Source organism: Eschrichtius robustus, chromosome 2, assembly GCF_028021215.1.
Source record: "Eschrichtius robustus isolate mEscRob2 chromosome 2, mEscRob2.pri, whole genome shotgun sequence".
Lineage (NCBI taxonomy): Eukaryota > Metazoa > Chordata > Mammalia > Artiodactyla > Eschrichtiidae > Eschrichtius > Eschrichtius robustus.
Window position 1 is genome coordinate 172,100,871 of NC_090825.1, and position 211,097 is coordinate 172,311,967.

The 211,097-nt window shown below is 53.6% G+C and overlaps 13 protein-coding genes, 1 long non-coding RNA gene, 1 other non-coding gene and 1 pseudogene across 36 annotated transcripts; 9 read left to right on the plus strand and 7 right to left on the minus strand.

The window, feature by feature from the left end:
* Positions 1-3,824: 3,824 nt before the first annotated feature.
* Positions 3,825-5,921, plus strand: S1PR5 (sphingosine-1-phosphate receptor 5). Its single transcript, XM_068534878.1, has one exon. The coding sequence runs from the start codon at positions 3,825-3,827 to the stop codon at positions 5,019-5,021; it is 1,197 nt and encodes a 398-aa protein (XP_068390979.1). The 3' UTR covers positions 5,022-5,921.
* A 2,408-nt stretch (positions 5,922-8,329) lies between these two features.
* On the plus strand, positions 8,330-17,222 carry KEAP1 (kelch like ECH associated protein 1). Of its 4 annotated transcripts, none has more exons than XM_068537003.1 (7): positions 9,049-9,142; positions 10,818-11,503; positions 12,907-13,592; positions 14,865-15,070; positions 15,349-15,525; positions 15,684-15,891; positions 17,037-17,222. In XM_068537003.1, the coding sequence occupies exons 2-6, from the start codon at positions 10,865-10,867 to the stop codon at positions 15,848-15,850; spliced, it is 1,875 nt and encodes a 624-aa protein (XP_068393104.1). In that variant the 5' UTR covers positions 9,049-9,142; positions 10,818-10,864; the 3' UTR covers positions 15,851-15,891; positions 17,037-17,222. The 4 variants fall into 4 exon arrangements, with proteins under 4 accessions (XP_068393103.1, XP_068393104.1, XP_068393105.1 ...); XM_068537004.1 differs by having other exon boundaries at positions 15,684-15,839; XM_068537002.1 differs by lacking the exons at positions 9,049-9,142; positions 17,037-17,222 and adding an exon at positions 8,330-8,750 and having other exon boundaries at positions 15,684-16,422.
* A 7,409-nt stretch (positions 17,223-24,631) lies between these two features.
* Positions 24,632-24,738, minus strand: LOC137760395 (U6 spliceosomal RNA). Its single transcript, XR_011073340.1, has one exon. It is a non-coding gene; the product is annotated as a U6 spliceosomal RNA (small nuclear RNA).
* A 1,934-nt stretch (positions 24,739-26,672) lies between these two features.
* PDE4A (phosphodiesterase 4A) lies at positions 26,673-69,012 on the minus strand. Of its 5 annotated transcripts, XM_068537009.1 has the most exons (16): positions 68,943-69,012; positions 67,966-68,165; positions 43,215-43,406; positions 42,268-42,304; positions 42,077-42,147; positions 41,237-41,286; positions 40,944-41,056; positions 37,384-37,477; positions 35,619-35,842; positions 34,457-34,555; positions 34,196-34,360; positions 33,533-33,632; positions 33,250-33,404; positions 32,894-33,016; positions 32,245-32,427; positions 26,673-30,182 (listed from the first exon to the last, which is right to left on the minus strand). In XM_068537009.1, exons 1-16 carry the CDS (start codon positions 68,988-68,990, stop codon positions 29,502-29,504), a joined length of 2,535 nt encoding a protein of 844 aa, XP_068393110.1. In that variant the 5' UTR covers positions 68,991-69,012; the 3' UTR covers positions 26,673-29,501. The 5 variants fall into 5 exon arrangements, with proteins under 5 accessions (XP_068393110.1, XP_068393106.1, XP_068393107.1 ...); XM_068537005.1 differs by lacking the exons at positions 67,966-68,165; positions 68,943-69,012 and adding an exon at positions 64,812-65,131; XM_068537006.1 differs by lacking the exons at positions 67,966-68,165; positions 68,943-69,012 and adding an exon at positions 56,079-56,398.
* Positions 69,013-76,241: 7,229 nt separating this feature from the next.
* On the plus strand, positions 76,242-91,191 carry CDC37 (cell division cycle 37, HSP90 cochaperone). The gene is made up of 8 exons (XM_068537010.1): positions 76,242-76,439; positions 87,375-87,656; positions 87,996-88,104; positions 88,208-88,323; positions 88,410-88,532; positions 89,166-89,348; positions 89,449-89,520; positions 90,614-91,191. Exons 1-8 carry the CDS (start codon positions 76,338-76,340, stop codon positions 90,764-90,766), a joined length of 1,140 nt encoding a protein of 379 aa, XP_068393111.1. The 5' UTR covers positions 76,242-76,337; the 3' UTR covers positions 90,767-91,191.
* Positions 91,192-94,463: 3,272 nt separating this feature from the next.
* On the minus strand, positions 94,464-94,563 carry LOC137760323 (U6 spliceosomal RNA; annotated as a pseudogene).
* Positions 94,564-105,252: 10,689 nt separating this feature from the next.
* Positions 105,253-127,707, plus strand: TYK2 (tyrosine kinase 2). 10 transcript variants are annotated; one of them, XM_068537016.1, is made up of 26 exons: positions 105,345-105,461; positions 106,468-106,585; positions 106,731-106,836; positions 107,151-107,366; positions 110,350-110,473; positions 110,591-110,738; positions 111,059-111,222; positions 114,155-114,521; positions 115,235-115,444; positions 115,571-115,728; positions 118,334-118,442; positions 118,537-118,726; positions 118,811-118,914; positions 119,010-119,192; positions 119,281-119,368; positions 120,289-120,416; positions 121,306-121,441; positions 121,524-121,678; positions 122,401-122,551; positions 123,011-123,117; positions 123,375-123,567; positions 123,937-124,055; positions 124,472-124,644; positions 124,865-124,982; positions 125,938-126,048; positions 126,132-127,707. In XM_068537016.1, exons 4-26 carry the CDS (start codon positions 107,171-107,173, stop codon positions 126,264-126,266), a joined length of 3,567 nt encoding a protein of 1,188 aa, XP_068393117.1. In that variant the 5' UTR covers positions 105,345-105,461; positions 106,468-106,585; positions 106,731-106,836; positions 107,151-107,170; the 3' UTR covers positions 126,267-127,707. The 10 variants fall into 10 exon arrangements, with proteins under 10 accessions (XP_068393116.1, XP_068393120.1, XP_068393122.1 ...); XM_068537015.1 differs by lacking the exons at positions 105,345-105,461; positions 106,468-106,585 and adding an exon at positions 105,253-105,335; XM_068537019.1 differs by lacking the exons at positions 105,345-105,461; positions 106,468-106,585 and adding an exon at positions 105,253-105,335 and having other exon boundaries at positions 106,731-106,795.
* Positions 127,708-138,849: 11,142 nt separating this feature from the next.
* Positions 138,850-144,229, plus strand: ICAM3 (intercellular adhesion molecule 3). The gene is made up of 8 exons (XM_068537027.1): positions 138,850-138,935; positions 139,049-139,140; positions 139,802-140,068; positions 142,128-142,436; positions 142,761-143,042; positions 143,315-143,569; positions 143,690-143,938; positions 144,027-144,229. Exons 2-8 carry the CDS (start codon positions 139,059-139,061, stop codon positions 144,227-144,229), a joined length of 1,647 nt encoding a protein of 548 aa, XP_068393128.1. The 5' UTR covers positions 138,850-138,935; positions 139,049-139,058.
* Positions 144,230-144,519: 290 nt separating this feature from the next.
* RAVER1 (ribonucleoprotein, PTB binding 1) lies at positions 144,520-158,315 on the plus strand. Of its 5 annotated transcripts, none has more exons than XM_068537024.1 (14): positions 144,520-144,783; positions 146,346-146,412; positions 148,013-148,482; positions 152,217-152,408; positions 152,528-152,657; positions 152,986-153,080; positions 153,862-153,949; positions 154,296-154,507; positions 154,603-154,696; positions 154,772-154,896; positions 155,681-155,755; positions 156,201-156,359; positions 156,747-156,830; positions 156,918-158,315. In XM_068537024.1, exons 1-14 carry the CDS (start codon positions 144,565-144,567, stop codon positions 157,062-157,064), a joined length of 2,157 nt encoding a protein of 718 aa, XP_068393125.1. In that variant the 5' UTR covers positions 144,520-144,564; the 3' UTR covers positions 157,065-158,315. The 5 variants fall into 5 exon arrangements, with proteins under 5 accessions (XP_068393125.1, XP_068393126.1, XP_068393124.1 ...); XM_068537025.1 differs by having other exon boundaries at positions 156,219-156,359; XM_068537023.1 differs by having other exon boundaries at positions 154,603-154,896.
* Positions 158,316-158,544: 229 nt separating this feature from the next.
* FDX2 (ferredoxin 2) lies at positions 158,545-162,646 on the plus strand. Of its 2 annotated transcripts, none has more exons than XM_068534883.1 (5): positions 158,545-158,698; positions 158,786-158,840; positions 159,049-159,155; positions 161,933-162,020; positions 162,219-162,646. In XM_068534883.1, exons 1-5 carry the CDS (start codon positions 158,545-158,547, stop codon positions 162,373-162,375), a joined length of 561 nt encoding a protein of 186 aa, XP_068390984.1. In that variant the 3' UTR covers positions 162,376-162,646. The 2 variants fall into 2 exon arrangements, with proteins under 2 accessions (XP_068390984.1, XP_068390985.1); XM_068534884.1 differs by having other exon boundaries at positions 158,547-158,698; positions 158,988-159,091.
* A 488-nt stretch (positions 162,647-163,134) lies between these two features.
* Positions 163,135-165,530, plus strand: ZGLP1 (zinc finger GATA like protein 1). Its single transcript, XM_068534980.1, has 5 exons — positions 163,135-163,271; positions 163,520-163,894; positions 164,694-164,779; positions 165,134-165,227; positions 165,401-165,530. The coding sequence occupies exons 1-5, from the start codon at positions 163,135-163,137 to the stop codon at positions 165,528-165,530; spliced, it is 822 nt and encodes a 273-aa protein (XP_068391081.1).
* A 3,279-nt stretch (positions 165,531-168,809) lies between these two features.
* Positions 168,810-175,250, minus strand: ICAM5 (intercellular adhesion molecule 5). Its single transcript, XM_068534888.1, has 11 exons — positions 175,169-175,250; positions 173,967-174,236; positions 173,464-173,784; positions 172,955-173,242; positions 172,308-172,562; positions 171,938-172,186; positions 171,203-171,445; positions 170,846-171,124; positions 170,505-170,744; positions 169,835-170,101; positions 168,810-169,084 (listed from the first exon to the last, which is right to left on the minus strand). Exons 1-11 carry the CDS (start codon positions 175,248-175,250, stop codon positions 168,810-168,812), a joined length of 2,769 nt encoding a protein of 922 aa, XP_068390989.1.
* A 1,697-nt stretch (positions 175,251-176,947) lies between these two features.
* On the minus strand, positions 176,948-178,007 carry ICAM4 (intercellular adhesion molecule 4 (Landsteiner-Wiener blood group)). The gene is made up of 3 exons (XM_068534889.1): positions 177,614-178,007; positions 177,190-177,495; positions 176,948-177,066 (listed from the first exon to the last, which is right to left on the minus strand). Exons 1-3 carry the CDS (start codon positions 178,005-178,007, stop codon positions 176,948-176,950), a joined length of 819 nt encoding a protein of 272 aa, XP_068390990.1.
* Positions 178,008-178,398: 391 nt separating this feature from the next.
* On the minus strand, positions 178,399-187,713 carry ICAM1 (intercellular adhesion molecule 1). Its single transcript, XM_068537029.1, has 7 exons — positions 187,500-187,713; positions 185,611-185,871; positions 181,253-181,561; positions 180,594-180,881; positions 180,259-180,513; positions 179,802-180,050; positions 178,399-179,718 (listed from the first exon to the last, which is right to left on the minus strand). The coding sequence occupies exons 1-7, from the start codon at positions 187,564-187,566 to the stop codon at positions 179,537-179,539; spliced, it is 1,611 nt and encodes a 536-aa protein (XP_068393130.1). The 5' UTR covers positions 187,567-187,713; the 3' UTR covers positions 178,399-179,536.
* Positions 187,714-187,735: 22 nt separating this feature from the next.
* On the plus strand, positions 187,736-202,043 carry LOC137760082 (uncharacterized). The gene is made up of 3 exons (XR_011073238.1): positions 187,736-187,956; positions 200,321-200,421; positions 201,482-202,043. It is a non-coding gene; the product is annotated as an uncharacterized lncRNA (long non-coding RNA).
* Positions 194,798-202,062, minus strand: MRPL4 (mitochondrial ribosomal protein L4). The gene is made up of 9 exons (XM_068537030.1): positions 201,968-202,062; positions 201,816-201,882; positions 201,579-201,729; positions 199,457-199,508; positions 198,202-198,319; positions 197,289-197,395; positions 197,088-197,197; positions 196,916-196,992; positions 194,798-195,642 (listed from the first exon to the last, which is right to left on the minus strand). The coding sequence occupies exons 1-9, from the start codon at positions 202,022-202,024 to the stop codon at positions 195,497-195,499; spliced, it is 885 nt and encodes a 294-aa protein (XP_068393131.1). The 5' UTR covers positions 202,025-202,062; the 3' UTR covers positions 194,798-195,496.
* Positions 202,063-211,097: the final 9,035 nt, after the last annotated feature.

Sequence of the window (211,097 nt, forward strand, 5' to 3'; positions counted from 1 at the left end):
TACGGAACTCTCACCTGTGTCTCACAGCTCTGTTCCACTCCTTCCTCCTCAACAGCATCCCTCGGAGTGGGAACTGTCATTATCCATTTTATAAAAGAGGCCGCCAAGGCTCAGAGTGGGTGTCACTTGCCCAGAGTCCTAGATTACAAAGTAGCTGAGCCCAGCTGCACACTACAAGCTCTTAACCTTTACTCAGTGACTGGGCAGAGGGACAGACAGGGTCCCTGGCTTCCTGGAGCTGGGAGTCTAGGGCAGAGACCCACAGTATGCCAGATGAATAAGTAAATATTCAAGGTAATTTCAGATGGTGCCAACTGCCATGTGAGATTGGGGAGGAGGGGGACACAGCAGGGAAGGCCTCTCTGAGGAGGTGACCGGCTGGAAGGGTTGGAGGAAGGATGTTCCAGGCAGGCTGATCCCCAAGTGCCAAGGTCTTGAAGTGTATGAGGAACTGGGGGGAAGTCAGTGGGGCTGGAAGGGAGTATGGCAGAGGAATAGCAGAGGTGTAAGGAGGAAAGACTGTGCAAGGCCTTGTGGGTTTTGAAGGCCTTGTAGTTAGGGTTTGGACCTTAACTCTGAGCCACATATGGAGCCATGGGAGGGTCTGGAGCAGGAGAGGGCTGTGATCTCGTGGGATCTTGTGTATGAGGTGGCATGAGTTGGGGGTGCTGGGGCCTGAGACCCGTGGCAGGAAGAGCCCCCCTCCACCCTGCGGGGCCCGTGGGAGGTGAGATTGCCGCCTGGGAGGTGAGAAGCAGCCACTTTCCCACCCTGGGGTGTGGCTTCCCCTTTGCAGAATGGGGTCATCTATGGAGCACATGATGTGTGCCAGGCATGGCCCTGCCACGTCTGGGGAATCTTCAGGGCTCATCCCAGCGGGCTTGGTCGCGGGAGGCTGTGGAGCTCTGGCACCCAAACCTTAAGGCGCCCCCCCCCCCCTTCGCGGGCCCCACTGGCTGCGCTGTCCCTGTGTGTGATCTGTCGGAGCAGGCAGGAGTGGTTCTATTTGGAGCCACGGGGATTCCCTAAGAGGCTACACGGGGATGCGACCCGGCCTGGGTGTCCCACGCAGTCCCTTCCCTGGGGGCACACCTCCGATCCATCCCCAACCTCTGGCTCATGGTCCCTGGGACGCCCTCACCCCACCCGTGACCGGCAAAGCCTGAGGCAGCCGGGGCAAAGGGCACAGTCCTGGTGAAGGTCGCGGCAGCCAGGCCCGGCCCCCCTTCCCGGCTGTGGCCTCTGGTAGGACGGAGCTTCCCAGCCTGGAGGCTCCTGGGAACTGGGGGTGCGGGCTGCGGGGCCAGCTGGGACTGGCCCGTCAGAGGAGCGGAGGCCTGGGAGAGACGTGGGAGAGGCACAAACAGAGAAAGACGGAGACGCGACTGAGAGAGACACACACAGAGACGGGGAGAGACAGAGACGGAGAGACCCTGAGAGAACAGAAGAGAGACACACAGAGAGAAAGTGAGGGAGACAGTCATTCATTCATTCACTCACTCAGCGGCTGCTTACTGAGCACAGGCCGTGTCCAGGCAGTGCCCACGACAGAACGCGAATTCCTACCCCTGTGGGGCTGACTGGAGGGGACACAGTCCAGAAACATGACAACCGCGTAAATCACGTTGTCGGGAGTGATAAGGGTGAGAGAGACGGGGTGGGGGAAGCGGGAGAACCAGGGGGACTTACGAGCCAGCTTCTCCTTGTCTGGGGAGGAAAAGGTTCCCACCAGAATCTTGACCGCGCCTGCCCCTCCCCCACTCGCCCCAGACCAGGGGTGGGAGCGGGGAAACGGGGTGGGGCCTGAGCCCGGAGGCCGACGGGACCTAGCTGCTGGGGGGAGGGGATTGAGGCTACCGCTGCCGAAGACCCCTCCTGACCCGGGTTGCCGGGGTCCCTCCGCCGGCGGGACGTCCTTGGGGTGCAGCCCAGGAGGGTCAGTTGGAAGGTAGGTGGAATATAGGGAGGGACCAGTGCCCAGAGGACAGAGAGGACCCCTTTACTTCGGTGGGGGCGGGGGCGGGGGGAGAGGCTCGGGTTGCGGCCGCCCCGGCTGAAGAACCCTCCCCTCCTCATGTCTCCGGGTCCTCCCACCGCGACGGAGCGTCCCTGGGAGAGCAGCCCAGGCCCGGAGCGGGGAGCTGAGGGCTCGCCTGTGCCAGTCGCCACCAGGGCGCGTTCCGGTGCCGCGGCGAGTGGCACAGGCTGGCAGACACGGGCTGGGAGCCCGGGCCCCAAGGGGAGGGGGCAACTGCTTGCGACCGCCGGCGCTCGGCCTTGCGGGCCCGCCCCCTCGCCTGTCAGCTCCAGCCGCGCCCCCCGAACAGAGGCAGCTCACTCAGCTCCAGGCCGCTCGACTGCCGAGCGCACACCACCTGGGCGCAGGGGTGAGTGTACAGCACAGGGTCCTTTCGCGTGCGGGGCTCGGCCTGGCCCAGAGGGTGTTGCCCTTGTCACTACCCTTGTCCCCTTGCTTGGGTTCCTTGGCCTTTCCCGAAGGCCTCTCGGGAGGGGAAAACCGGCGACTTCAGGACTGGATGCGGGACCCGGGATGGGGGTGTGTGGGGGGCGCCCGGAATCCCCTGGCCTCGCTCCCTCCCAGCCACGCCACTGCAAGTTTCACTACCTCACTCCTGCCTCCAGGCAAGACGAGGCGAGGCGGGCGGTGCACAGGGTGTGAGCCTCTATGCAGTGTCCCCAGCGGAGCGAATGTAACCTGTATCTGCGTGTATTTGATGTCCCCTTCCCCCCAGCGTGGCTGAGTCCGTGACTCCCTGTGAGTCTGTATTTGTGCCTGGTTCCCTGTGCGCAGCTGAAGCTGTCTGGGATGCATTTGTTTCTGCCATGTCCAACTAAGTCCGTTCCCCTCCCTAGGCCTTGGTTTTCTCATCTGTTAAGTGGGACTCCCGTGACTGTGTGACTGCTTCTGCGTGGATGTGTTTGTGTGGGAGCGTGAAAACCTTTGTGCCTGCTTCTATGCGAGGTACTTTGTTTGAGCCTCAGCTTCCTCGTCTGTAAATTGGGGATGGGGGATTATAGCGTGCAGTCACAGGTGGGAGGTATTATTATACTTTAATGACATATATGCATTTCTGCAAGAGTCTGTGAGCTGTGGATCCTGTCTGCTGCCCTCAGGCTCTGCCTCTGCAAAGTGCGTGGATAGGCTCAGCTTTCTCCCTGAGGTTTTGTGGCGGATGAAGGGGGGTTCGCAGGAAAAAGCCCTGTGTGCAGCGAGGTGTGCAGATTGTGGGGCTCTGGGTTCCAGGCTGGGTGTGGGTGGAGTTTGTGAAATTGTGGCCTGTGAGACTAGGCATAAGATCCCGTCTGCGTGTGGCGGAATTTGTATATCTTTGCCTGTGTCTCTCTGTCCATGTGTGAATGTGCATTCGTGTTTCCCTGATGGGGTGTAACTGCGCATTTTGCCCTAGTTTGTGACTATCTGTGCACAAGTCCTTGTCGGTGTATCACTGTATTTGTGTGTCACTTTCTGTGTGTGGCTATTTCTGTCTGTTTATGATTAATATGCCTCTGGATGTCCCTGCTGTGTGTGAATTATTAGTGTACCTTTCCTGTGGGACTGTGTGTTACCCTGTCCCCTTGTGATGTTATTTATGTGTCTTTGTGTCGGCCTGTCTCCATGGACACCCCCCTGCCATCCCAAACTCCCTCTGGGCCCAGGAGTGCGTGTGGGGTAGGGAGTAGGGGGTTAGGGCCCCCTTCGCAGGTGAGGCCCCGCCCGTGCCCGCCTCCGCAGGCCGCGGGGATGGTGCACGCCAGGCCTGACATTGCACCCAACCTCCCCGCAGTCTTGGGGCGGGCAGCCCATGGAGCCGGGGCTGCTGCGGCCAGCGCCAGTGAGCGAGGTCATCGTCCTGCATTACAACTACACCGGGAAGCTCCGCGGTGCGCGCTACCAGCCCGGCGCGGGGCTGCGCGCCGACGCCGTCGTGTGCCTGGCCGTGTGCGCGCTCATCGTACTCGAGAACTTAGCCGTGCTGATCGTGCTCGGACGCCACCCGCGCTTCCATGCGCCCATGTTCCTGCTCCTGGGTAGCCTCACGCTGTCCGACCTGCTGGCGGGCGCCGCCTATGCAGCCAACATCCTGCTGTCGGGGCCTCTCACGCTGCGCCTGTCGCCCGCGCTCTGGTTCGCTCGTGAGGGTGGCGTCTTCGTGGCGCTCGCCGCGTCCGTGCTGAGCCTCTTGGCCATCGCGCTCGAGCGCCTCCTCACCATGGAGCGCAGGGGACCCGCTCCCGCCGCCCGTCGGGGGCGCACGCTGGCGCTGGCGGCCGCCGCCTGGGGCGTGTCGCTGCTCCTTGGGCTACTGCCCGCGCTCGGCTGGAATTGTCTGGGCCGTCTGGACGCCTGCTCCACGGTCCTGCCGCTCTACGCCAAGGCCTACGTGCTCTTCTGCGTGCTCGCCTTTGTTGGCATCCTGGCTGCCATCTGCGCACTCTACGCGAGGATCTACTGCCAAGTGCGCTCCAAAGCGCGGCGCCTGGGAACCCGCCCCGGGGCTGGCGAGGGCGCCTCGACCCGCGCACGCCGCACGCCGCGCTCGTTGGCGCTGTTGCGCACGCTCAGCGTGGTGCTCCTGGCCTTCGTGGCTTGTTGGGGACCACTCTTCCTGCTGCTTTTGCTGGACGTGGCATGCCCGGCGCGCGCCTGTCCTGTGCTCCTGCAGGCGGACCCCTTCCTGGGCCTGGCCATGGCCAACTCGCTTCTGAACCCCATCATCTACACGTTCACCAACCGCGACATGCGCCAAGCGCTCCTGCGCCTCCTCTGCTGCGGCCGCCGCTGGTGCAGCCTAGGCCCGGGTGCCTCCCAGCCGTCGGGGAGCGCCCCTGGGGCTTCGGGCGGCCTGCAGCGCTGGCTGCCTCCTGGCCTGGATGGCAGCTCCAGCCACTCCGAGCGCTCGTCACCCCAGCGGGACGGGCTGGACGCCAGCGGCTCGACCGGCAGCCCTGGCGCGCTCACAGCCGCCTGGACCCTGGTACCCCCGCCAGCCGCAGAGTGACGCCCTTTGGTCCGCCATTGGCCTCCCTAAGAGTCTTTCGCAGACTTTCTTGCTAAATAAAGGAATTTATAGGAAAAGCAGCTGAGGATGGTGGAGGAAGAAAAGACGCAGGAGAATGTATTTTATTGACGCTAAACCCCACGGCAATGAACAAAACAGACAAAAATCCCTTCCCTTGTGGAATTGATGTTCTGGTGGCGGACATAGACAATAATGGAATGAAGAGGTATGGAGATAATTCCAGTGACAATACAGTGATGCGATGGTGGTCAGGGGATGCCTCTCTGCAGAGATGGTGACATGTGATGTGAGATGGACTGTCCTGGGAACTTCTGAAGGAAGATCATTTCAGGGTGGGGCTGCAAAGGCCCTGAGCCTAGAATATGCCTGTGTGTTCTCTGAGAAGCACATATGTCAATGTGGCTGGAGCGGAGAATGGAGAGGGAGAGTGGGAGGAAACAAAGGCAGGGAAATAATGGGACAGATGGGGCAGGGACTTATGAGCCCAGGGGAGGACTTTCTTTTGCTCTGAGTGAAGGGGGATTCATGGAGGGTTCTAGGCAGAGGAGGGACTTAATCTGGCTCACGTGTTTACAGACGCCTCTGGTCTCTGTGGAGGGCGAAGCTAGGAGAACAAGGTGATGGTGACTGCACTGGCCTAGGGGAGTGATGATAAGGAATCAGACTGTGTGGATTCTCCATGGATTTGGGAGGTATTGGACAGAATTCCGGAGGAAATTGGGTGTGGGGGAGAAAGGAGTCAAGGACAGCTCTTCACTTCAGAGGAGGAACCAAAGACAGGGCACCCTAAAATTTGACTCTAGGAGACGCAGCCAATTCCTATCTGAAACAAGATTTCTTTGAATGTGGTGTCAGAGCCTTCATAAAGAATAAAAATACAATCGAATAATAAAAGTGATTACAGTTTACTGTGCCTGGATAGCTGCCCCATAGTGCTAGGCCCAGGACAGGCCTTTTTCTCACCCTTACTGCAACCTTTCAAGGTAGGTTTCCTCACCCCCATTTGACGGATGAGGAAACTCCAAGAACTAAGTACCTTGTCCCAGTGTCTGAGCCAGGATACTAGACCAGGTGGTCAGGCTCCGAGGTCCGAGGAGGCGCAGGCTTGATGTCTGGCCCCTCTGGAGGGGTCTGTTAAGGCCAAGCAGACACTCCCTCCTTCAACGGTCTGCATTTTCGGCCAGGGGCGATCCTAGGGCCCCGTTTGTGCCCATAAAAGGCTCCAGGAGCGGAGGCCGCGTCTCCCAGCTGTCCCTGGCCCCCAGGCGTATTCCTAACCTCTAGTGCAGAGGGGCTGGCGGGAGAGGGGCGGGGTGGGTGTGGGGAAAGGACTGGGGGCTTTGGGCTCAGATTGCGGCACGCCGCCTGCCGGGAAACACCGGAACTGCAGGCAGCCGTAAAGATCGCGGTGTGTTTTGCGGCGGGGGGGGGGGGGGGGGGGGGGCAGGCGGTCACTGACCCAGCCTGGGGACCTGAGTCTCCGTGGGCCACTCTCAGGCCATCCCTGCAGACCGTATGCATGGGGAAACAACCTACTTCCTGGAACACAAACACACTCAAACCTGGGGTCACATCCCAGGGCACTTCGAGAACTGGACCCAATCTCCCACCTGGCCTGGTTCCCCTATCCCCAGGCTCCTGTAATCTTCCGGGGCAACCTGAGACACCCCACCCCATTGTTCAGTTGTGTGATGGTGTGATGGCAGACGAGTTATTCACTTGTTCACATCTTACAAAATTCAAAAAGCACCAGTTCCCCCTCCTGGATGCATACACTATTGGGAAACTTCCAGAGCTATTCTGTGGATAAATGAGCTGAAATGTAAATACATCTTCTCTCGTTTTACACTTTAGCACTGCTCTCCACCTTGCTTTGATCACTTAATAGTATATCTTGGAAACTGTTGCACATCTAGATTTTGTACTGTGTTAACTGGCTCTGGCTGCCATAACAAATACAATAGCCTAGGTGGCTTAAACAGCCAAAATTTATTTCTCACAGTTCTGGAGGCTGGAAGTCCAAGATCAAGGTGTCAGCATGGTTGGGTTCTGGTGAGAGCTCTCTTCCTGGCTTGTAGACAGCTGCCTTCTGGCTGTGTCCTCACATGGTGGAGAAAGAGAGCAAGCTCCCTGGTGTCTCCTCTGATAAGGGCACTAATGCCATCATGAGGGCCCCACCCTCATGTCCTCATCTAAACCTAATTACCTTCCTAAATCCCCATCTCCAAATACCATCACCTTGGGGGTTAGGGCTTCAAAATATGATGATGGTGGGGGGGGGCACAATTCAGTTCATAGAACTTATTTTTTTCCACATTAAAAAAAATTGAGGTAAACATGTCTTGCTTCTTTTCACTGGCTGCATGGTATTTCACAGCATAGACATACCACCACTTATTATACCAGGGCCCTAGGGAGGGACACGTGTTGAGTCCAACACCTTGCCTTTATACACAGTGTGGCAATAAACATCTGTGTACATACATCCTCCTGCACCTGTGCCAGTGTACCTTGGATAAATTTCTACACGTGGCACTGCTGGGTCACAGGGCTTGTAGATGTTATTTTGAGATATTGGAGGTTTCTTTCGGCCTGTGGAGGAGGGTGCGGGTTTCCCCACAGTCTCAGTCACTCCCTATACAGTATTTGCCGGCTATGCTATTGCGCCCCCTCTGGAGCTACCCAGAACTGCAGCTTCACGCAACTGGAATGGGAGGAGGGGGGAGGAACCCCACTCCAGCCTCGGACACTGGATTAATCCCAGACCCTGGGCAGGGAGGCTGAATCTTCCAGGTTCACCCCGGAAGCGGGTGTAATCCTTTCTTAGACCAACATCTGTTCAGCCTAGTGTTTCATATAGATGGACTCTTTTTAAAAAACTTAAATACATTTACTTACAAACTAACTTTATATCACAAACAGCAAACTCAGTATCACTTGCCATGAAAAATAACAGTCCATATTTATTAGGCCCTAGCGTTCTCATTTAGTTCTCCCGATAACCTAGCAGGTATTAAAATTTTACAGGGAGGAAACTGAAGCATGGAGAGGTTAAATTATGGGCCCACCAGCACAGAGATAGAGAGTGGCAGAGCCGTTGTTCGGATGCCCGACCGCGAGCTCCACGCGCCTCCAGACTGGAGATAAAAAATAAAGGCAATGCAAATCCAAGTAGGCAGACAATTCTGGCTGGATCCTGAGGCCGCCTTAATGTGAGGCCTGCACTGTGTGGAGTTAAAGGGAGAACAGGTCGTGGAGAGCAGACCTGCGCTGACACGACGAAACCCGGCGGATGGAAGGGGCTGCGAAGGAGGGACGGGCCGGGTGGGCTTGGCCGTGCGCCCTCGCCCGACGCCCCATTCCTCACTCACGAGCGCCGGGCAGCTGCGGGAAGGGCGGGGAATCGCGACTCCTTCCCCGCTGCGCCCTCTCCCCGCCTCCTTCCCGGGCGTCCCGAGGCTGCCCCCCATTCGACGGCCGCAATCCCGCAGGCCCCGCCGCCCCGAAGCCGAGGCCCCCCAGACGGCGGAAGCGCCCGCGGGACCCTGACAGTGAAGGTTAGGCGGGAGCCGCGCCCGACCGGGCCACGGCCCCTCGGGCTTCCCGGAAGCTCGGTGCGCGTGTGGCACCACAGTCCCCGGAGCCACCGCCGCGCCCCTGGCATCCCCACCCCGCGGCGAGAGCAGCGGAGGCTACGCAGAGACGCAGGTGAGCGCGCCGGCTGCGGCAGCGGCGGGGAGGGGTGTCCACTGATCCCTGGTGCGGGGAAGCGCTGGGCCTCGAACCTGGGGCTCTGATTCTCCGCGGCTCCGACCACACGGCTGGCTGCGCTGCGGTCCTTGGTCCCGCCGCAATGACCGGCGCTGTGGTCGCCGCGCTGGGGCTGCGCAACAGGGCGACAGCTAGCGTGGGCGTGGGCGGGGGAGCGGCCCCGCCGCGGGAGGCCTGGGGCCGCGGGGACTTTTATTCTGACACGGCCGGCGCCCGGCTCTGCTTAGTCATGGTGACCTGCGCGCATTCCGCGCCTCCCCCCTGCGCACTGCGATGGAGGCGCCCGGGCCTGGGCGACGGAGGCGGAGCCCGAGCGCGGCCATGGCGGGGTGAGTGGGGCGGCTTGCGCCCGGGCTGAGGGCGCCGCGGGCCGTGAGCGCCCTGCAGCCGTGCCCGGGGGCCGGAGAACCGGGAGATGCGGGCCCGGTCTCGGGGTTTCCGCGGCTCCGCGGAGGGCCAGGAGGGCGCGGCTCGAGTCCTATCCTTTTGTTGGACGGCGCGACTCGCGGGGTGGCCCGGGAGCGACGCAAGCCGAGCGAGAGGCCCAGGGAGCGCCCCTCGGACGGAGGCCCGGGGACCCCGGGGCGTTGGGGGGCTTGGTCTGTGCCCCGGGGCTGGCAGTGGAGAGGCCGCGGCGGGGTTACTTCCTCCCTTCTCCAGGCCTTGGCGGCTCAGGCGTGACATGCGCAGTCCCCCACTTACCGCTTCTTGGGGGGAAGTGCCCGGTGCCCAGGGGGCACCGTTGACCCATTGGCCAAAGACCGAGAGGCAGGCTTGGGCCTCGGCTGGGGAGAGGCGGCCAAGCGGCATCCAGGGCCCGGTGGAGGAGGGTGCTCTGGCAGGGACAGTGGAGTGGGCAGTCAGCCAGCCACAGCTTACTGACTCCTGCAGGGTGCCAGGCCCCAGGCAGGATGCAGGGGAGGCACATGAGAGGGTGGGCATAACCCTGAGCTACACAGGTCTACCTGCCCTCTGAAGCCTGGGGCTCAGGGCCAGAGGGACAGGCCATCCTTCAACAAGCAAGCAAAGGAGCTCCTTTCCATTGCTGACAAGTGCTGTGATGGAAATAAAACAGGGAGGAGGTGACTCTGAGTCGAGCCCAGAGAAAGATAAGATGAAGAACCCAGGGAGCCTCCTGCAGATCCACCACCCGCCCCCCGACTCCCCGCAGGACTTTTCAAAACATAACTCATGCTCTGGCCCTCCAGACTCCACAGGGTTCACCGAAAGCCTCCCTTCACTAGTCAGTCTCTCTCATTACACTCCTCCCTGATTCTCTAGATTGTCTCTCATCATTCTGCCTCTGAGCCTTTGCACTTGCTGTTCCCTCTGCCTGGAAAACTAACTCCCACCCCCAGCTTCTTCATACGTTCACCTTTCTGGTCTCAGCTCCAACAGAGGCCTGGACTACTTGATTTTAAAAAAACTGCCCCCACATCACACTGTCCCAATGCTGTTGTCATTTTCTTCATAACCCCAGTTTCTGCTCCAGTCTTGCTTATTTTACTTATGGCCCTTCCCTCCTCAGTGTCAGCTCCCGCGGGACACAGTGGATGCCTGTCTTGCTCACTGCTGTGTCCCCGGTGCCTATAACAGTGCCTGGCACACAGTAGGTGCTCAATAAATGTTGGTGAGGTGAATGAAGGAGTGAGTTGGACATGTCCTAGGAAGGGAGGGGCCACCAGAGAGCTGGAACAGAATGAGCAAAGGGCAGAGGTGGACAGGAGCTGACTGTGAAGGGCTTTGCAAGCCATTGAAGAGTTTGGTTTTATTCTTCATGCCACAGGGAGTTGTAGGGGGATTCTGAGCAGGGGAGGGTCACCATCTGACCTATGATTTAGGATGGACCCTTGGGCTGGTGAGGCCATGGGGCAGTTAGGGAGCGCAAATGCACAATGCTTCACCTGTGCTTAGGAGGGAAAACTGGTCTAGGAGTTACTTTATCTTAGGAAAGAAGGCCTGGCCCCAGGCCCTACCCCCAGCCCTGTGCTCTCCCTCCTCCAGGCCCCTGAGTGCCAGTGGTGGTGTTGTCCCTTGTCACCTGGAACCCCATGCAGCTGGAACCCGGGCCTAGTGGGGCTGGGGCCCACACCCAATTCCTGCCCCTGAGGTCACAGCGCCCTGAGGGGGCAGGGGACACGGTGATGTACGCCTCCACTGAGTGCAAGGCCGAGGTGACGCCCTCCCAGCACGGCAACCGCACCTTTAGCTACACCCTGGAGGATCACACCAAGCAGGCCTTCGGCATCATGAACGAACTGCGGCTCAGCCAGCAGCTGTGTGATGTCACACTGCAGGTCAAGTACCAGGACGCACCAGCCGCCCAGTTCATGGCCCACAAGGTGGTGCTGGCCTCATCCAGCCCCGTCTTCAAGGCCATGTTCACCAATGGGCTGCGGGAGCAGGGCATGGAGGTGGTGTCCATTGAGGGCATCCACCCCAAGGTCATGGAGCGCCTCATTGAGTTCGCCTACACGGCCTCCATCTCCATGGGTGAGAAGTGTGTGCTCCATGTCATGAACGGTGCCGTCATGTACCAGATTGACAGCGTGGTCCGCGCCTGCAGCGACTTCCTGGTGCAGCAGCTGGATCCCAGCAACGCCATTGGCATCGCCAACTTCGCCGAGCAGATCGGCTGTACCGAGCTGCACCAGCGTGCCCGAGAGTACATCTACATGCACTTTGGGGAGGTGAGCAAAGGGAGGGGACGTGGAGCAAGGGCTTGGGAACAGACAGGTGGTCATCACTGTCTCCCCTTAAGATGTGAAGGGTCAAGGCAAGGAGCTGGAGAAAAATGGGGTTCTGGTTTCCTAGTCTACATATCTGGGGCAACTCTGGGAAACAACGAGGAAAGTGAGGGCTTCATGGGTTTCTGGGCTCCCTGGTCTCTCTGGGGTTAAAGGTGGGGATAGGGTGCAGTGAATATGTTGCCAATTCCACTCTGGTGTGCTGAGCAGGGCCTGACCTTTCAGTCAGTCAGCCAGTATTTATTGAACACCCATGACATGCTGTTGACTGCAAGTATGACCCTTACACATGTTTTCTTTGGTCCACGAAGTGTTGTTCTTGCACTATTCTTTGTTTCGTTTTCGTTTTTAAGTGGAGGAAGTTGTGAATAGAGAAAATAAGTGCTTGTTGAGCACTTGCTGTGAGCCAGCCCCTGTTCTAAGTGATTTTCATCCTTTAAATCACTGAATCTTCCCAGCTCTCCTAGGAGGAGGTATGCTTTGGAATGTCTTCTTGGAAGTTTTCAAAGTCATCCTCCAGTGGCTGGGACCAGCTGGGGTGGACACTACCCTGATCGCCACTCCTCTTCTTCTCTACCACCTTGGGGGTTGACCAGATGCCCCAAGAAGCTCTGGCATTAGTCCTAAGGCCTGTGGCTTCCAGGAGGGTGGTCCAAGAGCAAGGCTCTCCCACTGACCTGCACAGCATTGGTTTCAAGGGGTTGCATGGGCTTGGGGGTACCAGAAAATTGGTAACCCGCTTATGTGGAGTGACTGAAATTATTTATATAGACCAGTGCCTGGCAAGAAATATTTACCCTAGGAGTAGCCCTGCTATGAGATAGCTACTAATTTAATCCCCTTTTCATAGAGGAAGAAAACCAAGACCTGGAATGTTTCAGGTCTTTGCCCAAAGTCACACAGTTAGAAAGTAATGGGCCGAAATTGCAACTCAGGCTGTTTTCTTCGAGGCTGAACTTTTTTTTCTTTCTAGAATATTCTATTGATATTGCCTTTGTAGTCTGTCTGCTATTTTGAAAAGTAATTTCCTTAAAAGAAAAGGGTAATGTTCTTATAGTTCAAATACAAAATCATACAAAAACGTACATGATACATTGTGCCTTTGCCCATTTACCTGAGTACTTATGCACTACATGCTTGGCTCATGTAATGTAACTCATTTGATCCTCACAAACTGTGAGGTTCATACTGTTCAAATCCCCGTTTCACACCTGAGGAAACTGAGATCGTCCGAGGCAGGTTGAGTGACTTGTCCAAGGTCATAGCACTGTTGAAGGGTGGGCTGGGGGGGTGGGGAGGTGGAGAGAGACATGTAAGTCAGGCCGTCACACAAATGCCCTCTGCAGGTGGCCAAGCAAGAGGAGTTCTTCAACCTGTCCCACTGCCAGCTGGTGACCCTCATCAGCCGGGACGATCTGAACGTGCGCTGCGAGTCCGAGGTCTTCCATGCCTGTATCAACTGGGTCAAGTACGACTGTGAGCAGCGGCGCTTCTACGTGCAGGCGCTGCTGCGGGCTGTGCGCTGCCACTCGCTCACACCCCACTTCCTGCAGATGCAGCTGCAGAAGTGCGAGATCCTGCAGTCGGACTCCCGCTGCAAGGACTACCTGGTGAAGATCTTCCAGGAGCTCACCCTGCACAAGCCCACACAGGTGATGCCCTGCCGGGCGCCCAAGGTGGGCCGGCTCATCTACACGGCCGGCGGTTACTTCCGCCAGTCACTCAGCTACTTGGAGGCCTACAACCCCAGTGATGGCACCTGGCTCCGGTTGGCGGACCTGCAGGTGCCAAGGAGCGGGCTGGCAGGCTGTGTGGTAGGTGGGCTGCTGTATGCCGTGGGTGGCCGGAACAACTCACCCGACGGCAACACCGACTCCAGCGCCCTGGACTGCTACAACCCTATGACCAACCAGTGGTCGCCCTGCGCCTCCATGAGCGTACCTCGAAACCGAATCGGGGTTGGGGTCATCGATGGGCACATCTATGCTGTCGGCGGCTCCCATGGCTGTATCCACCACAACAGTGTGGAGAGGTGAGTGGCGGCGTCTGGAGGGGTGGGCTCCAAGGGTTCCCAAGCCATTGGGATCTGGGGGTTCCCCCTGTTGTTGAGTGCTTTTCTCTGTGCCTTGCCTTCAGGGAGTGGAAGCCTCAAGGTGAAGCTAAACTCCTGGGAGATTTATGGTCATGACCTTGGATGATGTGTCTGGGCCTAGGAACTGTTTACAGGGCCACCACAAATGCACACAGCAACTTTGTGCAGCTTTGGAAAAAGTTCCATCAGTTTGAAATTGTTGTAATATGCTAATTTTGTCAAAACGTGACACCTCACTGCCATCTGTCAACAAATTGTTGTAATAAACATATGTATGAGGCCTGTTACATGGTAGGTTCCCCCCTTAGATGTGGTGCCCTTGTGCAGTACACAGTCTGCACAACTGTGCGTGGCGACCCTGTGTTTAGAGGCCAAGTATTTTGGGCCTTTGACTCTCCTATAGCCTAGTCCTCTGCCTTCTTGTTTTCCAGAGGTGTGAGCCAGAATACAGTTCTCACCTGGAACTTGTTAAAACAAACTCCCCGGCCCACCACAGGGGATGCTGGAGATCTGGCATTGGTGGATTTGGAGTGAGGCTGGGGAGTAGGAATTTTAAACAAACACCCCAGAGGCTTCTACTGTACACGGTCTGTGAATAGGATGATGAGATGATGCATCACCCTCAGCAGCCCACTTTCGAGAAAAAAAGGGGCCCTATGAATTATTCCCAGAGCGCAGGCCTGAACTGGAAGTGCCTGGGCCAACTGGGACATGTGGTTACTCCGTCTTTGAGCATCATACTTTGAGAAGAACCATGCCAGGCGGTAGCCTAGTTGTTAGGACTGGGGTTCTGGTGTCCAAGAGAGCTGGATCAGACCCCAGGTCTGCCACTTCCTGGGTGACCATGGGCATGCCATCTCACCTCTCTGTGCCTCCGTCTTGTCATCTGTGAGGTGGGGGACGATAGCGAGGACTCCTTTCCCCACCAGGCTGCGTGGGGCTTTGGTGAGGTAACACACATAACACTCAGCACAGGCAGTGGTATGACGGAGCCATTGGGGTCCAACAGATGTGCATGTGACCTTGAGCAGATGGTGGCTGTGAACCTCAGTTTCCTCATCTGGAAAACGGACCTACTGATAACTTGTGTTTTGGGGAATCCTTGTGAAAATTAAAGAGTTCAAGTGCCTAAAGACGTAGCAGAATATCAGTGGGGGTCAGTGTTCCAGGTCAGCTGTGGTTGCTGTTGTCATTGTTATTATGTCGTTGCAGGTATGAGCCAGAGCGGGATGAGTGGCACTTGGTGGCCCCAATGCTGACGCGAAGGATTGGGGTGGGAGTGGCTGTCCTCAACCGTCTACTCTACGCGGTCGGGGGCTTTGACGGGACGAACCGCCTTAACTCAGCCGAGTGTTACTACCCAGAGAGAAACGAGTGGCGAATGATCACACCCATGAACACCATCCGAAGTGGGGCAGGTGCGCAGGGGCTGCGGGGAGGGGAGAGAAGAGGAACACCCTCCCACCCCTGGGCGTGAAACTCGGCCAGGCCTCCTGTTTCAGCCTTAAACCCCGTGGCACACACGGGAGAGCTAGATTCTGATAGAGTCCATGCTCTTCTCTCCCGGCTTTGTTTCTAAAGGGTCACTCGGGAGAGGGGAGAAGGGGGAGGGGAGGGTCCCCCCGCCCAAGAAGGTGGTGGCTGGGGCCCGCAAGGCCAGGCCCCGGAGTCACCCTCTCTGCGTGGTACCACTTAGGAGTCTGCGTCCTGCACAACTGCATCTATGCTGCGGGGGGCTACGATGGTCAGGACCAGCTGAACAGCGTGGAGCGCTACGATGTGGAGACAGAAACGTGGACTTTCGTAGCCCCCATGAAGCATCGGAGAAGCGCTCTGGGAATTACTGTGCACCAGGGAAGAATCTACGTTCTCGGTGAGGCCCTGGGAGTGGGGGCCTGGGTGGAGAAGCCTACCTAACCCCATCTTTTAGGGGCAGGCTCCAATCCTGGCAGGAAGGCATCTTGTGGTTTCTTCTCCTCTTTCTCCCCCTGCCCTCGGAGGGAGCAACAATCCCTTCTGCTCTCCCTGCAGGAGGCTACGATGGTCACACGTTCTTGGACAGCGTGGAGTGTTACGACCCAGACACGGACACCTGGAGCGAGGTGACCTGCATGACATCTGGCCGGAGTGGGGTTGGCGTTGCTGTCACCATGGAGCCCTGCCGGAAGCAGATCGACCAGCAGAACTGTACCTGTTGAGCCACTTTTGTTTCTCGGGCAAAAAAATGTTCCAATCCAGGGTATTGTCGTCTTTGTACAAAAACAGGGACAAAAGAAAAGGCTACAGAGCAAATGCTTGTCCTCCAGGATGGGAGGCTGGGATGCCTCATTGTTAAAATGACAACTCGAAAGATAAGAAGGCCAGAATGGGAACCCGTGAGCCCATCAGAGTAGTCCCAGGAATGTCCAAGAGAGCCTGCCCGGGAGGTGGGTGCGGGAAGGACGGGCCCCCCGGGGAGAGGCCCCTACACCTGCTACCCCGAGACCAGGCCTGGGTCCCACACCAGCAGCCACCGCCTCCCTTTGGGATGAAAGCAGGTGCCGAGGACAGGCTGGTTTTTGTTCCCTGCATCTTCGTGATTGGTTCTTGGAGGCCTGGGAAGGAGCCAACTGAGGCCTCAGGGGCTGAGGCCCCTCCAGAGGTGTGGACCCCAGGGATGGGCCTGTACATAGAAACCACTGGGTATCGCTGCCCTGGACAGTCATTTTGTTGATAAGTAACCCTGTAACTTTCCATTGAAAATAAAGAACAAACTAACTAGTGTCTTCCACCCGGGCTCTCAGCTGGAGGTCTCGAACCAGTGGGACAGAAAGGACTCTTCTCCTGAAATGCACTCAAGTCTTTGATTTAGGGCTTGGATTTGAAACCAGTTTGTTATCTCGGCCCGTTGAATTTTGATATGTAGGTTATCTTTCTCCCCATGGGCAAGCCACACAGGGCTCACTTTGTCTATCACTTTTAGCTGCTTTGCAGACAGTGACCCAACTCCTTGACTCATCTCCTAGGGCTCCCTGAGGTTAACTGCACATGCGAACAGTTTATATTTTAAGGCAGACTATCCCTAGCACGCCTTCCAAATGCCGTGAAAGTCCATCTGGTCATCTTTATACACTTCAATAACGTAGACTGAGCCTTTTATTTTATTTAGGTGCCTGGGACAAAGGGGTTCTTGAGAATTTTCTTAGGCAAAGGGTTCAACAGCCTGGTTCCTTCTGAACTATATGTGTGAACAGAGTATGTGGCCTGGATCTTTTCTTCTGCGAGTCAACTCTGTTCGTGCTGGGGGAGTGGAGAAAAGAAGAATGAAGTATGGTCTCAACTATTGGGGATTTCACAGGTTCTTCCAAACAGCTTAGAGGAAACATTTGATTCCTTCCCTGCCAGGAGCAACAAGAGAAGCCACTGCAATGAGAAGCCCGCGCACCGCAACGGAGAGTAGCCCCCGCTCGCGGCAGCTAGAGAGAGCCCACGTGCAGCAATGAAGACCTAACACAGCCAAAAATAATAAATAAAAATAAATAAATTTATTTAAAAATACTATACTAATATCAATAAAAATAATATATTAAAGTATCCAGTTGGGGAGAAAACAATTTTTATATTAGGTCTCTCTGTTCATGAACTTGGTATATCTGTCTATTTAGTGAAGACTTTGCTGTCCTTCAGGAAAGCTTTATAATTTCTCCACAAAGGGCTTGCAGTGGGTTTTATGGGAGTTTTATAGGCCTTGCTGCTCTTGTCAATGAGATCTTTACTCACTGATCCTTTTAAATTGATACTTCTGTTATGGGGAAGTTGTTGATATAGATGTATTGATCTTCTGCCAGCTTCTTTCTAGTATCTTTTTTTTTTTTAGCAGATAGTCATCTACAAATAATGATAGTGTAATGTCATCTTTCCAATAGTTCTACAACTCATTTCTTTTTCTTGTCTTACAGCAGTAGCTAAGACATTCTATACAATTTTGATTAGTAATGGTAATAGTGGGCATAGCTGTCTTAACTTCTAACTATAAGGTGACTGCTTCTAATGTTCCACCATTAATTCTGATACTTGCCAAAACATTTTCTGTAATCTGTGCCTTAAGTTTTGCTGGAAAATTTATCAAGTTCAGGAAGCTCCCTCCTATACCTAGTTTGCTACATCTTTTTTAAAATCATAAATGGGTGTTGAATTTTCTAGATGTCTCTCATTCAATAGGTGGGTCCCAAGAAACTGCATTTCTAACAAGTTCCCAGTTGACGCTGAAGCTGCTCATCCAGGGACCACATTTTGAGACACTGGCGTCGAACAAGAATAATGGGTTAAAGGCAAATTCTGAGAAACAACATTTAAGGAGTAGAGGGAAGTAAGAGAAGGCCCGATAGAAAGACAACAGCAGAAAATTATGAGAAAAACTAAGAAATGTACAGTGTCACAGAAGCCAAGTGGTGAAAAATTTGAGCACAAAAAGTTTAAAAGAATCACTATTAAATACAAAGCGGTTCAGAAAGAGACCTTCAAATGCTCACTGGATTTGGCGATTGGAAAGTAAGCTTACTAAGAACCATTTTGGTAGAATCGTGAGGGTAAAGCAATAGATTCTGCAGATGTTTATTGAGTGCCTCCTTAGAACAGGCACTGTTGCCGAGGAGATAACACTGAATCAATGAAGGATGCTGAAAGAAGGAACATCTCTTTTGAGACTTTTGGGTGAGAAGAGGCAAAGTACGCATGACAGCTAGAGAGGAACGAAGGGTTCAGGGAGGGTTTACGGTTTTGCTTTTGATTGAGAAGATAAAGCATGTTTATAAGCTAAGGGGAAGTTCCAGTATAGAAAGAGAAAACAAAGATGAAGGTGAAAGACAGGATGAACTCATAGTGATGATGAGCAAGTAACTTCCCACTCAATTAACTGGACAATGTCTAAGATAACTTTCAGCTCTGTGAAGGCCACTGCAGTTCTGGATGCTAGAGTATCTTTGTGCAATACAACATACCTTCAATTCAAGGACTATCTTCTCCCTTGGGAGTGTATTCTGGTGCGTTTGTTTTTTAATTGGGCGAAGGAAGTATTTATTACTTGCAACAAGTAAGGAGAACACTGGGAATCCTGGTTTTAAAATATAAATGTTAGTGGGAATATACAGTATTGCACAAGATAGAATTTAAGAAAATTAAATTTAAAAGAAAAAAGAATAGAGAAAACAGACTAGGTTTGAGACCCATATCTGTCACTTACTAGGTGCAGATCCTCTCTGGGCCTCATTTTCCTCCTCTGTAAAGTGGGGAATAGTAACAGTATCTAGCACCTGGCACACAGTAAGAATACAATAAATGTATTATTATTATTATTTTTTAAAATATTTATTATTTTTGGCCGTGTTGGGTCTTTGTTGCTGTGCGCGGGCTTTCTGTAGTTGCAGCGAGCGGGGGGGGGCTACTCTTCGTTGCAGTGCGCGGGCTTCTCATTGCGGTGGCTTCTCTTGTTGTGGAGCACAGGCTGTAGAGCGCACGGGCTTCAGTAGATGCGGCATGTGGGCTCAGAAGTTGTGGCTCACGGGCTTAGATGCTCCGCAGCATGTGGGATCTTCGCGGACCAGGGCTTGAACCCGTGTCCCCTGCATTGGCAGGCGGATTCTTAACCACTGCGCCACCAGGGAAGCCCAATGCAGTATTATTGACTAGGAACGAGGTAAGTACTAAAAACCTGAAATGCTAACATTAATCTGAATTATTAAGGTTTTCAAAGTCAGAATGATAATGATAACATTTTATTACCTCATAGTACTATACCTGCATTACTTAAAATTCCTCACTGGCTCTCATTACCTGTGAAAAAATCCGTGCTTCCACCAACCCACCTGTCTTATTTTATGATGGTTTTGTAGCTCCCCAAGACCCTCAGGGTTGATACAGGAAGTGTGGCCTAAAAGGAGTGCAGCACCCTCTTGCGGGCCTTTGGGTAAAAAACGGAACTATTTCCAGAAAAGAAAAGGAGCGAGATTGGAGAAGCCCCAGAGTGTAGAATGCCCTGATTTTGGCTTGTTCCTATTTTTTAAAAAATCAGCATTCTTCAGAACTTCTGGGAAAATTATATTTTTATAAATAAACAAGGACTCTCCCTCCTGTGAGCACCGGCACCAAATCCACACCTCAGGGTTGTAACTTTGATTTTATTACACCAAATTTTAAGCCGGACACCCAGGAACACTTTTCAGACTACACATCCCAGGATCCCCTGGGATTTATTCAGTTGATTTAGACAACATTTGTGGGAAATTCGAAACTGCAGCCCGATGCTGACGTCAGCTCCCTCTTTGCCTTCACTTGCCCTCAGCTTCAGGGTCAGGAAAGATTAATAGCATTAGCCAAGGAGTTGGTGTTTCTTAAGTCTCAGCTATCGCAGGTGGATTCTCTTTCATTTCTAGCCCATGTCTTTCCCTTACTGATCATATTTCACCGTCTCTGACCATCTCCCAGTTCCTCTGAGGATTCACCAAGTGAACAGATGAGGCGGGAACAACAAATATTTCAGTGCCTACCATATTCCAGACCCTGTGTAGATACAACTGGGAGCAGAAGACATGGTTTCTGCCCTCCTGTAGCCTATGGTCAAGGGCGGTGAGGGGTGGACAGTTATTTGTATTTTATTAATGTACAACCAGAAACCCTGAGAAGTGCTCTAGGAAAAAGTAGCTTGCAGAAGTCATAAACAATGTATTTTTTTGCCTTGTATTCATAATTATTCCTCTATTCTTCGTCTTGTTCACCATTTTATTTACTGGCACACACTAGGAGCTTCACCCATATTTGAACGTGGAGTAGACGAATTCTTGGTCACAGTGGATGTATGATAAACATTTGTGAGATTAAATGGAATTGGTGAGGTCATGCAGATGCTTCTCCAACGGTGTGGATTTCGCCAGCTCTGTGCAAGAGTAGAGCTACTTAGCCTGTTACGATTTTAGTTCAACCCAAGAAGCCCTTTTGACCTTTCTTTACCTGTTATCATCAGATACCTTGGAACTTCATGGAACAGAGTAATCCCTCTTTCAGGTAACAGCCTGCACATATCCAGTTGCTGAATAAGTACCTACTGATGATGTCAGGAGCTGTGAGAAGCACTTGATAAATATTTTAAGGCAGCTTTAGATCCTTCCTCCAGCTCCCATTTTAGGAGAAACAGCCCCAGTTCCTTAAACAACTTCTCATGTGACATGGTGAGTTCCTTTATCAGCTAGTTTCGCTCCCCCGCCCCCAAACATTTTGAGGGTGATTTGAGCCTTGCCTTCTCCCTCTCCCCAGCTGGGGATAGGAAAGCGCAGGAGGGGGCTTTGGGACTTCTCATGTACGGGGACCACCGAAGCCCTTGCCGGGGTCCTTCTTGAATTGCAAGGGAGGAAGAGATTACCCTCAGAGAGAGAAGGGGGATGAGGGGTTCTTTCAGGGTGTGGGGATGGCAATGACGACAAACTCTCAGGAAGGGAGGGGACAATGCCAGACCCCTTCTCAGGAAGGAGGAGCAATGCGGGGACCCTTGAGGAAGGGGGGGAGTATGACCCTGGGGGGGGTCCCCTTAGGAAAGGATGACATAGGAGGGGACCCCTCAAGAAGAGGGGGTGAGGCCAGGGTCGGTCTCCCTCAGGAAGGATAATGCTGGGGCTCCATCAGCAAGGGGCCTGACACCAGGGTTCCCTAAAGAAGTGGGATCGACTCTGGCGTCGCTCTCAGAAAGAAGAGACGCTGCTAGGGTTCACTTCAGGAGGGCGAGAGGATGCTGGGGTCCCCCTCAGCACGGCAGGAATGACGCTAGGGTAACTCTCAGGAAAGGGGGATGACGCCGGGGTCTCCCTGAGAAAATGGGAACGGCGCTGGGGTCACTCTCAAGAAGGGAGTGAGGCCAGGTCCCCTCACCCGCCTCAGGGTTCGTCGCACCTGCCTCGGTCCAAGTTCCTCGGCTCCCTCAGTCATCTCGTTCGAAAAAGCGCAGCGGCCGCGCATCTCATTGGCTGCTTTATTGGCTAACGACAGCTACGACAACCAATCGCAGCTCGGGGAAGAAAATATCCCGCGCGACCTTGGCACGCCTTCTTCCCAGTCTACGCGCCGCGCACCTTCCTGCCTGCTGTAGTTCCTCAGACCCACTCTGGGGGGCGCACAGGGGTTCGAACGCCTAGTCCTACCTCCTTCCTCGCCTGTGACCCATTTTATAGAATAGTACCTACTTAGCAGGGCTGTTAGGAGAGTTAAGTGCAGTAATTTATGTAAAACAGTGCCTGGCACATGGTAATCGCCTGGCAAACCTGAGCTGTTATTATTTGCATTTTACAGCGAGGGAAACTGAAGCACAGCATGAGTAAGTAATCTGCTCAAACTAACTCAGTCATTAACTGGCAGAGTCGCGACCAGAATCCAGAGTCCGTGTGCTTATCTACTATGCTTCTGTGGCTCCCAGATAACAAATACTGGCTATTTCTTTCCTCTGATTATGGAATAACTTCCCCTTGATTATGAAAGTAATACGTGTTCATTGCAAAAATTCAGAAAACATCCAAGACTACAGAACAGAAAACACCAGTGTCTTTTAATCCATTCACTGGAGACTGTAAATATTTTGATGAACAAACTGCTTTTTCTATGCACATATGTAGGATGGTATAAAGCAGAACATTTTTAAGAAATTTATTTTTATTTATTTATTTATTTTTGGCTGCCTTGGGTCTTCATTGCTGCGCAGGGGCTTTCTCTAGTTGCTGAGAGCGGGGGCTTCTCTTGTTGCGGAGCATGGGCTCTAGGCGCGTGGGCTTCAGTAGTTGTGGCTCGTGGGCTCTAGAGTGCAGGCTCAGTAGTTGTGGCGCTTGGGCTTAGTTGCTCCTTGGCATGTGGGATCTTCCCCGACCAGGGCTTGAACCTGTGTCCCTTGCATTGGCAGACGGATTTTTAACCACTGCGCCACCAGGGAAGCCCATGCAGAACATTTTGAAGCCTGCTCTTCTCATTGTGAACATCTTGTCATTTCAATAAATATAGACCTACCTCATTGTTTTTATTTTTATTTATTTATATTTATTATATTTTATTTTTAAATTATTATTTATTTTACCTATTTATTTTGGGCTGTGTTGGGTCTTTGTTGCTGCGCACGGGCTTTCTCTAGTTGCAGCGAGTGGGGGCTACTCTTCGTTGCGGTGCGTGGGCTTCTCATTGTGGTGGCTTCTCTTCTTGTGGAGCATGGGCTCCAGGCGTGCAGGCTTCAGTAGTTGTGGCACAAGGGCTCAGTAGTTGTGGCTCATGGGCTCTAGAGTGCAGGGTCAGTAGTTGTGGCGCATGGGCTTAGTTGCTCTGCGGCATGTGGGATCTTCCCGGGCCAGGGATCGAACCTGTGTCCCCTGCATTGGCAGGCAGATTCTTAACCACTGCGCCACCAGGGAAGTCCCACCTCATTGTTTTTAGTAAGTGCATATTACTCCATCATACAGGAAGCATAATTTCATGACTACCTAGTGTTGGACATCTGGGTTCTTAACAATTCTTCACTATTCCGACCAGCACTAGAATGGGCATTTGGTACCTGCAACTTTAGGTTTTCATCCAACTGGTTCTTTTTTTTTTCAAATTTTTTTATTGGAGTAAAATTGCTTTACAATGTTGTGTTAGTTTCTGCTGTACAATGAAGCGAATCAGCTGTATATATATCTATATCCCCTCCCTCTTGGACCTCCCTCCTCACCACCCCCCCCCCATCCCATCCATCTAGGTCATCACAGAGCACTAAGCTGAGCTCCCTGTGCTATACAGCATGTTCCTACTAGCTATTTTACTCCTGGTAGTGTATTTATGTCAAACCTAATCTCCCAGTTCATCCCACCCTTCCCTTCGCCCAATGTGTCCACATGTCAGTTCTCTACGTCTACGTCGCTATTCCTGCCCTACAAATAGGTTCATTTGTACCATTTTTCTAGATGCCACATATATGCGTTAAAATACGATATTTTTCTCTTTCTGGCTTACTTCACTCAGTATGACAGACTCCAAGTCCATCCACATCTCTACAAATGACCCAATTTCGTTCCTTTTTATGGCTGAGTAATATTCCATTGTATATACGTACCACATCTTTATTTATTCATCTATCGCTGGACATTTTTTTTTAAAGTTATTTATTTATTTATTTTTGGCTGTGTTGGGTCTTCGTTGTGGTGCACGGGCTTCTCATTGCGTGGCTTCTCTTGTTGAAAAGCACGGGCTCTAGGCATGTGGGCTTCAGTAGTTGTAGCACACAGGCTCAGTAGTTGTGGCACATGGGCTTAGTTGCTCCAAGGCATGTGGGATCTTCCCGGACCAGGGCTTGAACCCGTGTCCCCTGAATTGGCAGGCGGATTCTTAACCCCTGGGCCACCAGGGAAGTCCCTGGACATTTTAAAAATAAATTTATTTATTTGTTTTTATTTTTGGCTGTGTTGGGTCTTCGTTGCTGCGCGCGGGCTTTCTCTAGTTGCAGCGGGCGGGGGCTACTATTCGTTGCAGTGCACGGGCTTCTCATTGCAGTGACTTGTTGCAGTGCACGGGCTCTAGGCCCGCGGGCTTCAGTAGTTGTGGTGCACGGGCTCTAGAGCGCAGGCTCAGTAGTTGTGGTGCATGGGCTTCGTTGCTTTGCGTCATGTGGGATCTTCCTGGGCCAGGGCTCGAACCCGTGTCCCCTGCATTGGCAGGAGGATTCTTAACCACTGCGCCACCAGGGAAGCCCCGCTGGACATTTAGGTTGTTTCCATGTCCTGGCTATTGTAAATCGTGCTGCAATGAACATTGGGGTACATGTGTCCTTTTGAATTATGGTTTTCTCAGGGTATATGCCCAGTATTGGGATTGCTGGGTCATATGGTAGTTCTGTTTTTAGTTTTTTAAGGAACCTCCATACTGTTATGTTGTTCGTAGATTTTTTGATAATGGCCATTCTGACTGGTGTGAGGTGATACCTCACTGTAGTTTTGATTTGCAAAAATATGGAATGCTTCACGAATTTGCATGTCATCCTTGGGCAGGGGCCATGCTAATCTTCTCTGTATGGTTCCAATTTTAGTATATGTGCTGCCGAAGCGAGCACCAACTGGTTCTTTAGGATAAATATTTTTGAAAGTGCAACGTTTGTGTCAAAATGCATGCACAGTTATGTTTTTGATAAATATTGTCAGACCACTCCTGGAAAGCTGTATGTGCTAATTTCTACCAGCACCAACGAGCTATGAAAGTGCTTTGCCTACCCCTGGATGACCCATCTTTTCATTATTTGCCAATAGGTGAAAAAAGAAAACTGTCTTCTTTTCATTTTACTTCCATATATTTTTATGCTGAGAAAAGAGGGAGAAATATTACCCACATCTCAGGATTTTGTGCATGTGAACTAAAATAGCAATAATAATATAAAAGTACCAGGCAGCTATCATTGTCAAACAGGCATTGGGTGAAGTGAGATCCCTGCCTTATTTCCCTGAATTTTCTCAACACTGTGAGATCACTTCTCAGCCTCAGTTTCCTCATCTGCAAAATGATAGTACGTATCTCAAGAACAGCTGGAAAGTTGATAAAATAATCTGAGTAATGGGTTTAGCATAGGGCGGAGCCCTCTAAAGCCTGGGCGAGGTGGAGCCATTTGCCCCAGACCCCTGAAGCCTGCAAGTGGCTGATGTCAACCTCAAAGAATGAACCGACTCCACCCCTTCCCAGGGCCCCCTGTCCTGTTCAGATTACACGGTTTCTCTGCCCTTGGCCACCTTTCCCTGAGGAAAGATGAACTCCCCAACAGGAGAATTTTAAAGAGCCAGTTGACGGTCACATGCCACCTCTATCCTTTGACCCACATTCTCAGACTGTCACCAAGTCCCAACTCAGGAGGCATGTGGGACATCACTCCTACCCTTTTACACTTGGGAAAACTGAGGTCCAGAGCAAGAAGGCTCACCCAGAGCCACCCACCTAACCCCTGCAGGCTGGGATTGATACTGTCGCCTCCTGACCCCCAGCCCAACACCCTTTCCCCGACTCTGCTTCCCTTTGAAACACCCTCGGGAAAACAACTGTGTCTCCTCGTTGCTTCTTGCGCAAAATTCAGATTCCCTGGAAACTTCTACCTAGTTTTTCAGCTTTGCTCCTCCCCCCTGGGTCCAGGCTGGCCCCTGCTCCTCTGGCCCAGGATATCTACTATGAATCTTTAAGTCAAAGTCAAGCAGGAGAACCTTTGTATACATTAAACCCTCTACATTAACTCTCTCGCTTAAGTGCCAATACTGCACAGTCAGATATAGTAGCCATTGGCTAAACGTGGCTACTTAACGTAAAGGAAAATTAAAACTCCAGTTCAATTGCCCTAGCCGCATTTCAGGTGCTTAATAGCCACCTGTGGCTAGTGGCTGCCTTATTGGATAGCGCAGACATAGAACATTTTTATCGTCATAGAAAGTTTCACTGGACACCCTCTCTAGTCTGGAACTTTTGTTAACCCCATTTTATAAATGAAACAATTGCAGGTCAGAGAGATCACGCCCAAGGTCACACAGCTACAGCTGGGATCCAAACCAGTCCTTGGCCACTAGAGACAAATAGCAGAGTAGGTGGGTCGGCCTATCCTCAGATCCAGGGAAGCTGCCATCTTTTTTTTTTTTTTTTTCAGTATTTTTTTATTTGGCTCCGTCGGGTCTTAGTTGTGGTGTGCAGGTTCTTCGTTGCGGCACGCGGGCTCTCTAGTTGTGGCTCTCGGGCCCTAAAGCACGCGGGTTTAGTTGCCTCGCAGCACACGGGATCTTAGTTCCCCGACCAGGGATCAAACCCGCATCCCCGGCATTGGAAGGCAGATTCTTAACCACTGGACCACTAGGGAAGTCCCAAGCTGCCATCATTTTGTTTCAGAAGACACATGCTGTGAATATATACCGGTCCCACTGTGCTTAACCACTTAAGGACTGTGTGTGTACGTGTGTATCTCTGTTTATTACACACCAGAGGCAGCCCGTATTCTAATCTGAAAACCTGCATCACAAACACTTCCTCCATCTTCATCTTTATTCACAAGGGAAGTTTTGCTAATTAGCATAATGAATGGCAGAAACGTTTTATTGGTGAAATCGGGGCTTGTTAATTAGGCTGATAAAGGTTGGAAAAATGGGCTCCCAGGGGTGGAGTTAACAGTATTCAAATAAGTGGATTGGTTAAAATATCTGAGACTCACTAGCTCCCCGATCTTGTATGAACTCGTTGGAAAAACAGAGCTAAACTCCCAAGCTGGTCCTCTGTGAACTTGGAGGATTCAGCTTGTCTGATATACATCATAAGGTTCACAGGCTTTAGGATAGTCAAGTCTGTTTGTTTGTTTTGGTTTTGTTTTAATGCAGCCTGAGGGCTGCAACACTATCATGGCCAGAATTCATGGAACTTACAGATGTAAATTCTCTTGTGCTAATAAATCAAGTTTAATGTCTGCAGGGCAGAATTTGATCCAAGAGCTTTTGTCATGACCTGGCAACCAGATGTTGGAGGTGGGGGTCAGTCAGGTTTCCAGGAATGACTTCGTGGTACCAGGAGAACCCGCCTTGCGTCACATATGCTCCACGTGAGAGAAACAAGGCTTACCTGGGTCTGCTGGCCTCTAAAAACTGCGTGGTCTGAACCTCCATTTTACAACCTGCAGCCCCTGTGCCTGGACCTGGCCCAGGCCGGGGGGCTGCCTGCCGCCAAGCTGTCTGCACCCCCTTCAAGTTCTATCTGCTTGGGAAGGGGCAGGGAGAGAGGCCGCTCATTTTCCCCACACCTCCCCAGACAGATAGCGAGAGAGACACACACCTTGAGAAACAGGATGGGAAAGGAAGCCACATCAGCCAGGAAGATGGGTGAAAGCCTCGGTTTAATTGGAGACAAGATCGAAGGACTGAGTATCGATCAGCAGACCTACTGACTGATCATCAAAGTGGAGCAGCTCAAGGGGGTACTGACTCCCCCCCCCCCACTCCCCGGGGTCCCTGTCCCCAGTTGCCGATCACTCCTGGCCCTGGGGCCGGGGGAGGGGCAGGCTCTGCCCAGTCCTCCCTCACCCTCTCTGATGACATGACTCGCCGTTCAACAACAGTGCTGAGTCCACACTTCTGGGGTCTATGGTACAGTTTGTATAATACAGCAGGAATGGAGACTCCCATCGGGAGACCCCCAACCCCTCCTTCCCCTGAGTCAGCGGGGGAAGGGCAAATTTATTTTCCCTTTTTGCCTCTGTAGAATAATTTACAAACCAACCTTACAGTATGTACAAAAAAAAGAAAGAAAGAAAGAAAAAAACAAAGAAAGAAGGAAAACAAAAAAAAAAAAAAAAAGGCCCACTCCGGTGGCCGGCTGGGTCTGAAACTACTTTCACTACAAAAATGAACCCTGTACAGCATCGTGGGGGTGGGAGCGGGTGGTACTCCCCACAGGGAAGGACAGACAGATGGAAGGCTGGGGGGAGCTGGGGGCTACAGTACCGTGTGCTCCGAACTGGAGGGGAGAGAAATGAGAGAGAGAGAGGCCGGTCCTGCCCAGCTGCAGAGCCAGGCTGAGGGGCAGAGCGGAAGGCGAAGAGGGGGTCTTTCTTTCCAAACAGCCCCCCATGGCTTGGAGAAAAATGGCCTTGCATCTGTCTGTCGTATTGCTTGGGGGAAGAGCTAGGGGTAGAGGGGGAGGCTTGGCAAGGTGCGGGCAAAGGAGAGATGACCTTGGCTGCCAGGGTGGGAAGGGCTGCCCAGAAAGGGGACGTGGGTGTACACCGTTATTGCTTCCTCCTAGGGCAAAGAGTCGGGGAGGGGGGCAGGAGGATGCTGGGGAGGGGGCTGTGCCCATGATGGGGACTCTGGGCCTGGCCTTACTCCACCCAAGGTGCAGGTGGGAGCCACTGCAACCCCCTCTCCTATGGCCGTGGGAATCATTAAGGCAGAAACAAGAGGAGAAGCAGCTGGAAGGAGGGGTGCGGCTCCAAGCCGTCCCCCGCCCCCGCAAACGGAGAAAATTCAAAAGGAAACCAGACTGGAAGGGGAAAGGGGTGTGGCCAGTGGAGGGGGGGAGGTGGATCAGGCCCTCCTCAAACCTCAGACCCCAGGTGGGTGGTGTGAATGTCCCTCCAACACCCTACCCCTGCATCCTTAAAATCCCCGTCTCCCCCCTGCCCGTCCCCCAAGTCAGTATTGCCAGGTTTGTGCAAAATGAGGCTGAAGACTTCTGGGGGGGACGTCAGAGAGCTCATGGGGCGCCCCCTCCCCGCCCCCAGAGGCCCCGCCCAGAATGGCTATTCCTGGCTGGGTTCTAGAGACCCTCCCAAATTCAGAAGAAAAGTCTGGAGGGAGACCCTACACCAGGTGAAGAGACCAAAGAGGCCGGAAGACTGAGCCTGGAACCTGGGGCGCGGGGCGGGAGGGGGGAAGGGGGGGGAAGCGTGGGGGGGGAAGCGGGGGGGGGGGGGGGAGGGGGGAACGTGGGGCTCTGGGGGGGGAAGCGGGGGAGGGGGTTGGAGCTGGCCGAGGGGAGCTGGGAACGGGAGCATCTACAGTTGCTGTGTTTCATCCTGGGTTTTTTTGTTTTTTTTTTGTTTTTTTTTTCTAAAAATGTAACAATTAAAATTCCAAAAATAAAATCCCTTCCGGGACCTCAGCCCCTTGTTCCCCAGCCCCCACCTCCAAAAAGAGGCCCCATGGGAGGGGGTGGGGGGAAAGGGGAAAAAAAGAAAAGAGAAAAAACCCCACTTTTCTGTTTTCTTTTTTCTCAGGAGGCCCAAGAGTCTTTGAGGCAGTGGAGGAGGTGGGGGGGTGATGGCGGTGGCGGGAGGCAGGGAGGCCAACGGGGTGTAGAGGCTGAGGCTCAGGTAGGGCCTCCAGCTGACCCCCACCCTCCAGGAGCTGGGAGTGTGGATGGATCCTCGCCCGATGTTCCTGTGCAGGCACAGCACGCCCTTTTGGCAGCCTGATCCTCTTTTTGGGCCCCCACCTCGGCCGCCGTGGAGGGGAGGCCCAGAAGGCCCGGGTCCTCCTCTGGAGGGGGCGGGGTCCTCAAGACAGGCAGAGGGAGGCTCTCAGGAGACAGGGCAGGGGGGCTGCTGCAGCCTACAGATGCATCTGGGGGCGTGGACGCGTCCTGACCCTTAGCCACACTATCTGCTGAGTCTGCTTGCTGGGTCAAGTACATTTCCTCTACCTCCACCTCCGTAGACTGGTCCTGGCCATCGACCTCCAACGGTTCCTCAGCTGGGAACACATCCTGGGCGGTGGACAATTCCTGCACTTCAGTTGCACCTGGGGCAGTGGACACCTCCTCCTCTTCTTCCTCCTCCAGCGTCAGCTCAAACTGGAACTTATCCAGTGGAGGGGGGTGGCCTGGTCCCCCGGGCTCCTCCTCAGGTGGTGGCGATGGGCTCTGCCGAATGGCGCTGTAGTACCAGTCCCGGTTGTCCTCCAAAGTGTCCAGGATCTCTTGGGCATCTGGGTGAACCAAGTCAGCCCACGTCTCCCACAGCGGGTGTACAATGTAGTCGATGAAACCCACCTGAGGGAGGGAGAAGGAAGAATAAACCAGGGATCTGCTGGTGCAGATGGCACCGCCATGCTGCGGGATCTAATAAAAAATTTTTTTAAAGTCTTTATTGAATTTGTTACAATATTGCCTCTGTTCTATGTCTTGGTTCCGTGGCCACGAGGCATGTGGGATCCTAGCTCCCCCACCAGGGATCGAACCCACACCAACCCCCGCACTGGAAGGTGAAGACCCAACCACTGGGCCGCCAGGGAAGTCCCAAAGATCCCGCATGCTGCGTGGCGCAGCAAAAAATAAAAAAAATAAAAGATGTTGATACCCTTGGACCCAGCAGTCTTGCTTCTCCAGAGCCACCCTGGAAAAACTCTTGCACAAGTAAGAAAAAAAGAAAAAAAAACACGTATGAGATGCAAACAAAAACTGGTAACACCTCCATATATACATCAGTTGGGAATTAGTTTATTTTTTTAAGTTATTATTTTTGGCCACACCATGCGGCATGTGGGATCTTAGTTCCCCGACATTCCAGGGAGGAATGGCTGGAGCTTCAACAGCATCTGTGACCACAAGAGACATCTCTGAGGAGAGAAGCCCCAAGCTTCGCATGATAGAAGAGAAACACTGAAAGTTCTGGGGTGCCTGCCAACTATGTGGAGCCAGAGAGAGCCAAATTCTGTTTCTCCAGACTTTCCCTACATAAGAGAAAAAAAAAAAATCAATAAAGCTTTATCCTGTTTGAGTCACTGTGAATTCCTAACTACTAAACACTTATATGTCCACCAACAGAGCAATCACTACACAACACAAACCATTATCCATCTGTCTCTGTGGGAATACTATATAGCAGTGAAAAAGGATAAGCTTAATCTATGTGTAATAATGTGGACAGATCTCCAAGTCATTTTTGGAAAGAAAAGGCAAGCTGTATAAAAATAGGTATACATTGGGATTCCCTGGCGGTCCAGTGGTTAGGACTCCGCACTTTCACTGCCAAGGGCCCAGGTTCAATCCCTGGTCGGGGAACTAAGATCCTGCAAGCCATGCGGTGCTGCCCCCCCCCCAAAAAGGTATATATTGATACAGTTTATATTTTTTAAAAAAGCTAAACCCACAAACTATTGCTATTAAGTTGCTTGTGAACATGAATACATAATAAAACAAGCAAAACTGGTTTTCATCAGGGGTTTGGGGCTATGTGCATGCCCTGGGAACATTTGGAAGTGTTTGGAGACATTTTTGGTTGTTACCGCAGGAAGGGGAGGGTGTTCCTGGCATCTAGTGAGTGGAGGCCAGTGACGCTGCTCAACACCCTACAATGCACAGGACGGTCCCACCACAAAGAATGATCCAGCGCCAAACGCCAGCAGTGTTGAGGCTGCATAACCCTGGATGGAAAGGGCATACACACCGAACCGGGAAGAGGAGGTCTCACCAGGGAGGAGGCTGGAAGCAGGGAGAGTGAGAAACTCTCATAGTCACACTTCAGTGTTGTCTTTTACGAGACTGTGTTTCTGTCCCTCTCGTTAAATTAAAAAGGCACGTGATGAAGACGAGTCACTTAACTTCATTTCAAAATCCACCAAGGGACTTCCCTGGTGGTCCTGTGGTTAAGACTCCGCACTTCCAGTGCAGAGGGGCACGGGTTCAATCCCTGGTCAGGGAACTAAGATCCCGCATGCCACGTGGCGTGGCCAAAAAACAACAACAACAAAATCCACCAAAACTCAGGCACAAAATGAGTGGCCAGATTATAGGGAAACCGAGAGGCTGAAAGGACATGAAGTCTGTAACTAAGGGCCAGGTAAGTGTTATTACTGATGTTACGGCAGTTGCTACAAATGAGTTACAACTGTCTGGGTGCAAATCTACTTATGAGTCCAGAGGCTCAGTTCAATTATTTTGTGGAGGAGAAAGTGTTGCCTATTTCCCATCAGGATAGAGAAGGAAAAAACAGACAAAGACAAACTTCACACTGTGTACGGGCAGGTTAGGCCCTCTTGGGCCTTTGGAGCTCCAGGCCGGTGTGGGGTCAGGAGGGCCGCCCTGCTCTCTGCCAGTGGTGCGGAGACTGTACCTGAGACTTCTCCACCGAGGCCGTGTGCTTGTCGCACATGGGGCTGATCTCCATGCCACGTTCGCGTTCACGGTCGCCCTGCTGGAAGAACTCGGCCATGATGCGGTCAGTCCACTGGCGGTACAGCTCCAGCGGCTTGGTGGGGTTGCTGAGATCTGCACAGTGCACCATGTTCCGTAGGACCTGTATGGGGTGGGGGACCTTCAGAGGCCGTGTCCCCCTCCTAGTCTGAGGCCTCAGGCTTCCTTACTTCCCCTTTGGAAGGAGAGTAGGGGAGAAGGGGTAGCGGGGAGATGGAGAAAGGTAGAAGAGGTGAGGGAAGAGGGTCGATGAGTGGGGGAGAGAAGGGGAGAGATGAGACGAGGTTGATGAGCAAAGGGCAGAGGGAGGGAAGGGAAAAGAGGCGGTGGGGAGACGGGTGTGGGGGACATGGAAACGGGTTGATGAGGAAAGGGAAGAGGGAACTGGAGGAGATGGCGGGAGATGGGATGGAGAGGTGGGATTTGGCAAGGGTTAGATGGGAGAGGAGAGAAAAAAGAGACAGGAAGATGGGCAACCTGGGAGCTGGAGCAGAGGGAGGGGCAGCAACCCAGACCTAAGGGGGGAGGAGAGGGTCCAATCTCGCTGTACGGTGCGGGGAGGGGGGCACCTGGATGCGGTCGGCATAGTTATCCAGCAAGAGCACCCCCGAGCTGGTCACTTTCTTGGTCTCCACCATGGTCTTCAGGTCAGCCAGGAGGGTCATGTGCTTGGACATGTCCGTGGCCAGCACCTGTGGGCAAGAAGTTGTCACAGGGGCCGTCGAAGCCTGGCCGCCCGCTGTACTGACCTGGGCAGGGCCTCTGGAGTTTTCACTCCGCACAATCAGCCGCCACGACCCACTCCCAAAGGACGTCTCCCCCACTAGGGGCCTTTCTATCCCAGACTCAGACCTGGCCCTCCCCAGTGCCCCCTTGACCCAAAGGTGACCTTTCCCACTCTGTCCCCGCCCCTCGCCCCGCCCACCATGTCGATGACCATCTTGCGCAGGCTTTGCCGCTGGCGCTTGCTGAGGTTCTGGAAAATGTCGCAGTTGTCTTCCTGCAGCAGCTTGAAGCCCACGGCCAGGTGGTGATTCTCCAGCACCGACTCGTCGTTGTACATGAGCGCCAGTTCAGAATCTGTAGCCCAGGCAGGGTCGGGCAGTCAGGGGAGGGGAGGACCCACCCAGGGCGCCCCCCCGCTGGGAGGGGAGCCGCAGGCCCCGCCTCCAGCCCAGCAAGCCCCGCCCCCGTGGCGGGCCACTCACTGGTGTTGATGAGGAACTGGTTGGAGACACCAGGGTGGTCCACATCATGGATGGAAGCTGCGAAGAGGGCGGCGAGAATCTCCAGGTCCGTGAACACGGCCTGGGGGCAGAGGGAGACGGGTTAGAAAGATGGGGAGTCAGAGAGACTGGATAAGAGAGAGATGGGGAGTCAAGAAAGATGGGGAGGGCTTCCCTGGTGGCGCAGTGGTTAAGAATCCGCCTGCCAATGCAGGGGACACGGGTTTGATCCCTGGTCCGGGAAGATCCCACATGCCGCGGAGCAACTAAGCCCTTGCGCCACAACTACTGAGCCTGCGCTCTAGAGCCCGCGAGCCACAACTACTGAAGCCCGCGCACCTAGAGCCCGTGCTCCACAAGAGAAGCCACCTCAATGAGAAGCCCGCGCACCTTAACGAAGGGTAGCCCCCGCTCGCCGCAACTAGAGAAAGCCCACACGCAGCAACGAAGACCCAACGCAGCCAAAAATAAATAAATAAATTTATAAAAAAAAAAAAAAAAAGAAAGATGGGGAGTCAGGAGAGAGAGGAACGGGGTCAGAGAGAGATGGACGTCAGAGACTCAGGGTCAGAGAGATAAACAGAAGATTGGAGATGGATAGTGTGGGGGGCAGCTGGGGAGACATGGGGGCCAGGCGATGCTCACATCCAGCGCAGGTGTGGCCAGCAGCACGTGGGTGGACTGCAGCACGTCAGCCGCGTGCAGGCTGTTGTGGTAGGCCACATCGGGGTGGTAGTGGTCCTCCAGGGTCAGCATGTATGTCACCATCGTGTCCACCGGGATGCGGAACTTTTTCAGCAGGTCCCGCTCCTGAGGGCAAGAGTAGGGGGCGGTGACCCCCACACCGGCCCTCCGCTCCCCGCCCCGCCCCCTCCCTTGCATCCAGCCCCACTCAGCCCGCCCTACCTGGAATATCGTGTACATGATGCAGCTGAGGGAACGGCCCCCCGCATAGTCCGACACGCAAAAGATGTTCAGGCCCCACTTGTTCAGATTTTCCAATTCCTGGTGGAGATGGAGGCCAGAGGTCAGGAGCCCCCAAGGCCCAGGGCCCTCTAGACTCTTTTCTAGGAGTTCAGAACCCTGGTCTGAATAGTGGCACCATTATCGCTCACCCAGTAGATGGCATGCTCAGCAGTATAGAATTTACTGCCCAGGTCCTACTGGGCCAGAAAATAACAAAGCAACCCCAGAGTCTACTGAGTGTGTATTATCCACCAAGCAGTGCACTAAGCGCTTGATTTCACATAGCAGGTGACGGAACCAAAACTCAGAGCAGCGACATGACTTACCCGAGACCCTGCATCTCACAAGTGGCAAAGCTAGGATGTGAACCCAGCGTGGCTGACCCCAAAGCACAGCTCAGCCTCAGTTAAACTGCTCTTGGGCGCTGAGAGGAAAGGAACATGGGCTAATTTTCCATGTCTCCCCAGAATTCAGAACAGCACCACCACATAGTAGGTGCTCAATAAACACTGAATGACTGAATATAGCCCTGGCCAGTACTGGCACGCAGAGGGTTACAATAAATGTCAGCTGAGGGAGCCACTGGGCTTGCATCAAGTCCACTGTACAAATCAATGTGGGAGCCCCTTGGCTTAAGATTTCATGGAAAAGCCAGGAGGCAAATCCGGGTCTGGTCTGTAGTGGATGCTGTTTGGGCTCTGTCCGGATTCCCTTCACTGGTCAACGCACCCATCACCCAGCTGCTGGGGCTGTTGCTTACAAAGACTCACAGCTGCCCCTTGTCAAAAATCTGCTCTTCCCCCACAGGAGCTATGTGAAGGGGGTGATGCCATCCACCCTGGGGACAGCCCCCAGCCCATGACTGACACAAGGGTATAAAATGCCAGCACACTTGCCTCAAGGTGGGCTCAACTCAGTGCTGTTTTTCATACTCCAGAGCCCCCTGTGGACACCGGCTGAGACCACGCCCTCTCTCCGGAGAGTCTCATAAAGCAGGTACACCCGAATACTCATCTCAGGCTGATCCAAAGCCCAGTCCTTCTTTGGGCCCCAGGAGAACCCTGCCCCTCTCCAGCCCAGCCCCCGCTGAGGCCCCACCCACTTGGGCCAGGAGTTCCTCTTGATCGGTCTTCACCCCAAAGCGGGGGATGCTGGAATCGTTCAGGCTGCTGCTACGCATCAGCTTCTTCACCCCGGTGATCTGAGACATCGGCTGGAACCGTGGCCCAGGCGGCGGAGGCTGCTGGGAAGGTCTCTGCCGTGGCACTTGCTGTTTTTCTCGATCCTTCATTGCGGGTGATGGGATCTCCACTTCATTCTGCTTGTCTGCAGAAGATAGAGGAGAAGCCAGCATGAGAACCTCACAGAGGCTCCCTCATCTGGCTCTCAGACCCCCCCTCAACCCCTCAAGCCCTGGGAAGTCTCACCCAGGAGGGCAGACCTATTCCGGGTGTCATGCTGTTGGTTACTTATGGACTGGAAACCAGAGAGGAGGTAGGAACTCTTCTGGGAGGTGGTGGGCTGGAGTGGGGACCCTGGGGCCAGCCCAGAGCTATGCGGTAGCCCCAGTCCAATCACCAAGTTTGGCATGGGGGTGGCGTGGGAAGTCAGGAAGCAGGGTGGGGATGCTAGAGAGAGCCACCGCCTGCCTCGGATAGGCAGGGAACCTTATCCAGCAGGCAGGGAAGACACCCCCATGGTGACCCAGAGGTGGGTGGAGGTGGACAGCGCTGGGAGGCGGGAGGGAAGGGTGGTCTCTGGCTCCATGGACCCCCACCCCCACCCCCTGGACACCAGCCTGCCTGGGGGCCAGCCCCAGAAGCCCCTTTCCTGAGCTCTTTAGGGTTTCCAGAGCCCAGCCAGGGCCACCCATTGTGACCTGGGGCCCGCCAGTCAATGACAGGGCCTAAGAGGGCTCATTTGCATGCCGTGCTCTTATTGGCTGGATCTCAGGCACACCACACCCCCATTGGCGGGAGTGTTTGAAACTCTGAAACCTTCTTTCCAGCTTGATGGGGGGGTACCCTGAATTCCGTTTGGTGACAAATTCTGAGGGTGAAATTATCCTGAGTTTGTGGGGGATATCCTCAGCTAGGTCTCTTGGGTTCAGGATGAGGTTAGGATGAGTTGGAGATCCCCATGAGCTTGAGGGTTCCAATGAATTTGGGGTATTCTACTGTCTTCAGGGTTCCACTGAGTTAGGAAATTCTCCTAAGTTTGGGGAATCACTTACAGGTTCTTAAGCGGGAGAATCCTATTAAATTTGGGTATCTAAAGTTTGGGGGGGTCTACTGAATTTGGGGGGGGTCATACCAAGTTTGGGGATTCTACTGAATTTGGGAGACTTTTCAGCTTGGTGGAAAGGTTTAGGGGTCTTTTATGGGCTCTTAAGGGCAGGGGTTCCCTTAAGTTTGAGAACCCTACTGAGTTCGGACATCTCTCAAGTTTGAGGGGTCTTCTGAATTTGGGGGGGCGGAAATCCAAGTTTGGAGATTCTAGTGAATTTTGGGAGACTTTTCAGCCTGGAGGCATTTTAAAGTTTAGGAATTCTATTTGAGTTTGGGAGTTTCTTGGGGTCTTGAGTTTAAGAGTTCCAATGGGGTTCCCCTGAGTTTGGAGGAGCTTTGCAGCTTGGAGAGATTTTTAAATGTGTGTGTTCTATAGAAGTTGGGGTCCCACTAAATTTGGGGGCATCACGATATAGGAGCGCTTGAGTGTGGTGACTTTGACCTTTGGGGAGTTGAGTCAGGGTCCCCTGGGCAAATGTGGGCAACAGGACCCAGGGTCTGGGTGGCCCCCTGCAGTCCAGTTATGCAATGCCTCCCCCCACCCCCATAACCCACACACAAGTGCCACCCTTCACTCACCTAGGAATGTGGTGGAGATGTACTCAGAGACCTGGTTTCCTGACCTGCTCATCTCTGACAGGTGTGTGAGTTCACGGTTTAGCATCCTCTTGAACTAAGGTGAAGGACGCAAGAAGGAAGGAATGATGGGGTCATGGCAGGTGTGGGGGGTGGGGTGAGGCCAGGCCCTCTCAAGAAACTTCTGAAGAACCCATGAGTCCCTCTCACTTCTCTGCTCAGCCAACAGAGTCCTCAGCAGGCTGCTAGAGGGGAGGGGTCAGTCCTTCCTCTCCTCCCAGCTCTGGATGGGGGTCCCCAGGCTTGGGGAGTCAGGACTCAGCATACCCCTCCCTGTCTGAGGAAGCGGGGCTCCTCTCACCATACTCCCTCCTTCTCCCCCCAAGGAGGAGCCAGAGGGGCACCTGTGGAAGGGAGGGGCTCCTACCTAACAGGGAGCCAATGGGGTGTCAGGAGAATCCCGTCACCATGGTGATGGGAGTCTCCTTAGCAACTCCCCCTCCAACCAGCTGCTGAGCTGGGGAAAGGGGGGGCAGCCGGCAGGCCCTTTAACCCCTGCCTTCCCAGAGCAACCCCTGGCCCAGGTCTTCTCAGACAGGGACCCCACTCCCTGGGGTCCCAGCCCCCAGCCCCCAGCCTGGTTTGGAAGGAGGGAATGTAGTCCTGAAGTTCTGGGTGGAGAGGTTTGACCAGGGCAGGGAGAATAGTGAGCTGAGGAAACCCTAGTTCAGTCACCCAGGGGAGGGGGTTCCCATCATAGCCCCCTCTCCCCCAACTTCAGAGTGGTGGACAGATGCACAGATGGACGGAGTATACCCAGAACCAGGCTGGGGGCTCCTTCTGGTCCCCCCATAGCACTTCACACAAGCATCTGCTGTGACATTGTGCATGAGGAGAAAGGGCATCGGCTCCCCGCCCCCAAGCTCCACCAAAGCACCCCCAAAGCAGGAGCAGACTCTGTCCAGAGAGGCAAGAGGGACATTCAGCAGGAAGGGTGAGCCCGCATGGCCCACATCAGGATGAGCGCTCCTGCCTCCCAGTGCTGCCAGAGGCCTGGGCACACATAGAGAGTCAGACACACACACACACACACACAAACACACACTCACACACATACACACAAGATGGACCCACAAAGTCACACAACCGCACACAGAGTCACAGACTCCCATATTACACAGTTCTACACAGCCCCAGACGCACAAACCAAGGAGCATACACAATAAGGCAGTCACTGACACTCAGGGTCACATGCCCCAGAAAAATCACGCCGCTCTGGGCTCATAAACATGGCCCCAAACACAACACCACAATCGGAGCCACGTGATTTCAGCCAGGGCCACCCCCTGGTCCCTGACCCAGGCAAACAAGCATATAGTCAGGCAGCCCCCCACCACTGCAGACACACACGTGTGTGCACTGACAGTCACACCCAGAGAAAGACCCACACCCCCAGCCACCCGCCATCCACGCCCAGCCCTGGGCCACACACAGAGACCCAGTCACAAGGCTTCATGTCCAGGCCGCACACGTGCACAGCTGCACACACAAGCCTAGACCGGGGGCTGGAGGGTCTGAGGTGGGAGGACCAGAGCCGGGTCTCCTGCCCATCCTCCACCCCGAGTTCCCCTACCTGGTCCCACCAGCCCACCAGCCATGGCTTGGAGCAGGTCTCGCAGAAGAAATCCACCAAGGGCATCTTGGAGTCTTAGCCCTGCTCAGGGCTGCCGCACACAGAGGCTGGGCTTGGGGAGTCCCGGGATTAGCAGCTACTGTGCGGGGGGGCGGGGGGGCAGGGTGCTGGGCAGGTGGGCAGTGGAAGGGGGAGCCGCGGAGGGGCCTGGGCCGGCCCAGCAGGGCTGGGGGCTCCCTTCCCCTCCGCGCTCCCGGCAGCAGACCTGGTTACATGGTCCGCCAGCCCCTGGCCCCGATGGGCACTCCGGCGGCGGCGGCTGGAGGCGGCCAGGGACCCCTGCCCATGGGGTGGGGGGGGGCAGGGTAAGGGTCCCAGGAGGAGGCCTCGGAGGCTCTGGGCTCCGTGTGTTCGCCTGTGTGTGTGCGTGTGCGTGCTCACTGCAGCGCTGGCAGGCTGCACTCGATGTCAGGTGGTGCTGGAGGTGGGGGGGGCGTTAAAGGGGCATTGGAGCCCACGGGCCTCGGGCAGGACCCGGCTGGGGCTGCTGGGCAGAGGCAGGGAGGCACGCACACCCTGGAGAGGACGTGCCCCCTCCGGGGACACACCCAGAGACAAAGACACACACCCACATGATCCCCACACAGACACACCCACACTCAGACACACCTTCCACGCCAATACAGCCAGACACTTGACACACTCATGCACTTGAATACACTCCAACACCCAAATGCTCTCCGTCCTTTGCTGACCACACACACACACACACACACACACACACACACAGAGTCCCAACTCTGTTGTTCAACACATTTATAGGTATATAGTTGACCTCACAGAGATACAAATGCCTTCAGACACACCCCTTCCAAGAACGCAGACTCACACTCAGATGTGGAGACACACACTAAGGGATAAATACCCAGATACTGGACACACTTACAGACACACTCAACACACCCACAGACACACTTGTAAACAAACACAAATACCCATGTGGCCTTAGACACATATGTGCCCTGACAAATCCATAAGGGGATACTCACACTCACACCCACACACCCCATCGCAGAAATACACCCACAGACCTACATTCAGAGACACGGTCACATTCTCGGATGCTCAACACACCCTCAGGGACACAAGCGCCCTCAGACTCACATGTTCACAGACAAACCTCCACCCATGGGTGTATGCACCCCCCAACACAGACACCTCTACCTGCACATTCATTTCCTGATAGGCATCCCCCCACAAGGGCTGCTATCATGCTGCACAACTCCAGGAAGTGTCATTCACATTGCCTGCTTTCTGAATGGTGTCCCCTGGATTTGTGCAGTGCACAGTCTGCACAGCTGTACATGGAAGCCTTGCACCCTCTCCCGCAGCCCTGCAAGCGTGCACACACACACACACAGTTACAAACACATGGAGATATACACTCAGATTCACATCTGGACCAACTCACACCTCTAGACATACACACCCCTCTGCCACAGCCCCCCACACTTACAGCCCCGTGTAATCAGCTGTGCACACCTATACACACTCCATAGATACACACGTGCATGCCACTCCTGCTGGATCCTAGTGGAACACACCTTCCCGCGCTGCAGATGTGTAGCCAACAAATCAACAGCCACATAGACCCAAAGCCACAGATACACATTCATAAACCATACAAACATACAACCCACCCCCCAGGAGAGATGGTCGCCTACGGACACGCACACATACAAACACGCACACACATACACCCCAGGGCCCCCCAGCCCTGGGAAAAGTCAGAATCTATAGGCGCTACAAAGTCCGCCCAGGGATTGACCCCACCCCATAGGCTCTAGCCACAGGCTGACCCCGCCCACCAGCCACGCCCCAAAGTTAACCCCGCCCCAGCAGTTGGCCCCACCCCACAGGCCTTGCACACCTTGTGGGACGCCATCTCGCTGACAGACCGGTAGGTCTGCATGGTCTCCAGCTGCTCCAGACACCAGTCGAGCTCCTCCAGCGTCTCCCGGGCCAACTGCTGACACGTCTCTTCTGGAGAAGGGGCAGCCGGGGCAGTGACTGAGAGGGTCCACATGCAGACCCCCAGAGGTGATGGGGCCCCACCAGGTGAGTAGGGTGCAGGGAGAAGGGGGTGAGACAGGCTCCCAGGGTGAGGGACCCCCCCACTGGGGCAGCAAGAGGGGCCTTTCCCATCCCCCGGGGCTTAGTTACCTGATAGTGTGGCCTTGCAGACGGGGGTTGGGCCGCCCAGCGGGGACCGCCTGCAAAGAAATGGGGCTCCAACAACAGCCTGGTCCTCCCCCATCTCTGCTTCCCCCTGTCTGTGAAGAGTGCTGATTTTCCTTTTTCTGAGCCCTCTCTGTGCTGCCATGTACTCTGCCCGCAGCCTCTCACAGAGCCCCACAAGAACCCATTTTACAGATGAGGAAACTGACGCTCCAGGAGGTGAACTGGCTTCCTCAAGACTACACGGCTGGTAGGGTCAGGTCCTGTGTCTCCGAAGTCCCTGCTTCCCTGATCATCCCTCCCCCCAGCTCCTTGAACTTGAGGATGGCTCTGCCCCCCACTCCCAGAGGGACCAGCAGCTCTCAGCTACACCCCTGCCCCCAAATAATAACAACTACTTCTATTTAGCGAGCACTTACTATGTGCTGGGCAATATTCTAGCACTTTTTATATATCACCTTCTGAACTCCTCATAGCAGCTCTCTAATGGAGACACTATTAAATTCCCGTATTATGGAGGGGAAACCGAGGCACCACAGGATGCTATTTGCCCAGCAAGTTGGCATCAGGGCCAGAAGTGGCCCAGAGGCTGGGGCGGCTGGCCACCTAAGAATTCTGTCCAGACCCCCCCATCTTTATTTATAAAAGTTTCTGTGTCTTAGGCATTCGAATCACAATGCTTTACTGGCTCAGAGGGAGCTGTCACCTGAACAGAGGCTCAGAGAGGTCAAGTGCCTGCCTGAGGTCACACAGCAGCACGGAGAGTTGAACCTAGGTGTGCTGAGCCTCATGATCATGGGGCATTGGGGCCCAGCCTCCACTTACTTGTTGCTGGGAATGGGTACATTGGTCAGGAGGGAGAAGTTGCTGCGAACGCTCCGGAGACTGGCCAGCACCTGGGTTGGGGAGCCACAGTGAGGAAAGTGGTCCACCCAGAGGGGCAGCGGGGGCTGGGCCCCGTCCCCAAGTGTGGGGTAAGGTTAGAGCCCCTTCCCTCCTTAGGGGAAGGGTCTTACCTGGGCGAATGGTGTCACGATGAGGTCCTCTGCGTGCCTACAAGGACAGGCGCAGGTCAGGAGTCCTCACAGTGGGACCCCCAAGGGCCTGGGGTGGAAAGGGGCTGGGGTGCAGGGAAGCAAGTCTCTGGGGGGGTCACTCTGGGGGGGGCTGGGCCCGGGGAGGCTGGTGGGTAGGAAGGGGGCTCTGTGGGTCGGTGGGGGGAGGACATTTACACCTCACAAGGGTGGCCACGCTGCGGGGGGCCGGGCAGGGAGAAGGGCTCAGGGGTGTGGGTGGGCGAAGAGACAAAAGGAGGGCGATGAACACACCATAGGGGCTGGGCTTGGGGAGACCAGCGGCGGGGAGGGCGCGGAGGGCCGGAAGGAGCCGCGGGGAGGTGAGATGGATGCCTCGATGGGTAGGGGCGGGGCTGGAGGACTGGGTGAGAGGGAAGGGGGCTGAAGAGATCGGGAGTGCACACACCTCCACAGGTGGTCATGATAAGGGGGGCTGGCTTTGGGAAGCCCGGAGTTGGGGAGGAAGAGGGGGGTCAGCCAAGGTGGACACTCTGGAAGGAAGTGGTGGCCAGGGGGGGCTCCCTTCTTGCTGGAGAGACGGGATGACGTGGGCCAGGTCCCCAAAAACCAAGGGGTAGGAGTGGGCTTGGGCAGGTCGGGTGGGCGGGTACTATATGGACTTGAGTCCGGGCTGGGCCTGAGGGAGGGATTCAGCGTGGCTGGGCAGGGGGCAGAGATAGGGTGGGCGCTCATACGCCACTGGGTGGACACGCTACAGAGGGACTGAGCCCTCGACAGGGGAGAAGGGTGCTGTTTACTTTTCACTAGGGAGGACGGGTGTGCGAGTGGACGGGGACTTGGGCAGTGTCCCCCTCCTTGCTGGGAAGGGCAGCTTGTGCTGGGGCCAGGCCTGGAAGAGCTGGCGGGTAGGGATAAGGGGTGCTCACGCCTCGCTGGTGACCGACGAGTTCCGGGACATGGTCTTGGGTGACATGTCATAGTCGCTGTCTGAGCGGTAAAGAAAGGATTCTCGGCGCTGGCTGGTGGCCGCCCCAGCGTGTAGCACGAGGCCCGGGCTCGCCTGCGAGTCCAGGGGGCTGCGGCCTGGCGATGGCGTCGGCCCATTCTCCGCCTCCAAGCTGCAAGGGGCGGGCAGGAAGAGGGGTCAGGGGGGCTGAGATGGCATTGGGGGGTGGGTCAAGAGGAATAAGGGGACCAAGGAAATTCCTGGCAGAGAGACAGACACCCCAAAAGAGATGGGAGACAGGAAATGACAGAGATGAGTGACTGAGCGCCTTTGTGGGCCAGGTCCTGTTGCAGGAGCTGGAGACACAGCAGGGACCAAGACAGACCATGATCTGCCCTCACAGAGATGACACGGGGAGGGCTAGACTATCAACAGGTTAACCTAGCAGCAACGCACACCCCAAAAGTCGTGGGGTCCTCCTTGGCTCTGTCCTTTCCTTTGCACCTCAAATCAACCAAATTTGTTCAGAATCTGTCCGCTTTGCACCTCTTCCTTGGCCAGCCCCACCTTATCACTTGCCTGGACCAGTACATTCGCCTCTGCCCTGGTCCCCAGGCTCCTGTCTTTGCCCCTCAGTCTGCTCTCCTACAGCGGCCAGAGGGAGCCTGTGAACACCTGAGTCAGGTCACATCGCTCCTCTGCTCAGAACCTTCTATGGCTCCCAGCTCACTCAAAGCAAAAGCCAAAGTCCTTGCTGTGCCCACAGACCCTGCCCCACGACCTCCCAGTCTACCCCTCACGTACTCTGCTCTAGCCATAATGGCCTCCTTACTGTTCCTTAACATTCCAGATACATTCCTGCCTCAGGGCCTTTGCAAGATCCCTTGCCCAGATCTCCACTGGCTCCTCCTTCACTTCCTTCAGGCCCCTTCTCAAATGTCGCCTCCTCAGGAAGGCCTCTCTTGACCAACCCATCTAAAATGTCAACCCCTGCCCTTATATTTCACATTTCCCTTCCTTAAAATAAATACTACTTACCTGACACATTCTATATTTTACTCTTCACTGTTTGCCTTCCCTTCTAGAACTAAGTTCTGCAGGGCAAGGACTTTTGTCTGCTTTGTTCACTACTGTATACTTTGGGCCAAGAACATGGCCTGGCACGCAGTGGATGTCCAACAGCTGTCTATCGTATGAATCAATGTATGAGTAAATGAATGAATATACGGACTGCCATGCAGAGAATTAAAACTAGGTGGGTGACTGGAGAGGTGATTTTTGCTGATATGGTTGAGGCAGGCCTCTCTGAGGAAGTGATATCTCCAGGATATCTTTCAGGAGCAGGGCCTGGAAGATGAGAAGGAGTAGGCCACAGGTCAGGAGGTAGGAGAAAGTACTCCAGGGTGAGGAAACAGCAAGTGCAAAGGCCCGGTGGCAGGATTTGGTTTTTGTTGGAGGACCAGCAAGGAAACTGGTGTGGCTTGAGCAGAAATACAGACAGATGACATAGATACAGCTACATAAGGACAGGACACAGCCTGGTGGCACTGGCAAGACAGACCCTCAGGATGAGTCAGGGAAAAGCTGGCTGTGCCACTTCCCAGCTGTGTAACTTGAGGGAAAGATGGAATTTCAGTTTCCTCATCTACAAAATGGGGACAACCACCATCTGCCTCAGGTCATCCAGGTGACCAACGTTAACACAGGCAAAACGCTCAGAATGGTGCCTAACAAAGAGCTCAAAAAACATTGGCAACTGTAAGCCTATCAGTCCCATATATGCCACTTGGGGAGTGAACTCAGCAAGGCAATCAGTATGAAGATTTGAGGATGAGAGTGGGGAGCTGTGTGCTTGTGACATGCTGTGTGACTTCAAGAAGGTCACTGCCTTCTCTGGTCTGTTACCCTTAAAGTGAGGGGGTTAGTAGACTGGTCAGCCGACTTCAGGCAATGCTCTGGTGGGTACAAGGGGGTAGGGGGAAGAAATAGAACCCCCCCCACACACACACTTTCTGGTCCTACTACTGAATGTCAGCCTAAGATTTTATTTGAATGTTCCCTCTGCCAAGAAATAAATCTGAAATCTCCTAGGCCAGGACAGTGATCAACTTCCATATATTGAGCCTTTTTTCCGGGCCAGTCCTGGGGTGAGGGAATGGGGAAGGACTTTATTGCTTCCATTTTACAGATGAAGAAACTTAAGGTTCAGAGAGGAGAATGATTGGCTCTATGTCACCCAGCAAGGTCATGGTGGGGTCAGAATTCAAACCAAAGTCTTGTGAGTCCTCAGACCAAAATGTTAACTGCTGCCCTCTGCTGACTTGACCCCCATCAGAGCACATTCCTCCCATTAGAGCAAATGTTTCCAGGGGTCAGGCGGCCAACATAAAAAGCAGAGTGGAGCTGGGGACACTGACCAACCAGATGTTCCAATTTTAGGAAAGAAACCAGACATTTTAAATAGTCAAAAATTCAAACTTCTTTTAGAAACAAACTTCAAAAAACGTTTTAAAAACATTGAAAACTGCTCTGCAGAAGACACTGTCAAGAGAATAAAAAGACAAGCTATAGACTGGGAGAAAATACCTGACAAAGGACTTGTAGCCAGCGTACATAATGAACTCTGAAAACTCAATAATAAGAAGACAAATAACTCAGTGAAAAAATGAGCAAAAGTATGGTCAGTTCACCAAAGAAGATAAACAGATGGCAAATCAGCAGAGGAAACATCATTCCTCCTTAGGCAAATGCAAATTAAAACCATGGACTATCACTTCACACCTACTAGGATGCTAAACAAACAAAAACTGACAACGAAATCAAGTGGTGATAAGGATTCAGAGCAACTGGAACTCCCATTCATTGCTGATGGGAATGCAAAGTGGTACGGCCACTCTGGAAGACAGTTGGTCAGTTTCTTATGAAATTAAACACACGCTTATTGTACAAGCCAACAAATCCACTCCTATATATTTACCCAAGATAAATAAAAACATACGTCTACTCAAAAACCTGCTGACTGATGTTTATAGCAGTTCTGTTCATAGTCACCAAGAACTAGAAACAACCAAATCAAGTGTGCATCAATTGGTGAATGGATAAATTGTAGCAGATCCATGCCATGGAATACTATTCAGCAATTCCAAAAACACAGACATGAACTACAGATCTTCCCTGACTTATGACAGGGTTCTGTCCTGATAAACCCACCAAAAATTGAAAATATCAATAGCTGAAAATGCATTTAATACACCTAAACTACCTACATCGCAGTGTAGCCTAGCCTACCTGAAACGTGCTCAGAACACTTACATTAGCCTACGGTTGGGCAAAATCATCTAACGCAAAGTGTATTTTATAATAAAGTGCCGAATATCTCATGTAATTTATGGAGTACTGTGCTGAAACTGAAAAACGGAGTGGTTGTATGGGTCTAGAACGGTTGTTAAGTGTATCAATTGTTTACCCTCATGATTGCGTGGCTGGTTGGGAGCTGCAGCTTGCTGCCACTGCCCAGGATCACAAGAGAGAATCAGACCACATGTTACTAACCCAGGAAAATATCAAAATTTGAGGTACGGTTTCTACTGAATGCGTATTGCTTTCACATCATTATGAAGTTGAAAAATCATAAGTCGAACTATCATAAGTCGGGGACCATAAGTACTGTGAAAGAATAAATATATATATTTGGTCTCAGCCTTGGTTTCCTGGCACACAGTTCCTAAAACCCTGGAAATCTCCACAGTAATAGGTATCTTTTTGTATGCTAACGAGATGACTGACTGCTAGGGACTCCTGGACAGCCTCCGGGTGGGGGCTGGTTGCCAGGAGAGCCAACCATGTGATTAGAGAGGCTGGACCAGTTCAGGGACCAGGACTGGAGGTTGAGTTAATCACCAGTGGAATGGCCAATGGTTTAGTCAATCGTGGCTACATAATGAAGCCACCATCAAAATCCCTGAATGACATGGTTTGGAGAGCTGCTGGGTTGCTTAACATATCAAGGTGCTGGGAAGGTGGCGTACCTGGGGAAGCACCAAGTCCCTCCCCCAATTCCTTTTTCTATGTATTGCTTCCGTCTGGCTGTTCCTGAGTTGTATCTTTTAAAATAAACCAGGAGGGGAATACAAAAAATAAATTGAAAAAAAAAACAACCCAGCAACCTAGTAAGTAAACTGGTTTCCTGAGTTCTGTGAACTGTTCTAGCAAATTATCGAACCAGAGGAGGGGGTTGTAGGTACCTCTGATTTATAGCTGGTCGCCCAAAAGCACAGACGACAACCTGGATTTGAGACTGACATCTGAAGTGGGGGGAGGTCTTGTGGGACTGAGCCCTTAACCTGTGGGATCTGCACGAACTCCAGTTAGTGTCAGAATTGAATTAAACTGTAGTTCACCCAGTTAGTGTCCATAGAGTATTGGAGAATGGGTTGGTGTGGGGAAAAAACCAAACACATTTCATGTCAGAAGTTTTCTGCAAAAGTAGAAAGAAACAGTTTCCTTTTTAACTACTCAAACACAAAATAATTTGGATGACTCTCAAATGAATTTTGCTAAGAGAAAGAAGCCAGTGGTGGGGATTACATGTGTCAAAACTCATACAACTAACAAATGAATTTAGCAACGTTGCAGGATATAAAATCAACACACAAAAGTCAGTTGCTTTTCTATGCCCTTAACAATGAACAAACCAAAACGGATATTATGAAAACAATTCCACTTACCATAGCATCAGAATGATTAAGATACTTAGGAATAAACTTAACCAAGGAGGCAAAAGCTTTGTATACTGAAAACTACAAAATGTTGCTGAAAGAAAGTAAAAACACAAATAAATGGAAAGACATACCATATTCATGGATTGGAAGACTTAATAATGTCAAGATGTCCATACTACCCAAAGCAATCTACAGATTCAATGCCATCCCTATCAAAATCCCAACAATGTTCAGGACTTCCCAGGTGATGCAGTGGTTAAGAATCCACCTGCCAATGCGGGGGACACAGGTTCTATCTCTGGTCCGGGAAGATCCCACATGCCGTGGAGCAACTAAGGCCATGCACCACAACTACTGAGCCCGAGCACCACAACTACTGAAGCCCATGCACCTAGAGCCCGTGCTCCGCAACAAGAGAAGCCACCGCAATGAGAAGCCCTCACACCACAATGAAGAGTAGCCCCCACTTGCTGCAACTAAAGAAAGCCCGCGTGCAGCAACGAAGACCCAATGCAGCCAAAAAACAAATAAATAAATGAAAAATAATAATTAAAAAATCCCAACAATGTTCTTTGTAGGAAAAAAAAAAAATCTCAAGGAACCTGAAGAGCCAAAACAGCCTTGGAAAAGAAGAACAAAGTTGGGGGACTCACACTTCCTGATTTCAAAACTTATTACAAAGCACAGTAATCAAAACAGTGTGGTACTGTATAAGACAGATGTATAGACCAATGGAATAGAACAGAGAGCCCAGAAATAAACCCTCACATACGTGCGGTCAAATGATTTTCAACAAGGGAGCCAAGACCATTCAATGGAGAAAGGACAGTCTTTTTTACAAATGGTGCTGGGAAAACTGGTTATCCACTTACAAAAGAATGAAGTTGGAACCTTAGCTTACGCCATATACAAAAATTAACCCCAACTAGATCAAAGACCTAAACATAAGGGCTAAAACTATAAAACTCTTAGAAGCTTCATGACATTGGATTTGGCAGTGATTTCTTGGATATGACATCAAAAGTACAGGCAACAAAAGAATAAATTGGAGTTCATCAAAGTTAAAAACCTTTGTGCATCAAAAGACACTATTCAGGGGCTTCCCTAGCGGCGCAGTGGTTAAGGATCCGCCTGCCAATGCAGGGGACGCGGGTTCGAGCCCTGGTCCGGGAAGATCCCACATGCCTCGGAGCAACTAAGCCCATGCACCACAACTACTGAGCCTGTGCTCTAGAGCCCGTGAGCCACAACTACTGAGCCCACGTGCCACAACTACTGAAGCCTGTGCACCTAGAGCCCGTGCTCCGCAATGAGAAGCCACCGGAGTGAGAAGCCCGTGCACCGCAATGAAGAGTAGCCCCTGCTCACCACAACTAGAGAAAGCTGGCGTGCAGCAATGAAGACCCAATGCAGCAAAAAAAAAAAAAAAAAAAAAAAGAAAATAAATTTTAAAAAAAGACACTATTTGGGGAGTGAAAAGGCAATCCACAGAATGGGAGAACATTTTTTTAAATAGTGTTTTTGTTTGTTTGCTTGTTTTTGCCTGCACCACGGGGCATGCAGGATCTTAGTTCCCCGACCAGGGATTGAACTTGTGCACCCTTCAGTGGAAGCATGGAGTCTTAACCACTGGACCACCAGGGAAGTCCTGGGAGAATGTTTTTGCAAATCACATATTTGACAAGGGATTAATGTTCTAGACTATATAAAGAACTCTTAAAACTCAACAACAACAACAACAACAAAACAAACAACCCAATTAAAAAGTGGGAGGGGGCTTCCCTGGTGGTGCAGTGGTTGAGGGTCCGCCTGCCAGTGCAGGGGACACGGGTTCGAGCCCTGGTCTGGGAAGATCCCACATGCCGCAGAACAACTGGGCCCGTGAACCACAATTAACTGAGCCTGCGCGTCTGGAGCCTATGCTCCGCAACAAGAGAGGCTGCGATAGTGAGAGGCCCGCGCACCGCGATGAGGAGTGGCCCCCGCTCGCCGCAACTGGAGAAAGCCCTGGCACAGAAACGAAGACCCAACACAGCCAAAAATAAATAAATAAATAAAAAAAAAAAAAAAAAAAAAGTGGGAGGGAATTCCCTGGTGGTCCAGTGGTTAGAACTCCATGCTCTCACTGCTGAGGGCCCGGGTTTGATCCCTCATTGGGGAACTAAGATCCCACAAGCCACGTGCGTGGCCAAAAAAAAAAAAAAAAAGTGGGAAAGCACTTAAATAAACATTTCTTCACAGAAGATATACAGATGGACAATAAACACATGAGAAGATGCTCAACACCATTGGTCATTAGGGAAATGCAAATCAAAACCCCAATGAGAGGGACTTCCCTGGTGGCGCAGTGGTTAAGAATCTGCCTGCCAGTGCAGCGGACACGGGTTCGACCCCTGATCCGGGAAGATCCCACATGCCGCAGAGCAACTAAGCCTGTGTGCCACAACTACTGAGCCCACATGCCACAACTACTGATGCCTACGCGCCTAGAACCCATGCTGCACAATAAGAGAAGCCACCGCAATGAGAGGCCCGCGCACTGCAACGAAGAGTAGCCCCCGATCACCACAACTAGAGAAAGCCCGCGCACAGCAATGAAGACCCAACGCAGTCAAATATAAATAAATTTATATAAAAAGAAATCCCAATGAGATACCACTGCATACCCATTAGGATAGCTATTATTTAAAAAAAGAAAAAGAAAATTGGGGAGCATGTGGAGGAATTGGAATACTTGTGCACTGCTGGTGGGAATACAAAATGGTGAAGCCAGTGCGGAAAAGAGTTTGGCAGCTCCTCAAAAACTTGAATACAGAATTACTATGTGATCCAGCAAAGCTACTCCTAAGTATATACACCCCAAAGAATTGAATGGCAGGACTCAAACAGATACTTGTACACCAATGTTCATAGCGGCATTATTTACAACAGCCAAAAGGTAGAAACAACTCAAATGCCCATTAATGGGTGAATAAAGAAAATGTGGTATATATATACAACAAAATATTACTCAGCCTTAAAAAGAAAGGAAATTCTGACGCATGTTTCAACATGAATGAACCTTGAAAACATTACGCTAAATGAAATACGCCAGACACAAAAGGACAAATATTGTACAATTCCACTTACATGAGGTCCCTAGAGGAGTCAAATTCATAGAAACAGAAAGTAGAATGGTGGGTGCCAGGGGCTGAGGGAGTGGGAATGGGGAGTTAGTGTTTAATGGGGACAGAGTTTCAGCTTAGGAAGATGAAAAAATCCTGGAGATGGATGGTGGTGATGGTTGCACAACAATGTGGTTGTACTTAATGACACTGAATTGCACACTCAAGTTAAAATGGTAAATTTTATTATGCATATTTTACCACAATTAAAAAAAAACCCTTATGCAATATATACTAAAAAGGCTGAATTTTGGGAATTCCCTGGCAGTCCAGTGGTTAGGACTCTGCGCTTACACTGCCAGGGCCCTGGTTCGATCCCTGGTCACAGAACTAAGATCCCACAAGCTGCGCAGCACAGCCAAAAACAAGGTGAATTTTACTTTATGTTAATTTTTTTAAGTAAATTTAAAAAAAAAAACACTCAGGGACTTCCCTGGTGGCACAGTGGTTAAGAATCCGCCTGCCAATGCAGGGGACACGGGTTCGAGCCCTGGTCTGGGAAGATCCCACATGCCGCGGAGCAACTAAGCCCGTGCGCCACAACTACTGAGCCTGCGCTCTACAGCCCATGCGCCACAACAAGAGAAGCCACCGCAGTGAGAAGCCCCTGCACTGCAATGAAGAGTAGCCCCCGCTCGCCGCAACTAGAGAGAAAGCCCGCACGCAGCAACGAGGACCAAACGCAGCCAAAAAAAAAAAAAAAACCACTCAGGAATGAAAATACTCTTAGATCATGAGCTTGGGCCTTTGGTGATAATGCCCATTTATTGAGCACCTGCTGTGTACTGGGTGCCAGGTTAGATCCTTTAAGTTTATAGTAATAATAACAAGATACTTATTCAGTATCTGCCGTGTGCCTGGCACTATCGAAGTGCTTTGTACACGTGAACCCAATGAGGTCTCCCACTAACTCTGTGAGTTGGGTTCTGTTAACGTCCTGGGTCAATGAGGAGGCTGAGGTGCAGAGAGGCAGCGAGGGGTTGGTGGCCTTGCTGCCTGCGGACCATGTCCTGTCTCCCAAGGCCCAGCGTGGACGTTATGGCTCTGCTGAGACGCCCTGTGGAGGGGAGAGGAACATAGCTCCATACTGAGGACCTCAACCCCGCCCCAGGAACTGAAGCCACAGTTCGTTGGAGGAAGGTGAGACCCAAGTCCAGAGGGCGCCCGACTAGCCTTGCTGGCAGATCCTGCAGCCCCAGGGGACTCAGCTCACGTAAGCAGGAGCCCAGAGGCTGGGATGGGAAGAAGAGGCTCCCTGGGGCCCTGCTGTTTGTGCTTCCAGGAGCGAATGTCCCCTGGGCTGTGGAAGGGCAGAGGAGAGAGAATCGGGCCTGTTGAACTGCAGCCTGAGTGTGTGTGTTTGTGTGTGTGTGTGTTTGTGTGTGTGTGTGTTTGTGTGTGTGTGTGTGTGTGTGTGTGTATGGGGGGGGTCTCAGCTACCCCTCAGAACCAAACTCCAGAGCTGTGGGGACTCACCCCTCCCTGACCTACCACTGCTCAGGGTGGCCAAAGTCAGGCTAGAGGCTGTTCCAGCAATGTCCCAATGGGACCTGAAGCCACAAACCAGAGTCAAGGGCAGTCGACAGGCACTGACAGCACAGCCACACACCCAGACACTTCATCACAAAGGAAACGACTTGCCCAAGACTCCCCTTTGGACAGGCTGACCACTTGATGGCATTCTCAGTTGAAGTTGCTACCTGCCTCCACCCCCCTGGGGCCCCGAGGCCTGCCCACCTGGGCTCCCAGAGCATCAAATTGGGCCTCTGCAGGACTGTGCAGCCCAGGGGCAGATCCAGGCTTCAGAGAGTTCTGCTGCAGGGGCCGATGGGAAAGAAACAAGCAGGGGAGGGGGGTAGCCAGGAAAGGGGACACATCCCAGTTGGTAAAGATCATAACAATGAAAGTAGCCAACTGCTACTGAATGTCACATGCTAGGCACTCTGCTATGCCTGGATGTGTACTGATGCCCCATTTTCCAGAGAAAGAAACTGAGGCACAAACAGGATGAGTAACTTGGCTAGTGGTAAAGCAAGGATTTGAACCAGGGCAGCCAGGCTACAAGGCTGCCCAGTAAATCACTGGGTGTCTGTCTCCCCCAGGCAGGCCTGGCATCTCCCTGGGCTCCCTGCCCCACTCCACCTGACTGCCTTGTAGGAGGTGCCAGGCAGGCTTCATGGAAAGGCCTGGCATTTGCTTTGTGAAGGTCACACGGAGGTTGGGGGCGGGCGCTGGTGTGTGTCTGCCAGGAGGGCGCGTGGTGCCAGGTGACACGGCAGTTTTTGGGGCTGGGTGTGCAAGGAGGGTCTGTGTATGTGTGAGTCGGGGTGTGTGTGCACGCTCAGGAGCCCCTGTGTGCATAGAGTTGTCTGTGTGGATTTGTACGTGTGTGTGTGTGTGAGCGGGGTCTGGGTGTTGGTGGTGCCTGTGTGAATCTGTGTATCTATGTCTGTGTCTGTGGTCTGTATGACCTTGGGAGAGGGTACCTTTGTGCTGCACATGGGCGGCCCTGACTCCTCAGTGGGTATGAGGTATGAAAGCTCCTGTGTGTGGCCATGTGCAGGTGGGAATCGGGCCTGGGTGTGTGTTGCAGTGACAGTGTGTTCCTGGGGTCAGCGCAGTGTATGCGAGGCTGTGTGAGACCAGGGTTTCTGTGGTGTTTGTCACCACGGCCATGGGTCACCTGTGGGGTTCTCTTTTTGGCCCCATCAGCCAGAAGACCCATGCCTAGCACAGTACACACCAGGTGACCTCGATTACCCTGGGTGTGGGTGTGTCTGTGTTTGTGTCCTATGTAGCTGCATATGTGGAGTGTGTGTATCCATGTGGGAGAGCATGTGCGTGTCTGGGTGTCTGAAGGGACTGGTGCAGGGGAGCAGGTACAAGGCTGGAGCACCCTGAGAATTCTGAGAACCTAAAGACCACTTCTCTGCCTCAGCGCGGTCCAGCTGATTCTAAATACCCCCAGGAGTTCCAGCAGGAACCTCCTCCCCACCCCCACCCCAGCTTGGTTTTCATCCTGGCAGCCCCAGCAAGGAAGAAGGGAGAGTAAGGCTGGAGGCACTGAGCAGAGCAGGGCCGGAGGGACGTGGCTTGAGGCCAGTAGCCCGGGAGTGGAGCCTGGGTGATGCGGGACACCCATATTTGCTGCTACGGTGAATGCCAGAAGCCCAGATTTGGGGCACAAAGAGGGTGAAGGGATCCCATCTTGGGTAAGCAGGAAGGGGGCAGGACCCAGCACCCATTCTGGGGGGGGGCACCACCTGCAGGAAGCCCTCAGTGGCATCCAGACAGTTTAGGGCCAGGGAAGGGGGTGAGGCTCCAGACCAGACAGATCCTGTAAACCACTTTGGGGACTCCCCGCAAGGCAGATTGCTCCCCCACCCCCCACCCCCCCCCCCACACAAAGCAGCCAGAGCCCTCCGGTGGCAAAGGAGGGGACTGGCCAGAGGCCACCCACCTGACAGATCTGCCTGGAGGGTACCAACAGGTGTCCTCGTCGCTGAAGGAGAAGTGGACCAGGGACTCAGGGCCCGCGGGGGGCAGTGCCAGGGCAGGGGGCCGGGGTCGGGCCCGGCGTGCTGCACTGGAGCGCATGAGTGCCAAGCACCGTCGGGGCGCGCATGGGGACGGCTGCACGGTGGTGTGGCGCGCACTGCTCTCCAGGCCCTAGGTGTCTGCGGCCGCCGCCGGCGCCGCCTCCACACCCGCCCTCCCGGTGACTCCCCCCAGGGACGGCCCCGGGCGTTCGGGCGTCCCCTCGTCCGCAGCGCCTGGGCGGGCTCCGCGCCTGCCTCCTCCTGCGGGGGCCCTGCGGAACTCTGCGCATACTTCCCGCCTGCCTCCCTTCCCCCGGGCCTCGGAGGGTGCCCCGGGCTCCGGTTTCCCGGGTTCCGAGCCCTCCCCTGGCCCCGCCTTTTCCACCCCTTCCCTGACGTCGAGCTGGGCCCGCTGGAGGTCTCCGAACGCCGTGCGTCCTGGGGGGGGACGACTTGCCCGCGGGCGCAGTGCGGGGTCCGGTGACAAAAACCCGGGGGAGGGACGATGGATGCGGGGGAGGTGGAGTTGGGGGCGTGGGGGCGGCGTAACAGAGACAGGAGAGGCAGGGGTGAAGACAGAGACACAGAGAGAAACCGGAGACAGGCACTGATTTCCCCCCCCACACACACACCCTTCCCGACCCCACGCGGGCCTCCCAGAATTGGGGGCCTCGACCCCTCCTCCTTATGTCTTCCCGCCCCGATCTCGTCCCCAAATCCGGACGCGGGCCCGCGTACTGTCCCTGCAGTGCCCTCTCTCAGCCTGTGTCTCCGGACTCAGGTTCTAAACAAGTGCACGCGGAGAGTAGCGAGGAGAAGGGCAACCAGAGGACCTCTCCGGGCTCCGGAGAAGCCCCCGAAGCCAGCCAGTGCCTACCTCCGGACCGCCAACCTCTGTTTCCAAGATAAACGGACACTGGAAAGCCAGACCGGATGTGGCCTCCAGGCTCCTCACCCCCAGGCTGCCCGCCCCCGCGGCCCACCCCGGGTCTGGCCAGGAAGGGAACTTCCATTTGCCCTCCTTGCTCGGTGCACGCGGTAATATTCCAGCGCCTCCTGGCAAGGCAACCCCCAGAGGGCAGCGCTGGCCCCATTTCACAGGCCTGTAGACTAAAGATAACACAACTGAACACACGTCCCCAGATCACCCTGGATGGCAGGTTGGCTTCACTCCCCCAAAGCCTGACCGCAGCTTCAGGTCTGCACAGAAAGTGGGAGGAACATAGCGTTTATTGAGCGCCTACTGCATGCCTTATCAGATGTCTCCACGGCAACCCTGGCGAGCAGACTTGATTTTTATCGCTGCCCTGTGACGGAAGAAAAAAAGTGAGGCTGACAGAGCCAGCTACGAACCCCAGACCCTGGCGCGCGCCTGATGGCCAGGGGGGACTCGAACCCACAGACACCAGCGCGCACTTACCCGGCCCACGCCTGGCGACCGAAATCCTGAAAGCCGCGGAGAAGCCGAAGGCGCCTGCGGAAAGTTGGGGACGGGCTGGCAAAGAAGACAGGCGAGGAAGGTGGCGATCGTGGGCGGCGGGGCGCGCGCGGGGCCGGGGGCTCGGGTAGGAACGCCTCGTCCTCGGTGGCCGCCGCTGCCGCCGCCGGGAAGACCTCCAGCTGCAGTTCGGGTATGCGGCCCAGGCCGCGCGGCCGCGCCATGGCTTTGGCGTGGGGCGTGGGGGGCCGCAGAGCGGCCCGGCCTCGGCGGGCGCTGGGGAACAGCGCCGCCCGCCCCGCGCGGCCCAAGCAGGCCGGCCGCCCTACCCGCGGGACCACGGGCCCCACCCCTCCCGGCCGCCTCGGCCCTTCCGGCTACGCGCTGGGGCCGCCCCTGGGGCGGGGCGGGCCAGGGGCCCCCACGCGGCCGCGGCGGGGACACCCCACAGACGCCAGGGTCCCCCCGCAGTCCCTCTGACGTCCTCACAATCGCCGGAAGCATCTCTACAAACACCTGGGATGCCCCCAGATCTCTGGGGTGCTCTCACACACACACAGCTTCCACGATGTTGAGACGTCCCACAGACCTCAGGGGCATCCCCAGAGTCCATCAGACTGAGATCTCCACAATCCCAAGGAGTGCCCCTACTATCCCTGAGCTGTCCTCACACAACCCAGAGGTACCCCCCAAATCCCTGGGTTCCCCCACAAAATCCAAAGGTGCTCTGAGAGGCTCCCATAGACACCGGACACTCTCACAGCTCCCCAGATGTCCCCTCATTGTTACTGAAACATGCCCACAAACTCCAGAGGCACCCCAACAATCCCAGGATGTACCCACAAATGCCAGAAGTGCTCTGAGAGTCCACGAGAAACCCCTTCAGATCCCAGGACAACCACTATGTTTCCTCAGATGTCCCCCAAATCTCCTGGGGCACTCCCACCATCTCTGAGTCATGCAGAGACCCTCCAAACACCCCAAGAATCCCCCACAGCCACAGAGCATTCCCACAGATCTCCGTGAGGGCCCCCCCAAATCCTGGGGTCCCTTACAGACCTCAGGAATGCTTCCACAATCCCTCAGATCCCCTCCCCCAGTAGCTCCACAGCATTCCTGAGATGCCCCCAGAAGTGCAGAGAACCCAACATTACCTCAGGGGTGCCTTAGGACTCAGGGGATATTCCCATAACCATGGGGATGCCACCAAAATCCTGGGGTGCCCCCCATAGATCCCAGGGGCACAACTAGATTCCTCCACAGCTCCTAAGACAGGCCTACAACCCTAGGCTACCCCCAGAATCCAAGATGTACTCACAGTCCTTGGGGCATCCCCAGAATGCCCCCCCCACAGGCTCTGAGACATGCCTTATAAGTCTTAGACACCCCTAGAAGCTTGGAGTGTGCTCACAGCCCCTAGACACTCCTAAGAATCCCCCAGTCCTCCCACTCCTTAGCATGAGGCACCTCTCTGAGGCACCTCTTAGAATTGGGGGCCCCACAGCTCATGAGGTGGCTCCAAGAACCCAACCTTCCCTCGGCACTGACTTCTGTGGGGCCCAGTGGTGGTGACTGCATGCCCAGCCACTGTGACTTTGTGAGGGGCATATTATCCCCTCTCACAGATGGGGAAACTGAGACTCAGAGAGATGAAGATTCTTGAATAAAGTCAGCTAGCTAGTTATAATTCCAGAGCCTATCCCTCCTGTCTACAGCTCTTTGGGGTTAGGGAAGGGGGAGAAAATTGTTTAAAATAAGAAAATGGGGCAAATCTCTACTTTAAATCTAAATTGCCTCTGTGAATATCTTTCCCTCTCTACCTGTTGGCTCCCATGTCAAGGGGCCCAAAGTTGGATGACCTAGGCTTGAGTCCAGCCTCCGGCGCTTCTTATCCATTTGACCTTGACCCAGTCACTTCATTTCACTGAGCCTCAGTTTTCCTACCTGTAAAATGGGTAAAATAACACTACATACCTCATGGATGGACACGTAAAAGGCTCAGAAAAGTGCCTGTACATAGTAAGCGCTCACTGAGTGTTAGTTACGATTTTTTTTTTTTTAATTTGCTCCAACCACCAAGCGCTGAGGCAGCTGGTGCTGCTTTGAGGAATTTTGAAGGACTAATTCTCAGGACAAGTGGTCCTAGCAGCTGCTAGGGCCTTACCTGAAAATTCCCCAACCAGGGCAGCAAGGCTCCTGGCTGGCTGCACCAAAATTTGTTACCAAGTCCAAGCTCGTACTGCTTGCCACACGACAGGCTAATAAATTGAGTGCCAAGATGTTGGGGCAAGGAATCGTGACTTTATTCGGAAAGCCAGCAGACCGAGAAGATGGTGGACTCATGGCCCAAAGAACTATCTACCTACGACTATTATTATTGGACAAAACATTTATGGAGAGCTTATAATGTGCAAGCCATGCACTAGACAGAGGATACAGATGATGGTGATGATGATAATGATGACATAGCAGCTAACCTTCAGAATGCTTCCTGTGCATTTACCGCCTCTACCTATGATCTCATTTAATTCTCACAAAATGCCCATCAAGTGCCACTATTGTCCCATTTTACAGATGGGAAAACTGAGTCTTGGAGAGAAACAATCTGCTCAAGGTTACAGAGCCAATGAGTGGCTGAGCCAGGCTCTAGACCAGTGGTTGTCTCCCTTTATTTCACAATCATCCCCCCGAGTGCTTTTTTAGACGCTCCCTTCCCCACCCACCCCCAAGTTGCCTCCTCCATGAAATGTTAATGCCATAGACATGTTGTATATCTATTTATGTACTGGGTGTTTATCTGGGCTTTATACATAAAAGTAAGCTTTTTTTCACACCTCCATCCCAAGAACCAAATTTCACCCCGTTGGAGGTGATGTCGCCTTGTTGGGAATGCAGGGCTTCCCAACATTGGCACCATTGACATTTAGCACCAGATGATCCTTTGTCCTGGGGGGCAGTCCTGTGAGATAGTAGCAGTGGCAGAATCCCTGGCTCCTCTCCACTAGATGCCAGTAGCACCCCCTCAGTCACGACGACTAAAATGTCTCCAGCGGGGCTTCCCTGGTGGCGCAGTGGTTAAGAATCCGCCTGCCAATGTAGGGGACACGGGCTCAAGCCCTGGTCTGGGAAGATCCCACATGCTGCAGAGCAACTGGGCCCGTGAGCCATAATTACTGAGCCTGCGCATCTGGAGCCTGTGCTCCGCAACAAGAGAGGCCGCGATAGTGAGAGGCCCACGCACCGCGATGAAGAGTGGCCCCCGGTTGCCACAACTAGAGAAAGCCCTTGCACAGAAACAAAGACACAACACAGCCATAAATTAATTAAAAAAAAAAAAAAGTCTCCAGCAATTGCCACATGTTCCCTGGGGGGCAGAATTGCCCCTGGTTGAGAACTGTTGCTCTAAACCCACTAAGACCCATGCCCTGGCCACCGGTACCCCTCAGTCAGGTACAAACAGAAAGGAAGGGCATTTGTATTTACCTGCTCTCAGGGTTCCCTGCATTGTTTTGCTGATTCCTCACATCAGACTTTGGGAATAGGGTTCATACTAGACCCATTTCAGAGACGGGGAAGCTGAGGCCCAGAGAGGGAAGTGACTTGGCCAGGGTCACTCAGCCTGGAAGGAGCACAGCTCGACTATGAGTTGATTATTATTATTATTATTATTTTCCACGACACGTGGCTTGCAGGATCTTAATTCCCCAACCAGGGATTGAACCCCGGCAGTGAGAGCGCCGAGTCCTAACCACTGGACCACCAGGGAATTCCCTCGATTACAAGTTGAGTTGTCTGACTTCAGAGACTGGAATTCTGGCCAAAAGGGCCTTCACGGTTCAGTTTCCTTCTGGCCCCCTGAAGTCAGATATAAACTGATGTCTAAAGCCAACCCTGACCATGATCTACAAGGCCCTACATGAGCTGCCCTATCACCTCTGTGCCCCATTTCCTCCCAGCACCCCTTGCTCACTCTGCCCCAGTCACACTTGCCTCCCTGCTATTCCTCCAACATATGAGACAGGTTCCCACCTCAGAACCTCTGCACCTGCTATTCCCTCTGCTTGTCAACCTCATCCTTCAGACACCCACATAGCATCTTCTCTCGCTTCATTTAGGTCTCTGCTCAAATGTCACCTCCTCAGAGAGGCATTCCCTGACCTCAAGGTCCCTCTTTTCTTCACATCCCATGTGTCACCATCTATAATTATTGAATGCCTTTCCTTATTTCTTCCTCACTCACTAGTCTGAGAACTCCAGGACGGCGGGAACTGGGTCCATTTCAGTCTTCACCACAGCTTGAAGATGCTCAATCAATGTTTTTTGTTTTTTGTTTTATTTTTGGATTTTTTTGGCCGCGATGTAGGGCATGCAGGATCTTAGCTCCCCGACCAGGGATCGAACCCACGCCCCCTGCAGTGGAAGCGCCGAGTCTTCACCACTGGACTGCCAGGGAAGTCCCACTCAGTCAATGTTTTTGGAATGAATGGCCCTGTTGCAGAAGAGGAAACTGAGGCTCAGACAGGTGAATTCCTTTCCCAAGGTGACACAGCAAGTCAAGGGCAAAGGCTGGATTTGGGCTCTTACTCAGGAGTGAAAACAGTGGGCTCAGATGCCCCCCAAAACTCTGCCCTCACCCTGCCGATCTGCAGTTCTCCCAGGCCGAAAGCCCTAGTTTCCTGCAACTCAGAGGAGCTTGCAGTCCATCTGTTACTGCTGAAAGAGGGGGCACGCTGGCAGCCAGAACCCGGGTTTGTGGTTTGGGGGACGCCCCCTTTCTCTCTGCTGAGGAAGTGCATTTTGAGGAAGTGCAGTTCTCAAAACACCAGCTCCTTGCTGCCCAGCCCCAATGTCGGCTATCTCAGCCTTACCGCAGCCCGGGGGGGTGGGCAGATCTTATTCAGCCCGGCTTACTGACCAGGAAACTGAGGGCCAGAGAGGCATGATGCTGGCCCCAGGTCACACAGCGAGTCAGCGGACAGGGCTACAATCTGAATCTCACCCACTGGTCTGCAGTCGAGGAGACCTGGTTTTTAACCCCAATTCCTTCCTCGCTGTGTGACCTTAGGCAAATCACTTGTGTCTCGGTTTCCTCGGCAGGAATGGAAAGCCAAAGATGCCGGGAGTTAAAACGCAGGTTGGTGTTGGGAGGCCCTGGCATGGGCATTGGCTTGGGCAAGCGCGCGCGGAGGCGAGAGGGGAACTCCGCGTCCTCAACTTTTCCGCCAAGTTCCTCTCCATCCGCCAGGCGGCCGTCTCCACCACGCTCGGCTGAAGGTGGAGGATGGAAGTAGCGGCCTGGTACCAACCCCGGGTGGGCGAGGACCTCATCCGCAGCCCGCGGTCGGCCGGCCTGGCGCCCGCTGTCCGGGGCGCTCAATAAACATGAATAATACGGGGCGCCGCGGCAGTGACTGGCGGCGGCGACTTTGCTAGGGGACGAGAGTTCCGGAGGCAGGTCCGGACTCCGAGCGCACACTCAGCCTGTGCCTTTCTTGTCACCCAGCAGAGGGCGTGCGGAGGGAGGGGCGCGAGGAGAGACCTACTCCCGATACACACGCAGGGATGTGGGAGCGCCAGGGACTGGGGGAGGCGAAGACCCCAGTGGAGACCACGGGCCAGAGAGAGACCCCAGTCCGGTATCCACCTCCTCCTGGGGCCAGGCAGAGCCTCCCTCGGTGGGGAGAGTCTGGGGGTTCAAAAGGGGTCGGTACGTTGGCCTCGCCCCCCAGTTCAGGCAAGTCTCCCCACCTCACCACCAGAGTCCTTCTCTTCCTCCCGCTCCATCTGCCTTTTGACAGATTGTGGCGGTGCCGTGACTCAGCCCCACAGGGAGCCGGGAGCGCAGGCTCTTACATCCCCAGGTCTGGAGGGGGGGGTTCAGATGCCATCTCAGACGGGGGGACAGTGCCCTCTCTTTGGAGGTTCCTTTGATTCAAGTCTGGAGGGCTCTCTGGATCCCCTTTCTGGTGGCTGCATGAACTCTAACGTGGATAGCACTGGAACCCCCTGTGTGTGCACCCTTTCTGGAGAACTGGGCTGGCAGAATGCTCATTCCTAAGAAGTGAGTTCCCATTAGAGGCCTTTCAGTTTCTCGTTCCTCCTTCTGCCTGGGGGTGGGGGGAGGATGCTGGCACCAGTGCCCTCCCTCCGGCCACAGCCACTGGAGGCTACGCAGGCCCACAGTGAAACAGAAACCTGAGCCCCTGCTGGGATGTGGTTGAGGTTCCTGTTTTTCCTTCCCACCCTACAGGAGCAGGGTCTACGGAGGCCCCACCTCCTCTCCCAAATTCTCGGGTCCCTGAGTGACTACCAAGCACTCGCTGTGTGAAGTCCTTTACACACATCCCCAAGCTCGCAGAACTCTCGAAATGACCCCCACAGGGCAGTGACAACAACAACCTCACTTTACGGATGGGAAAACTGGGGCTCAGAGAGGGCAAGACACTTGTGCCAGGACACACAGGCATCAGATGGGACCTGTGCTGGAATCTCAGCTCTGCCTGCCATTTCCTGGTTGTGTGAACTTGGATAAGAAGGAGAAGGGGGGACTTCACTGGCAGTCCAGTGGTTAAGACTCCGCACTTCCACTGCAGGGAGCACGGTTCAATCCCTGGTTAAGGGGAACTAAGATCCTGCATGCTATGTGGCGCGGCCAAAAAAAAAAAAAAAAAAGAAGGAGAAAGGGCTTTGCCCCTCTGGGCCTCAGTTTACCTCACAGGTCACTAGGGATGAAGATGTGTGGAAAAGTCCCTGGCATGGAGCCCAAGAGTGAGCCATTATGAGATGGATCTCACTAAGATAATGATGATGATTGTCACTCAGCCACTGTCCCCAGAGAGTCAGCACCACAGAGACCAGGGTAGGGGGAGTCCCTGGGGCCTAAAAAGGGACTAATGCCCAGTTCCTATTGCACCCCGCCCCCTCTTGGGTCTCTCAGGACAGTGACCTGCGCCAGTTTGGCGCACTGCCCCTGGTCTTGGCATTTCCTGTTGATTCCAGCTTTGTTTTCCTTCAGCCTCTCTCCAGTTCCCTGTGGGAAACAGCAGGCTGTGAGTGCTGGATCCATGACACTTGCATCCTGGGGGTGGGCAGGGGTGCTGGAGTGCCCCGAATGGAGGGGGGTGGGTGACCTGGAGGCTGTGGTGCCTGCTGGAGATCTCCAGAGAGAGCTAAAATAGTAGGGTCCCAGCCTAGAGGGGCCTCCCTCAGGAACTCCAGGAGAGGCCTGAATCTGACTGTCCCAGTGGTGTTCCAAGTAGAGGGGCATCCATGGGAGTCAGGCGAAGCGCTCAGTCAAAGCCATCAGTCACACATGTCACCAGGACACAAAGTCAGACCCCATCGGAACACTAGCTGGTTAGAGGACAGCATGCCAGGGAGTTGGGTGCACGCCCTGAAAGTGAGAGCACCAACTCTCAGACACGGGGCACACAAGCAGCCGAGAACATTTCACAGTGTCTCAATCACAGTGTCCCCAGGAATATATACATCACAGTGCCACCATCACTGCATCCCAGAAACACACGCTGTCACAATCACTGTCCTAGGAGCACGCACAGTCACTCTGTCACAATCACTGTCCTGGGAGCAGACACAGTCACTCTGTGACAATCACCACATCCTACAGTCAGGGACACAATCACAATGTCCTGGGAGCACATACGGCCACGCTGTCACAATCATAGTATTCCAGTAGCACACACAGTCATCCCATCACAATCACAGCATCCCAGGGGCACACTGAGTCACCCAGCAAAATCACTGTGTCCCAGGAGCACTCGATGTCACTGTCACAATCACCATGTCCCTGAAGCACACAAGTCACACTGGCACAATCACTGTCCTGGGAGCACACAGTCAACATGTCACAAACTATACTATCCTGGACACACACACAGTTATGCTGTCACAATCATAGGACCCCAGAACCCCAGGCAGAGCATGCAGCCAAGGCGGCCACAGCCGGCCATCCCCAACAGCTGGAGCAAACTCAGGTCAGTGAGAGGGTACCCAACTCACACTTCATCACTAACACTGTTACCTAGGGAGCCAGGGACTCCCTCACCCTGTGCTGGGACTGTGCACCCCCTGAACACTGTTCTCTCTCCCTCTGGGCAGCTACTGAACCCTAACACTCCTGCCCTGAGGGGGGGCTCTGACATAGCACACAGGCCCCCAACACAGGGCTCCCCCAAGAGGCCCCCTTTAGATTACTGACCCCAGCTGCAGGGCAAGTCCATGAATCCCGCTCCCAATACAGTCCTCCCCACTCTAGAAGGTCCCTGGGAACCCCCCAGCCTGCAGGAAGCATTGTGGTTCTCGCAGGCACTCCCTACAGACTGACCCCTAGGCCATCCCCAAACACAGTGAATCCAGCCCCGTCAAATGGCACCCAGCCTAGTCACTGTCCTGCACTGTCACCGACGAAGGCTACAGACCCCTAAAGCTGCAACCCTCAACCAAGACCCCGTTAATAGCACACGCAGCATGGCGCCCCCATAAATCGATCTCAAGATCATCTTCAGTAGGAAGTCTCGGGTACAGTGCACCACCGGGGGTCAGGTCCCAGACGCCCCCGCAGTAGAACTCCTCCCCCCAGCCCCGTCAGTCACACTGATCCCACCCGCATCACAGCGCCCCCCTGCGGTCAGCGGGGCGAGTTGCGTCCTCTCTGCGCGCCTATCCGCTCCGCGCGCGTCCGCCGCGGAGTCTTACCGCCTGCAGCTGCCTCCGCCCGCGCTGCCGCTGCCGGTGCCGGAGCCGTGAAATGACGAGGGCCAGGACATACGGGACGTGCGCAGGCCGGGCCGGTCGCCGGTGTCCACGGCGTCGGCGCGCTCTATGGGCCGGTGTGGCGGCCGCTCGGGCTCGGCGCGCTCCGCGCTGTCCGAGTAGCCGCGCTGCTGGATACGGATGGGGGTCCGCGGCTGCCGCCACAGGTGCTGGGGGGGCGGCTTCAGGGTGGCCTGGCCATCCCGGGGCCCGGGCAGAGACAGAGATAGGCTCCTCTCTGAGGGGACTGCCGGGGGCTCCATGGCCGCAGCCCCCACCTGCACCCCAGGGGGCCCCGGCCCTCTCCAAGCTGCACCCCGTTCAGCTGCGCGCAAGCTGACGCGCCCGGGGCCCCTCAAGTGCGCCTGGCCTCTGTGGGGCCATGGCGCCCCGGAGAGAGACCCGGGGGCGCTACGGGCCGATCGCCCCCGGGCCGGGCGCGGAGGCTTCCTGTCAGCGCCTGGCGCTCTGCTTGACGCGGGGCAGCGCTCTCCGCGCTCGGCGTCCCGCTCGGAGGCAGCCCCGTCTCCCCCGCCCCGTCCCGCCTCTCCCCGCCCCCCGCCCGCCGCGGCTGTCAGCACCGCCCCCCTCCTCCTCCGTCCGGGCCAGTGGGGGGCAGCCACCCAAGGAGGGGGCCCTTCCCGCCCACGCAGAGCCCCGCTCCCGGGGGGAGGGGGCGCCGGAACTCAGCTCTCTCCAGAGCGCCCTGCCTCAGCCGCGGCGCGCACGGCCACGAAGGAGTTAAACGGTTAATCCGATCGTGAAGGAGACACCCGACTGGTTGCCGGTGTGTCAGTCAGTCCGTCCATCATGGTGGGGGCGGAGCCCAGTGCTGGCTTGTCCTCTTCGCTACCCCTGGCCAGGGGGAGCTTGTGGGAAGTGGTCCCGGTAACACGGATGCGGTCCCTGCAGCGGGCGGCGACGGTGTTCGGGGAATCTCCTGTTGGTGGGTCGGAGGACGGTGATGGTGTGTGTCCGGGGCGGGAGGTGCGCGCACGTGGCCTCTTCCGAGGGATGTCTGTGTTTTCGGTGTCTCCTCGAAGTGTGTGTGCGCACGTGGTTGGCTGCTGCGGTCTGCCTGTTTACCTGGATTTCGCTGTGCGTGTATCTGCGTGTCTGTGGCTGGAGGAAGTGTGTGCACGTGTGCTGCCTGTTTGGAGGGTGTGTGCCTCTTACAGGGTCTGTTCTGGTGGCCTGGGGTCTGTGCTTGTGTTCCCCCGCGATTGGGTGTGTACTGTGGTGGGTCCGCGCTCGCGGAGCTGTGCACTCGATTCGCCTCTGTTGTTTGTGGTGTCTGAGGGAGTCAATGTGTGTTGGTGTGTGTGTGGTCGGCCTGGGGCCACTCTGAGGTGTTAGTGGGGTGTGTCCCTTTGGCTCCTGTGTGGCTCCAGGAGGACACCCCGGCTCTGATACCCCGACTGCCCGCCCACCGCTCTGTGTATCGCTGCTCCTTCTAAAGCGCTTCTGCAGCAGGTAAACTGAGGCAGGTCCCGGGCAGCCGCGGGACGCATCCCCGTGCCCTTTTCAGGCGAGTAAACAGCCGCGCCTCCTCCCCGCTGCCCCCGCCGGCAGAGCCCCCCTTCCGGCACCTAAATCGGGAGTCGCCGTGACTCACGCTCCCGCCTCCCCCAGCGCCGCGCTGAGCGCGAGCGAGCAGAGAGCTAGCGGGATCCGAGCGCCCTCCCTTTCCCCCGCCCCGGCCCGGGCCGAGCCCTGGTGTCGGTGGCTGCCGGGCACGGGGAGAGCACACACACCAGTGGCCCGCCCCCGGCCGTTGCGCGCTCGGATTAACCAGCTTGGGTGCAAGTACGCGCAACCAGGCCCCGCCCCCGCGCGCCCCCCTCAAGGGCTCCCCCCGGGCAAGCCTTGCCGTCTGCCACCGCCCTCCCTCCGCACTGTTCTTATTGAAAAAAACAAACAAACAAACAAAAAAAAACAAAGCCCGTCTCCAACCCTCACAGCCGCTTTTCTCCCCGCCAGAGGGGGCTCCAGGCGTGGGCGAACGCAGAGCCAGAAACGCCCTCCCATTAGCAGCGGCTGGATGTCCCAGAGGCCAGAACTGTGTCCCCCAACTTCTCTCAGGGACCCTCCCCACAAGTGAATACTCAAAAAGGCTTCTAGGGGATCGGTAAGGGCTGGAAGTCCTCCCCAGATCACTTGAGGGTCTTGGGCTGGACGAAATTCTTGGCGGGGGGCGGGGGTTGCTGTTGTCTTGTCAAAGCTCTGGGTGGGGTAACACAGGGTGGGGTTGAGGGTGGGGTCAGGTCACAGCGGGGGCTGCACAAAAAGGAAAGCCCAAGGCAGTGGGCCAGAGCTGGTAGTTGGATCTGTGGCCTGAACCAGGTAGACGCTAGAGGAATTTTCTTTTTGTTGTTTTTTTTTGGGGGGGGGTACATTAGACCACTGGAGAGGGGAATGACAGTCAATTCCTCCCCCATTTGGAAATGAACCATTGTACCATGACCCAAGCAGAAACCCTGGGGCCCTCCGATTGAGTAGACAAAGGGGTGGGTGGGGAGATTGAGGCTGCAGAGAACAGTGGCAGCTGTCTGGCTTTCAAATTCATCCTTGGGCCAAGATGGGGGTTGAAGTGCCCTCCGAGGACCCCAGATGAGAACGAGCAAGGAAGTGCAGTGTGAAGCTGAGCTCAGGAGAAAGAAAAATGCCAGTCCAGACCTCCTCCAGGGTCCCACCATCTCCTTTTAAGGCCTTGAAGAAACTGCATCCTCTCAGAAAGGGAAATAGAGGTGCACGGCGGATTGGTGGGAGGCTCACTCCCTAGCCTGTCCCAGCTCTCTGATTATGGGAGCATCGTTGGGGACTGGAGGGTTGAAACCCTTTCCGAAATCCTGCCCCTTGCTGACTCAGGCAGCTGCAAAATGGAAGAAGGGGTTCCTAGAGGCTGCAAGAGGTGCCTCTTGTGGGGGCGGGGTTATGTCACAACCTGACCCACCAGGCTCCAGGAGAAGTTTCAGCTGCTTTTGCAAAACACAGGGAGCCAGGAGCCTAGAGCACGGGAAAGGGTTGGTGGCTGGACTTAGCCCAGGTGGCCCTGTTCCTCCACCCCACCTCCCAGCCTGGTCCACCTCCTGCCTACCTGTCAGCTTTGGTGATGGAAATCCGCGGGGGGATCAGCAGTGGCAGCGTGGTGGGCCGTGATGGCAGAGGGACCCCAGTGTCCAAGGGCTCAGGCTCAGCCCAGCCCAGGCCTGGGCCTGTGGAGAGGCGTCGGCGAGGGCGTCGGAGGGCAGCCCCCAGCATGTTGGCTCGGCCGGGCTCGGGGGTCTCTCGCGGCCTCTGAGGTGTGACAAGGGCGGGATAGGGGTGCAGCCTGGTCAGGCAGCTCTGAGCCCCTCCCTGCAGTAACGTCCCTCCCTAACCATCTGAGATAGTGGCCGATGGGGATATAGGCTCCTGTGCCCCTCTCACGTCTTAGCCACTCACTAATCCCTCCCACAGAGGGTCCCTTCTCAGCTCTTACATCTGAAGGGTGCCCGTTCTCAGCCATAATTTTTGTGGGACTCCCTTTTTTCCTCTCTTTTTGTGTGTGTGTGGGCGCACCACGCGGCATGTCGGATCTTAGTTCCCTGACCAGGGATCGAACCCGTGTCCCCTACAGTGGAAGCGCGGATTCTTAACCACTGGACGGCCAGGGCTCTGGACCCTCATGCCTGTACTCTGCCCTTCACTGTGAAACCCCTCTAACACATCACCACCCTCCACGTCCAGGAAGCCCCCTCTTGGCCTAAACGTCTGTGGCCCCCTCTCCTCATATCTGAGACCCTTAAGGCCTCACCCCCGGCACCCTCCCCTCCACCCTACAATCCTCTCCCTATTTGGAAAGCCCCTTGGAAGACCCTGCCTTCTATCCCTGGGCTGAGAGCCCTTAATTTGGGCAGCAGGAGAATAATGAAGTCAAGGGAGTAAACTGAGGCACAAGGGGACAAGACTCCTTGCTGCCTGGGGGGAAAGTGAAGCCAGGTTTAGTGAGCAGTCAGTCTTGGTCTGTAGAGGGCTCCCTACTCCCCGTCGCAGCCCAAGCCCCGCCCCCAGCCAGGGCCCCGCCCCTCGCACCTCGTCACCGGTCCGGGCCACCGACAGGACACTGCGACTCCTCTTCATCCCGCCAGACTAGCGCGCCTTGGGGGCTTCAGGGGCCATGTCGGCCCCAGCCAGTGCCTCCTGCAGGACCAGGCCGAAGGCATCCGCCGTTAGCTCCCTGGGGCTCCCCCTGCCGGTTGAGCATGGAATCCGCACCCGCCCCTCGCCAACTGCCTCTCCTGGGGCGTGACGTCAGCAGGTGGCTGACGCACTGCCTGTCGGTGACGTCACCCGTCTGTTGCCAGAGCGACAGCTGATGCGCGACTGGGCTCTGAACAGCGTCAATGCCTGGATTGGCCACTGGGGGGCCGAGAGCCTCCGGCCCGGGTCGCCCCAGCCCCCACCTGTCCTCTTGCGGGGGCTTCTCCAGCTTGGGGATCCCTCAGAGAAGACAGGGAGCTCCCAGAGCCGGCCGCATGTGGCGCGTGGTCCGAGTCGGGGGCAGGAGGAAGCGTCTTCTCCGAGCTGTTGGGCTTTTATGCCTAAACCCGAAATAGCTCCGATGTGCGGGGGCCGGGCGCAGCGAGACGGCGGCTTGGGCACAGATGGGGGACGCGCAGGCAGAGGCGCGCAGAGACAGACAGGGACGCGTGGAAATAGAAACAGACAGGGACACAGACGCAACTCCCGATTATGAGTGCGCTCTGCTGCCGGCAATCCCTATCTAAAAGCTTGCGGGAGGGGAAGGCCGGCTCGCTGCACCGTCACACCCAGGCGCTGCAAATTATTGCTGTGTGGCCGTAGGTCAGTGACTTAAACTGTCTAAGCCTCAGTTTCACCTCTGTGAAATGGAATGATAATCCTTGCAGGTTCCATATGAGAATGAAATGAGATCAGACCATATTGAATTCTCGAAGAACAGCGTCTGGCACGCAGTAAGTGCTTAATAAATGCTATTACCATCTGAGCCTGTGGGAGCCTGTTAGAACCCAAGTCAGATCATGTCCCTCTTCTGCTCAGAGCCCTCCATGGCTTTCACCTCCCTCAGAGGAGACGTCAAAGTCCTCAACAAGAGGCTTACACAGTCCTGCTGTCCTCATCCTCCTCCCACCCTCCCCCAGGCTCACTCTGCTCCATCTACACTGGCCTCTCGGCTGTTTCTGGACACACCAGGCAAACTCTAGCCTCAGGGCTTTTGCACTTTCTGTTCCCCATGCCTGGAACTTTTTCCCCATAAACATCCGTAGGTCCCTCACATCCTTCAGGTCTTTAATCACATCTCACCTTTTCAGCATTTCTCCTGGTGTTTCTCTCCACCCCACCCCTGTTTAAAGTTGCTAGCCCCTCAGGATTCTTAAACTCCCTTATCCTGCTCTATTTTTTCACAGCATTTATCACCTCATAACATACTATGTAATTTACTTATTACATGTATTGTCTGTCTTGTCCCATGCTAGAATATCAGCTGCAGGAGGACAAAATATTTTATCTATTTTATTAATATATCTCCAGTGCCTAGAACTGAATCTGGAACATCATAGGCTCTTAATAAGTATTTATTCAATGTCCAGCTACTGTTTTGAGGACTCAAGAGCATATTAATAATGTTCCTAGAAGGTCTACTAGCTACTAGCTACTTTACCCTCTACCTTGGCTCTTATTTCTTTTTCTTGCCTTATAGCTCTAACTAGCACTTCAGTTCAATATGAACTAGTAGAAGTGAATGTAAATGTCATCTCACCCACGTAGTGCTTAGCACCAGGCAAGTCTATGACAGACAATTGTTGAACAAATGGATGAATGTATAAAGATAGCTTAAAGGTCACCTCCACTTCTCAGCTGGACTGAACCAGTCCATGTTCTGGGCTCCCACTGCTGTTTGTTCTGCCCCTATTAAAGCACTCATCATTAGGGGTTGTAATTATTTGTATTCCCCACTAGAGCTCTGTGAGGGCAAGAAATGGTACCCATTCATCATGGTCCCCCACACATAGTCTCAATGAATGCTGAATGAATAAATGAAGAAATGAGTTAGACATACAGAGAAAGAGGCACCCTCTCCTCTGTATGCAGACAGACACATATGCTCAGACAGGCAGAGAAACAGCCATGTAGTAAGGACCATGCTTAGGCTCCAGTATTACATTGACAGACATGCATTCAAATCCTGACTGTGCCACTTATTAGCTGTATATTTGGGGGCAAGTTGCCCAGCCTCTTTGAGCTTCAGTTTCCTTATCTGTAAAATGGGGATAATATTCATACCTACCTGAGGAGGTTGTTGTGAGGATGGAATGAAATAATGCATGTAAGGTTCTGAGCACAGTGCCTGGTTCATAGTAGGTGCTCATGAAACAGTAGCCACTATCTTAATAATACTAACAATTATCACTGTTGTTGACTCAGTGGAGCTATGGACATAACATGGGAGACAGCTACACTTTCACAGAGACCTCAATTCCTCCCGTCCTCCCCGCTCATCCCGCTGGCCTCCTCGCTGTTCCTCAAACACTTCAAGCATATTTAGACCTCAGGGCCTTTGCACTTGCTTTTCCCTCCCCTGGAAAACCAGCCTCAGATATCCTGTGCTCCTCCCACCCCCGATCTCCCTGGCTCTGCTTTCATTTTGTTTGTTTTAGACTTACAACATTCTAACAAGATATATAATTTACCTATTTTATTATCTATTGCCTGTCCTTTGATTAGGACATGAGGTCAGGATGTTGGTCTGTTTTGTCCCCTGCTGGATCTCCAGGACCTAGGACAATGCTGGTATACAGTAGGTGCTCAACAAATGTCTCGAGTGAATGAATAAATCCACTTGACTCCCTCACCTCCTTCACCTCTCTGCTCAAAGTCACCTCCTTTTAGAGGCCTTCCCTGGCATGGGTGCCTCCCCCCACCCCATCACCCTCTGTTTCTCACTCATCTTTATTTCTGTTCTCAGCACTCATCACCCCTGAGGTATCATATGTTTGTTTCTGCTTGCCCCACCCCTTAGTTCCATGAGGGCAGGAGATTTTTCTGTCTTGTTCTAGGGCCAACTTCATGGACACGTGACCTGAGCAGTCCCACTGGGCCCCATGCTTAGAAGGTTTAATGCACTGCTGTCGTCGTCTTGAAATTCTTAATAATTTTAAACAGGGGCCTTGCATTTTTATCTGGCCCTGGGCTCTGCAGAATTCTTTAGCCGGTCCTGGCTGTATCCTCAGCGCCCAGAACAGCCCATGGTAGGTGCTCAAGGATTCGTGGAATGAAGGAAGGAATGGAGGAGGCCAGGGGAGAGAGGTGGAGACACACATGCCACCACTGTCTGGACACCTGTGCACATTTTCAGAAATCATCTCTGGCAGAAACCTGGGCATGGGACACAAGGCCTCAGAAACTGGCCTGAGTGCCCAGGTGGAAGGGAGCAGCTAAGCCTGCCTTCCCCTCCCCTGCGCAGCAGCCGGCTGGCGAGTGGGGTCCAGATGGCAGAGCAGGTGCCAGGCTCAAGCTGAGAAGAGGCCTCTTCCCTCATCCAGCTTGTCAGCGTCCCTGGCCTGGCCTGACAGAGGAGCACTGGCTTCACCCAACTTCCACCGCCTTCAGAAGGACAGGGTGATGGGCCACTGTCTGATGGACAGCCAAAGAGGGATGGAAATGAGGATGAATACCCCTGTCCACAGCTTGCCCCAGGTCATTCAGGCCTGAGGAGGAACAATGACTACCCAAGCTCCATGACTTGGAGCTGGGAAGGACTCTCAGCCCCCCTCCCCACGGGGCATGCGTGTGTGTGTGCGTGCGCGTGCGCGTGTGTGAACGTGACTTTGAACACAGCTGCCCACATGCAACCGGACGGGTAGAACTCTCTGGGAGTCTGAGTGTTGTGTAGTTGAGACTAGACCATACCTGCAGGAGTGTGTGTATGTGACAAAGTGACACCATTATCAGTCTATGTGGGCATGAGGCTGGCTGTGTCTCTGTGTGACTCTGAGTATGTGTGTGTGTGGAGGCGGGGAGGGTACATGCATGTGGGTGCAGCGGGAAGTACACTGGTTAGAAAGGTGGATTCTGGGTTCAAATCTCTGCACGGCCACCCAGTAGTTATGGGGCCTCAGGCACACTATTAAGGTTCTCAGGCTCCAGCCTGTATGTGGTGTTTGTGGGATTACGTTTGTCTGGATCAAAGTGTGTGTGTGTGTGTTTGAAGAGTAATGCAACTCCTCTGGGAGGTCTTCCTGGATACCCAACCCAAAGTGGATCCCTCCATTTTTCTCTCTTGTCACAAGCTATTTCTATCACCGTCCTAACCACAGTTTGTTGTTATATATTTATTCGTTTGTTTATGTTGTTTCTTCTCTGTTTTCTCTACTAAATGTCAGCTCCATGGGCGTAGGGGGTTTTCTTCTGTTTGCTGTTGTGTCCTGAGCACCTGGCACATAGTAGGCACTGAGTAAATACTTGTTGAATGGATGAGTGCAGGGCTGTGTCTGTGTGGTATGGGGAGAGAGATGGGCACCGGCTGGGTGTCATGGGTTCCTGGAGGGACCTGTGCTCAAGTCTGGTCTCTACTCTCTTCCATTCCCCGCTGTTCAAAACCATTCCTTCAGCCACCCTCACTTGTGTGGGAATGATGACACCCCGTCAACTCCCTTGTTGCCTTTGATGACATCTTTCCCCTTTCTGGGTCTTAGGGACTCACTCGCCTCATCCGTAAAATAGGAGAGGATGGATTGGTTCATGATAAACCTCCTACCTGCTCTAAAGTGCTATGAAAATAGTCTTAATCTAATTCCCTCTTTAACTCATTCAACATTTACTGAGCACCTATTGTGTACCAGCCACTCTTCTAGACCTGGCCCTCCCCTCATGGAGCTGAAAGTGAATGAGGAAGGCAGATACAAACCGTAAATCTCATTTAATCTTGAACATCCTTCCCTGCAGTCACTCTCTATGCCTCATGAAATTTTAGTCTTCACAGTGTGAAATCACCGTGGATATTTCTCTGTTTACCCACTGATCTTGCTCCCTCACCAGTGTCCAGGGTCAGCAGAGCAGGGACCCAGCTGGTCTTGTTGGTTGCTGTAGCCTGACAGCCTGGTCACAGTGTCCTGCACACAGTAGGCTCTTGGGAAATATGTGTGAAATGAACTGTAAAATAAATGATGGCGTAACGTCAGACTCGCATGCATGACCTCCCCGAATCCTGGGTGTGTCATTACCCACTTTGCAGATGAGGAAATTGAGGCTCAGGAAGGCAAAGCCGTTTGCCCAGTCCCACAGCCGCAGCTAAGCAGTGTGTGGCTATGGGATGCAGCAGAGGAAGCTTGGGAGCCTAGAGGAGCATTCCCAGCCCCCCACCCCCACCCCACAGGTACAAGACGCCCAGCAGGGGATGCGCTGATGGGGGGAGGGCGGTTGGGAGTCCGAGGGACAGTGCAAAGCAACTCAGGGGTCTCTGTCTCAGTCCCCCGGGCTGGAGATGCTGTGTTGTCAGGAGATTAGTAAATGCTTGGCGCTGATCGGGGAGCTTCCGGTGCCCTGTCCCCAGTTCTGGGAGCTGGGGCGCCTGGGACCCTGTTTCCCTGGGGCCAGGCAGCTCCGGTCTCCGAAGCCAGGTAGAGACCCCCGCGCCTACCCGGGAATCCGGCATCCGGTGTCCTCCCTACACACCCTCAGCCTGGAGGCCGGCCTGAAGCCCTCAAAGGGCGTACAGGGGGCCCCTGACTTTCTTGGGGGGCGAGGGAAGTCCCCCCCCGTCCAGACCCCCTCCCTCCCGGCGCCTGTCCCCCGCCCCACCGCAGCTTGTGGTCCAAAGCTTACCTTGCAGGGGGGCTGGGCAGGGGATGCCCCGCCCTCTCCGGCCTGGTGGGCGGGAGGGGACGGGGGTGTCCAGACCCTTTGTTTGCTGGTGTGTGTGTGTGTGTGTGTGTGTGTGTGTGTGCGCGCGAGAGAGAGAGAGAGAGATTGTGAGACCCGCTGAGGTGTGGGTCCTTGCGCGCGCGTGCCCGGGACTTGACTGCCGCTGTGATGCTGGACTGCCGGGGCTGGAGGGGGAGGAGGAGGAGACGGGGACTCCCCCGCCCCCGCCCGCCTACTCGCGGGTTTGAATGGAGCGCGAGGGGGAGGGGCGGCAGCAGGCGGGCGCTTTTGTCCGGATGGCCCCTCCCCTTCCGTGGGCAGGGGAATCCCCTACACCCCCACCCTTTTAGAGACCTTTACTCCAGTTGCTCCAGCCCCTCCCTCCAACGCCCGCTCTGGGGGAGTCTGGAAGAGGCGCCCTTCACCAGAGTGGCTGAAGCTCCTCCCGTCCACCCCGTCCCCCCAGCGCCCTTTAATCTGAGATAATCCTGGCCCTAGGCTGCAACGAAGCCTTTTATCCCGGTGTCACAGCGTGGATAGGGATGTATGAAAATGTGTGGCTGGGGTCGCCCAAGCTCAGTGTAATGGAGTCCTTAGCGCCCGGGACGAGGAAGGGGGCAGGCGGTGCGAGCAGTCCGAGCAGTCCTAGAATACATCAACGGGTCAAGACCCCCCGCCGTGCTGCCAAGATTCCCCCACCCCCACCCGGCGCGAGGCCAAGAGCACGGGCCGCTAGTTAGACACTAGCGACACCCAGCGGCTGCACGGGGGAGACGCAGTGGACAGGCTCCCGAGGCCCGTTAGTGCGGTTCGGGTGATTCCAGAGGGGGCGTGTATGCGCGAATCCCCGCTAAAGAGGCAGAAGATGCGGACGCGAGGGGTAGGCTGTGGTCCGAGCCGGGGAAACACCAGCCCTTAAGGCAGGGCCACATCGCCCCCACCTCCAACTCCTCAAGGGCAGGGCCATATCCTTCCTTCACTTAGACCCTCCCAGGGCAGGGCCCTGTACCCCTCGGACTGGGAATGTCCTTTCCTATCAGGCACAAAGTTAAGTTCCTCTTCACAAGGGGGGGGAGCGAGGTCTTCTCGCCGAGGCCCGGCCCCAGCAGTGGGTTCGGGCTGACGTCACTGCGGCGTGGCTAAGGGGACAATCCTCTCCCTCAGTCTCCCCAACTGCCCCCCTCACGGCCGCCGTAAACGCCCACCGTGGGGCAGCGGGAGATAAGGGGAGCTCGAGGATGGAGAATCCACCCGTATACCCCTAGGAGGTGCCTAGAGGAGGCCCCGAGCCCGATAGGGTGAGGTCTCGGCGAAGACTCCCGGGAGCCGGAACACGTGCGCGGGGGTCTTTAAGACCTCGGTCGCCAGTGCCGCTGCCGCGGTTACTAGGGATGTGACGTCACGCGCGGGCGGGGGCGTCCGCGCCCGGGCGGAAACGGAAGGGGCGGGACTCTGCGGGCAGAGTCTGTGCGCTGCTGCCGCCGTAGCCGCTGCTGCAGCCGCAGCCGCCGCCGCAGCCGCCGCCGCCGCCGCCGCCGCCGCTGCTGCTGCCAGAGCCGGAGCGGGCTGGGCCGCGGAGGCAAGATGGTGGACTACAGCGTGTGGGACCACATCGAGGTGTCTGACGATGAAGACGAGACGCACCCCAACATCGACACAGCCAGCCTCTTCCGCTGGCGGCATCAGGTAGAGCGCGCGCGCCCAGCGCCTTCCCCCACTCCCGGGACTCCACTTCAGAGTTCTGACCCCTGATACTGCCGGGGGCCCAGCCATTGACACCTGGGTTTCCCACCCTACAGTCTGGACTTTCCGGATCGCCCGGGGTCCCTTGATTCAACTCCGGGGCAACAGAACTGTCGAGACCCTTGAGTTCCTTGCCCGCGATCCCGGGCCCTCCCCCCTCCCCTTCCAATTTCTTCTTGGAACTCCCAGTTGACCCCTAGGGCACCTTCTTCACAGTTTAGACTACCAAGACAAGCTTTGGACGTGCCCCCCCAATCCATTTGGGACCTTCCACTTACACCCAGAATTCTACCTCAGAATCTGCACCCTGGATACCCACTTATGATCTTGGATGTCCCACTGGCCTCTCCCAACCCCTAGAGTTCCCAATACTTTAAGTCTAGTCTGTGACCTGCCTTTCGGAATCTTGACGGTGATTCCCATTTAGATCTAGAGGTTCTGCTCCTCTCAATAGAGCAAGGAATTCTGTCCTCCCCTGAGACTTCTGTTCCTGGCCTGGGACTCCAACCCACACCCAGGACCCCTTCCCTAGAACGTAGACCGGTGCCCCACCAGGGCCCTCAGTCCCATCTAGGACTGGAATTTTGAAACCTGGTTCCCCTTCAGACTGAACCACCAGCTCCACCCTGATGGAGCCTCCAATTCCGGCCACTCTCCTTCAGCCTCATGTACTGTAGACCCAATTTCCCATTGCATCAGGAAACCCTACCCACGTGGCGTCCTGCCCAGCCAGAGCCCCTGCCCCTACTTGGTACTGCAGGCCCAGTCACCGCCCACCCCCAAGACAGGCTTCCTGTAGGAACCTCCGCCAGCATTGAAATGCCTCATTCAAGCCCAAGTCCAGGACCTAAACCCACCCCAGCTTCCTTCTGACCCCTATTTGGTCTGCTGTTCTCAGACACCCACACTGACCCTGCTTTTACCAGGAACCCTCCCAGTCTGATTCCAAATTCCCTGCCCCTTCTTTTATTTATTTTCCCCCAAATCCAGACCCCAGAATCCCAAGTCTGTGTGTTCTCTCACCCCTCTCCCTGACCAGCAGCGCTCTCAGGCCCAACAGAATGGCTCTCATGAGACCTAATGTTCTAATCTCCTGCTCCACCAAATCAGAGCTCCTGCACCCACATTCCTATGCTTGTTGTACTCTCAAACTGAGGGCATATATCTCTCAGAACCTTCCAGTTAGGAATTCCTCACCCCACCTTCCCATATATCAGCTCCCAGTCGTTTATCTAGAAGCTTCTAGAAGGGCCCTTCCCCATCCTGCCAAGACCCAGCATTAGTCCCTACATCTGGTTCCCAGTCCCAGTTCCAACCCATTCCTTAAAGCAGCAGCCTCCTGGGTAGTGTACCTGCCGGGTGGGCCCCTGGAGTGTAAGGAGAAAGTTCTAGCACTTCTCTTTCTTGCCATGTGTAACATTTTATTGTGAAATATTGAAGATCTCTGCAAGCTCTCAAGGCGATTCTTGGGAACACCTATTTCTGTCACATAGTTAATCTATATCACCGTGGGGAGGACGGTTTGGTCCTGCTGAGTTGGGAGGCCGATGCCCCCTCTCCTGCAGCGTCCTCCTCCCACCACACCCTTCTCCCTCCTGGCACAAAAGCTTTTCCTGGCCTGCCGCTGGGAGCCCCAGGGCTGGAGTGGAGGCGGGGAGCCTGGTGTCTCCAGCACCCGGTTCAGCGGCCACCAAGCCTGGGTTCTCACCCCAGCCCTGCCACAGGGCCATTGCTGCTTTAGGGGGAGCGAAACCCCGCCTCCATGAGACCATCGTAAGGACGACATGAAATGAGATCTGGAAAGAACTTGGCTCAGGGCCTGGGAGGGAGTAAGCAGGACCAGAGGGGAAAGGGGGATTAGAGAAAAGGTAGCCTGCTGTGCTTCTGAGCATAGGCCTACCCACCCGGGTTCAGATGCTGGCTCCTGCTGAATCACTGACCTGCTGCATTGCCCCCAGTGAGTTTTGATCTCTCTGTGCCTCAGTTTCTCCAGCTGGGGATCTTATTAGTGTCTGCCTCATAGGGTTGTTGTGAGGGTTGCCTTTTGTATTTTATGTGTGTAATGCTCTCAGGACAGCACCTGGCATGCAATAAACTGTGTAGAAGCCTTAGCCACTATCATTATTATTACTCAGGTAATTCACGCTCATGGTAAAAAAATAATCCAAAGGTTCCAGAAGGGGACCAGCGAGTCTTCCCAGCTCCAGCTCCCTGGCTCCCTTGCCCAGAAACAGCCACCAGTACTAGTTTCTTGTGGCTCCTCCCAGTGAGCTGTGTGGCATCCAGGTTCTGTGAGCCTCGGGTCCCCTGTCTGTAACGAGGGCAGTGATACCTGTGGCCCCTTCTCGCTGCCAAGGCTTCTGCCCTGCCCAGCCTGCTACAGCCCCTCCTGGAGGCGTAAAGCTCAGGCCGGGCAGGCTGCCACCCCCAGCAGCTCCAGAAGGCCTTTATTTAGCTTTGGCCTCCCTGGCGGCTGCTCAGAGGATGCCGGGAAGATTTTGATGGCCGTCCAGCAGAAACCAGCAGTGTGGTAGATTCCTGCTGCCACCCAAGGCCAGCTATAATGCCAGCCGTAACCCTCATAAGGCAGCAGGAAGGCTCCAGGTGACACAGGCCCATCATGGAAAAAGAGAGGAGGCAGAGGCCGCAAGGTGTCCTCTGCAAGGCGAGGGCCTTATCCGAGTGGGAGAAGTGAAGCTCAGGGTTGACCATGTCGGTCCTATGGGGCGTTAGAGAAGGATTCAGGTCTCCCGATTCTCACCTGCCGTCTTCCTGGCCCTGTGCTAGAACCTGGAGATACGGCCTCTAGTAAAGCACAGAAGCAAGTTAGCAGACCATTCTGGTGGCCGTGGCCGTGACCATGACGACGGTGATGACAGTTGAGGACACGTATACCGAGTGCCGTGTTGCAAGCAGTTTCCTGGGAGTAACTCATTTAGTCCTCACGACAACGCTGTGAGGTCCCATTTCATAGAGGGGGACACCAAGGCAGGGAGAGACATGAGACTTGGCCAAGGTCACATCACCAGTAAGTGGTGGAGCTGGGCTGCTCTGATGATGCAGTAACAACTGCTCCCAGTTACCAGTTATAAGCATTTACTGGATATCGAGCTAAACACTTGAAGTACATTTTCTTGTTTGAGCCCCAGTACAGTCCCCAGAGAGAGACAGATTGTCCCCTTGGACAGACAGTAATGACAGTAGCCAACGTGGGAATGGTGCTGACTGAGCACCCAGCACGGCTCTGGACTGTCTTACTTTTATAACCTTTTTTGCTTTTCCCGATGCAACCTTGTGAGGTCAGCCCTGTTGTCTGCATCTGACAGATGAGGAAACTGAAGTTAGGGGATTGGCCCAGGGACACCCGGCCATTACATGGTGGCTGTGAGATGTGACCCCAGGTCTGGTGCCCCAAGGCCTTCCACTAGCATCTCATCACATCATCTGATGATCACAGAGGGGCCTTTGGGGCTCAGTGACTCTGGGGGTTGGGCACTTGGGGAAGGCTCTGTCGAAGCTGAGACTTGGGGACAAAGCAGATGGAGTAAGGGGAAGAGAGTTCCAGGTGGGAGGAACAGCATGTGCAGAGGCTAAGAGTCAGGAGAGAGCTGTTCCATTCAGGGCTAGCATCAACCACAGGGGCCGGCATCAGCCTGGGACCCAGCCCCCCAAGGAGCCTTGGCCATCTGGCCAGCGTGGGGCAGGGGTCTGGGGTCCCCTCTGAACCCAGACACTCCAGTTTGAGGTAGCAGGGAGGGCTGTGGTCAGACAGGTACATTTCAAAGACTCCTGTGGCAGCTTCCGAGCCTGGGTTGGGGCGACAGCGATGGAAGATGGTGGCACCTCTCAGGGTTCAGTCATCGGCTCGGGGTTGAGCAGGCGCTGCTGGGAGGCAAGCAGGGTTGGAGAGCGACAGGGCCCAGTGATCTGATCGGGGTCGGGATGGGGGACTGAGGAGATGGGGTGCAGTGGAAGAGGAGGTCTGAGGAGCGGCGTCTAGGGTGGGGGGGGCACAGGAGGCTGGTGGGCACTAGGCTGGGCTCAGGAGGGCATGCTGGCCTGGAGACAGAGCTGAGCGGGCCTCCGCAGATCCAGGTGCAGCACTCGGGGTGGAGCAAATTGGAGAAACAACTGGAAATGAAAAGTGTCAGGGGAGTTTCCTGGTAGCCTAGTGGTGAGGATTCTAGGCTTTCACTGCCATGCCCTGGGTTCAATCCCTGGTTGGGGAACTGTGATCCCACAAGCCACGCAGCGTGGCCAAAAAAAAAAGAAAAATAGTGTCAGGATTTGGTGGCAGAGAGGGAGGGACAGGGCTCACAACAGGCCTCAGCTTGGGACAGGAGGCGGGGGCAGGCTCTTTGCTGAGGGAGGACACAGCAGAAAAACAGGTCTGGGGGGCTCCGCTGGGGAGTTCAGTTTTGGGCACAGAATTGGAGGTGCCTGTGGGACACCCAGGCAGCGGTGGCTTGAGGGGCATGGTGGGCACAGGAGGGTGCCCGAGTGTTACTGAGGGTGGCTCCAGGGAGGAGGGGGAACCGGAGACCATGGGGAGGGGTGAGGCCTCTATCCAGCATCTTATTACTTTATTACATCCAACAAGGCTTTTCTGAGTCCGTACTGTGTGTCAGGCCCAGTTCCTGGCTCTGGAGGCACAACAGTGAACAGATCCCCACCTTGGTGGAGCCAGTATCCTTGGAGGAGGACAGTGCCCGAAACATGATAAATAATTGTCACAGGCTGTTGTCGGGTGACAAGTGTTGAGGAGGAAGATCAAGCAGAGCAGAGTGGGCGGAGGTTGAGACCTTGAGCCGGGTGGTCAAGGAAGGCCTCATCTGTAAGGGACTTTTTTTTTTTTTTTTTAAAGTCTGAAACATTTATATTAACATATTTCCATACATATTTCCATACAAATACAAATATAAGATTTTTAGAAATTTCATGTGAAGTCTGAAACATATTAACATATTTCCATACAAATAACCCAATGAAAGTTTAGTATTAGTTGTTTTGTTTGTTTGTTTGTACTGCAGGTTCTTATTAGGCATCACTTTTATACACATCAGTGTATACATGTCAATCCCAATCCCCCAATTCAGCACACCACCATCCCCACCCCACCGCAGTTTTCCCCCCTTGGTGTCCATATGTCCATTCTCTACATCTGTGTCTCAACTTCTGCCCTGCAAACCGGCTCATCTGTACCATTTTTCTAGGTTCCACATACATGCATTAATATACGATATTTGTTTTTGTCTTTCTGACTTACTTCACTCTGTATGACAGTCTCTAGATCCATCCACTTCTCAACAAATGACTCAATTTCGTTCCTTTTTATGGCTGAGTAATACTCCATTGTATATATGTACCACAACTTCTTTATCCATTCGTCTGTTGATGGGCATTTAGGTAGCTTCCATGACCTCGCTATTGTAAATAGTGCTGCAATGAACATTCGGGTGCATGTGTCTTTTTGAATTACGGTTTTCTCTGGGTATATGCCCAGTAGTGGGATTGCTGGGTCATATGGTAATTCTATTTTTAGTTTTTTAAGGAACCTCCATATTCTCCATAGTGGCTGTATCAATTTACATTCCCACCAACAGTGCAAGAGGGTTCCCTTTTCTCCACACCCTCTCCAGCATTTGTTGTTTGTAGATTTTCTGATGATGCCCATTCTAACAGGAGTGAGGTGATACCTCATTGTAGTTTTGATTTGCATTTCTCTAATAATTAGTGATGTTGAGCATCTTTTCATGTGCTTCGTGGCCGTCTGTATGTCTTCTTTGGAGAAATGTCTATTTAGGTCTTCTGCCCATTTTTGGATTGGGGTGTTTGTTTCTTTAATATTGAGCTGAATGAGCTGTTTATATATTTTGGAGATGAATCCTTTGTCCGTTGATTCGTTTTGCAAATATTTTCTCCCATTCCGAGGGTTGTCTTTTCGTCTTGTTTATGGTTTCCTTTGCTGTGCAAAAGCTTTGAAGTTTCATTAGGTCCCATTTGTTTATTTTTGTTTTTATTTCCATTACTCTAGGACGTGGATCAAAAAAGATCTTGCTGTGATTTATGTCAAAGAGTGTTCTTCCTATGTTTTCCTCTAAGAGTTTTATAGTGTCCAGTCTTATATTTAGGTCTCTAATCCATTTTGAGTTTATTTTTGTGTATGGTGTTAGGGAGTATTCTAATTTCATTCTTTTACATGTAGCTGTCCAGTTTTCCCAGCACCACTTATTGAAGAGACTGTCTTTTCTCCATTGTATATCTTTGCCTCCTTTGTCATAGATTAGTTGACCATAGGTGCGTGGGTTAATCTCTGGGCTTTCTATCTTGTTCCATTGATCTATGTTTCTGTTTTTGTGCCAGTACCATATTGTCTTGATTACTGTAGCTTTGTAGTATAGTCTGAAGTCAGGGAGTCTGATTCCTCCAGCTCCATTTTTTTCCCTCAAGACTGCTTTGGCTATTCGGGGTCTTTTGTGTCTCCATACAAATTTTAAGATGATTTGTTCTAGCTCCGTAAAAAATGCCATTGGTAATTTGATAGGGATTGCACTGAATCTGTAGATTGCTTTGGGTAGTATACTCATTTTCACAATGTTGATTCTTCCAATCCAAGAACATGGTATATCTCTCCATCTGTTGGTATCATCTTTAATTTCTTTCATCAGTGTCTTATAGTTTTCTGCATACAGGTCTTTTGCCTCCCTAGGTAGGTTTATTCCTAGGTATTTTATTCTTTTTGTTACAATGGTAAATGGGAGTGTTTCCATAATTTCTCTTTCAGATTTTTCATCATTAGTGTATAGGAATGCAAGAGATTTCTGTGCATTCATTTTGTATCCTGCAACGTTACCATATTCATTAATTAGCTCTAGCAGTTTTCTGGTGGCAGTTTTAGGATTCTCTATGTATAGTATCATGTCATCCGCAAACAGTGACAGTTTTACTTCTTTTCCAATTTGTATTCCTTTTATTTCTTTTTCTTCTCTGATTGCTGTGGCTAGGACTTACAGAACTATGTTGAATAATAGTGGTGAGAGTGGACATCCTTGTCTCGTTCCTGATCTTAGAGGAAATGCTTTCAGTTTTTCACCATTGAGAATGATGTTTGCTGTGGGTTTGTCATATATGGCCTTTATTATGTTGAGGTAGGTTCCCTCTATGCCCACTTTCTGGAGAGTTTTTATCATAAATGGGTGTTGAATTTTGTCAAAAGCTTTTTCTGCATCTATTGAGATGATCATATGGTTTTTCTTCTTCAATTTGTTAATATGGTGTATCACATTGATTGATTTGCGTATATTGAAGAATCCTTGCATCCCTGGGATAAATCCCACTTGATCGTGGTGTATGATCCTTTTAATGTGTTGTTGGATTCTGTTTGCTAGTATTTTGTTGAGGATTTTTGCATCTATATTCATCAGTGATATTGGTCTGTAATTTTCTTTTTTTGTAGTGTCTTTGTCTGGTTTTGGTATCAGGGTGATGGTGGCCTCATAGAACGAGTTTGGGAGTGTTCCTTCCTCTGCAATTTTTTGGAAGAGTTTGAGAAGGATAGGTGTTAGCTCTTCTCTAAATGTTTGATAGAATTCACCTGTGAAGCCATCTGGTCCTGGACTTTTGTTTGTTGGAAGATTTTTAATCACAGTTTCAATTTCATTACTTGTGATTGGTCTGTTCATATTTTCTGTTTCTTCCTGGTTCAGTCTTGGAAGGTTATACCTTTCTAAAAATTTGTCCATTTCTTCCAAGTTGTCCATTTTATTGGCATAAAGTTGCTTGTAGTAGTCTCTTAGGATGCTTTGTATTTCTGCGGTGTCTGTTGTAACTTCTCCTTTTTCATTTCTGATTTTATTGATTTGAGTCCTCTCCCTATTTTTCTTGATGAGTCTGGCTAATGGCTTATCAATTTTGTTTATGTTCTCAAAGAACCAGCTTTTAGTTTTATTGATCTTTGCTATTGTTTTCTTTGTTTCTATTTCATTTATTTCTGCTCTGATCTTTATGATTTCTTTCCTTCTGCTAACTTTGGGTTTTGTTTGTTCTTCTTTCTCTAGTTTCTTTAGGTGTAAGGTTAGATTGTTTACTTGAGATTTTTCTTGTTTCTTTAGGTAGGCTTGTATAGCTATAAACTTCCCTCTTAGAACTGCTTTTGCTGCATCCCATAGGCTTTGGGTCGTCGTGTTTTTATTGTCATTTGTCTCTAGGTATTTTTTTATTTCCTCTTTGATTTCTTCAGTGATCTCTTGGTTATTTAGTAACGTATTGTTTAGCCTCCATGTGTTTGTCCTTTTTACGTTTTTTTCCCTGTAATTCATTTCTAATCTCATAGCGTTGTGGTCAGAAAAGATGCTTGATATGATTTCAATTTTCTTAAATTTACTGAGGCTTGATTTGTGACCCAAGATGTGATCTGTCCTGGAGAATGTTCCGTGCGCACTTGAGAAGAACGTGTAATCTGCTGTTTTTGGATGGAATGTCCTATATATATCAATTAAATCTATCTGGTCTATTGTGTCATTTAAAGCTTCTGTTTCCTTATTTATTTTCATTTTGGATGATCTGTCCATTGGTGTAAGTGAGGTGTTAAAGTCCCCCACTATGATTGTGTTACTGTCAATTTCCTCTTTTATAGCTGTTAGCAGTTGCCTTATGTATTGAGGTGCTCCTATGTTGGGTGCATATATATTTATAATTGTTATATCTTCTTCTTGGATTGATCCCTTGATCATTATGTAGTGTCCTTCCTTGTCTCTTGTAACATTCTTTATTTTAAAGTCTATTTTATCTGATATGAGTATAGCTACTCCAGCTTTCTTTTGATTTCCATTTGCATGGAATATCTTTTTCCATCCCCTCACTTTCAGTCTGTATGTGTCCCTAGGTCTAAAGTGGGTCTCTTGTAGACAGCATATATATGGGTCTTGTTTTTGTATCCACTCAGCCAGTCTATGTCTTTTGGTTGGGGCATTTAATCCATTCACGTTTAAGGTAATTATCGATATGTATGTTCCTATGACCATTTTCTTAATTGTTTTGGGTTTGTTTTTGTAGGTCCTTTTCTTCTCTTGTGTTTCCCACTTAGAGAAGTTCCTTTAGCATTTGTTGTAGAGCTGGTTTGGTGGTGCTGAATTCTCTTAGCTTTTGCTTGTCTCTAAGGCTTTTGATTTCTCCATCAAATCTAAATGAGATCCTTGCCGGGTAGAGTAATCTTGGTTGTAGGTTCTTCCCTTTCATCACTTTAAGTATATCATGCCACTCCCTTCTGGCTTGCAGAGTTTCTGCTGAGAAATCAGCTGTTAACCTTATGGGAGTTCCCTTGTATGTTATTTGTCGTTTTTCCCTTGCTGCTTTCAATAATTTTTCTTTGTCTTTAATTTTTGCCACTTTGATTACTATGTGTCTCGGCGTGTTTCTCCTTGGGTTTATTCTGTATGGGACTCTCTGCGCTTCCTGGACTTGGGTGGCTATTTCCTTTCCCATGTTAGGGAAGTTTTCGACTATAATCTCTTCAAATATTCTCTCTGGTCCTTTCTCTCTCTCTTCTCCCTCTGGGACCCCTATAATGGGAATGTTGTTGCGTTTAATGTTGTCCCAGAGGTCTCTTAGGCTGTCTTCATTTCTTTTCATTCTTTTTTCTTTAGTCTGTTCCGCAGCAGTGAATTCCACCATTCTGTCTTCCAGGTCACTTATCCGTTCTTCTGCCTCAGTTATTCTGCTATTGATTCCTTCTAGTGTAGTTTTCATTTCAGTTATTGTATTGGTCATCTCTGTTTGTTTGTTCTTTAGTTCTTCTAGGTCTTTGTTAAACATTTCTTGCATCTTCTTGGTCTTTGTCTCCATTCTTTTTCCGAGGTCCTGGATCATCTTCACTATCATTATTCTGAATTCTTTTTCTGGAAGGTTGTCAATCTCCACTTCATTTAGTTGTTTTTCTGGGGTTTTATCTTGTTCCTTCATCTGGTATATAGCCCTCTGCCTTTTCGTCTTGTCTGTCTTTCTCTAACTGTGGTTTTTGGTCCACAGGCTGCAGGATTGTAGTTTTTCTTGCTTCTGCTGTCTGCCCTCTGGTGGTTGAGGCTATCTAAGAGGCTTGATGGGAGGCTCTCTCGTAAGGGACTTTTATTTTTATTTATTTATTTATTTTTTGCCACACTGCGCTGCTTGTGGGATCTTAGTTCCCCAACCAGGGATTGAACCCGGGCCCTCGGCAGTGAAAGCACGAAGTCTTAACCACTGGACCACCAGGGAATTCCCTGTAAGGGACATTTGAAGATGATAAGGGGGACTTCCCTGGTGGTCCAGTGGTTAAGACTCTGTACTCCCAATGCAGCGGGCACAGATTCAACCCCCGCTCAGGGAACCGCGATCTCGCATGCTGCACGGCATGGCCAATAAATAAATAAATAAATAATATATTTTTTAAAACAAGAAGATGATAAGGATGCCGGGGTGGGGGGTATCTGGGGAGAGGACATTCCAGGCCAAGGGAACAGCCAGTGCAAAGGCCCTGAGGTTTGAAGTGGGTTCAAGAAAAGGTGAGGCAGCCAGTGTGGCTGGAGGGAGGGGGTGAGCAGGAAGAGGTGAGGCCACGGAGGGCACGGGACAGATTGCGCATGGCCCTGTGGGTCACAGGGAGGACCTAGGTTTTTGCTCGAAGTGAGGTGGGAGCCGTAGAGGGTTCTGAGCAGGAGAGGGACCCGCCCTGGCTCAGGGGTACCTGTAGGGGCGAGAGCGGGAGCTGGGAGTCCGGCACGCGGAGGTTGGTGCTGACATTCTCTGGGGTCATCCCAGGTGCAGCTGTTGGGGTCCTGGGGCTGGGGCTGGGGTCGAGGGACAAGCCGTTCCACAGAGTGATGGGCCGTGCCTGTCCCACAGGCCCGGGTAGAGCGCATGGAGCAGTTCCAGAAAGAGAAGGAGGAGCTGGACAGGGGCTGTCGCGAGTGCAAGCGCAAGGTGGCCGAGTGCCAGCGGAAGCTACAGGAGCTGGAGGTGGCCGAGGGCGAGGGCAGCAGGGCCGAGCTGGAACGGCTGCAAGCCGAGGCACAGCAGCTGCGCAAGGAGGAGCGCAGCTGGGAGCAGAAGCTAGAGGAGATGCGCAAGAAGGAGAAGAGCATGCCCTGGAACGTGGACACGCTCAGCAAGGACGGCTTCAGCAAGGTGTGCGAGGGCCGGGCGCGCTTGGCAGACAGTGGCAGGTGTGGCGGAGGGGACTGCTCAGGTCCAGGGATGGGTGGATGGGGGTGGAGGGTGAGGGGATCAGGGGTGGGGGGCCAGGCAGGTGAGGCACCCCACCGGTACCCCCCCCCTCTGATCTGCCCGAAGGCCCTAGTCCGAGGCCACACCTGCCACGCCCACGCTCCCGCCACGTTGATGTTCATGGCGCCGTCACCACCTCCACCCTGGATGGGATGGGCGCTGCGGCCGCGGCCCACCCGGCCACGCTTGAGGCGCTCCGCAGCCTCGCCCCAGCCCACTCCCCTTCTCACCCCACCACAGAGCATGGTCAATACCAAGCCTGAGCAGGCGGAGGAGGAGTCGGAGGAGGTGAGGGAACAGAAACACAAAACCTTCGTGGAGAAGTATGAGAAACAGATCAAGCACTTCGGTGAGTTGGGCCCAGGTCGGGGCCCAGTGGACGGTGCACGTGACAAGGGGCTGGCCCTCCGCCTCCAGGGCCCTTCCAACACCTTGCCAATACCTTCTCGCAGGCATGCTCCGCCGCTGGGACGACAGCCAGAAGTACCTGTCGGACAACGTCCACCTGGTGTGCGAGGAGACCGCCAACTACCTGGTCATCTGGTGCATTGACCTAGAGGTGGAGGAGGTACGTGGAGCCCGCCCCCAGGGCTGGGGAAAGGCTCTGCCCTGAGTCCGCCACTTGGTGACGCCGTGCTTGTTTTCCCTTGGCAGAAATGTGCGCTGATGGAGCAGGTGGCCCACCAGACCATCGTCATGCAGTTCATCCTGGAGCTGGCCAAGAGCCTGAAGGTGGACCCCCGTGCCTGCTTCCGGCAGTTCTTCACCAAGATCAAGGTAGGGAGGGGCCCGAGCGGCCAGGGCAGAGTGGAGGGTGGTCCTCCTCAGGCAACCAGCCTGCGGTCCACTGTGGGAGACAGACACGGGTCTACTCGGACTCAAGCCCCTGTGATCAGACCTCTCCTCAGTCAGGAGAGGGCTGGGCCACGGAGGAGCTGACAAGTGGTCGGCCCCTGGGCAGATTTGGAAAGCCGAGCTGGCACGATGCGCTGAAAGTCCTAACCTGGGGTGAGGGCCAGAGTCAAGGACGCCTGTGGGTTTCTTACCTGAGCACCTGAAGAGCAGAGCTATCCCTGCTGAGCTGGGGGAGATGCAGGACAGACGGAGGGGTGTGATCTGGAGCTCCGGGGTGGCTGTGTTGCATTTGAGATGCCTGCTAAACTCCACAGGAGGACCTGGAGGAGGTGGGTGTCACGAGTCTGAGGTTCAGGGGGATGTGCAGGCAGGTGGTCGTGAGCACAGAGGTGTCAAGTCGAGCTCAGAGGAGGCAGAGGAGAGCCCTGAGGCCCAGGGTGCCCATCTTTCAGTTCAGGACCAGATGTGGGGAGCCCTGGGGCATCTCTGAGCACCTGCAGTGGGAGGGTCTTGGGTCCCCCAGTTCAGCCCTGTGCACGCCCCTGCCCCCCGCAGACTGCTGACCGTCAGTACATGGAGGGCTTCAACGACGAGCTGGAGGCCTTCAAAGACCGCGTGCGGGGCCGGGCCAAGCTGCGCATCGAGAAGGCCATGAAGGAGTACGAGGAGGAGGAGCGCAAGAAGCGGCTCGGCCCCGGCGGCCTGGACCCCGTCGAGGTCTATGAGTCCCTCCCTGAGGTGCGGCTCCCTGGGCCCTGGCGGGCAGCAGGCAGGCAGCCAGTGGGGTCCCCGGGGTCCCTGGGAACCAGGCCCTGACCCCGCCCCTCTGCACCCACAGGAACTCCAGAAATGCTTTGACGTGAAGGATGTGCAGATGCTCCAAGATGCCATCAGCAAGATGGACCCCACCGTGAGTAACTGCGCCCAAGCCCACCTGGGCGAGCGATGTGTCTCCCCCGCCCCCTCCAGCTCTGCTGCCCACATCATTGGTAGAAGTGTCCCTCCTGGGCTTCTCAAAGGAACAAGGGACGTTTTGTCACTGTGTGGCCAGCACATGAGGCAGCCAGGCTCTGTGCCGCCTGCTCACTTACATTTATTGAGCACCTACTGTGTGCCCAGCGTCCAGATTGAGTGTCCCTGTCCCTGTGGGCTGTTTATGAGCACACCCAGGTGACCCCACCTTTGCCAGCAGCTCACAGTGGCCCAAGGAGGGGGTCCCTTTCCAGCCTCAGTTACCTCATCAAACCACTTTCTCTCGATATTAACTCACGAAATCCATGGGGAGGGCTGAGCACGTAGTTGGTGCTGGTAAACAGCAGCTGTTTTGAGCAGTAACCGCGCTGGTAGATAAATACTTTGAGTCTTGATAGACCTCAGTTTGACCCCATTCCTGCTGCCTGGCTCACTGGTTGGCCACACTGCTTTCCTCATCTTTAAAATGAGTCTGGTCGCAAGACCTGGCCCAGGGTTTCTAGACTCTTCTGTGGGAATGAACATCTAGACCAGGGGTCTTCCGCCTGTGGCTTGCAGGCTCATTGCCTGTCTCTACATAAAACTTGATTGGAATGCAGCAGCCAGGATGGTTTATTTTCATCTTGTCTGTGGCTGATTTTGTGCTACAACCCTAAAGTTGAGGAATGATGGGTTGAGAGGTTTTGACAGAGACCATAGGGCCTGCAAGCCAAAAACATTCACTGCCTGGCCTTTTACAAAAAAGTTTGCTGACCCTTGTTCTAGACTACACTGTTTAAACTTGAATTAAAGTTAAGTAAGATTTAAAGTTCCCCTGCACCAGCCACATTTGAAGTACTCGGTAGCCACACGTGGCTGGTGGCTACCATATTGTACGGCACAGATTACAGGCCATTTCCATCATTGCGGGCAGTTCTTTTGTAAAGCTGTGATCTAGAAAGAGCAGGAAGCAGGCTCGAGGATGTGCAGGGGACAGGCGGGCCACCAGAAGGTGGCAGCCCAGCCTCACCAACCCACCCTTCTCCCTGCAGGACGCGAAGTACCACATGCAGCGCTGCATCGACTCTGGCCTCTGGGTCCCCAACTCCAAGTCCAGTGAGGCCAAAGAAGAGGAGGAGGCGGGTCCCGGGGACCCCTTGCTGGAAGCCTCCAAGCCGGGCGACGAGAAAGACGTCAGCGCATGACCCACCTCAGCTGCTGCCCAACTGCCTGCAGGCCCCTGTGTGCCCCTTTTCAGAAAACAAAAATAGACACCATCTCCCCAGCTCCTGGCTTCCTCCACTTTTGCTGTTCCCACACCTAGCCCGGAGGGGCCTGCCCACCCCCCTCCACTGACCCCACTCCCCGAGTGCTCATCCAAGTCTGCTTTGAGTCAAGGGGCTTCACTGCCTGCAGCTCCCCCTCTTCAGCATTATGCCAAAGGCTCGGGGGTCCAGGGAGGGGTAGAGGTTGCCAGACTGGTCCACGGGGTAGGGGTGGGGTCCCCAGCGAGGGCCCTGCCCCAGTCACTGTGGGCTCCGTTTTCACTGTTCATCTGCTGTTGAGTCTCCTATATAGTAAACAGCAATTATCTTCCAATAAAGGATTTCAGATGCTCCGCGAGACCTCAGGAGGGCTGGCACAGCTCTTCTCTTGAGGGGGTGGGAGGGAACCCTGGTGAGTGCTGGCAGCTGGGCCTGTGATGCCCCCAGCTTTGCCCTGCAGCAAATGGGCAATGTCCTCCATCCTCACTCCAGGCTCTCCAGGAACGTGCTGTTCCGCCGCCTGGAACACTTCCTCAGGACACCTTTGTGTCAGAGTTCTCACTACCCCCCCCCCCACCCCGCCCATAAGTCTTGGGCTTATCTCATCCCTCTGAGACCCCCACCACATGAACTTGCACTGTGTCTCACCTTCCACACGGCCAGCTCTGCCTTCAAAACAAATCTTGAGTCCACTGCCCTTCGTCCTCCACCCTGGTTCAGGTCCCTATCACCTCTGGCCTGCATGCCCCCTCCAGCCTCTTCCCTGTCTCCCCTGCCCTCACTGGACCCCAACAGGCAGCCGCCAGTGGGCACCTGTGAACACCTGAGTCCGGGCACATCCCTCCCTCAGAGCAGAAGCCTAAGACCTCTCTGCAGTTCACCAGGCCCTGTACCATCTGCCTGGTCACCTCCCTGCCCTTGTCTCGTGTCCTCCCCTTCTCATCAACTCCCTCCTTGCTGATCCTTAAGCACTTTCAAGTTTTTCTATCAGTGTGACCTTGGGCAACTTCTTCAGCCTCAGTGTCCCCCTCTACAATGAGAGTAATGTTCAGGCCTTCCAGGGTTGCGATGAGGAGTAGGTGAGATAATGTACAGGCACGCATGGCGCCTGGTACTCAGATGCTCAAAATCTGGGCCTCGGCATATGCCTGTCCCTCTGCTTGAACACCCTTCCCTTTAAAAAGTAATCTTTTTAAAGCTGTTTTCCTTTAAAAGTTAATGAACTATTCGGGCTGCAGGAAAGGCTTAAAGAATACTATAATAAACAAGGACACATCAGCTTTTAAGACATGAAATGCCAAGGATCCAGTGAAGCCCACTGCCCACCTCTTCTGGGGGACACCACCCCCTGGCAGCTGCTTCTCACTCCGATCAGAGCTCTGCCACCTCCTCCCAGAGGTCCTCCTTGACCCGCCTTTTGAGTCACCCATCACGTCTGGCCATGCAGCTTCTTCACCTGCCTGGCTTTGCTAATGTGTGTATTGCTGTCTCCTTTATGCTGTGAGGACCACCACGGCACAAACTGAGTCTGTCTTGGTCCTAAAATATTCCCAGCGCCCCTAAGGGGTCCTGGCCCTCAGTAAATGTCTTTGTGTTCAAGCTGATCACCACCAGGGGGAAACAGTGAGCTGCAAACCTGAGTGGCATTACCTAATGCTTTTCATATAGATGAGAATGGCTGGTGGGGGGGGGGGATGGGGGGGCCCTCCTAAGGCCCTGGATAAACCCCACCCATCCAGGATCCACTCAGGATCATCAACTTGTTAATTCTTTACTGCAAAAACTTTCAAAGATAGAATCCATATTCCTGATATTTTGTTTGACCTCAGGCTTCAATAGAATTCAGCACTGTTACTGATTTTTTTTTTAAATTAATTTATTTATTTTTGGCTGCATTGGGTCTTCGTTGCTGTGCCTGGGCTTTCTCTACTTGCAGCGAGCGGGGGCTACTCTTTGTTGCGGTGCGTGGGCTTCTCATTGCGTTGGCTTTTCTTGTTGCGGAGCACGGGCTCTAGGTGCATGGGCTTCCGTAGTTGTGGCGCACAGGCTCAGTAGTTGTGGCGCACGGGCTTAGTTGTTCCGTGGCATGTGGGATCTTCCCGGACCAGGGCTCAAACCTGTGTTCCCTGAATTGGGAGGCAGATTCTTAACCACTGAGCCACCAGGGAAGCCCTGTTACTGATTTTTGACTTAAAATTTCAGTATTTTGTTCATCATGTTTTTTTTTCACATTAATGGTGTTTTTGGAAAATATTACATTAAAATATTTATCTCGATTACTGAGTTGGCGCCCTCTTTGCTTTCATGCCTTGCCTGCCTCACCCTAGTGCCGGCTAGGATTTAAAACATCAGCTATTAAGAGAGACACATAGAGTAGGTTCTCTCCCTACTCACTCTCCACCCAGCCTGTTCCCTGCCCCCAACCATGGGAACCCACTGTCTACGGTGTCTCGGTGTCTCGTGACTCCTTCCAGGGTTTCTTTTTGTAAGTTCAAATGTAATCTTACCCCTTCCGTTCCTTTTTTACACAAAGCTAACACACTCTGCAGTCTGTGACGCGTCTTTGCTGTTTTTCACTGAACCTTGTGGCCCTGCAGATTTTTCCTTATCAGTTCATCAGCACTTCCTCATTCTTTCTACTCTGGTAGAAAGCTCCAGTATGTGCACATCTCAGCATTTATTTCACCAGCGTTTTTTTGTTTTGTTTTTTAACACTTGCAGGTTTTTCCATCTCTACTTTTACAAGCAATGCTGCGAAAAATACCTTTGTGCACCATTTTCCACGAGGACAGGCATCCCACCTATAGAGTAAGCTCCCAGAAGCAGGATTGGCTGGGTCTTAGTGGCAAACAGAAGTCCACTCAAAAGGGTTTCACTGAACAAAATGTAATGATGTGAGTGGGACAGGAGAACCAACAGATGTGTGTTGAGTGGATTCATTTTCTATGGCTGCTGTAACAAATCACCACAAACTTAGTGGCTTCAACACAAATGCATTACCTCACACTTCCGCAGGTCAGAAGTCTAACACGGGCCTCGCTGTGCTAAAATCAAGGCATTGGCAGGGCTGTGATCCTTTTGGAGGCTCTGGGTAAGATCCATTTCCTTGCTGTTTCCAGCTTCTAGGGGCTGCCTGTGTTCCTTGGCTCACGGCCCCCTTCCTCCATCTTCAAAGACGGCAAAGGTGAATCAAGTTCTGCCACATCACTCTGACCTCTTTTTCTGCCTCCCCGTTCCACTTTTTTTTAAAAAATAAATTTATTTATTTATTTATTTTTGGCTACATTGGGTCTTTGTTGCTGCACGTGGGCTTTCTCTAGTTGTGGCGAGCGGGGGCTACTCTTCATTACAGTGCGCGGGCTTCTCATTGCGGTGGCTTCTCTTGTTGCGGAGCCCCGGCTCTAGGCGCTCAGGTTTCAGTAGTTGTGGCTTGCGGGCTCTAGAGCACAGGCTCAGTAGTTGTGGCGCACGGGCTTAGTTGCTCCGCGGCATGTGGGATCTTCCCGGATCAGGGCTTGAACCTGTGTCCCCTACATTCTTAACCACTGCACCACCAGGAAAGTCCCCTCCCCGTTCCACTTTTAAGGACCTTTGTGGTTACACTGAGTCCACCAAGATAATCTCCCTATCATTTTTTTTTAATATAGAATGATTCACGTATTTGCACATCATCCTTGTGCAGGGGACATGCTAATCTCTGTATCCTTCCAATTTTAGTATATGTGCTGCTGAAGCAAGTGCTAATCTCACTATCTTAAAGTCAGCTGAGTAGCATTCTTAATTCCTGATTCTCCCTTACTGGGGATTAGGGCATAGACATCTTTGGGGCATTGTTATTCCATAAGGCACCCGGAACTAGCAACAGTGGGGAGATTTTGACAGGACTAAAGGGGATGGGAAGGGAGCAGAACTTGCTGACATCTGGAGCCGTGAAGAAGGGGCTCCTTGCAGGTTATGTGGCCACAGAGAAACCACCACTGCCCAACTGTGGTTGGGCAGGGAGGGAATAGGGACCCTCGTCTGTCTCCCACCTCTGATCTCCTGCCAGCCTTCCCCATCGGCAGAACCCACCAGAAGCCAAGGACATGGCAGCTGAGTGAAGCAATGTGCTTTTTTTTGTGGCTATAGGAGGAAGCCCTGAATACACAGCTGCTCATAGGCAACAAATATCCTGCCGGAGGCCTGGAATTACACTGGGTGCTGAGGAGAGAGCCTAAAACAAGTTACTCCTGCACCCTATACCCTTTATCTGCTCCACTCTTGTCTGCCCACCACTTCCACCTTCCAATAAACCCACAAAACCCACTTATTAGTATTTATCTGGTTTATGTAAGCTTCCTGAAGGCAGGAGTTCCTGTGTTTTGTTCATGGCTAAATCCCCACGGCTGAGAACACAGCACAGAGTAAGCATTCCGTAAGTGCACGCATGTGTGTGTGTGTGTGTGTGTGTGTGTGTGTGTGTTTAATTGTGGTAAAATGTACATAACATAAAACTGATCACTTAACCATTTTGGGTTGTTTTGTTTTGTTTTGTTTTTTGCCACGCCACACGGTATGTGGGATCTTAGTTCCCCGACCAGTGATCAAACCCACGGCCCCTGCAGTGGGATCGGGAAGTCACAACCACTGGACCGCCAGGAAAGTCCCCATTTTAACAATTTTGAGGGGTACGATTCAGTGGTATTAAGTACAAGACTTTATTTTTTTTTTATTGAATTGTATACTTTATTTTTTTAATTAATTAATTTATTTTTATTTTTGTCTGTTGGGTCTTTCTTTCTCTAGTTGTGGTGAGCAGGGGCTACTCTTCGATGAGGTGTGGGGGCTTCTCATTGTGGTGGCTTCTCTTGCTGCGGAGCACGGGCTCTAGGCGTGCGGGCTTCAGTAATTGTGGCACGTGGGCTCAGTAGTTGTAGCTGTGGCGCACGGGCTTAGTTGCTCCACGGCATGTGTGATCTTCCCGGACCAGGGCTCGAAACTGTGTCCCCTGCATTGGCAGGAGGATTCTTAACCACTGTGCCACCAGGGAAGTCCAAGTATGAGAATTTCTGTATGCATTAAACACTTAAGTCCCCACTCATAAAATATCTGTAATTTTGTTCCTGGCTTATTTCACTCAGTATAGTGTTTTCAAGGTTCGTCCATGGTGTAGCATGTGCCAGAATGTCCTTCTTTTTTTTTTTTTTCTTTATGGCTGAATAATATTCCATTGTAGAATACACCACATTTTGTTTATCCATTCATCCATCAATGGACACTTGGGTTGCTTCCCACCTCTTGGCTATTGTGAATAATGATGCTATGAACACGGATGTACAAATCTCTCTCTGAGTCCGTGCTTTCTTTGTGTATACACCCAGAAACGCAATTGCTGGATCATATGGTAATTCTTTTTGAGGAATCATTAAACCATAGCCTGTTTTGAATTCAGTAATGAGATGGGTGTCAGGGGGCTGGAAGCAGAGTGGCGACTTGTCCTCAAAACGATTCTGTGGGGCTTCCCTGGTGGCGCAGTGGTTGAGAGTCTGCCTGCTGATGCAGGGGACACGAGTTTGAGCCCTGGTCTGGGAAGATCCCACATGCTGCGGAGCAGCTGGGCCCGTGAGCCACAACTACTGAGCCTGCGCGTCTGGAGCCTGTGCTCCGCAACAAGAGAGGCCCGCGCACCACGATGAAGAGTGGCCCCCACTTGCTGCAACTAGAGAAAGCCCTCGCACAGAAACGAAGACCCAACACAGCCATAAATAAGTAAATAAAATTAAAAAACAACAACAACAAAAAACGATTCTGTGCCTTTTCGATTTGGAACTATGTGAATGAATTACTTATTTTTAAAAAAATCCAAAAAAATTAAAAAGAAAAAAAGAGTGGGAAAAGTTTGTTTCCTGGAGACATTGAGACCACAAAATTGGAATTCACATAACTGTCCATTCATGGGGGAAGGGACAAATAAATTATAGCTTATTAATGTGTACAGTGCTGCACGACAGAGCAGTGAAACGAGAGAGAGTAACTCACATCAATATGGATGAAATTCATGAACAAAAATGCGGTGAACAACAAGAGAAGCCACCGCAATGAGAAGCCCACGCACTGCAATGAAGAGTAGCCCCCGCTCGCCGCAGCTAGAGAAAGCCCACGTGCAGCAACAAAGACACAACGCAGACAAAAATAAATAAATTTATTTTCAAAAATTAATTGTTAAAAGAAATAATGAGGGACTTCCCTGGTGGCGCAGTGGTTAAGAGTCCACCTGCCAATGCAGGGAACATGGGTTCAGTCCCTGGTTGGGGAAGATCCCACATGCCACGGTGCAACTAAGCCCGTGTGTCACAACTACTGAGCCCGCATGCTGCAACTACCGAAGCCCGCATGCCTAGAGCCCATGCTCTGCAACGAGAGAAGCCACCGCAATGAGAAGCCTGCGCGCTGCAGCAAAGAGTAGCCCCCGCTCGCCGCAACTAGAGAAAAGCCCGTGCACAGCAACGAAGACACAACACAGCCAAGAATAAATAAATAAATAAATAAATAACTTTAAAAAAATAAAATTAAAAAGAAATAATGAGGGGCTTCCCTGGTGGCGCAGTGGTTGAGAATCTGCCTGCCAATGCAGGGGACACGGGTTCAAGCCCTGGGCTGGGAAGATCCCACATGCCTCAGAGCGGCTGGGCCCGTGAGCCACAATTACTGAGCCTGCGCATCTGGAGCCTGTGCTCCGCAACAAGAGAGGCCGCGATAGTGAGAGCCCCGCGCACCGTGATGAAGAGTGGCCCCCGCTTGCCACAACTAGAGAAAGCCCTCGCACAGAAACGAAGACCCAACACAGACAAAAATAAATAAATAAATTAAATTAAAAAAAAAAAAAGAAATTGAAATGAGAAGAAAAAAAAAGAAATGCAGTGAAGCAAGTTATGGGGCCCAGTAGATAGATAGGAATTGCATCAAGCTCAAGGACAGCCTTCTCCTCCAGACCTTTGCCTCAGCTGTTCCCCCTGCCTGGTACACCCTGCCCCTGACATCCTTGTGTCTCCACCTCAGCTCCTGCAGATCAGAAAGATGGTCCCAGGCCACCTGATCTCCAGTGACGTCTCCTCCCTGCTTTGCTTTTTCTATATCATGTCACCATCTGTCACACTATATATTTTTACTTGTTTATCCTTGTTCTTGGCTGTCGTCCCATCTAGAACGTCACGCCACAAGTGCAGGGAATTTTATCTGTTCTCTTCCCTGCTGTGTTGCCAGGACCTAGAACAAGGCCGAGCATAAAGTAGGTGCTCAAGAGATATGTATTGACTAAATGAAAAGTGGCCCTTACTCATTGCTTAGGGGGTGGAAGGGACAACATCCACTTCCCTCCAGGTATGAAAGTGGGGAGTGGAACTCTGAGATCCTCCACGGTATTTATGCTGATTTTGTTTTGTTTTGTTTTTTACCTCAGTGGATGGAACACAGACAATTTTTTTAGATTTTTAGAAAATTGAGAGGGAATTCCCTCGCAGTCCAGTGGTTAGGACTCTGTGCTTTCACTGACGAGGGCGCAGGTTCAATCCCTGGTCAGGGAAGATCCTGCAAGCCCTGCGGCGCAGCCCAAAAAAAAAAAGAAAATTGAGGTATAATTGACATATAACATTATGTTAGTTTCAGGAACAACATAATGATTTGATGTTTGTATACACTGTGAAATGATCACCACAATAAGTCCAATTCACATCCATCACCATACATAGTTACAAAAACTTTTTTCTTGTGTTGAGAACTTTTAAGATCTACCATCTTAGCAACTTTCAATTATGCAGTACTGTATTATTAGTCACCATGCTGTACATTACATCCCCAGGACTTATTTATTTTATAACCGGAAATTTGTACCTTTTGACCACCTTTGTCCATTTCACTAACCTCACTTCCCCCTGATTTTTTAAACATTGTGGTTAAAATACACATAACATAAAATTTCACATTTAAACCATTTTTAAGTTTCTAGTTCAGGGGCACTAAGTACATTCACATTGTTGCGCAACCCTCACCACCATCCATCTCCAGAACTTTCTCATCTTCCCAAACTGAAACTCTGTTCCCGTTAAACACTGACTCCCCATCTCCCTCCCCCTCCCCCTCCCCCAGCCCCTGGCCCCCACCATTCTACTTTCTGTCTCCTCTAGGGACCTCCTATAAAGTGGAATCATACAATACTTGTCTTCTTGTATCTGGCTTCTTGCACTTAATATGTTTCTTTTTTTTTTTTAATATTTATTTATTTATTTGGCTGCGCCAGGTCTTAGCTGCAGCCCGCAGGATCTTCATTAGTGGCATGCGGGATCTTTAGTTGCGCATGCGGGATCTAGTTCCCTGACCAGGGATCAAACTCGGGTCTCCGGCGTTGGGAGTGCAGAGTCTTAACCACTGAACCACCAGGGAAGTCCCAGCATTTGACAGGTTTTCAAGTTTCATGCCCACTGTAGCATGTGTCAGAACTTCATTCCTTGTTATGGGTAAATAATACAATCGTCCCTCGGTATCCATGGGGATTCATTCCAGGACCCTCCATGGATACCAAAATCTGCAGATGCTCAAGCCCCTTATATAAAATGGCATAGTATGTGCATATAAACTATGCACATGGGCTTCCCTGGTGGCGCAGTGGTTGAGAATCTGCCTGCCAATGCAGGGGACACGGGTTCGAGCCCTGGTCTAGGAGGATCCCACATGCCGCGGAGCAACTGGGCCTGTGAGCCACAACTACTGAGCCTGTGTGTCTGGAGCTTGTGCTCCGCAACAAGAGAGGCCGCAACAGTGAGAGGCCCGCGCACCGCGATGAAGAGGGGCCCCCGCTCGCCACAACTAGAGAAAGCCCTCGCACAGAAATGAAGACCCAACACAGCCAAAGAAGTAAAAAAATAAAAAATAAATAATAAATAAACTACACACATCCTCCTGTACACTTTAAATCATCTCTAGATTACCTACAACACCTAATACAATGTAAATGCTATGTAAATAATTGCCAGCATGTGGCAAATTCAAGTCTTTGCTTTTTTCTGGAATTTCCTTTTCTTTTGATTATTCTCCATCCATGGTTAGTTAAATCCGGGATTCAGAACCCGTGGCTACAAAGGGTCGAATGTATTCCATTGTACGGCTATAGTACATTTTGTTTGTTCATTCATCTGTTGATGGACACTGGGTTTGTTTCCGTCTGGTGCCTAGGTGATGTTTTATTTATCTCTACACCTTTTTGGATGCCTGAAATATTTCATATTAAAACAATTCCGGGACAACATTGTAAAGCAACCATACTCCAATAAAAATTGATTAAAAACAAAACAAACAATTCTGGGGAATTCCCTGGCGGTCCAGTGGTTAGGACTCCAAGCTTTCACTGCCGAAGGACGGGTTCGATCCTTGGTCAGGGAACTAAGATCCCACAAGCTGCGAGGCACAGCAAAAAAAAAAAAAAAAAAAAAATCCACCAAATAGATCTATACACAGTGGAAAAGAAAGATATCTAAGAAATATTGTGAAATGAAAAAGATAATACCAGTTGCTCTGTGCCTGGCTCTTTATGTATATTAATTCATTTGATGATCCTGACACACCTCTGAGTTTGGGACTCCAATTAGCCCCATTTTGCAGAAGAAGAAACTGAGGCATGGTGAGGTTGAGGGATGGCTTGGGATCACACTGGCCTTCTGGCTCCAGCCTTCATGTGTGTAACTCCTCTGTTTCCTCTGGAGTTCAGCACAGAATGTGCTTGTCTGTGGCTACTTATGAGAATGTTCTAGATGCCATGTGTTCACACACATACAAGGGAAGGATTCCCAACCGACCTCATGGCTATTTTGGGGAGGGAGCTGACTGTTTCCTGAGCCCTCCCGTTCAAAAGGACACAAAGAGATTTTTGTTTTAATTTAGCAGCCCTTGACTTTTCCGTGGTTTGGCCGGAGCTCTAGGGAGGTACCAGCAGGCCTCTCAGAGTCTGGGGAATTCCCCAGTTCTAGCTTCCTCCTAAAAAAAACCCACTGGGGTAGGGTGACCAGTAGTCTCAGTGTGCCCAGGACTGTCCCAATTTTAACCTGGAAAGTCCCTTGCCTGGGAACCCCCCTCGGTCCTAGGCAAACCCCCATGGTTGTCGGGGTAACCCAGAGCCTCCCTGCTGGGGCTGGACCCCAGCTGAGGTGTAGGAGTTCAGGAAAGAGGACTCAGGCCTCGGGGGCAGCACATGAGCCTTCCCAGTGGCCTCCATGGCCTCTTTTTTCTTCAGCTGTCAAGTGGGGTACTCGTTCCACTTTAAAAGAACCTGAGACGGCTCAGAGAATTCTCAACACCCAGGCCTGGGCCCAGACAACATCCAGCCTAGAAAAATGTGAACTATTATTAGAGTTTATTATTATGGCTGGGTTTATTACCATTATTGTTATCATTAATCACCCTATCTGACACTTCCTGCCGGTCCCTCCTCGGGCGGTAGACAGCAGGTCCCAGGTCCAGCCCGCCCTCTGTAGTCCGGCCTCCAGGCCCAGCGAGGCCAACCGACCTCACCCAGGCTGGCTGTTGAAGAATCTGGCACACTTGGTTTTCTGCTGCTGCGGTCCTAGTGGCAAAGAGGAAGCTGAGGCCGGAAGACCATGGCCAGCCCTTCCACAGCAGAGTAGGACAGTAGCCCCGGCCTAGACATCTCCATAGATCATTCACTCCACCAGCTTCTTGGAGCCTACTGGGTGCCAGGCACAATTCCAGGCACTGAGAACACCGTGGAGAACCCTTGTGGAGCTGACATTCTAGAATGGAAGCCAGGCATTAAAACCAGTGCTCAAAGAGACTTCCAGTGGAATGTCAGACTGTCATAAAGGCTGCTAAGAAAAATATAGCAGGTGAAGGGGACAGGAAGATGGGCTTGCTGATTCAGAATGAGGAGCTTCTGGGGAGTGGTGAGGGTTTATTTCTTGGCTTGGGTATTTGGTTTGTTTTATTGTTGTTCTTTCTTTAAAACTGAGCCCACGGGTGAAGCTCATGAAAGTTTTTTTTTTTTTTTTTTTTTTAAATTTTAAAATATTTATTTATTTATTTGGCTGCGCCGGGTCTTGGTTGCCGCACTCGGGATCTTCGTTGAGGCATGCAGGATCTTTAGTTGCAGCATGCGAACTCTTAGTTGCAGCATGTGGGATCTAGTTCCCTGACCAGGGATCGAACCCGGGCCCCCTGTGTTGGGAGTGCGGAGTCTTAGCCACTGGACCACCAGGGAAGTCCCTTAAATTTTTATTTTATATTGGAGTATAGTTGATTAACAGTGTTGTGTTAGTTTCAGGTGTACAGCAAAGTGATTCAGTTATACATATAAATGTACCTATTCTTTTCCAAATTCTTTTCCCTTTTAGGTTATTAGAGAGTATTGAGCAGAGTTCCCTGTGCTATACAGTAGGTCCTTGTTGGTTATCTACTCTAAATATAACAGTGTGTACATGTCATTCCCAAACTCCCAGTCTATCCCTCCCCCAACCCTTCCCCCCCATAACCATAAGTTCGTTCTCTAAGTCTGTGAGTCTGTTTCTGTTTTGTAAATAAGTTTATTTGTATCATTTTTTTTAGATTCGTCATATAAGTGATATCATATGATATTTGTCTTTTTCTGTCTGACTTGCTTCACTTAGTTTGACCCATGAGTCCATCCATGAGTCACCTCATCAGCATAAACTCGGGTGTGTTTGCTCAGGCTTATTACGAAAAACAAAAGATGTTTTTCTCACCTCTCACCTCTGTCACTCAGGAAATTCCAAGGGTTTTAGGAGCTCTGAGCCAGGAACCAGGAACTAAACCCAAATACTATAACAAAACATGATGCTATCAGCTCTTTCACTCAAGAAGTTTCAAGAGTTTTTGAAGTTCTGTGCCAGGAATCAGGGATGAAGACCAAATATATATTTCCTGTTATATCACAATATCACACGTGGAAGGGCCAACTCCTTCAGACAAGTGTATTGATGGGGTCAAAGTTCTCAGGGTCATCTGTGTCTGCCCAATATTCCCATTCCAAACCTCAGAGACTCACTCCTCCCCAGTCAGTGCCCTTACCTTAGCATAAGAGACCCTGAGCATTTAAATGGTTTTACAATTCTGTAACCCACACAATCAGGCTCTGGGCCTGATCACACATATCTATAAAGGATAAGAGATTGTGCTCAGATGCTCACAGATGCCCTGTGGGTGATGCAGGGAGGATAGACAAGGAGGTGGTGGTGGGCAGGGGCAAGGGGAGGAGCCTCAGACCAGGATAGAAGCAACTGCATTGGTCCAGGCAAGTGATGATGGGGGCTGGACCAGGAGGGGTGAGATTTTGCTGATGAACCAAAGGTTGGTGTGAGACAAATGTGAGATTTTTTTCCTGAGATTCTCTGAAATTTTTTTCCTTGAGCTAACCAATATTTCTATATTTCTCTTGAGTCTTCCCATAGGTGGGCTGAGCAGGCACAGGGAAATATAACACATTCTCTTTATTCTATATATTTCATTCTCTGTTATGAAATATACAGACACTCTGGAGATGTCTCCATATCAGTACAGAGCTCCTCTTTTTTTTTTTTCCCCCCAGTTGCAAATTATTCCCTTGTCAGGATGCATCACTGTTGATTCCCCAGTTCCCAAGTTCCTAGAACTCACTACCCTCCAGGTGCTAGGCTAAGTCTCTATCTACAACTTCACATTGAATCTCCATAGCTGCCCTGTGAAGAAGAGTTGCTTTGTCCCCACATTTTCTCAGACTGAGATGAGTAGCCACATGCCCTTGGTCACAGCAGTTATGGCTCCAACTTCAGAAATAAACCTCGTTCTGCTCTTTTGTGCTGGGAAACTAACTAACCTGGGAAAGTTACTCAGCCTCTGTTAAAGAAAAAAATTACTCCGACACTTGTTAAAAACTGTCGACTGAAAAAAAAAAAAGCATGACCTAAAAGTTGAGAGTTATATTTTATTCAGCAGACAAAACTGAGGATTAAGTATGGGACACAGCATCTCAGATAACTCTGAGAGATTGCTCTGAAGAGGCAAGTGGGGATCTAGGATATATAGGAGTTTTTGCATCAAAGACCAGGTAGTCGGAACATCAAAAGATGATTGTTAATTAAAGAAAACCAGCTATATCAAGTTAAGGAATTTAGCACTTTTCTATGTATGGGAAGATGCAAGAGTCTGGGCTCACTGAAGTCGTTCCTTTGATAGGCACCTCAGCTATCTAGGGCCAGTATCCTGGGCTTTCTCATCCTGAGTCTCCTCAGGGTGCATCATTGCGGGGGTGGGGGTGTGGTGTGGTGTGGTGTGCTGTGGCTGATGGCTTGATGGTGGGCATCCTGTTTCTATTCTGAGTTCCCTCCGGGGTCACCATCTGGGGGCTGTAATGTGATGGCTTGATGGCTACAACATCCTTTGTTTATTGATATGGCAGGCAATATTTTTCATTCACAGAACAGTAAGGAAGACTTTATTCAGGACTATTGCAATAGGCGGATTACAAAAGGGGAAAGCATTGGGCTCAGCTCTGAATGCAGCAAAGACAGCTGGGGATTGACAGCCAAAGACCAGAGTGAGGAGGTCCATGGAGACATCGAGGGTAGGGGGATTCTTGCTAAAGAGAGGCCAAGGATGAATACATCAATGGTGGGGAATGAGAAACTTGATCAGATATCAAGGGTTGGGGGATAACTTAGAAGGATTCTTTGCTCAGACTGGACTGTGCAGGCCAAAGACAGGACTGCGGCCAAGGTTGAGGAGTAGTCGAGAAGAGGGTTCAGAAGACTACAGTTTGGTCAAGGAGAGAGTCTGCCACCTCTCTGGACCTCAGTTTCTTTCTCTGAGAAATGGGGATAAGAGTCCCCAGAGGACTGCTGCTAGCATCAAATGAGATAACGCGTGTCAAACGCTCAGCGCATAGCCTTTTCTGTAAAAGGGCAGCGACCTGCTGTGTAGGCGTCAGAACTCGGATCAGGTGGGACGTCCAAGCTGCTACCTTGAGAGCAAGGGGCCCTCAGAGGACAGGGCTACGGGTGATCAAAAAAGGGATGTGAGCTGGTGGGCCGGAAATGCCTCCCGTAGAGGAAGGGGGTCTCAGGCCGCGAAGCAGGGCTGGCCAGGCAGACAGGGACGAAAGGCAGGACAGATGTAGGGCCATATGGCAGGGGAGTTGGAGGACTGAAAGACTGCCGAGCTGAGGACCTGGGCTTGCACCAAGGTCAGGCCCGGAAGCCTGACTTAAGCCCACCGCCCGCGTGGGTAATGGAAGTCGCAGTGGCGCAGGAAGACCTCACACGCCCGCCCGCTGCTGAGCGAAACATGAAGCCGGGACCAATGGGAATGCCGCCGTAGCAGCGAGGGGGCGGAACAGAGCGGTCGCCAATGAGTGTGCCCGTTTCAGGCAGCCAATGGGAGGCGGTGTCCCAGCGGCGATCAAGCGGCGGCTGTCCCTGGCGGCTGGGCTGGGCTGGGCGGGGTCCCAGGTTGGAGCCGGAGTTCCCCGGAAACGGTGAGTCTGGAGTGGGGCGGGAGGGGGCGCGTCCGGAGGTCATCAAGAAGGATGCGGCCGGCGGGACTGCCCTTTGCAGGAGGTCGGTAGAAGCCCCCACGCTGCCTTGGGACTGATTGATGCCCGGTGGGTACACGTCGCGGTTCCCGCCCCTGCCAGCAGGGTTTGGAGATTTCTGTTGGGGGGCGGGGGCTGCGGACCTCACCCAGACCTCATCTTCAAAGCTGGGTCTGGGCCCAGTGGGGACGAGGAAGGAGGAGATGGACACCTGCAAAACCCCATCCCCACGATCTTATCTCGGACGTTAATAAGATAATAATAGCGAACATTTATCAAGCACTTATTGCACGCCAGGCCCGGTGCGGAGCCCTTTCCCTGTCTCACCTCACTGAATCCTCCCAACAACCCTTTGAGAGAGAGACTGTTTTATGCCCATTTTCTAAATGAGGAAACAGGCTCGGAGAGGAGTTGATTCTTGACGACTCCGACGTTGTCCTATTACAACCTTCTCTTTTCCCCCATCACTGTCTTAAATCAGTAACATCGGTCGAATCGCTGACAGCCCCTCCCTGCAAATACTGGAGACCTCAGGAGGCCTGAGCCCTGGGCCTGACTCTAGAAAAGTTCCAGATTGTTGGGGAAAGCGCTGAACACAGCCCCTCCTCCGCTCAGGGAGCCAGCAGGGACTGGGGTCGCTGGTGGGGGTAGATGTGGTATGCAGGAATCTCGGCTTGAAAGAGAAAAAGGATTATGATGATAAAACCAATAATGACTTCATTATTGTTTTTATCATATTTGTTATTTTTTCATGCCTGTAGCAAGGTACTGAACATGTGATGTGCAGAATTGTGTTGAAACGTCACAACCTAATTGATCTACAACTCTAGTTTAAAAAAAAAAAGGATGTAGAAAAAATAACCGTAATACAATAATCTGTTTTAGTTACACAATATAAAAAACATGTAAAGTGTAACAGCAGTAATCAAAATATGAGGTGGAGGAGAATGAAAAGTATAATGTTTACCAGTCCTATCGAAGTGAAGCTGTTATTAGCTTAAAATAGGGTGTTACAAGTGTAAGGTATGTTATGTAAGGCTCATAAAATGTCTTAAACTTATAACATTAAACTTAGGGTAACCACAAAGGAAAAATCTTATAGTAATTACATCCAAACACAAAGAAAGACAGCAGGATAAGAAACAAGGAACAATGGATCTACAAAACAACCAGAAAATAACAAAATGGCAATAGTAAGTCCTTACCTATCTGTAATATGGTGACAGTGGTGCGTAATTCACTTACAACTCTAGTTTAAAAGTTAAAAAAAAAAAAAAGAATGTAGAAACTTCACAACCATCTCTTCAGGGCAACACTCTCAGCATCTCCATTTTCCAGATGGGGAAACTGAGGCCCAGCATGGCTAAGTGACTCATCTGAGTCGACACAGGATTCACCCCCAGGTCTGTCTGGCCACCCCTGTCCGCCTGGTTATTTTGGAAAGGTGGGTTCAGAGCAGATTTTTTAAAAAAAATTTTATTGGACAGAGCAGATTTTTATATTGGTGAATTCGTCCAATAAAGGGGTTTGGTGGTGTTATTGTTCATGACTGATCTGGTAGATGGGGACACATACCCCAACTCCATCAAACGGTTGTGGAAACTGGGGCTCAGGAAGGGGAATTGGGTGCCTAAGTTTGCACAGCGAGCAGGGGTCCAGAATCTTCCCCCCAAGCCTCAGTCTGGATGGTTGGAAGGTTGAGGTGCTCAAAGGGGCCTCCAGGCTGAGGCCTGGGGCTGACAGGATGTTCCTTCCCAGGGAAGCCAGCTGTCAAGAGCATGCCTCTGTGCCAATGGGGGGCCACCACCCGGGGCAGAAAGCCCGATGGGGATGGAGCTCAGCCCATGGCCACCAGAGGAGGCCTGAAGGTGCTTCTGCACTGGGCCGGCCCCGGTGGCGGGGAGCCCTGGGTCACCTTCAGCGAGGCCACACTGACTGCGGAGGAGGTCTGCATCCACATTGCACACAAAGTCGGTGAGTCCCGGGCATCAGCCCCATGGCAGGGTGGAGGTGCTGGCAGCCGCTGGGCCTCATCCATCCAGTCGTCTGTCCATTCATTCAGTGGACATTGAGTGAGCACCTAGTGTGTGCCAGCCCCCAGTTACTACATTTGTAGAGCTGATATTCTAATAGGGATCAACAAGAAACACAATAAATAAGAAAACTGTATGAGGCCAGAGATCATGGGAAAAGATTTAAAACTTGAGGAGATAAGGGACTGAGCCACAGGTATAGCTTGGGGAAGATGGCGCCAGGCAGCGGTAACAGCAAGTGCAAAGGCCCTGAGGTGGGAACTTGCCAGCAACAGCGAGGAGGCCGGTGTGGCTGTAGCCGAGTGAGTGAAGGGGAGACAGGAATAGGTGAGGGCAAGCAGGTGATGGCACAGGTTGTACAGGGCCTCTTGGGCCTCAGGGAGGACTTTGGATTTTACTCCAAGTGAGATGGGAGCCACAGAGGACTGTGAGTGAAGAAGGAATGTAATTGGACGCAAGTGTCACAGATGATCTCTGGCTGCTGTAGGGGGAGCAGACTGTGGTGGGTGAGGGCGGGAGTAAGGGCCTCCAAGTAGGAGGTGATGGGGCAGAAGTCAGCCAGGTTCAGATCTTACAGTGTTTTAAACCCCAGAGGGAGGAGTTTAGGGCTTAAAGTTTTCCCCAGGAACAGTAGTGAAGCATGGAATGGTTGAGAGAGCCTGCAGCAGATGTGCTTCAAAGTTAATTTCTCCTGCCGGAGGAGGAGAAGGTCTCTCCAAGGGGACTTTGCTTACATACCCTTTCCTCCAGGACGTCCTCTCAAACCCCCTGTCCCACAACTGGATGGGGGCCTTCTGGTAGATTTCTATAACACCTTGTACTTTCCCATCAATGGCAGATTCTTAAAGAAGTACTGGTTTGCTGGGTGGTGTGAAACATGCCTGGCCAAGGACCCAGAGAACCTGATCTTTTTGAGGAAGCAAAAGATCTTAAGAGTAACTGGAGCATAGTTTTCAAGAATTTGGAAGAGGAAGTAGGAATTGAAAGCAGAGCATAATTGTCTGGGTCCAGGTCATGGTTATTCAGTGCTGAGGGGGTTGGGCTTTCTCAGGGGGCAAAGGGGAGCGATGGAAGTTTTAAGCCAGAGAGTGAAACAGATTGGTTCTTTAGGAAGTTGTCTCATAGGAAGGCATGCTCCTTCTTTGGGGGGCAGTACACTTGGATGCAATGATTCTTTTCCTTTCTTTTATTTTTTTTGGCCGCGCCATGCGGCTTGTGGAATCTTAGTTCCCTGACTAGGGATTGAATCCGGGCCCTCGGCAGTGAAAGCACCAAGTACTAACCACTGGACCACAAGGGAATTCCCGGATGCAATGATTTTGGAGAGCAATTTGGCATCGTCTAACATGGTTGAAATGTACATTCCTTGAGGGCACACAGTTCCACTCCTAGATATGCACTCTACAGACACTCAGCTCATGTGTTCCAGGAGATGTACACAGGAATGTTCAGAGTGGCCTCATTTATCTTAGTGAAAACAGGAGACCATCTCAAAGTCTCTGTATAGGAGAATGCACAAATCAGTTGCAGTATGGTTGAACACTGGAATACTATACAGCCAGGAAAAAGGAACTTAACCAAAGTTACACATATCACGTGTGAAGCTTAAAACCTATCGTAGCATGAAAAAGCAAATTGCAGCAAATGGTATAATACTGCATTGAATTTATAACATTCAAAGCTAGGTGATAGAGAATATGAAAATGATAAACTTTAGTTCAGGAGTATGGTTACCTCTTTGTGGGAGGGGAGAGGAGGTGGATGTAGGTGGGGGCTTCAGTTGTACTTGCCAGGTTTTATTCTTTTTCTTGTGGCTGGTACTTAGGTGATTATAAATTATTCTGAAGGACTTCCCTGGTGGTCCAGTGGGTAAGACTCTGTGCTCCCAATGCAGGGGGCCCGGGTTTGATCCCTGGTTGGGGAACTAGATCCTGCATGCATGCTGCAACTAAGGAGTCTGCATGCCACAACTAAAGATCCTTCATGCCGCAACTAAGACCCGGCACAGCCAAAACAAAGAAAGAAAGAAAGAAAAAAAAAATTTTAAATTAAAAATAAAAAAATAAAAATAAGTAAATAATTCTGAACTATTTTAGATACAATTTTTAAGTGATGTGTATAAAAAATAGATGCTTGGGCAGCCAGTGTGGGGAATGACAGTAAGTTTGGAGGCTGAACTAGGGCTGAGTTTTGGATTTGAAGGAAGTGGGTAGATTCCAGAGAGATGAAGGATGCAGAAAGAACAGGACTTGTGACCAATCTGATGTGGAGGGGGTGGGATGAGTTGAGGACAAGGATGAAGTCCGGCAGAGAGGGGGCAGGTTTGGGGACCTCAGATGAGATCTGTTTGGAACAAGGCACATCTCAGGGGGCCCGAGATGTCTAGAGGAAGACAGCCAAGGGGTAGTTGGATATTTCTCTGGGTCTGGAGTTCAGAGAGAGACCAGGCAAAGTGCCAGCAGTCTGTAGAGCTGTGTTAGTCAGTCTATGATAGGTTTTGCTGTAGTAACAAGCAGCCCCCCCAATTCTACTGGGTTAAGACAATGACAATTTACCTAAAATCTAATGCAGGTCAGATGGTTCCCCTCTATCTTATAGCTTCACCACTAGGCATAAGGGGTTTCCAACATTCCTGGGGCAGCGAAGATGGCAGGAAAGTTTATTTCTGGGCCTGGAAAAATGTACATCCCTTATGCCCACATCCCACTGGCCAAAAACCAGCCCAGTGCCTCCATCCTAGTTGCAAGGGAGGCTGGGAAATGTAGTTTTCCTGTGAGGCCACAGGATGGTTTACATATTGCATTGTCTTCTGTTGGCAAGGCAGGAGGCCCAGGGAGGGATTGTGAAGGGAGACAGTGGGTCTGGGGGTCCACAGGGCTAACAGCAGCAGGCACTGACTCCTGACTCATTTCTCCCCTGTCCAGGCATCACTCCACCCTGCTTCAATCTTTTTGCCCTCTTCGATGTCCAGGCCCAGGTCTGGCTGCCTCCAAACCACGTCCTGGATATGTCCAGAGACTCGAGCCTGATGCTGCACTTCCGCATGAGGTGGGTGAAGTCCCCTTGGAAGGCTTTCGTTCTGTCCCCTCCCTCCCCTGTCCCCACCTTCCTGGACCTGGTCTGAATCTGTGCTAAACCCCAGCTGTGCCCCCTCCCTTCCTGCAGGTTTTATTTCCGGAACTGGCATGGCATGCATCCCCAGGAGCCGGCTGTGTACCGCTGCGGTCCCCCAGGGTCCGAGCCTTCCTCAGAACAGGCAGAGCAGGGGGTGCAACTCCTGGACCCTGCCTCCTTTGAGTACCTCTTTGAGCAGGTGTGAGCAGGGCTGGGGAGGTGAGACTGTTTGTGCGGGAGGTTGCAAATGAGGAGTCCTCACTTCCCTCCCAATTTGCTATAGCTAGTAGGTTTCAACTCATGCCATCTGGGATCCTTTGGCTGCCTGAACCAAAGGGTTTTGAGACTCTTAGGGTTGTAGGGATAAGAGTGCTGTGATCGATTAGTGATGTCTGCCACAGGCATAGGGTTGGGCAGAGGAGGCATACATGTGGGATCCTTCCCTTCCCCAAAGTGACCAGAAGCTGGGGAGTGAACAGGTTCTCATGCCTCCCTTTCTGCCTGATTCCCCATCCCCAGGGCAAGCATGAGTTTGTAAATGACGTGGCATCGCTGTGGGAGCTGTCAAGCGAGGAGGAGATCCACCACTTTCAGAACGAGAGCCTGGGCATGGCCTTTCTGCACCTCTGCCACCTCGCTCTCTGCCATGGTGTCCCCCTTGAGAAGGTGGCCAAGAAGATAAGGTATCTGAGAATGAGGCGGGAACACTGCATAGGTGGGTAGACATGCCCAGGCATCTGGTGGCCAGGGTAGACCTTGCATACTGTCATGCCTTCATTCATTCAACAAACATTTATCGAGCGCCTACTGTATGCTTGTACTAGTTGTTTGTTTTTCTTCCGGCTGTGCTTAGCGTCTTGTAGGATCTTAGTTCCCCGACCAGGGATTGAACCCAGGGCCCTGGCAGTGAAAGCACTGAGTCCTAACCACTGGACCGCCAGGGAAGTCCCTGGTACTAGTTTTGGGTGTTGGGGACACAACAGCCAACAGGACAGACAAAAATCCCTGCCCTCCTGGAGGTCACATCTGATGAAGGAGACAGGCAATAAACAAAATACAAAAATAAAATGTATAGTGTTTTAGACGATGATAAGTGCAATGGGGAAAAATTAAGCAGGAAAAGAGGAAGAAGCGGTGTGTCAGGGAATGAGGGGCGTATAATTTAAAACTGGGTCATCTTAAGAACCTGCTGTATAAAAAATAAATAAAATTAAATTAAAAAGAAAAACAAACTGGGTCATCAGGGAATTCCTCACTGAGAAGGTGACATTCAAATTCAAAAATCTGAAGGAAGTGAAGGAGGGAGCCAGGTGGGTATTTGGGAGAAGAGAATTCTCCACAGAAGGATCAGCCAGTGCAAAGGCCCTAAGATTGTACCATGCTTGATATATGGTGGAGGAAGTGTGGCTGGAGCAGGGTGAGCTTGGAGGACTCCCTAGAATTCAAGGGAAAAAAGGAGGCAGGAGTCTGGAGAGCTGCTAGCCTCCACTGCAGTGAGAGCTGGGGCAATCAGGGCACACTGCCTGGAGGAGGCAGCAAGAGAAATGGGTCTTTCAGGACCTGCAGTTCTTTTTCGGCTGCGCCACACAGCTTATGGGATCTTCGTTCCCCAACCAGGGACTGAACCCACGCCGAGTCCTAACCACTGGACCGCCAGGGAATTTCCCAGGACTTGCAGTTCTTAAAGCACATATTTTTCAATCCCTGTCGTGTTATCCCTGGAGGACTAAGGCTGTGACAGTGAAGCCCAGGACGCTGGGAAGCCCAGAGGAGGGACCCTATCCAGCCTGGAGATCAGAGGATTCTCCTGGGGGGAGGTGATTTCTGCTAAGATCTGAAGGTTGAGTTGGCTTTATCCAGATGTGGATTGCTTTGGCCAAGCATTCGAGGGAGAGGGAACAGCATATACAAAGGCCCAGAGGCAGGAGGTGGCAAAGGCCCATTTCCAGGGGAACTGAACTCGGAATGTGATTGCCCAAGTGCAGGAGACGGCCAGGCACTAGTCAGGGAACCTTTTTCCCTGAGGGCACTAGGGAGCCCTGGAAAGCTTGGAAGTGGGGGCAGAAGGCAGCTAGAACCTTGACCTTTAGGATCTTTCTATTCAAAGGTTGGAAGAGGTGGCTTGGGACATGGAGGGTGAGGCTTGGAAATCTGTTATCTGAGTGGGCTATGCTGGTGCGCAGGTGCAGGGCAGGAGAAGGGGTGAAGGGTATGGCTTTGTGAAGAGCAGAGTGGCTTCCCAGAGCTGTGCCTTTTATTGATAATCATATTAATGATCAAAACAATAGCGACTTCTCCAATAATAATAATAGCCAGCACTCACATAGTCCTTATTTTATGCCAGTCAATAGTCCTGATTCTCTCATCAGCCCTAGAAGTGGGCACTGTTTGATCCCATTTTACAGATGAAAAGACAGAGCCCTTTAGAGCTTAAGGAAGTTGCCCAAGAGCTGGGATTTCCGACCCATAGTCTCTTCCAAAGTCCTGGGCCCTGGGCCCAGACACCACCTGGCCTCCCTGTGCTGGCCCTTTATAGCATTCTCTTTCCACCTTCATGACAGCCTGCCTGTTTTTTTATTGTTTGTGTTTTTTTTTCAGTTTTAATATTTTTTATCTTTATTTTTAAAATTTTTGGCTGCGCTGGGTCTTCGTTGCTGCGTGCGGGCTTTCTCTAGTTGTGGCGAGCCGGGGCTACTCTTCGGTGAGGTGTGCGGGCTTCTCATTGTGGTGGCTTCTCTTGTTGCAGAGCACGGGCTCTAGGCACGTGGGCTTCAGTACTTGTGGTGCATGGGCTCAGTAGTTGTGGCTTGCGGGCTCCAGACGCGCAGGCTCAGTAGTTGTGGCGCACAGGCTTAGTTGCTCTGAGGCATGTGGGATCTTCCTGGACCAGGGCTCGAACCTGTGTCCCCTGCATTGGCAGGCAGATTCTTAAGCAGTGCGATACCAGGGAAGCCCCCCCTAATATTTTTTAAATTGAAATATAGCTGATTTACAATGTTGTGTTAATTTCTGCTATACAGCAAAGTGATTCAGTTATACATATATGTACATTCTTGTTTTTTTCATCCTCTTTTCCATTATGGTTTATCATAGGACATTGAATATGGTTCTCTGTGCTATACAGTAGGACCTTGTTGTTTATCCATTCTATGCATAAAAGCTTACATCTGCTAACCCCAGCCTCCCACTCCATCTGTCCCCCAACCTCCTCCCCCTTGGCAACCACCAGTCTGTTCTCTATGTCTGTGATTCTGTTTCTGTTTCTTAGATAGGTTCATTTGTGCCGTATTTTAGATTCCACATATAAGTGCTATCATGTGGTGTTTGTCTTTCTCCTTCTGACTGACTTCACTCAGTATGACAATCTCTAGTTGCATCCGTGTTGCTGCAGATGGCATTATTTCATTCTTTTTTTATGGCTGAGTAGTATTCCACTGTATATATGTACCACATCTTCTTTATCCATTCATCTGTCGATGGACATTTAGGTTGCAGCCTGTCTGTTTTTCTAGACGAGGCAGCTGAGGTTCAGAGAGATTCAGCCACTTGCCCCACGTCACCCAGCTAGGCCTGCAATCCCGGCCCCTGACTGGACCCTCCTGGTCGTCCCCACAGCTTCAAGGACTGCATCCCACGCTCCTTCCGGCAGCAGATCCGGCAGCACAACGCTCTGACGCGGCTGCGCCTGCGAAGCATCTTCCGCAAGTTCCTGCGGGCCTTCCAGCCGGGCTGCCTCTCGCGCCAGGTTGTCATGGTGAAGTACCTGGCCACACTCGAGCGGCTGGCGCCCCGCTTCGGCACAGAGCGCGTGCCCGTGTGCCACCTAGAGCTACTGGCCCAGGCCGAGGGGGAGCCCTGCTACATCCGGGTTGGCGGACAGGCCCCTGCCGACCCCGGGCCCGAGTCTGCCGCCGGACCCCCCACCCACGAGGTGCTGGTGTCGGGCACTGACGGCATCCGGTGGCGGCTGGTGCAGGCAGAGGTGAGCGGGGCGCCTCTTCCATCCGGCAGTCCAGGGCAGCTGGGGGTGGCGCGCTCTTGCTCAGCCTTGGCCTTGTCCTCTGAAGGTGGTTTTCCCCCACGTGCCTCCGGGGTGTGTCAGTCTGTGCCTGGGGGTCTGTTTCTTTTTTTGTTTTGTTTTGGTTTTTTGTTTCGTTCTTTTTGGTCACGTGGCGTGTCACGTGGGATCTTAGTTCCCCGACCAGGGATCTAACCCGTGCCCCTTGCATTGGAAGAGTGGAGTCTTAACCACTGGACTGCCAGCGAAGTCCCTGGGGGTCTGTTTCTTGGGGAGTGTCCTCTGTCTGCCTGCCCCGCTGGGGACCTGATTTTTAGGGTCTGGCATCTGGGGCCGAGAGGGTGAGGAGCCTCCATCCTACTCTGCCCGAAGTTCCCGTTTCTGGCGTGTGTATCTCTCTGGGTGGGTCTCCTGTCCAGCCCGTGACACTGGGATTCACGGGGGGGATGCCTGGTCCCTCCAGCTCCCGCCTCTCCCCTGGGGGAAAGTGCAGCGGGACTAAAACAGGCACTGCCCTGCTCCATTCACCTGCCCCACGTGCTGGTTTCCAGGGTCCCAGTGATGGTGGACCTGCCCCACGTGCTGGTTTCCAGGGTCCCAGTGATGGTGGACCTGCCCCACGTGCTGGTTTCCAGGGTCCCAGTGATGGTGGACCTGCCCCACGTGCTGCTTTCCAGGGTCCCAGTGATGGTGGTGGTGGTGGCGGCAGAAGGATGCCCCATGCCGGCCCATCTGGGAAGAAAGTCAAGGCCCAGCAGGTGGGCAACCAGCCAGTGGACGGGCCTCAGGAGGCCCCATGGGCCTACTTCTGCGACTTCCGGGACATCACCCACGTGGTGCTGAAAGAACGCCGCGTCAGCATTCATTGTCAGGACAACAAGTGCCTGGTGGGGCCCGGGGCTGGGGGCCGGGCTGGCCGTGGGGGGCAGGGTTGGGGAGCGGTGGGAGCCTCTGGCCTGTGACATCTGCCTGATGTTGTCCTCCCCGCCGCCGCCGCCCCCCCTGGCCTGCAGGATCTGACCCTGCCTTCCCGGGCTGCGGCCCTGTCCTTGGTGTCACTGGTGGATGGCTACTTCCGCCTGACGGCCGACTCGAGCCACTACCTATGCCATGAGGTGGCTCCTCCACGGCTGGTGATGAGTATCCAGGACGGTATCCACGGACCCCTGCTGTGAGTGCCGGGGGGGGGGGGCGGGGGGGGGGGAAGCGTGGGTGGGCTGCGTGGTGGTGACTGTGAACTGGGCAGCGAGCTCTAGGGACCGTGGGGTTTGAACGAGGTGTGCGCATGTCGGTGTCTTAGCGTGTGCATTTGTGTCTTAGGGTGTGAAGGCCTGTGTGTTCACCCATGTGTATAAGTGTACATGTGTGTGCAACCATTCATGTCGCAGTGTGTACGTCAGTGTGTGTGTGTGCCTGTGTGTGCATGTGAGTGTGGGTGGGTGTGCATGCACGTGTGTGAGAGCATTCGTGTCTAGTGTGCACATGCATGTGTCTGTATGTGCGTGCACGTACACGTGCAAGGATTTCCTCATACTGCATTGTGATGCGTTCACGTCAGTGGGTGCTCACGTGGGTGCACGTGCGACGCGTGCATGTGTGCAACCAGGGGTTATGGGGGGAGAAAGGGCACCTGTAATGGCATGGACAGCATGTCATGCTGAGAGTGCCTGGGTTTGGGACTGTCACCGTGCATGTCTGCACGTTTAACAGCCCGTTTGGCATGCAGCTGTGTCACTACTCTGGTGAGTGCGTTTTGTTTGGTTTTGTTGTTGTTGTTGGTTTGGCTGCGCCACGTGGCATGCGGGATCTTAGTTCCCCGGCCAGTGATGGAACCTGTGCCCCCTGCAGTGGAATCGCGGAGTCTTAACCACTGGACCACCAGGGAAGTCCTCCAACTGCGTTTTAAATTGTCAGTGTGTGTTTTTGCACGTGACAGGACTGGTGAGTTTTGCTGGGCTATGCGTTGTCCAAACGCTGGTGGCTGTTCAGATATACGTGTGGGTGTTTACACCCCTGCAGGCATGTGTCTGTCCTGGTACTTGTGGATCGCTGTCTGAGCACTCCTGCTTGGACGTGTGGGGCTGAGAATGTGAAGTGTCAGGGCTTATGTGGTCATCAGGTGTGTGTGGCCATCCTGTATGCTGCCGGGTTGGGGTTTGTTACTATCAGCTTGTCTGGTCATTGGCCCTGTGCCTGGGTGTCCCCCGTCCTACCTGTGACACTGGGACTGGCCCCTGGGTCAGTCTAAGAGGTCTCACCCTTCCAAGCCTAGTCTCTACACCAGAGGAGGGTGAAGTGGTCGTTTCATCTCTCAAGGGCTGTGGCCGTACGGGGTCTATGGGCCATGTCAGCGTGTGTCTTAGTCCATTCGGGCTGCTGTAACAGAATGCCAATGACTGGGTGGCTTAGAAACCACAGACACTTATTTCTCACAGTTCTGGAGGCTAGAAGTCCAAGTTCGAGGTGCTGGCAGATCCAGTGTCTGGTGAGAGCCCCATCTCCTGTTACATGACCGAAGTTCAGTCTTCTGGCTGTGTCCTCATGTGGTGGAAGGGGTGAGCCAGATCTCTGGGGTCCATTTTATTTTATGTATTTATTTATTTAATTTAATTTATTTATTTAATTTATTTTTTGGCTGCGTTGGGTCTTCGTTGCGGTGCCCGGGCTTCTCACCGCGGTGGCTTCTCTTGTTGCGGAGCATGGGCTCTAGGCACATGGGCTTCAGTAGTTGTGGTGCTCAGGCTTCAGTAGTTGTGGCTCGTGGGCTCTAGAGTGCAGGCTCAGTAGTTGTGGCACATGGGCTTCGTTGTTCTGCGGCATGTGGGATCTTCCTGGACCAGGGCTCGAACCCGTGCCCCCTGCATTGGCAGGCGGATTCTTAACCACTTCGCCACCAGGGGAGTCCCTGGGGTCCATTTTATAAGTCACTAATCCCATTCGTGAGGGCTCCACGCTCATGACTTAATCACCTCCCCAAGACCCACCTCCTAATGTCATCACCTTGGTCGGGGGTTAGGGCTTCAACATAGGAATTTTGGGGGGACACAGACATTCAGTCTATGGCACCACGTATGTAACTGTCAGAGTCTGTGTGGCTGTGTCACCTTGTGGTGCCTGTTTGTGCTTATGACAGTTGTCACCTCTGGGTCTGGGATGCCAGTGCCCCTGTGCTGTTATGTTACACAGCGGCTGTGTCTGTGATCTTTCATACTTTTTTTTTCTTTTTTTTTTACGGCCGCACTGCGCGGCATGTGGCTTCTTAGTTCCCCGACCAGGGATTGAACCTGCACCCCCTGCAGTGGAAGCGTGGAGTCCTAACCACTGGACCACCAGGGAAGTCCTCTGTCTGTGATCTTTTCCTTTCGGTGTGTGACAGACTGTGCATTGTGCGTCACCCTGGGAGTGGCAGTGTCTATGGCTGGGTGTGTGCCCATTTGGTATCTGATGGCTGTTTCCTGTGTGTGTGTGTGTGTGTGTGTGTGTGTGTATGTGTGTGTGTGATCTTGTCAGCCACGGTGTCCACAGCTGTTACGCACGAGCGTGTGCCTGTTCCGGTACCTGTGTCTGTGTGTGAGTTTTCATGCATGGGACAGTGTTACATGCGTGTGTGTGTTCAGACACAGTGTCACCACATAAGCTGTGTCTGACATTTATCCCAGCTGGGAGTGTGCCCCGCTGGGCAGGTTTTGTGTGTCCTTGTTGCCAGGTGTGGGCCCAGCAGTGCCCCCAGGTGCCCTGATGGTGCCCCTTTTTCCCCCACCCCCACCCCCACCCAGGGAGCCATTTGTGCTGGCCAAGCTGCAGCCCGGGGATGGCCTCTACCTCATCCACTGGAGCACCAGCCACCTCAACCGCCTCATCCTCACGGTGGCCCAGCGCGACCAGGTGGGCCTGGGGCGGGGGTCCTGGGCTGGGGCTGGGCGTGCTCCCTGCCTGGACCCCTGCTCACCGCCCTCACCCCTGCTGCCACCCGCTCCAGGCACGTGGCGTGAAGGGCTTGCACCTACGGAAGTTCCCCATCGAGCTGCAGGCTGGGACTGTCGCGCTGGAGGGCTGGGACCGGTCCTTCCCCAGCGTGCGCGAGCTGCGGGTTGCCCTGCAGGGCTGCTCCCTGCGGACCGGCGACGACTGCTTTTCCCTGCGCCACTGCTGCCTGCCACGGCCAGGAGGTACCAAGACGGGGGTGCCACGGGGCCGGGGAGGGGGGGCCTCTTCCCTCCGTGCCAGCCCTCAGGGACTGCTTCCATCCCCAGAGATCTCCAACCTCATCGTCACGCGGGGACCTCGGGCCAGCAGCAGGCCGCTCAACCTCAGCCATCTCAGCTTCCACCGGGTCCGCCAGGAAGACATCACCCAGGTGCGTGGCGCAGGGGTGGCCCCTGCGGGCGTGGGGCACCAGGGAGGCCGCCTGGAGCTGTTGTCATGGAGATCTTCCACACCATGTCCCCCCAGCTGTCCCACTTGGGCCAGGGCACGAGGACCAACGTGTATGAGGGCCTCTTGCGAGTGGGGGGCGGAGGCCCCGAGGAGGACAAGGTGGATGGCGGGGACCCCCCCATGCCCGGGGCGGGCTGTGAACAGGAGCTGCGAGTGGTGCTCAAGGTGCTAGATCCCAGTCACCATGACATCGCCCTGGTGAGTGAGCGTGGCCAGGGGATGGGCGGCAGGGTGAAGAGGGTCAGGGTCAGGGCCTGCAGCCCCCTAACCTGTCCCATCCCCACAGGCCTTCTACGAGACAGCCAGCCTCATGAGCCAGGTCTCCCACGTGCACCTGGTCTTCGTGCACGGCATCTACGTGCACGGCTCCGAGAGTGAGTGGGTCCTGCCCCACCCCCAACATACACACACACACCCCGCCCCACTCTGCCCCACTTACAGCCCGACCTCACTTACACTCTTGACCTGCATCCTTATCCCTGACTGCACACTGACCTTTGACCTACACCCCGACCCCTGAACGCACTCCAGTCTGTGCCCATCGACTCTCACCTACAGCCTAAACCCTGTCTACACCATGACCCTTAGCAGCTCCCTGATCCCTGGCTACGCCCCAACCGTCTACCTACACCCCGTCTCCAGACTGCATCCCTAGCTCCATCTACCCCCCAAACACCTCTACAATCCAGCCCCTGTGCATCCTCTGACCCCCTCAATACCGTGACAGCGTGCAGACCCCAGCCTTGTTGGCCACCCCGATCCTCCCAGACCTCAGCCCCTGCTCCTCCCCCACCTCTCCCGCTACTCTGTGTGTACCTCCTTGTACAGGGCGCCCACGGCCAGCCCCCAGACCCACCGACCTCAACGCCATGTGTCCATCTCTCCTGCCTTCCCCCCAACGCTGGCCTACGTGCCGACCCTGCACACCTCTCACTGCACAAGCACCCCCAGCCCTGTGGGATCCCAACCTCCAGCTCCACTCCCTCCGCTCGTCTGCACCCTCCCCCCGGTTCCCCAGCCCCGTCCTGACCTTTGTCACTTACTCGCAGCCTCCTCTCTACCCCAGCCCCACCCTGGACCCAAATGCCACCATTCACCTCGGCCTCACCCTGCACCCACCTCCGCCTGCCCTCTGTACTGCATTCCTCCTCTCCCCAGAGTCGCCCCCAAGCCTCCCCCCGCACCCTTGCCCGACACCTTCCCCACCTACAATCCCAGCCCCCCTGCGTCCTGCCCCCTGGCACCCTGGAGGGTAAGCTGGTGGGCAGCACCTGCAGTGGCTGGGCCTTTGCAGACATCATGGTGACGGAGTATGTGGAGCACGGACCCCTGGACGTGTGGCTGCGGCGGGAGCGGGGCCACGTGCCTCTGGCCTGGAAGCTGGCAGTGGCCCAGCAGCTGGCCAGCGCCCTCAGCTACCTGGTGCGTGGGCTGCGGGCGGGGCCTGCGTGGGCGTGGAGGGCCAGGGCAGCCCCCCACGTTGCGTATGGAGGCCTGAACGCATCCATCCACGCACTAGATCTTCCCATGAGCCTCCTCTGCTCGCGCACCCCCGGTGGCTCCCGTCTCTTCCACCTCCTCCACTTGGTGTCCAAGGCCTTGTGGCAGTCGCCTCTGTCACTCTTGCCATTTGTTCCCCAGCCCTTCCTGGTCCAGTCACCCCAGTTTCCAGAACACCCCCTGTGTGCTGGGCTCTGTCCTAGGCCCTGGGGACCCAACAGAGAACAAAACAGACAAGTTTCTGTCCTTGGGGAGCTGGCATTTTAGTTGGGAGGGACAAACGAGAAATAATAGTTAGTATGTTACATTACATAATATGCCAGAAAGTAGCAAGAACTGTGGGGAAAAAAGCAGAGGTGGAGATGAGGATTTGATACAGTTTGGGGAAGAGGTGACGTCTTAAACAGGTGGGTTGGGGAAGGCCTCACTAAGGTGACCTGGAGGTGACATGGGGTGGGGGGAGAGGCGGGTAGTTGTGAGTGTATCTGGGGGAAGTGCATTCCAGGCAGAGGGGGACAGCCAGTGCAAAGGCCCTGGGGAAGGAGCATGCCTGCCATGGGTTTGAGGACCGCAGTAGGGTCCTCTGGCCTTTTGTCCCTGGCCGAGAGCCTTGGCCACCAGCACTGGGAAAACAGGAAGGACCCACTGGAGACCCAGTGCTGCCTTGTCACTATGACAATGGATTGGCATCTCCATTAATGACCGTGATTGTCTTTTTCACTTGGGCTGTCCCTGGGGGGACCATGTGGGATGGGGTAGGGGTGGGGTCTACAGCCCCCAGTGGCCACGCTCCCTTTCCCCTCCACCCCAGGAAGACAAGAGCCTGGTTCACAGCAACGTGTGTGGCCGGAACATCCTGCTGGCACGGCTGGGGCTGGCGGAGGGCACCAGCCCCTTCATCAAGCTGAGTGACCCCGGCGTGGGCCTGAGCGCCCTCTCCAGGGAGGGTGAGGACGCAGGCAGGGCTGGGCACAGGGACGGGCTTCCCCCACTCCTTTTACCTTGCTGACCTCTGACTCTGGCCCCCAGAACGGGTGGAGCGGATCCCCTGGACAGCCCCTGAGTGCCTGTCCGGTGGAGCCAACAGCCTAAGCACTGCAGCCGACAAGTGGGGCTTTGGTGCCACCCTCCTGGAGATCTGCTTCGATGGGGAGGCCCCCCTGCAGGGCCGCAGCCCCTCAGAGGTATGTCCAGGGGACCCCTGGGCCCTTCCCACAAAGAGGGCTGGCACCGCCAAGGAGTCCAGAGGGTACATTCAGGGTCCAGAGCTGCCTCCCCTCTGGCTGTGCAGCCTCGTCTCCCTGGGGCTCCATCAGGTCACCTGTCAGTTGCAGTGAACTGCAGTCCCAACCTCATAAGGTCGTTATGGCACAAAGCAAATAGATCACATGCTTTAGGCAGGGTGACCAGGGCATCAAGGGGGAGGCACAGGCTGTCGGGAGGAAGGGGACCCAGAGGATGCCCCTGACCCAGCTGAGGGATGGGGCAGGGCTTCCCAGAGGAGGTTTTAATCTAAGTGCAGAAGTAGCACAGTGTCCCAGGCTAGGAAGAGCAGCCTAGGTGGTGGGCGCAGCCTATGCAAAGGCCGGGAGGCTTTGGGGCATTCAGGGAGCTGCAGTATGCAAAAGCGTCCTGGGAGCAGAGGTGCGTGGAAGTCAGGGCAGGAAGGGCCAAGTGTGAGATGCTCCAGCACAGCACGGTCTGCTCTACTTGGGTTCCAATCCTGACTCTGCGGTGGTGGGCAAGTCTGCATCCCATTGCCGAGGCTCAGTGGCCTCATCTGTAAAATGGGAATGACGAGAACAAGGACCTGGCTGGTCCAGCCCTGCCCTGGGGACTTGACTCTGCCTCTTGGGGAAGGGGACTGAGGGTGTACACTGACTCCTTCCGGTCCCCTCTCCAACAGAAAGAGCGCTTCTACCAGAAGCAGCACAAGCTGCCTGAGCCCTCGTGCCCAGAGCTGGCCACACTCACCAGCCAGTGCCTGACCTATGAGCCAGCCCAGCGGCCATCCTTCCGCACCATCCTGCGTGACCTCACTCAGCTGCAGCCCCAAAGTGAGCATGACTCCGGGTCGGGGACCCTGGAGAGGGGGAGGGGCTGGGATCCCTGCTGACTCGGGCATGGTGCACCCAAGTCTCTGTACAGTGGCTTAGGGTGTGTGCTGGTTTCTAATTCACGTAAGTAAGGGGGAGGGGAAGCCTCGAGCTCTCCTTTATGTTTTGCTTGGGGAGAGCCACAGCTTCTTTGGATGAATTAGACCCTGGCAGATTTTTTGGTTATTAATGAAAAGTTTGTGCCCTTTACCCCATCTCAGAACATCCCAGGTTTTGGTTATGTGTGCAGCCAACTCTGTGTTTTGGACAAGAAGTGGAATTTTCCAGCCCTTGCAAAAAAAAAAAAAAGTTTCCTTATCTCTGGGATCAGATGCTGGGGATAGCAGTAGCTGGCTTTCTGTGTCCCCAAGTGTGGACCCTTTTGGGGAAAGGGCTGTGTTCCAGACTCACCCACTGTAGCTCTTGCAGATCTCGTTGATGTCTTGTCTGTGAACCCGGACTCACCGGCGTCAGATCCTACGGTTTTCCACAAGCGCTATTTGAAAAAGATCCGGGATCTGGGTGAGGTAAGGGCGACGAGGCCTGGAGGACCGGGTTGGCGGTGGGGGGGGGGGGGGCGGGGGGGCATGGGCTGCTAGAAGGCCCTGGCCTTAGAGACCCTCAGCTTCAAGGGAGTTCCCGGGGAATTGAAAGGGAGGCCTCGGCCCCAAGGGGACCCATCCACATGGAGTAGGTGGGGCCTTGGATTTTCCAAACAAACCTGCCTGGAGGTGGGGCCTGGGGAGCTGGGGGTGGGGCTGACGCTCCTGCACGCTCCGGCCAGGGTCACTTCGGAAAGGTCAGCCTGTACTGCTATGATCCAACCAATGACGGCACTGGTGAGATGGTGGCCGTGAAGGCCCTCAAGGCAGACTGCGGTCCCCAGCTCCGTACAGGCTGGAGGCGAGAGATCGAAATCTTGCGCACACTCTACCACGAGCACATTGTCAAGTACAAGGGCTGCTGCGAGGACCAAGGTGGGCGGGGCCTAGAGATGTAACAGGGTGGGGCTATGTCTTGGGTGTGGCTTGGTGGGCGGGGCCAGGAGGACCTGGCCAATTAGAGCCTCTCAGTCCCAGGCTGGAGGATGCAGTTTGCAGACACCAAGGTGGGCGAGGCCCGGCTGCCTCCTTTCCATCCTTAGGCGCCCTGCTGGGGCCAGGATGGGTGGGAGTCAGCTCCCTTGCCTGTGGACGGGTTCAGGATGGGTCCGCCCCACCTGAGGACTGGTCCTAGTGTGGATGGATCTTGGTTTTCCCTCCCCACCTTGGGATAGGGGGTGCAGGGTGGGCAGCCTGTGGTCCAGGTCTCTACCACCCTTACGGGCCCCTCCTCTCCGGTGTCAGGCGAGAAGTCGGTACAGCTGGTCATGGAGTACGTGCCCCTGGGCAGCCTCCGAGACTACTTGCCCCGGCACAATGTCGGGCTGGCCCAGCTGCTGCTCTTCTCCCAGCAGATCTGCGAGGTGGGCCTGCCTGCCCCTGCTCCCAGAACCTGCCCCCTTCTTTGGCTTGGCCTGAGCTTCCTATCTACCCCGCCACCCGCCCCTGGGCCTGCTCTCCTCCATCCTTGTCCATTCTGCCGATCACCTGGCCACACCCCCGCTGGCCCGGGCCCCCTCCCCGCTAATGCCCACTGCTGACGTGATTAGGCCCGGCAGGCCGGCTTCTCCCAATTCTCCCGCCCCCTGCCCCAGGGGAGCCCCCCATGTGGCTCCACCTCTGCTGTCCGGCTCTGCTCCTTTTTGCTCTGGCCCCACCCGCCATCCTGCCCGTTCTCGCGCCCGGTCCCCGCCAACTTGACTGTCCCCCAGCCATCCTGGTCACTGCTTCCCAGGCCCGGTCCTGCCCCCGCGCTGATCCTGACTCGCCCCACCCCCAGGGTATGGCCTACCTGCACGCGCAGCACTACGTGCACCGAGACCTGGCCGCACGCAACGTGCTGCTGGACAACAACAGGCTGATCAAGATTGGGGACTTCGGCCTCGCCAAGGCCGTGCCCGAAGGCCACGAGTACTACTGTGTGCGCGAGGATGGGGACAGTCCCGTGTTCTGGTAACCAGCGGGACCCAGCCGGAGGGAGGGGCGCCAGGGTCACCTGGAGCAGACAGGGTGGAGGAGATGGATGCTGGGGTCTCAGACGACAGGGCCTTGGTCAAGTGACACTGCACCCCCTCTTAAGGGTGGGGCCCTAACTGGGGCCACAGGGCTCCTAAGCCTCAGGTAAGGACTCCAGCTTGGTCTGGCCCAAGGCCTGAGTGCCCTTTCTCCCCAGGTATGCCCCGGAGTGCCTGAAGGAGTGTAAGTTCTACTATGCATCCGACGTCTGGTCCTTTGGGGTCACCATGTATGAGCTGCTGACCTACTGTGACTCCACCCAGAGCCCCCCCTCGGTGAGAGCCAGGCCCGCACCCCGACCCCATACTAGAGGAGTTAGCGAGGCATGCATTCAGTTCCCAGCTCCCCCACCCTAGCAAGAGCTTAACCCACCTGAGCCTCACAGTCGCATTCTGTAAAGTGGGCCAGTTACACTGCAGAGGGCTTGGATTGTGACAGAAACCCACTCAAGTCGGAACGGCTTATTCTGCCATTTGCAAACCCCACGGGGACAGTGGGAATGTGGCTTGATCTGGACCTTCAAATGCCATCAGGAATCCCATTTTCTCCATCTCTCAGCTCTGCTCTTCTCCGTGGTAGCATTTTTTTTTTTTCGCCGTGCCACGCGGCATGTGGGATCTTTGTTCCCTGATCAGGGATCGAACCTGTGCCCCCTGCAGTGGAAGCACCGAGTCTGAGTCTTAACCACTCGTAGCATTGCTCAAGCAAGCCTTCCCTCTGTTGTGGCAACAGTGGACTCAGCTGAGGGGAGGAGGGTCTTTCTCTTTCCAACATAATTCAGGACTCTCTGATTGGCCCAGCTTGGCTCACGTGCCCTCCAGGGAGCCACTCACTGTGTAGTCCTTGGCTGAGGGGAGGAGCCTAGAGTATGTTAGGGGTTTATTCCCAAAGCCAATCAGAGTGCCTTTATAGGAGAATTTAAAAAAAAAGGTTTCTGAACAGGCAAAAACAACTTGCTGAGGCTTAATAATAATAGCAAGCACCTAATTCAGACTTACTCTATGAATATTAGTTTATCTAAGTTTCACAATAACCCCAGGTGGTAGATGTTATCACCCATTTTACAGATGAGAGAACTGAGGCCCAGAGAGGCGAAGTCATAAGACCAACGTTATGCAGCTGAGAAGTAGTAGAGATGGCATTAGAACTCCTGCCGTCCGGCTTCAGGCTCTTGACCTCTATCTAGGCAGCCCCGCCTCCTAAAAAGAGCTTGTCCTGTTTCTTCTGTAGAAATTCATCGAGCTCATAGGCCTCACCCAGGGGCAGATGACAGTGCTGAGGCTCACTGAGCTGCTGGAACGAGGGGAGAGGCTGCCACAGCCAGAGAAATGTCCCTGTGAGGTGAGACCCTCCCTTTTCCCCCTGCCCCCACCATCGGACCAGGGAGAGAGCAGAGATCACAGCCTCAGTTTTTCCTTCCCCAGATCTATTGCCTCATGAAGAACTGCTGGAAAGCAGAGGCCTCATTCCGCCCGACCTTCCAGAACCTCATACCCATCCTCAAAACGGTCCACGAGAAATACCAAGGCCAGCCACCCTCAGTGTTCAGTGTCTGCTGAAGCCCGCCAGCAGCTCTGCTTGGGGGATTGGAGCAGACAGTACCCAAAGAGAGGGCCTCCTGCTCCCCACCCTAAGAGGGGCCCAAGAGGAGGTGGTCAGCCTCACTGACTGCCTGTGCCTTACCCCTGTCTGGAGGCCCCACCCCTCTGAACTGACTTTCCTTGTCTTAGTCCGTTTGGGCTGCTATAACAAAACGCCACAGACTGGGTGGCTTATAAACAACAGAAATTTATTTGTCACAGTTCTGGAGGCTGGGAAGTCAAGATCAAGGCACCAGCATGGTTGAATTTTGGCAAAAGCCCTCTTACTGGTTCATAGCCTATGCCTTCTCACTATGTCCCCACAAGGTCCAAGGGGGCAAGGCATCTTTCTGGAGCCTCTTTTACAAGGGCACTAATCACATTCATGAGGGCTCCACCCTCATGACCTATGCACCTCCTAACACCATCACTTTGGGTGTTAGGATTTCAACATAGTGATTTTGAAGGGACAGAAGCATTCAAACCATAGAACCTTCCAAGATCATGAGCCTGACACAGGCTCCTGAGGGACCCAGGACAAGCAAGGAGCTAACCAGGCCCTTGAATCCGATCTTTTTATCTTCCCCCAGCTCTTGCCCTTGGAGCTCACTATCTCCCCTAACTGGTTAAAAACTCATATTTCCTCTGCTAGAGGCATGGTCCTTGGGCCCTTCTTCAGCAAGTGTCCACTCCCCTGGGGACTGCAGCTAGAGCAACTCATTGCAGAAGAAGTCAGATTCAACTATTGAACCTTTGCTCACCTCTAAATCACCAGCCAGCAATTAGACCAATGCCTGGAACACAGAAGACCCTCAAGATATATGTTAAATATATCAACAAAGGACCTGGGGGACCACATCCCATGTAAATAAGATTGCCAGTTTCACCTTTTTCTCGCTGTGTGACCTCAGGCAAGTGGCTTCCCCTCTCTGGGCCTTAGCTCTCAACTATGAACTTGGGATGGTCATGCTTGCTGCCTTGTAGGACTAATGTCAAGAGCTAATGAGGGCTTCCCTGGTGGCGCAATGGTTAAGAATCTGCATGCCAATGCAGGGGACACGGGTTTGATCCCTGGTCCGGGAAGATCCCACATACTGCAGAGCAACTAAGCCCATGCACCACAACTACTGAGCCTGCACTCTAGAGCCTGTGTGCCACAACTACTGAAGCCCGCTCACCTAGAGCCCGTGCTCTGCAACAAGAGAAGCCACGACGATGAGAAGGCCACGCACTGCAACAAAGAGTAGCCCCTGCTCGCTGCAACTAGAGAAAGCCCGCGCACAGCAACAAAGACCCAACACAGCCAAAAATAAAAACAAATTAATTTTTAAAAAAAAGAGCTAATGAGGTCGTATCTGTCAAATGCTTAGCAGAGAGATAGGCAAACAACTGCTCAATAAACATTTGATATTATTGTCAATCTGGTGTTTGCCAACGTGTTTCTGCTTAACAGGTATACTTGAGGTGGGTCTGCCACATTGTGAAAGGCAGTTAGATTTCTTTCCCATGGGATTTTCTAAGACCCTGTGCATTGCAGCTCTCCTGACTGGACAGTTTCACACTATTCTAGTGATATTTGCTTTTTATAACAGTTTTTAAAATTAAATATTCATTATAATTGTAAATCTTCCTTTTTTTTTTTTTTTTTTTTAAGGGTAATATTGCCATAGGCAGTGAAATGTTTCCCTCCTCTGTCCATCAGCCACCACTGTCACCTCCCCGGGAGACAACTAATGTTATCTGGTTTCCTGTTTTGGCTTCCAGAGACATTTTATCCAGATACAAGGAAATCTGTGCACATATTATATTTCCCCAGTTTTCGCAAAAATAATAGTATGTGCTGCTATATAGAGCTCTAGCCAGTATCGTTTCTATTTTTTTCCCACATAATAGGCCTTGGAGGCAAACAGTGTTTTCTCTTTCTATTTTATGGTTGTGCTGTAGCTCATCATTCAAATGTCATCGGCATTTGTTCATGTAATCATTTCTAATCCTTTGCCATACCCAGGCTTCTGCAGTGAGTAACCTTGTGTGCACATGGTTTCACCCACGTTCAAGGGTATCTGTAGGACAAATTCCCAATGGGAATAGCTGCACGATCTAACCTGGTAATTTGGAAAGTCATTGCCACTAGAATATATTTTGATAGTTGATAGGGCAAGTCTCTCATTCTTTTCTCAAAATTATCTTGGCTTGTTCTTGGGCAGCTACTTTTTTTTTTTGCATTCTTTTTTTCAAAAATTATTTTCCAGGACTTACCTGGTGGCACAGTGGTTAAGACTCCACGTTCCCAGTGCAGGGGGCCCAGGTTCGATCCCTGGTCGGGGAACTAGATCCCACACGCCTGCCAAACTGAGAGTTTGCATGACACAACTAAGGAGCCGGCGAGCCACAACTAAGGAGCCCTCCTGCTGCAACTGAGACCCAGTGCAACTCAATAAATAAATATTAAAAAAAAATTATTTTCCGTTATGGTTTATCACAGGATGTTGAATATAGTTTCCTGTGCTATGCGGTAGGACCTTGTTCTCTCTGTTTTATTCTTTTTCTTTTTTCTTTTGTCCTACCCAGTTACATGGAGATTTTCTTGCCCTTTTGGAAGCCTGGTATCTTCTGCCAGTGTTCAGTAGATGTTCTGTGAGAATCCTTGCACATGTCAATTTTTTTTTTTTTTTATTTGGCCGTGCGGCATGCCATGGGGGATCTTAGTTCCCCGACCAGGGATGGAACCCATGCCCCCTGCAGTGGAAGCACAGAGGCTTAACCACGGGACCACAAGGGAAGTCCCTGTAGATGTATTTTTGATGTATCTATGGGAGAAGGTAAGCTCCACGTCCTAGTCCTCCGCCATCTTGATCCAATCTCAGGACCTTGTTGTTTATCCTTGTTGTAAACTCTGTGTAATAGTTTGCATTTGGCAGCTACCTTTTAAAACTTTTATTATGAACAATTTAAAGCATATTCATAACTAAGGAGAATAATGTAATGAACCTACACTTAACCAACAGCCAGCATCAACGGTTTCTAATACCCATGGCCAGTCTCTTTTTTAATAAATGTATTTATTTATTTTTGGCTGCGTTGGGTCTTTGTTGCTGTGTGTGGGCTTCCTCTAGTTGCAGTGAGCGGGGGCTACTCTTCGTTGCGGTGCACGGGCTTCTCATTGCAGTGGCTTCTCTTGTTGAGGAGCACAGGCTGTAGGCGCACGGGCTCAGTAGTTGTGGCTCGAGGGCTCTAGAGCGCAGGCTCAGTAGTTGTGGCGCACGGGCTTAATTGCTCCGTGGCATGTGGGATCTTCCCGGACCAGGGCTTGAACCCATGTCCCCTGCGTTGGCAGGTGGATTCTTAACCACTGCGCCACCAGGGAAACCCCATGGCCAGTCTTGTTTCAACTTAACCCATGCCACTGGATCATTTGGAAGCAAGTCTCAGAAGGCATAGCATTTCTTCTGTAAAAACTTTGATATCTATCTTGAAAGATATTACCACAAACAATAACTACAATGTCATTATCACAACTGGAAAGTTTAAACAATAATTCCTCTATATCATTGTATAATTTAGAGTGTTTTGATTTCCCCAATTGTTTCTTCAATATTTGGTGTTTGTTTGTTTACAGTTTGTTCAAATAAAACTCCAAACAAGGTCCATGCATTGACTTTGGTTGGGGGCAGCTTCCTTTAAGTTCTGGATTCCTCTCCTTCTTTTTCCCCCCTTGCAACATACTTGTTGAAGAAGAGGCTGTTTGTCTTGTAGACTTTACCAGTCTGATGTCATCCTTGTGGCATAGTTTAACACATTCCTCCATCCTCAACTTGACCAACCGAGGGTCAGATTCCGTGTCCAGTTTTGGGCAAGTCTCTCTCACAGAGGGCAATGTGTCCTCTTGGCGGGAAGCTGTCCGGGTCTGCTTGTCCCTTCTTTTGTGACACAAGCCGCCACCCAGATCCACCAAGAGGCGGTTTTTCTTTTCCAACATTTTATTCTGAACAATTACAAACATTCAGAAAAGTTGGAAGAAGAGTACAGTGAATACCCATAGGTTCCACAATTACCATGGTGCTAAATTTACTTTATCATGATGTATCTATCCATCTATCTATCCATTCCTCTGCCCACCCATCAGTCCACCTCATGTACTGGATACAAATCAAAATAGGTGGGACTTCCCTGGTGGCGCAGTGGTTAAGAATCCGCCTGGCAATGCAGGGGACACGGGTTCAATCCCTGGTCCAGGAAGATCCCACATGCCGTGGAGCACCTAAGCCTGTGTGCCACAACTACTGAGCCTGTGTGCTGCAACTACTGAAGTCTGCACACCGAGAGCCTGTGCTCTGCACCAAGAGAAGCCACTGCAATGAGAAACCTGCACACCACAACGAAGAGTAGCCCCCACTCGCCACAACTAGAGAAAGACCGTGTGCAGCAACGAAGACCCAACACAGCCAAAAATAAAACAAAATATATAAATTTAAAAAAATAAATAGATAAAATAAAATTTTAAAAAACCAAAATAGGTGGATGTCACTTTATTTTATTATGGTGAAATATACATAATATTAATGTTACCATTTTAACCATTTTAAAATGGTTTAAGTGTATGATTCAGTGGCATTAAGTACATTCACAATGTTCTATAGTCAACATCACGATCTATTTACAACACTTTTTCATCTTCCAAAAAAACTGTCCCCATTAAATACTAACTTTCCTCCTCCCACTAGCCCCTGGTACCCATCCTTCTAATTTCTCTATGAATTTGCCTATTCTAGAGACCTCATATAAGTGGAATATTTGTTCTTTTGTGTCTGGCTTATTTCACTTAATGTTTTCAAGGTTCATCCATGTAGCACGTGTCAGAATTTCACTTCTTTTGTTTGTTTGTTTAATATTTATTTATTTATTTATTTATTTGGCTGCTCTGGGTCTTAGTTGCACCATGCGGGATCTTTAGTTTCGGCATGCGAACTCATTTTTTTTTTTTAAATATAAGTTTATTTATTTATTGATTTATTTTTTGGCTGCATTGGGTCTTCACTGCTGTGCGCAGGCTTTCTCTAGTTGTGGCGAGTGGGGGTTACTCTTCGTGCGGTGCGCGGGCTTCTCACTGCGGTGGCTTCTCTTTGCTGCGGAGCACGGGCTCTAGGCGTGCGGGCTTCAGTAGTTGTGGCACGCGGGCTCTAGAGCGCAGGCTCAGTAGTTGTCACGCACAGGCTTAGTTGCTCCGCAGCATGTGGGATCTTCCCGGACCAGGGCTCAAACCCGTGTCCCCTGCATTGGCAGGTGGATTCTTAACCACTGCGCCACCAGGGAAGTCCCATCGGCATGCGAACACTTAGTTGCAGCGTGTGGGATCTAGTTCCCTGACCAGGGATCGAACCCTGGCCCCCTGCATTGGGAGTGCGCTGTGTTAGCCACTGGACCACCAAGGAAGACCCAGAATTTCACTTTTTTTTTTTTACACCACCCCCCCCCCGCCACTTTCCCCTCTTGGTGTCCATACGTTTGTTCTCTACATCTGTGTTTCAATTTCTGCCCTGCAAACCGGTTCATCTGTACCATTTTTCTAGGTTACACATATATGCGTCAATATACGATATTTGTTTTTCTCTTTCTGACTTACTTCACTCTGTATGATGGTCTCTAGATCCATCCACGTCTCTACAAATGACCCAATTTCATTCCTTTTTATGGCTGAGTAATATTCCATTGTATATATGTACCACAACTTCTTTATCCATTCGTCTGTCGATGGGCATTTAGGTTGCTTCCATGTCCTGGCTATTGTAAATAGTGCTGCAGTGAACATTGGGGTGCGTGTGTCTTTTTGAATTACGGTTTTCTCTGGGTATATGCCCAGTAGTGGGATTGCTGGGTCATATGGTAATTCTATTTTTAGTTTTTTAAGGAACCTCCATACTGTTCTACATAGTGGCTGTATCAATTTACATTCCCACCAACAGTGCAAGAGGGTTCCCTTTTCTCCACACCGTCTCCAGCATTTGTTGTTTGTAGATTTCCTGATGATGCCCATTCTAACTGGTGTGAGGTGATACCTCATTGTAGTTTTGATTTGCATTTCTCTACTAATTAGTGATGTTGAGCAGCTTTTCATGTGCTTCTTGGCCATCTGTATGTCTTCTTTGGAGAAATGTCTATTTAGGTCTTCTGCCCATTTTTGGATTGGGTGGTTTGTTTTTTTAATATTGAGCTGCATGAGCTGTTTATATATTTTGGAGATTAATCGTTTGTCCGTTGATTCGCTTGCAAATATTTTCTCCCATTCCGAGGGTTGTCTTTTCGTCTTGTTTATGGTTTCCTTTGCTGTGCAAAAGCTTTGAAGTTTCATTAGGTCCCATTTGTTTATTTTTGTTTTTATTTCCATTACTCTAAGAGGTGGATCAAAAAAGATCTTGCTGTGATTTATGTCAAAGAGTGTTCTTCCTATGTTTTCCACTGAGAGTTTTATAGTGTCTGGTCTTACATTTAGGTCTCTAATCCATTTTGAGTTTATTTTTGTGTACGGTATTAGGGAGTGTTCTAATTTCATTCTTTTACATGTAGCTGTCCAGTTTTCCCAGCACCACTTATTGAAGAGACTGTCTTTTCTCTATTGTATATCCTTGCCTCCTTTGTCATAGATTAGTTGACCGTAGGTGCGTGGGTTTATCTCTGGGCTTTCTATCCTGTTCCACTGATCTATATTTCTGTTTTTGTGCCAGTACCATACTGTCTTGATTACTGTAGCTTTGTAGTATAGTCTGAAGTCAAGGAGTCTGATTCCTCCAGCTCCGTTTTTTTCCCTCAAGACTGCTTTGGCTATTCGGGGTCTTTTGTGTCTCCATACAAATTTTAAGATGATTTGTTCTAGCGCCGTAAAAAATGCCATTGGTAATTTGATAGGGATTGCATTGAATCTGTAGATTGCTTTGGGTAGTATAGTCATTTTCACAGTATTGATTCTTCCAATCCAAGAACATGGTATATCTCTCCATCTGTTGGTATCATCTTTAATTTCTTTCTTCAGTGTCTTATAGTTTTCTGCATACAGGTCTTTTGTCTCCCTAGGTAGGTGTATTCCTAGGTATTTTATTCTTTTTGTTGCAATGGTAAATGGGAGTGTTTCCTTAATTTCTCTTTCAGATTTTTCATCATTAGTGTATAGGAATGCAAGAGATTTCTGTGCATTAGTTTTGTATCCTGCAACTTTACCAAATTCATTGATTAGCTCTAGTAGTTTTCTGGTGGCATCTTTAGGATTCTCTATGTATAGTATCATGTCATCTGCAAACAGTGACAGTTTTACTTCTTCTTTTCCAATTTGGATTCCTTTTATTTCTTTTTCTTCTCTGATTGCTGTGGCTAGGACTTCCAAAACTATGTTGAATAATAGTGGTGAGAGTGGACACCCTTGTCTCGTTCCTGATCTTAGAGGAAATGCTTTCAGTTTTTCACCATTGAGAATGATGTTTGCTGTGGGTTTGTCGTATATGGCCTTTATTATGTTGAGGTAGGTTCCCTCTATGCCCACTTTCTGGAGAGTTTTTATCATAAACGAGTGTTGAATTTTGTCAAAAGCTTTTTCTGCATCTATTGAGATGATCATATGGTTTTTCTTCTTCAATTTGTTAATATGGTGTATCACATTGATTGATTTGCATATATTGAAGAATCCTTGCATCCCTGGGATAAATCCCACTTGATCGTGGTGTATGATCCTTTTAATGTGTTGTTGGATTCTGTTTGCGAGTATTTTGTTGATGATTTTTGCATCTATATTCATCAGTGTTATTGGTCTGTAATTTTCTTTTTTGTAGTATCTTTGTCTGGTTTTGGTATCAGGGTGATGTTGGCCTCATAGAATGAGTTTGGGAGTGTTCCTTCCTCTGCAATTTTTTGGAAGAGTTTGAGAAGGATGGGTGTTAGCTCTTCTCTAAACGTTTGATAGAATTCACCTCTGAAGCCATCTGGTCCTGGACTTTTGTTTGTTGGAAGATTTTTAATCACAGTTTCAATTTCATTACTTGCGATTGGTCTGTTCATATTTTCTATTTCTTCCTGGTTCAGTCTTGGAAGGTTATACCTTTCTAAGAATTTGTCCATTTCTTCCAGGTTGTCCATTTTATTGGCATAGAGTTGCTTGTAGTAGTCTCTTAGGATGCTTTGTATTTCTGCGGTGTCTGTTGTAACTTCTCCTTTTTCATTTCTGATTTTATTGATTTGAGTCCTCTCCCTCTTTTTCGTGATGAGTCTGGCTAATGGTTTATCAATTTTGTTTATCTTCTCAAAGAACCAGCTTTTAGTTTTATTGATCTTTGCTATTGTCTTCTTTGTTTCTATTTCATTTATTTCTGCTCCGATCTTTATGATTTCTTTCCTTCTACTAACTTTGGGTTTTGTTTGTTCTTCTTTCTCTAGTTCCTTTAGGTGTAAGCTTAGGTTGTTTATTTGAGATGTTTGTTGTTTCTTGAGGTAGGATTGTATTGCCATAAACTTCCTTCTTAGAACTGCTTTTGCTGCATCCCATAGGTTTTGGATTGTCGTGTTTTCATTGTAATTTGTCTCTAGGTATTTTTTAATTTCCTCTTTGATTTCTTCAGTGATCTCTTGGTTATTTAGTAACGTATTGTTTGGCCTCCATATGTTTGTGTTTTTTTAGGTTTTTTTCCCTGTAATTGATTTCTAGTCTCATAGCGTTGTGGTCAGAAGAGATGCTTGATATGATTTCAATTTTCTTAAATTTACTGAGGCTTGATTTGTGACACAAGATGTAATCTATCTGGAGAATGTTTTGTGCGCACTTGAGAAGAAAGTGTAATATGCTGTTTTTGGATGGAATGTCCTATAAATATCAATTAAGTCTATCTGGTCTATTGTGTCATTTAAAGCTTGTGTTTCCTTATTAATTTTCTGTTTGGATGATCTGTCCATTGGTGTAAGTGAGGTGTTAACGTCCCCCACTATTATTGTGTTGCTGTCGATTTCCTCTTTTATAGCTGTTAGCAGTTGCCTTATGTATTGAGGTGCTCCTATGTTGGGTGCATATATATTTATAATTGTCATATCTTCTTCTTGGATTGATTCCTTGATCATTATGTAGTGTCCTTCCTTGTCTCTTGTAACATTCTTTATTTTAAAGTCTATTTTACCTGATATGAGTATTGCTACTCCAGCTTTCTTTTGATTTCCATTTGCATGGAATATCTTTTTCCATCCCCTCACTTTCAGTCTGTATGTGTCCCTAGGTCTAAAGTGGGTCTCTTGTAGACAGCATATATGTGGGTCTTGTTTTTGTATCCATTCAGCCAGTCTATGTCTTTTGGTTGGGGCATTTAATCCATTCACGTTTAAGGTAATTATCGATATGTATGTTCCTATGACCATTTTCTTAATTGTTTTGGGTTTGTTTTTGTAGGTCCTTTTCTTCCCTTGTGTTTCCCACTTAGGGAAGTTCCTTTAGCATTTGTTGTAGAGCTGGTTTGGTGGTGCTGAATTCTCTTAACTTTTGCCTGTCTGTAAAGCTTTTGATTTCTCCATCAAATCTGAATGAGATCCTTGCCGGGTAGAGTAATCTTGGTTGTAGGTTCTTCCCTTTCATCACTTTAAATATGTCATGCCACTCCCTTCTGGCTTATAGAGTTTCTGCTGAGAAATCAGCTGTTAACCTTATGGGAGTTCCCTTGTATGTTATTTGTCCTTTTTCCCTTGCTGCTTTCAATAATTTTTCTTTGTCTTTAATTTTTGCCAATTTGATTTCTATGTGTCTTGGCATATTCTCCTTGGGTTTATCCTGTATGGGACTCTCTGCGCTTCCTGGACTTGGGTGGCTATTTCTTTTCCCATGTTAGGGAAATTTTCGACTATAATCTCTTCAGATATTTTCTCGGGTCTTTTCTCTCTCTCTTCTCCTTCTGGGACCCCTATAATGCGAATGTTTTGCATTTCATGTTGTCCCAGAGGTTTCTTAGGCTGTCTTCATTTCTTTTCATTCTTTTTTCTATAGTCTGTTCCGCAGCAGTGAATTCCACCATTCTGCCTTCCAGGTCACTTATCCGTTCTTCTGCCTCAGTTATTCTGCAATTGATTCCTTCTAGTGTACTTTTCATTTCAGTTCTTGTATTGTTCATCTCTGTTTGTTCTTTAATTCTTCTAGGTCTTTGTTAAACATTTCTTGCATCTTCTCGATCTTTGCCTCCATTCATTTTCTGAGGTCCTGGAATCATGTTCACTATCATTATTCTGAATTCTTTTTCTGGAAGGTTGCCTATCTCCACTTCATTTAGTTGTTTTTCTGGGGTTTTATCTTGTTCCTTCATCTGGTACATAGCCCTCTGCCTTTTCGTCTTGTCTATCTTTCTGTGAATGTGGTTTTTGGTCCACAGGCTGCAGGATTGTAGTTCTTCTTGCTTCTGCTGTCTGCCCTCTGGTGGATCTTCACGTCTGTTTAGTGAGGAGGCTGCATAATATTCCACTGTGTGGATACACCACATTTTGTTTATCCATTCTTCTGTTGATGGACATCATTTGGGTTGCTTCCACATTTTGGCTAGTGTGAATAATGCTGCTATGAACATTGGTGTGCAAGTCTCTGTTTGAATCCTCGCTTTCCATTCTTGTGGTTATATATCTAGGAGTGGAACTGCTGAATCATTTAATTCTATGTTTAACTTTTTGAGGAACCACCAAACTCTTTTTCCACAGTGTTGGCATCGTTTTATATTCCTGACAGCAGAGTATGAGGGTTCCAGTTTCACCACGTCCTCGCCAATACTTGCTATTTTCTGTTTTGTTTTTTGTTTTTGATAGCAGCCAACCTAATAGGTGTAAGTGCTATCTCGTGGTGGTTTTTAAAAACTATTTATTTATTTTTATTATCTATTTGGTTGCAAGGGGTCTTAGTTGAGGCAGACGGGCTCCTTTAGTTAGTTGCGGCACACGGGCTCCTTAGTTGTGGCATACGAACTCTGGGTTGCGGCATGCATGCATGTGGGATATAGTTCCCTGACCAGGGATCGAACCCAGGCCCCCTGCATTGGGAGCACGGAGTCTTAACCACTGGACCACCAGGGAAGACCCTTGCTGTGGCATTGATTTGCATTTCCCTAGTGGCTCATGATGTTGAACATCTTTTCATTTGTTTATTGGCCATTTGTATAGCTTCTTTGGAGAAATGTCTGCTTCAGTCCTTTGCCCATTTTTGAATTGGGTTTGTTGTTGAGTTGTAGGAATTCTTTATAATCTGGATATTAATACCTTATCAGATATATTATTTACAAATACTTTTGATTTGGGTTTTAGTTGCTCTCTGGGCACCATGTGCGAAACGGATTTTTGGGAGGCGGGGCAGGCGAGGAGAGACCTCATTGGGGAGGGTACTCCAGGTGAGAGAGGAGGGGGTATGGCCTTAGGGATGGGGAGAGTGGATGAACGCTGAGTGCCATCAAGATCTTCAGCAAGGGGCTTCCCTGGTGGCGCAGTGGTTGAGAATCTGCCTGCCAATGCAGGGGACACGGGTTCGAGCCCTGGTCTGGGAAGATCCCACATGCTGCGGAGCAACTAGGCCCGTGAGCCACAATTACTGAGCCTGCGCGTCTGGAGCCTGTGCTCCGCAACAAGAGAGGCCGCGACAGTGAGAGGCCCACACACCGCGATGAAGAGTGGCCCCCGCTTGCCGCAACTAGAAAAAGCCCTCGCACAGAAACGAAGACCCAACACAGCCAAAAGTAAATAAATAAATAAATAAATTTAAAAAAAAAAAAAAGATCTTCAACAAGGTCCCTCTCTAGAGCTCAGATCAGAGGCACAGGAGGCAGGTCAGAGGCCTGAGAGATGGAACTGATGGAGGTGGGAGTCCCCACCTGACCACCACACCCCCCCCAGCCAAGTCCCTGCTCTTGGGATAAAGAGACCAGCTACCTGGAGAAGGGCAAGGGGGGAGGGGGACAGGGGTAAGAGCCGGTTACAAGTAGCACCCTTGGCAGACGGTGGCTCAGGATTTAGCTGTCCCCCAAACACTCCACCTCAGCACTGCACACAGGGAACGGGGGACCCCACCCACAAGATCTTCAAAGATAAGGGGTCCTATAAAAGCCACCCAGGCAGCCAACACAGAGCCTAGCACAAGTCCCCAATAAATGTGGGCTCTGTTCATTTTCATGGCTTCACTCATCTTAGGGGTCCCTCATTATCACCCCCCAAATCTCTTATTTGCCCCCCAGGAATGTTGGGATCTCGCGCTAACTGCGTGAAGCCCTGCCTAGAAGTCCACCCATTGTTGCCTCCTTGAAATGTTGCCTTGAAATCCCACCCTATCTCTTCAAGGAAAGTGTCTGAATATCCCCCGTTAACTTCCTCTCTGGGAACAGAACACCCCCCCTTCACCTAAGTTCAACAGGAAGGAGGTGTCTCACCACCTCCACCCCCTCCCCCCTCCAGGCTTTCCCGTGCTAAAAACAAAGGAAGAAGACTGCATTAGCACTTCCTGTGGGTTCATCTGGGGGCCGGGGGTGTGGGGAGGGGCGGTGACTGAGGTCTGCCTTACCTGAGACTCCCTGGAGACTGGCCAGCGCCCTCCACCTCCCTGGGCCCCCAACTCTGGACCCCTGGGGCCGCACAATATCCCCCTGCCCCTCCCTAGGCCTGGGCAAGGTGTGGCCCCTGGACTTCTGCATTCTTAACTGCGGTGGCTGTGCTTCCTTCCCCTGGGTGACCCGCCTGCTCTCCGGTGCCCAGAGCCTTATCAAGGCAACTTCCTCCTACAGGCTGGCCACCATGATGCCCTCAGGGCCGCTGCCCAGGGCCTGCTGGACTTCGTTCATCTCTCTGCTTCTAGTCTGCTGTCTGCTGCCCCCAGGTGAGGCCCGGCAACCTGGGGAGGGCTGGAGTTGCGGGATTGGTGGCGGAGGGGAAGGAGAACAGAGCGCCTCACACCCTGCTGCCTGGGCTGTTCCAATAACACTTCTTAAACCCAGATCGGCCAGGGGACTCCCCAGTGTCCTCGGGAGAAAGTGGTGGCCTCTTAGCACAGCCTTCAGGGCTCCCGGAGGCACAGTCCCTGCATTTGACTTGTTCTTCTCCCCCTGCACAACACACGCACACACACCCACACACTTAAACACAAACACACACCCAAGCACGCATGCATGCACGCATTCCCTCCCTGGTCCATCTGGACCCTCGACCTCTGCGTATGCTCTTCAGTCTGCCAGGATCACTCTTCCCTTTCACTTGGCTAACGCCTCCTTGACCCTTTAAAACTGACCATAGTGGTCCCCTCCTCCAGGAAGCCTTCCCTGACTCACTTCCTCCTAGAGGCTTGATCAGGGCTTCCCCTGGCCTCCCTCCCAGCTCTCCTTGGTTCCTGATCCATCATCTGTCTTCCTCACTAAACTGAAGCACCATGAAGGCAGAGACCATCATATCTCGGCAAGAGGAAGTTTTGAATTGTGGAGCCTGCAAATGGGTGGGTTGGGGGGCACTGGAACCCCCAGGAGAGCTTCCTTCTGTTCCCGCAGGTACCCAAGGGCAGGAGTTCCAGCTGCGAGTGGAGCCGCAGAACCCAGTGGTGCCTGCCGGAGAGTCCCTCTTGGTAAATTGCAGTATAGATTGCCCCAGCGCTGAACTCATCTCCCTGGAGACGTCCCTACTCAAGGAGTCGGTGGGCAGTGGCCTGAGCTGGGCAGCCTTCCATCTCAGCAATGTGACTGGTGACACCCAGCTCCTCTGCTCTGGCTTCTGCAATGGCTCCCAGATGATAGGCTTCTCTAACATCACAGTGTACCGTGAGTGGCTGTGCCTGGAGGTGGAACTGGCTTCGGCAGCAGTGGGGTTAGATAAGCAATGGTGCAGGGGAGTGGGGCGGGCATGGGGGCCCTGAGTTTGCAGGAATGGACCCGGGCTCTGACCCAGAGCTCGGACCTGAATGTGTGTGTGTGGGTGTGTGTGACAGAGACAGAGAGATGCGTCTCGACCACATGCCAGGGCAGCAGTTGTGAATTAATTTATTTGGGTCCCAATAAGCATTTTAAAAATATCTCAGGAATTCCCTGGCGGTCCAGTGGTTAAGACTCCGCGCTTTCACTGCCGAGGGCCTGAATTAAATCCCTGGTCAGGGAACTAAGATCCCACAAGCCATGCAGTGTGGCCAAAAAAAAAAAAAAAAAAAAAAAAATACAATAGACTAGAAAGTGGCAGAGTACATCACTCTTGGTGCCTACTGTTTTGTGAAGCCATAGAAAAGTGTAGTGTACATGTGTAACTGTGTGTATGCTCCTCCTGTGTGCACCAGTGTCTGTATTCGTGTTTGTGTACCTATGTGTGTGTCTGTGAGCTTCTGTATCTGTCATTATCTCTGTGAGACTGTGTGTGTCTGTATATGTGTCTGTCTGTATGTCTGTGTGTGCCTGTGTGTATGTGTCTCTGGATTTGTGTATATCTCTGTGTGTGAATGTCTGTATATGTCTGTATGTCGGTATCTGTGCCTGTGTATCTGTGTATCTCTGTGTGTGAGCATGTGTGGATGTCTGTGTCAGTACGTGTCTGTATATGTCTCTGTGCGTATTTCTGTTGTAACATGTACATCTGCGTGTGTATATCTGTTTGCCTATGTATGTATCTGGGGGTCCCCCCATCTGTGTGACCGTGAGATGCTTCTGTCCAGTGCTGTGCAGGAGTCTGTTGGTCCTGGCTCATGAGAGCCCATGGTGCTCATCTCCTCCCAGCTCATTGAATAGCTGATTTCAAGCTACTCAGTGTGTCACACTGAGTAGCTTGAAATCAGCCAAAGTATTTACACCACAGAAATTGGCAAATGCTCCATGTTGGGGCTCCCCCATCTCACCCCAGAGAGCCCAAGCATAACCAGCATTGGCCAGCATACCACTGTCCCTTAACCAGAGGTTAAGATGGGGGCCTCCTTGTTAAATATTCTAAAATTATAAGTAGTTAGATGTTAACTATTTTCCATAGCAGCCAGTCCGCAGGCCTGTGTGTGACAGCTTGAGATCCAGGCTTGAGAGATGTTCCTCCAAAGGAGGCCCAGGGTTTGGTATGTGTGCCTGTGAGGGCCACTGCAGCTGCAGCTGGGAGAGGACGCAGCCGGGGGCTGTTGAGTCCCCCAGGACTGTGCAGAGCACCCTGAGAGGCTGCCCTAGGCCTTGAGCAGCTGGGACTGATTCGGGAGGGCTAGACCAAACTCTGGGAAAGGCCAAGACCAGAGTCCAGGCCAGAAGCTGGGAGGAGGGGTCAGGGGAGTTCCTAGACCTGATATCAAGGAGGAAGGTGGACACACAGGTCTGGAGTTTGGGAAAACCACTGTCTAACCCTGGCTCTGCCCTTTCCTGGCTGTGCGTCCTTGGGCAGATCACCTCATCCTCACCTCTCTGGGCCTCAGTTTCTCTATCCATAAAAGGGAAGAATAATAGAAGAGATTTCACTTGGTTGCTGTGTGAATGAAGGTGGATGACATCTGGAAAGTCTAAGGAAAACTCAAAATAAACAGGAAATTTTATGATTACTATTAACATCATAAGTGGCCATAAACTTTAGTCCCCTTCCTTCCTTTTTTTTTTTTTTTCCCCTTAACGGTGAGGTCCTTGGGAACAGAAAATCTGACTTTTATTTCAGTGCCTGGCAAGGTGTCCGACAAAACAGGAAATAATAATCATGATGCTAATGATAATAGCAAACACTTATACTAGCACATTTCTAAGCCCTGGGGGTTTATTAACTCAAAGTTCACAGTCCTGCACTGGGCCACCCTTGACTCCTCGCCACTCCCTAGTGTGGAGGCTGCCAGCCTGGCTGATAAGTTCTACTCTCCCCTTCATACCCCCGACTCAGGGTTCCCGGAGCGCGTGGAGCTGGCCCCCCTGCCGCCCTGGCAGCCCGTGGGCAGGCGCCTCATCCTGCGCTGCATGGTGTCCGGTGGGGCCCCCCGGGACCACCTCACCGTGGTGCTGCTTCGTGAGGAGAAGGAGCTGGGCCGGCAGCCAGCGGGAAAGGGGGAGCCTGCCGAGGTCACGGTCACAGTGCTGGCGACCAGAGATGACCATGGTGCCAATTTTTCTTGCCGCACGGAGCTGGACCTGCAGTCCCAAGGGCTGGGACTGTACCAGAACAGCTCGGCCCCCAGGAAGCTCCGAACCTTTGGTGAGAGAAGGGACTGCAGACGGTGGGTGATGAGCGAAGCCAGAGTAAGGGTGCTCTGGCCGCGGGATTCCTGAAAAGGGGGTGGCCTGGACCTCAAGGGCTTTTGGGAAAACATGCCTTTAGCCATGGGTAGCCTCATATGGGAGGCTCGCAGCCATGGGACCTTTGGAGAAGGCTGTGAGTGTGTGTCCTGGGAAGGGGGTGACCCAGGCCGCAAGGTATCCTGGGAAAGAAGGACCCTGGTTTGTGAGGATGAGTGTCATGGGAAAAGGGGCCTCCACGGCTGTGAGACCTCCTCCCGCTCACTCCCACCCTTCTTTCAAGCCATGCCCATGATCCCCCCGCGCCTCGTTGTACCCCGGTTCTCGGAGGTGGGAACGTCGTGGACCGTTGACTGCACCCTGGATGGGCTGTTCCCAGCATCGGAGGCCCAGGTGCAACTGGCGCTGGGGGACCAGATGCTGAATGCCACAGTCGTGAGCCACGCTGACACACTCACGGCCACAGCCAGAGCGAAAGCAGAGCAGGAGGGCACTCAGGAGATTGTCTGCAACGTGACCTTGGGGGGCGAGAGCCGCGAGACCCGGGAGAACGTGAAGGCCCATAGTAAGAGGGGGCGGAGCCAAAATAGCTCAGGAGGCAAGGGGCGGGGCCTCCATAGCCCAAGGGGGCGTGGCATTGGGCGGAGACTAAACCGGAGAGGAGCGGGACCTAAGTGACCCGAGAAGAAGAGCCTGAGCGCCCCAAACCGGGTGGGGGCTGCAGAGTAGATGAAGGCGTAGCCTGGATACCCCGAGGGGAAGGAGGCGGGTGGGGGCGGGGTTTGACCCAAGGGAGGTGTGCGGTCATCAAACTCCCGGGCAATGCCCCGCCTTTAGGCTTCCAGGGGCCCAACCTGACACTGAGCGAGCCTAACGCCACCGAGGGGACCACAGTAACTGTGACTTGCGCGGCCGGACCCCGAGTCCAGGTCACGCTGGACGGAGTTCCAGCCGCGGCACCGGGACAGCCTGCCCACCTTCAGCTAAACGCCACTGCGAAGGACGACAGGCGCACCTTCTTCTGCAATGCCGCCCTCGAGGTGCATGGGGTAATCTTGCACCGTAACAGGAGCGTCCAGTTGCGTGTCCTGTGTGCGTAGGTCACTCTGACCTTTAATCCCTTGCTTCCTTGATTTGGGAAGACTTGTCTCTCCCTTGTCCCATTGTGCCTCGGTTGTGTTGGGTGTATCTGATCATTTGGTGGTCCCACAGACGGCCCCAAGATTGACCGAGCTAAATGTCCCCAGCGCTTGACGTGGAAAGACAGGACTATGCATATCCTGCAGTGCCAGGCCCGGGGCAACCCGAACCCCAAACTACAGTGTCTCCAGGAAGGCTCCATGTTCAAGTTGCCCGTCGGCATCCCATTCCTCGTCAGGTTAAACTATAGTGGCACCTACTATTGCCAAGCGGCGAGCTCACGGGGCACGGACATTCTGACAGTGATGATGGACGTTCAGGGTGAGCCTACGCGGGGCGTATTTATTCTAGACGGGCAAGCTTAGGAGGGGCCGAGACGCGCGTATTTATTCCTCGCTTTTCTGCACAGGTCGGAACCCCATCGCCACCACCATTGTCTCCATTGCCTTGGGGGTGTTAACGATCTTGGGCCTGGTGATTTTTGTTGCGGCCTTACTGTACGTCTTTGGGGTGCAGAAGCGGCGTGACATCTACCACGTGAGGCAAAGTAGCACCCGGTTGCCCCTCGCGCCTAAACAGCCCGACGAGGCTGTGGCAGTGGAGTTATCCTGAGCATCAGAGTGCCGTGATACTGGGCAAAGACGACGAAGGTTTGGCTGTATCCCCGAACTCCGCACTAATAAAGGCTTTAAAATCCGCACACTGTGGCTTGCCATTCCACTGCTCCGCGCGTCCTTTGAGTGACACCTTGACAGCGGAAAAGGGCGGAGCCTGTAGCGCCCAGACGCGGCTTGAACTCTGAGAGGCGGGCGGGGCCTTACCCAATGGGCTGAGGGGTCGGGAAGGAGGCGGGGTTTCTCTCGGCGAATCGGCGGACGCGCCCTCGTTGCCGCTCTATGCCGCTCCGCCTCGGCTCGCTGGTCCCAGAAGGCGCCGGGTTTCCCAAGATGGCGGCCGACGTGTCCGTTACTCACCGGCCCCCGCTGAGCCCGGAGGCTGGGGCCGAGGTTGAAGCTGACGATGTCGCGGAGCGCCGGGCGCCTGAAGAAGAACTGCCGCCGCTAGATCCAGAGGAGATCCGGAAACGCCTGGAACACACCGAGCGCCAGTTCCGTAACCGCCGCAAGATACTGATCCGGGGCCTCCCGGGGGACGTGACCAACCAGGTGTGGGGGGGGTGGCCGTGTGGGAGCGTGGCGGGAAATACCACCGTGCGCGTGCGCGGGGGGCACCGGGCGACACCAACGCTCTGGCGGAGGGCGTAGGCTGAGTCCAAGCGCGGGATCCACGCGGGGTCGGGAGAGACCAAGAGCGGGATGTGGGGGGTCGGAGATGGAGGGTGAAACCAACTTGATTGAGGGGACGTTGCTAGGGGCGACCACAGGCTTGGACGAAACCAAGTGATTGAAGGGGGCGGGGAATGGAAGGGGGCGGGCAGCTTTGGCCACGTTGGGGGATTGTGAATGGGCAGCCAGATCGGGACTGTGGAAACTGGGACGCCAGTTGCTTCCTGCTCTACCATGGAGTGGTGGGACCTCATATCCATAAGTTTCATGGTTGACTAGACTATGCCTTTTCCTAGCAAGCGTTTATTAACTCCTTTTAGAGGTAGATCCGGAAGTCGTAGCAGCTTCTGGGGTCTTTTTTCCCCAAAAGCCTCGGGATTAATTTGGAAAAATGGAGTCTCCTCCTGTCCCCATGCCACAGACCTGCAGAAAAGAGGGGGGGGGGTTGTTCCATGTAGCCCCCCCCTTGGCTGATCTGTCCAAGGGTGCTCTTCTGTTGGGGCCAAATGGAGCAGGACTTCCCAGTGCTCTTTGAACCCAGGAAGATTGCATCTGGTCTGCCCTGCCCATCAGCGATGGAATGGGTTCTTTGTCCCTGCTATGGAGAATCTCTGGTCTCTGGCCCATCAACACACCTGCCATTGGCTCTCTCTGCCCATGGGTGGTCACATGGCTGGTGGGGCCCTAGGAGTGTTGGGAGGGGTGTGACTTGGGGACAGACCTGGGGCAGGCACCCCTAAGCATAGTCTGGTTTGTTTCTAGAGTCAGCCATCCTCCTAGTGCCCACCATCTCTCAGCTGGGAACACGCTGCCTCTCCTGCAGGGTGCACAGTGTGTCTGGCACAAGCAGGCCCCAGAGCCTCGCCTCCATAGCTGGCTTGCAAGAAGGCAGCCCTGCCAGTAGGAGGAAATGGGGAGGCACGTGAAGCCACACAATGTGGGCTTGTTAAGTACACAGGGTCCCCAGTCAGGTACCCATGGGTGGCATTCCCACTGCTGCGCTGACCAACTGCATGACCTGTGACAATTTTCTTCACCTTTTTGAGCCTCAGTTTCCACATGTACAAAATGGATTTGTTAATACTTGATTTGCAAGGTTGTTGGAAAGGGTCAGTCTTGCAAGCCGAGGTTCAGATGGGTTAAACAACTTCCCTGTGGGTGTGTGCAGAGCTGGGACTTGAACTCAGACACACCTGACTCTCTAATAAGAGTGTGTTGTGTTGGTTAAAAGCATGGGATCTGCAGCTAAGCTCTGAATCCCAGCTCTGCCAGGTATGGCCTCAATGGCCTTGGGCAAGTAGCTGCTCTGAGACTCAGTTTCCTCCTTTGTAAAATGGGGATGGTAATTGACCTGCCCTCATAGCTGGTCCACGTGAAGGTGGCACTGGGTTGCTCCCTTCAGCCTTCGGTGATTCCCTGTCCTCTGGCTTCTGTCTCCACAGGAGGTGCACGACCTGCTCGGCGACTATGAGCTCAAGTATTGCTTTGTGGACAAATACAAAGGGACAGGTTTGTGGGACTGTGGGGTGGGCTAGGGGCAGGGGATGACAGCCCCTGAAGCTGGGAGAATCTTGGCCCAGTGTCTCATGAACTTCAGGCCCAACATGCAGCAGCGATGGAGGGGATATGGACCAGAAGGAAGCCAAGAGAATGGAGGGGCACTAGTTGTTCTGGAGGACTTGAAGGAGAAGACCAGACAGGCATGGGTGACTGGCCGGCTGGGGGGATGGCTTGGGAATGGGTACCCAGTGCCCAGGTATCTGCTGGGTAGCCTGGAAGAGGAACATCAAGGATGCCCCACGATGGGCACCCAAGATGAAGGATAGATTGGGGCAACAGTCTGTCCTGCGCTGGACCTAGGGTACATCTCTGCCGAAATGGCAGCCTCCCTCTGGCCTCTCTGCCTCCACGATTTTACTCCCCTGCTTGCCTTCCCCCAGACCGCCAGCTCTGATCTGACTGCAAATCTGATCATACCTGGTCCTAACCCTGATCATTCTTCTCTCTCCTCAAAACCTGTCTGAGGCTCCTCCTGATACTACCTTGCAAGGATGTGCCTCAGCCTCACCGTCTCCTCAGGTGCCTAAGGTTCCAGGCTGTTCCCTCTGCCACTGTTCTTAGCTGTCTCCTCTTCCGTCCAGCTGGCATCAGGCAGCTCCTCACAGTGCCCTGAGCGCACCCCCCCACCCCATCATAGCACCGACCACCCTAGGCTGTCGCTGCCAGCCCACTCACCTGCCTCCTGCATGTGGTGGTCAGTTCTATGAGAACAGGGACAGGTCTTGTCAGCCTTGGCCCCCTACATGGGAGGCTCTCGGTGGGTGTCTGTGCCCACAAGGCATTGTGCCAGGTGTTAAACCAGCCAGGGCCTTTGCCTGTGAACTATAACATGGGTGAGAAGGCACTGAGGGCTGGTGACCCCTCGAGACCTAGCTGGTGGGCTGGAAGTAGTGCTTAAGATCTTGGACCCTGGAGGCAAATGGACCTGGGTTCTAGTCCTGGTCCTCACTCTATGGCCATAGGCAAGTGATTTACCCTCCTCAGCTTCGGTTTTCTCAGCAAATTGGACATGACCCGTTGGAGTTGATCGTGAAGCCAAACGTATTAAAACACCTGAAAAACTGTGGGTGCCTGGGAGCCGGCCTGCCTGGGTTCAAGTCCAGGCACTTGGGCAGGACACTGCTCTGGGCCCATTTCATTGCTGGAAAAATAGTGTTTGTGAGCAGTAAGTTATTCCCGTTTGACAGACGAGGAAATAGACCTCAAAGCCACTCAGGGGCTAGAGTTGAAACCCAGGCTCCAGTGACCACATGCTTAACCACTACCCTGTGTGTCACCCGAGTTACACATGTAGTTCTTAGGATGGGGCCAGGCTCCCAGTAGGTGAGCGTCACCGCGGGTTGCAAGGAGCAAGCCTCGAAGAGCCCGGAGGCGCTGGCTATTGTGGCTCAAGGCTGGCAACTGTTCCATTCAGTTGGTGCCTGTGATGTCCTGGCTGTTTGGTGTTCTGAGGTCACATGTGGTTTGGAGGGAGGTCGGTGCGGGCGACCACGGGGTGGAGGGGCAGGCCCTCGGGGGCCCCACTGACCCACACTCCCTCCCGCCGCAGCTTTCGTGACCCTGCTGAACGGGGAGCAGGCTGAGGCCGCCATCAGCGCCTTCCACCAGAGCCGCCTGCGGGAGCGCGAGCTGTCGGTGCAGCTGCAGCCCACGGACGCCCTGCTGTGCGTGGCCAACCTGCCCCCCAGCCTCACGCAGCAGCAGTTCGAGGAGCTGGTGCGGCCCTTTGGCAGCCTGGAGCGCTGCTTCCTGGTCTACAGCGAGTGCACCGGCCACTCCAAGGGCTATGGCTTCGCCGAGTACATGAAGAAGGACTCTGCCGCCCGCGCCAAGTCGGACCTGCTGGGCAAGCCGCTGGGCCCGCGCACCCTCTACGTGCACTGGACAGACGCCGGGCAGCTGACGCCCTCCCTGCTCCACTCCCGCTGCCTCTGTGTCGACCGCCTGCCGCCCGGCTTCAGTGATGTGGATGCCCTGCGCCGGGCGCTCTCGGCTGTCCACGCACCCACCTTCTGCCAGGTGAGCCCTGTGCCCAGTGCGGGGATCTCGGGGAGCAGATGCGAAGCCCAGAGCACCTCAGAGGGGCCTTTGAGTCACCTGCTCTCTCCAGTCTCCTGGGTCCCCTTTTCAGTAAGGCAGCAGCGATGCCACTTTGAATGGGCTTCTTGTTAGAAACGCCACGTGGTGCAGTGGGTGACAGCCCACCTAGGAGCCAGTTGGCTGGGCTTCAGATCCCCGCACACCCTCTGGCGACTTGCTTAACCTCCCCACTGTAAAATGCAGGCAAGACTACCTTTGTTAAAAAAAAAAAAAAAATGGCTGTGAGGCCTGCTCACCCTGTGTTCACATCCACTTCTGCGCTCACGCCTCCTGGGTCCCAGGCCCCGGGCCCAGCATCAAGGAGGCTACTCTGGAGGAGCCCACAGTCCATTTAAGCCTCGAGGTCAGGAAGTTGGACGTGGCCAGATCCCAGCCCTGCTCTGTGGCAAGTCACTCACTCTCTGAGTCTTTGTTTCCCTCCTCTGTAAGAAGGGGTTCAATACTCATGCGTTGGTTTAGCAAAACAATCTCTGGTTCATTCCAGTCTCACTTTTTGGGCCCTTCTGTGAGGGTGTCTAGCCCCATGACAGGCGCGGTGGGGCGAGAATAGGCCAGACCCAGCTCTTGGAGAGCTCCCAGGTGGTCGTGCCCACAGACCCCCAGGGTGGACATTCCTTCAGCACTCACTGGGCTTACCTGCAATCCCTCCATCCTGTAACAGCCTGGAGAGGCAGGTGTCATCCGCGTCTTCAGGTGGGGACACAGGCATGGAGAGGCCAGTTGACATGCCCCAGGACATACAGCCGGGATGTGGCAGAGCCAGCATTGGAACCCCAGGCCACCCTGGAGGAGGCTGGTACTGGGCTCACACCCCAGCTCTGTGGCCTTGGGTGTTGGTGCTGGGGAATTGGCGTTGGTAGGAGCCCCTCTCTTTGCTCACTGCTGCCTCTGCCGCGCACCTACTGTGTGCCAGGCCCTGGACGGGACTCAGGACACAGATGACATATGCATATAGCTTAGCAGCTACCTCCTCTCGTGTGGAGATTGTAAGGGCTGTGGCCAACTACAGGTTCTCTCTCTGGGCCTTGCTTTCCCCATCTCAAAATGGGTCTGGCCGTGCTCTGTGACTAGGTTATTGCAAACGGCTGCTCACGCATTCCTCCACATATGCATTCACCAGATGTCTGCTGAGCACCTGCTGAGGCCCCGGCCTCGAGGTGACTGCCTCCGAGGGGCCCAGTCATGCTGGGCATGCTGGTTGAACGGAGGTTGGGCTTGGGAGTCAGGCAGGTTGAGGTGTGAGCCTCGGTCCCCCTGTTTAGGAGCCTTGTGGCCTTGGTTGCTCTTTGATCCCTTTCTCTATTTGTCTGATGAGACGAGCGTGACTGTGAGAAGAAGCACATCCAGGCCTTGGTGCCGGGCCCGGCCAGAGGCGAAGGTGAAGTGCTCGCTAGAGGTGGGCTGAAGGCCCGAGCCTGCTCTGCCTGGGCACTCAGAGTGGGCACTGGGCCCACGCCCACAGCCTCCCCCGCCCCTGCTGAGCACACTGTTGAACCCCCACCGCCACTCTGCCAGGTGGGTCTAGTGGCTGGGCCCATCTTACAGAGGAGGAAACTGAGGGCCGTGGACGGGCAGGTGCAGTGGCCTCCACAGGCTGGCCAGCCAGTAAGCGGTGGGCTGGGAGCCAAGATCAGGCAGCTGACCCTGGGGCCCCCGCTCTCAACTGGGCGCCCCTGCCTCCCACGACGGGAGTTTGCTGCCCATGTGGGGGGTGTTTTATTTTTGACGTAATCAGGAGGAGATCGTGAAGGAAAGCCCACAGCAACCCAGTCCGGTTCACTTTGCCAGTTATCCACAGGCCACTTGGCGTATCTTTTTTTATATGTATATATAATTTGTATTTACGTATTTACTGCCGCGCGGTATGTGGGATCCTAGTTCCCTGACCAGGGATCGAATCCGTGCCCCCTGGAGTGGAAGCACGGAGCCGCAACTGCTGGACTACCAGGGAAGTCCCTACGTATCTTAATTGCTTCATTTTATTGCAAAGTTGCTTAAAAATGTTTGAACGTTATGGATGTGTATAAAGCAGGTGTCCCAAGACCCTGGGGTGTTGTAAAAAGCCTTTTCAACTTGATTCATTTTTATGAATGGGCAGTCCAGGCCCATTTCGAAATTTAGCATGTCCACAAGGGCCCTGCGGTGAAGACTCCCTCCTGGCTCCGCAGGGTCTTTTCCTGCAGCCCCTTCTCGGAGCAGTTTGTGTGTGTCCTTCCAGCGAGATTTTATTATGCATTTCAAATGGATACGTATATATGTTCCTGCATTCCCCTTTTCTTGACTCAAATATTGCCATGCCTGCATTGGTTTGACTTTATCTTGGGCGTCTTCCCATGTTCAGAAATGAGATCTTTCTCATTTCTCCTGTAGCTGCACCATATTCCATTTTATGGACTCTGTGCTATGCCCTACTGGCGGGCAGTGCGTTGCTCCAAACCACACTGCAGTCATCCATGCGACATTCTGGACCCAAGAGGAACAGCAGTGGTTCTCAGGATAGCCATTGCCACGCCAAGGTGCCCAGTCCTGTTGAGGGCTTCTGCCTGGCCTTGTCTGATCCCAGCTCCAGCTCTGTGGCCTGGGCAAGGGACTGCCCCTCTCTGAGCCTCAGTTACTTCACCTGCAAATTGGGTGTGCTGAAACAGCGCCTGTGGCACGTGGCCTGTGGGCGCGCAGGGCCCAGCTGAGTGCTCTCACAGTATCTGCTCTCCCTGGGACAGCCCCGGCCCACAGTTCCAGCACCTACAACACCCTGAAAACCAAGAGTTTTGTTCCGAGTTGGGCAGGCTCACTGGGCAGCAAAGCCTGAGTTGAACTGATGTGGGGTCGTCTGTGGCCTTTGTCTTTGCATCTTGCTGCCAAGCTATTCACGAACTCGATTTCCAGGGCGCCTCAGAACCCACTGGGGGTGACTGATACCTAATACAGGGTGTGTGCGGCACCCTCTTTCTCATCTCCCAAACAGCCTCAATCCTGGAACATATCTGGCCCCAGGGTCTGGAGAGGGGGCTGTGGGCCGGAAGTATCAAATGACTGCGTCAAGGGGGGTGAAGGGGCCTTTCTGGCCTGCTTGTGACCACATCCCTGTTCCCGCCACTCACTGGCTGTGTGACTCTACCCTCCAGCCCAGCTCCACCAGCCTCAAACCCGAGCTTGGTGGCCATCTGCCTCACCACCAGGCTGTGTGCCCTTCCCAGCCCCACCTGCATCCTCGGCCTGAGGTTTGTGGCAGGGCTGCACTTCCGAGCCACCTGCTTCTCCCGCTGGCCCCTCCTCTTTGAGCCCACCAGCATGTGCTCAGGAATCCCAGGCAAAGTCCCAAAGTGGCGCTGGCGCAAGGCCTGGGGGAGTTGACCCGTGTGGAGTGGGTCCTGGCTCTGCCCTCCCACCAACAGTGTGACCTTGGGCGTGCTGACCTCTCTGAGCCTCAGTTGCCCCCTCTGAAAAATGGGCAGGATGTAGCATCCTGGGGCCATTCAGAAGATTCGACGAGCTAACGCTGAAACCAGGCACGGGACAGTGCAGGGCCCCGAGTCCATTCTCTCTGGGGTGTCACTGTCATCAGGATCCTCATCTGGTCACTGTGGTCACTTCATGTGATGGTGGTCACTGCCACCCAGGTGCTTATGACTGCCTCTCCCCCCACCCCCCAGCTGGCGTACGGCCAGGACGGGCAGCTGAAGGGCTTCGCCGTGCTGGAATACGAGACGGCAGAGATGGCGGAAGAGGCACAGCAGCGGGCAGATGGCCTGGCCCTGGGGGGCAGCCACCTGCGCGTCTCCTTTTGCGCCCCTGGGCCCCCTGGCCGCAGCATGCTGGCTGCGCTCATTGCTGCCCAGGCCACGGTGAGCGCGTGCCAGAGGGAGGGTGCCCCAGAGGGTGGAGATGGGGGAGCCAGGGGACCAGGCGGGCACCCTCTGTGGCCAGGCAGGGCCCTGAGCTGCGCCTCTCTTCCTCTCTGCAGGCCCTCAATCGGGGCAAAGGGCTCCTGCCCGAGCCCAACATCCTGCAGCTGCTCAACAACCTGGGGCCCTCCGCTTCCCTCCAGCTGCTGCTCAACCCCCTGCTGCACGGTGGCGCGGGTGGCAAGCAGGGTAAGGCAAGCAGGGGCCAAGCGCTCTCAGCGCCGGGCGCCTCCCGCAACCGTTCCCACCTGAGCTGCGAGTGACACGAGCCTGTGAGCAGGGGCTGGGGTGGAGTGATGCTCCCCCGACGGAGCTGGTGCCCTGAGCCCCTCGCAGGGGGTGGTGGCGGGAGGGACCGTCCGCTCCCGGGGGGACACATCTCCCAGGCCCTTTTCTGTGGTTGTCAGTTGCCCTCTGGCAGCTTCAGTTTCCTGCTCTCCACAGGCCCGGGGCTGTGTTTAATTGGTGGGGGGGTTCCACCCGGGGCCCGCCTCCCATTTTCTGGGTCTCCCCCTAGGCCTCCTGGGCGCACCCCCGGCCATGCCGCTGCTCAACGGGCCCGCCCTGTCCACAGCGCTGCTGCAGCTCGCCCTGCAGACCCAGAGTCAGAAGGTAACGGCAGGCCGTGGGGCCACGGGCTCCCTCCTCACTCACATCCCGCAGCCCCTCGTCATTCCATTTCCAACACCACTTGTACCCACCAACGGGTGGTTCACCATCAGTGGGGTTGTGGACCATCAGACTGTGTCCCTGGGGCCCGTTATGGGGCCCGGCCTGTCACAGGTGCTCAGGACTCAGGAAGTGACTCAGTCAAAGCTGAGGCTGCACAGGGGAGTAGAGGGGCCTCTCATCCCCACCCCCTCAAACACACACACACACACACACACCACACACACACACTGCACACACACACACACACACACACTCACTGCCCTGTCTGGTTTGATTCACTGGGGCCAAGTCAGTGGTGCAGATGTGTCTTGACGGTAACTGACAGAAGGTAAGGTTGTGGGCTTGGGCCCTGTGTGGCTAAGAGTGACTGAATCCACATGTGGCTGTCACACGCCGTGTGCCTGAAGTCGACGTGGTGTTGTGCGTGTTAAGACACTGCTTCCGTGATAATCAGCAAGTGGGCTGGGTGTGAGATGGTGGGTGACAGGCTCTGACCCGCTGCGCATGGTCCGTGTTCCCTGGGTCTCCCCAGCACCTCGGGTAGGCCCTGGCATGCAGGAGGCCTCGGTCACCATCGGCTGGGTGGGTGACGGCCGGGCTATCGCAGACATTGGGAGACACCCTGTGTGTCTGCCTGTGATTGGCTGTGGGCTGGAGTCTCGGTGTGCTGGGCGTTGTGACCCACTGCCCTCGTCTCCAGCTGACTGTGCTCTGTCCCTAGAAACCCGGGATCCTGGGAGACTCTCCCCTAGGCACCCTCCAGCCCGGGGCCCAGCCGGCCAACCCCCTCCTCGGGGAGCTGTCTGCAGGTAATGCAGACCCCGCTCCTCCCCATCCCTGTGGGTCCCATCCCACTTCCCCTTCCTGGGCCCCTTTCCTCACTGGGCGTGGTAAACTCCCAGCTGTGCAGCTTTGGGCAAGTGACCTAACCCCTCTGGGTCTCAGTGTCCTCGCCTGTCAGTTGAGTGCGTGGGTGCACACCTCCCTGGGGAGCCATGAACATCTGGGAGTTGATGCACTTTGAGGGCCCTGCTCAGTGTCCAGCACACAGTTACCCCCCGGCTGCTGGCCCTGGTCCAAGCGGAAGCTGTAGGGCCCTGGGAGGAGGGGGCCTGTGTGGTCGGGCTGCTGACACCCTCCTCCTTCTCTCTGTAGGAGGGGGCCTGCCCCCGGAGCTGCCGCCCCGGCGAGGGAAGCCACCGCCCCTGCTGCCGCCACTGCTTGGCCCCTCTGGGGGTGACCGGGAACCCATGGGCCTGGGTCCCCCAGCACCCCAGCTCACTCCGCCCCCTGCTCCTGTGGGGCTTCGAGGCACTGGTCTCAGAGGCCTGCAGAAGGACAGTGGGCCTTTGCCAACGCCCACTGGGGTAAGGCCCCACCTGCACCCAGCACCATTCCAGCCCCCTGCCTTGCGAGGGCCCCCCTGCCAGGGGCCCTCATGAACCTGGCCCTCCCGCCACAGGTCTCGCTGCTAGGGGAGCCTCCCAAGGACTTCCGGATCCCCCTGAACCCCTACCTGAACCTACACAGCCTGCTCCCGGCCAGCAATCTGGCGGGTAAGGAGGCCCGGGGCTGGGGAGGCGCTGGGAGAAGCCGCCGCCCAGCTGAGGGCCCCCTGCCTAACCCCCCAGCCCCTGGAGGTGGTGGCAGCAGCAAAGCTTTCCAGCTCAAGTCCCGCCTGCTCAGCCCCCTCACCAGCGCCCGCCTGCCCCCCGATCCAGGGCTGCCCGACAGCTATGGCTTCGACTACCCCTCAGTAAGTACCTGGCCGCCCTGGGGGCAGCCCTCCCAAAGGCCGGCTGCTGTGGCCCTTTGTCCCTTGGGAGCAAGTCACTCTCCAAACTGACATTTCTCTAGTACTGATTGTGCCAGGCCAAGCGTTAGGGAGACAGCGGGGAACATGCTGGACGCAGTCCCTGCCCTTAAGTCTCTTGTCTGTTTGTCTCTGCGCATCATCAAACCCTGCTTCGCTTCCTGTCAGTCAGTTTTTCTCTCCCGAGAGGCCTGCAGCCACACTTCTGCTTCTCCTTAGAGACAGGGCTCAGCCTCCTCTCTGTCTCTCTGTCCTTCTCCCCCTCCTCCCCTCTGCAATTCATGTCTCTGTCCCTGGAGAGCTGCTCCTTCTATGATTCCGACTTCCTCTAGGCCAGACGTTGCAGGTTGGCCACCTGTGTTGTGTTTGGCCCACAGTGGGTTTTTAAAAAAATAACCGAAATAAATGCCAGTGCCAACATAAAAAAAACACAGGAGTTCACACAACCTGGATGCCCTGCTTGCCTTGAAAACTCCAAACCCCTGGCCCCATTGGGGCCACACACTCTCACAGCCCTCTGGGGTCCAGGTACAGTCACCCCCCTGGGACTGGGTACCTATTCTGTCTCATTGCCCCACCCTGCTGGCTGAGTTTGCCCCCATACACTAGAGTTTGCCCTCTCCTGGAGGGGGCTGACTTCCCCAGTGACAGCTGTGCCGTGGAATTGAATCAAGGGTGAGGTTGGTTACAGACCCCAACCCAACGTGCTTCTCCCACTTTCATTCAGGATGTGGGACCTCGGCGGCTCTTCTCCCACCCACGGGAGCCAACCCTTGGGCCTCACGGACCCAGCCGACACAAAGTAAGAACTGCCCTTTCCACCCTACCTCCTGGGTGTATCAGTTAGCTTTTGCTGCATAACAAGCAATTCCACCACTTTGTGACTTAGAACAGCAAATATTTTATTATTTCTCACCATTCTGTGGGGTGGTGGGTGGGCAGTTCTTTGCAGTCACCTGGCGGGTCAGCTGGGGCTCAGCAGTCCATAGTGGCTTCCTTCATATAACTGGCAGTCAGTAGGCTGGTGAAGAGCCTCGGCTGCAGTGATTTATCTGCTCCACATGGAGCTCATCCTCCAGCAGGCCCCCCTGTGCTCATGCATGTGGTTCCCTGGAGGAGGGTTCCCTGGAGGAGGAAGGGAGGGCAGGCCCCTCTGCTGGCATTGTCACACCACTGTCATATTGGCCAAAGCCCAGAGTTGTTTGGGGACAAAAGGGGGTGATACTGCAATGATCTGTCTTACTCAGGCAGCCCCCTCTCTGCAGATGTCCCCCCCACCCAGTGGCTTTGGTGAGCGGGGTGGCGGAGGTGGCGGTGGGCCCGTCTCCCACTTCTGTTTGGGCTCACCCACTTCCTACTTCACCAGCGGCCTGCAGGCTGGCCTCAAGCAGAGCCACCTTAACAAGGTGAGGAGCCTCCCAGACTGAGCACAGGTTCCCAGGGACAGCCAGGATGCATGGGGCCCTGTGACCTTCAGCGCCAAGGCCAGGGTGGTGGCAGGGGTCAGTTTTGCTCAGGGCCGAGCTGAAACAAGCCATTCTCCCTGAGCCTATGTGTCTTGCACCCAGTATTGCCCAGGCTTCTTGGCCTCTCACTTCCTCCCCCAGCAGCCCAGGGTGTGGGTGGTATAGCCTCAATCCACAGATGAAGAAACTGAGGCCCAGAGAGATGAAGTAATCTGACCCCAGTCTCATAGCTAGTAAGTGGCAGCAGCAAGATTTGAACCTGAAACCCTTGCCTCTGCTCTGGGGGCTGCTTGCTTTCCCATCCCACATCTCTCCCATTTCTCCCAGGCGGTCGGCTCCTCCCCACTGGGCTCTGGAGAAGGGCTCCTGGGCCTCGGCCCTGGGCCCAATGGCCACAGCCACTTGCTGAAGGTACGGGCAAGGGGTGGGGACACTCGGCTGGGGAGTGGTGGCCCCTGGGTGGCCCCTGACCCACCACCCCTTCCCCTCTGTCTTCAGACCCCACTGGGTGGCCAGAAACGCAGCTTCGCCCACCTGCTGCCCTCGCCCGAGCCTAGCCCAGAAGGCAGCTACGTGGGCCAGCACTCCCAGGGCCTTGGAGGCCACTACGCAGATTCCTACCTGAAGCGCAAGAGGATTTTCTAAGGGGCCAGTGCTGGAGATGCTCAAGGGCCTGCACCAAATCGCTTTTGGGTTTTCTGGTGTTTTGTCTTGTGTTATTTTTCTTTTTCTTTTTTTTTTCCTTTCGGTAATAGAAAAATTTCTGAAAGACTTTGCTGACCAACCAGCAGGAGCCCAAGGAATGTAGGGGCGTCTGGGAGCCACTCTGCACCTCTGGCCTGCTCCCAGTGTGGAAACCCTGCAGCCTTAAGAGGGAGAGGCCATGGCCTGCTCTCTCTCCCCACCCCTGTGTCCGCCTGTGTTCGTCTCTCTGGGAGTCCTCTCCTGCCTCGTCGCTCCTGTATCTTGGCCTTTCGAGTGCCTTGGAGGTTTCCCTGACCTCCCGTGAGGATCAGAGACTGTCCCCCTTTTTTAACTTTGACAGTTGACTTTGGTTTCCTTTTCTAATTTTTATTATTTTTTAAACAATCCAGGACGACCCCCAGCTCTGATTCCTTCAAGGCCCAGCGTGTCTGGGCCTCCATTCCACACTTTTCGGTTTGAAATGGCTCAGCCCTTTTTTCTTTTTCCCACAACTGCTGCAGGCATGGCTGTCTCCTGCCCCTGCCTGCCCTCTCTGACCTGTACTCCACCTCCAGGTCCCCTGCCCCCTACCACAGTCCCCTCGCCTTCTGATGCCTTAAAAGCCAGGCTCCAGGCCCCAGGCCCCGCTGGCCAGAGCCTCTCAGATGCTGAGCTCCGGAAGCTTGACTCAGGACCAAATGGCTCTGGCCTGGGGATTGGGCCCCTCTACCCGTGGTCCCCCATCGTGGGGACAGTAGAAGGCCAAAGCCTTGGTCTTGGCAAACCAGTCCCACCAGCCCTCCTGCTCAGGCTTAGGTGCAGGGATGGGCTTTCTCTGCCAGCTTAAATTAGTCCCCCTGCTGTCCGTCTGTCAGGCATTGTACATCTCACTGAGCCTCTGCTGTCTCCTCCATGTTGAAGATGAGCTCCGCCTCTTCATCCCCAGGCCAGATCACCCGGAGCTGGCCTCCCTTTGGCCCAGTGCTAGAAAATTCAACAACATGCCAATAAGCTCTGCCCCTGCCCACCAGCAGGACATGTCAGCCTGAGGTGACCCTGGGCCCTGGTCCTGGCCGGCTGGGCCACCAGCTTCCCTCCCCTGACTCTGGGGGTCCACATCCACTCCGGGGGCGGGGGGGGCTGTCCTCTCCCCAGTCTTCTCACACAGACCTTTGCTGAATTAAAGTTTGTAAGTAAATGGTTTTAAAGAAAGTAGACCTGTCTGGTTCTTGGGATAACAGTGGGCCTGGTGGGAGGTCTGGGAAAGCCCTGCAGGTCTTGGTGCAGCCGCGCCTGCCTGGCTCCTCACTCTGGCAGCCTCCTCCTGGACTCACCTCTGTCGCACGCCCCCACGCAAAAACGTCGGCGCGTATATTCGGGCAATTACGGGCCCTTTTCTCGCGTGTGCGCCGCGATGCATGCTTAGTCTCCGGGTCACATGATGCCTGTCATGGCCGCCTCCGTGGCCTGGGGAGGCGTGAATGCTGGGTTCCTGCTGCGGGCTGCCAGGAGTGCCTGGTGGTGCCGATCCGGGGGCTTTTGGGGGTCCGGGGAGGCGGCGGCTCCTGCGATAGCCAAGAAGTTCCGGGCGACAGGTACCTGGGGCGCTTCGGGCGGGCAGCGTTGACCCATTGGACGCCGGCCGGGCGCGGCATGGCTGCTCACCCAACCGTGTTTTCTAGGCTCGCGCCCGGCGGGGGAGGAAGAAGCCGGCTGTCCCGAGCGGCCTGGGGACGTGTGAGTGTGGGAGCCAGGTCCCCCATTACTAATTTCACGAGGTTTCTCCGGTCCCCACCTTGCCCTACAGCCTCATCCCTGGGTCCCCTTTCTGTATCACCCTATTCCCCTGTCCATCAAGCCCCAAACGCGACTCCCTAATCCTAGATTCCACCTGGTTCCTGTGCCCATCATCCAGTTCGTCATCTGCACCCCGATCTGTCCCCAGGGTGAACGTGGTGTTCGTAGACCGGTCAGGCCAACGGATTCCGGTGAGCGGCAGAGTCGGGGACAATGTTCTCTACCTGGCCCAGCGCCATGGGGTGGATCTGGAAGGTGGGAGCCGGGCACAGGGAACTGGGGAGGCCCTTATTCATTCGTTAAAAAAACCCACAAGTCAGATATGATTCTCCACTACTTAACCCTGCATGGCTTCCCACCAAACATGGGTAAACTTCAGACCCCTCACTACAGCCTCATTCCCTGCCTCTTAACCTTCATTCATTCAGCAGTTATTTACTGAGCATTTGCTAGAGGTTACTAAAACTCCTGCCCTCCAGGAGCTTGTATTCTCTTCCTTTTTCCTCCCTCTCTTCTAGCCACACTGGCTTTCTTGCTCTTCTTCAAACAGCCCAGTTCATGCCTGCCTCAGGGCCTTCACATTTGCTGTTCCATCAGAAGTGTTTTCCCACCAGATCTTCTGGCTCCTTCTCATCCTTCAGGTCCCGACGTAAATGTCATCTTCCTGACAATCTTATCCCCCTCGGTCCAACTAAAGTCCCCATGCCCCGATAACTGTCATCTCAGTGTGTTTCATTCTCTGCGTAGCACTTCTCATTGTTTTGTCTCCTTCTTTGTCATCTCTCCCCAGAATCAGATCAGAAACCCTGTTTGCCTTGTTCACACTTATCTGTTGCCTGTCATGGTATTTAGATGTAACAGGTATTAAATCAGTATTTGTTAAAGGAAATATAATAATAGCAGACATTACTTTAAGCCTGTTAACACATGTTAACTGATTGAATCTATTCCATGAAAACTTTATACAGTAGGGGAGAATATTATCCTGTCTTATAGGTGAGGAAACTGAGCCCCAGGTTGAGCAGACCTGGTCCAAGGTCAAGTAAGTGGCAAAACTAGATTCAAGCAAACCCAGCCTATTTTAGCCACTAATCTGTGCTGCTCTTCTATGAATATTGAACACTTACTGTGTGCCAGGTAGCAATGTAAAAAACAGATAAGGCCCCTGTCATTTCACACCAATTTCAACCTAATAGGGACAATAATCCCATGCATAAACATGTGATTATATCCTGAGCAACTGGGAAGAGCAGTCTTTTAAAAAGTGTACAGGGTTATCTGTTGGGTGTATGTAATAGGGAGCTGATTTAATCATTAGGCGGGGAGAGTTGTAGGAATGTGTGTGTGGGGCGTGGGGGTCATAGCAAACCTACCTCAAGTTCTGTTCTGGAATCCAGTGATTGGCAGTTCATGACAGAGATTAGAACATGAACTTTCAAGGCAAGTGGCCTGTGTTCAGATTTTGCTGTTGCCAACTGTGTGACTCTGAGCAAGGTCCTTAGCATCTCTCGGCCTCCTCATCTATAAAATGGGATAATTTAGTTCGTATCTCACCAGGTTGCTGTGAGGATTAAACAGATCTCATGTGTAGTGTGTAGTACCTGGCATATAGTTGGTGTGCAGTGAGTAGTTGGGACGATTATATTAGATAATCTCTGTCTCATGGGGTAAGGATGCTAACGAGTTGGGAAAGAGGGCTGAGGAAGAGATGCCTGGGAACTACTGGCAGTTTCGAGGCCCAGACAGTTTCTTCCCCAGAGACTGGAAGGGTGGGCAAATTAGTCACCATAGCCCACAGGGATGGTCTGCTGGTTCAGGAGGCTGCCTTGCAGCACCACCCTTATTGTCCAACATGTCTGGAAGAGAAAAGAGAATTCTGTCCCGTTCACTTATAACAAGTATCTCTCGAGCATCTACAACCTGCCAGGCTCAGTGCTGAGTACAGAGAGAAGAGGGCAGGTTGACAGAGCACAGGTAAACCCAGAAATGATGATGGTAACTTCAGACTGTGATAAACACTGTCCAGAAATTACTAAAGAGATAACAAGGGTCAGGGGAAGGACAAGAGATGGGGCACTTGGAGGACAGTTAAGTCCCCAAAGACAACAAGGACGTAGCCATGGAAAGAGTGGAGAGAAGAGCTTTCCAGATCAAGAGTATGGCAGATGCTGAGGTCCTGTGGTGGGGATGAGCTTGGCATGGAGGAGTTGAGTGAGGGGGGCCGGTGTGGCTGAAGTGGGTGAGTGCGGGGGTGGGAGCATCTCAAGGACTGAGTGGAGGAGTTTGGATTTTATTCTAGTTATAAAAACCCTTTGGAAGGCTTTAGGCCAGGAGGAACATTATTCCGGAGCACAGTTCCCAGTGATCAATCAGAAGGTTGGGAATGTGTCCAGGGGCAAGCAGGGAATCCCAGACTCTCCATCTTCCAACCCTTATTCCTTAACCCCTTCCCCTGCTGCAGCATTAGATGCTGAGTGAGCCAGTCCCTCCGTCAGCAGCAGCAGGGAAGCCCAGCACAGTGGCAGGGTCACAGCAAGGGCCCACAGGCTACAGGAAACCTGCCTGGCCTGTACCCTCTCAGCTACACTGAAGTCAGGTCCACGCTCATTACCGGTTCCAGGTATCCAGCCTGGTCCTCAGCCTGCTGGGGAGTTTGGGGGAAACCCCGGACGTCCTTTTGCAAAAACTATGGGCAGGTTGGGAACAGCCAGCTAAGTCAATGACAGGGTGGAGGGTGCCCACAGTGGGCGTGCAGGCCCGGGAGGGAGAAATGAGGGTCGAGTGGTGAAACGAAGGGATTCTTGGGAATTCCCTGGTGGTCCAGCGGTTAAGACTTGGCTCTCACTGCCGTGGACCTGGGTTTGATCCCTGGTTGGGGAAATAAGATCCCCAAGCCATGTGGTGTGGCTAAAAAAAAAAAATTAAAAAAAAATAATAATAAAGAAACAAAGGGATTCTCCTTTATGTCCTTCACTGCATGGCACCTGCCTGACCACTCCCCTTACCAGTGCTCCCTCACTTGCTGCCCCCAGGGGCCTGTGAAGCCTCCCTGGCGTGCTCCACCTGCCACGTGTATGTGAGCGAGGACCACCTGGACCTTCTGCCTCCTCCTGACGAGAGGTGAGCAGGGTGGCCCCTCCCAGCTCTGAGCTGCAGGGCTTGGTTGCTGAGCCTTTGCGTTCTGGGTGTCCAGAGTTCCACCTCTGCAGCAGCAGAGGGCAGCCCCATCTTTTCTCCCTGCTCCGGCTGCTGGCAGGAGAGCTTCCTTTCTGGCCACTCCCCCGGACCCATTAATAATCGCTGCCCCCTTTGCCCCAGGGAGGACGACATGCTGGACATGGCCCCCCTCCTCCAAGAGAACTCCCGGCTGGGCTGCCAGATTGTGCTGACACCTGAGCTGGAAGGGGCTGAATTCACCCTGCCCAAGATCACCAGGAACTTCTACGTGGACGGCCACGTCCCCAAGCCCCACTGACACAGGCAGCTGGGTGGTCCCAGACACTCACGGCCCCAGGGCCAGGACTGGAGAAATAGCCAAGTTGCCAGCCCCGCCCAGAGCACGGGACAGGCCCGGGAGAGATGGCGGAAGGAACCGGAAGGCCAGAACCCCTGCTTCAGAGAGATCCCACGTCCAGGCTCTGGTGGGGACAGGGCCCCTGTTGGGGCAGCCTCCCCCAAACCCCTGAGAATGGGGGTGTGGATAGGGGTGGACTCTAATCGGAGAGATAATAAAACCGTCTCACAGACTTCCAGCATCTTGAGTGTCCTTGCGGGGGGTGCGGGTGGGAGTACAGGCCCTGGGGTCTACAACTGCAACTTCCAGGCCTCCAGCTTTCCCCTCCCACGGTGGTGATGGGCCAGCGGGAAACTGAGAAAGAGGCCTCATAGTGAGGGTCCGCGAGCCTGAGGATCAGCGTGGCAAGGCCCCGCCCCTCAGCCGCGGAGGGATTTGGAGGGGTCCAGGCTGCTCTTGGCCGCAAGGGGTGATCAGGTCACCTGAGCAGGGTCGGAAGGGACAGAGGGACGGAGGCTAGCCTGAGGGTTGAGGCTTCGAAGCCGGTCCCCAATATCGCCGGCCAGAGGCGCCGATCCCACTGGCCCCGCCCCCCTCAGGTGGAGCTCCTTGCACCCAGGGCCAGAAGCGCCCCCGCCCCAAGCAGGTGGGGCTCATCGAGTGGGCCCGGCGTGGGCGGGGCCGGGCGAGATTTGGGAAGTGGGTAAGGGCTGGGACACAATGGAGGCTGAGCCAGCCCCGGATTTGTCGATGCTTCGAGAGCTGCTGACGCCGCCCTGTCTGGACCCCGAACCGCCCCCGGAACTCCCCACCCAGCAGGCACCAGGGACTCCAGGATGCCTCAGACCCAGTGGCAGGTGCGTTAAGGAGCGGCCCTTCCCCCAACCTGGCCCAGTGGTCAAGGGATCATGACCTCTGGTTCCTGGGGTTACTCAAGGGTCAAAATGTTAGTTACTGGTACTTACAAGGAAGAGGTCCCGGTCCCCAGGGATACTTGGAGTCATATGGGGGTCAGAGGCTATACAGTTCTCCTTGCCCCTTGTGCCTGAGACTCATGTAGGTGCCGCCCAGGGAATGGGGTGACCACACTGTCCCTTGTCCCCAGGTCCTTCTGGCTTGCACACCAGGACTTGGTCACCGACTTGCACTTCCTCCAAGAGCCAGCAGAGGGGCTGGCCCAGTCCCCCACCTGGGACACCCAGGCCCTAGGGCCCTGCTGGGAGCCGAAGGCCCTGGAGACTCTGGGAGCCCTACCTCTGGCCGAGGATGCCAAGAACATGCTGACCCCAGTCAGCCAGCAGAGCCCCAGCCTGGGGCCCCGAGTGGCTCCCCCGGCCTCTTCAGCCCAGCCACAGAGGAAACCCCGGAAGCAGTCGAACCCCCAGCGGGGCGCCGAGAAAGTGGACCCCCAGTTCGAGGGGGTGACCCTGAAGTTTCAGATAAAGCCAGATTCCAGCCTACAGATCATACCCACCTACAGGTAGGGGCTGGCCTGGGCAAGGGCACCCTTTATGCAAGTAATAGTGGTAACAGTGCAGAGGCCCGGGGGCAGGTGCTCCCAGGAATGCCCTCGTGGACTCCCACCTCAGCCCTGCCTTACAAATGGCCCCATCTCTGAGCGAGACCTCAGGCTGGTGTCAGTTCCTGTAACTGCTGCTATGAGCCAGTCACATCCAGGTCTGAGCCCGGGTCTCCTCCTAAGAGGCCTGACCATACCCGGGGCTGCTGCTTCTGTTAGTTTTTCCAGCAATGATAATAGCTACCGTTTGTCAGACATGACAACAGTAATAGAGGTAACAGGTAGCACTTGGTGTGTATGGGCTCTCTGAACCCCGTGAGGCCCACTTTACAGATGCAGAAACTGAGGCACAGAGGATGAGATCTCTTGTCCTTGGTCACACGGCCAGGATGTGGGAGAGCTGAGCTTTCAACCTGGCAGGCTGGGGAATTCCCTGGCGGTCCAGTGGTTAAGATGTGGACTTTCACTGCCGTGGGCCTGGGTTCGATCCACGGTCGGGGAACTAAATTCCCACAAGCCGCTCTTCGCAGCCAAAAAAAAAAAAAAAAGCAAAACAAAACAAAAACAAACCTCGCAGGCTGGCCCCAGGCTTACTGTCTTTTCAAATGATTATGTCTGTGATATTAATGAGGTGCAAGGCCAGGCCTTTCAGACATCAGATGCCTCCTTGGGGGTTGCCTGACTGTAAATCTTCAACTGGGGGCTATCTGGGACAGCATACAGACAGACCCTCGGTGCTAACGCCTTGTCTACTCCCCAGCCTGGCCTGCAGCACCCGCTCTCAGGGTCCCCCGCCAGGCCCTGCCAGAGGCCCAGAGGCCAACGCAGGAGGCAGCGAGTCCCTGGGTGAGTCCTGGAGACTTGAGAGCTATAAATACTTGGCGGGGGGGACAGTTTCATTTCTTCCTTGTCTTTCTCCCCATCCCGCTTCCCTATTTAGACCCATCCAGGAGGAGTCTCAGCGTCCCCCTCCACTCAGGCTGAGTCACCCACACCCCCGGCTTCTTCCTCTGCTGAGCTTTGCCATCTGTCTCCCTTCTTGGTTTTCCCTCTGTCTTAGATCTGGCAACACCGGGGCTGGCCCGGAGCTGGGTGGGGCCTTCACAGAGACCACCCCCCTCAAAATGCCCACCCCACACAGGCCTCCTGAGCTCGGACTCTTGGCCTCTGACCCTTGCCCTTTGGCCTCTTCCCTTTCAGGGCGCCGACGCTGTGCTTCCTGTAGGACCCAGAGGACCCCACTCTGGAGAGATGCCGAAGATGGGACCCCCCTCTGCAATGCCTGTGGTATCAGGTCCTCAAAATGGAGGAGGGATTTGGGGTGGGGTCCTCGCATCAGTCCATGCTTAGCCGGTGTGGGGTTTTGGGAAGAGGAAACACCCACCTCTTGGGGAACGTGGCTCACTCGTGGTGATTTCTGGGCCCCTGCTGCCTGCTGAATGTTGGTTTCTTGCACCCCCGTCCCAGGTACAAGAAATATGGCACCCGGTGCTCCAGCTGCTGGCTGGTGCCCAGGAAAAGTGTCCAGCCCAAGAGACTGTGTGGCAGATGTGGGGTGTCGCTGGGTCCCCCCCCAGTCCCAACTCAGGAAGGGTAAGCCCTTCCTCACCCAGCCGAGCCTGTCCTGCCTCAGTTGCTCCAGGGGAAGAATGGGCTGAAGGCCTCCTACGGGAAAGAGCTTGGGTCTTGAGGGGTCCAGCCTGCCTCCTCTCTGCCCCCTCCCCATTCAGAGACCCCAGGTGGAAGACCCAGGCCTCAGGCCCCAGAGCTCCTGGCTCAGGGGGTCACTGGCCCCCTCCTTGGCCCCTGCTTCAGTCAGGCTTGGCTGAGCACCTCACCCCCTCAGGAAATGCTCATGGCAGTGAAACTCATATTGTTAATATCAGTGACAATAAAGAACAGAACTACTCAGAGAAGGGGTGCTGTGACTTCGGGATCCCACCTTGCACGCCCTCACCCGCCTCTCCCTCGGCCCAGGAATGTGGGGGAGGGGTTTTCTCAGTGGGGTTCTGAGGGACACACACAGTCACGGAGACAGGCACCACCTGGGAATTAGCCACATTCATTACAGCACCCCATACAGGGCGACAGCCACCGCATGCAGAGACAGACAACACGTTCAGAAAGATGCACACAGTGGGACTTCCCTGGGGGTCCAGTGGTTAAGACTCCGTGCTTCCACTGCAGGGGGCACAGGTTCAATCCCTGGTCAGGGAACTAAGATCCCACATGCCTCGCGGCATGGCCAAAGACGCATCAGCAGACCCATATGTGCCGACACTCACGAGACACACAGACCACACACAAGACAGAAAGACACTGACAGACGCACATCCACCGATAGACACACGTGTTGATGTACACACAGGACACATACACATGCACGATACAGACACACATGAAAGACACATAGGTGGCACACGTTGGCCCACGGTGATACACACACAAGTGGGCCCTTTATCTGGCAGCTCCACCCTTGCCTACAGGATGTCCCCGTCCTGCATCCTTCCACACACCAGTCCCTACTGTGTCCCCCCTCCTCCCTTTCAAGATCTCTCTAACCCCACCAAAGTGTGTCCCCAACCTGAAGCCAAAAGCCACATGGGAGACGCTGAGCTCTACCCCTGTTGCCAGGACACACAGGCCACCACTACTCACTGGGAGGGAGGGAGGGAGGAGGGGGGCATCAAGGATGGGTGAGATGCAGAGTGGGCAGGGGTGGTCGCTGCTGTGAGGCCTGCAGGTCCACTGGCCCTGGGAAGGGGAGCCCCTCTGAGACCCCCTTTGACTCTCCTGAGTGAGCCTGTGGGGAAGGCTTGGGTCCAGATTCCTCAGCCTCGGATCCCTGACTCATTCAGTACCCCCCTTGCTTGGCTCACAACACCCTCCCCCAGGTCTCCTGTAGCTGCTGCCTTCGCATCACTGGAGTGAGGGTGGGCTCTGCCCCAACACCACATCTTCAGAGACCCCTTCCTTGACCACCCAGCCTAAAATGGACAGCCCCCCTCCCACCCCACGTCAGGCTCTAGTTCAGCTCTTTGCTCATCTCTCTCTTAGAACCTACCAGAAGTTTCACCTCTCTACTGGTCCAGGGTTATTTCATTCACATTCATCTCCCCTACTGGACCATGACTTCAGAGGCCCAAGGTCACCACCTCTCTGTTCTTGACCGTGATACACCCCCCCCCCACCACCACCAGTGCCCAGCATGGAGAAGCTCTTCGGGGACAGACACAGCACACGAGGGTCTCAGACTGTGTGTCTACAAACCCCTGGCTGTTTTTATCGACGTAGTCAACATTTATTGAGCAACTACTGTGTACCAGGTTCCAATGAGGCACTCAGTTGTGAATAGAACAAAGATCCCTAGCAAAGCCAATATTCGAGAGTGACAGTAAACAGGTATTCAATAAGTATCTAATAGAATGTCAAGTAGTGATCACGCTACAGAGAAAATAAAGTATGTAAGGAGGTGAGGAGTTGGGCTGCTACCGTGTTCTCAGGGAAAGCCTCTCTGAGAAGGTGTGACCTTTGTGTAGAGACCTGACAATAAGGAACTAGCTGGGAATTCCCTGGCGGTCCAGGGGTTAGGAATCCGTGCTTCCACTGCAGGGGGCACGGGTTCGATCCCTGGCCAGGGAACTAAGATCCCACATGCTGGCAGTGCGGCCAGAAAAAAAAAAGGAACTAGCTATGGGACTATTTGAGGTGAGGACACCTGGGGCAGAGGTAATGGCAAGAGCAAAGGCCCTGTGGCAGGCAGAACTTTGGGATTCAAGGAACCTCAAGGATGCGGGTGGGCAAGGAGAGAGGTGATGGGGGCCGGACAGCAGGGGCTGCACCACGTTTGGGCCTTGTGGCCTTTTGTACCTCGCACCCGACACTGGCTTAGCCTCTAGTGCCCCAGTTTCCTGCTCTCACTTTTGCTCCCGAAATGTTTGTGGGGGGGCAGCCGGTGGAGCGGGAGCAGTCCAGGCCCGCTTCCTTCTGGCAGCTCTGTGTTCCTGCTTTTGAGGGAGGAGGAAACGGGGGGTGGATGAGGCCCAGCTGTTCTCTCCTTCTGCTGTGGGGGGTGAGGGGGATGACTGGTGGTGGGCGGTGGCGGGGGGGTGCAGCTGATACCCTGTGTGTCTCTTCTGAATCGTGATGGGCCAAGTCGAAAGGCAGCTTGTGGGTAAACTGAGGCACCGCGGATGGGCACAGGATGGAGGAGGCCTTGAGGGTGGGGCAGGGGTGCACCCTGTAATAGGAGGGACATCGCAGCGGCTGACACTCGGAGCTGCAGCTTCGTTTACCCATCCCTGCAAGGCCTCAGGGCTGGGGCGATGCCCAGAGCCCTGGGAAAGGGCCTCCACCCATCCAGGGAAGGCAGCCTCAGCTCTGCCTGGAAGCAGGCCTGGGGGAAGCACCCAGCTCCCACCCCGAACATTAGCCGGATTAGAAGTCAGCGCTGGGCGGAAGAGATAAGCAGTAGAGAGGGAGGAAGGAGCCAGGTCCCCACCCCCGCCCAAGGGTCCAGGGAGAGCACGAAACAGGGCACGGAGAGCGCAAACTCCCGGTCACATCGCGAAATGGCGGCTTGGACTGTGCCTGACACACAGTAGGCCCTCAAAAGCAAAAAGGGGTTTTTGAATAAATAACCCACAGGGTTGGGATTCGAACCCTGCGTTGCTTCTGCATCGCAGACTGAAACAGATGGAGCCGGAGTCCTTTATAAAAACTTTATTGGGGAAGGGGGGTAGAAAATGGGGGGTGACGCCCCTGGAATTGAATAAATAAATAAAATTAAATAAATAAATAAATAAATAGAACAATAAATAAGCCCCCGTGTGAGTCTGGGGGGCGTCCCCCGGCCCGCGGGGAGAGGGGAGCGGGCTCACGCTGACGTCAGCTGGATGGCAAAGACCTCGCCCCCCGCCGGCGCCTCGGCGGTGCCCGCAGCCTCAGTTGCACCTTCGGCGCCCCCGCCCCCGCCGGCGCCGGCACCCGCGCCGTTGAGACACACGGCCTCACCCGAGCTCTCGGCCTCCTGCACATTATATTCGCCCTTCTTGCAGGCGGTGGACTGCACGTAGAAGGCCAGGCCGGCCCCCGCGGCCAGCAGCGCCGCTCCCCCAGCCGCGCCGCTCACAGCGACCCATAGCCACGGACCTGCGGGGTGCAGACGCTCAAAGAAGGTGGTCGAGCTCCCCCCGCCCGTCCAACACGCCAAGCTCGGGCCACTTCTGCCCCTTCCCACAGGCATGAGGTCAGTTCTCACGCGCCTGGCAGGGAGCCCCAGGGAACCCAGCCTTGGAGGAAAGGAGAGACCCCAGTAAGGCCACCCCAGCTCGGGTGAGGCCCCAGACCCATTTTATGGGCCACCCCATCACAGGGAGGATATAAGCCCCTAGCCCCAGAGATACCCAGGAAATCAACCAACTCTCCTCACCCTCAAAAGGATGGTGGGGTGGGGGAAACCCAGTCATTGCTCCACCCCAGAAAGACCCCAGCCAGCCCCAGAGATACACGAAGCAGGACCAGGATCTTGCTGGGCCCCCACCACTATCCTCTGCCCCGTCCCTCTCCAAACCCCTTCTCCACAGCCACACGGTGGAAGGTGAATTGCATCAAGCCTTCACCACGCAGAACCCACGCAAAGTTAAGTCCCTCCTCACAGCAGTCACAGCCCCGAAGGTTCCCCTCCCTTGGGCTCCAGTCAGCTCCCTCTCCTTCCACTTGCCACCCCCAACGCGCCATCAAAGCCCCACCCGCCAGGGCGCCCCTAATTTCCACCCTGGCTCACTTCTGTCTCATCTGTGGGGACTGAGAGGGAGGCAGGGACGGGGTCAAGAGTCCCAAGGCGCAGCCCCCTGTAGATCCCTCGCCCAGGCCCCCCCCCCCTCCCCAGCTGCTACTTACCAGCCACGCGCACGGTGATGCGCCGGGTGTGGCGCCCATGCGCGTTGGTGGCTGCGCACTCGTACTCGCCGCCGTGGCTGCCCATAGCGCCCGCCACGCTCAGCGTGCTGTTGTTGCTTGACAGGCCGATGTTGAGTGCCCCCGGGGGCGCACGCCAGCTGATCTGGGCTGGGGGCCAAGCCTCGGCTCGGCAGGTCAGCGTGAAGTTCCCGCCTGGCCGCACGCCTCCTGGAGGCGAGGCAGCCAGCTCGGCCACGACGGGGCGGTCTACAGGGGACAGGAGGTTGAAGGGGCCAGCCGCTGACCGAGCGCCCCCTTACGAGACCGCCCCTCCTGAGATGAGCAGGCGAAGATCCTGCCTCGCTTCAGAGCCCTCTCCCCCTAACGACTGGACTGCTGTCGGGACTAAAATCCTGAGCCCTGCTTCACTGAATGGAAGGAGGTGGGGACCCACGCCAGGGCCCTTCGGACCCAGAACTTGAGGGGGCGGGGGCGGGCTCTTGTTCCCTAGAGTTTTCATTACCCTTAACATTTCATGTTAAGGCCAGGGTTCCTTGTCCCCGGAAATGGGACTGGGGAGGTGCCCTTGAACTCCCCCGGGGAATCCCACCTCCTTTAGTCACTGTTCTAGAGACCGGATGCCCTCTATCTGGTGCTGCCCGCAACTCACATTCCACGCCCACGGTGACGATCCGGGCGTCAGTGCCGTGCGCGTTGGTGGCCAGGCAGTGGTAGATGCCTGCATCCTGTCGGGACACGCGCAGCCGCTGTGGCCGGGGCGCGCCCTCCCGGGAGCAACGCACTTGTGGGGAGGGGCGACCCCGGGCGGAGCAGGCCAGCGCAGCAGCCTCGGCGCCTTCCAGCCACGTCTGGTGACTTGGGCAGGTAGATTCATCCATTTGCGGTGGCGCTGCAAAACAGCCATGGGGTGGGGGCGGGGGGGCTCGTTGTTCAGGGAGAAGCCGGGACCTGGAACACCCCCTACTCCCCGCCCGCCTGGGCCTCGCTCACACTCCGCGCTCACGGTGACCATCTTGACCACGGAACCGTGCTGATTGGTGGCGTTGCAGATGTAGGTTCCGGGTGCCAGTTCTCTAGGGATTTGAGGGGCTCTGGGACCAGGGTCTGGGGGTGCCAGCGGCAGCAGCACCCCCTCACTGGTGCCTCCGGAGCCAACGCACTCCACGCTTGGCTCTGGCTTCCCATCCACCTCACAGGAAAACAGTCGCCCAGATCCTTCCACCCATGTCCAATTGCTAGGGCAGCTCACCTCCTCAAAACTGGGGCCATCTGGGGGGCAGAGGGACTGGACGTCAGGACAGGGTTATTCTGACGTACCCCATCTTGCCCTGTGTCGTCCCCACTCACATTCCACCGTGACGGCGACATTTTTGGCTGCAGACCCTCGAGCGTTAGTGGCTTCGCAGCGGTAGGTGCCCGCGTGCTCCCGGACCACACGCAGTAGGCCCTCGACGACCCTGGCTTCCCCAGAGCGCACACAGTTCACGCTGGGTGGCGGGACCCCATGGGCCACACAGCTCAGGGAAGCCTCTGTTCCTTCCAGCCAGGTAATGCGTTCAGGGCAGCCCACACTGTCCAGCGCTGGTGCGTCTAGAGAGGGGAGTGTTGTTGAGTTTTGGGGTTTAGGGACAGGTCTAATGTCCCTGGACCCTTTTTCCCATCCCAGGCGGGTAGGCTACGCTCTGCACAGGGACACCGAAGCAAAGGAGTTTCTCTCCAGTCAAGCCGTGCACTGTTTTGGGACTTCCTGAGCCCTGAAGTGTGCTTTTTTTTTTCTGATTCCTACAAAGTGCCCACAGGACCCTCCGCAGTCTTTAGCTTAAAAATTGTTAGCCAGTTTGGAGCACCCACGTTTCCAAGACTCAGCTCGAACGCCAGGCCGCAGGCCCCTGTGGACAAGTCCACCCCTTCCCCTCCATCCTTCTCTAAGATCTTGCCTTAAGCCGGCTCACCATCCCCTTGCCTTTCTCAAAATCCTGCTCAAAGGCACGCCTCAGACCCTGTTTCCACCCTCCTCTGTAGTCAGGCCACCCCTAGACCCTGAGAACCAGACAGAGGTGCGCCCTATGCACCTCCACTCACACTCCACCGTCAGAGTCACGTCCTTGACCGCCTGGCCCTGGACGTTGGTCGCGGTGCAGCGGTAAGTTCCAGCGAGCGCGCGAGTGACCGGACCCAGCAGGCCCAGGGCCAGCACCGCCCCGCCGTCGGGCCGCGCGCAGTGCACCGAGGGCTCTGGGTTTCCGCGGGCCTCGCAGCGCAGCGTCTGCTCTGGTCCCTCTGGCCATGTCCAGCTCCTGGGACAGTCCGAATCGTCCAGCCGGGGGGCGTCTGCGGGCAGGGTCATGGGATACAAGAGGCTAGACGCGGACCGTGGGGAAATCCTCCACTTCCATGACACGGCCAGAGACCAGGCAGGCGGAGGTAGGCGAGAGGTTAAAGGCCAACTCACATAGGACGCGCAGCTCGGCGCTCTCGTTCTTGCTCAGGGTCTCCCCGTCAACTTCGAGGGTGGCGTCGCAGAAGAAGACACGCCTGTCGTCGTTCTCGGTGGCGTTTAGCTGGAGCTGGGCGGGCTGTCCCGGGACCGCGGCTGGGATTCCGTCTAGTGTGACTAGGGCTCGGGCCCCGGCTGCGCAGGTTACTGTCACCATCTTCCCCTCGGAGGCGTTGGGCTCGGTCAGGGTCAGGAGGGGTTCCGGGAAGCCTGGGGGCGGGGCATTGGCCGGGAGACCACTGACCATGCCCCTCCTGCGGTTCAAGGCTGCCCCTTATCAGCCCGAACCTTCCCCACTTCAGCCAAACCGTGGGTACCGTGCCCTGCCCCTCGGGCTGTTCAGGCTCCTCTCCCTTCTCGCCCCGCCCCCTTGAGGTGGTCAGGCCGCATCTCTAGGGATCCTTGTCGGGTTTGCGACCTTCCCCTTTGGGCAGCTCAGACTCCGCCTCTCCAGCTACTATTGTCTTCCACCTGCCCCGCCCCTTCGGGACTCTCGGTCCACGTCTATTCCGATACCAGGGCCCCACCCACTATTTGCCCCGCCTTCGCCTTCCTCTGGCTCCATCCCCGAGCCGCCGAGGCCCCACTTCACTAGCTCTTACTGTAGACAGTCACGTTCTCTTGGGTCTCTCGACTCTCGCCCCCCAGGGTCACGTTGCAGACCAGCTGCCTGGCGCCCTCCTGCTCTGCGCTAGCTGTGGCTGTGGCAGTGGCCATGAGAGCGTCCCCCTCGAGGGTGACATCGGGACTCAGCCTCTGGTCCCCCAGCGCCAGGTAGACCTCAGCCTCCGAGGCTGGAAACAGCCCGTCCATGGCGCAGCTTACGGGTCCTTCTGAGCCCACTTCCAAGAGCCGGGGGGCAGCGAGGCGAGGGGGTTCCGGAGGCAGGGCTGGGAGTAGAAGAACAGAGCTTGAACTTATGTACTGAACGCTCAATATGTTCTAAGCGCTTTACAGGCACTCTATCATGGTATTATCCTCAAGGCACAGAGAGGAAAATAACTTTCAGCTGGTGAGTGTTAGGGTAAGAATTAGAATTCAGATTTCTCTGCCTCCAAGCTTCTTAAACATCGGCCCGACCCCCCTTGGTCCCCTTCTCACACCCACTCACCGAAGGTTCGGAGCTCTCTGGGGGCTGAGCTGTTTTCAAACAGCCCCAGGCCATGCGGCCGAAGGTCCAGCTCCGCACGGCACGAGAAATTGGCCCCATGGTCCTCCCTCCGAGCCAGTACCGTGGCTGTGAGCACCGCACCCCGCGCTCGGGGTGGCTCTCCGGAGAAGCTGCGGCGGATCAGCTCCTGGGCGCCCCGCAACAGGGTCAATGTGAGACTCCCACGAGGCCCAGCGCCGGGGACCCTACAGCTCAGGGTGAAGTTCTCGCCCACTGGCTGCCAGGCAGGCAGCGGCACCAGTTCTACACGATCCGGCCGTTCTGCAAGGGGGGAACCACGGCTGTTGGAAATGCCAGGGCTCAGCACGACATGGCTTGGAACCCAGGGGCCAAGAGGGGGAGGGCGTGTTGATCCAGAGGGTGGGGCCTCTAGGAGAGGACCCCGTGACCCAGGGGGCGGGGCCTGGAAGGGAGGGAAAGTAGCTTGGCCTCTGAGAACTCACGAAAAGTGCGAATGAGCCCACGCGCCTGCAGTGTGCGTCGCGCGCAGCGGAAGAAGCAGACGGGCTGGGTCTCCGGCTCTCGGATGTCCACCAGCTGCCGCGCCAGCCAGCGCAAACCCCTCTGGGTCCCATTCCGGCGCAGCGAGGTCTCCAGGCCACCGCGCTCGGGCCGTGGGCAGTTGGTGCTGCAATTCAGCCACAGCGATCCCCCGCGTTCCACGAGCGCCACGCGGGGCTGTAGGTCCGCCCAGAAAGGCTCTTGCGCGACCACTGCCCGGAGAAACGCGAGCTCAGCCTGGGAGCAACCTCCCTGGGATCTAAGAGCCCCTATGGAGACTCAGGATTCCCAGGGAACGAGCAGAGGCCACAGCCAGGAGTCCCAAGTCCTGCCCAGGTCTCAGGTTTACAAGCGCGCTCCCACGGTCCAGACCTCGAGGGTGTCTCTGGTACATGGCAGCGGAGAGCCCTTCTCTCCAAGGTGCGGATGGAGTGATGGGGAAGAATGGGGGGAGGAGAGAGATGAGATGAAACATGGGGTTTTCAACGCACACAGCAATGCTGGGAAGAGGGGACCCCAGGTGGGGGAAGGGAAGCGAACTGGTTCTCACGGTTCTCGCCAGGAGAGGGGAGACTGTGGTTGAAGCGAGGGCAAAAGAGAGATGAGGCTGAGTCAAGCAAGGCTAAGGGAGGATTCCAAACCCGGGTGAAGAGTACGGAGAGAGGACGCGGGGCTGGGCTCATGAAAGGAACCGCGGGAACAGCCGATGGACTCGGTTGCCAGGGCTCCGGGTGGAGCGGGAACAGCGCCTCGGAGTCACGGCAGTTGGTGAGATTGGGTCTTCGTGGGTTTCGAGTGGTGAAGATGCCAGTCCGTGGACCATGGTGCATAGCAGAGCGTGAGGAGGTACCCCGGGAGGGGACAGGGGAGATAATGGAGTCTCCAGAGCTCGAGGCTGGGTGCAGAAGAGCACCCAGGATCTCGAAGAAGGTAGGGTAGAGACCTGAGTGAGCGAGGAGTCAGGAAGCTTGGTCTCCAGTGTGTGTTGGGGGGGAAGAGGGATAGAGAAGAAGGCCCTGGGCTCAAGGTGGGGGCAGAAGCGTGGGAGCGAGGCGAGGGCGCAGCGGGGAGGGGCTTGTGGCCGCTTCTCAGGTCCAGAAACTACGACCCCGCCCTGTCCACCCTGAGCCGGACCGGCTCTTACCTGAGAGACCGAAGAGCCCCAGGCCCAGGGCAGCCCAGAGGCCGAGCAGTGCCCGGTGCAGCCCTGGCGAGGGTCCTGGCATCGCCGCCGCGGGGGAAGCGCAGGAGGCGAGGGGAGCGCGAGCGCTGAGCTGGGCTAGAGGACTGCGCGGCGCGGCGGGTGGGGTGTGGAGGAGGCTGAGTTGCGCTTGGGGATTGGTTTAACGTTGGTAACTTGGTTTCCAAGGAGGGGGCGGCAGCAGAGGCGGCGCGGGGAGGGCGGGAAGGCGAGCGTGCACCAGGCTACCGGCCTTGATGAAGGCGTGCTGGCAGGAGCGAGCGACCCCCAGGGTCTACATGGAGGCCGGCCCCATTGCCCGGAGCCTTCTGGGGGCGGCTGCACACTCCAGCGTCGTCCCCGGCGGCGACGCTGAGGTGGTGGGGATGCAGGGTTGCCCTTCTCAAACCCCCACCCCACCCCACCCCACCCCACCCCACCCCACCCCACCCCACCCCTTGCTTAGATGCTATGATAATGAGCTGGACTCCGAGCTCCGCCTCCACATTTAGCCCCTCCCACCAGCCCCCCCCACCCCCCCCCCTTGGAGCGGAGATGGGTTGGGGGCTAGGAGAGATTTGAGACGCGCAGGCTGGGGATGAGAAGGCTCTAGGGGAGGATGTGGGGATGCCTCCCTCACTGATCCTTCCCCTTTTAACCCCTGGGAGCTGAGGGTTACAGCTACGCCTCTAGTCTTTCTCTGGCTCCGCCCCCGCACGCGACAGAAGGGGCGGGGACGAAAGTGACAGCGAGTTGGGAACACGTGTGCGTGCGCGCAGCGTTCTCGGGCGTCTAAATTAGGGTCGGCTCGGCTCTGGGTCTGTATTTACCCAGCGTGCAGCGGGCACGTGTCTACGCGACTTGTGTGAGCAGGAGCCGCCAAAGAGCGCCTCTGAATCCGCTTTCTGCTCGGCGGGCGGGGCCCTGGACCACTAGGGCCTTGCCAGGCATCCACTGCAGGCCCCGATTCTGCGTCCACGCGAGACCAAGAGACCAACTGTGATACTTTTGACTCCGCATCTGGGTTCCAGGTTTGGACACCCTCCATGTGCTCACCAGGCCCGGTGACTATCAGGGACGTTTCCAGGATGCGAATCTGTGACATACACCACCCCCCCACCCCACCATCTGGTTGCTCCTTCCCCGCAGTCAACACATGGGTATCTTTTCTGCGTATCCACGTCCCTCACAATGTACATTTGACCCAGCCCACCTGTGCTCTCACTCCCAGAGCTAATGGTGAACTATGGGGATTAGTTCTCTCCCCACCCCTGCCCTCCAGGAAAGTGCAGGGTCTAAAGGGGGGGGGCAGGAAACTTAACATCCAATCAGAGCTGCTGCGTGGCAGCGCTGGAGCCAATCAGGAGAAGCCATACCATGAACCAGCCTTCCCACAGGCTAAAGCCCCCCTGGGCCCATGCCTTGCCCCTCTGCACCGCACTGATAATGCCCGCGGGAGAGGTTTTTACTACATCGGCTGGGAATGCAGAGGGAATGGGGCTCCGGCAAGGGAGACCAGAGTGAAAAACCTCAGGTGCCCTCAGGGAGACAGGAATTTGGAGAAAATGATAGAGGCAAGGCCAAAAAAAGAAGACCACTTCAGTCAGAGGAGGTGCACTAATGGGGGACCTTTATGCCCAGGGGCAGAAGCTGGCTGAGGAAGGCTTTATTGATCCAGGCAAGGTTCCCCCAAATGTTCCAGATTCCTCTTTCCTCCAGCTCAGCCAGCATGGACCACTGCCTCTATGCCCGAGACTTCATCGATAGGTACTTTCTCAGGCAGAGGGCCCCCACTACAAGAAGGATCCCCACAAGGGCTGCGATGGAGGTGGAGGCCAAGGCTTTGGACGCAGGGCTCCAAGCTGGAGACAAGAGGGGAGAATTAGGAACAGAGCACTTGGAGGTGTGAGGACCCTCATGGACATGCTCTGGCTTGGCCCACATAACCCTTCCCCACTCTTCCCAGGATTATAAGGGTGCCTCACCGAGGACCGGCAGCGTCACGGGTGCCGAGCTACTGAGGACCACCAGGCCATCGAGATTGAGGCGGGCGTGGCAGGTAACGGGCTGCCCGAAGTCACTGGGCCTGGCGCGTAACGCGTAAGTCAGCGTCACGTTGGCCAGATCCCGGCCGGTGAAGCGCTCCAGGCTCTCGGAGTAGATGACCCGGCCACCGCGCCTCAGAGTCACCACCAGGAAGCCCACGGGGAACACGTGCGTCACATGGCAGCGCAGAGTGTACTCACTGCCCATTAAGACCGGAGGCTCCAGGATCACGCTGCGTGGCTGTTCTAAAGCAAGAGGGGGCCGCTGGGCAAGGTCTGAGGGCTCCCCCTAGCGCGACTGTCAGTTACCCCCGCTCCGTCCTCCTCCCCTCACCCCAGCCAGGCCTGAGCCCCTGTCCCTCACTGTAGGCGGTAATCCTGGCGGTGGCCCCCCGCGTTTCTCCCGCGCAGGTGACGAAGCAGTGCACATCGGAGCTCCAGGCCCTCACATCCAGCAGCTGATAGGATACCCAACCGGGCCCACTGAGCGTGTCGCCTCGCCGCAGCTCGGTGCGGAGGCTGGAACCCTCCGGTCGGGGGCAGCTGCTGCTGCAGTTGAGCCACACTGAGGCCCCCGGCGGCACGGCCTTGAACTCGGGGCTTATGCGCACCCAGAAGGGTGCTGAGGTCTCCGGGGGCGCGGGAGAGGGGCCTCCCGGGCCTTGTGTCCGCGCACCCCAGCGCCTCCGCGCGCTCCCGCCTCGCGGGTAGGAGGGCGACAGCAAAAGCAGCAGCAAGAGGAGGAGCAGAGACCCCATGGCAAAAAGCCCGGACTGAGGGGCCCCGCGCCAGGGAGCCAAGGCTGGCTCTGGAGATAAGGAGGCCCGCAGCACCGCCTCCTCAGCCCCACCCCGGGGAGAGAGAGACAGAGGCTCCGAGGGGCCCCGGAGCCCTGCGGTATACACCCCACTCCCACAGCTTAAGAATGGGATTCTCCAACCCATTCTAAACCAAATGTCATCGTGTTTTTCTGGAGAGGGATCTTTAATTTTCACTGAAGTCTCAAAAGGCCCTAATAAACCCCAGATTTGGATTAGAGCCTGAGGGCTGGGCCTTGAACTGGCAGCCTTCTCTTGGGGCAGGAAGTGGGAGGACAGGCTAGAAAAGGCTCCAGCTGGACATGACACCTCCCCTCAACTCACACAAGGCTGGAAGGATGAAATAGCTTTATTAGCACAAGGGAGAGGCTTCCGCAGTTGGGAGGGGGTTCTCCCAGGCCTCTCCTCCCCGCTGCCTGCAGGAGCCTCGTTGCGGCAGGAATTTGGAGCTGCAGACTGCTCTGTTCTTGCGTGGTCCCACTGAGATGGAAACAGGTAGGACAAGGCAGGGACACACAGGGATTGGGCACAGTTTCATGGGACTCCATGGTTTAGCTATCAAGGAGTGAACACCCACGTTTAGGCACGCCACCAAGTGTCATTGTGACCCCTAGCAGACATGGGTATAGGTGGAGAGGTGGATTAGCAGAGGTCAGTGCCAGTGCTGGGGTGTAAGGGCTCAGCGGGTCATCTCTGGGCATGTCACCAGCTATACCTTGTCACCATTACTAATCCCTTTCTGGGAGAAAGCAGCTTGGCCAGTGAGTGGGAAATTCTAGCCCCACTTAATCTTTTTGCCAGGCACTCTTGTGCAGTGCACAGCCAGTACAACTGTAGCTGGCGACCCTGAATGAGATTAGACTGAGAGCTCCCTGAGGGCGGGAATCAATGTTCTTCTTGTTTACCATTCTAGCCCACATAAAAGGCACTCAATAAATAGCTAGTAAAAGAACAAATGAATAAATATGTCATCATCAAGAGTTGGGAACAGTCTGTGGACAGCAATGCTGGAGCTGGCTTCTGTCAGGACGTGTGGGGATTTGTGTTTCAGAGCTGCATGTGTCTGTGCAGGGCCACTTCTCTCTTAGGACTGTAAGGCCTCAGCACACGCAGTAGGGGGTGAGTTTCAGTGTTTCCCAGTTGGGTGTCCCCATGTTGGAGCTGAGGGTCTCCATCATACACCCTCCGGCCAGGTCAGACTTTGACATCCCTCACATTCATGCCCTGAGGCTTGGCCCCTTCTTTTGTCTCAGTCCTGTGGCTCCACATCAGGTGTGAGGCCTGGGGGTTATAAGTGTGCAGGGGCCATGACCCCAGATGCTGTCTGTATCCTGACTGGGGTCTCTCTCCTGTCCTCTGGCACCCTGGGAAGGTGGGTATAGCTGAATGGCATATGTCCACCATTGTTTGATGCAGCCCTGCTTGTCACGGTTTGGGGGCTGAGGAGGTCCTGTCCTGAGGGGTTAGGCTCAGGGCGGCGTGGCTGGTGTGCTCAGTTTCATGGCAGCCTCTTCCTGGGCCTTCCGGGCCTTCTGTAGCTCATATTTCTGGATCTTCCTCTGGTAGTTATAGATGTAAGCGGCTGCGCCCACAGTGCCCAAGATGATCACAGATGCCACCGGAATGACGATGGCCATGTTATTCTGGTGGTCTGTGGGGAGGACACAGGGGGCAGTGAGGGTTGAGCTGCCCTCACTGCCCCTGCCCTGCCCAGCCCTGAACTCCAGCACTTACAGATCACATTGATGACAACTTCACGGGTAACCTCACCGCAAGTGCTGGTGGCCCGACACTGGTAGGTGCCCGCCACCTCCCGCTTGACGGGCCTCAGGTCCCCAATGGGTAGCAAAGCCCCATCCTCTTTCCGGCTACAGTTCAGCTTGGGGGTTGGGTTCCCCCAGGCCTGGCACCTCAGGGTCTGCTGGGAGCCTTCCTGCCATGTCCAGTTTCCCAGGCAATCCCTCTCATTTAGTCGGGGGCCATCTGAAGAAACACAGCAAGATGAGGGACGGGGTCAGGGACCAGGACATCACTCACCATCTAGGTCTAGGTAAGAAGACTTAGGTAGGAATCTGGGGAAGGGGCTCACCAGGGTGGGGGTGGGAGTGGGCCTTGGTGGAGGCAGGAGTTCTTGGGGTCTTAGGGGTTGGGCCTTGGAGGTCAGGGGTCATTGTCTAGTGGCCCCACTCACACAGGACACGGAGCTCCCGGGTCTGGTGCTTGTGTACCACCTGCTCGGCCACCTCCAGGGCAGCAGAGCAGAAGAAGCTGCGCCCGTTGTCCTCGGCGCTGGCATTCAGCTGCAATTGGGCCCTCGGGCCCGGAGGTCTGGCTGGGGCCCCGTTCAGCGTCACCACAGCTCCAGCCTGGGCCTCACACTCCACGTTCACCGTAGTCCATTCCGAGACCTCGGGCTGGCTCAGGGTCAGGTTGGGAGCCGGGAAGCCTGGAGGTGGGGCGCACAGTGAGCCCCGCCCCTGGCATTAGCCCCACCCCTTCGGAAGCCCCACCTGGGTTTCTACTTACTATAGATGGTCACGCTCTCCTGAGACCTCCGGCTCTGCCCTCCCAGATTCACCGCACACGTCAAGTACTGGACGCCTTCTTCCTCCACCTTTCCCTTGACCCAGGCTTTGGCCAAGAGTGAGTCATCATTGTACGTGATTGTGGGTTGCAGCCTCATGTCCCCCAGTGCCAGGTGGACCTCCGCCTCCGAGACTGGGAACAGCCCACCCAGGGTGCAGTTCACCTGCCACTCTGTGCCCACTTCCAGTGCCCGGTGGGTAGCAAGGTGCGGGTCGGTCGTTGGTAGGACTGGCGAGAGACAGTGGGTGTAAACAGAGAGGAGACAGACATCCTGAAGCCCTTTCCTGCGGCATTTTCATTCCCCCATCTGGAACACTCTCTTCCTGGGAAACTGTGGCCTGGGTCACCCTTGCCCCAGGACACGTGTACCACTTGCCCTGGGTCACAGCCTTCTCAGAGGATCCTGCAGTCCAGGCACCGCATCCCAGAACACTCCACCCCAGTGGCCAAGAAGATGCTCTTCCCAGAAGCCTTTGCAATCAAGGTTGCCACCTTCTCAGCGCACCCACGGCCAGGGGCCTCTCCTTCCCAGAGACCCCGCACCCCAAGCACGAAATCCCTGTCATCCCATCCTCTCTGCTGGCTCCCCAGTGCCTCACCAAAGGTTTGGAGCTTCCTGGGAGCCGAGCTGTTCTGGAACAGTCCCAGCCCTTGGGACCGCAGGTCCAGCTCCGTGCGGCAAGAAAAATTGGCACCGTGGTCATCTCTGGTCGCCAGCACCGTGACCGTGACCTCGGCAGGCTCCCCATTTCCCGCTGGCTGCCGGCCCAGCTCCTTCTCCTCACGAAGCAGCACCACGGTGAGGTGGTCCCGGGGGGCCCCACCGGACACCATGCAGCGCAGGATGAGGTGCCTGCCCACGGGCTGCCAGGGCGGCAGGGGGGCCAGCTCCACGCGTTCCGGGAACCCTGGAGGGGAGGGAAGTGTTGTTTGAACTGGCTGGCCGCCCGCCCACAGGAGTGTTGGGGCCCTGGCTACACCTGCTCGGGAAGTCTCACCACGCTCTCCCCAGAACACACCCCAAACCACCTAAGCTAGAGAGGAATGTTAAGAGCTTCAGGATAACCCAGTGAGAAGTCCCCAAGTGGTTGTGAAGGAGGCAAAATCAATCTTTATTCACTGCAGCATCTGAGAGTGAAAAGTGGGAAAGAGTTTCGAAGTCCATTGCCAGGAGTCCCGGCAAATAAATACAGTCCGTTTAAGCTGCCCAGTCTCTAGACGTTGTTGTAAAAAGACTCCTGTTCTTCATTCTCCTCTTTTTGGCCTTAGCATTTTTCTCCATAGTATCCCTCACCTCTGAGGTACAAGATCATCTACTCAGTTAATTTGCTTTTCCACTATTCCTGCCATGGAATGTCAGCCCAGGAGGGCAGGGATCTTTGTCTCTTTTCTTCCCTGTTGTATCCTTGACACCCGATAAGCACTCTATTTTTTTTTTTTTTGGCCACGCCCCGTGGCTTGCGGGATCTTAGCTCCCCGACCAGGGATCGAACTCACGCCCTTGGCAGTGGAAGCGTAGAGTCTTAACCACTGGACCGCCAGGGAAGTCCCTTAGGCACTCTACGTTTGTAGAAAGAATAAGGTTGAGCCACCCACAGCGATTCGAGGCCTTTCAGGAGCTTGCTTTTAAGGGTTCCCGAATGAACCGTGTGATCCCCTGAAATGTTAAAAATCTAAGAACAACCCACAGACCCTCAAAACGAAACCCTGAATAGCCCTTGAAAATGCCACACGCGGGCTTGGTTTCCGCAGGCCAGGGTCTCCATTCTGCATGAGGTAACAGAATTCCAAGCCTGGATCGCCAGTGGAAATTGCCAGCAGAGCCCCGGTGAGCTGTGGCTTAGCCTGAGACTCAAACCCCCCACTCCAGGCTCCCTAAGGAGGGGTCTTGAAGCCTCCCACTTTTAGACCCTTCTCAAGAGGCCCTGAAATGTCACTTAAACAGTAGTGATGTTGGGAATTGATTTTTGGACATGAGTCCACCTTCTCCCCAGGTTACCAGCCTCCTGAATAAAGCAACCTTTCCTTTTCCAACCTAAGGAAAAAAAAAAAAAAAAAAAAAGCAGTGATGTTAAAGTGTCAGGAGCCTGGAGTTGATTCCTAGCTTTGCTGATTCTTTGCTATGGCCTGTGGGGGAGTGACTTTGCACACTGGAACAGTCCCAGCCCTCGGGGCTACAGAAATGAAGCCTCAGTTTTCTAAGCTGTAACCTGGGGCTAATGAAGGTAGGACTATTATTATTATTATTAGGACTATTATTAATCCACTTCAGAAGTTGAGAGTGACTGTAAATGGGCATGAGGTTACTTTATTTTTTGACTTTTGATTAAATGTTTATTCATTTTAATTTTGCCTTTTTAAAAATTTTGAGGGGCTTCCCTGGTGGCGCAGTGGTTGAGAATCTGCCTGCCGATGCAGGGGACACGGGTTCGAGCCCTGGCCTGGGAAGATCCCACATGCCACGGAGCAACTGGGCCCGTGTGCCACAACTACTGAGCCTGCGCGTCTGGAGCCTGCGCTCCGCAACAAGAGAGGCCGCGACAGTGAGAGGCCCGCGCACCGCGATGAAGAGTGGCCCCCACTCGCCGCAACTAGAGAAAGCCCTCGCACAGAAACGAAGACCCAACACAGCCAAAAATAAAAAATAAATAAATAAATAAATATTTAAAAAAAAAAAAAAAAAAAAAAAAAAGAGTGGCCCCTGCTTGCCACAACTAGAGAAAGCCCTCGCACAGAAACGAAGACCCAACACAGCCAAAAATAAATAAATTAATTAATTAATTAAAAAAAATAGGAAACACTTTAAAAAAAATTTTGAAGCCAATATATTGTGTTTTCCACACCTGAAATTTTTTTTTTGTGGTTACTTTTTAAGGTGAGATATATGTCCTTAAACTAGATTGTGGCTGTACAACACTATAAATACTCCAAACTTCATTGCAGTGTATGCTAAAAGCTGTTAAAAAAAAAAAAAAAAAGGTTGAGAAAACCCTCAGACATCCAACTCTTACCTCTGACCATCTGTTGCAAACTCCAACTTGCAGAGCTGATGGCCCCCTCAAACCACAGCCTCCAAATGGAACTCACATCTCGGAGCCCAGGTCTTTCCCCTGAAGCCCAGACTGGGGGAGGAGGTCTGTTCTGCCTGTACCTCTCCTTGACTCCCCATCTTTAGTCCCTCACTAAGTCCTGGTCACTCCACCCTTCAAATATTTGTCTGCCCCTCCCTTCTTGCATACGAAACTGCCCTCAACATGCCCGACCTGGACTGGGTCCACGGGCAGCTGCTCTCTGGCTTCCTGTAAGGTCAGCCCTCTGCTTTGGATCCCTGGCCTGCTCACACACCCTCCATGCCTCCCTGTCACCCTAAGAAGAAGGTCTCCTCAGCTCCTCGGCCTGGCATTCAAGGTCCTGCCAAACTCAGCTCCAGCCACACCGATCTGTTGATATTCAGTCCCTCTTGCCTCCCCAACCCCAGGTCAGCATGTTTCCCCACTCCAAATCTTTGCCCAGGCTATTCCTTCTGTCTAGAATGCCTGTCTTTACCAACTCCTACGCATCCTTCAAGGCCCAGTTAGGGGTCACCTCCTGCAGGAATTACAACTCTTTCTAGAGAAAGTTCAGCCACCCAGAGATGCTCCCTCGTCTTTACACTGGCAGTGGGGCAGGACCAAGCTAGAGTCTCTCCTAGGTGACCCCTTGCTACTGTGTGCAGCCGTCTGTCCCATTTCACAGAGGTGAAAACTAAGGCAAAGTCTGGCACCCAACCAAAGAGGGAGAAATGTATCAGGGCCAGGACTCAAACCTGGAGGGTTGGGCTTTCAACTCTCAGGGTGAGATGCAGAAGGTCCTGTGAAGAAGTTTTCTGGGGGTTTTCAGAGGCCACTGGGAATGTTTGGGGACTTCCCTCACTTGGCCAGCAGCTGCTCAGACATCCTCCAAATCAGAAACAAAGCTGATGTTTGCCCCAAAGCTTCTTTTATGCAGGCACCGTGAAGGTGGAATGTCCTCCAGGCCTCACTGCATCATTAGACCCTTCCGAGGAGGTCTCATGTGAAAATCAACCAGGAAGCCGCGTATTCCCCCCTCCCCCCTCCCCACATCAGAGTCACCAGTTAGTGAGGCCCACGCTGGGACTAGAACCCAAGGTTGTCTGATCCCAAGGCCAGTTGGCGAGTTCTCTTTCTTTTTTCCCTTTTTATTTTGTTTTGTTTTCATCTCAATTTCATTTATCTATTTATTGCTTACAGTCATGCTAACTCACTGTCACACTTCAAAATGCCCAAAGTAAAAAAGAAGGCACATGGAGAAAACTCGCCCCCTGCGCTCTCCCGGAGCCCTACACAGCCAGCCAGCTAATGTTGTCATTTGTTGTATTTCCTTTCAGGGCTCTTTAATGCAGAAACACAGCCTCCCTAACCCGGCCCCCATGGCTCCTTAACACTGTGGTTGGCATGACACTCATTCTGGGCATACCTTACTTTTGAACATGACAATACATCTCGGAGCGTCTGTCTCATTCTTTTACACGGTTGCATACTATTCCATGGGATGACTGAACCACACTTTCTCTCCCCAGCCCTCTACATTTGAGTGCCTTGCAAACTTTTGCCCTTTCAGATCAAGCCACAGTGAATAACCCCACACTCCCTCAGTACCCTTGTGGGTGGGGACACCTATAGGCCCAATTCCCAGGAGTGGGTTTTCTGTGTCAAAGGACCCACGCATGTGACATTTTGAGGACTGAGTCCATACTTGGAAGTCACCCCCAAGGAAGTTCAAGGAAGGGTTCTAGATGACAATGAGACTTTCCGAAGATGGGCCCCCTTGCCCTTCAGTGAGACCCTGCCCCCCCCCCACCCCCAAGTAACAAAGGCTGTTCCAACCTGCTGGGGACTCCCCTGTCCACCTCCCCAACCCAGTCTGCCTAGTCCAGCCCCTGGGCCCAGCCACTCACAGTATACGGTGAGGTTCATCAAAGCTGATGCCTGGCCACTGGGACAGCTTGAGTAGCATATTGGCATGCTGTCTTTTTGCACGCCACTCAGTTCAAAAATCTTCCAGTTGTTCCCATGGTCTACTTCCCTCTTGGCCAGCTGAGTCTCTAGGCCCAACAATGTGTGTTGGTCACAGGAGGTACTGCAGTTCACCGTTACGGAGCTTCCTCGGGGTATGATGGCATTTGGAGGCTGCACTGATGTTTGGGCACCTCCAGGCCCTGGAACCAAAAGATGAGGAGGGGTCAGGCATGACAAATCGGGCTCAGCAACATTACTGCATCCAGCCTGTTCTGGGTGCTGGGGACACAGCCTCGAACAAGACAAAACTCTGCTTTCAGTGTGGGAGACAGAAAAATTCATGAACAAACAACATAATTAATAACTGATGCTCGCAAGAGCCCTGGCAAAAACAAAATGGGATGATAGAACAGACAGTGCCTTGGTGACAGGGTAATGTGTGAGCAGAGATCTGGATGATGAGCAGGGGCTGGCCATCTAGAGAAAAGGGAAATGAGTTCCAGGCAAAAGGAGCAGCAAGTGCAAAGGTCCTGAGGCAGGGTGGCTGGAGCAGAGTCACAGGGATGAGTTGGGGGGAAATGAGGTCAGGAAGGTCATGCAAGCGGTGTTAAGCCATGCCAACGAAGTGTTCTTCACTGCGGGGACAATGGGCAGCCACGGAGGATTTTAGCAAAAGAGGGGCATGAAGTCAGTGTTCTTTTCCCCCCCAAGAGGTCAGGTGGAGGGAGTCAGTCCTCCAGGGATGAAGGGGTTCCAATCAGGCTGGTTCCTCACCCACTTGGACAACTGGTTTCCCCTCTCAGGACCTCACTTTCCCCATCTGTAAAGTGGGTGAATATAGTCACCCCAACCCCTGCTGATGCAAGTAACTCCTAGCACAGGGCAGGTAGCGAGTGGCTGCAGGTAAGAAGGAGGGGGCTTGTTGGGATTAGCTCCCGCAGACTGTGGTGACTCCAAAGCTAAAAAACAAAGTCCGTCTGAGCCCACCCATCTGAAAGCCCCCCGCCCCAAAGATCTCTGCCTTCAGCTTTGGGCCTACTCCATCTGGGATGGAGGCGTGTGGAAACAGCAGCTCCGTGAATTCTCCAGGGTGATTCTGGGGTCGCTTCCATTTCACAGAGGGAAATGGTGAGACCTGAAGGGAGGTCACTCAGCTAGAAAGTGGTAGAGTCCAGATTAGAGTCCGGATTAGAAGGCTTCATTGAGCTGGTAACCGCGGTGTGCTCTGCTCATGAATTTTTCACTCTCCTGCTTCCCGACACTGACCACCATTTGAGACCAACTGTCCCCCTTCTCCCCTCCCTCCTAGCTGGAGTTGATGAAGGGCTGCTGGGGCATCCCACTCCTTAGCCTCTGCTTCCTTGGCAAGTCAGCCCTGGAATTCCCCTGAGCAGAGTCCTGGACTTCCCCCAAGGGCACGGGATGAGGAACATAATGTCTGTGTGTGTGTGGGGGGGGGGGGGGTCCCAGTCTACCTAAGCTTGGCACGGGGCCACATCTCTACACGGTCTGACCACCTCCTGGGGCCAGGACACAACCGCTGCGAGGTGAACGCTATTAACTTCTCCATTTTACAGCTGAAAAACTGAAGCTCCTCTGGGACGGGCAGCCCATAGTCCGAAGGCACACAGCAAGCCATGATGTAGGGTCTGGATTTGAACCCATGGCTGTTGACTTTCAATCGATGGCTCTAGCCCCAACTTGCCATAAACAGCTACGTAAGTACCAGTGTCCCCAGTCGGTGGGGAGCCGGTCCTCCCACCGCTCCCAGGGCGCAGCCCAGATCCCAAGAGCTAGCCCGACGGCAGCCCCCCGACCCCTGACTCACCTGGGAGCAGAGCCCCGAGCAGGGCCAGGAGCGCAAGCATCGCGGGATGGGCAGCGCCGGGAACCATCGCAGGCGGAGGCAGGGCTGACGAGGTGGCGCAGAGGCGTGGGCGCGGACTGTGGCGCTGAGGACCTTGTGGGTCCTTTTATAGCGGTCAGCCAAGGGGGGCCGAGGGGGCGGTGCTGCCTTCCCGGAAACCTCGCGCTTTCCTCTCCGGAACGAGGGCTCTGGCATTTCCGGATTGAGAGGGTGCCGGGGCCGAGCAGGGTTGTCCCCTCTCGCTGGCCGCTCTCGCACCGGAATTTCCGAATTGAAGTAGTGAGGGCTGCCTGGCGGCAGCGGCCAGAAAACAACCCGGAGACTACTCCCGGCGCTAGGGGTCCCGTCCCTGGGCTCGGCTACCCTTGATTCTGCGTTTACACAGCGCTTTATCGGATACTGCCAACCACCCTGGACGGTAGGGACTGCTATTGTGTCCGTTCCACAGAGGGGTAAACTGAGGCTCCAAGGTGCGAGGGCATTCGAACTCAAGTCTGACTCCCCAGCGCAAGCAGGCCTCTTTAACCGAGTGGACGGTCCCTCGTTTCGGTGGGGCCCCAGGAATCCTCCGGGGGCGCTCTCGATCAAGGGTGCCCCTCCCCAAAGGGTCATGTCCCCGCCCAGCTGACACCGAGATTTCCTGAGAAGCGGCCGCAGAAAGCCCAGGCACTTTCAGGCGCCTGTGAACCCTGGGGGAGAGGACGCAAGGCGCATCACGTCCGGGGCTCCGCGTCCCCCACCGATGAGCGCTCCCACTCCCCCGCGGCCTCGCTTCCCCTTTCGGCCTCCAGCGCGGGGGCATCTTTACAGCTTCCAGAAAAAGGAAGGAAGCCGCGTGGTCTTGACGTGCCGAGCCCCTCCGTTGCAGTTCCCAGGCTCCGCGGGGAAACTGAGGCCGCAGACCTTGACGGGGGAGGAGAGAGGGGGCGCTCGAATGCTTGCCTTCTGCAGGGAAACTGAGGCAGCTCCCAGGCCCCGGAATGGGGCGGGGAGAGGGGGCGCTCAAACCCCTGTCCTCTGCTCTTAGCTCCTGTAACTCGAACCCCGGGCGCCAGCACTAAATCTGTGCGGGTGTTTGCCCCGGCTTGTCCCATTAAGGTGTTTGGGGGACATTGTGAGGTCCCGCGCCGCGTCTATAGGCCGTCCCACGCCACCGCCTCCCCCCAAGCCACGCCTGCGCGTGTGACCGCCCAAGACTCGGCATCCACCATGTCAAGGCTGGGGATCCTGGAGTCTCCGAGCGCGGAACCCCGCCGCCCAAGGCTTCCTGTTGTGGCGCGCGCGCCGCGTCGCCAGGGAGACCTCAGAAGGGCCAAGGAGGTCGCGCAGCAGACGGGGGAGGGAGGGGGCTTCAAGGACGCTCGACCCCTTCCTCCCGGGGAAGGGGCTGCGAATTACTCGCCAGCCAGAAAAGAGTCCCTCGCTCCGCCCCGATTGTTCCTAAGGAATTTCCACGGGGATCTTTCTTCTTGGAGGGTGGAGGGTGTTGAATTCCCGCCCCAAATGGACTGGGCAGAGGCGCAGAGCGGGGGCCGGGGACGTCCCTGGGAGGGTCTAGGAAAATCCTCCGCCGGGGGGTCATTTTCCGGAGAATTTGTACCAGGTTCAGATCACTGCTTACTTTGGCCTCTGTCCCAAGTGCGGGCGGCGAGCTCCCCCGCGCGGCTCTGGTCCCCCTTACAGCGGGAAAATCGTGCTTCTTCCTTCTGTCTCTCAACACTTGCTACGCAGCGTTGATTGAGAGCCTGCTGTGTGCCAGGCATCGTTCCAGGTGCTGGGGACGCAGCAATGAACAGAATAGACCAAAATCCCTACCATCATGCAGAGATCGTCTTAGTCCGGACGACAGAAACAAAAATAAGACATATGGAGACATAGCTTGTGATTAGTGCTGAGAGAAAGTAAAGCAGGGAAGGGAATAGGAAATGTGAAGGTTAATAAACCTTTAAATAGAGTATTCTGGGAAAGACTGAGAAGGTGACGTTTGAGCAAAGAGCAGAGAGTCCTGACAATAGCAGGGAAGGAATGTACCAAGCAGAGAACACTGAATGTGCCAAGGCCCTGAGGTAGGAACTGCCTTAAGGAACAGCCAGGAGGCTAGTATTGCTGGAATGCAGTAAGGGAGGGAGAGAATTGGAAGAGAGGAGGGCAGGGAGGGAATGGGGTAGAGCATGGCCTGGGGAGGACTTTGGCCTTTCCTCTGAGTGAGGTGGGAGCCATGGAGGGTTCTGAGCGGAGCAGGGACACGCCCTGACTCAGGCCTTTACAGGCACCCTCCTGAGACAGCAGGAGCTAGAGTCAGGTGGTGGGGAGGACAGGGTAGAAGGAAGCCAGGAGACTGGAAAGGAGGTGACTGCTCCAGTGCAGGGGAGCAATGATGGAGCCCGGAGTGGGCAATGGCACTGGGGAGATACGGTCCAATTTGGCATTTATTTTGGCAGCAGGTCCAACTGTGTTTGCTGGGATGTGGGGGCAGGCAGAGTCAAGATCAACTACTTGGTCCTGGTCTGAGGTCCTAGGAGGGTGGAGGGCCATTTCCTGAGATGAGAATGGGGTGATAATAGGGGGCAGTTTGGCAGAAGAAGCACGCACCCCCTAGTCTACGTTCCCTTTGTGCTTTCTTGGAAGAAAGGGAAGCAGATGTTCCCCATCCCTTTGCTGCAGCCACCAGGAAGGGCAGGGCTTCCTCCAGGGTGCCAGACAGTCTCAGGAAGGTCAGGGAATGGCCCCACTGCAGACCAGAGGCTGTGGACCCAGGGCAGAAGTACCCAAACCCCACTCCATGACATCATGCCTGCTCACCCCTCATTCTGAGGTCTGGCGTGACCACATTGCAGTTCCCTTGACCTGGAATGCTCTTCTTCTCGTCCCTGATATGGCCAGCCCTTTCTTGTGGCCTGAGCCTCTTCCTAAAAGCTTTCCCGGATGCTCCCCGACTCCCTGACTCCTTCCATCCTGGGCCACACCCTAAACATTCCCTGTCACTTGCTCTTATGGTTTCATTACTGAAACTTCATTCACTTGCTGAAATTCTTTTTTTTTCTTTTTTTAAATTAATTAATTATTTATTTATTTTTGGCTGTGTTGGGTCCTTGTTTCTGTGCGAGGGCTTTTCTCTAGTTGCGGCAAGCGGGGGCCACTCTTCATCGCGGTGCGCGGGCCTCTCACTATTGCGGCCTATCTTGTTGCGGAGCACAGGCTCCAGACGCGCAGGCTCAGTAATTGTGGCTCACGGGCCTAGTTGCTCCGTGGCATGTGGGATCTTCCCAGACCAGGGCTCGAACCCGTGTCCCCTGCATTGGCAGGCAGATTCTCAACCACTGCGCCACCAGGGAAGCCCCTCACTTGCTGAAATTCTTTTGATTGACTTGTGTCACCTCCATTTGCGTGAGCTCCAGAAGGCCAGGGACCCTCTCAGCCCCAGCATCTGATTCAATGTCTGGTCATTATAGGCAGATGGTCAATACATATTTGTTGAATGAATGAACTTCTCTTATTCTCTGAACATTCTGCACATGCTGTTCCTCCAGCCCAGAATTCCCCTCCTACCGCTTTTACAAAAGGTTACCAGAGGATTTCATCTACCAGGTTGTAACAGGGCTAGGAGCACAAGGTCCAGATATCTTTTTTTTTCTTTCTTTTTTTTTTTTTTTTTTTGCCACAGAGCTTGTGGGATCTTAGTTCCCCAACCAACCAGGGATTGAACCTGGCCCCTGCAGGGAAAGTGCCAGGTCCTAACCACTGGACCGCCAGGGAATTCCCAGATGTCTTTTCAAGAGAACAACTTTGTTTCCTTCAGATAAATACCCAGAAGTGGAATTCCTGGATCATATGGTAGTTCTATTTTTATTTTTTATTTTTAAAAATTTTTTATTGAAATATAGTTGATTTATAATGTTATAGGTAGTTCTATTTTTAATTTTCTGAGGAACCTTCATACTGTTCAGGCCATAGTCTGAGTAATATTCCATTGTAAGGCTATATCAGTTTGTTTATCCATTCATCAATAGATAGACATTTGGGTTGTTTCCACATTTTGGCTCTTATGAGTAATGCTGCCATGAGCATTCAGGTACAAGTTGTTGCATGAACATGCTTTCATTTCTTTTGGGTGTATACCTTGCGAGTGGAATTGTTGAGTCCCATGGTAATTCCATGTTCAACTTTTTGAGGAACTGTCAGACTGTTTTCCATGGCAGCTGCACCATTTTATCAATACATTCCCACCAGCAAAGTACACAGGTTCCAGGATTCCAGTTTCTCCACATCCTTGCCAATATTTATTTTGTTTTATTATTATGGTGATTGCCATCCTAATGGGTGGGAAGTGGTATCTCATTGTGGTTCCCCAGTCCTTCTGATCTGTCCAGTGGACAAGCCAAGCACAATCCTGCAGCAAAGGCAACTGGGGGTGTGCACGGACCAGCAAGTACCGAGGGGATGTGGCCAAAGTGCACCTGCCACCAGCTGTGACCTTGAGCAAGCCACTTCCCCTGGTGGTACCTAGGTGGCCTCAGCTGTAGAAAGGGATGGTAATGCATCCCTCAAAGGGTGGGTCTAAGATTTTTTTTCTTTTTTGAACATTATTTACTTACTTTGGTTGTGCCAGTTCTTAGTTGCATCAGGTGGGCTCCTTAGTTATGGCATGTGAACTCTTAGTTGTGGCATGCATGTGGGATCTAGTTCCCCGACCACGGATCGAACCCGGGCCCCCTGCACTAGGAGGGCGGAGTCTTATCCACTGCCTCACCAGGGAAGTCCCGAGATTTCAGTAAGACCATTCGTGTGCAGGAACAGATAACAGGAGTTACAAGTTGTCTGTCTCCATAGGACTCAGCTCTGAGAATCCCCCCTCAAACTTCCTAGGAATACAGACTTCCTCCTCTGTGCCCACAGATTAGTTCATTCTAGCATCACGGTTCCTCATCAGAGCCCCAGGGTGTAAAGCAAAAATGCATGACGTTTGGATGTTGATCAAAACATAACTTGGCTTCTCCTTCCACTTGAAAGTTTATTCTGTGGTGGACTCTGCTCTGACCCTGGCTGAGAATCCCGCCCCGGACTCAGGACCCGATCAGCATCACGTTCAAATCTCGGAACTTGGTGTTGGATGGGAGCCCCAGGTCAGGCTTCTTCAGGCTGGAAGCTTTGGTAGAGAAGAAGGGCCTGGTGCCCCTGCTGTTGACCCTCTTTCTGTCCCCCTCACCTCCTCTCACCAGCCTGTGGGTCCCTCCTGCCCAGGTGCAAGCAGGAGGGGACAGGGCATTTCCTCCATGGCTGGTGGCTTTGCCCTTTTGGGTACCCCAGCAGTGTGTTAAAGTGTTCTGGGGGGGCTCTTTGAGGCTTCCTCTTCCTGGAGACCCCTTCGCTGGCATGGAGGCATCTTTGATATGAGTTGTGGCTCTTCCCTCAGCCCTTGGGGTCTGGTCCTACCCTCTCATCTCTCTCCTGGTGGGCCTCCATGCTGACCGCCAAGAAGCAGACACCCTGACTCCACCATGAGAACCGCCTGCCTCGCCCCCTGGATCTCCTGGGGGTCAGATCCCAGCCCCGTTGACTCACTTGAGCTTTCTTAAGCCAGGGTCAGCCTGAGTCTCTGGTGTCCTGCCTTCAGGGATATTTTTCAAAGGCTGTGAAGTCACCTTCCTCTCTAGGCTCTGGGTTAACCCATGTCCCAAGAGGGTGCGATGGGGCTTTTTTTTTTTTGGCCGTGCCGCGCAGCATGTGGGATCTTATTTCCCCGACCAGGGATTGAATCCGTGCTCCCTGCGTTGAAAGTACGGAGTCTTAACCACTGGACCGCCAGGGACGTCCCCCTGTGATAGGGATGTACAGGTAGCAACTAGCAACAGCTCCCCTGAAGAAGTGTCTTCACCCATCTCTCTCTTAAAAAAATTTTTTTAAAAATTATACAGAATTTCAAAATAGACATCAGCAAAGAGGACATGTAATGAAGCCACATGTGCCAACTTCCACAGTCCTCACGGCCAATCTTGTTCTTTCCTTCCCCTTACACCCTGTCATGGGTTCAACTACCTCTCTTCCCCAGGGGGAAAAAAAGTGCTAACCCCCAGAGTTTGATCTTATTTAGAAATAGGGTCTTTGCAGATGATCAAGTTCAGGTGAGGTCATTAGGGTGGGCCCTAACCCAACATGACTGTCGCTCTTATAAAAAGGGGAAATTTGAACACAGACACACACACACACACACACAGAGGGACAATGACATGTGAAGATGAGGACAGAGATCAGGGTGATGTATCAAGCCAAGAAATACCAAGGATGCCAGCAAACCACCAGAATCTAGGGGAGAGGGATGGGACAGAGCCTGCCTCACAGCCTCGGAAGGAATGACATCTTGGTCTTGGTCTTTTGCTTCCAAGAACCATGCGACAGTACTTTTCTGTAGTTGAAGCCCTAGTCTGTGGTACTTTGTTAAGGTAGCCTAGGAAACTAATACACATACTATGCCCTGATTATTAGCACATTCTAGACCCCGGATCATTTTTTTCTGATGTCTTTTTCCATCCTTGATCTGGCCGAGGGATCCCAGTGTCAGCAACAGGTTCTGACCCCTTCCTTTACCCTGTTTCCTGACGGCTGTGATGTGGACAACTGAGCCTGATTACGCATAGCTACGACTAGGCTGGGCGCTGTCGGGACAACAGATGGGTCTTACCTGGGGCCTCGGTGTCCCTGCGGGGCTGGTGAGAGGCACAGGGAGAGGTAGGTAATGGCTTGGGTTTAGCCCAGCATTTCCCACCCAGCCCCTGCACCCCTTCTTTTTTTTTTTTTAAATAAATTTTTTAAATTTATTTATTTAGGCTGGGTTGGGTCTTCGTTGCTGCATGCGGGCTTTCTCTAGTTGTGGCGAGCGGGGTCTACTCTTTGTTGCGGTGCGCGGGCTTCTCGTTGTGGTGGCTTCTCTTGTTGCAGAGCATGGGCTCTAGGCGCGCAGGCTGCAGTAGTGGCACGTGGGCTCAGTAGTTGTGGCTCAGGGGCTCTAGAGCGCAGGCTCAGTAGCTGTGGTGCACGGGCTTTGTTGCTCCACGGCGTGTGGGATCTTCCCGGACCAGGACTCAAACCTGTGTCCCCTGCATTGGCTGCCGGATTCCTAACCACTGCACCACCAAGGAAGCCCCCAGCTGACTTTAAAGAAACTGACCACGTTACTTTATAGTCTGTATTGTGACAATTAGCAACAACAACAACTTGTGGGGGGCAAATAACGCCAGCAGACTCAAGGATCAGGATACCAGTTTGGTGTTTTTAAAAAATGTTTATTCACCCATTTACTGACCACGTTGATACTCTGTGCTTAGGGAAAATCACTGTGATGAAAGCTCAGGTTTCCACACTGCACCCACTTGGGGAATCAGGTCCACACTTGGACTGAAGGACTGTAATAAATGGGACCACAAGCCCCATCAGGGATGCAAGCGCTCGGTGAGAGTGCTTGGGATTGGGAGGCACCACGAGTGGGTTCCTAGCAACGGCTGGTTCTCTGCGTGCTCCCTGAGGCTGACTCACCCCAGAAAAGTTGATGGTGGGTCATTTCTATAAACAGTGCCTTGAGGCAGCCGGGTACCCGGCAGTGCCCCGCACCGGGGAAAGAGCCTAACTCGCCAAATGGAATTATTCCCAAAACGGCAATGAGCTGTTGTTCTGTTTCTCCTCTTTGATTAAAAAGTAAAATTTATCTTACACAAAAGAGAGACTTGGGGCAGAAGCTGCCCCAAGCTCCAGTCAGCGGCCCCTTCCCGGTAGTGATGCCTGCTTGGCTGCTCTGTGAGTGGCCTCAGCTTCCCACTGGGACGAGGGGTTCTGGCCGCCCTTGCAGGGTGAGTGGGAGGCTCCCAAGCCCACCAGGGGCTCGGCCTGGCTCGGAGCAGGCGCACTGCGTGGGCAGCGAGCAGGAAGGAGGGTGGCCGATGGGCCCTGGGGGTGCAGCGTGGGGCTCAGGGGAAGTCGCGGTAGGGCAGGCGGAAGGGGTAGAGGGGCGTGTAGCGCGAGTCGTGCCAGAGCAGCTTCTCCTCCAGGAAGGCGACGGTCGGCAGGGTCAGGACCAGGGTCTGGTGCTTGAGCATGCTGTGCACGTTCAGGCCTGGGGGGCGGGGTGGAGGCACAGTCAGGGCGGGCCCCCCCTGCCCCCAACAGAGGCACCAGGGTCTGGTGTAGGGTCGGTCCTGAGCCCCGTAGCCTGGGTTCAAACCCTGGCTCAGTCGCTCACCCCCAGCAAGACCCTGGGCAAGAGACTGCCCTTAGCTCATCAACTTCCAACCGAGAGCGTCCTGAGTGCCCAACTCTGCCCTGTGCTCGGGCACGGTTCCCACCTCACACCCCAGTGGGGGAAGCTGACGGTAAACAGAGCAGATAAACAAACACGATGTACTGAGGGAGGCCCATGGGGCTACAGTGAGTGATGAGGGGAAGGAAGGGGAGGGCAGGGCAGGGCACGCAGGATCTGTGGTCCTCTGGGGAAGACTTGGGCTTTTACCCTGAGTGACGAGGGAGCCCTGGAGGGTGGTGGGCAGAGGGACAGGACCTGACTCAGGTGCTCAGGCGCCCTCTAGTGGCCGTAGTGGGAGTGGCGGGGACGGGAGTGCAGGACAGACTGTGGGCAGGAGTCGGTCAGCAGGAGCCTGGGACCAGGGCAGAGGCCGCTGTGCCCTAACTGTGCCGGTCCAGGCAGATGGTGGGAGCTGGCCCAGGGCGGTGAGAAGCAGCTGGATTCTGGATATGTTTAGAGACAGCGCTGGCGGTAAGCTAACAGACCGGAGTGGAGGGGGACAGTGTGGTTTGGGGCCGGAGCTGCTGGGAGGAGGAAGGTCTTGTGTGCCAAGATGACTAGGAGACCCCACGTGCCGCTGTCCAGGAGGCAGCAGGGCACACAATCAGGAGACCAGGAGAGAGCTCTGGGGATTAGTCACCGCAGCCACTGGTGTGACGTACTCAGGACAGCCCTGATCCTGAGTCTCTGAGCGAGGAGCCGGGTGGGGACAGCCAGTGGGCCCTCAGACTCACTCCACGCCTGGCACTGTGGCCCGAGCTTGGACAGACGTGATCTCAGAGTGTTTTTTGTTTTTTGGCTGCACCGTGCAGCTTGTGGGATCTTAGTTCCCGGACCAGGGATCGAACCCGGGCCACAGCAGTGAAAGCATGGAGTCCTAACTACTGGACCACCAGGGAATTCCCCTCAGAAGTTTTAAGAAACACGTCATTCTCCCAGTGTTCCGTCTGGGCAAACTGAGGGTTGGGTGGGGGAGGGTGGTCACTGCCCAAGGCCACTCTGTGACCAAGTTGCAGATACAGGATTTGAACTGGCCCATGCTGCACTCTCTGGGGGTCTGGGAGACAGAGCGGGGCCCTTTGCTCACCAATAGCAGGGACTAGGTTGAAGGTCTTCAGCCCAGAGGCAGCTGCCACAATGTTCTGGGGCATGTCCTCATGTTCTCTGAAACAGAGGCCAAGAGGTGAGCCCCTGCTGAGGACGGACCACCCCCCGTGCCCCCCTGCCCCAGCCGCCCCTGCTCTGCCCGGCACCCTCACAAGTCCACAAGGAGGACGGAGTCGCCCCAGCGGCGGTAGCGGGCCAGCTCGATCAGGTACTGGGGGTCTGCGGTCGGCAGCTCCAGGGAGTCCACGATGTGCAGGTCGTCCTGGTGGGAGGAAAGGACAGTCTGAGCCCACCCTGCACCCACAGCCCACACCCCAGGACCCCCGTGGCTCCCGGCAGGACTGCTGCTGTACCTGGGCTAGCTTGACGGTCAGTGCCACCTTGAGGCCCTGCACCCGCACTTTCATGGGCAACATGTAGTAGTAGCTCGTGGGGCCCCGGGGGCCGTGGGCAATGCCTCCTGCGGGGGCAGAGGTACGTGAATAGGTGAAGGCCCCAGCTGGGCTTGGAGGTCAGAAATTTGCCCCAGTGGCTGGCACAGGGGAGGTAGGAGGGAGGCTGCCCGCGGCCAGGCAGAACCCCAGCAAAGAGGGCAGGGCCTCAGGTAGGGATGGAGAGGGGAGGTTGGATCGGGCATCACCTGGGACAGGTAACTTCACCTCACTGGGGCTTGGTGTCTTCAGCCGGCAAACCTTGGGTGAGGATGGTCTACCCGTATGTCCTCCCTCTGCTGGGCGCTGGGAGTGCAGCAGGGAACATGCGGGACAGGATCCCTGCCCCCACGCCATTCATATTCAGCCAGAGACTTGATCCCAGAGGGAACCAGGGCTGTGCCAGGCAGCACAGGGGGTTGCAGGGGGTGGGGAGACCCAAAGAGGGTCAGGGAGGGCTTCCTGGAGGAGGCATGGCCCAAACACATCAGAAGGATGAGAGGGATTGGCCAGACAAATGGGAGATGACTCTGAGTCAGCTCTGTTTGGTCAGAGAGGGTGTGCAAGGGACAAGGGGGCGCGGTCTGCAGCCACCAGGGCCTGGAAGGCCAAGATGAGGGGCTCAGACTTCACGCAAAGGCCGCAGGAGCTGGGAGGTTTAGGAAGAGCCCTCTGGGTGCTGTGTGAAGTGTGGGCCAGGAGAGGTGAGATGGGAGGTGGGGCAAAAGGGGCTGTGGCCATGGCCTGATGAGAGGCCAAGGCCAGAGCTGTGGGGAAATGGGGCGAAGTGGACGGACTCTCCAACCTCTGACCGCACGTGGGCAGACCTGCTTACCTCCTCGCCAGATTGGGGAGCGGATGCTGCCATGCCTGGCGCGCCCACTGCCTTTCTGTGGCCAGGGCTTCCGGCCACCGCCCCGCACCTCAGCCCTGGTCTTGGTCTTGGCGTAGCTCTGTAGGCACAGAGTGAGGAAAGAGTCAGGTTCACAAGGGAGGTGCCATTGCAGACGAAAGGTGCCAGGCCCAGGAACACAGCAGTGAGCTGGGTGGACCGGCCTGCCGCTGGGGAGCCGGACAGGAGACACAGAGACTGGGGCTCCATCGGGACAAGCATGGAGTGCTTTGGGAGGGAGGGAGGGAGGGATAAAGAAATCAAGAGTTCCCTCCTCCACTCCAGAACATCAGCCTCAGAGAGGCAGGGGCTCTGCTGCCTGACACACAGTAGGTGCGTAGTATTTTTTGAATGATTTCCATGTGGTTGTAACTAAAAGGAAGCTGGGGGAATTCCCTGGCGGTCCAGTGGTTAGGACTCTGAGCTCCCACTGCACGGCGCAGGGGTTCGATCCCTCGATCCCTGGTCAGCGAACTAAGATCCTGCAAGCCGCGTGGCCATAAATAAATGAATAAAATTAAATACAAAAATAAAAGGAAGGTGGGGCATGGGGAAAGACGTGGGGGTTAGGGAGAATCAGGGAGAGGTGCGGGGTAGGGGATCATGCAGGGCTTCCAATGCCAGGCTGATGACTTCATCTCCAGGGCCACGGCGAGCCAGGGAGGACTCGCCAGACTTGAGGTGGGGGGATGGAAGGCAGGGACCCTGATTGATGATGACAGCATCACCAATGCTCTTGGCGTAAGATCCAAACACCTCACGTTGCCCCTGTTGACCTCCATGGCCACACTGGGCCCCTTCTGATCCCTGCCACAGAGGCTCTGCCTGTGTTCCTCCGACGCCCTCCACCCCAGCCCCACTGCCCGCTTCACCTGGTTAGCGCCTGTCACACACCTGAGGTTAAACGCCCCTTTCTCTGAGACAATTTCCCTAATTATACATTTACAGGCATGACTACTTGATTCATGTTCTCCTCACCAACTAGACTGGGAGCTTCAAAAGGACAGGGACCTCGCCTGTCTTGTCCCCCAGCACAACGCCCAGGGCACAGTGGCAGTTCACAAAATGCCCGGCAAATGGCCCATCGGTGAGTGGGTCAGGAGAGAGAGGATGGGGCCTGAGCCCCACAGTCCAGAGAAGACACAGCAGGGGCATCCTCTGCCCCCCACCCCCGCCCCGCCCCACTCTGGGCACTCACAATTCTCTTGAAGTTCTTCTGCCAGATGGCAACCTGGTGCAGGATATCCAGCCTGTGGAGGAAGGAGACACGACAGGCCCACTTCCACTTAAAACCCTCTCCACCCCACTAGATGAAAACTCTGGCTCCTCCCCATCCACTTCCAGGGCCCTGTGTCACCTGCCCAGGTCCCTCTCTGAGCCCATCTTGCACCACCTCCAGCTCCACTCTGTGTCCGTTCTATGGAGTCCAGCCTCCAAGCCTCTGCACTTGCCGTTCCCTCTGCCTGAAATGCTCTTCCCCTGGCTGGTTCCTTTTCTGCCTACCGGTCTTAGCCCAAATGGTACCTCCAAGAGGAGTCCCCTTGCTAAAGAGGGCTTTACCTTACTCCTTTCCTCCCATTACGACTTCCTTACTGCGACTTCTTTACAGACTGGTTTGCCTCTCTACCCGTGCTGTTCCATACAGTAGACACTGGCCACACGTGGGGCTACTAAACCCCTGAAAGGTGGCCAGTGCCACATGGTGAAACGACAAGATTTTAGATTTATCAGGCTAAACGAAATATATTATTGAAATCAATCTCATTTGTTTCTCACTATTTGAAAGAAAACTTGGCTACTGGAAGAATTTAAATTACACGTGTGGCTCGCATTGGACAGGGCTGCCAGGCTGGTTTGCCAGGGGTTGGCAAACTATGGCTAGTAAGGCCAAATCTGGCCTGCTGCCTGTTCTTGTAAATATGTTTTACTGGAACACGGCCACGCTCATTTACTTACACATTGTCTACGGCTGCTTTTGTACTACATCAACAAAGATGAGTAGTTGCCACAGAGACGTTACAGCCTGCAAAGCCAAAGACATTTACTCTCTGGTTCTTTACAGAAAAAGTTTGCTGATCCCAACTTAGACTGTGAGCAACATCGGCAACCTCGGTGCTCATTCACTGCTGTATCCCTGACACCTAGAATGGAAGCTGGCACACAGTAAGTGCTTCATAAGTATTTACAGAATCAACAAAATATGGCGCTTTTATCTTTTTTTGTCACCCTCTAGCAGACTGGGACTCTGTAAAGACAGAGGGCAAACCATACAAATAAGTAATAGTAATAGACTAATAGCACTTATGTGCCAGACACAGTACACGTAAGAGACATCACACACCTTGGCAAGCGAAAACTTGGTCCTGGGAGTTGGCCCATACAGGGTTGAGATCTGGCTCTAAAGTTTATAAGCTGTGTGACCTTGGGCAAATTTCTTAACGTGTCTGTGCTCAGTTTCCTTACCTACGAAACAAGAATAATAGAATCCATTCCTAGGGTTGCTATGAGGATCTGGTTAATTAAACTGCAAGTAGGGTGACTTCCCTGGTGGTCCAGTGGCTAAGACTCTGCGATCCCAATGCAGGGGGCCCGGGTTTGACCCCTGGTCAGGGAACTAGATCTCACATGCCGCAACTAAAAAGATTCTGCATGCCGCAACTAAGGATCCTGTATGCTGCAACGAAGATCCTGCATGCGGCAACTAAGACCCGACGCGGCTAAATAAATATACATATTTTAAATGCAAATACGCCCCCCCCCCAAAAAAAAAGGGAATTCCCTGGCAGTCCAGTGGTTAGGACTCTGTGCTTTCACTGCTGAGGGCTGAGGATCAATCCCTGGTTGGGGAACTAAGATCCTGCAAGCCACGTGGCCAAAAATAAAATAAAATAAAATACAAATAGACTGTCCCAAGCACACAGTAAGGACTTAACCACTGTTAATGCTCATTTTTGCAAAAACCAATAACAGCAACAATAACCAACATTTCTACAGACCATATTATGGGCCAGAATTATCTCATTTAATTGTTTGAGGTTTGACAGAACAGAGACACTGAAGCACAAGAGGGAAGGCAGGATTTGAATCCAGTCACTCGGGTTCCAGAGCTCTGCGTCCCTAACCCTCAGAGGATGTTACCTGTCAGCCCTCACCTTCACACAACTCTGCAGCAAGAAAAACCATCATTCTCTCTCTTTTTTTTTTCATCACTCTCTTCTAACAGGTGGAGAAACTGAGGCTCGAGCCCAGGTCATCCTGATTCCTAAATCCCCGCTCCTCGTCCCTCTGCCACCCAGTTCACCATTTCGGCTCCCACTCACCTGGGCGTCGCGGAGAAAACGTCTGGGTGCAGCTCGGTCAGACCCAAGCGCTCCTGCTCGTAGCCCCGCAGGGCCTCGACCCAGGCCTGCACGGGACGCCGGTGCCCGAGTACCGGGAGCTCGCACCTGCGCAGCACGGGCACCCGGGGACCTGGAGCGATTGGGAGGTCAGGGGTCAGGGGCAAGGGTCAGAGTTTCCGGTTGCCACCCCTCCTAGGGCAACCCCAGCAACCTCACCCGCGCTCGCCACCGGTTCTGGTTTCTCCGCCGGCTGCACTGCCTCTTCTGCCAGCGCCTTCAGGCCCTGTAAACGGTGAGCAAGAGTGAGAGACGATTCCCGGACCCTCCAACCTTTGTCCTCCGACCCCGCCCTCAGTCCCCGGCCTCACCCGGCAGCCCTTGGGCCGAAGCCAGGCCCGCGCCCCGGCCCGGACTAGCTGCAGCATTGTCGCGCAGCTCCCCACGCTTAGAGAGGTCAAGGCTTCCTCTGCTGGACTCTCTCGACGCCTCGCGATGACGTCACGCCCGCGACGCCACCGGCCGGGTTTGTATTCGGCGTTAGAAAGTTGGGCGAGCAAGAGCAAAGACGGCGGGGCCCGCTAACGCCTGTCCCCACCTCCGCCCCAAGACTAACCCCAGACGCTAATTTTCACTGCTGGTCTAAAGAACCCTCTGCAACACATGGGAGCGCGACCCCACAGCAAGAAACCCCGCCCCCTCTTCGGTCCCGCCCCCAAAGAGCCGGTGCGGTCATCCGGCCAATGAAACCTCCCTACTCAAAGGGCACGCTCCTCGTTCAGCCAATGAGCGTTAAGTCTGGAAAAGTGGCTGGGCGGTGCTAGGGCGGGCACCTAAGGGAATATGGCCAATAACTGTTACGCTTCGTTTTTGTTCGCCACGTCCCCAGGGCCCGCCCGCTTTGGGCCTCCCAGACCCTAGCCGTTGGTTTCTCCAGGAACGTGGTTTTGTTTGCTTGTTTGTTTAAATGCAGGGCGTTATCTCTCACAGAAAGCCCTCAGGGTAGGGCCTGGCGGATCGTGCTTCTCCTCTTAGATTCCCCCAGGGCACGTCCCCCTCAAATGCGTCAGGTTAGGAGATGTGACTCCCCCCATCTCCTAGGCCAAGGTCCTGTCGCGTCTCAGACTGCCAGGGCTCTCCGAGAGCAAACTGGGGAGTCCACAGATCCTGCGTTGCCTCCCTCGTCCACTCTCACCAACAGAAATCCAAACGCTCATTTTTTAGGTTCTTTGCCACGTTCCCCGTCAGGCCTCCAGGCGGCGCCACGAGCCCATAGCAGCCTGCCCTGGCGGGCCAGACCTGAGCGCTTGATTGGCAGTGAGAAATGGACCGAGTTTAGCCGCCGAGAACGTGGTCTGGGAGCCAACCTCAGTGTCCTTATCTGGAAAATGGGGAGGTGTGAGATTCGATGAAATGATGGAGGCAAAGCATGCCATGTGTAGAACATGCGTAGCTTTATTATTATTATTATTACTATTATTTTGAAGGTGAGTTTTATCATCAAAGCAAGACAAGAGCCAAGGTGGGGGACTTCCCTGGTGGTCCAGTGGTTAGGAATCCGCCTTCCAATGCAGGGGACGGGAGTTCGATCCCTGGTGGGGGGAACTAAGATCCCACATGCTGCGGTGCAAGTAAGCCCCGGCGCTGCAACTGGAAAGAAGACTGCATGCTGTAACGAAGAGCCTGCGTGCCACAACTAAGACCCAATGCAGCCAAATAAAAATAAATAATAAAAGGTCAAAAAGGGAAAAAAAAAAAAAAAAAAAGCCAAGGCAGGGATGGGGGTGGACCGTGGAAGACTTGAAGGCTTTTGTGTTGTTTTTTTGCATCTGATATATAACATATGGATATTTTTGTGAAGTATTAATGAAAACTTATAATGTATTTCATTGTGCATTCTATCCTTGCAAGAACCGTGGATATGTGTTTCAAAGCAATTTTAAAAGGTCTTTTAATTTTGTACAATTTTGTTTATTCATTTTATGTTTGCGTAAGTAATTCACACACCTAGTAAAGAAAATTCCAAGAACTACAAAAAGAAAGCTAGAGTGAAAAGTCTGTCTCCTCCATCCTCTGTTCCCTGCCCTGCCCCCACCCACCTCTTTCCCTTCCCAGAAGCCGCCACCACAACCAGCTGTGTGTCTTCTCCCAGAACCAGTTTATTATTTTACAGACAGATTTACAAGTCTGTCCTGTGCAAGAGAATTTAGATTTTATGTGGTGAAGGATGGAACAGCACTTAGCTGCTTAATGATTTATTGGGCACCTACTGTGTACTGCTGGGGTAAATCCAGCAGACACCCTTGAGATACTCACAGCCCAGTGCAGAAGGTTGAAAGATCAGAATGGGGGAGGGAACAGGGTCTACAGGGTCTGTGGGAGCACAGGGGAAGAACTGCTAATCTGTGGCGGCGGGGGTCTCAGAGGCAACTTTTCTGAAGCTGCAACCGGAGAGCTAAGGCTTGAGGGTCCATCAGGAGTTTGTCCAAAGGAAAAAATGTGATCCAGGCTGAGGAAACAGCAGTTGCAAAAGCCAGAAGTGGGGACTGGGGGAAGGGGTGGCTGGACTTTCCTGATGGCCACAAGCTTTGTTCATTGACTCAGTCATTTATGTTGAACCCACCTCAGGGCCTTTAGTACTGTTGTTCCTTCTGCCTGGATCATACTTTTCCCAGATCATACTTTTCCTACACATGACTCGATCCCTCACCTCCAATTCTTTGCTCAAATGTCACCTCCTCCGAGAAGCCTGTCCTGACCACCCTATTTCAAATTGCAATCCCCACCCCTGGCCCTTCTGACCGCCTTATCCCGCCCTATTTTTTTCCATCAGTACTTATCTTCTAACATCCTATATAATTTCCTGGTTTTTTTTTTAAAGGATCTTTATCTTTTTAAAAATATTTGTTTATTTATTTATTTGGCTGCATCGGGTCTTAGTTGTGGTGTGTGGGCTTCTCTAGTTGCGGCACTCGGGCTTCTCTCTAGTTGTGGCGCGTGGGCTCTAGAGCGTGGGGTCTCAGTAGTTGCGGCATGCGGGCTTAGTTGCCCCGCGGCATTTGGGCTCTTAGTTCCCCGACCAGGGATCGAAGGCAGGCATTGGAAGGCAGATTTTTAACCACTGGACTACCAGGGAAATCCCTCCTGGGTTTTTTTTTTTAATGCTTTTTGTCTGTCTCCCCTACTAGAGGAGAAATTTTGTCTCCCCCTCTTGGCAGAAATTTTGCTCTGTCTTGTTCCCTGCAGCCAGCATAGTTCCTGTAACACAGTGGGCTCTCAATTCATGTTTCTTGAGTGAATTCCTTTGTTCATCATCCTAATGCAGGGGTATTACCAGAAACAGAGCCTCCCTCTCTGTCTCTTGGGTCTCAAGATCTGTAACCCCCTGAGGTCACAGGCACATAAGGTACCCAATGAATGATTATTTACCCAATGGCACTGGAGTCATATAGACACAGGTTCAAATTCAGGGGCTGCTGCTAATTGATTGGGTGTCCCTGGGCAAGTGGTTAGCACTTTCAGAGTTCGGCCCTAATTGGTAGGTGGGACACACACAAACTCTCCCCTACTGAGCTGTGTGGAGGATGAGTTCTCTTTCCTTCCATCCTCAGTCCCCACAGTGTTTCCCCCCAACCCCCACAAAGGGAGCCTGTAAGTACCTGAGTCAGATCCGTCCCTTCTCTGCTCAGAACCCTCCATGCCTCCTACAGCAAAAGCCAAAGTCCTTAGAACAAAAGCCAAAGTCCTCACTGCAGCCCACAATGCCCTGCAGGACCTGTCCTCACTTCCTCTCACTGTCCCCCTCTATCTCTCCGTGGTTTCCGCCACACTGGTCTTCTCACCAGAACCTGTCAATCTCACAGCAGCCTCAGGGCCTTTGCACAGGCTGTCCCTTCTACATGGACCACTCTCCCCTAAATATCTGCATGGTTCACTCCCTCATCTCCTTCAGGTCTTTACTCAAATGTCACCTTCTCAGGTGGCACTGGGTCTAAAAATCACAGTCCCTTCCTACCCCACATATCTAATCTGCCTTCCCAGTGTCATTGTTTCCAGAACTTACACCACATTCTAACAGATGACATCATGTTCTTATTTATCCTGCTTCTTGTCTGTCTCCTCCACTAGAACGTCAGCTCCTGGAGGACAGAGGTCTTTGTTTCTTTCACTGCTGGGCCCCCATGCTAAGAAGGAGAAGGGTGCCAGGCACCTAGAAGGTTCTCAATACATAGTAATTGAACAAATGGAATGTAGAGAAAGCAGTTTGCATACGGTTCCCCCACTGGCATTATTGATTGTGAGCCTTAATGAAAGGGAGGTAATGACCTCGAGACCTTCACACTGCGAGGCTCAAAGTTTGACCGTTTTGGCCCAAGCCTGGGTGGAGTCAAAGGTCGAGGTGTCCAGCCCATTCCTGTGGATCAAAGGCTCAGTTGTAGGTGACCTCTGTCCCCAGTGGGCCAGCATCAGCCTTGCAGCCCAGAGAGGGTCTTTGCTGGCCACGGGCATGATAGCAATTTAGGGAGCATATATTGGAAGCTGGAGGGCCCCCCAACATCTGGCCATTCCTAGCCCCCCATCACTGTGCCAGGGTTTTCACAAAAGCCAGAGTCAAGGCTGGAATATTGGGGGGCAACCTTCAGATAGAAGATGCAGGGTATGAGTGCAGGATTGATAGGGGGGCGGTCTGACCTCTTTGGGGGAGCTGTTTAAAGTACATCCCCATCAACTGCCAAAACATCTGCTGTGTGTTTGTTTGCAGCTCAGTTTGTGGGTAACTGCCAAGCGTGTGAGGAGGAGGAGGAGTCCCCATTGAGGCATTCTCCCCCAACCCCTAGGGACGGGCCTGATTTGCATAGATGTTTCCATTCCCTTCAGTTCCCTTCAGTTCAGCGTCAAAGCGGGTGCGTGGAGCAGAAAAAAAGGCGCAGAAACAGCCCCCTGGGTTTTGGCAGAGAGTCAGACCCCCTCAGGGCTTGAACCCCTGGGTAGGGCACATGGGCTGTCTGGGCCTCAGTTTCCCCCTCTGTAAAATGGGGGTATAATCACCCCTTCCTCGTATATTTTGTGCCAGCCTTGCACCTGCGTACCCTCAGGTCACCCATTCCCTGCTCTGTCCCTGCCCCATGGCTAAGGGCTGACCCCTGCACAGGGTAGCCCTCTTGTCCCCTGCCTTCTGTGCCCAGATTTAGCCAATGGCAGGCACTGAGGGTAGATTGGAGGGCGAGAAGATAGGAGAAGCCAGGGTAGTTCTCCTCATCTGCTTCTGACAGCATCTCCCACTGGACGTGGTCTCCCTATTTGTTAATTTGCAAGTTGTCTCACCCCTCCCATGCTTTGGTTTCTCATCTAGGTAACCAACCCCTGTATTAAAGCCCCTCTGTTTGAGATATGTCTATTATCCTAAGTGGACTTTTACTGATGTAGGGCAGTTGTGAGGGGCTTTTGTTTAAGATACAATTAAAAATAAATAAAGTTTTCCCTTTTCAGTGTACAGTTCCACAAGTTTCCACAAACATATACAGTCATATAAACACCACTACAATCAAGATATAGAATTGTTCCATCACCAAAAAATTCCCCCACGCCTTTTTGTAGTCAACCCCTCCCTCCACCCTCAGGCCCTACGAATCACCGGTTGCTCTCTGTCCCTATAGTTTGCCTTTTCTAGAATGGCATAGAAATGGAATCATACAGTATATAGTCTTTTGTGTCTGCCTTCTTTCCCTCATCATAATGCATGTGAGATTCATCCATGTTGTTCTATATTGCTTGTTCCTTTCAGAACTCGAGGTTTCAAATATTATCTGCCTGAGTGGTCTTCCATGTGAAGATAAACTGCAGTGTGTCTATTCATCCCTTAGTTAAAGGAGCTGTTGTAAGCTTTTGATGGGCTGATATTTGCAAAGAGCTTAGGACAGTGACAGGCACGTGATATATGTGTCAGCTGTTATTATTATGCTGGAGGGGGGCTGAAGTGGGCCTTTGGGGTTCCCCTCTCCCCTAACTATGTATGTCTCCCTCATCTGGAAGAGACAGCCCACCTTTCCCAGGCTCAATGGGCTAAAACTGCATCTGGTGCAGACGTGGCAGGGACTGGCCTCCACCAGCAGCCTCCCCACCCCATTCCTGAAGCTGAAAGTGGGCCTCAAGCCCATGGATGGACGAAACAAGGCCGCTGCAGCTCCGCTGCCTGCCAAGATCAGCATCTGGAAAGCTTCTCTGCAGCTGGGCCCCTCCCCCGAGCCCTGGGGTGATGTTGAGAAAGTTGGGACCTGTCTCAGACACTTCTCCTTGTGCAGTTCCTCCTGCCAAAACCTGAGAGCTGGAGGTGGGGGGAGAGTGGAGGCCCAGAGCGGATGGAGGACAGTCCCAGACCTCATCAACTGGGGTGGGTTCACAAAGTTTGGGGTGGGTTGGGATCGGAGGTCAGAGGGTTTCCTTCACCTCTGGACTACAGAGGAGAACATTCTACATCTCACCAACGACCGACGTGGTCCTCAGTGATAACCACTGCCCTTCTATTCCAAATCAATGGGGGAGGAATTGGGAGGGACGTCCCCACGGCAGGACTGGGTCTGGGACTTGGGATGAAAAAGAGGGCAGAGAGCTCTAGTTGAAATCCTACCATGACTGTGTGCCTCACTTTCCTCATCTTTAAAATGGGGTGAGGAAAATGCAAAACTATGGGGACAGAAAAAGATCAATGACTGCCAATGATTAAGGACGGGTGGGGGCGGTAACGAATAGGCAGAGCACGGAGGCTTTTTGGGCCAGCGAAACTATTCTGTATGATACTATTGATATAATGGTGGATATGTGTCATTATACATTTGTCCCAACCCACAGACTGTACAACACCAAGAGTGAACCCTCATGTAAACCATGGACTTGGGGTGATAACAATGTGTCCGTGTAGGTTCATCAATAGTAACAAATGCTTACTCCCCTGGTGGTGCAGTGGTTAAGAATCCGCCTGCCAATGAAGGGGACACAGGTTCGAGTCCTGGTCCGGGAAGATCCCACATGCCACGGAGCAACTGAGCCCGTGCACCACAACTACTGAGCCCACGTGCCACAACTACTGAAGCCTGCGTGCCTAGAGCCCATGCTCCGCAACAAGAGAAGCCACGACAATGAGAAGCCTGTGCACCGCAATGAAGAGTGGCCCCCGCTCACTGCAACTAGAGAAAGCCGGCGTGCAGCAACGAAGACCCAATGCAGCCAATAAATAAATAAATAAATAAATTTATTAAAAAAAAAAAAGTAACAAACGTGCCACTCTGGTAGAGGCTGTTGACGGTGGGGAGGTTATGTGTGTGTGGGGGGCAAGGGATAGATGCGACATCTCTGTACTTTCTGCTCAATTTTGTTTTGGGGGGTTTTTTTTGTTTGTTTGCTTTGCTTTTCTTTTTTGTTCTCTTTTTTTTGGCCATGCCACGCGGCATGCAGGATCTCAGTTCCCCGACCAGGGATTGAACCTGTGCCCCGTGCAGTGGAAGCATGGAATCCTAGCCACTGGACCACCAGGGAATTAGCTCTGCTCAGTTTTGCTGTGATCCTGAAACTGTTCTAAAAACTAAAGTCTATTTAAAAAAATGAGATGATGACGATAATCATAATACCCACCTCCTAGGGTTGGAGGATTCATAGAGCCGCACCCAGCACAGTCTGTCCGTGTGAGTGTTAGCCATTCTTGTCAGTGGCCCTGTAATTAGCGGAGGGTGCTCCAAGCCTCTTCCTTTTCTTCTTTTTCCCCTGCTTGGGAGCTCCCCACGGAAAGGGCCCCGTTTCCTTCCTCTTCTGCTGTTCTCTCACTCAGGGATCCCCCCTAGGGAGGGTTCACCTTTCCCCTTGACCCCCCCGGACCATCAGGGCGTCTATGCCAGTGTTTCCCAATTCTCTAGCCCGTTCCCTCAGCTGACCCAGTGGAGACCTCATGTTACCCCAGAAGTGGGAGGTGAGGGGGGGAGGCAGAAGTGGCTTGCTGGTGTATCTGTGTATCCCTGGGGACATCACCTTTGTCTAGGAGCCATGGTCCCCCTAACAGGCGGCCGGATATGTCTGCAGGCTTGATAGTACCCCCCCACCCACAGGTCCCTGAGGGGATAGCAAACTGCTGAGCCAGCCAAGGCAAGCTGGGGGGGGGCCACTTCCTCCCCAGCTCTCAGATCCTCAGAGAGGGCTTAGATTTCCGCTCTGAAAGCTCTCTGGCGAGGAGAGGACCCAGTTTTTTTAGTACTTTGTCCTCTGTGGGTTGAACACCTGGTTTCTAGAGGTTGTACAGCCACACTTCATTTGGGCAGAGGATTCGGTAAGGTTGTGCTGAGGTCTGACTGGACCCCAAGATCTGGCCCGGAGCTGAGTGGACACTGAAATCTGGCTCAGGAAAAGGAGTGAATTCACTCTCTGGCTTTTCTTATCTTCCCATCAAAGCCCTGCTACCCTGTGTTAGAACAGGCTGGTTTCTTCGGTCTCCTCCATTGGGCTGTCAGTTTTGGATGGCAGAAACCAACGAGGTATCACCAGAGCTGGCACAGAGCATTCTATGTTGCATTGTATAAATATATATGCTGTATACCTGTATGTAACATTAATATATTGATTCTTAATATTCATTTCCTTATTAATAACTTAAATATGTTTATTCTTAATACAAATTTATTTCATAGCGACACGTTGAATAATAGCATAGATGTTTATTAACAATGTTATTGTTTATTTATATTATTGATACTATTTGTTATTATTATTATTACAGGAACAATTTTACAATAGAAGTTTGGCGATTTGTTACCTTCGATTTGATTTTTCACGTCTTTGTAAATATTTTGAATTGGTAATATGAGCTAAAAATTTCAAACAGTCCCCCCGCCCCACCCCCAGGGTACACCATGAAAAGTCTGGTCCCCTCTCACCTGTTCCCCTGCCCCCCCAGTCCCCCTCCTTGGGGGTAACCACTGTGACGGTGTCTTGTGCCCTTCTGGAGATGGCCTGTATGTCCACAGGCAAATGTGTGTGTATTTATACAGCCCTTATAAATATACCCAGAAATGCAGGCAGGCAAGCAAGCAACTGGTTTGCATTGTGCTTTTTTCATCTTAACGTGTTGAATACAGTTTCATATCAAGACTACTCCAATTTTACTTTTTAATAGGCATAAACGGATCGACTTTAATTTCCTTTTTCAAAGTTTTGTTTTCAACACTGTTTATGGAGTATCATATGCGTACAGAAGAGTGTGCTGAACTTCTCCCTTTTTTTAAATTGGTTGCATTGTCTGGGATTTAAGCATCCACAATTTTTTTAAAATTTTTAGCTTTTCTGAGGTATCCCTGACATGTAAAATTGTAAGATATTTAAAGTGTACATACAGGTGATTGGATATATGTATACATTGTGAAAGGATTCCCCCCATCTAGTTAATGAACACATCCTTCACCTCACATATTTATCTTTTCATTGTGGATGTGAGAGCATTTAAGTTCTACTCTCTCAGAA

Coding starts and splice junctions, on each gene's coding strand:
- S1PR5 (XM_068534878.1), top strand. CDS start 3,825: ATGGAGCCGGGGCTGCTGCGGCCAGCGCCAGTGAGCGAGGTCATCGTC.
- KEAP1 (XM_068537002.1), top strand. CDS start 10,865: ATGCAGCTGGAACCCGGGCCTAGTGGGGCTGGGGCCCACACCCAATTC. Junction 11,504..12,906: donor TCTACATGCACTTTGGGGAG/GTGAGCAAAGGG, acceptor TGCCCTCTGCAG/GTGGCCAAGCAAGAGGAGTT. Junction 13,593..14,864: donor CACCACAACAGTGTGGAGAG/GTGAGTGGCGGC, acceptor ATGTCGTTGCAG/GTATGAGCCAGAGCGGGATG.
- PDE4A (XM_068537005.1), bottom strand. CDS start 65,131: ATGGAGCCCCCGGCAGTCCCCTCAGAGAGGAGCCTATCTCTGTCTCTG. Junction 34,361..34,456: donor TCATGTACACGATATTCCAG/GTAGGGCGGGCT, acceptor TCTTGCCCTCAG/GAGCGGGACCTGCTGAAAAA. Junction 33,633..34,195: donor TGGCCACACCTGCGCTGGAT/GTGAGCATCGCC, acceptor CTCTGCCCCCAG/GCCGTGTTCACGGACCTGGA.
- CDC37 (XM_068537010.1), top strand. CDS start 76,338: ATGGTGGACTACAGCGTGTGGGACCACATCGAGGTGTCTGACGATGAA. Junction 88,533..89,165: donor AGTTCTTCACCAAGATCAAG/GTAGGGAGGGGC, acceptor TGCCCCCCGCAG/ACTGCTGACCGTCAGTACAT. Junction 89,521..90,613: donor TCAGCAAGATGGACCCCACC/GTGAGTAACTGC, acceptor TTCTCCCTGCAG/GACGCGAAGTACCACATGCA.
- TYK2 (XM_068537011.1), top strand. Junction 120,417..121,305: donor CCAGCGCCCTCAGCTACCTG/GTGCGTGGGCTG, acceptor CCTCCACCCCAG/GAAGACAAGAGCCTGGTTCA. Junction 121,679..122,400: donor AGGGCCGCAGCCCCTCAGAG/GTATGTCCAGGG, acceptor CCTCTCCAACAG/AAAGAGCGCTTCTACCAGAA.
- ICAM3 (XM_068537027.1), top strand. CDS start 139,059: ATGATGCCCTCAGGGCCGCTGCCCAGGGCCTGCTGGACTTCGTTCATC. Junction 143,570..143,689: donor CGTCCAGTTGCGTGTCCTGT/GTGCGTAGGTCA, acceptor GTGGTCCCACAG/ACGGCCCCAAGATTGACCGA. Junction 143,939..144,026: donor AGTGATGATGGACGTTCAGG/GTGAGCCTACGC, acceptor TTTTCTGCACAG/GTCGGAACCCCATCGCCACC.
- RAVER1 (XM_068537023.1), top strand. CDS start 144,565: ATGGCGGCCGACGTGTCCGTTACTCACCGGCCCCCGCTGAGCCCGGAG. Junction 146,413..148,012: donor GGACAAATACAAAGGGACAG/GTTTGTGGGACT, acceptor CTCCCGCCGCAG/CTTTCGTGACCCTGCTGAAC. Junction 153,081..153,861: donor TGCAGACCCAGAGTCAGAAG/GTAACGGCAGGC, acceptor CTCTGTCCCTAG/AAACCCGGGATCCTGGGAGA.
- FDX2 (XM_068534883.1), top strand. CDS start 158,545: ATGCCTGTCATGGCCGCCTCCGTGGCCTGGGGAGGCGTGAATGCTGGG. Junction 158,699..158,785: donor CAAGAAGTTCCGGGCGACAG/GTACCTGGGGCG, acceptor CGTGTTTTCTAG/GCTCGCGCCCGGCGGGGGAG. Junction 159,156..161,932: donor CCATGGGGTGGATCTGGAAG/GTGGGAGCCGGG, acceptor TGCTGCCCCCAG/GGGCCTGTGAAGCCTCCCTG.
- ZGLP1 (XM_068534980.1), top strand. CDS start 163,135: ATGGAGGCTGAGCCAGCCCCGGATTTGTCGATGCTTCGAGAGCTGCTG. Junction 163,272..163,519: donor TGCCTCAGACCCAGTGGCAG/GTGCGTTAAGGA, acceptor CCTTGTCCCCAG/GTCCTTCTGGCTTGCACACC. Junction 165,228..165,400: donor TGCAATGCCTGTGGTATCAG/GTCCTCAAAATG, acceptor CCCCCGTCCCAG/GTACAAGAAATATGGCACCC.
- ICAM5 (XM_068534888.1), bottom strand. CDS start 175,250: ATGCCAGGACCCTCGCCAGGGCTGCACCGGGCACTGCTCGGCCTCTGG. Junction 173,243..173,463: donor CAGAGAGCTCCGAACCTTCG/GTGAGTGGGTGT, acceptor TTCTACTCCCAG/CCCTGCCTCCGGAACCCCCT. Junction 172,187..172,307: donor CGCCGAGCTGCGCGTCCTAT/GTGAGTTGGCCT, acceptor CCCTGCCCGCAG/ACGCCCCCCGGCTGGACGAT.
- ICAM4 (XM_068534889.1), bottom strand. CDS start 178,007: ATGGGGTCTCTGCTCCTCCTCTTGCTGCTGCTTTTGCTGTCGCCCTCC. Junction 177,496..177,613: donor CGCCAGGATTACCGCCTACA/GTGAGGGACAGG, acceptor CTCTTGCTTTAG/AACAGCCACGCAGCGTGATC. Junction 177,067..177,189: donor CGTGACGCTGCCGGTCCTCG/GTGAGGCACCCT, acceptor TCTTGTCTCCAG/CTTGGAGCCCTGCGTCCAAA.
- ICAM1 (XM_068537029.1), bottom strand. CDS start 187,566: ATGGTTCCCGGCGCTGCCCATCCCGCGATGCTTGCGCTCCTGGCCCTG. Junction 185,872..187,499: donor GCTCGGGGCTCTGCTCCCAG/GTGAGTCAGGGG, acceptor TTTTGGTTCCAG/GGCCTGGAGGTGCCCAAACA. Junction 180,051..180,258: donor CCGGGAGCTCCGTGTCCTGT/GTGAGTGGGGCC, acceptor GTGTTTCTTCAG/ATGGCCCCCGACTAAATGAG.
- MRPL4 (XM_068537030.1), bottom strand. CDS start 202,024: ATGCTGCAGCTAGTCCGGGCCGGGGCGCGGGCCTGGCTTCGGCCCAAG. Junction 197,396..198,201: donor CTCCCCAATCTGGCGAGGAG/GTAAGCAGGTCT, acceptor CTGCCCCCGCAG/GAGGCATTGCCCACGGCCCC. Junction 196,993..197,087: donor TCCGTCCTCCTTGTGGACTT/GTGAGGGTGCCG, acceptor CCTCTGTTTCAG/AGAACATGAGGACATGCCCC.